Source organism: Notolabrus celidotus, chromosome 23, assembly GCF_009762535.1.
Source record: "Notolabrus celidotus isolate fNotCel1 chromosome 23, fNotCel1.pri, whole genome shotgun sequence".
Lineage (NCBI taxonomy): Eukaryota > Metazoa > Chordata > Actinopteri > Labriformes > Labridae > Notolabrus > Notolabrus celidotus.
In genome coordinates, this window is record NC_048294.1 from 11,814,750 (window position 1) to 12,087,897 (window position 273,148).

The window sequence follows — 273,148 nt, forward strand, 5'->3', positions numbered from 1 at the left end:
CTTTAACTGTATCAATCTAACACTCTCACATAAATGTTAAATATAAATGTGCATATTTTTGGTGTCTTTTCTATCCATCTGGTAGATTTTGGGAAACAAGTTTATCGAATGATGGTTATACAGTTTTGATATGTGTATAATGTTAAAAAAAGAAGAGAAAAGAATGCAATAGAGGACTCCTATCAAAGTTTCCAGCTGTTCCTCTGTCAGCCTACCTCACTTAAATACAATATTTTAACCACTAGAGGGCACAGATGTCCCACCTTACCGCCACATTTACTGCAGTAAACACTAAAGTAGGAAGTTCAGACTTTTATATCTTACCATATAACTGTAAAAAAAAAAGAAAAAAGAAAGACTCTTCAGGCGCACATTGGGATGAAACAAACAGTGGACTTAAATAAAATGATATGTGTGTTTTTATGTTCAGTGTCTCTCCTTGGAGGAACAGTTTGGATCGTTTCCTTATCACAGTGCTAACCTTGAATTAAACATCCAAACCAAAGAAAAAAAAGGGAAAATATTGCTCTTGAATGTATCATAAACGTCATTATACTATATGCCAAGTTTTTCATTCACAAACAGAAATTCTCAAAGTCACTTCCAAAGTTTTCAATTTTCCTTCTAGAATTCAAGTCCCTTTTTAAATCTTTTATTTTAGTCAGTGACAAAAAATTCATCAAATTCATGAACTATTATAACACCTTTTTCCGTGACTCCTAGGTAAACAATTATTGACATATTCTTGTATACATTTTTTTTTTCATGAGTGATTTTTTTTTTAACAATATCTTTATTGACTTTTCCATGTACATTGTTTATAACACAGACATAAATATTACGTTATCATTTTGTACAATACAATTTTTTTGTTTTCTCCCAAAAAAACAAAACACCCCTTCCCACCCACATTCATCTCTCTTTCTCAAAGTCTGTTAAGCACACAAGACAGAATCTCTATTACATTTTAAGGTACCTTGAATAAAGTAAAATATATATCCACATACAAAAAATTAAATTACAGGCTATAAAAGCCCTCCTATTCCTCCACTTTTAATATAATCATTAACTTGTTTTTCCAGGTATACATTGTTCTCTCCATTTACATACATTGTACCATACTTCTAATCCAAGCATCGATTGTAGGTGCTTCCGTTTTCTTCCAGTTAAAGGCCACTGTTTGTTTTGCTTGCAGTATAGCACAATCAATAAACTTGCATTGTTGGTTTTCAAATTAAGACCGTCATGAGTGTATTTACTTTATATATATATTGTATTGTTGTCCTGTCTTCTGTATGTATATGTTTATATTATTTAATCTGTCTTCACTTGATGTATGTGTAACTGTCTTCTACTACCTGTATATGAACACCTTTACTCTTGAATAATAATAATTAAAAAAAACAAAAACTGCATCGCACCCATTTCTCAGACACATTTAATGGCTCAGGTATAAGCTTTACGCCTCTTAGCAAAAAAAAATTAACTACTTTCATCGTGATTAAAAAATGAATCTGACTTCTATACTTATTACACATAATTTCAAGTCTCCAACCTTCTTATTTCTGGATGCTCATAGAGTTTTATTATTTTTGAGTGTGGTCTTAACACTGTTGCATTCACTGAATATGTAATGTTTGCTGTGTTAAAAGTTATTATTTAGTTGTGTTAGCTTTTGTTCCAAGTAGTGTAGTAAAAAAAAAACCTTGATTTACAAATGTATCCTCATGATGTTACAGAGAAAAAACTGACACACTCATTTAAACCTTTTTTCACTTGAGTAATTTATAATGTGTAAAAACCACAGGACCATCAGTACAAGGTAATGAATGGTGAGTTAATTATGAAAATAATACATAATTTCTGCCTTTCAACAGACAGGCAGATAGATATAGATATATATATAAATATGTTAATTTGCTTTTCAGTCTTTCAGTTCAGTGATGTCATGTGCAGGCATAGGTAAGACAATCCATTTTAAAACATTAATTATGAGGACAAATTAACATCAAGACCACCTGGCAGTGGGGCACTTGTACTTGCTTCCTAACCCTATGTTTTTTCTCTGTCTCAATTAAACTGTGCACGATGTGGCTGTAACAGTGCCCTCGATAATCCACTAGAGGGAGCAATACCCATGCTTTTCTTCTCTGTCTTAAATATCCTGCTCAGTACTTGTAATTTCCTTGTGTTGAATCCCAGTTTTAAAATGTTGAAGCAATAAAGCACCAAGAAGCAGTAAAATTAACATCCATCGATTTTATTTCATTTAGAAACATACAAGCACTAAGGTCCCAAAAACACTTACATCTTTCAGCGTCATTGGAACATTTTGTTCAAATGGGGCTAAAGGGGAATAAATGAGGGAATGCTTAGAAAGATAATTTGTTGGACATTTGGGTATTATTTCTCCTTTTTAAATTTGACAAAGCATATATTTTTAAAGTCATTCACCTACTCCACATAATGTTTATTCATGCTTCTTCAATGATTTGTGTAGGGCAGCTGTGAGAGGAGATTGAAGAGTGTTTGACAGCTAAATCCAGGTCCAAATCCCACTTTTGAACCTGGATCTTCTCCAGACAGCCTGTCAGAAACTGGGAGCCTCTAACGTTGTCCTCACCCTCACCTGAAAAGACGATGAAGGCCACACGAGTAATCAGCAACCGCTTCATGTTTGACAACATTTGTTAACTTTCTGAGGGAATGTAATGCATCTTGTTGTTTTCTTGTAGTCTGTAATGTAAATATTGTGGCTATGTCTGCAACACCATATGCAAAACAAATCCCTGTGTATGAAAATCAATAAAAGACTGCTGTTTATCTCACCTAAGAGTCCACCAAAAGCAACATGACCCTCTGTCCATGAAGTTGAATACGCAGGTTGGTCTACAGGACTCACAGAGAACCTAGTGGCCTTTGATTCATCTCCATCTTGAGTAACTTGCATGAAATCTGCCTGAAAGATTATCTCCAGTCTCTTGAAAGTTTCTGTCATTGTGAGTTGTTGTGCTCCAAAAGTAAGTGTAACCTCCTGCGAAATCAAGAAAGGAACAGAAGGAAACAACTTCACATAAATCAGTGGATGAATTCAAAGTGACCTCACTCACAGTGCCACAGGCAGTTTTGAACACATGCTAGACATCATTCAGTTGGACTAAAGTTTAGTTTTGTGCATACCTTTGTGTTTTTATTGGCTACTAAAGCAAACATGAGCGGTTGCCCAGGAGCCTTGATGCTAAAAATGGTCCCGTCCATGTTACTGAAATCTCCCCAAAGTTCAAAAGTAACCCCATCATCTGCCTTAACGTGGAAAACTGTGAAGGACAAAAGAATAACTCACACATTGTTCTGAAAAATGTGAATACAATAATGCAACGCTGCAATCCAAGAATGCATCATCAGTCATTAAGCACAGCGGTCTCACCTGAAGTGTTGAAAATGGCAAACCCTGTGCCAGGGAAGAAGATGCCAGGTTGTACATCTTGGTAACAGGGCCAGAGATCCTGCGCCTCGGCCACCCAAGGGACACTAAGGTTCAGCCAGCTGCCTTCCCGCACACAGCCGTCCAGCTGGGGTCCCAACTGAAGCAAAGAATGCATTTATTGGAATGAACTGTAAGCAAAGGAGAGAGGGCAAAAGAGCAGGAACAAGTGGCTTGGACACAGACATTTTTAATGGTAATTCTACTAGGCATATTGTCACTGTGTCATTACAAGGTGAGTAATTAGTCCAACTCCCTTACAGTGCTGTTCTGTTTGTATCGTACAGCTCCTGTCTGTTGACCCTACTATCTGTTTTGTTACTAAGAATAGCTGACCAAATGTTGACACTAAGTCATGCTGCAAAGGTATTTCTGGTCATAGTTTTTCAGAATGAGAAAAACACATGGATTTCTTTAGGTTTGTATTTTGAACTGGCACTCAGCAATCTCATGTGAAGATATTCAGAAACAGAAGAGGAAGGATTGCTGGCAAATGTCTCAACTGACCAGAATGCAATGCAAGTCAAAACACGATGGTCCACAAACCAAGCTTTAATCAAACAGAATTGATTAACAGAGTTTGCTAGGTTGATACTTTATGGTGATGGATTTGTTGATATGCACTTAATTCATAGGCAACGCTTTTAAGACCCTCAAACAGCAAGCCTTGAAAAATCCGGAAACAATCTTGTAAATGTATCTTGAGTGAGGGTAAATTTAATGTTTATGATTTAATAGGAGACGATTGGATATGATAGGATATGATAGGATACGATAGGATAGGATACGAAGCAATACGATACAAAGCATTGCGAAGCGAAATAATAAAATACGATGCGATACGATGTTAAGTGCAGTACAATATGATACATACGATACTAAACGATACCATATGATGCGATGCGGCGCGATGGTATCGTATACGATTTTGCCATCTGCACATGTTTATGTCTGCATGTGTTTGGCAGTCATCATGGGAAAAAAGGAAAAAACAATATTTGATGCTGAAGACCGTTAAGCCTGATGGAAGGAGGAAAAATCATCATCTTGATATTTTATTCGAGTTAACAAAAAAGACAAAATTAGAAAAAGAAACATTTTCAAGGTTCAAAGGTGGAACACTTTACCTGAACAATCAACTTTTCTGGGTCGATCAGCATCCCGCCCAGTGCCAGACGGAGTTCACCTGAAAGAACCTCCTCCTTGTTGGACTGCATGCCCACCACCAGTCCCTTGGAGCCATCCACCTCGAGAACCACAAACTTCCCTTGGTTGCTCACCTCCAGCTGGGAGACACCAGGAGCACAAGAAGACATTTGCAGTAAAAATGTCCACATTGCAGCAAACAGTGACCTATTTTGAATTCTATACACTATGCCCAATACTTTATAGTAATTCTTCTTATGAAACCTAAATTTAATCTAATCTAATAAACTTTGTCCAGAGACCAGTGATACTTCGGGATATTGTCCCTCGACTGACATGTCAACAAACAGTACAGGAGACTCACTGTGTGCCATTTTCCATCATTAAGCTCCGGGCCTCCAGACGCACTGACCAGCATCTCTTCTTTGCTGATTTGCATCAAAGGAATCCCGTCCTTCAGGGATAGAACAAACCAGTCCTCTCCGTTTTTGGTGTCTCCATAGAATATCGCACCTTCTGGGTCAAAGGTCCTTAACTGGAAGGATGACTTAATACTGCAAAAACACAAAAACAGAACAGCCCAGCCTTTAATTCAAGAGATGAAGGTCAATAAGAGTTTTGTAGGGCTTCTTGTTAAACCTTCATGCTGACCAGTAATAATTTGCAGCTGATAGAGGAGTAGAAAACATTATGTTCCAGGGGCTTACAGTCGGAAAACGACAGTATAATGAGGGGTTATATGATATATGTGATTAAAAAGACTGAGGCCAGGGCAAACAATTCCTCAGATCAAAATGTTCAAATAAGAAAGACCCGTTTTTGGTCTCATTCTCTGTTGGATATTCAGAGAGCAGTTGATGTGCAGCCTACATAATACATCTCTTCCTGCTGACGTACCTGCTGATCTCACTGAGGTTGACTGTCGTGTGGATCAGCGGCCTCCAGATGTCTCTCTCCTGGCCCAGATTGACAGTGGCGCCACCTGATACTTCTTTCTAAAAGACACAGTGTTAAAATTATTCATTCAACACTAACCCACTACTACAGCTCTTTTTTTCTGCACATTTCACATCCACTAAACAGCTGATAACAGTGATAGCTTTAATACGTTAGTTTCGTCTTAAAAAACAGATCATTAATATATGAAGCAACTCTGATCCTCCAAAGATAATAAGGAGCTAAACCAATGTGGAATCATTCACAGGGGAGTCCTGAGTATGATTAGATAAGCAGGAAATGGTAAGAAATCATTCAGTGAGGTAAAAACAGCTGCTGGGGGTGTGATTATTTGTTCATCCATAAACAGAACAAAGTTCTAAGTCTGTACAAATGCTCAGAAGAGCATACCTCCTCTTCAGCCTGAAAAAGGGATGTATGCATACACAAGAAATAAAGTTGGGTAGTTACAAGGAAATGGAAAGCAAGGTTCAAATAAGCTGCGGTAGTTAGAGAGTTAAAGAGTTAATCGTCGTAGTAAAAAGCTGAGTGTTAGCAGCACAAACACTGAAAGAAGTTTCTCCAAATTGAGTGTTTGCACATAGCACTTGAAGCATTAGTAGAATCACTTTAATGAACAAGATTAGTTTAATAAGGAGGTGATATATGATGGTTAGTTGCCAGTAGCCTAGAACCATTTTTACAACAACACAGATCCATCTATGAAATGCATTTAGAGAGTTTATTAAAGTGTTTATACTGTTTCCTCTCTTCTTAAGTGTAGACTGCAAAAACTCAAAATCTTACCAAGTGAAATTGTCTCATTTTTAGTCAAAATGTCTTATCCCACTTGATTTAAGATACATTTACTTAACAAGTAACATTTGAGCAAGATAGAGGGACTTGTTTTCAGAGAATGCATCTTAAATATCTTGTTGAGTCAAACAATCTTGAAATGATCTTGTTTTGAGTTGTAATTTAGAAGAAACAAGGTTTATTTTACATTTCATACATTTTTCAAGCTGCGATCTTATTTATAGAAGACGGATAATCTTGATTTAAGTAAATGCATTTTATTGGAGAATCTATCAGAAAACAGCTCCATTGAGAAAGAAAGAAAGAAAGAAAGAAAGAAAGAAAGAAAGAAAGAAAGAAAAGGATTTTTTTAGGGTGGGTTACAGTTTTCGGGCACTGTTTCTTCTAAATCAGATCAAAATAAACATCCTCAAACTACATGCACACAATGAAACACCTACTTTAGAGCATAGCTGGCTTATCCTAAAAATCAACATGACTGAATATTAGTATATCCAGCTCACTATGAGAAGACATTATATCTCAAAATGCTCAAATTAAACTTTATAATCTTATTTCAAGTACAAGATGGTCATTAACCTAGAGAAGTGCCGCTATAATACAACTCAAATTGAGGTGAATATATCTCAAATGAAGAAGTTGACATGAAATTTATCAGTGCAAAATCTTTTTTTAAGTGAAAAAATACTAACTGTTGATTGTCCTGGCTTTATTTTATATATTTATATTTATTCCAGTGTAGCATTACCTTTAGTGGATAGGGATTTATCAGAGCATTTTAACACAACATCAAACACAGACAAGTTACTTTTTCATCCAAGGTCCTGTTACAATGACTTTACAGGTGAACATACCTTACCCGGTCTAATCTCCTGACCCTCAGCTCCCCATCCCAGCAGAGCCAGCAGTACTCCACCTGTTATTGCTCTCCAAAACACAGCCATCCTTCAATGCATTCAGCCACCCAAGCCTCCTAGTCTGCAGTCTCTTGAGTCCTTGGGTGGTCTCAGACTCCAAGCAACCCTAAGGTGTCGTCGGTGGGCTGACTTTGAAAGAGTGTTGGTTTGTGCTGGCATGCCGTCCTGGGGTCCAGAGTGCAAGTATAGCAGCGGTCAGTGCGATTATTGATCCCCAGCCGGAAGTGACAAGGGGGGGTGTGTGGTGTGTGAATGAAGACACAAGAGTGGGCAGCAAGAAAAACAGAGGACAAAAGAAACATAACACAGATTAAAATGCTAAAAATAGGTGTAAGTTAGCGGCTGTTGCTATAATCTAAAACACAGCAAAGAAACAAAGTGTGTGTTTCCATCAGTATGTCAATGTCCTGCTTTTGTGGTGACTCATGAAGAGAGGACACGACTTCAGACTGGGTGAGTGACCCCAGTCAGACCACTGATGCGTGTTTACCCATTACGCAGTAACCTTGCTTCACCACTGCTGGCTATGACTCAATGTGTGTGGGCATGTGTGTGTGTTTGTTGTAGTGAAGAGGACAGAGAGAGAGAGAGAGAGAGAGAGAGAGAGAGAGAGAGAGAGAGAGAGAGAGAGAGAGAGAGAGAGAGAGAGAGAGAGAGAGAGAGAGAGAGAGGTGGACACTGCCTTCAAGTCACACTATTTTTCCCACTGCTTGTTGTGTTCCAATGATACAGACTCATTCAGGGAATTCTCTGAAATCCAGGGTCATACTGGGAAAAGTGCAACCTCCACAAACCCACACAGAGAGTAAACAACCTGTTGGCCATTGATGAGTAATTATGATCTGAACCAGGAGATCCCACCAAAACAGTTTCCCGCTCATGTGTTCACTTTAACTCCGGCTCTCTGTTGATGGGAATGTGCCAATTTTGACGGCTGATATCTTGGTATCACATTAGAAAACGCACCAGCTTGAACAATAACACAATCTACAGCTGCATTTCATTTAGTGAGGGACGTTTTGTTCAACTCATGTTGCGTTGAAGTCTTCTGAAAGATCTTACTATACAGGCAGTATGTTATCAAAGCTATACAGAGATGTGTGTGATACAAATTGAACTCGTGTTGCTTTTTCATGAGCCTGCATAGTTCAAACATAAAAAGCAGATTGGTAAATATGGAAGTGCTTTGCTCCCACAAACTTTTTGTAATGGCCACTAGGGGGAGATGTGCTGGTTGCAAAAACAAGTACATTTCCAAGAAACCATAGAAAAAGATGGCCCTCCTTCTGATTTGTTTATAACCAGTTTTGCGATGAACACATTACTAACTTTTAACAGAAACTCTACTACTGTTTGCGGTAACATGTAGTTTATCTAGTTTGACCAAGCGGCAACCTCCGGTCTAAAAATATGAGTCCAATGCGGAAGTGCTAAAAACTGCAGTTCATTGAAGATCCACTTGAGGCTGGCTCCGGAAGTACCGGAAACCACATACACACCAATTCAAAAAAGACGATCTTTACAGCAGAAATAAACATGTTTACAGCCTGGTTCAAAAGACGAGTGTAGTCTGGATTGCTCATTTCTCCATCGGCACACACTGTACGGGGGTGAGTTTTTTTCTAACGCAGCAATTTCAAAGATATTTAGATTACGAGTCCTCCAATGAGAGGCACAGCTGAGTTGATTGACAGGCGGAGACACTGCAGCTGTTGGCTAGGAGGCTCAAAGCCCACCTCTTTACGTCACAATCGCTCGACAGCAGCAATATGGCTCCCGCCGCCGTTTGGCCTCAAAACAGCTCTTCAGAAACAGATGGGTGACAGTCTATGGTCATAACTACATAAAATGAATCCAACTCACACCTGTGTCATCACAGTTGCATCAAAGGAGACAATATTGTGCACAGTTAACATAAAAATGTCTTATTATCATTCAAGCACAAGCTTTCTGTCTTGGAAATACCAGTATTATTTTTTCCCGCCTAAAGGTAAAGGACAAAAATATTGTGTTGAGTTGTACTCTAGACTAGTGCTAACTCATGAAGCATCTTATCAAACAATATTAGGCTGTTTTTGAAATTGTCTATTATACTAGAAGTACGTACTGATCTGGCCAAAATTCAGTATGTAGTAAGTGAACAAGAGAAAAATCTGCAGTATGCCAAAACTACCCGGATGTCTACTGATTTGGGAAAATTTCACAGTATGCATCGGACCAGTCTGCCTCATATACTGTTTCCCACAATGCACAGTGCTAACATTCTGCTTTTTCTCTTTTCTTTTTTTTTTTTGATGGTGTGCACTCAGTTTTGAGGGGCTGTGAAAATGATTAAATTCCATATAAATCACTTCTTAACCTTTTGAATTATAAGTGAACGCTAAAGCAGAAGTTTCGCTATCAGCTTGGCTGTTGTTTACTTCTGCTTTCCAAAACTGGAAATCCAGTGACACCTGGTCCAGCATCCAGCAAAACAGATCCAACAGAACAGTCATACTACATACCACCTTCAAACGCAGAAATGTAGTATGCAGTACCTACTGCATACTACATTTCTAGGTAGAATGTAGCAGGTTGTTTCGAAAACAGCCTATGCTTCTTCTAAGCTAGCTGCCAGAGAGCCCGGTGCTGCTAACAGGAGAGGTGACTTTGGTGCAGCTCACCAAGGAGGCGCCATTCCGTCCAAACAGGCAAGACTTGGTTCCAAATCACCGCCAACTCCACAATCTGTAAGCAAGAAAGAGTCAACAAACTGGCTGCAAGGTACGCTGTAGAAGACATGCTTCTCATATTAACTGTTGAGTCTGCTGATACTGACTGCTAATTATCAAAACAACAGTGAGACAAGAGGCAGGATACATTAATAAGAGTATCAAACAAAAAAGAAGTCATGCTAAAGTTATTCTCCAAAGTAACAAGTCCATTTTATAAAGCAGTAACTTAGTAGTTCAGTTACATTTTGATAGTTGTAACGAGTAGGTGTAACTAATACATTTTCAGTAACTTGACTAGCACTGTTTTTCACCTTATACATTTTCCAAGGAGTAAATGGTCTCAAACTATAGTTCATATGTCTTAAGCTCAGTAGGATGTTATTTTGTGAATAAAAGTTAGATGGGGCGCTGGTGGCCTAGCGGTCTAAGAGTCCCACGTATAGAGGCTATTGTCCTCGTTGCAGAGGTCGCCGGATGGACTCCCGGCTGGTCGACCATTCGCTGCATGTCTTCCCCCACTCTGCTCCCCACATTTCCTGTCTCTCTTCAGCTGTCTTATCATATAAAGGCGAAAAAGCCCAAAATATAACTTAAAAAAAAAAGTCCCACTTAGATTTAATATACAGTAAAGTAGGGATGTTTTAGGGCATGCTACCTGTGATTGATACGTTTTAACCTTCACAACCAGCGGAACTAGGACAGAAAACAGGACACGATGTGCCCCTCTCTCACCATCTAAGTGTGGTCAGTTGTTGCATAAAAAAAACACAATGTCTATGGCCAAACTTGAGGCTTAAAAAGAGAGGTTCATGAGCTAATGTACAGTCTGAACAACCCTTTATGGAGGCCTCCCACACTGTCCTGTTCCTTATACATCCATGTTAATCATAGCTTACGGCCACACTGGAATAGAGCAGAGCCACAGTTAATGCTATTAGTGGTGCTTTTCCTACTATGACAAGGCAAAATGTCTGCTTTGAAAAGACCCATTGAGGTACACCAATTCAGTGCTTTACGACCCCGAAACAGTGAATTTATCATTGGCAAGAAAGCACTGTGGCTTTAAAAAAAACCCATTCCTGAGGCGTTGAATAGGCTACTTTTTTTTAACATTTAATTATGAATGGCTTGTGAAATGTGTTCAATTTCTGAAATTCTTTTATTCTTATTTAATTTTGTCAGAAGTAATTCATCCCTGACATCATATTTCTGTAAAGCAAAAGGAGTGAGTCACCAGGCTGACTGTTTCTGTTTACACCACTGAGCGTCACTAGTGGGAGAGTGCGTATTCAGAGACGGCAAGAAATCTGCCTCTGCTAGGAGGAAGCTGTAATCAGTAATCACATCACATGTGAGCAACCGACATATGGAGCACCATAAACTTTTTCAAACTTTGTCATTGATATTACCTTCAATAAAACTTGTTGGAGTTAAACACACCAAAAATAACTGAGGAAAATGCTGAATTAACACTTAATGCTTTGGGAGATTACATCAAACAATGGATCATGTGCTTGAAAGATGTGCACACGTCCTCGGTTTGTTATGCTTTACCAATTCCCTAACATTTCCATGCATATTTATTAAATAAAAAGATCAAACAATGTGAATCCACACACCCACCAACTTTGAGCACATGGCCACATTAAGGATTCTGCATCAATTTATAAAAGATTAAAGGGGGGCATTAAAAAACATGAGACCAGAAAAGGGCTGATTTCATTGGGTCATCAGGTTAATACTTTATTTTGTTTGATTGCAGCAAAGAGAAAGAAAGGGAGACGGAAACAAGGGGAGAGATAACAAGAAGAAAAGGAGACTACAGACTTTGGGAGAGCTGTGGCTACAAGCCTTTGTATCAAATCTAAAGACAAAGTCATCAGGCAACATTAAAACATCTTTTAAAAATAACATTAACATATTTTGTGGGCTCTATATGGCACAGTATTATCCTAGACATTTACACGATACCAAAACAGTTTAGCCACACCCCTACATCTATGAACAGCTTCATAGCAAATAAAGCCATGAAATCTATCTCCAAATTAAACCGTCTTTTCTCAAGAAAATCTTAATCCCTTTTCAAATTTCTTATGCCATAACAAGGCACCTCAACAGCTGAAATCTGGCAGATCCACATCTTACTATAGATAATTATTTAAATATCAAAGCAGAGGCACATTCATTTAAACTAAAACATACAGTAAATAGTTGTATATTACCACCAGATTCCAGTCCAGTCACTACAATACGTCGATTTGCATGCTTTTGGTCTGTGTGATTACAGTGATGGCAAACTATGGCATAAGAAATGGTCCATAAACATAAACATGTCCATCTACAGGAATGGCTTGAGATATCGTATTGGAGACGGCAAGGCTTTTTTACATTGAAACTAACCCACAGAAAACTGTCAAAGAACAAAAATAACAGGTGGCCCATATACTGCCAAGGGATATGCTGCTCAGGCAGATTTACAGTATTTTGGTTTTCTTATTCACACAGTCACTCTCGCTCGTACACAGAAACATGTACGCCTGTGCGCAAAAGGCTTGTAACCACACCCCAAGGGGATGCTTCTGTGCCCCTACAGTTGGTCACGCTGTGTTCTTGACACTCCTGCCTGAACCAAAAGGCGACCCTGTACCATCACGCACACACACACACAGACACACGCACACACACTGAAACATATGTACTTCATTCAGAGGAGGTGCAGTGTGCAAGTAAAGGAAGAGGGAGACTAAAAAAAGGTCCTTGATAGTGACTGTGAGGCATAAATGTGGCAGCTAGTTTTGAGAAATTAAACCAACTTGTGGCCTTTAATGAGTTAAAATAAAAAACACTAAAACAGAGATATGGAAGATGAAGAGGCATGAAGATTCAGAAGGAAACAAAGGCTGTGCGCACAATGCCAGATTTGCTGAGGATATAAACGGTTAGGAAGCAAGTGTTGCTCATGCTTTGTGGATACAGAACCCAAGTTTACTGACATGTTCCTAGGACTACTGTATATATGCATACCAGACGTTATACGGTTCTTTAACAGGTTATTTGTGTCAAAACAGAAAAAAAAGGAACTGAAACCAACTCTATCATTAATGCAGCTGTACTTCATTAACCTCATGACTAAAATTACATTCATATTTTTAAGTTTACTCCCCCCTTTTCACTGAAGCCTTTTCCATCTCATGAGAGGGCTAAACAACATAAAAAACAACATAGTTTAACAAAACAAACACATAAAGATAACATTACATGTAACAAAAAGGCCCCAGGAGGGCGACTTGGGAGTTTCGGCCACCACTTTGGCTGTTAAGCTCAGCCTTCCTACCTCTTATTAATGACACAGAGCAGGAGGGGAAATAGTGCAGGCTATTTCCAATCTCCACTCTGTTGGAAAGCAGGACAACATTTGTTGTCCCTGAAGTCATTTCTGTGGGGCCTTCCGACTCAGAGTCCAACAGTTTTGTGCCCATATATTTCTTTTCCTATTCAGAAATAACTCATTACCCTGAATCCTTTTTTATTTTCCTTCTTTTTGCTGTCACTATCTTCTCCCTGGCTTAGGAAATGAAGCCTTTTTCTCTCCGATTAAAAGAGGCAAAGGCAACGCAAGATGAAGGCTGACTTGTTTTTAATCTTTATTTTTATATGTGTAGGAAATGAGATGAAAAACAGAAGTGCAATGGTCTACCAGCCTTTAATTCTTACCCAGTGGCCAGCTACATATCCAAAGCAGCTACAAGTGTCCCCTTTATCGAGTGACCATAACTTTTCTAATTTGTGCACATAAGGTATAAACTATGGTGAATGCTATACAGATCCTACAGTGCCATCCGGCCACATTGCCGCCATGTTAGTTGAGACATTAGAAGCTCTGATGATCTCATTGTCATAGACTCGCATCACACCCAGCCATAGCAATGCCTCCTTAATGATTTGGAGTCATTTCTAAATGCACTTCTACACATTGACCGACATTAGCTTTTCAAACTAGAGTAGGAATGCTTTGTGCCTCTCACACGGAATGATCTACCCATTCACGCACACACACAAACACATATATTATCACTGTCACACATATGCAGTTAAACCTGCTCAAGCCCACCTCTGCATGCACGAATCTGTAGAAACGTGTGCATGTACATGCTCATTGCTTTCAAGGACAGTTTAGCAACAGGATACACCTTCATTGTCATTCACGGATACAAACGTAGGCAAGGTTTTAGTTTCACTTCTTTCGGTGCAGAATAAGGACTTCTCTGTCTCATCCCTTATTCTTGCCCACACAAGCCTTCCCTGAAGAGCGGTTATCCTCGTTATGCGGTGACTATAAAGGGAAGCAGACTGAACTAATTTTTCACACAACACACACCCTGTTAGCAGTTCTTATTCTTATAGATAATATAATGAGTCAGAGAGGAAGATTAATCAAGCTCTAGAACTACGACACACTACAGCAAGACAGGAGAGACGTGGAGAAAGTTGAGCAAGAGTAAAGAGAGGGGAGTAATGATGTCTCTATAATATTGACCCCTCTCCCTACTTCTTTGCTCCTTCCTCCCTCTTCAACCTACTCCTGAAGCCTAGCTCTGATCTCTACTTAAAAAAAGAGAGGCAAGGGTACTGTGCGAGTGAACTCAGTGACTTAGTGTGCACACCCCTCCCACTCCCAACCCGAACAGTCCAGGCGGTCCCCGATAAAATATATTCCTCACAGTGCTTCTGTGTCCTAGGGTTTGCTGCTGCTGCTGTCACGTTGTTTCTTGCCGCTGCCACTGCTGCTGCTGTAAAGGCTGGGATTTGTCACAAGGGGGTGAGGGGCTGCCCCCATGTAGGGCCCAGCAGTGGCTGCGTAGTTGAAGATGGCTGGGAGGAAAGGGAGAGGCTCCACCTTGTCCCCTGCAGGAGCCATCATGTTCAGAGCCACAGGAAGAGCGGCCAGGTTGTAGGGGTAGGCCAGCAGCTGGGGCCCGTAGAGCAGCTGATAAGGGTCTGGATAAAATGGCAGCTTTGCAAGGTCCCCGCCATGAGGGACCATCATTTTCCCCAGAGGGCCAAAAGGAAGAGCTCCAGCAGGATATGCAGACATTAGCAGGTTTTCCTCCTGCTTCTTACCAGAGCGGTAGCCATCCGGCACAATGAGGGGTAGGGGATAATTCTGGGCATGGTAGCCCATCGGGGTGGTGTCCTCCTGCTGGGAATCTCTGGAAGAAGCAGTGTCCTGGTGCTCCGGCTCAGGTGGCTGGGGAGCTCGGGGGAGAAGCAGAGCATGGGCAGAGGGGCGGTCACAGGCACCAGCTGCTCCAGTGGGCAGTGTGAGCCTGTCGAGTCCTTGTGAACTGGAGTGAACCTGGCGGTTTGATTGAGCTAAGAGTCCAACAGTTGAAGGGGACCGGCAGGGGGACTTGGGAGTGTGCCTGTGTGAGGAGGGGCCATTCATAGTGGTCTGAGTGGGGATGTGCTGGGGGGACGGAACAGGGCTCAAGGGCTCCTCTTTGGGGACCAAAAGAGAAATCTGGTCCTCTGGGGTGTGTACTACTCGACTCATTTGCTGGATCTTCTCTATTTCTTTCTCTGTTACTTTCACCACTTCTCTGTCCCTCTCCCTTTCTTTCCGTCTCTCGTGCTCCCTTTCTTTCTCTCTCTGCTTCTCCATCTCTCTCTCTCTTGCTAAAATAGAAGACATGGTCAGGTCTTGTGCTTCATTGGGAGAGGGACTCCTGGACAGTGACTGAACTCTGAGATCTTGGACCAGAGGGGGTTCCTCGTAACCTGCGTGCAGAAATACACCACTCCCACCATGCCTCTCTCTGTCCATAATGACCCCATCCCGTTTCATGAATCCCCCCTCGGAGCTGAGAGCTGTTGTCATGGAAACAGGAGGAGCAGCAGTGGTTATTCTGGTCTGTGACGTCATGGGCACATTTGGAGAGGTGTTGGTGGGTGCCATGATGTGTGCAGGGCTGGGTATTCTGTGCATCTGGCTGTCTAGGCTCTTTTTGCTGGGGGTGCGATAGTCCAGACATTCTGGTCCGTTCATGACCAGCACACTCTGGAGAGTCGAAGGTGTGGCAGGCGTGAATTTGTGTTTCGTGGGTGTAAGGTTAACTGGGCTTTCTAATGGAGGTTCTGGTATTTGTGGGCTTGGCTCTCTCTCTGGAGTTAGGTGTGTGAGCTCTGTCAGTTCTGGTCTGTCGCTAGATTCTGACAATTGATGTTCATTGGTCAGTTCGCTGGGTTGGTCTTTATGCTGCTGTGATGTTGATAAGTCACTGGTGCTGCTGGGTGGGTCTGGTGATGAATAGCTGATTACTGAAACAGACAGAGCACTTGGTACCTGTCCTGTTTCAGTATCCACGTCTCTGCTAATGGTGTTAAGATCTGTCTGTGTAGTTTTTGGTTTTGAGTCATTATCCTCCCTTTCTCTCTCTGGGGAGCTGCTTAACTCATGGCGTCGAATATGGCGAGTAAGCGCTGAGGAAGTCTTGCAAACCTTATGGCACTGTGGACAGGTGTGTCTTGATAGTGCTCTTCTGCTAAGGCGACCTGTACTAGAAGTATTCCCAACTAAGCCTCCATGCCCTCCTTTATCTTCATCATACTTTGTAATCTCTGGCACAGATTTGACCCCCAGCCCTTCAACTTGTTCGCCAAGGGCCACTTTAAGGGGTGCAGAGGATGCCTCGATAGGTTTGGGATGCTGGGCCCTCTGGTGGTCTTCCAATTTATCCCTTGAGGGGAAAGTGGCTCTGCAGAAGAGGCAAACAAACTCCAACAGATGGCTCAGCTCATGTTTGTCTCTCTTCCTTGGGCTTGAGAACCAGCGGCCACATGTACCACACTCTGCTGCATTCCCATTAGTCCATGGCCGCCTCTTTATTCCCGAAGGAGCCACTGAGGTAGACACAGGAGGCTTTGGGGAGTTCAGAGGAGGTGTAGCAATCTCACAGGAGGCTTCCTTACCTTGTTCTTCTGTACCTTGGTTTTTCTCCTTAAAAGGGAAAGACAGATATTCATCCCCCTCTCCCTCGTCTCTGCTAGCTTTTGACAGTTGTTCGGTCTCCTCAGTCTTCCCCTCCTCTTCCTCATCCTGTGATTTGTCTGTGTCTTTGTTCACACGTTTTTTGAGCCTTTCCGCCCTCCTCTTCAGCCTGATGGAGCGCTTGAAATTCAGTTTCCTCTGCCAGCTCTTGACCCTTTGCAGGTGTGCTTGGGCTTTTCTCTTAGGTTTGTAGGAATAGTAGGGCCTCCATAAATTATCCTCTCCATCATGGTCACTGTCCTGCTCACGCACGCCCTGACGGAAGTAGTACTCTCTCACCCTATCAGGGGACCTGGTGCTCTTTCTCCTGCCCTCTTTCTCACAGTCTCCCCCTTCCTTGTCATCCTCTGCTTCCAGGCTTGCTCTGCGGTGGAGGCGGTGTCTGTGCTGATGATGGTGGGAGTGAGCATGGCGGGGTTCCTTGGCTTCCTTCGCCAATGATGTTTCACCTCGTTTGTTTTTTGGGGGAGAAAGGCTCTTGTCTCTTCTAAGGTCTGTCTCAGAAATACTGCGCTTCACTATGGCCTCCTCACCAATTCGTACAGTAATCTGACACAGTGGCCCTGCCTCTTTGACCTGTGACCCTACGGATGCTAACAACTGCTTTGAGTTAGAAATGTCACTCTTGCTATGAGACTTGCGTGATTTGTGAATTAATCTGCCTGTCTCTGCACCCTGTCTACCCCTTGACTGCTCCACTGTGGAATCTGAACTGTCTCTTGACCTCTTTCTGTGGCTATCTGAACTCTCCCTTAGCTTTTTGATTGGCCTGGGACTGCCCTTGTACGAAGTCTCATTGTTGCTGGTATCAGGCGATGAGCTATTTGTTTGGCTTTTTTCACTTCCAGAGGCGACCTGATTACTATGCACAATGACGGAGGATGACACTGCAGTTCCATGAACTATAACGGAGGGTTTTGTATGGCCATATGTTATCACAGAAGGCATGCTAGTTTCTGTGCCTCTACCAGTCTTGGGAGTTTTGGTTTTGCTGCTACTAGACATTTTGAAGCTGCCGCTGCATCTCCCCTGCTCTAACTCTGGAGCCTCACTGTCATTTTTTCTAACTTGGGGCATATGGGTTTGGGGGAGGGGTTTTAGTGCTGAGAGGTCACTTTGCTCAGAAGCCCCAGAAACAGGGAATCCATCAGGGAAGGCATCTGGGTCAGGCTTTACAGTTTGATGGTGGGCCCCACTGATGAGACTTTGTAGGTCCTCAGGGCCCAGAGCACAGCCCAGGCCAGGCAGTGAGAGGGAAGGTGATTCAGTTTGTGGCAGTAGCAGGCCGTTATGCAAACTGTCATTGTAGGTTTTGTAGGGTCTTTTCTGAGAGCGCATCGGGAGAAGGCGGTAGAGCTTGAGTGCATTGGCTTTCTGCTTGTAACCACCATTAGCTGTTTTTTCACTGGATATAAGGCTGGGATTAATCCCATGAATAGTCTTTTGGTGTGTTTTCAGATTATAGTAGGTGGCAAATGCATCCCAGCAAAAGATGCACTGGTAGCGCCGCTCTCCCGTGTGCCACACCTCATGTTTTGTGCGGTATTCAGCCAGGGCAAAGACCTTGTCACAGTAATGGCAGGGATATCTGCGCCGCCATGAGTGCACGTTAGAGTGACGCTTCAAGCTGGACAGGGTCATGTAGGAGCGCTCACAGACCGAGCAGAAGTAAATGACATTGCCATCTACCACCTTCACAAAATGGTTCTCATCACCCTCTAGTAGCTCCCCGGCTGCTGCATCATCACCTTGGATACGAGCCAGGAGGCTCCGTGCTTTCTTCCCTGGCCGCGCCTTACTGATGTCTGTTTCTCTCATAATCACTCCCCCCTCCACTCTCACCTCACCCTCTTCCAGTGGCTCCTCCTTTGGATGCACAGTGAGAGGAGGGGGGCCCAGGCTACTGGAGGGTAGGCCCGGCACCCTGCAGGATGTCTCATGGGATTGCAGTCTCTTGCTGTGGATGAAGACTTTGCCACAGTATCGGCAACTGAGGGCGCGGCTACCACGATGCAGCCGCATGTGGACTGTTAGGGAGGAGGCTGAGCTGAAAAGCCTATGGCACACCCCACAAATCAGCTCAGGCTTGAGGCTATCAGTAGGGGGATATGAGGATGAATGAGGTGGTGCAGTAAGACCCTCAGAAGGGGGAGGAGGAGGCGGTGGCAAAGGGGGAGGAAGTTGGAGAGTGGGTGGGTGAAGACTTGGTCCATGAGGGCTGCCCACTTTCCCAGCTGGTCTTCCCGTGACTTTCTCTCTCCTCTCTGCATCCCCACCCTTCTGATAGGTCGATGTGCCCAGACTGAAGAGGATCTGGGCAGTTCGAGAAGGAGATGCCGTGCCATTGGCCAGCCTGTGCCTTTCATCCCATCCATCGCCACCATAACAGCCCCCACTGGAGGATCTTGGGGGCGACCTGTGAAACTGAGTCTCTGGATTGAGTTTGGAACACTTGAGAGGAGGTGGAGACTTTATATCCTTCCTCATAAGTGCATGAACAATCATGGGAGATGAGGAGGACGATGGAGAAGAGGACGGAGAGCTGTCGTGCCTCGAAGGCTTAAAAGGTCTGTGCTTTACATCTGTGGTGGCATCCAGTTTCCACAGAGACCCCTCGTCTGAGCTCTTTGAGGATGGCCTTCTTCGATGGGGTGAAGGGGAAGATGAGGAGGAGCTACGACAGTGGCTCGGAGATGTCAGAGAGGCTGGAAGGGGGGCAGCACTAAGTGGGAAGCTTAAGGTGATTTTTGCATTTTTAGGTCCATCAGCCATCTCCTCCAGCCTGTCCTCCACCATGGCCTCTCCCCGACCCCCATGTCTTTTACCCTTCATCTTCAAGTGCTCAACTCCCCCCTCCTTCTCCTCTTCTTCAGGCTTAGAAAGAACCCTTACACAGTGGGCTGGTTTGTGTAGCCCTTCTATCTTGTTTGAGCTGCAGAAATTTAAGGGTGAGGGCAACGATGAGGAGACCTTAACTTGGTGACGAGTGTCCACAGCCACCAGTGACAGTGGTGGCGAAGATAACGGTGACAACTGCTGACTCTGGTGCCTCGTGGAGTTGCTTTTTGCAGTGAATGTGGAGTTGCAGAGAGGGCTAAGCCCTGCAGCCAGGCGTTGATCACTCAGATGCGACTGAATAAGGCCCGCGTGGAGGGGGTCCAACACTTTCTCACCGGACACCATGACCAGCCCTCAAAATCTGAAAGAGAAATCAGACAGAATGTATTAGCTTTAGAAACATTCAAGAAAACTGTAAAAACAGAAAGTTTACATTGACATAAAACAAGGAATTAACATCACACCCAAAGCTTTGCTGTAGCAGACATGACGCTTGTGGAACGCTTCCGAAAAACGGAAAAGAAAACTGAATGCCCCAGAAATGCTGAGCTCCAACAAGTCAGCCAGGGCTGGTGAGTGAAAGAAGGGAGAGGGGTAGGGGGAAGGAATGAATCTGCGGCAGTGCTGGTTTAGATTTCAGCGTGCCACAACCAAGCCTTCGGAAAGGCATTCCAATGATCCATCTCTCTGCAGTGACAAAACCTTCCCTGTGCATAATTGGAAGGTGTTCAGATTTAATCAAGATTCCCTGATAATAGAGGGTTGACTTAGATCTATGGCCACAATACACACAAAAATAGCTCAACCCTCTTGAGCAGAAACCTTGTTAGCCATTCCTGGCAGTGGCCTGTATTTGCCGGGCATGACTCTAACTATTTATTTGTGAAGGCAAAGGCAGTAGGGTGAAAGAGAGAGGAAGAGGAGAAGGGAGGGAGATTGCATGCATGTGCACAGAGAAGGGGTGTTTTTCCGCCCTCTGCATCCGGTACAATCTCAGCTAAGCTGTAGGAGATGAGCGACAGGCTATTCTCATTTCCATTCTACTTCCACTGCCATGGAGGTGGATGGGATCCTCCTGCAATTTCTTCATACATAAGACAGCTTCAGATTCATGTGTCGGAGGCAATTTGCTGTTATTACTTATTCAAAATAGGTCTATTTGTTTTGGTCTGCAGATTAAGGAGAACTGAGACAGTATAAGGCTATAATGATGCGACCAGGAGAAAACCCTCAGTCATGCTTTTCTGCCTGCGTTTTCAAGCAGCAAAGCAGCCAGGAAGGCAGGCCGCTGTAAAATTCCACAGGCAGCCCTGAACAGGCAGAAACTAGGTCAGCACTGTTATTGCAGAGGGAAGAGGAGGGAGAGAGGGAGAGGGTGAGGATGAGGGAGAGTGAAAGGGTGATAGAAAAAGGGAGAGAGGAAGACAGTGAGGGTGAGAGAGAGAGCAAGAGACAGAGAGAAAAAGAGATGAGATGAGAAGGAGAAGATGGGGAGTATAGGGGGGTTGAACTGGAGCAGTCAGACACACTGCACTGTAGGACAGATAGAGGCCCAGGCAAACACCAACACACACAATACCAAACCAGCACAAACAAACATGTATGTGTACACAGCACTGAACATACACGCATACATGCCCAAAGGCAGGACACAGGTATAAACAAATCAGTTCAACAAGGATGGGTCCATTTGTAAATGACATTCAAACCAAAAGGTAAATCTGAGTGCAACTTGGCTCTGGGTCTGAGGGTACAGGTGGAATGAAGTATCGTCAACAAAAAGAAAACAGAAGGTTCTCTTGATGACGTACTTTGTGAAAGCAGTGGCACATGCTTTTGTTATACCATCGACATATTCATCGCTTTCCAAGGATGCACAATTCTGTCTCGACAGGCTTGACATATTCTGTTGTTCTGAACTGAATCAGGCCTTCATTGTCAGCCACATTTGCTGAGCGATAGATGTTATGCAGGAAATCCCTGATGGGAAGCGGCAGCATGCTACAAGTGGGCGGACACACCAAAGAGACGGTGCTCGGGCTAAAAATTTCACCATCTCATCTGATGCTCGCGCCACGGACAGGAAAATGTGTATGACGCCCCCTCGCTCTTTTCTTTATCTCCCTGTGACGCACGCAGTCGCTGCACAGGCAGAGCAGGCACGACACGCTGTCTGACTGTGACAGACAGCTTTTAACACGCTTTGAATGCACTGGATTTACGCATACGCACAGGACTCAAAAGCACAGAACATGCAGGAAGACACCCTTATTTCCAGCTCACAGGGGCAAAAACTACTAAACTGATGCCTTGAATATAGCAAGGGCCTTAAACAGATTCAAAATAAACAACTCTGCACCCACACCTCTCTGCAACAGGATGTTCAGTGCAAACAAACAAGTTGGTGAGCTATAAAGTGTTCATCTAATTTTGCTTGTGGCACCTTAAAACCGCAGAACATGAACAGGTTCTCAGCTGGTGCAGGTTCAGCTACAAAGTTTACTTAGTAAAACATAAAACACATTATTCTGTGTTATGACAGAGGTGCTTCACAGACAGGCAGAGGGAAAGGAAGTATACTTTTAGCCACGCACCGATTACAGTTAAATCCATATCAAATTACAAAAAACACTGTTGGCTTTTTGTTCCGGGAACTTTCATCTCGAATCCTATTTTGGAAGCGGCACAAACTTGTGGATTAGTCTCCCACTTTCAACTTTTAAAGCATTTGACCTTATCATCAAAAGTGCTGTTTGGCTCACTAACCCTGACATGTTGTCTGCTTAGACTTTGGGGCTGATTCAAAATCAACAGAAGTTTTACAGTTTGACTCTGAGATACATCACCACTCCCATCTGAAAAAAACATTAATGACTTCATGACCTTGGTAACCATTAGTTTGAAGCCGCTAACTATTAAATGGAAAATCAGTCACTAGGAACATTACTGCTAAAGTGGCCTTGCATAACATAAGGCAGGACGGCAGAGGAGTTTGGCTGGTACACCAGCAGAAGGCCTTGAACCAGCCGTTAAGCAATCTGCTAATCCACACTGAAAGTGGTACTTGTGCTGACAGACAAATAACTGTTAGGATTTCAATTCTTGTCTTTGTGTTTTTTTTTTCTTTTTTTCCCATCGTCCATCTCAAAGGAAATCCCTCTAAAATCAGACCATAAGATTTGTGATAGTATGAAGTTCAAAGAGAGCGTGCATGCAAAAAAAAAAAAAAAAATGGCTTTAAACTGTAATGAATCATTTGGTCCATTTTTTTAAAATTGAGGATTAAAACTCATGATGCTTTTTTAATGTTTCATTATAAACGTTTGTTCCTTAGGCCTCTTAAAAAAAAATTCCTGAGCAAGATGCATCCAAGTAATCTAAGCAATAGAGGGCAATTTTTGTCAATTAGAAGTTGGTTCATTTTTTAATAGTCTTGGCCAACATTGCATCAACCTAAATAGTTGCCAAGGTCACTAAGGCATAACATCATGGAGCACGGGAGGTCACATGACATGCCGTAAATGAGCCAACAGTTCAGAGATGATCTGGATCACTGTGTTGTCATTAACGTGACAGTAAAAACAACCAAAACATTGGATAAAACAAGAAAGCTGTGTGTATACAAACTAGAGTTGCCTGATGAGTACACTCACACCTGAAGCTCTGCAGGTCAAAGCAGTTTTTGTTATCACTAAAAAGAAAGATAGTCAAATAAAAAGAAGATGAAACAAGATTTTATAAGCCAGTGATTTGCCGTCATCCTGTCAGTGTGTGCGTTTGAGTTTGTGTGTGTAAGGGGGTTAAGGGGAGTGCCTGCGAGGCAGAATGTGGGGGGCCTCGGTGTTCCAGCCGGTGAGCCAGCGGCGAAGACCATGAGGGAAGAGGAAGGTGTCGGTTGGGCTTTTTCCCTGGTGAGGGGCAGCCAGAGGGCCCCAGCTATTGGAGCAGCAGTTGGTCTGTGAAGAAAGGGGTGTATGTGTGCTCATGAGGGTGTGTGTAGGTGGGTGGGTGTGTGTGGGTGGGTGGGGGAGCATCGTTACCAAGAACAGCTACTGAACTCTCCACAACCCCCCGGCCAAGAGAGCGTGGTGGAGCCAGCCAGATGGGATGGAGGGAGGGAAGGAGGGAGGGAGGGAGGGAGGGAGGGAGGGAGGGAGGGAGGAGGTAAGGGGTAAGGGAAGCTGGTATGGGTCAGGGAGTGGTTGAGTGGAGGTGGTGGTGGTGGCTGTGGTGGTGTGAGGGGGGGGTAGCGGAAACTTCAAACATGTTCCTCCTATGTTCACATTTCATGGTTTCCTTGTCTTTCAGATCTCCCTCAGCATGCCTGCCTGGATGCCCCTTCATCTCCCCGTTCCAACGTGCTAAGTGTCGTATTGTTGTGTTTTCGAATGCCGCTCCATGCACCAGCGAACCTGCCCGAAAACACCACACTCTCCATGCTCTGTTAGCTCTCAGCCCAGCACATAATTCACAAAACTCCACTTGCTGCAACTGAATCTTCGGAGGCATTAAGGCCAAAAAAGTAACCCCGGGGAGCTGTAACACTACACTGGTGACCTTTTTAAGGTTATTTCCCCAAAATCATATTCAATTTCACAGAGTCCCTACTAAGGGGGAGAGTAGGCCCCATTGGAGTTGTCGGTCTCATACAACCAAGAAACATTTGAGCACTAGCAAGGCTGAACCAGAGCACAAACCATAAACGGCAAGTACATGGCACATGAGAAGACGAAGCGCTGCACCAGTTTCCTGGATGCATCCCCATCCTTTATGTTTTCTGCATTTAACCAAGCAGTCTTCCAACTTGGTCCTGCAATCTACAAGACTTAGATGTTTGCACTTTCATGCCAGGGCTGAAAAAGGCCCTGACAGAAAACACAGTGTGTTCCCCAAACATAATGACAGAAACAAAAAATGCTGCCACCGCTGTGATGACATCATTTGTGTGACACCACAGCGAGAAACTACACTTCCTATTTTCTGACCTATGACCTCTAGTCCTCTGGCAGTGTGGATCATATGTTACATACATTGAGTGCAGGGGGCTCGGCTTGGCATCCATGAAAACCAGGAATGTGAAGTAGTTGGCAGCAGATGCTCTGTTGTTTTGGAAAAAAAAAAAAAAAAAGGAGCAAGGCTTCGGACAGCAACAACAGGGTTTGGTGACATGAATATGCCCTCTGCCGCTCCACAAGAGACAACTTCAAGCAAAACAACAGGCTGGTAAAATGGAGGACAAACGGGGCGGCCCATAGCCGAAATAAGAGACAGGACCAGTCAGTGGGACTGGAGATGTTTACTATTGCCTACATGCCATTTTTCCCCGAAACACTTCCTCTAATGCAGGTGGGAAGTTCATGGGCAGTAGTGAGGGGACTGGCCCACCATGTTAAGACCCCAACAACAAAGCTAACATCTGTTCTGGCATGTTCTGACCGCCCCACGTCTGCGGTAAGAAACCAAAGAGATGCAAGAGGCTTCGATAAATTAAAAGTTTCATCACAATCTTAGAACGAGTCATCGCTCTTGAAAAAGAACTGCGTGGTGCGCCAGCAACAGAGGGGAGGATGAGGGAGACGAGGCCTTTTACTGGCACACACATACACAGACAGACCTTGCACGGACACACACACACACACACAAATACGCTTCCACAAACACGCTGCATAAATACGCACACCCACCACTGCTCACGCCCCAACACACGCACAGTAAAATAAAAACCTTTTCCTCCTCTTCATGCGCGGAGCAAGCACCGCCACAGCAGCGGAGTGAAGCAGAAAAACAAGCAGGAAAACAACAGAATTCAGCCTCTCTTCCTCTTATTCTCTCTGGCTGTCTCTCAGGAAGGCAAGCATACAAGAGAACGTACCTCGGAAAACCTCCTGCTGCATCTCTGCTGCGATGTGTTCTCTCCCCTCACACTCCCTCTCTCCCTCTCCCTCTCTCTCTCTCTCTCTCTCCCCCTTGGTCTGTGTATGCGCACGTCTGAGTGTGTATGAGAGAGAGAGAGGGACAGAGAGCGATAGAGAGAGAGAGAGAGAGAGAGAGAGAGAGAGAGAGAGAGAGAGAGAGAGTGCAGGGAGAGGCGGTGCGCACACACACACATACAGGCAGCAGTGTGTGAAGACAGAGGGCAGGAGCGATTCTCACACTCGAACTTGCTTGCTCTCTCACTCACTCCCCCTTTCCTTGCTCTCTCACTCCTCTCTCTCTCTCTACAGTTTTTGCCTCTGACACACGATTCTTAGTGTTTTTGCTCTTTTTTTCCTGCAAGTGAATCCCCCCTCTCTCTACCCCCCCACTGAATCCAATCTTCTTTTTATTTGGAAGTGTTGTTCCCTTACTCCTCATGCACACGCACACACATGCACACACTACTTTATATACACAAAGCCCAGCGATAGGGAGGGAGAGGGAGGGAGAGGCAGAGGGAGACAGAGTGGGAGAGCAAGCAAGCAAGAGGACGCCATTTAAGCAGTTTGTTACGAGCACTGCAAGTCCCCAAAATGGCTGAAAACAAACAGGAACCACGCCAACTCAAAAAACCTGGGCACAAGGACAGACGGACAAACACACAGACAGGGAGCGAGAGGAGAGAGGGCGAGGGAGACAGCAGGAAAGTGAGACAGAGAGAGGACTAACTAGTGGTAGTCAAATGGCCGACGGGAACACACGTTGAAACAAGTGAAGTTGAGGGAAAAATGGAGGCATTAAAGGGGTACACCAACAACTTCGCACTGCATGCCAATAAAGTTAAAGAAGTCCCGTGCAGGAGATTTTTAAAAGAGAAATCAATGCAGCAGAGACAGAGATACCCAGAACCTACAGTCTCTGCTTTGGGTCAAGCTCATTGGTTCCCAACATTTCCCATGGTGCAACTTGATAGGGTCCTACATTTGACTCTCCCTTGCTGGTGAATGCCCACATCTTTAACCTCAACATCCAGAGTTTCCTACCCTGAAGGACATTCAGCCCAGAATAGCACCGTGCAAACACAAAGCAACAAGCTAATTTTGTTAGGGCGTGTTCCTTCAGGTACAGGTGAACCAAACTCGACGGGATCATGGGAAGGCTTTTCATGATCGTACGTCCATTGGGATGAAGACAAAAACACTGCACATCCTGTAATATGAAAGGATTTTCATAATGTTAAAAGTTGCCACCTTATTGGGGTGCTGGTGGCCTAGCAGTCTAAGCGCCCCACATACAGAGGCTACAGTCCTCGTCGCAGGGTTCGCCGGCTCGATTCCCGGCCGGTCGACCATTTCCTGCATGTCTTCCCCCACTCTCTACTCCGCACTTTTCCTGTCTCTCTTCAGCTGTCCTATAAAATAAAGGCAAAAAGGCCAAAAACATAACTTTAAAAAAAAAAAAAAGTTGTCAACATATGGATTAATATCTATCATCTTGAAAACTGCAAAGTAAACACTTATCTGCTATATTTGCATAAACGTGGCAGATACTCTTTGCCAGATGATAACTACAGGAGAAAGTTAAACCAGAACAACACTAGTTTCACACATGACAAAGCTCGCACATGCATTGCACAAATCTTCATCCTCAAATATCTCACGTTTCTTACAAATCCAACTTCCTTGTTGCAGATTTGGAGGAACAGGCCTAAGGATACCATTTTTTCTCTTCAAAGCTCTTATCCGTGATACGTTCAAGAGCGCCACCCAAACCAAATCATATTTTCTTGAAACTTTTTATGTTTCCTCCAAACATAATTTAACTGTTTTCATAGACTTGATAGTGCTCCCATGACAAGTAAAGTGGTTATCATTTGAAAAAACTGTTAAGTACCTCTTTAAAAGAGGGAAGGGGATGAAAGTGGACTGACAAGGACAGAAACTAGGGCAGGGAGACTCCTCTATTGTCCATGCCCACAGTTAAAAGCGTTCAAGTGCTATCAGTAGCACTGCTGGTCATGTCAATTAACCACTTTGAGGTCAGCGTGTTTCTGACATATATGGCTAAAATGACAGCAACGGTGACAAGCGCAGTTTTGCTTTCATGCGAACCACCAGATTTATGGCGCCGCTGCACCGCCATCGAGACCTGCAGCTGGAAACCCCTCCAGAATCATCCGTAACCATGCAAAATGCCCCACAACAACAACCCTCTTCGTTCCGGTTGCTCTCGGAAACGCACGTCATGCTCAGTGGAAATTCCACAAATCTCTTTTTTGTCGCCTGCGCGCCACCGAGAGGCCTTAAGATCAGGAGGTTTTCTATCAGCTGGAACGGGACGGCAGAAAAATGAGCGGAGGGGTTGAAGAATGTTCCAGATCTGTTTTGCTGTAACACCATCATACTTCTCACTGTCCCTTTGAGTGGACCCCCCTCCCCACCTCCACCCCAGAGTACCCACCAACTGAACCTTGACGCCAACAACCCGCCCTCCTCCTACTCTTCCCCTGCCCTTTCCCTCTCTCCCTCTCTTTCATCACTCTCTCCCACCCTCATTGTACGCTGCCACTCTTGTCTCCATGGGAACCGCTCTGGGATTGGGTGTTGTGCCTGTGACCTCTCTGGCTCTTGGAGTTGGACGAACTTTTTTTTTTTCTTCCCCTTCCCCTCCCCGTCCTCTCTCATGCACTCCTGCACGTTTTTAAAGCATGCTGGGTGTGTTTGGACGGGACGCTTGACAGCAGTTGTGAGTCGATTCAGGACAGGACAGTAAAATTAAATCTAAGAGTAACATTATGCCTGTGTGAAAAGACGGAGCAAAAGAAAGAGAGAGAGAGGGTGTGTGTGAAACAGATTGCCCGTTGGCAAAGACAATAGTCTGTGTGTGTGTGTGTGTGTGTGTGTGTGTGTGTGTGTGTGTGTGTGTGTGTGTGTGTTCAGGGAGTGTGGCTGCTTGGTCCACACATGTGTGCTGGCATTGTCCCATGGTTTCAGCCAGACACAAACTCTGTATTCAGAGGCACCCTCGTTGTCCAGCCGTCCCTTTTCATGAATGTTTGGCTAAACGTGATCATAGCTTTCATGCAGTGCTACCAAGCGACACACACATCTGAATATACAAAGATAGAGGAGCGAAGGAAGCCATCTTGGTGGAAAATTGAAACCGTTTGCTAACAGAGACTTTTAATACTGAACCGGAGAATTGGAAAAACTGTTTAACTGAATCTTAAGATCAGTATTAAATACAGTTCCAGGCCTTCATGATATATCAGCATGGTTTAAATGCAGGATGTGGTTCGAAACAGATTTCTTTTCTACAGTACACTTAACTTTTTTTAAGAATAAACTAAATGTTTAAGGTAAAAGAATTAACAATCCTAAGTCCCAACGTTCAGAGATGAAAACACTGGAGTGCATACAAAGCAGTTCCTCAAATAGCCACTTAAGGCCATCTCCAAAAGTGAGTCAAAGCCTATTTACACCATAGACTGTATAAATAATGGACTTAGTATCCATTACGTCACTCATCTGTTCCTGAGCGCTGTTTTGAAGCCAATCGACAGCGGCAGCCATATTGGAAATGCAGAACTCAACCAGTCAAAGTGTGACGTAAAGAGGCAGCGTTTGAGCTTACTAGCCAACAGCTTTGTGTTCCCATCCGGGAGTCAAGTCAGTCATGTCCTTATTTGGGCATAAACTTGTAACTCTTAATATCTACTGAACTGTCACGTAAGAAAAAAATTCACCCCCCGTACAGTGTGTGCCGATAGAGAAATTAGCTACGTAGAGCCAAGCTGTTTTTTGAACCAGTCTGTGAACATGTTTATTAATGCTGCAAAGATCGTCTTTTTTGAATTGGAGTCTATGTGGTTTACGATGTTTCTGCAGCCAGCCTCAAGCAGATTCTCGATGAACTGCAGTTTATAACACTTCCACATGGGCTTCATAGTTTGAGACCAGAGGTTGCCGCTTGGGTTAACTGTATTAGGAAGCAGTTCAAACTCCGGCTTCTTGTTTATTTTTTTCTAAGTGAATTTAAGCATTTAAGCAGGTTTCAGCGTTTGTGTACAGTTACTGGCTAGTTAGTGCATTCTTTTTGTGTCTCAAAATGTGTGCATGTTCTCAGGGGTTTGTGCACAAATGTCAGAGTAACTGGGCATTTCTAAGCAGAGAAAACCACTGGCTCCAGTTATGGTAAGACCAGGTCTTGACCTGGTTCTCTTGTTGACTCACACATACCCACCCAAGATTTGTTGCGTACCACAAACTCTCTTAACTTTTTTGCCTAATACATAAACAATGGCTGTCAGCTACCACAAGAGATAGAATCTCATTCTTCCTTCTGGATAAATGTATGCTATTTCTCTAGCTTTGAGCCACTGTGTTTAGATAACTTGGTAAAAACAGTCCATGAAACCAATGACCGACAGTGGCAACAACCAGGTTTGATACAGTCTCTGAAAATCATATAAAATTCTCTGACTTCTTCTGGATGTTAGAGGACACCCTGCAGACTGTTTCTTTGAGTTATGATAAACGCTGCATCAGGACACATGCACACATGATCAGTATGAAGTGAAAAACATTTGACAGTTGCCAACATTAATGTGCAGTTGCAACACACCAATTATAGAGGATATCTAGAACCTGTGCTATGAGAGTAGAATGTAATTGCGGTGCCTGGTTATAATTCTCCGTGAATATCAATCAGCTGACAGGCCCGAGGTCGAGCGAGAGTGGCAGTAAATAGAGTCAGGAGAAGCAGAGGCAGGGGACGGAGAGTGCACGCCGGGGAAATGTACGTGCAGGAGGCGGGCAGAACGGCAGGACGGGATTTGAATGGTTTCATAAATTGGAACCTAAAGGCAGGGATTGGTTGGTGTTTTCCCAGGTTTACTGCGGCTGTAGATAGCAGCTTTTTTAAGCTCTTTTTTTAAGAACACATTATGTATTGATTGCCATCGGGACATAAAGATAATTTTAACCAGTATAACAAAAAGTGTAACTATATCTGACTACCAACCCCAGCTTTAAAGGAGAAAAATTAGGCTTTTGAACCAAGTCAATACTGGGGTGATATAAGTCAATTGAGGGTGATATAATTCTGCTTACAGTGGCACCTCATAGACCCATGAAATGTGTTATTTTTAGCTAGACAGATGAGTGCGATGGTCATATTATAACTGATAAGGAAAGGAGTTCACAGAGTTCACCATCCCATCCTGATCCCAAACTGCAGAGTCATGGCATCGGTCAGGCTGTTTTAGTTTCACTGCATTTAAGGACTGGATGTGTAAAATTAGACACAAGCTGTGTTTGTGATTCATATTAAGTATCAAGTCTTCATTTGGCTTTCATTTGGCACATTGTTACTTTGAATCAAGTTTGGTGTAATGATGATGACAGTTACATGAGTCAACTCTTTGTACAACGTTTCATCTTAGACGCCTATGAATCCTTAATAATACATGTGTGTGAATATATCCTGAGGCATGCTCAAGGGTTAGTAAACATCCTCAGTGATCTCAAAAAAAAGGGATGACTAACCTGCTCTCCAGCTGACTTGGACTGAGATCAAAGTGGGAAGTCAATCGACGCTTGAGGAGTTCAAATGACAGAGGTTTTCTTAAAGAGGAAGCAGCGGCTTTGTGAGGTCGACGCAGCGGCTCCTGTTTCTGTGGCCTGTGCACAGAAATGTGAGCGCAAAGAGGCAGAGTGGAACCACAGCACATGAATTTCCTGCATGTACATGAACAGATAAGCATGAAAAATGTTTACATTAGTCATCAAACACACACACAGGGGCATATTAAAAGGTTTCTAAGCCCTCAGTATTGTCTTAAAGACAGAGGGGCGGTGCAAAGACCAACATGATGAAACCTCCCTTGAAATAGAAAAAGATGAGCGTGCTGGAGCTTGTCCTTAGCTAACACGTCTCAGTTGTTTATGAAAACAAATGTTAGGGCAGCAATCCAACAGTACGGAACAGAACATCTGAACAGCAAACAGCTCCCATATGAAGAGCTCTCGTTGCAAAAGTGCTTTCATGTGAATAGTTCTTCCTCAAGACCACTGAAAGCTGCTGCAAAACAACACCTTAGGTAGCAATAAACCACAAAACCACACTCAAATAAGAAGTCGTAAGTCCACATTAATCGAACTGTAGAGGCTGCGTGAGTCAAAACCCATTCGTAAAGAAGGTTAAATGTCAAGTTCCACTGAAACTTTTATAGTCTGAAGTACAGTCTGGTAGATTAATCAGCAGAAACACAAATATGGGTCTCAGTGGATGTGTTTCCTTAAATTATCTTTCAAACATGTAATGCTGAAAAAAATGCCCTGAAATAGAAAACAGCTCACAAATTCATACCACAGACTTAATCAAGACATGGACAACACAACAGCTCCCCCAAAGTAAAGCCAAAACTTAAAGTTACACTTGTGTTTTGGTTAGCCAATCGGGCGAAGTGTTACACTGGACTTCCACCAGATCCGTGTCCGGTCCGTCTCTGATCCGCTGCGGTCCAGCCCCGTTCTCTCTCGTCCGTCAACACTCACCGGTTGTGTTTTCGGAATGCAGCACTGAGCAGGACCGCCGGACAGCTGGAGTCATGTGACCGAGGTTTTCCTGCAGCAATCAATGAATTAAGGATTGTCCTCCTCCTCTCCTCATCCATGTTGTCTTTATCAGCCTCTGAAAACCTCTGACCTGTTGACTCCAGGCCTGGTTTCCGCTCTAAATTACATTTTTTTTGTCATAGTTAAGTTAAAAACGATCTAACGATATCACTGAGTGTTTTATTCTGACAATGCAGCAGATTAATTTGTTTTGGCGCTTGACTTCCTGTCCCACTCCATCTGCTCTGTGCTGAATTGATGCGTCGTGTTCCGGCATCCGGGAAAAATAGAAGTCTTGTGTATCTGATCCGTTGCGTTCCGACCTGCCAGCTCAGAGACGCAGCCGGAACGCAACAGAGCGGATCCTGTGGGGGTTAACAGATTGACTAGATAGAAACCTAGCAGATCCGGTGCCGAGACGGATCGGAGACGGACCGGACATGGCTCTGGTGGGATTTAGCCTTTAGTCATGAGGCTCCATCAGCTAGAATGCTTCTGAACTTTGCCTTGGGTCCAAGTTAAGCCCCCAGCTCAATATATCTGTGCTTCCCCGAGGCAGTATTTTGGCTTCACTTTTTACGGTGGGTGCAATGTTCATTAATATACAAACAGTGATTGGTACAAAGCGTTCAGATAACTTCACCACAGGTATTTTTTTTCTACTTTGACAAATGTTAACACGGGGTATGTCATGTTCTCAGAATACCTCCCTCACATATGAGCGTTGAGCAATCTAAAAACTCTTGTTTTAGAACCACTTGTCTGTCAAACTTTATCTGCATTAGCAAAAACAATAAGATGTAATCCTTTCCACATGAAGTGTGAAGTCAATTAAGTATTAAGTAGGCAGCCTTTAAAAGACTGATGACAACCTTCAACTATGATGGTTTTGCTGCTAAGAATCATGTGCCAAATGTATGTCCAATAGGCATTTTCAATACTTTTTTTAAAATCAAACTCTAACTATTCCAGCATAATGTTAAAACCCAGGCCAGAAAAAAATATAAAGCAAATCAAATACGAGAGTTTATATAGAGTTTTGAGCTGACATCCTTTCTCCTGTGGAAACATGTGAAATCACATGGTCCGCACTGCAGCAGAGAAAAAACTTCCTACCCAGAGGTCAATGCAACAATGCCTTTCTGTCATTAAATATTAAGTGCACTGTTTCTATTTGAAGCTTTAGAGATTAGTTCCTGCTAATTATACATTTAGAAATAGTGCTCTACAAATATGTTTATAGATTGCTTCAAAAGTAGCATCTGTGTAAAGCTGTGTTGCAATATCCGGACAGGCTGTAAAGATTTGTTATTTATCTGCAAAGGCTGACGCTTCTCAGATAAAACATCAAGGTCTTTAACTGTATGCATGCAACTCATCAAGGCAGATGTGAACTTCATGTTTTGCTTTCTCATTTGTGCAGCCGAATGATACCCTTGCTGCTAGAAAGGACACCTACAGGGGATTACAAACACAGATTTGACTGGTTGCTGGTTGTGCAATAAGACTGGATATACTGCATATCATGGGCACTGGCGGAATTGATTTGATCTTTAATTCTTGTAAAGTACAGGACACATTTATCTCTGCAGTACTTTTAAACTTTTTCAAATAACGTGAGGGCAAATTGACTACATGGGTGACCTGGTTGGAACCAGATTGACGTAACACAACTGGACAGGTGAATAGACAAGTTTTGGGAATCAAAAACTCCGGCTGCTATAGCTGAAATGAAGTTCAGGCATGGTTTGCTTTTTGGGTTTAACTTCAGAGAGGTCAGTGAGTTCAACACTGCACCTCCCCTTGCCTGTGAGACAACACCGAAGGACTCATTCGACACACATTGGATATAGTCCTACGCAGATGAACATAATCTGCAAAGTTGTGAGTATGTTTGTATCCTGTTTGAAAGTACAGGAAGGATTTGAAGAGTTACTGAGACGAATGATGTGAGACAGGTGTATGGCTTTGTTAAGACTTGTGAAATACACCTCAATAGGCGGCTCCATCAGAGGATCAAATGACAGCGATGGGTTTTCATCACACGCAGTCTGACTTTTCCGTTTCTGTTTCAGATCCCTGAGGCAGATTTACTGAGCTATAACAAGCATGTTTGTGAGAGCAGGGAAACACTGCTGAGTCACACGACCGTCCCTGTGCACACACGAGAATTGAAATGCAAAAAAAGAAAGGAAAAGGAGCGAGATAAGGGTAGGCCACAGGAGAGAGTAACATTTGGCATGCAATTTATGATAAGTTTGGTATGCAATAAACTGCTGGCAGAATATGGTTGTGTAACAAGAAGGGAAAAAAAAGCGAAGGAGAAGAGGAAGAGAGGGTTCGGAGTGTGGACGTTGCCAAAGGAGACTGGAAAGGATAGGTGGAAAATCATCTGGGAGGGGTGCCTGATACGTTGCGGAGGAGGGAGGGGGGACGGACGGCTGGTTTTTCCACTGCCAGAGAGAGAGAGAGGACGGCTAAATCAAATTAATTAGCTCCTTCATCTCCAGGCAGCTACTCAGGCATGCTGTACTGGCGAAGAGAGAGAGTCTGAGGGAGAGGGAGGGGGGGCCGTAGGCATATGAGAATAAGAGAAAGCCAGATAGGACATAGTGGAGGGGTGAAAAGCCTGCTGTGTATGTGCACCATTCAGCGGGACGGGCAGCAGAGGGGAGGGGTGCATAATTCTCTGATAAGCATGAGGGTTGTTTTGCTGGAGCCTCTGTTCAGCCATGAGGAGGAGGAGGAGGAGGAGGAGGAGGAAGTGGCTGCATGTTGGCTGACGCTGTGTGCTGCTGCGCTTCGGGGCGATGGTACTTCCTGTTTCTAGACAGCCTGTATTTTCTGGGCACTGTAAACAACCCTGTGTTTCTGCACGCCTCTTTAAATAGCACACAGACACTTTAATCAGAACCTCTCGGAAAGACAAGGAACTGAGATAATCACGCAAAGAGAGACAGAAAAGAACGAGGCGACAGGGTTTCAAGCAACAGCTACATGAGGTTACCCTATCCTGTGATCAAAAATAGATGAATACATCTCTAATAAGTTCAGTATGATCAGATGAAACCAAAAAGGATGGCAGTAAAAAAAAGAAAAGAAAGTGAAGCAGATGGTTGAAGGCGATGGCGTCATGCCAAAAGAAACAAAACAGCAGCACAGCAGAGAAACTAATCACAAGAAAAGTAAGGCAAGAGGGAAAGAGGCAGGGTGAGCGGTATTGCCAGGAGAGAGCCGCTGCAGGCAGCATGATGTGGCCACCTCCGAGGCTTAGTGTTCAACACAGAGAGGGATGAAAGAAGCAGCAAGGTGGGGAAGATGAGAAGGGGTTAAGAGTGTAAGTGGGAGGTTCCGAAAAGTAAGGAAAACCATTCTATGAGGAAGGAAGAGCAGATGTGACCTGTGCAGAAACAAGGGTAGAAAATGTTCAAATCAAGCTGCCAATGCTATGGTGGTGGGAAAATTGGGGGTGAAAGAATTGGTGGTTTGGCAAAGTGGAGTGTGAAAGACTGCGCCAGGGGTCACAACCTTGGGAGAAGAGAGCAGTGGACAGCTCAGTGCAGCAGGATCGCCTGGACGAGACTTGGCTGCACTGTGAGAACCCCAGATTAGCACTAAGCCGATTGCAACGCGAGGTGGGATCAAGAGCAATTAATTTAGCACCCAGATAGTTCCAGGAAGAGGCTGAAAGAAACCTTAACAAAGCATAGATCTCCAGCAAAACTCCTGGTGTATCGTCTGAGTCAAATACTAGATGACTTAACATTCCTACTCCAGTCTGCACTCCACAAATGAGCCGACTACAAAGAACCCTGTGTAGACAAGAAGAGACCAGAATTTGGAAGGTCTGAAAGGGTGTGTGGATGATAAAAGGAAGGATGAAAGAAAGATGAAGACGCTTGGCAGGGGCTGACATCAGCCAAAACAAACACCCAAAGAACAGGACATTCTCCTGCAGACAGAAATGGGCCGGCCTGTTCTAAAGAGCTCTTAGAGAGAGCATGCCTCCAACCCTGCGTCACCCATTCTTATAACAAAACAACATCCTGGTGTATAACTAAAGAGGAAATACACACAAACTAAAGATTTTGGGGGGGTTTTGGTCGGTATAATAATCCATGACACCTCAAATTTGCGCTCATGAACATCACAAAAAAAACAGTCTTTGTTGACAATGTTATGACTGATCAGAACACCCCAAATAAACTCTTATTTTGTGGGTGTAATGTCTGCACTGAGGGCTGACTGTGAATGAGAAAAATAGTTGTTGAAAATGATACAGTAATAACTCAAAACAGAAAGAAAGTAAGCAGCTGGAAATATTTCTCAGTTCACTCATGTGGACTAAAATTGAAGGGTTTGTAGTGCTAAAGTGAAAAATGCAAACCTTTTATTAAAAAAAATTTGTTTCATTTTATTTTTTTAAATTCATTTACTTTCTCACTTTTCAATTTCAAATCAAATTCCAATTTCTTAAATTATTTATTTTTGATTTATTTTTTTATTATTATTATTATTATTATTTTTCTGTGTCTGTGTGTGTTTACTTATTTATTATTGTTATTTATATTTTTACTAATGAATTATCTTATTTCCTCTTTTGCTTACCTACATATTATGTAAAATCTGGGATGTGGGGTTGAAGGGAGGGCGGGGTCAGGGTAGGGTGGGGCATGGAAGGGGAATGGCAACCTTAAATACTGCAGAAGCTGTTCTGTGTTTTTTTTTTGTATGTGTTTGCCAGCAATCTATGCTGCAAGCAAAATGTATCATGATTAAGTCTATGGAAAACTCAATAAAAAAAGTTAAAAGAGAAAAAAAAAAGTTCTACAGGTTAAAATGATTTCCTGAAAAAATGTAAGTTGTATACAGCACTATTTTCTCCTAATTGCACAACTACAGTGGACTGGGATCAATTATTTTTTAAAGCAATGAGCATCTAGTATCTGCTTCACAAGTTTTACAAGTGCCCACATCTCTATCTAGCAGCACTTCTTCATCTAAAGAGCAGCATCAAAACGTTTATAACATGTTAGCTTAGTCTTAGCTTGTGAAGAGTTATATCCATGTGAAAAAAAAGGCTTAACAAATTTAAAAGAGGCAATACCACACAGGTTACTTTTATATATAATAAACTGAATAAATCCAAGCATGTTATTTTATTCTAAAGTAATGCTAATCAGGCTTCATAAATGGAATCAAAATATTGTTGGCTCCTCCTCTCATGCTACGCACCTGCCTGTCTGGGTTCCTCCCTCTCTTTACCCCTGAAGAGATGCACACTCAGGGTCAGGCCATGACAACTCCAGGCTAGAGCTCCCCCTAGATACACAAGTTTGCATGTTCAGCAGGAACAAAAAGTTCAGAATAATTACTTGAATTTATTAACACTACATCAATGTGAAAACAAAACCAACCACACAAAATATTTTGTTACTATCCTAGCATTTGAAGAGATAAAGACACTAATGATAGACTATAAAATCCTGCTGATGGTTTATAAAGCAGTAAATGGTTTAGACCCAAAATACATTGCTGACCTGCTGCTACTGTATGAACCATCTGGACCTCTGAGGTCATCAGGCACTGGTCTGCTTTCAGCCCTGAGAGTCAGAACGAAACATGGTGAAGCAGTGTTTAACTCCCTGAAAGCCGTAGGCCCGCTCCAACTCTTACCTCTTTGAAATCAAAGATTAAACTTTTTTATTTGCCACTGCCTTCCAATTGTAGCTTATTTCAACTTTACTTTTAATATATTTCTAATTCTTTGTTTATTATTATATTTGTCATTTTAATTGTGTTCTTTTATGCTTGTCTGAATGTTTTCAATGCTTTTAATGTTTTAATGTAAAGCACATTGAGTTGCACTCGTGTATGAAATATGATATACAAATAAAGTTGCCTTGCCTAATGATAGAGGTTTTTTTTTTTTAAGAGAATGGCATTAACTATTTACTGAGATTGACAAAATATTACTGTATGTGGTCAGGAATAAGATAGTTCTATCAATTTTGATGACATAAAATCTTGAAAACATCAATTTTCATATCTAATGAATATCACTGAACATCAAGTCTATAAAGAGGGAACATCAAAAGCTACATAAATGTACAAGAGTACTTCCAAAATGTTTGAAGAAACATAAAATGGAAATACTAAAAGCACATTAACAAAGGCCTGAAGTTAATGTTCTTGAACAATAACGTACTGTATGTACTCATGAGTGTTACAGTTTCTTGTCAACGTGTAGTCTGTCATTACAGCAAGACAGCAGTGATCTGAAGACTATTTATGAGATGTTTGCATACACTCCAAGTGAATGAGTGAACAGATTTCACTTGGATATGAAAGTTGGAGTTGGAGCAATGATTTCAGGGGTTGCTGTGCTAAAACAAAGCAGTGGCAACAAGATTCAACACCAACCATCGTAATCTCTTTTTAGCCATTACATATTAGTCATGCATATTTGTTGTTCTTTTGTATTTATAGCTGATGTTATTGTTATTGTTATTTTATTCTTATTTGTATGCCTTATTCTTATGCCTTGTACAAAGTGAGCACAGTTTACCTAAGTCAAATTCCTTGTGTGTTCAAGCATACCTGGCCAATAAAGCTGATTCTGATTCTTATGCATTGCCACAAATATCCCGCCTGTATGCACTAACCTCCTTTCAGCAGTAGAGGGAGCACTTTTGACAACATGTTGTACTCACTTCCGCATTGAAAATTCGGTTGTGCAATCTGCAGCGCCGATCATTCTCCATATGAGCCAGAGGAGGGAGCCAGCTGGTCAATAATGATTCCTTTGTATAGTCATGGTATTGCATGGCACATGGTGAACAAAGTGATTTACTGTCACATTCCTCTATGCATTTTTTAACCTGGCATGCTCACAGTTCTTTGTAGCCTTCATATATAATAATAATAAACTCCTTAAGGATACAGCAGATGTGGCATCTATCCTCGCTGCTGGACTCCACTGATGCTGTCCCCCTACTGCTACTAGACCTGCCAAAAAAAAAAAAGACACTATGGCAAGAGGCATGTTCATGCAGGATAGAAGCACATAAAACAGTAGAATGCCTGTAGGACACAAAGTTCTCATGTAAATAACACAAACACAGTCTGTTGTTTGTTTAATATCTTTATTTAACTAAAAGGAGCAACATTATATGACATGTTGTGTACAGCACAGTAAGTCATTACATGTAATAGCTCAAAATTGTACAATCTTACCATTTGAATAATGAGGTGGATCATCCCTGAACTTTGTTATGTTATGTATGAAGACAAAATACACAAAGGGTCAACATGTACATAGTTTACTCTGCTGTGTGCACATACCACAACACTGCTTGAATGAGACAATGGAGGTGCTTTTGGATGTTTATTCAGCTATCAAATGTTTCTAATCCTCTTCCCTTAACGTTAAGAAGAGCTAACCGGATAAATCCATTGTGTAACAAGCTAATGGTATTTCCTAGTCCGTTTAGACGAGATTAATGCTTAAACTGTAATACCCAAACTTTAAATAAAGGATTGAGCATTCTATGAGGCTGTGGATACCCAATGTGTGACTGTGTTTGTACTGTAACATATTCAGAAATCAGAAGCAAGTTTATCTGTGAAATAAGAGACAAATATGCACGTAGTATAGTAAGCTGGCAAAATGGCTCCAACAACGACGAAGAGTATTAAATACCAGCCGGCAAAACTTCTAAGCTAGTCCAAAACCGTGTATCCTGAAACTTACACAAGATACTACAGTGACATAAGGAGCTATATTATTATTATAGCTGTTTTCTTGGACTGTGGAGCTTTTCAGTGGGTGAAGTTAGCGGAGAAGAATATTCCAGACTCCATCTTTTTCTCTCTCACAACAAGAAGCATATCCGCCATGTTGGTTCTACAACATAAGCCATGGCAGTCTTATTTAAGTAATTAAGTTAATTAACGCGTATTCCATACTGCAAGTGCCACGTAAAAACACTTATAACAACATTAAGACTTTAAAAAGTTTGTTGGTAACGAAAGAAAAGCAGATTTACGAGCTGAGAATAATCTGTTAGCTAACCGAGGTAGCATCCTGTAAAGAGCTAACGTTAAACCATTAGATTATAACAGAATGATATCAACAGATATAACAACATAAAAACAGCTTATATCGACATTAAGTGAGGTTAACTATACACAATAAATGTATATTATAATAAACAACAAGGAAAGGATATTAACGTTCGACCTACTGTACACACCATAAGCTGTGTAACGTTTCTGTTAAAAAGGCAGCATTTAAACATTAATAGGTTATCAGTATATTCGACAATATGTTGTTAAATTACCATTTTAAAGAATCATGACTGAGTTATCTGTTTAAAAGAGCTGTAAAATAACATTTCTTAACCGCCAAAACCACAGCTTTCGAAACGTGGCCTACGACAAAGTCCAACATTTGTACAAAAATATTAAAACATTAGAGCTAATATAACAATGGAAGCACATACAAGTTGACACGATGAACCCGATTGTGTAAAATAAGTCAAACATTGCTGAGGAGCAAACGTTAAAATGACACTTAAGGCTTCCCCGACTGTTTCCTGTACAGCGTGCGGGAAATCCACTCCAGTACCCGGCCATGGCTCGTAGGGGAGTCCGAGGCTTGTGAGAAAGTCCCGGAGACGGAAAAAACCCAGCGGACGAAGAAGCGGCGAGTTAGTGTGTTCCAAATGTAGGAGAAAAATAATCCCTTTTACAGTCATGCGAGATGAAAATATCATATATTACGTCTGTTTCCTCGTGTTTAATCAAAGCACTTTACAGGCCTCAGCCCTGAGCCTCTTTTCTTAGAGCCCAGGCTGATCTAGAGCGAGACGAACGGGAGAACAGAGATTTTTTTTATTTTTGCTCTGAGGGGAGAAATTCACCTCGGGTAGAATCGGCTAACATCGGAACCTGGGAGGGTTTTGTTGAAATTATTCTGAGAAGCTTCATTTCTCTATTTCCATTGGCTGTATCTGTGACGCTGCTCAATATTAATGAGAAAACGAGCGAATCAGATGGATTTGAGTTGAATATTTATATTAACCATGCAAATGATATGTCGCACAGCCTCCTCTGCTCTAATAAAGCCAATCAGAAAGGAGTTTGATTAAATCAACACCCGCCTCTATTTCTGATTGGTTCAAAAAACTAAACGTGCTACCTCATTGGCTGTACGTGAAATTCAATCAATTATTCATCCAACTGTCCCATCTGGCCAATGAGCGTTTTACTACAGAGTTCCATGTCCCGCCTCCCGAAGAGTCGCTCCCTGATTTTGTGAGTGTGAAACCCCGTAGCATGCAGTCAGTCTATATAAACAGACGTTGGAGCATTTCACGTTCAGAAGCGCTCAGAGCGCTCCACGGTGTAGATCTGGAAAAGGGAAGGGAACAGTCGGTAGCCATCTTACTTAGGACCAAAATATAAAATATAAGGCTACTAAGGCAACCGACAACAGAGGTCCCTGGGATATCGCCTCCGGAGACTTCCGGTCACCGTTGGCGGCCTGAACAGAGTCGTGGTGGCAACTTAAAGACTGTTCCTGCTCACAAAGCGGCGTGCCGAGGAAGGACGCGTCTCTTTGAATAGACAGGATGCACGGACCGCCCTCCGGCGACAGCGCATGCCCATTGCGCACGATCAAGAGAGTTCAGTTCGGCATCATCAGCCCAGATGAACTTGTAGGTTTTCTTTTGGGTGGGGAGTGGGGTATTATATTCTCTGTCGATCAGACACATATCAATATATCAGCTTCTTGACTTGTGTTGTAGTTTGACATATTTTTGGTGCTATTTGCAACGGAAAGTGCTCGCTGTTAGCCTAGCCTAGCTAGCTGTGTGAGGCTAGTGGAGCTTGTGCTAACTAGCATGTAGCAGGAACTTTAGAAAACTTTAAGCACAACATTGAAGGAGAGGATCCATGATATCACATGAATTAAACCCCCTTTTTATTCAAATAACGAACCTCGTAGTCCCATCAGTGTGTAGATTTACTGTGTTCTCACAGCTAACTGTTAAGGTTACCTTTACTTTGTATGCCTTCGTTTGATTCCGTACACAATAAATAATAAAGGGGTTTTAAAATAAAGTTAATACATGCTTTTTGTTTTTTGTACGCAGTTTGAGGTGTAATAAATGGAATTACGTGTGTTTGTACTGCTTTAGCAGTTATTACAGTACATGATGTTTGTCATTACTTTTATTTTAGCCACATGTAGTAGCTTCCTGTAATGTTTGCTTTATTTAAAACCTTACTAATATAATAAATTGACTCTGATTATTGGATCTTTGTTGAAACCTTTTTTATTCTGTCACTGAATATATTGGTGAAAATCTCTCTTTGACTTTGGGTTGCTGCTTATTTAATAACAACTTACACTCAATTTCTTCCTTCTCAGAAACGGATGTCCGTTACAGAAGGGGGAATCAAGTACCCCGAAACAACAGAAGGTGGACGTCCTAAACTTGGTGGCCTTATGGACCCAAGACAAGGGGTCATAGAGAGATCTGGAAGATGTCAGACATGTGCAGGTGTGCTGTCATGTCATTTTTGTCAACAATCAATTAAGTGTTCATGCCTCATGTCGTGACTCATTTGGTCATTAAAATGTCTTCTGTCATTCCAGGCAACATGACAGAATGTCCGGGCCACTTTGGGCACATAGAGCTGGCAAAGCCGGTTTTCCACGTCGGCTTCGTGTCGAAGATAATGAAGGTTCTTCGATGCGTCTGCTTTTTTTGCTCCAAGCTGTTAGTGGATTCTGTGAGTATTTTATTTTCTACTTCTTCAACTTCACAGACATAAAACTTAGCATTTCAGTCTTTTACTTCAACTTGCAAACTGTTGCTGTTTCCTCCAGAACAATCCAAAGATCAAAGACATCCTGGTGAAATCTAAAGGACAGCCACGGAAGCGTTTGACACACGTGTATGAGCTGTGCAAAGGTAAAAACATCTGCGAAGGAGGAGAAGAGATGGACAACAAATTTGGTATGGAGCAGCAGGAGACAGAGGAGGACATTACAAAGGAAAAGGTATTTGGGTGGAGTCCTTTTTGTCTTAGCTAATCGGTACTGTCTGCTCTAAATTCCATGCATTGCTAAACTAATTGACTCTCTTCTATTCTTCCTCTTCACACCATATGATCTACGCAGGGCCACGGTGGATGTGGGCGCTACCAGCCAAGCATCAGGCGCTCTGGCTTGGAGCTGTTCGCAGAGTGGAAGCACGTCAACGAGGATTCACAGGAAAAGAAAATCCTGCTGAGCCCAGAGCGTGTCCACGAGATCTTCAAGCGCATCTCAGATGAAGAAGACGTCATCTTGGGCATGGACCCCAAGTTTTCCCGACCAGAGTGGATGATCGTGACGGTGTTGCCGGTTCCACCTCTGGCGGTGAGGCCGGCTGTCGTCATGCAAGGCTCTGCTCGCAACCAGGTAAAGAAATCTGATGTTGAACAGTATTTTTGAAGCAGCATATTTTGTCCCCAACAGCTTTGTTGGAATAATATGTTATTAATAACTCTTTTACTTTTTGTTTTAAAGGATGACTTGACCCACAAGCTTGCTGACATCGTCAAGATCAACAACCAGCTGAGACGAAACGAGCAGAGTGGTGCTGCCGCTCACGTCATAGCTGAAGACGTCAAACTGCTCCAGTTTCACGTTGCCACCATGGTGGACAACGAGTTACCGGGCCTTCCTAGGGTATGTGTGCAATTTTCAGCGCCTTAATTAATCATTAGATATGTGCCCCCCACATGTATTTTTGGAATTCAGACTCACTCATCTTCCTGCTTCTCTCTTTTTAACACTTCTACATGAAATCATTTTCTTTCATAGGCGATGCAAAAGTCAGGCCGCCCTCTCAAATCCATAAAACAGCGTCTAAAGGGGAAGGAGGGTCGAGTCCGAGGTAACCTGATGGGAAAGCGTGTGGACTTCTCAGCCCGAACTGTCATCACCCCAGACCCAAACCTACAAATCGACCAAGTTGGCGTACCACGATCCATCGCAGCCAACATGACCTTCCCAGAAATCGTCACACCCTTTAACATCGACAGGTAAAGCAGAAAAGCACGCCTACAAAATCTTCACGTTGGTTGCTTCAAACCAAATTTACTAAACGTGGCATCCCCTAATTCTTTGTTCACAGACTACAAGAGCTGGTGAGACGAGGCAACAGCCAGTACCCAGGAGCGAAATACATCATCCGCGACAACGGAGACAGAATTGACCTGCGATTCCACCCCAAACCAAGTGACCTTCATCTACAGATCGGCTACAAGGCAAGACCAGAATAGATACAACACTTAACAGGCGTATCTTTTTTTTGAGATGATGACGCAATGTCTATTTCATCCGGACTAAAAATGACCTTCTCCGTTCAGGTGGAAAGACACATGTGCGACGGAGACATCGTCATCTTCAACAGACAGCCTACACTACATAAAATGTCCATGATGGGGCACAGGGTGCGGATTCTGCCGTGGTCCACATTTCGACTCAACCTCAGGTACAAAACAAAGAGCAGGCCTCCTTGTTTCTGTAGAATTATGTCGTTTAAAATGATTTTATGGATGTAGGAGAGTTTTGATATCCAGTAATGTCTATTGAAATCATGATTTTGAAGGATCTGAATTCATTTAACAGTCTTAAATATGAGTTATGTAACACCATGATGATGTTTTGACTGAATTTGTTTTTCTAAATGTTTAATCTCACCACCATCATCTTATATTCTTGACATTAATTATCACCGTCTTACCTCCCGTCTCTCCGTCTCCCTCCAGTGTCACCACCCCATACAACGCTGACTTTGACGGGGATGAGATGAACCTCCACCTGCCTCAGTCTCTGGAGACGAGAGCAGAGATCCAGGAGCTGGCCATGGTCCCCCGTATGATTGTCACACCCCAGTCCAACAGACCCGTCATGGGTATTGTGCAGGACACGCTCACAGCGGTCCGCAAATTCACCAAAAGAGACGTCTTCTTAGAGAGGGTATGCAGATCGTGACGGATGAAATCACTGTGGTTATTTTGTTCCGAGAGAAAGCGTGTGTTTAAGGTTTGATTCTCCTCCGCAGGGTGAAGTCATGAACCTCCTCATGTTCCTCTCCACATGGGACGGGAAAGTGCCTCAGCCAGCCATCCTGAAGCCGCGCCCTCTGTGGACGGGGAAACAGATCTTCAGCTTAATCGTTCCTGGACACATCAATGTGATCCGCACACACAGCACCCACCCCGACGAGGAAGACAGCGGGCCTTACAAACACATCTCACCTGGAGACACGAAGGTTACACTCCCCTGATTAACCCTTTGTAGGATAAGAAATGAGAAATGATGTCAATGCATGAGATTAAATGTTGCATTTATTCACAGGTCATCGTGGAGAACGGAGAGTTGATCATGGGCATCCTGTGCAAGAAATCTCTGGGAACATCAGCTGGCTCCCTCGTCCACATCTCGTACCTGGAGATGGGACATGACATCACCAGACTCTTCTACTCCAACATTCAGACTGTGGTCAACAACTGGCTGCTCATCGAGGGTGAGAATAGAGTTGAAAAATCAGAGTATTTTTCTTTAAAATTCGCCCCCGTCTCATCTTCATACTAACAAGTGTCCTCCTTTTGTTTCCTCAGGTCATTCTATCGGTATTGGTGACTCCATTGCTGATGCCAAGACCTACCTCGACATCCAGAACACCATCAAGAAAGCCAAACAGGATGTGATAGAGGTGAGGACAAAGTGTATTTACAGTTGATGTTATATATATTTTTTGAGTGCAAATGTTCACAAAAAAAATACTTTTTACTTCCCTTTAACCCCCCACCCCCTACATCTCTTTGCACATAAATAAGGTAAAAGAATAAAATATATATATATAAAAAAGCAGGCAAATGAGTAGAGGAACAAAAAAGAAAGAGAAAAAAAACATAGGCCAAAAGAGATAATGTTCATACAACTGCAGATTTCATATTTCATGTGTATCTTTTTTACAATAAATAAAGCATAACGTAATAACATAAAGGGATACGCAGCTCGTAAACTTCATGATATAGTTAAAAAGAAGACTTGATAAAATGAAAGAAAGTAAGAAAAGTCTATCTACATACACACATATACACATACATACATATATATACATACTTATACATATATACACACGCATGCACGTATATACAAACACATATATAAAAAGAGAAGAGGTATTTCATATATTTAGACAACGTCCAAGTTCAATTTACAGCTAATCAGCAAGCCCATTGCACAAATCACTGCTTACCAAAAAATGCACAAAGAGTTCCCAAAACTTTTCATATAATAACAGTTTTCCTCTGAGTATGTATGTAATTTTTTCCATAGACATGCATGTAGCCATGTTTTTAACCCATACCCCAATACTGGGTTTTTCAGTTTTTTTCCAGAACAGTCCTATCAGCCGTTTTGCTTGCAGGATGCACAACTTTGTAAATATAAATTCTTCCTTTCTCCATTAAAGGTTGAGAGGAGAAACCCCTAAAATAACAGCCTTAGGTTCCATAGGAACCTGAACAGGCAGAATTTTGTTAATAGTAGACAACACTTCACATTCCCATATACAATGTATGAATGTTCCTTTTAGGAGACCACACTTAAAACAAAGGTCAGGAATGTTATCATTGAATCTATGTAATTTTACTAGAGTCGATGATATTTTGACGTCACTTTTTAGGTCGTTTACAAACATTTGTTCTCGTCCCTTTTGTCTACCAGGTCATCGAGAAGGCTCACAACAACGAGCTGGAGCCCACGCCCGGTAACACCCTGAGGCAGACCTTCGAGAACCAGGTGAACCGAATCCTCAACGACGCTCGTGACAAAACGGGATCCTCTGCCCAGAAGTCTCTGTCTGAGTACAACAACTTCAAGTCCATGGTGGTGGCTGGATCAAAGGGTTCAAAGATTAACATCTCACAGGTAAAAGAAGTATTCTACCCTCGAACCGTCCGCAGATTAAAGACCGCTTCTACGTGCTTTGTGTTTGACACTGTGTTGTCCTTGTGTTCAGGTTATTGCCGTGGTGGGGCAGCAGAACGTGGAGGGTAAGCGAATCCCCTTCGGCTTCAAACACCGCACGCTGCCTCACTTCATTAAAGATGATTACGGCCCTGAGAGCAGAGGCTTCGTGGAGAACTCCTACCTGGCCGGTTTGACACCAACAGAGTTTTTCTTCCACGCTATGGGAGGCAGAGAGGGTCTGATTGATACAGCTGTGAAGACTGCTGAGACCGGTCAGTAAGAAACGCAATCACAGGACGCAAAGAGCACAAAAGATGTTGTAATTCTTCTTGTTTGATTCTCAATGTGATCAATCTCTCTCCAGGTTACATCCAGCGTCGTCTGATCAAATCTATGGAGTCTGTGATGGTGAAGTACGACGGCACGGTGCGTAATTCCATCAACCAGGTGGTTCAGCTGCGTTACGGAGAGGACGGCTTGGCAGGAGAGAACGTCGAGTTCCAAAACGTGGCCACACTCAAACCCTCACACAAGTCCTTTGAGAAGAAGTAAGTCCCACACCAACGCAGAGATGTTTAACTCAGAATTTGAATCAAAAGCATGCATGTTATTCGTGGATCGTCTTTTGTCCTTTGCTCAATTTTCGTAATCTCTTTCTAGGTTCAGGTTCGATTGCACCAATGAGCGAGCACTGAGAAGGACGCTCCAGGAAGACGTGGTCAAAGACGTCCTCACTAACGCCCACGTGCAGAGTGCCTTGGAGCGAGAGTTTGAGAAGATGAAGGAGGACAGGGAGGTCCTCAGAGCCATTTTCCCCACCGGTGACAGTAAAGTGCGTGTGGTCACATTTCTTAATCTCTTCTCTTTTTTAACCCCTCTTTGGAAATAACCCCTCATTCTGACATCTTTCTTCTCCCCCTTGCAGGTGGTGCTGCCGTGCAACCTCGCCAGGATGATTTGGAACGCTCAGAAGATCTTCCGCATCAACACTCGGACGCCGACAGATCTAAATCCTCTCAGGGTGGTCGACGGTAAGCTGTGGGATTTTGCGCTGTCATAGAATTAGAGCGGGGAGGTCACAGCCTGGCCTCAGGTCCTCCTTTAAAGCTGCATAAATCCACCTGATGACTCACTGGATTTTACTGTACAAGTGCGGTTCAACTGCGAGTCCCTTTTTAATCAATTACAGAATGCACAACAGTATAGAGGATCTGCTCCCAGAGTAAATAATGCTGCGACTCAGACACTGATCAACACTCAAGACTAGGATAAAAAAACAGCTATAGCAAGGCAAATAAATACTCCATCCATACATTTTCAAATGCAGAAGAAGAAGATCAGTCAGACTGCTGATACGTCTAGAGGGCAGCCTGCAGTACTTTAAGCGCCCACCAGAGGGCATCTGGAGCCTCTAGTAAAGACGATGTCTTGACTGATATCTAAGTCCATCATCATGAAAGATATGTCAAATGTATAGATGTATGTACATATGTTCTCTAAATCTCAATTTTTGTCCGTTTCGTACCTCCAGGTGTTCAGGAGCTGAGTAAGAAGCTGGTGATCGTGAACGGCGAAGACCCGCTCAGCCGACAGGCCCAGCAGAACGCCACCCTCCTCTTCAACATCCACCTGCGCTCCACGCTCTGCTCCAGACGCATGACCGAAGAGTTCCGCCTGTCCACAGAGGCCTATGACTGGCTGCTTGGAGAGATCGAGACCAAATTCAACCAGTCCATCGTGAGTTTTCTCTCTCTTTTTTACACGAAGATCTGACTCAGATATTTTCTGTGACTACTCTTTTTCCAGTTTATTTTAAATCACTCCTTTTCTGTCATTCTCAGGCTCACCCAGGTGAAATGGTCGGCGCTCTGGCTGCTCAGTCGCTGGGAGAGCCTGCCACCCAGATGACCCTGAACACTTTCCATTACGCCGGTGTGTCGGCCAAGAACGTAACGCTGGGTGTGCCTCGTCTGAAGGAGTTGATCAACATCTCCAAGAGGCCAAAAACCCCCTCGCTGACTGTTTTCCTGCTGGGTCAGGCTGCACGCGACGCTGAGAGGGCAAAGGACATCCTCTGTCGTCTGGAGCACACTACACTGAGAAAGGTTCAGAAAACAAACATGCAGTTTCTCATAGTGTTAAAACTGGTTATCTAAAAATGTTAAAAGAAGAAAGGTTCAAAATGAGAGTCTAAAAAGGATCTTTTGTTCCACAGGTGACAGCCAACACCGCCATCTACTACGACCCCAACCCCCAGAACACGGTGGTGGCCGAGGACCAGGAGTGGGTGAATGTCTACTATGAGATGCCTGACTTTGACGTGACTCGCATCTCACCGTGGCTGCTTCGTATCGAGCTCGACCGCAAACACATGACTGACCGCAAGCTGACCATGGAGCAGATCGCAGAAAAGATCAACACAGGTAGCTTTTCGCGACAAATGCTCGTTCTTGTAAAGGAAACAAGGAGGTTATTTCCCCACTGACGTTTTTTTTTCTGCAAGGTTTCGGAGATGATCTCAACTGTATCTTCAATGACGACAACGCTGAGAAGCTCGTCCTGCGGATCAGGATCATGAACAGCGATGAGAACAAGTTCCAAGAGGTCAGTGATGGTGTTCATATTCAGTAACGTTAAGAAACAGTTTTGAGTTTCCATGTTAATCATGAATACACGTGTTTTTGTTTTTCTAGGATGAAGAGGTGGTGGACAAAATGGATGATGATGTGTTCTTGAGATGCATTGAGTCCAACATGCTGACAGACATGACCCTACAGGGCATTGAACAGATCAGCAAGGTAACAAATACAACACAAACACACGTGCTACATTTCTCCCATTGTTCTATAAAGACTTTGTGGACATAAGTTACATGTGACACTCCTCTCCTCCAGGTGTACATGCACTTGCCCCAGACTGACAATAAGAAGAAGATCATCATCACCGAGGAGGGTGAGTTTAAGGCCCTGCAGGAGTGGATCTTGGAGACAGACGGAGTCAGCCTCATGAGGGTCCTCAGTGAGAAAGACGTCGATCCAGTCAGGACAACTTCCAACGACATCGTGGAGATCTTTACGGTACAGCAGCGGAAGAAAAGTTGAATCATAAAAGTGTTACCAAAGCAGATTTTTACAACTTGTTTTTAAATCTTTTACAAAGGTCCTGGGAATTGAGGCCGTCAGAAAGGCTCTGGAGAGGGAGTTGTACCACGTCATCTCCTTTGACGGTTCCTACGTCAACTACCGTCACTTGGCTCTGCTTTGCGACACCATGACGTGCCGCGGTCACCTGATGGCCATCACACGTCACGGCATTAACCGGCAAGACACAGGGCCGCTCATGAAGTGTTCCTTTGAGGAGACGGTAAGACAGCAATCAGTCAACTTAGTACTTGAACGCTACTTCACCAAGAAAACAGGCAATCACAGAATCCTTTCCTCCTCCTCCTCTAGGTGGATGTGTTGATGGAGGCGTCATCCCACGGTGAAAGCGACCCCATGAAGGGCGTGTCAGAGAACATCATGCTCGGTCAGCTCGCTCCAGCTGGTACCGGCTGCTTTGACCTGCTGTTGGATGCTGAGAAGTGTAAATATGGCATGGAGATTCCTACCAACATACCTGGAATCAGCGTGGCAGGACGTAAGTGGGGACACGGTGGACTATAGTGTGGATTTGATAGCAGGTATAGCGTGAGAGTTTTAATATTTACGTCCTGTACACATTCTATTTGCAGCCACTGGAATGTTCTTCGGAACAGTGCCAAGTCCCATGAGTGGAATGTCACCTGCCATGACCCCATGGAACACCGGAGCAACCCCGGCTTATGGTGCCTGGTCTCCTAGTGTCGGTGAGTGTTTACCCAAGATGCTTTGGTTCATCTGCTTTTTTAAGCTCAACTCACTGACCTTATTTCTTCTCTGTTCTTCCTCCAGGGAGCGGCATGACTCCTGGAGCAGCAGGTTTCTCTCCCAGTGCAGCATCAGATGCAAGTGGCTTCTCTCCAGGCTACTCCCCAGCCTGGTCTCCAACTCCTGGGTCTCCAGGATCTCCAGGACCTGCAAGCCCATATATCCCATCTCCAGGTTAGACATTGCAGAAATTGTATTTCTTTTGTAAAGTTTGACCAAAGTAGTGGTTAAAAGGTTAAGATACGTTTCTTTTACTTTTTCCATTCTTGTATCCTTGTAAAAAGAAAATCAAGGAGTGCAGAAGAAAAAACGATTGATTGGCTAATGTAGCAAGCTCATGTAGAAGACTAAATATTTTCTGTGTGCTGTAAATTATGATAGTGTTAGAAAAACTAAAGATATTAATGTTTTTCACACGCATAGGAAAATATAAGGAAAAGGCCAGAAGGGTTTCAAATATGTTAGAAATATTTTTTCTAACCTTAAGATCAGGATTTGCTTGCAATATGACTTTTTCTTCAAAAAGATCGAGTTCTTCAGCAGAAATTTGTGTTTTTGATAATAAGTTAGACTTTTAACAAAAATATCTAAATATTTAGGGCCTGTGTCCATAAACGCCACTTTTTTTGCGCAATGCCCACAACCTCAATTTCAGGGCTTACACAGCCACTTGATGTTCTCAGTTATGAATGTTGTCCCACTCAAAAGTGTAGTTAGTTACTCCTGCACAGACTTACAATGTTGTTGTTGTTGGAACTATTATCAGATGTCCCGCCCCTTCTTGAGTTTTTTTTGTAGAATCTTTTTTTATTCACATTTAACCATATACACATGACACCAAAACAAATAAACAATAAAACAATAAAACACAGGGGACAATTAAATTAACAGTAACACAAAACAACAAACAAACAAAAACAAGATCCACAAATAGAACAGAGATTAAAAAAAAAAAAAAAAAAGGACTTATACAGACATTAACTCACTCCTCACACTGACAAGCTCGACCTCTATTATTTCATAATTTTTCTTCTTTGAATAATTTTAGCTGTTAAAAAATAAAAAATAAAATGGATCAAAATAATAGAAAATCTTTGATCACAAATCAAATTCTTGATTTTGATTGGTTGGTGATTGGTTTGTTCCAAAAGCAGAGACGGTGTGGACTTAACGACATGCTTTTGTGCTTTAGACTTTGTGCTTTTTGTGCTTTAGACTTTAACTTGAGTGTTGAAAACACTGGCCTGATATGTTTTTGTTTAAAACAAAGGTGCTGCCAATGCAATAAAGCACTGTTAATGGAAACAGGCCCTAAATGATTACAGTTTCTAAATTCATTCATTAATGAATCCATCAAACAGTTGAACATAGAGAAAAGGAAGTTGTCCAAAAGTAGATCCCTGAGGAACTCCCCAAGTGTTTCTCCACCTTTTAAAAGTTGTTCTTTTCTCATTTTTTAGGTGGAGCAATGTCACCAAACTACTCGCCCACCTCCCCTGCCTATGAGCCTCGCTCTCCCGGTGGCTACACCCCACAAAGCCCGGGCTACTCTCCAACGTCTCCATCCTACTCCCCCACTTCTCCCTCTTACTCCCCCACCAGCCCCAACTACAGCCCAACATCTCCTTCCTACTCCCCCACCTCGCCAAGCTATTCCCCAACCTCTCCGTCATATTCGCCCACTTCTCCATCTTATTCCCCAACGTCTCCCTCCTACTCCCCCACCTCCCCGTCTTACTCACCCACATCCCCATCCTACTCTCCCACCTCACCAAGCTACAGCCCGACGTCGCCGAGCTACAGCCCGACATCGCCAAGCTACTCACCCACATCACCTTCTTATTCGCCCACCTCCCCCTCTTATTCTCCAACATCTCCATCTTACTCCCCCACCTCCCCGTCCTACTCCCCTACCTCTCCTTCATACTCCCCGACCAGCCCGAGCTACAGTCCCACATCGCCGAACTACACCCCAACCTCTCCCAGTTACTCCCCCACCTCTCCCTCCTATTCCCCAACATCGCCCTCTTACTCCCCAACCTCCCCCAACTATACCCCAACCAGCCCCAACTACTCCCCGACTTCTCCCTCTTACTCCCCCACCTCTCCGTCCTACTCGCCTTCCAGTCCGCGTTACACCCCGCAGTCACCCACCTACACACCCAGCTCCCCTTCATACAGCCCCAGCTCCCCTTCATACTCCCCGACCTCCCCCAAATACACCCCAACTTCCCCCTCATACAGCCCCAGCTCCCCGGAGTACACTCCCACCTCCCCCAAATACTCCCCCACCTCGCCAAAGTACTCCCCTACATCACCGAAGTACTCACCTACTTCTCCCACTTACTCCCCAACGACTCCAAAATACAGCCCCACCTCTCCTACCTACTCGCCTACCTCTCCCACATACACACCCACCAGCCCCAAATACTCCCCAACTTCCCCTACCTACTCCCCAACTTCACCCAAATACTCCCCCACGTCTCCTACGTACTCACCTACTAGTCCTAAAGGCTCCACATACAGCCCCACATCCCCGGGATACAGCCCCACCTCCCCCACCTACAGCCCGGCCATCAGCCCTGACGACAGTGACGAGGAGAATAACTGAAGAGCCGCGGAGGAGGAGGGGAGGCGGCTGAAGAAACCCCGTCACCTCACCTGAAGGACAGCACCTTTTATCCAGCTGGAGGTGGCGGTGCGTCTACCCACAAGGGTCCCGATTGGTTTTCTTTCTCTTTCGGGACCTCCAGTGTTGATTATCTGAGCCCTCCATCCTCTCTACAAGAAAAAGTTGTTAAAGCTATTATGTGGAAGAACTTGAACTGCTTCGCCTGAAGGAAAAAAAAAGGCTGCCTTTTTGAAATAGTTTCTTTTCTCTTTTTTTTTTTTCACAAGGGGTGTTAGAGCAAAAAACTCCAAATCCCAAGAGGGGAATTAATAGGAGAGGAAGATGTGGTGAACACAAAACAAGGGAGAAAGTGTCCCTTTTTAACTTTATAGTGTACAGCATCCAGTCTCTCTCTCATTCTCTAAATGTTGGGTGTGTAGTTGTGGAAAGCGTACATATTGCCAAAAGCCTTTTTGAGAAACGGATTGTATTCATCACTAAAGAAAATCAAGGAGTTAAAGTTTAGACTTTGTTTACTGCATATTTCACCAAGGTGTATCTTTGTTAGACCTTTTGCTGCTTTTGTAAAAACTACAGTTGCTGCCAGTCTTTGGGGCCGTTTCATGGATCCAAGATGGAGCTGTCGGAGGTTAAGACGGATTATCTTAAGAAGAATGTCGATAGGAGAGAGAAACTGGCTTGCACGAAGGAAAATGTCACTCATGAACATCATTGAATTCTTAGGTGTATGCACCCATTGCCCTCCCCTGTTTATCCTTCACACCCCAAAGACAAAAAAAAAAACTCTGAAAGATGTCATGACAAACACCCACCAGCATCCTCTTGTCCTCTACCATTTTTGGAGACTTGTGCATCAAACTTTTCCAGATAGAATTCTTCCCTTTACACCGGGAATGAAAAGATTTATATAAAAAGTAATAATCAGAAGGATTATTCTTTCTCTCATTTTGATTCTAGGAGGAAATGGGGCACAAGTGGATGAGGGATAACTAGTTTGGCGTTGCTGCTTCTGTCATTGTTTGCATGAGTAGCACATGTTAATACATTTAATCAAGCTTTAGGTTGAAATATTTTCAAATCCCTCCCACTTGTTGCTAATCTTTGCCCCATTTCTGATAGCTGACATGTACACAGGTTTATTTGGACTGTTCAGTTTATTTAAGAAAAAGTTAACTGCTATTCTGTGTGAATATTAATAGAAGAAAATTAAGAATTTAAATTTTTTTTTTTTTTGCTTTTCTCTGGTTTGCTTCTGGTGACTTTGTGAAGCTGTTTGCAGGAGGTTCATGTTCATAAACTGTGGATGAAGGGGCAGAGGACGGAGAGGAGTGCTCTAGTTTTTCGCCCTCGTTCTTCACCCAAACAGTCCGAGTTATTCCAAAACCTGCAACCGCTCTTCTGTACTCACAGTTCCACACATTGTTGCTTGTGTCAGGGTTAAAGGGCAAAAACATTCGTCCTAATTTCAATCCTCAAAGTTATTGACACAAAACGGCAAGTTTCCCCTTCGTTGTGGTCTTTTTTCCTCACAGCTGGAACAGCCTCTTCCTTTTGAGTAGAGATCTCAGAAACGACAGCTTTTTTGGGCATTTCTGCAAAAAAAAAAAACCTTACCCACTACATTAGTGTGACTTTTTCTTTCTGTTCGAATATGGGTGCTTTTTCACGTGACTAGTTTGTGTAAGGGAACCAGTTGACACCAACTGAATCAGAATTTTCTTTCCCTCCTCGTTCCATTCATTTGACACTGTTTCTGATTCAAAGCTGGGTCCTCTCCCTCCTCCCTCTTCATCCACAAGTGATCCTCATTTCAAATCAGTGTTTGTTTTTTTCTACCAGTGTATGTACCTGTGATGAGGGGAATCAGGGAGGGGGAGAGTATTTGACCTGATGACTGGGAGTCCTGGGGAGATAAATGCATGTTCAAATGACTTGTAAGATTTTGTGAAACATTGCTTCCAATATTCTCTTGAATTGAGCGGACCGCATCCTCTGGCCTTTGGGATAAAGCAGGTTTTGATAATTGCACTTAGTAAATACTGTGGTGGACACAAGTCCCAGACATTGTGATATTTTGTCCACTCAACATGCAGCAAATCCTGTTGTCTTAATTGTGTGCTGTCCAGTCAATTCAAACTACACCAGGACTCCCGGGTTGTGTGAATGTGTGTGCGTGGAAGGAAGTGTGCATCCGAGGGCGAGACAGGGTTTCAAACTGAGGAAAGACTTCACATGTCTGGGCAAAGGAAGGTTAAACTTGAAATTGCCACTGTATAGAAATGGATTCATTATCTCATTCTCTGTATCTGTTCTGTTTGTTTTTTGACTTGGAAAAATGAATAAAAGTTTTACTATATGGCGTCTTTTTTCACTTCCAAAAACCCTTGTATGTGATCACAGGATATCCTGCATCTGAAAATGAAGGTTAAAACTAATGTGAACAAAGGGAAACGTAGATAAAGATGGTCCTGAAGCGCCGGTGCCTGATCAGGTCTTAGATGGACTGAGGCAAAGTGTAAAACTGTCCTGTGGTCTGATGGATCGAAATCTGACATCATTTTTGGGACTCATGTCATTAGTTCCAAAGAGGAGGGGGTCTACCAAGCTTGTGTCAGCACCAGTACACAGTTCAAAAGCCAGCATCATCACTGAAACATATCGTCGCTGTCGGGCAGAAAACCTTGTATCTCCATATTTCCTCATCTCCATTTTTTTTGCATTAATCAGTGTTATTGATTACCTGTTGTGCATGTAAAAAAAAAACAACCTTGTGGTTGAATCTTAAGCACTGTTCAGTTATGTGAAAACAAAGTGTTAATTTTACTTCCTGGAAAGTAGTGATTTTGGAGATTCGAGGTTACCTTTAAAGCATTTCAATTCAATATAGGCTTTACATTAGTTTCAAATAATAAGAACAATAAACTTTTTTCTATAGCACTTTTCTAAACGCAAAGTGGTTCTCAGAAAACATACATACATACATACATACATACATACACATGCACATGTATAAATATTTACATACATACACACACATACATGTATGCATATAAATAAAGAAACTACAAAGTAGGAGAAAACAACAAGACATCCAGATCATAACAACATGTTAAAAAGTTTTGAAGGCCTTTTTGACAAAAAATGTTTCAAGAGGTGATATAAAATTACAAACAGATGTAGCATGCCTTATCTCAGCTGGTGGGTCGTTCCAGTTCAGGAACCCGGACTGAAAAAGCCAGAAAGCCCTTGGACTTTAAACGGGCACTAGGAACAACCAATAAGCCCATGTTGGCTGATCTGAGACGGCGGGCAGGCTTATACCGAGTGAGAAGATCTGTGATGTACTGGGGGGCCTGATTGTGTAGAGCTTTGCAAGTCCGTAGTAGTATATGATGATCATAAACTTTTTTTATTGACATTTTTTTTTTTACAGTTTCCTAACTTTTTGAGGGTTATAATCAAATTAATTTTTTTGTAATAATCAGAATACTTGACATCAGAGTACTTGTCCAAAGTCATGAGATAACACGTAACAACAAAACTTTTTTAATGTAATCCAATATCACATAATCAGAGTATTACACCAAAAAATAATCAAATTATATTCACGCATAGTCTTTTTACTCCCTCAAACAGTTTGGGATTGTGTGTCTTAGTATTAATGTGGATACAAATATTAGTAATTGTTGGCCCCTCATTTCCATTCATCTGTTCCTTCTACCCTTCCTGCAGGAAACAAACCAGCTGTTTCCTTCTTTGGCCACCAGAGGGCGATAGGGCTCAGCTATGGGAGTCTGTCACACCCTCAGAGATTGAGCTTGCTTCTGATGAGTTTGTATCCTCACAGGGAAGAGTCATCAGATTAAATAAGTAAAGCTCTTTTAAAGCCTTTAATTTGATTAGTCATTGAAAAACAGCAGATTCTTTGGTACATAGTTCATTCAATTCAACTGAATGATACAGTTATCCCTAAATCATGACAGAACCAAATTTAAATATAGTTTATTACAAATGATGTACAAATGTTGTGTTTGTGTACTTTAAGAAAACTTGGAGCAACACTTTGCCCTCATGGTTAAGTAGCATGCCTTGTTTACAGAGGCTATAGCCTTCAAAAGAGCAGCCTATAGGTTCATGTCACTCTCTCCCGGTTCCCTGCCCCATCCATCATCCTGTACTCTCCAATAACATCCATAAAAAGCCTGAAAATACAACTTGAAATTAAACAAAAACATTGCATTATACAAATAGAGATAAATGACTGAAAGGGTTAAGTCAAATGGTGTGGTGATCATTAAATAAAGTTACACGTGTATATATGGACACTTTTGCAGAGATAACAGCAGGGATCTTCACTTCTGGAAATTATGAGTCACAGGTTTCAGTCTGAGTCCTGTGCTTCACTTGCGTAACGACATGTGTCTGCACCGTGCGTCCTACACATTCTTTATAGGCGTGTGTCTGTGAGGGGAATCCTTGTGTTACTCATCGAAGTGTTTGGACCAGTTGCTGTGGTGAAGTTCACCGCCTGTGGAGACTTTGACCCTGGTTGTTGGAAAAGTTCAATCTGGAGAAGAAAACCTTGATTTTGGACACCACTTTTTTTAACTGACTTGGTGCCCTAGGCAAGATTTCAACTGGTGCCCCTTATATTGTAACCAACTCCACCAACAATCACATCATATACACTGAAAGACAACTGACACCCAGCTTTATGTTTTACAGGTTTCCTTTATTTTAAAAGAACATTAATAAAACAGTAATAACACTGATATTAGGCAGGAAAAAAATATACAATTTCAAAATACATAATGTAATAGTAGTCATTATATAACACAATAATTTTCACAGTACAGACACTTTAAACAAAGCAACAGTAATGTATTAAGTTATGATTGAAAATGCAGAAGCAAAATGCTCATGTAAGCCTTGCCTACATTTTCTATCTAATTAAGCTAACAGCTTCCAAAGTGTAAAGAAAACAACAACAAAACAAAAACAAGTAAATCATGAACACTTATAGACTTCAAAAACTGCTTTGGAAATTATCTTTTTAAAAACCAAAAGTGAATCACAAGCTTTTAAATGTTTACTTGCATCACTCTGCAATTTAACCCCAAATTATATTAGATAAAATAATATTATTTTTCCTATTTTCTTCAAATTTTCTTTCTCACTCATTTAGGGTGAAAGTGGCGCCCCGGATGTATGGCCGGCGCCCCTAGCATTTGCCTATACTGCCTATGCCAAGGGTCGGCCCTGATTTGATCCAATCAGATGGCTTTAATCTGATCAATTTAGGTTTGAACAATAGGGCCGGTCACATACATTAATCAGTATTGATAGTGTTGTTTGGTGAAGAGTTCATCCAGTAAAAGGTGGTATATTTTAAATACTGTACTGCTACTGTGAAAGCTTAGAGAAAAATTTCTTGAATGAAAAAAAATGCTATCACCTTTTTTGAATAAAGAGGCTACTACAAGTTTTAAGTCGTTTTAAAAATGTACTGTTGCATTCATTAAAAAAAGAGCCAGTCCTTTGAGGAAAAAGAAACAGTTCCTGTTTGCACTCCACTCTGTCTCCTGATTTCATCAAGTTTCCGCAGCTTTTTGCTTCTTTTGTGTTTGAGTCAGAGGGCCGGGCTAAGTCTGCACTACACACAGGCAGGAAATATCTTGTGTGTTTGTGTGTGTGTATGTGTGTGTGTGTGTGTGGTTGTGAAAGAGGGGGGGGAATTTGTGTGTTTAGGGACGTGTTTCTCCTTGCATGATTTCATCGCTGTCTGCTCTCTCTGCTCAGACGTGTTGTGTCCCATCGCTCTCTCACTCTCCAAGGTAAGTTTTGTGAACTTTTTTCTTTTTGCTTCACTCTCAAAGTTTAAATGTTTTCTACCTTTTTCTGACTTGTTCTCCTTTCTAAGTCTGTCACACTACCACTCTATCTATTGTTCCTCTATGACATTTCTCTCTCTGCTCACTCAGCACATTCCTGCTCCTGAAATCATTTGAGGAATCTCACATCAAGACAATGAGTCCTCAGTCTCTCTTTGTACGAGATGTGTCCATCTGAAATCCATCTTTTCATTCAAACTCTGCTCTCATGACGGCTCTTATTATCTGCACTAAACAAGGAAAAACCGCACCTTTAATTTCCTTTCCCCGTCTATCCCTGTTTCACTTCCTACGTATGATCCTGGTCTTATATGCTTCTCTTTCACAACTTCCTTAAAGTACGGGTGGGGTCGTAAAGCAGCACCAGCCTCAGATCTTATGACAAGGCTCAAAGAGGGAGCTTGATATGTGAGGAAAAAGTTTCTAACATCTTAAAAAAGCATAATTCAATCCTTATTTTGGATCATATGTACATGTTGAGGCTTCCTTGTTAGTCTGGTGCTCTCAGTTTCTCGCTGTCTATATCAGTCTGTCTTGATTTCAGCCTCCTTATCCCATTGTGCCAAACACACACACACACACACACACACACACACACACACACACACACACACACACACACACACACCCTCAGATGACAGATTGTTCTCAGATCTCTGTGCGCCGCCTGCATATTGTCTGCTCTCATATTTCTATCTGCTTATCATCACATGAATGACTGATGAAATCGGTGACCTGTGTAGGATATCTGTGACCTCCTGTCTCCACCTGAACCCCTCTGTCCACTCTCTCTCTCTCTCTCTCTCTCCTTCTTACATCTCTCTCCATGCCCAGGCCAAAAGGGCAAGTTTGTATTTTCTTTTACAGTTAAATGGTAAATGGACTTTATTTATATGTAGTGCTTTTACATCACATGTCACATTCATCCATTCACACACTGATGGCAGAGGCTGCATATTCAATACTAATCCTGCTGATGGCCAGGGGCGTAGCCATTAATTCCAAAGTAACGGGGACAAATTGTTAGGGGTTTTTAAAATTTTTGCGTAAAATTGTATTTTCATCTTGTTGTTTCAATTATCATTATTCTTTTTAAAAATGTTTTTTGTCTTAATTGATAGGACAGCTAAAGAGAAACAGGAAACATGGGGAGTAGAGAGCAGAGAGAGACATGCAGCAAAGCGTCATGTCCAAGGGCATCTCATTTCTTTGACTTTTAGCATCTAATACGTACTTCCCTGCATCGGGTTTATTTAAGCAGCTCAGACTTGTTAAAATCCACATTTTTGCCCTCATTTTCAGTTTCTCTGCTTTAAATGACCCAGCCTGATCACAGATTTGAATGATTTCATTATGTTTAAAGTCAGCTCTAACTCGTAAAACAGCTAGCTTTACTAGATGGAACGATAACTGAAGTTAAAGAGAAAATATCACGTTTATAAGGAGCAATGTATAGTTTAGCTCCTTGTGTGATGGTGGCCTTCAAGGAAAAGAAACTCCAAACGTCTATCAATACATATTGTTTGTGTAAAACAGCCACTGTCTTCCTCTTCCTCTTCCTCTTCCTCTTGGTCATAGACTGTTGCAGATGCAGAAGTGATTAAAGGATGAATTACTGAAGTTCTGGTGTCCGGTGGAGTGTATTGGGACTTTTTAGATCAGGGTGGCCCAGTCGGAGGGTCTGACCATAGACTGTATAGAATATGGACGTAGTATCAGTGACGTCACCCATCTGTTTCTGAAGCACTGTTTTGAGGCCAGTCGGCGGCGGCAGCACTATTGCTTCTGTCGAGCCAGTGTGACGTAAAGAGGAAGGCTTTGAGCCTCCTAGCTAACAGCTACAGTGTTCCCGTCTGTCAATCAAGTCAGCTGAGCCTCTCATTGGAAGACTGGTAATGTCAATATCTATAAAATTGCTGCGTTTGATAAAAATTCAGCCCCCTTCAGTGTGTGGTGATCGAGAAATGAGCTATCCAGACTACACTTGTCTTTTGTACCAGGCTGTAAACATGTTTATTTCTGCTGTGAAGGTCGACTTTTTTGAATTGGTGTGTATGTGGTTCCCGGTACTTTCGGTGCCAGCCTCAAGTGGATCCTTGATGAACTGCAGTTTTTAGCACTTCAGCATTGGACTCATATTTTTAGACCGGAGGTTGCCGCTTGGTGTAAAACAGCCACTGTCGGCCTCTGTGGGACCTGCTCTTTGTGTAGATAAAAAGGCTCATTATTAGTCAACAAAAACAAAACTATTTTATTATTCAAGTAATCATGCTAATTTAAAAGTAATGTCATATTCAATTTCCACTGAGTGTATTCAGCTAAATGCAGCTAACTAGACTACTAACACTGTACCTTTAAACTTTAACCTGTTACCGTCTGTGCAGAATGAGGTTATACAGGGACAGGTTAAAAGAGGAGGAAGGGCTCAAGTCTGGAGGAGAGGTGTACTGTAGTGAAGAGGAGTGGAAAGATGGAGGAGTCAGCAGCTTGCTCTTCCAGTAATTATCCACTTGGTGTTTAGCTTTAGCCAGAAACCAGGAACCCGACTCTACCCCCCCAACAGGCCGCAGGTAGGCTTTCATCACAGCAGCTCCAGTTACCTTCCACATATAAACTAACCAGGCCAGGTGAGCGCAAACACTCCTCCTCGCCAGACCTCTCGATCCCTTACAACCTCACACACATACACACACACACACACACACTTCAGTGGACACGCAATATGGAGCCGGAGTCAGACAGCATGCCCGAGGTACCAGAGGAGATCTTACAGTTAAGTTGATCGGGCCTTTTTTCCTCTGAGTCTTTACCTACTCTTAGAGCGGCTGTCCAAGCATTGTAACTTTAACCCTGGGGGCTCTACATGAGCCTCTTCAGGCCCTTTCTCTCTCTTCCCTTGCTCCCGTACATCATTTCCTCCTCTAACCTATCATTTCTGCTGTCTAATTGGTGGTTTTTATCACAGGATACAGGGAAGTTTGCTGCAAGGTATTGCATGTTACATCACCTTGTTTTCCTCTGCTTTATCATTATTGGCTGCTGTCTAGTGTCTCTTGTCTCCTGCTTACTCATACATTACAGTCTTTGAGTAAGTGCAGTAAAAAGCTTCAACTGTGTTATGATGATGTGTTATTTGCACTGTCAAATTTATCTGGGTGTTTAACGCTGCCAAAGTCACCAATCATAAAGCTGCACTGCAGCATTACTTGAGGCTGTTTTATGACCTGCCTTGAGATTTCAATTTATCTTGTTGTGAGATATGAAGAAGGAAAAAGGGCTGTGGCCAGGAGATGTACCAGTAACCACTGCAACAAGGACTAAAGCCTCTGAACGTTGAGTTTGTGCTTAAACCACAAAGCCAACCAGCATCCCAGAATATTGGTGTAACTATTTTACTATCAAGCAACAAAAAATAAACATTCAGGCTTCTCCCAGTTGCCAGAGCAATAGGGTCACTTACATTAAATATGTGAAGTCTGATATAATACACTTTTAATAGATGCACCCCTCAGGAAGTTTGTAATAGGGATAGACTGATTATCGAACCAGGCCGATTATCGGTGCCAATATTCTGCATTTTGACGCATATCGGCATCTGCCTGTTTTAAAAAAACAAACAGACAGTGGATTAGACATCAATTTAAAACTGGGTTATTTTGACTCATTGGCTCAACTGAAAGATTAACATTTCAGTTATATTGACATTTTGGAAAACTTTATTTACCGTAGAAAACTTTAGGGAGCTATTTATTTGTTTAAGTTTTCATTTAACTTAATAAGACATGCTGCTGAGCCTGGGAGCTCCCTACACTTTTTGTTAGAATTTTAAAACAAAGATGTCTATTGTCTAAGATAAAAAAAAACTTTAACATGTTGCAAATCTGAAAAACTGTTTAATAAACGTATGCTTAAAGGCACTTAAACTTTGTTAAGTGTTGGAGTTTGTATTATTCAAAATTTTGATGACAATATTTTCCCTTTTACTGCAAATGAATATCGGCTTCAAATATCGGTTATTGGCCTCCTTGACTACTAATCTGTATCGGCCCTGAAAATAACATATCCGTCTATCTCTAGTTTGTAATGCTCAGTTTGCATAATGTAGAACTGAGTAAGGGCCTGTGTCCACTAACAGCAATTTCAGAGCGCTTCCCACTAGCACTTAATGTTGCTAGATTACAAAAGTTGCCCTGTGGCCCTTCCACTTCACTTAGTTGTGACTTTTAAGTATGCTTTAAAACACTGTGTGTGGTTCATATTTGCTTTCATTCAATGGTATTTAACGAAGTTTACATAAAAACAATTAATAACACGCTCTCCTAAATGAGAAATTACATTACAACTAGGCTCCGTTTGAACTTACACCCAGTTGGTGCAACAGGCTGCAGGAAATTGTACCTTTGAAAAAATGAGAGAGGTTAGCTTCTCCTCCGTACTGACCTCCACCAATGTTGTTGTCAGAGTTATTACCAGAGCTTGCTGCCAAATCTTGGTTTTGATTGGTCAGTGATAGAGCGATGACACTGATAAGTGCAGCTGTGTTATAAAAGTTGAACTATTTTCAACTGTAAGTTCTGCGACAAAAAGCTTATGATGAAAACGTTTCGCACTTATGATGCTGAGCGCGGAAAAGGCTGAAGTGCATTGGTTTTGAATAAAAGGGACTGCCAGTGTAAGAAAACGCTGTAAGTGGAGACAGGCCCTTTCTGTTTACATTACTCTGTGATTCTAGAAAAATGAAGTGAATCTTGTTCGTAATTGCGGCTCGTCCAGTATAATAAACTAAATAGGCAACATTTCATCTTTCTTGACAAATATACCATCTTGCCATTTCTCATTTGTGTTGTTCTGCATATAATTTATTTTATTGTATACTTTTTATGGATGATAATGGTGACAAATTGTCAACTGTGTGACAGCGAGAGAAAAGAGGTAGATTAAGGTAGCAATAACTCTTCTCTGTGAACCAAACTCTCTCTATCACACAAAAATAAACTCAGCATAGCATCAGATGACAGGAAGGTGTGGTTGGGTTATGCACTTGTTTCAATCTCTAAAACCATCCTCTCAGTCTTCTTCCTGTTTGACAGGATGTAAAAACTATATGACAGAGAGAGTTGTACAAGAGATGAACATGACTAAAACTGGCTTGTCCTCACCTGTGACATGATCCAGCTTGCTTGTAGCCACGCCTGGGTCTGTGCAGCAACACTGGTGTTGTGTCAGTGTGGCCTGCTTGGTGTTGTGTTGCATAAAAGTGATGTCGTTCGGCAGCAACACAACCCTTCATTTTGTGTAAAGGCTAAGTGTAATCGTGCTCTTCACACTAACCACACCTTCACCACTCATCTGAGACTGGTTTTGTCTTTACAGTTTGATTCATTTTTCTCAACGTACATACCAAAATTATACTTTTACAGAGGCTATTGAAGTCTAAAAGTTGGATCATTGTCATCTGATCGTGACAAGTTGTGTGCATCATTTGTCAACATCTACCTTTAGGGTTAGCCTTCTGCTTTTACTTCTCCTTACTTAAACAAAACTGGTCATCTATCCCACATCGAGACAGTGACACATCTGCACATATTTACACTTCCTGTTTCAGCCATCATCTTCTCCCTCTGTGGCAGAGGTTTCAGCAAAGTCTGTCTACTCCTCCTACTCTGTGCTTGTCTCACTTCTCCTTTCTTTTTCTTTTCTCCCATCAGTATGCTCCCCTTCCAAGCAGCTCCGGGTCAGTTTGGTCCCGAGGTCCGAGAACTGGGCCTCCGAGTGTGGAGGGTGGAGAAGCTGAAGGCGGTGCCGTTGGATTCCTCTGAAGTGGGAGCATTTTATAACGGGGACTCATACCTGGTGCTGGACAACAAGGGTCCAGGACAAGTCCACATTTGCATGTGGTTAGGTAAGCGACGAGAGAAACATGTGGGGGTCGGCAATAAACCATAGGGTCCCTTTTTAAAGTCAAACTGAGTCTAAAGAAGAGAGCAGTTTCATAAAATGTTGGGCAGCACATACACTGTGGGATTTTTAGGAGCTGTGCAAGCTGTCTTTCTTCACCCACTCAACATGCTTCAAGTGTGCCTAAGAGAAGGTGACAGCAGGTGCATTTCGACCAAGAGTTCCGGGGTCTTTTGGCCCCCAGAACTACTTTTCCCCGGAACTAAAAGGTTCCTGTACCCCCATTGTTGTCTGCGTTTTGACCACTGGCTGAAGTCCAGGGTAGATTCTACTAATCAGGCCAGTGACGTATGGAGAAAAAGAATTATATTAAATAATATTTTGAAATCTTAATAAAAAACTAAACTAGTATGCATTCCCAGGAACTCCCTCTGTGTTTCAACAACTGTGTTAACTCCACAAACACTGTTATGTTCAACTGAAAGTCCCAGGACCTTTGAAAACTACTACCCCCCAAGCAGAGGCTTTTCGGGGGGAGATGATCTACCCCTGAACTAAATTTAGACCCTGGTTCCTCCGGTTGAAACGCACGTAGTTCCGGGGTAAAGTTCCTGAGCTCGAAAAAGGCCTAGTATCTCATTTGGTTAATCAGTAAAGTCAAAACAAGGTGAAAAGGAAGCTGAACAAAACAATAACTGCACTCAAAACTGAATTTAAAAAAAAAGGTTGTATGAAAAATGGACGGCACAGCAGCTCCTCCAAAGTGAAACCAAAACTTTTAGAGCCCCTACTGGTGACTGGCGGGTATAGGTAATAAAGCTTCTCCATTACAACAGATGAAACATGAGTCAAACTAGAACATTCAAATATATGTAGGGTTATTGGTGTTAATGTTCATTTTTCAGGGACATTTACTTTAAATTAGTTATAAGTTACTAAAAGGCGTGGACATGACGTCATGATTGATTCACATCCCCCTTTACTTAACGCACAAGTAGAGTAGGGAGAGTTCTGCTGTAGACTGTACCAAAGTGAGTGATCTTTGAGATCTGTGTTTCTGCACTCGCCTCGGCTCCAGAACACACCAACAGCACAATATGTCAGCGCCCATCAAGGAAGTATTTGGCTTCACTTCTTTGGTGGGGAGATGAAGGCACGCTGTCCATATTTATATACAATGAATGGCTTCTAATTTTTTCACCTGATGTTTGTGACCTGCTGTTACTGTTACAGCCTATCCAGTCCAGTCTTGCATCTTGGCTGTTGCTATATTTGTTTTTTGGGGACCAGAAGTGACCATATTTGGACAAAACTGGCATGCATCATTATGTTTCAAATGTCAAATGTGTTGATTTTGTTGCACTTCACCAGAGCCACAAGATGGCGACTAAATAAAAGTTTGTCATCGGTGCAGAAACAGAAATAACCTCTTTTTCATCTGGTTACTTTAAAAACATCTTAAAAAGGTGCCATTAAAAATGACTGTGTCAGGACACACAAGTTGCTTTCTGCTAATTGGTTATGGATAAAGTAAACTCCAACACTACAAAGGATGCACTCCAACCTAAAAGCCAATCACCCCTCCCACTAATGATGTTGAGGACACATGAGACATCGTGCTGACCTGCTGCATCATTGTTCAGAGAGCACGACTGGGCAGAGAGGAATGGAGGGACGAGCAGAGGGAGAGAGGAGTCCCGAGGGAAACTGGGATGGTTTTTGAGCGAGGCTCATTAAAAATACAGGAGGACTGTTACAGTACTCAAATGTGGCTGTTGTTTCCAGCATGTGTCCGGCTCTTAGGTAACACTAAGCTGATTGTCACAGCCCGGAGAGGGCTCTCTGTGCTCAGGCATGCAACACCCTGAGGCCTCGCTCCATCCTCCACCTGTTTACTATAGGTCATCAGTGTTTGCTGTTGTTTCAATGACCCATGACTTGGGAACCACATCAACTATTTGATGGGCGGGGGCAAGATTTTTTAAAAAGAGCAACAGGGTGGAGGAAGGTATAATGCATTCATACTGTCACAGCTCTAAACCCTGGATAGGATTCAAATAACTTTATCATGTGACTTTGATTCAAAGTGAACTGTGCTTGTGTAATAAAAGCACTTTGATATTTTGCCAAAAGAGAACTTGGTATGATTCAATACGATGCAATACGTGCTGCACTGCCCAAAATAACGCTATCAAAATCAACATATCGTATTTGATAGATAGATAAATAGATAGATAGATAGATAGATAGATAGATAGATAGACAGATAGATAGATAGATAGATAGATAGATAGATAGATAGATAGATAGATAGATAGATAGATCTTTGTCTTTAATAAAGAGATTTGTTGTCACCGTCTGTACAAAGAATACATGTATAAAACACAAATAAACAATAAACATCCACCCAGCCTCACAACAATGGTGCACATCATCCCACATATATACACACCGGACACATATGTACACACGGGATACATTACATGGGCATTTTGTTTAGCAGTGCTATAGCCGACGGGACAAAGCTTCTGCCAAACCGGGCTTGCCTACATTTGATCCCACAAAATTCAGACAGTTTAAGTATCTGCTAAGTTTCTCTCCCTGTCATTTATTTTCCCTCTCTGTGTTGTAGGTGAGAAGTCATCCAGGGATGAACAGGTGGCGTGCGCCATGCTGGCCACACAGCTGGACAACTTTTTAGGCGGTGAGCCGATTCAGCACCGAGAGGTTCAGGGCTATGAGTCCCCGGAGTTCATGACTCTGTTCCCAAGAGGGGTCAGCTACAAGGTGAGGAGGGGGCACGCCTGATTGTGCATGGGGAAAAAATAATGACTAATCTCTGGGGAAAAGCAAGACTATATTTGTTGTCTTGCACTTTGATTTATAATGTGCTGAATGCTACATAAACATGTTATCTACTCCTTTTTAATCCCTGGATAAACCGCCTCTGTGTCTTTACAGCACCCTGGATGTTATTGATTCCGTGACTTGCACAGATGCCAAGTTGAGCTTGTTAAAACAAACCAGGAAGTTAAATCTGAAACCTCTGTAACAATCAACAAACATAAAACAGTGAAAATAAAAACTGCCATGTGCTTTCAGGAGGGTGGAGTGGACTCGGGCTTCAGGAGGCCTCAGGGCTCCGGTACAGTTCAAAGGCTGTATCAGGTCAAAGGCAAACGCAACATCCGTGCCAAGGAGGTGGAGCTTTCCTGGAGCAGCTTCAACAAAGGAGACTGCTTCATCCTCGACCTGGGGGAGGTGAGCACGTGAAATGTGAATCCAAAACAACCTGAGACTTTCTTGTGCTTTGAGATGGGCGCAGCACTTTGATCGTTGCTGTGATTTCTTTGCCCTGCAGATTATTGTGTCATGGAGCGGGTCGCAGGCCAACATCTTTGAGAAGCAGAAAGTGCGTGAGATTGCTTCACTGATTCGTGACACGGACAGACACGGGAAAGCCAAAGTGGTGGACACGAGCGAGGGGGAGGAGCCAGAGGAGATGCTGAAGGTAAACACACGCTTGTAGGAATGTCGTTATGAGGTTTAAGTAAAACAGGTTTATCTGCAGTAAGATGGATTTAGAAGAATAGATTTTATAAATAGAAAACATGATCAGGGAGCGCTGGATTTCTCAGTCAGTAGAGCATCAAATATGGCGAAAACAAAAACAAAACTATCTTTAAAATTAAAAGGATATGCATACATATGTGTGTATGTGCATGAATGTATGTGTATGTGTATATCTATATATATCTGTATACTTATTTTATTCTTTTGGGTTATCTATATATGAATTTATGTATTTTTAAATTTGAGTTTCAATTATCTTTTCCATTTTTTTTTTTAAATTATTATTTTTTTACTTTTTTATTAGACTCAGCCAACATCACAAAACAACAATGCAGCCATCAGACTCAGAGACAAAAAGAAACAAACAAGATTTTTTAAAACATCTAGTCCATAGTCAAAAAGTAATGATCCTTGAATAAATAAATAGATAGTACACAATTAAAAATGAGTAAATACAAACATACAAAATAATGATAATATTAAGATTGTAATGATTTACACAAAAATGAAAAAATGTAATAATAATAATAATAATAATAATAATAATAATAACAACAATTTAAATAATTGTATAAATAGTAATTAGGTTAATAATAACAACAATATATATAAAAAACAAATTTCTATTTATTCTTAAATTATTATTACTATTATCTTTTTCTTCCTTTTCCTTTTCTTTCTATTTTATATTTCTATATAATTTACTTTCCAATTTTATATGGGTGGGGGGTCACAACATTTCAAACAAAATGTTGTGTCAAAAAGGTTCGAACTTGTAAGAAATGTATATCATGTATATATAATATTGACACAATAAAGTATAAAAATAAATAAATAAATAAATAAATAAATTAAAAGGAAACTCAATCAAGGAAATTGCATTCATTTTTAAGAAACGCTCTTTCTTGTTAATGAGCTGATCAAAAAATGGAAATCAACATCAGGACTGAAACATAGGATAAGATGCATGTGAATCCCCATTTATGACATATTAATGAGCAACCTTTGGAAAGGCTGAATGGATATTGTTAACTTTGGACTGATCCAGGCTAGCTAGTTTCCACTTGTTGACATTAAGCAAAGCTATGCTAAGTTATTAATTCCTGATCTTTGTATCTGTGAGCAGGTCCTGGGTCAGATGCCCGAGCTGGCTGAGAGCACAGAGGAGGACACCAAAGCAGACGCATCAAACTCTGCCTCCCTTTTCAAGGTGGATTCATCTACAGAGCCTTAACAACTGCTCCATTAGAACAAACTCCATGAACATTAAAGAATGAAACACCTGTTTACATCCACAGGTGTCTGATGCAACAGGATCCATGACGATAACCAAAGTGTCGGAGAAGAGCCCGTTCGCCAAAGAGCTGCTGGTACGAGGCGACTGCTTTATTCTGGACAACGGAGCCAATGGGAAGATCTTTGTCTGGAAAGGTGGGAGAATACTATGTGACCTTGAAACAGCACACTGTAACGCCTGAAATTCATACTGAAGAAGGTTAATAATAATAATAATAATAATAATAATAACTTTATTTATATAGCGCTTTTCAAATCAAATTACAAAGCACTTTACAAACAATTTAAAAAGCAGAAGGCTTAAGGTAGGCAGTAAGGTTAAGGTTATGATTAGGGTTAGTGTTAGGGTTAGGGTTACTGTTAGGGTTAGGGTTAGGAGTAGGTAAGGTTATGATTAGGGTTATGAATAGGTTTGGGGTTATCATTAGAGTTAGGGTTACTGTTAGGGTTAGGGTTAAGATTTGGGATTAGGGTTAGGGTTACTGTTAGGGTTATGATTGGGGTTAGGGTTATGATTAGGGTTAGTGTAACTGTTAGGGTTAGGGTTACTGTTAGGAGTAGGTAAGGTTATGATTAGGGTTAGGATTAAGGTTAGGGTTTAAGGTTAGGATTAGGGTTAAGATTTGGGATTAGGTTCAGGGTTTATGGTTAGGGTTAGTGTTATGATTAGGGTTATGATTAGGGTTAGGGTTAGGGTTATGATTGTTCAATCAATCAATCAATCTTTATTTGTATATCGCCAAGTCACAGCAAACATTATCTCAAGATGAAGAAGCTTTTATGTTTGTTTGGGGGGTGAGACAGGATCCCAGTTTGTCAGTGTGTCATTTCCCCCAGCAGTCTAAGCCTATAGCAGCATAAATAAGAGCTGTCAAAGCCTGATCCAGCTCTAAGCTTTATCAAAAAGGAAAGTTTGAAGCCTACTCTTAAAAGTAGAGAGGGTGTCTGCCTCCTGGACCCTGACTGGTAGATGATTCAAAAGGAGAAGGGCCTGATAACTGAAGGGGGTAATATGGCACTATGAGCTCTTTAAGATATAAAGGTTCGTGACCATTAAGAGCTTTGTAGGTCAGTTCCTCCTGAAGTATTGATATTAATGTGATTGATTCGTCAACTTTCAGGTAACGGAGCAAACGCTGAGGAGAAGCAGGTGGCACTACAGATGGCAGATAACTTTATCGACCAAATGCAGTACAACAGGATGAAAACTCAGGTACTAACCACGGCTCTTACTTCAAATCTTAAAGCCTCACACACACACACACACACACACACACACACACACACACACACACACACACACACACACACACACACACACACACACACACACACACACACACTCACACAGTTAATATAATGATCTTTCAGTAAGTCACCTGCTCAGGTTCCAGCACCTTTACAGCAGCCTGTAAAAGAATGTCATTATGACTTCCCGGTAACTTCTGTGTTCAGCAGTAAAATGTGTTTGTGCTGCAGGTGGAGATTCTGCCGCAGGGGAAGGAGACGATCATCTTCAAGCAGTTTTTCAAGAACTGGAACTAAACCTTTTACAGGGTCATTTGACAAATTCTGCACTGGATGAGAAGCTGAATATCTGACAAACAGACTGCTTCTGATTATAAATTCATTTTTTATATGCATCGACTTGTATGTACATATTTGTAAGGTACTGATAGAAGCTTGTTTTGGACTTGGTAGAATCAGAGGTGTTACTTTTCTATACAAACACAGTGTGTATTATTGAGATATTACAGATATAAAGAGCTAAAAAAAAACCTCATTGGTAAAAAAGTTTGGGTTTCTTTTTTTACATTTGTTTCAGTGTCACAGATTTGCCTGCATTAAAAAATAAACCTGAAATTGCTTCTTATGGAGGACTTTCTTTGACTCTTTTTTTCCTCGCTGCACACGTCAACATGTGAGAGATGAAGCATGCCGAGACTTTCAGCCACGCCTCAGCTTTTTGCATAACATTGTTTAGGGCTATGCTCTCTCTGTTGCCAAGGCTATATGAATATTACCTCACACATGGATTAAGTGTGATAAGAATCGCACTCTGCTGTTATCAGCGGAGGAATTGAGGTGGAGCATGTGTGAGATTTGGATTTACTTTATCACTGCTCTTATGTAAACGTTTGCTATACTCCTGTTACATTTATACACATATTGTAAACAACTGGGAGAGGCCTCTTGTGCCCTTATACCCATGATTATATAATAATTCTTCAATAATAATACAGAGACTAAACTTAATCAAAGGGTCAATGATGCACTGTGGGGATGTGATGTACGCAGGCAAAAGAAGTCCAATGTCCATGCAAAAGTTCAGCGGTTTCCAATGGTTTATTTTGATGGCAAGCAAGCAAACAAAAGGAACAAAGAAAATCACGGCTCCTGCTGCCTCTCTTGTGCTGGCAAAAAACCATAGGCCCACTCAGGTGCATGCTGGCCTTCTGCCACCTACCTTCCTAAATAACCTTAGGTGCTCACAGTTCCTAATTACCAAACAAACAAAAGAAATACTAAATATACAAAAAATCTAAATATACTGAACAAATGACTAGAAAAAAGTATCCCCAAAATCTAACTTAAATTACCTATAAAAAGAAAGGTTTGGATAAATCTAACAACTAATTCTACATATTAATTCTAAAATAAATAAACAACTAAATACAAAAAATAAACAGATAGATCCAATACAGGGTAAATGTTAAAGTGTGTAGTGTATTTTTCACCATCATAAAAACTATTACTCTTTATGTTTTGAAAGCATGAATTTTACTTCAACAGCAGTATTTAACACTAAAATGAATTCATTGTATGTGTCAACTCAAGATATAATAGTTGCTCAATCTACATATAGGAGTGAAAAGGGGTGGCATGGTCTCTGCTGATATCTGATTGGCCACCCCTGTTACCACCCTATAATAATGACATTTGATTGGCTGTATCGTCTATGCTTCATGTTATAATCAACTAACTTTCAAATGAAGCATAGACGATTTAAATGTTGCCCAAAAAAGAAAGAAAATGACAGTGTTAAAAAAAACAAGCAATTGTTCAGCTCGGACTGTAAAGAACATGAATATAGTCTCAGTGACATCAACTATTTGTTTCTGAAGAGGTGTTATGAAGCCAAACGATGGCCGTCCACATGTTGGAAATGCTGACTCCCCCTAACTTTTAATCAGTCTAACCACAGGCACAGAGGTGAAGCTGAGGTGGGCCTTCAACCTACTAGCAAACTGCAACATTGAACACACCGGTCCCTAAACTCACCACGGCCCTAGTAGTGCAATCCTATGCATAACACTTAACCCCAATGTGATTTTTAAAAAAGTGCTATAAAAAATAGCAGTCCTTGTGTAGTGAGTGTTTTTTTTATTTGGGGTCTCCTGGGCATTTGGAGCAAGCCTCAAGGGGACACTTGAGGAACTGGTGCCTTTTGCAGCTGTTCTGACTCTGTTTATACCAAGCGGCAACCTCCGGTCTCAAACTATGAAGCCCATGCGGAAGTGTTATAAACTGCAATTCATTGAGAATCTGCTTGAGGCTGGCTGCAGAAACACTGGAAGCCACATACACACAAATTCAAAAAAGACGATCTTTGCAGCATTGATAAACATGTTCACAGCCTTGTTCAAAAACAGCTTGGCCCTACGTAGCTAATTACTCTATCCGCACACACTGTACAGGGGGTGAATTTTTTTCGAATTAAACGTTTCAGAAGATATTAAGATTACAAGTTTTTGCCCAAATAAGGACATGACTGACTTGTCTCCCAGATGGGAACACAAAGTTGTTGGCTAGGAGGCTCAAAACTCTTCACGTCACACTTTGACTGGTTGAGTTCCACATTTCCAATATGGCCATCAGAAACAGATGGGTGATGTCACGGATACTACGTCCATATCTTATACAGTCTATGGTTATCACATATCGTCTTAAGGCCCAAATAAAAACAGAACAGTTGTAGATTTGAAAACAATGTTGCCACTCTGTTGTGTTACTTACTTTCAAAAATGTAAACACAGAAATACTATAAGATTTGTATGATACACTGGTTTATGTAGTACATATGATAAGTTGATATTACAAACTTTACAATCGAGTGCATTCTTCAAGCCACCAAGCATGAGTCAGACCAAAGCAGCAACCTCCGGTCTAAAAATATGAGTCCAATGCGGAAGTGCAAAAAACTGCAGTTCATCGAGGATCCGCTTGAGGCTGGCTCCAGAAGTACTGGAAACCACATACACACACATTCAAAAAAGCCGATCTTTGCAGCAGAAATAAACATGTTTACAGCCTGGTACAAAAGACGAGTGTAGTCTGGATAGCTCATCTCTCGATCGGCACACACTGTACGGGGGTGAATTTTTTTTCGAATGCTGCAATTTCAAAGATATTGAAATTATGAGTCTTCCAATGAGAGGCACAGCTGACTTGATTGACAGGCGGTAACACTGTAGCTGTTGGCTAGGAGGCTCAAAGCCCGCCTCTTTATGTCACAATCGCTCGACAGCAGAAAAATGGCTGCCGCTGCCGACTGGCCTCAAAACAGCGCTTCAGAAACAGATGGGTGACGTCACAGATACTACGTCCATTATTTATACAGTCTGTGGTCAGACCCTCTGACTGGGCCACCCTGATCTAAAAAGTCCCAACACACTCCTGTGTGCACACTCTGAATGAACACGGGAACTTCAGTAATCCATCCTTTAATCACTTCTGTATCAGTGTTGAAACCTCTGTACTTCTAAACATTTCTTGAGTTGTGAAATGTATTCACTCCATTCCACTTCCATGATGACAACAATGTGTTTTCTTACTTAGAGAAGGTTTTTAAGAACAAAGTGAAGACTGGTAGAAAACACACACTTGTCACATCTTAGCTATTGGTGACAATGCAGCGCAGGACCGCAGTTGTTCTGGTTGCCTCTGCCTGAATAAATGTTGGTCTACACCGTAACTGCACTGTGAGTTGGTCTGTGCAGTTTTATGAAGGCGTTTATTCAATATAAACTTTTTTTTATAACCCAGCAGGTTAGTGTCATCAAGGTGACGCATGTCCAAGGTTGGACCGGGATGTGAGGCGTGTCTTTAATGTCTTTTCTGAGGAAGCACATGTAACTAGGAACACGACAAATCATAAAGAATATGGGTGTTTCTGTTTGTCTCATTTTATTTTATTTTATTCAATCATTTGAATAATTTTCTAGAATTTCAACACTTTCAATTAAAACAAAGCATATTTTAAGGAATGACACATTTAAGGGATAACGTATGACATCTGTATTATAAAAATTTCATTGGGATTTTGTAATAATTCCAAATTTGGTTAAAATCACAGTTTAAAGTCTCAAAGAACAACAAGTAGGGTTTACATGCAGTATTTCAATTGAAGACCCTCTCACTGTTATTTCTACCTCAGCTTCCATTATACAAAACTATATTCTTTACAAACCTGCTTATATGTACAGCTATATCCTGGAAGTGTCTGCCTATGTGCGTCACTCTGAGACTTATCTCTTCTATAAGAAAAAAAAAAAGAGGAGCCTTTCACCCTCCTGGAAAGATGCCAGCTGCTGCCGGGTTGCGAGAAGGTTTCGTGCAGAAAGTCATCTCAGAGGTTATAAAAGAGTCCAAAGATCATAGAGACGCAGAGAGGAACAAAGAGGTTGACCAGAGAGTGATAACTGTCCAGTCTTCTCAGCAATCAGAGCTGCACCACCACTCCGTCAGACAACAGGTAAGATACAAGGAACTCTGGGATTATCAGAGTAGATCATATATCACTAACTGTAGTTAACAGAGCTATATGATACAACAATGACACCATTTAAGAACTTTTTCATCTTAATTTGTAAAGTTAAATCATTTCGGGTTTTTTTTGTTTTTTTTCTGATTGTGTTTGTGGGGAAAACTATTATTATTACAAAATTAAAACCCATAAAATGATGTATTTCTACTCTTTAAGTTGCCTGGAATTTGAAGGTTAAGTTGTTTTTGCTGTTGTTGGATATCGTTTACAGTGTAAGAAAAAACAGAGAAATGTATTGATTTGTTCATCTGAATGTTTGAGTTTAAATATCAGCTGAAATACTTATCCCTTTTTTGGAAAGGCGAAAATTTTAAATCATAAAATATAATTTTTTACAGTATTTTAAACTTACAGACAAAACATTTATTTTCTAAATAGCTCAGCCAATCAAACATGTATTATTAAGAATTATTCTATTTCAGATGGATCTCAAAAAATGACAATATAATGAATAAGTTTACTATTTTCTATCAGTTAATTGATAAAGTGAAAATGTTGTATTCTAGGCGCATTTCATGTCAGATAAAATGTTACAAAAAATGTAGAAAACATATCTCAAAATATTACATTATTTTATTGCAAGTCACTTTTCTTATCTCAAGTTATTACCGGGGAAAAATCATGATACTTTAATTATAAAAGATGCACCTATATATAATTCACATTTACATTTTTCAAATAAATAATAATCTTTGTGCTTTTCAATGTACTGTTCAACATTTTTACCTAATGCCATTGTTTTAATTTTGGACTTCTTTGTGTACTGAAATGTTTTCTGTTTCATTACCCTCTTTACCAATCATTTAATTTGACCTCTTTTCTCAGCTCCACAGGAGTAAGGACGCCACCATGGAGAAAAAAGGCATCCTGAAAAGTAAGCTTTCAAAAAACACGGTTCACTTAAATCACTGCAAATTAATGCCACTTCACCTGTTTGTGCACAAGTTGTCCACCACCTTTGCCCATCACAAAGTTAATGTGTCAAGCAGCTTACATTAAAATCCTCGTAAATGTCCAAGTCAAATAACGTTGCTTTTCCTGAACTTGTCGCCCTTGTAGGAGTGAGCATACTAACAGAGGGCAGCGCCACCACCCAGAGCAGCTCCATCGGGCCCGTGCGCTGGACTCTGCCTGTGGACAGCACCCAGCCTCACAACTCGGCACCCAGCGGGCCCACAAACAGCAACAACAGCCTCACTCAGCACTCACAGGTACAAAAACATCCATTTCTATCAAGTGCTCATCAGTGTTCTTAGTTTTATATTTACATTATCTTGTATGAATTTCCTATTCTGGCTTTTCAATTTTAACTGTTCTTTTTGTGCAGCAGCACCCTCGTCAGACTGGTCTGAAGAACCTCCGCAGCCTGCAGGAGTGTGTGCAATTCATCCATCACTGGAAGGAGCAGGTGGACCAAGTGTGCAAGGTAGGACATGCGAGAAGGAAGGAAATAAGGAGGGAAAAAATAGAGTCAATGCAAATTGACTTTAGTAGTCAAACAGTACTGTGCCAACTCAGAGGGTAATAAACCAATGAAATGAATCACAAGCCCTCAGTTTCTATCACAACCCAGGTTACTGTATGTCGTTTATCAGTTACAGGAAAAAGAAACTAAAGAAAGATAACAGCCTTTTGATTTTGACAAGAAAATAATTGTTTCAAATAATTTTACAAGTGGTCATTTCTGCCACACAGCTTGAGATGAAGCCTGCAGTGTGGACACTTACTACCTTCATTTACATTTTATTTCACAAATATTGACTAGCTAATAACCCCAATAGGTTTGGGTCAATCAGGCCATTAAATATTCAACTGATAGGACAAACATTGCTTGTTTGTCAGGGTAATGACCGGGTCAGCTGATCCGGTTAATGCTGATACGACATGTTTATAGGCTCTTTTACAGCCTGGTTACACGACCTTCTGCTCCATAGATTTGGTGGACTATATGATTTTTTTTTACAAGGCACTGTGTGACTTTAACCTGGCCTTTATAGGCTACATACCCACTGCAGCCATATGACCCTGACTTTATTGTCATGGTAGGAGGCTGAATTCTAACGTCGTACTGCTGTATTTTGATTGTTACTGGTTTTACTTTAAGGATTTCTTACTAATGTTGTTAATTCACTGCTTACAGATGAAAACACAATCACCACAGTGGAAATTTAGAAGGAAATCTGGTTATTTACAATCCAAAATATTGAAATTATTTGGCCTTGTAGATTTTAAAACTGCCCAAATTGTGTATAAGGCAAGGAAAAATCTCTTGCCAGGAAATATTCAAAGATTGTTCTTTGAAAGAGAGGGGGGTTATAACTTAAGAGGGAAGTTAAGATTGAAGATGGTGAGTGTTCGGACCACAAGGAAAGGTTTTTGTATTTCAATTTGTGGTGTAAAACTTTGGAACAGACTCAATAAGGAGCTACAGCAATGTCAGAACATAATCCAGTTCAGGAAGAGGTATAAAGAAATGATTTTCACGAGGTACAAGGAGGAGGACAAGTGTTGATAATCACGAGGGGTTTGCTTTTGATTGTCTGTGTAAATATGAAGATTTACACTAGTATAATGCCAGATAATAGTGAATAAAGGAGTAGGATTAAATAAGTTTTAACTTCTTCCTACTCCTTTTCGCACATGTAAAGTAAAATGCTTCAGAGCTTGCTAATGGAACTGATTGATTTTGTTTCTTTTGTATAACTATTTCTTCTTTACTACTTGTATGTTTTTCCCATTCTACTTTTACATGATCGCAATAAAGACATCAAATCAAATCAAAAAATCTAAATATAAACCAGCTAAAATCGGAAAAGATTAACGTTAGCCTCCAGCTACTCACTTGGTGATAAAACAGGGGAGTGTGCCTATGTTCCCACATTCTGCTGCGCATTGAAATTAAATTACTCATTCATTCATTCACTATAAAGTGCTTCCAAAATATCTTGTGGGAGGATTGGGCTTAAATTGAAGGGAAATGTAGGAACACAATACCTAATTTTGAAAATGTACTAGAAATGTGGGAACATAGGGATGACCCCATAAAAGAGTTAGCTAGAGTGTGGCTAACAGCAAGATACTGTTTGGAAGTTTTACATGATTAGAAATAAACAGATAAATTCTTTGCTAGCATAATTTAAATTTGGAATAAACATCTAACAAACACACTAACTAGCTAGGAAGTAATGTTAGCTGAAGTGCTTGAATTCGAGCATTAGCTGTTGTGTAAAGGTAGCTAATGGGCGATCAAACATGTTATTTACTTTGAAAGTAGATGACATTTCACACTGGGTTTTCTCTTTTAATTTTTCTTTTTTGCTTGTTTATCCAAAAGGGATTAAATTATAATGATTGTAAGGTAACAGCAGCACATTGTTGCAGCATTTAACTTTCCTACTCTTAGCGTGACGTGTGGAGGAAAAGGGCTCGGTTAGAATTTGATAAATTAACATCTGTATTGGAGAACTTTCCCAATGTGAGCTATTAAGGCTTATGGCTAATCTAGAAATATAATTTTTTCTAATCAGAATGACCTAAATTTTAAGGGGGTCAAAACAAAAGTATTTAATACCACATATTAATGACTCATCCTTGAGTTACTGTCAACATGAGCCAGCTGTCAAATGTCAAGAGGTTATCTGCTTGTCTAAACAGGTCACATCTATGGTTTTAGGAGTGCCTGACACTGTGTTCTGTTTCTGCAGGGCGACGAATCTCCAAAGGAGGGTGGCAGTAAGACAGAAGCCCAAAGTACAGACCGGCGAACTGAGCGTAGCCTTGAGGAGAGCAGAAAACTGATCCTGGAGTGGGCTGACGAACTACGTCATGTTGACAAGGTGAGTTGATTCATGATTGTGTAAAGTAGCATTTAAAAGTAATATACTGTAACTGTCCACTTGTAAATGTACAATTCTTTTAACAGCTGTGATAGCTTTTAACTGATGCTAACTAAGGGATTTGTGTTCTTAGCTCCTGAAGACCCCTTGGGCTGAGACTAAACAAGAAGATGAAAAAAAAGAAGACCCTAAAGAGGAGGACCAAATGAGGATCATGGAGTGGGCGAAGGAGCTGCAAGAGAAGACTGAGGTGAGGAGTCCTAAAAATGCATAACATATATCACATATGTTTCCCCCTCACTTTGTCAGATTGTGTCACTTGTCTTGCCACTAAAAAGATTATTTGTTTACAGAGTTGTGGTGTCCAGAGCGATGAGCTGGGTAAAGTGTTGCGTCTCCTTGGTTTAAAGAAGAAACGTCTGGGTAACCTGCTACCTCTGATGGAGTTCATCACCTGGTCTCTGCTGAAAGAAGACAGCACGGTGAGAACAAATACACAAGTTTCATTTCATCTTTTAAAGAAAAGAAGAAAGGCGAGGTTATTGAGTAAGATTAGGGAGTTTCAAGGTAAATGTATCGAAAAATGTAAGAACTAACGAGTGAGTCGGATATTTCACCTTGAAGTTGTGCCCTCCAATAGAAAATGAAATGAAAACCATGGAAGGTCACTTCATATCAAAGAAGATAAACATTTTACTTTTATTATAAGCACGGATATAAACCATCAAGCTGTAAAACATTGAATTAGATAAACTCAAACACCTTATGCCACGCTGTGCTGACATGACTGGTTATGAAAGGAGTTATGTAACGTGTGATTAGAGTGAACTCTGCCCACTGTGTGCTGGCATCTATAAATTAACTCTGTCATTCAGTGAGTATGACCCTAACGAGCCTCTGTCTGATAATCAGTAACAATAAACGCCCTTAAGAATTGATAGCAGAGATTCTGCAGTCTAATTATCATCACGTACGCAGATGATGGTGAGGTGTATGCAGGAAAGCTCCTGATTTACATTCAAGGGGTATTTTGTGGTTTTACTTTCAGCTAGAGGCTTGAACACTCAGATGTGACTTTCTGCAACATGCATGCTCTGCTAACTAGGGGTGGGAATTAATAAGATTTTATCAATGTCAATGCCATTGTCGATTCTGCTTATCAATCCAATTCCTTATCAATTCTCCTAACGATTCCTGAGTATTTTTTAGGGGGAAAAAAGTAGTTCTACACAGTCTTCCGCACCAAAAGGAACCATTTAATTTTTTCCAAAATTATGTCTGCACAAGACTGAACATGAACATATTCAACTTGAACATACTGAACAATAGGTTGACCTCATTCTCGGCCGCGTGAGTCCGGACGTCGCCCCTGGAGCCTGGAGGAAAAATTATTTAATTTGGAAAGGAAAAATGCTTTTGCTCCGGGGGTCATCGCGGAGGTATTTCACCCGCTCTCGGTGCCCCATTTTCGGCCGTGTGAGTCCGGACCTGGCCCCTGGAACCTGGAGAAAATACTTTGATGTTTCCTTGTGGTTAAAGAAGTTCTGCGTCGCAGAGTGTGTGACGTAATGCAACGTACCGCGACATGACGTGACGTGACGTTGTGCTGGGAAATGAATCATTAAGAAGAATCGATAACATTTGAGGTGTACAATTCCGATGGAATTGATCAATTGGAATCAGATCCGGTTTTCGATTCCCACCCCTACTGCTAACACACCGTTGTGACCTTTGAAGCTTTAATATATTAACCGACTGCCAGCAAAAATTATGCAAAGGGCGTGAGATCTACATTAAAGCCCTCATAGAGCCAGTGGTGTAACAATGTTATCAAGAAATACTTTTTGAAAGGTGCGCACAGGATTTACTGGCAATGATTATTTTAAAATCTTGTTCCAATGAAGTGTGTTTTAATTTGATGTGTCCTTTCACAGACGATGGTTCCACAGCTGTGGTTGCTGACAAAGCAAAGGACTTGGCAAGCAGGCATTCCAAGGTGCATCCCAAACTCAGGTATGGATTTTTTATCACTGCTTCAGCGCATGTATGTGAACAGGTCAGTTATTTATCCGCTGAAACTTTACCATATCTGTGTCTCTCTTTTCAGTTTGGAGTTGGATTTGCAGCGCAGCAGGTAAGATCGACCTCCACTTCTTGATTTTAGTAAAAAGTAAAAAAAATCCCCTTCAGAATACATCAAGCTAATCTGTGCCCGCCTTTTCTGCACAGCTGATGTGATCCTCGACCCAAAGACAAACTACCCATGGCTGCTTCTGTCTGAAGACCAGCGTATGGTCCAGGAGTCCCACTGTGAGGCCGATCTACCCTACAGCCCTCAACGCTTTGACAGCTGGCCCTGCGTGCTCGGCTGGGAGGGCTACAACAGTGGGCGTCACTACTGGGAGGTTGACATTGCCAACAACGGCTACTGGCGCATCGGCATGACCACCGCAGAATCCAAACGTGAGGGCCGTTTCCCCATGTTCCCGAAGCAGGGCTACTGGGCTCTGTGGCGCAGCACAAACAAGTTCTACGCCTGCACCAAGCCAGAGACGGTGCTGCCCACCGCCCTCGTGCCTCGCCGGATGGGGATCTACTTAGACTACAAAGAGGGCCAGATCTCCTTCTACAACGCAGAGACAAAGACCCACATCTACACCTTCACTGGGAACTTCAGAGGGAAGCTGTATCCTCTGTTTGCCCCAATGGATGGTCGCACACTCATGAGAATCACGCCACCTAACAAAATCTCTGCACACTGAGAGAGATGGCTCTTGAAGACCTTAACGGATTCCCACTGACTCTAAACCAAATTGAGCAAACAGAAAACCACTGAAAATTTGGGGCACTTCCCTGGATGTTAGTTGTAATCTATCGATTATGGTGTAGCAAAAATGTTGTCAATTCTCCTTCGTGAAGCTGAATTCAAAATCCCATTAGTTCAGTTAAAACTTTCTTTGAAGAGACTGAAGTGCTGATGATTTTGTTAATAGGTGTTTGTGATCATGGCACTATAAAATATATATTTCAAAGGGGCAATTTTGATCAGTTTGACAAAAAGAAACATTATGTAAATGTAAAAAATATTTATTTCTAGTAATGCTGTTTGAAAGAATAACCTTGGATGAGTTTATCCAATAAGAGGCTGCAAATATGTTAAAAAAAAGAAAGTTAACAATTATATGTAGATGATATAATGACACTCGAGTTGACAAGGTTATGCAAAAGTGTGAACACTACATTGAAATGCACTTTACAATGCGCTTCTACATATCCACACAATAAATAAGAAAAAGCACACCATGTGGTCTTTATTTTTTTTTAAGTGTGTTTCTTAGTCTTGAGACGAGATTATTCCAGTCCTGTATGAAGAGCAGTTACCTCTACCAATACAAAGCTTCAGTAAAAATCCCCTCAAACAGATTTGTGCACTTTGCAAAGTTATGTTCTTCTTTTGTAGGAAAAACTGAAAAAGATAAGACATTTGCTGGCATATACAAAACAACTGTCTGAAGAGGGATTTTTGTTTTTAGGCTGTCAGGAGACTTTCTTACAAATCCAGGATCCATACGCCTCACAGCTGGCAGCAAAGAGACTCCCACCTCCTCTCAGGTCTGCACAGTCCCTGTGATCAGAGTCCCACTCCACAGTCAGCCTAAAAAAACCCCACAACAAACACAACATGACATATGCATCCAAAGACATCTGTTGAGATATTCAAATTGTTGATGCTGAATCTTTAGACATTTAGAAATTATAGTTTTTTCATTTAAAGTTGTAGTTTTGTGTTTGTCCATGTATAAAATGTCTGTATATGTGTGTTATGTCTTGAAAATAAAAGCAAAATGAATGAACGTTTTATGATGTTTGTGGTTTAATAATCAAGTTCATCAGATGGTGTTTAAAATAAGAGCTGAATATTGTTGTGTTGTATTTTTGTATTTTTGTAATCAGGTAACTATTATCAAGGTGTTAAGTTTCCTTTATCTTTCTTAAAATGTTTATCCTACTTCTCATTTCTTTCTTTTTTAAATCTCCTGTGAGTAGTTTTTTGTTTTGTAGTTCTTTTTTTAGTTTTTTTAAAAGGATGCTAAATGAGATTTACACATGTACAGGACAAGAACAGCAAAGAGTTAGGAGGTACTGCTTAGGCCACAGGGGGCGCCAATATCAAAACATTTGGGCTTGTATGCCTTTATTAAGAGGATAGGACAGTGGGGTGGGAAAATGAAATGGGAAGAGAGAGTGGGGAATGACATGCAGCATTGTCGGCCCCCTGCCTCGAAATCTCAAGCCTCATCAGGGAATTTAGAACCCCCGTTCCAAATAAAGCTGAAAAAAAAACTTCATTGGTAAATAAAAGGAACACTAGTTAATCTGAAGTTAAATTTAGGGCTTATTACTTTAAGAAAGAATTCTCCTGCAAAATATGTCAGTCGATCAGGACTCACGACATGTAATCCTGGATGTTTGTCCCATCCGACCACAGCCAGTGACCCTCCTGCTGGGAGTCCGTCAGTCCAACCCACAGAAAGGGAAACTTAGGGAACGACTTCATCACACCTTGGATAAACTCCTGAAAAAGATGAAACATTTGAGTGTCTTGAAACCATTTAATGACAGAAACACTGACTGATATTTTATGCAGGTCACTATGAGGAGTGAGTGAGAGTTCATACCATCTCTGCTGAGTCTTTGATAACAGCGAGGCTGCTGTCGTGTTCCCAGCAGAACTCTGCGCTCCCGTTCCACTGGAGGTTCTCCTGCAGTCCCACTGAGAAGAAGTAGCAGTGACCCCTCCACCACAGCCAGCCATCGGGACACAGACTGCACCTGGGGTCTACAGGTAGCAGCAAATTAACAACACAATAAATTCTGCGTTAACAATCCAGTGCTTGAAAATGAAAACTGATCACCCTGAGTGGCAGCGCGGAGCATCAGAGTCAGATCATGGCGCTCCTTTTGGCACTGCTGCAGTTGACGCATCAGCTGTGTCACTTTAGTTCTGTAGACGAGGTGATCCTCTGGTGCTGCTGTCCACCTCACTGAGACATTAAAATGAACTGGATTCAATAATTAGATCATTTGATGGGTGTAGCGTCTAAGCCTAAAACTTAAAGCCACTGAGGGGCTGCCTAGACGGACTTAAACATAGTTGACGCGCTCTTGCCCGTGTGTCTTGTGGAAATAAGATCCTGACGTCTTCAGGTTGCAATTTACGAATGTTTTATTGTTCACCGTCTTTTCTCCAACCGTGTCAACATGCAAGATCCAACACAGTGTCCATCAAAACCATAAAACGTAATTATTTCACATTTACACCTTGCCAGCGTCCTGGCGTTGCGGCACGTTGCGGTCAAAAAACTTTTTGTGCTCCCCGTCTAGCAACACCTGACACCTGGTGAAAGGTTCCTACCTAAATATGCATGTGCACTGAACAGGGGAGACCCCTAGTGGACAACTTAATGTCCTACACACACACACACACACACACAAACATCTTGAAATGGCCCTTACAATGGGAGTTTAGCTTAATCGCTAACATAAAAAGATGGATGACATGACAACCCTAATAAAAGTGAAGCCAAAACATTTGAAGGTTGATCGCCTGACTGGTTGCAGTTTAGGTGTAAAGGTCATAAAGCCCTGCCTCCTCCATGTTGACAGATGAGACATGGGTCGAACTTTAAAATCGAAATACACGTCAAATAAATGTAATCAACCAGTAAAATTGTATTTATGAATAATTATGTGATTATTTGTGATCAAAATCCTTCTGTTCGTATATAAAGCACTTCATGGTTTGGCCCCCACTTACATCTCAGAACTCCTGTCTCCGTATCTGTCAGAGCACTCAGATCGTCACACCAAAACTTCCTGTCTGTCTGAACAGCAAGGACAAAGAGATATGGGGACAGGGCCTTCTCCATCTGTGCGCCAAAACTGTGGAATTCTCTTCCCCCCACCATCCTGTTCTCCCCCTCTGTCAAGAATTTTAAAAGTCGTCTCAAAACTCACTTTTATTCATCAGCTTTTAACTGCCCCTAACCACACCAGCTCAGATACTCACTGCACTGTTAACTGTATTTCTTGTCATTACTGTTGTTATTATTACTGTTAATTTATTTTTTTATTATATTGCTCTCTTACCACTCTTCTTTCCCTCTCTCTTCCTCTGTTTGTATGTTTTTATTTCATTTTCTCTTTGTTTTCCTCATTTTGTTGTACAGCACTTTGAATCAACTGTGTTGTATGTTAAGTGCTATATAAATAAAGTTGATTTGATTTGATTTTAATATAGAAAGTTTAGACAAATATCAAAAAAACTATGCAGTGTAATTCCAATACAAACTATCCCAATGTATTATCTCAAAGTTGATTATCTGTGATTCATACTCACCAAATGTCATCAAACACAACAGAAATCCTGTGACCAACACTGCAGTTGAAATAGTCACAATCACACCAGGAGTCATGTTACATGTATGACGGCGTCCTGCATCTGTCAAGTCAGTAAATCAAAAACAAACAAACAAAAACATTATCAGCATCTCTGATATGTCTGAAGAAAATAATAAATAAACAGAATTTTTATACACAGCACTACTAAAGAACATTTTAAGATAATCTTTACTGATCCATTAAGATATGGAACAGTGAAGATGTTAATCAGGAACTCAGACATCCACCTTTTGGCTTTTGACCCACGTTAAGATAACCGTGACACCTTCTAGGAAGAAGAACCAGGACTTTGAGACCAGACATAACTGTTTGCTTTGCTTGTTATTGTTCAGCCTGGAAGAGCAGGTGTAGTTTCTGCACTGACAAGTCCAACAGTACCTGAATGTTACACAAATAGACTGAGAATTAACTCTGCTTTGTTCTACTCGGACTACTCACGGAAAAATGTAGTATAACAGATATTTAGGAGCTTTATCTGCCTTAAAGCGTCCGTATCAAAGTATTGTTTTCTAACATTGGCTTAGGTGGCAGAAGCTTTGTCTGACCTGCAGGTGTTTCCCTCGCAGCTTCTTCCTCCTGGTTTCTGGAATCCATTCAGCCGTTCAGAGCTCCTTTAACCCAAACGCTCACACAGACTTATTCTCTGATATTAACAAAATGGGCCTCATTTCACAGCCTTCTGCTTTCACATAGGAACTCAAAATAGAGACTCAAGTCTAACAGAGGAAGTTGGAAGGGCGGTTATTATTCATGCAAGCCCATCTATGTCCCTGGAGGTGTTTTATGTACGGACGTGTGCCAAGAGAAGGAACTTTACGTAACAGCTTTACAGCTCGGTTGTTTCTGTTATGTACAAAGAGACACCTCTGTTTGATGTGCTGATTATCTACTGATAACTTTTATCATCAACTACAGTAAATCTGTGAATATAAAGCCATCAGGTCAGGGTCATTCACAGTGTTGGGCTGCAGTAAATTCAGGATTTTTTAAAGTTACATTTTTGGGCCTTTCTTGACTTTATTGGATAGGACAGCTGAAGAGAGACGGGAAATGTGAGGAGTAGAGAGTAGGGGAGGACATGCAGTAAATGGTCGAGGCTGGAATCAAACCTACGACATCTGCAACGAGGGCTATATCGCGCCTTTAGACCGCTAGGCCAACAGCACCCCAATTCAGATTTTTGTTGATAAGAAGTGCATAAATGTAGATTTATGGATCTCTGGAGCTGCTTTACAGCTGAACAGTAAGGGAAAGCTACATTTCTATTTATGGTAGGTGATGAAATTCCTCTGTTTCTTAATAGATTTATGATAATAGATTCTATTTATAGGCGCCTTTCTGAGCACTCAAGGTCACCTTACAACTACATAAATACATAAATACAACAATAACAATACAATACTAATAAAATGAGAGGGGGGAGGAGTCATTCCAGTGCTATAGAGATAGATTAAAGTGAGTAAGCTTGGCGGAAAAGGTGAGTTTTGAGGTGGGATTTGAAGGTGGTGGGAGAGGTGGAATTTGTACGTCCTGGGGGAGAGAGTTCCAGAGGCAGGGGCCGAGCGGCTGAAGGCTCTCGACCCCATGGTGGGAGGGTGAGATGGATGGAAGAGGAGGACCTGAGACTACAGTAGGGTGGGTATTTTTGTATGGAGGAGGTCAATGAGGTACTTAGGAGCTAGGTTGTTGATGGCCTTGTAGGTGTGAAGCAGAATCTTAAAAATGATGCGGTATTTAATTGGAAGCCAGTGGAGTTGCTGCAGGACAGGTGTGATGTGGCTGGTGGAGGGGGGTCTGAGGATGCGGGCAGCAGAGTTTTGAACCAGTTGAAGTTTATGGATGGATTTGTCAGGTAAACCAAAAAGAAAGGAGTTGCAGTAATCTAGGCAGGAGGACCAGGACGTGAATCAGAATGGCAGTACTGTTGGGGGAGAGACGTTACAGAGATGGAAGTAGGCAGCTTTTGGCAAGGCAGCTTTATTTGTATAGCGCATTTCATACACGAGGGCAACTCAATGTGCTTTACATTAAAACATTAAAAGCATTGGAGACATCCAGACAGGCATAAAATAACACATAAAACAGAAAAGAAAAGGAAAATTAGAAATATATTAAAAATTACATTAAAATTTTAATTTAAAGTGGGTTAAAATAATCTAAGATAGGAAGGCAGTGGCAAATAAAAAAGTCTTAGTCTTTGATTTAAAAGAGGTGAGAGTTGGAGCGGACCTACAGCTTTCAGGGAGTGTGTTCCAGATATGTGGTGCATAATGACTAAACGCTGCTTCACCATGTTTCGTTCTGACTCTAGGAACTGAAAGCAGACCAGTACCTGATGACCTCAGAGGTCGAGGTGGTTCATAAAGTAGTAGCAGATCAGCAATGTATTTTGGGCCTAAACCATTCAGTGCTTTATAAACCATCAGCAGGATTTTAAAGTCTATTCTCTGACAGACAGGAAGCCAGTGTAGAGATCTAAGAACTGGAGTAATGTGGTCTACTTTTTTGGTCCTTGTTAGGACTCGAGCAGCAGCATTCTGTATGAGCTGCAGTCGTCTGATGGACTTTTTAGGGAGTCCTGTAAAGACCCCGTTACAGTAGTCTAGTCTGCTAAAGATAAATGCATGGACGAGTTTTTCTGCATCCTGCTGAGACATAAGTCCTTTAACCCTCGATATATTCTTAAGGTGATAATAGGCTGACTTTGTAATTGTCTTAATGTGGCTGCTGAAATTAAATTAAGTATGCTGACCGGGTGCTTTAATTTACATTTTTGTTTCTTTTTGCTTTTGAAAATTTGGAAATTTTGTTTATCAGCTCTTGAAGGAAGCTTTAGAGCACATACAGTGCTATAAGTTAAATTATATGGATGTTTGTGGTTAGCTAAAAAACTGCATTGAACGGATCAAGTCAGCTATTCAATCAATCAATCTTTATTTATAAAACACCAAATCACAACAAATGTTATCCCAAGACAATTTGAAAAAAGCAGAGTCTGGATTGTACTCAATGTGATATCCTTAACAAAGACCCAACATTAAGACAGGCAGAAACCTCGAGCAGGACTAGACTCGAGTTAGACAGCCATCTGCCTCGACTGATGAGGTGAATTTGTTAAGCTTTCACTGACAAGGATCTCCCAATATGCAAGATACTTCATATGAAACAATCATTCTCTGTTTATTCAGTTACATCAGACTGACATTTAGAAATTAATTTAAATTATACGTTTTATTCAACCTGGAGACCCCTGATTGATTATGTTGATAGGCTTCATGCAACGTCATTCTCCGGGGGGGCTACATGATGTGCCCGCTCTTCTGCCTGCCCGCCATGCGGCCTCATTGGGATTCTTTGTGCCGGCAAATGAGAAATGTAGGTGTGGATGCAGGGGTGCTGCTGGTACCTGGATCTTGTTGTCTTTTGGTTGAGCCCCCAGAGTGTTTGCAATGCTTAACAGTACTTTGTTTAACTCTAATTCTTACTTTTACTTTTTTTTTTTTTTTGTATTTCATATAAATACTCATGTGAAGGTGAGTATGTATATTTATGTAAGTATACAATTCCCTTAATGTCTAAATTATGAAAGAAGAGGACTGAGTTGGGATTAGGGAGGGAGGGGAGAAAATGTTATATTTTTTTACTGTACCTTTGTAATGTACCTCTTTTTTTCTGAAAATTAAAAAGTTGAAAAAAAAAATAAAGAAATTAATTTAAAGAGATAGATAAAATAAAAAAAAATAAAAAAAAATAAAACACTAATTGAAAGCATATTTTGACTCATTTCTTTTCATTTTTACTCATGAAATACAGATTTAAATATTGATTTTCATTATTTTTCTCTTATTTTGAATAAAAGTGTATTATTATTATTATTGTTTTTTTTATTATTATTATTGTTATTATTTGTTTTTTGTAGAGGAATACAGAAAAAACTACACTGAGAAAGTAGAAAAAAGTTAATATGATTTAAACTCTTATGGATATGGAGAGTGGGAGCACATATTGTCAGTTTATCTACATTTAAAATCTTAAAAGACACATTAACAATATTTAATTCACAAAAAATGCTTCAATATTTGATTTTGTTTACAGTTGAATTAAGAAAAAAAAAAATCCTTATTCTATGCAGAGTTTTTTCTTAAGTTTTCAGCCCCACGAGGCTCCAGAAGACATCATTCCCCAGCTCTCTTCCAAGGTGTGCCTGCAGCTGATGTATAAAAGAAAGACAAACATGGATGAAGATCAAAGTACTGTCGATGGACGACTTTGTGTTACGCGGTCGGAGTGGCGACTGACATACCTGACTTAAAACACTCTTTTTTGTGTCCTCCTTACCACAGAGGAGAGGCTCTGTGGATGAGCACAGCATGGACACGCTGATCTCCCGTATGTCTGCCTCTGAGGAACAAACAGAGATTGTGTGAAGAGGAAGTGTGAACGCTGTAAAATTCAAATGTGGAGGGATATGAATGCGCTCCTGTTCACAGTTTGTTATGTCACTTTGGTTGCCAGTTATTCAAACAAATGGACTTTCAATGAACTTCCTCATACTTGTGTTTCTAGTTAAAATATGTTACAATGTTACAATGTCATTTAGCAGACGCTTTTATCCAAAGCGACGTACATACGAGAACAAGAACAACACAAGCAAAGATCTAGACAAGAGGAAACAAGATCAGTAAGAGTAACAAAGTGCTTCAAGTCAATTTGGGTGCAGGTACTGCCAAGCAGTGTAAAGGCAATGCACAAAAGTAAATAAGGATTTTTTTTTTTTTTTTTTTTTTTTTCAAAATAAGGAACATCTACAATGAAGCAACCAACCAATTTAAGACCTTCCATTATCATCATCAACAATTAACATCACCACAATAATGACCAAAGTACCAAGTGCTGGGTCACTCAAGAGCTGAACACCAGATTCCCAGAGTAGAGCAGGACAGTGTGAGTCAGTCGTAGCTGGAAGACATGATCTGCCACTGGGGACAACAGTGGAGAACAGTCTAGCTAAATGGATAGTGCTTCCTAAAGAGCTGGGTCTTTAGCTGTCTTTTGAAAGTAGAGAGGGACTCTGCAGATCGAATGGAGTTGGCCAATTCATTCCACCATTTAGGGACAACAGAAGAGAAGAGTCAAGCTAGTGATTTTGAGGCCTTGTGTGCTGGGAGCACTAGGCGCTTTTCAGAGGCTGAGCGTAGCGGGCGAGAAGGGCAGTAGACCTGGATGAGGGGTTCCAGGTAAACTGGAGCGGTTTTGGTTACTTGTATTTGTTATACAATTGCCTGCCATTCAGTAGAACTTAAAATACACATTTGATTTGTTTCTCTGGGAACTGTCTGGTATAATCTTATTTATTGGACTTATTTAGTTTGTTCAGAAGCATCCAGTTTTTGAGCAAACTCCTCGAAGAATTTTGGTTTAGATGATTGTTCCTACAACGACAGGAGGGAGCATTTGAATCTATATAAACTGTATTTCATAATCTACAATTTGACTGCTAAATATTACAAAAAAAAAATATCAATTTCTAAACTCCATCTGTTATGTTGCGGGTCAAATTGACCCTTTTTAAAGTTAAAAAAATAAGTAAAAAATTGTTAAAAGTATTTTTTCGGTATGAAACTTCTTCTGCTTGGCTTAATAGGTGAAACCAACATATAAAATTAAAATGGTTGATTTCACATATTTGCAACCCCCCCTGCATGTTTATAGATATACTGTTTGTGGGTCAATTTGACCCAGCAGTCAACGTGGAAGCTAAAAGGAGCCAGAAGTGTCAAATACTAATTGTTTCTTTTCAACTGTGTGACATATTTCACCCCACTCCTACACACACGCACACACAACCTTTTAACATGAATTTTCATTAAAAACAAGTGAGTTATCCTCATTGAACCATGATCTGTTAAAATTAAAGAACACCATTGCACTAAATATTGATTAAAATGGTTAGTAATGGGGTTAATAATGAGATTTAAAAAATGTTCATTGGGATTTTTTGGGGTTCTGACTTTTTTGGATAATTAAACATGCCCTGCGTTAAATTGACCCAGGAACATTATTGCTGTTTCTGAGAAACAAAAATAACAGAAGGGTTAAAGAAAGCTACAAAATCACTAAATTAAAGTCTTCTGCAAACTGCTACTACTATGATCAATATTAATCAAACCTGTAACATGTTTCAGATTGGACTGATAAAAAAAAAGCTTTTGGACAGGATCAAATCTTGAAATTCCAATCTTAGTTTTTTTATCAAGGATTCAGGATTACCTTAATCCCAGAAGAAGCGGATTAGAACAGCTGCCTCTCAACACTCTGATTCTGAATATTCCTTATTTTGTTTCTCACATGTGTCAAAAAGCCTCGTCTTAGTTTTAAGCAAAGAGAAACTCAAGGCTGCCAGAGGGTTAAGAATGATCTACCCAGTAAAATGTGTTCAGAGAGATCAGTGCTGTGTTCTGGGTCGGGGGATTCTCACCTGTAAAATGTGACAAAGTCACTGAATTACTTGATTTCCGACCTGCCACTGTTTGCACTTCAAACTGGTACTTTGTCCCGGATTTCAAGCCTTCAAACGTGTAGTTGGTTTGGTTTATGGTTTTGTTGAAGCTGTGACCCCAGAAGCTGGAGCTGATTTTAACAGAGTACAAGACTGATGAGGTGTTGACAGGTGCCTTCCACTGGAACGTGATCTTGGTTTTGTCAGCATGAGTGACAGTCAGATTAGTCGGGGGCAAAGGATCTGAAATAAAGAGAAGCAAGGGGAGGTTGAGTTGTCTGAATGCAGTCCAAGAATTTAAACTTTTACACTAAACACTAAACAACATGGATGATAACCAATTATCTACCTTTAAATAACAGTTCATATTTGCATTCAGCTACTTTCATACTAATATTACACTAGCTAGGAAGTAGCTGAATGCTGAATTCACAGTTTAACCATCAGACCGTCTCATTTCAGTTCAGACTGAGCTGTTAAAGAAGGCTATGAAAGCTAGCTCCTTTGAAGGGGTTGTGTTGTGACTAATACTAGCTGTAGTTTAACCCTCCTGTTATGTTGCGGGTCAAATTGACCCTTCTTAAAGTCTATTTTAGGTAATATATGCCTTCACAACCAGCTGCATGCAGCATAAAATCTGGGCAGCATGTGACAGAAGAGGAGTCGTGTTAATTTATCAACATCACTTCATATAAAAAAATAATTCAAAATTTAAAATAAAATAAACAAAAATCAATGTAATGTAAAACTATTGTATTTATATATAGGGCTTTCCAATGTACATTAAAAAAAGTTTTAAGATAAATTTTCATGAAAATCGAGTGAATTATCTTCATTGAACCATGATCTGAGAGAATTAAAAAACACCAATGGACTAAATCTGATTTGAATGGTTAGTAATGGAGTTAGAAATTTGATTTAAAAAAATGTGTATTTGGATTTTTCGGGTTCTGACACTTTTGGATAATTGAATATGCCCCGGGTCAAATTGACCCAGGAACATTATTGCTGTTCCAGAGAAACGAACATAACAGGAGGGTTAAATGGTTTGATTTTTGTCAAAGCTTAATCTATCAATGCCTTCTCTATTATCACTCTAAAAGTAATGTTAGCATTCAACTAATTTCTACTAAATGGTAATAATACTAGCTAGGACTAGATGCGATAACCCAATCTCGTTAGGCCATATGTTCTGGTCTTGCCGTTCCATGGTCAATTTCTGGTCCTCAGTATTTGACTGCCTCTCTGCTGGTGATGCCTACGGAAATTCATGCCACAAATGCACAGAAGAAAGCAGTACTATTTGGTTGCCTCATCGCACGCAGACTCATCCTAATGAGTTGGAAATCTAATAACACCCCTCCCTTTAGATGATGGGTACATGAGTTGCTGCCTCTGCTCCAATTAGAGAAAATTAAACACACACTGAGAGGTTTCCCTAAAAAAGTTACCAAAGTATGGTCTCCCTTTGTTGAATTGGTAAAGGAGTTGTCTCTGATTACAAGCGGCAACCTCCGGTCTAAAAATATGAGTCCAATGCAGAAGTGCTAAAAACTGCAGTACATCGAGGATCTACTTGAGGCTGGCTCAGGAAGTACCAGAAACCACATACAGACCAATTCAAAAAGACGATCTATACAGCAGAAATAAACATGTTTACAGCCTGGTACAAAAGACGAGTGTAGTCTGGATAGCTCATTTCTCGATCGGCACACACTGTACGGGGGTTTGAATTTATTTCTAACGCAGCAATTTCAAAGATATTTAGATTATGAGTCTTCCAAAGAGAGGCACAGCTGACTTGATTGACAGGCGGGAACACTGTAGCTGTTGGCTAGGAGGCTCAAAGCCCGCCTCTTTACATCACAATCACTCGTCAGCAGCAATATGGCTGCTGACGAGTGGGTGGCCTCAAAACAGCTCTTCAGAAACAGATGGGTGACATCACCGATACTACGTCCATATTTTATACCGTCTATGGTTTCTTATCAATAAATGTCACATTTCTATGTTTCACTTGATGTCAGATTATCTTTATTTTTTTATCACCATCTGTTAGCTTGTCTTTTTGTTTATTCAGTTTATTCCTCAGAATCAGGAACCACATGAACACCACCCACATGGGGTATTGTCTGTATAAGTTCAGTGTGTCGGTATGGGTTTATGTTTATATCTTATATAAGCTCAAAACGTCGTAAATAAAGTTATAGAAAAATAAATGATACCAGCTTTGAGGTTTCTGAATACTAATATTAGCATTTGTCTGACTGTAGCTAACTGGTCATAAAACATGCAGCTTTCATTAACTTATAATATGGTCAGAGGTATCTTTATGATCTTTTTGGTTATTGATTTATCTGGGAATGCTTGTGATTTTTTATGATCTCAAACAATCATTTCCTATTTCACAATAAAAGCTTTTCACTGGCTAAACACTGGCAGGTTATTAATTGTGGAGCAGTCACAAGGAGGGCAATCATTTTGTTACAGAGGTTAATGCTGAAATTCAATTCAAAATCAACTAAAGGAAAAAAGTAATTTTTCAAAATCTTTATTTTATTATAATATTATGAGTTTGTTTGTGTGCGTGGTTAAATGGTTCACAAGCTCCTCTTTACATTTGATCAAATACAAAAACCAGACTTGCAGTTACAAACAGTGACCACAGATGATGCTAAATATTTCATATTTAATCATTTTAAAACTCAAAACGCACAAACAGAGAAAAAAACAAAAAATAATATGTGAAAAAGTGACTTACTGGTGGATTCGAATCCTTCCATTGGCGGGCTTCTGAGATTTCCACTAACAGCCCAGACGATCACTTTGTATTTGGTAGCAGCCTTCAATCCCTCAAAGCTCTCACTTGACTTTGTTAGGTTGTCTTTTGCGCTCACTATGTTGCCATTGAGCTGCAGCTCAACACTGTAAGATGAGAAGTTACCCACAGGAGGGACCCATTGGGCAGAGAGGGAGTTGCTTTGGGGCTCCAGAGTCAGGTTTGAAATCGGTCCAGGAGCTTTGAAGGAACAACAGAGTTAAATTAGTGACGTTCAAAGCAGCAGGAGAGTTTTTGTTCAGTTTCTGTGACTCACGATCAATATATCAATAGTTACCAGTGTAGCTGTGGATGGTCACTTCTTCTCCCTCCAGAATGTTATCTCCCGAGTCATTAATCAGAACTCTCACACTGAGAGTTATCTTGGAGCCAGTTGGCAGTGATTTCACTTTTACTGTAGTGTCGGTAGTGAAAACTGGTGATCTGTTGTTAAAACATATATATTTAGACTTATTTACTTACATTAGGGCATGATTCATAAGCAGCATTGTCAGTCACATTCAGAGAATGAAAGGTTGTAAAACAAACTCCTGGTTATCTGTGTTAGCTGGTAACATTAGCCCACTAACATTGAACCTTTAGCAAAATTGAGGTTGAGTAAAAAAAAAATGTAACATTACTTTTCTATCATGTGCTGTACTACTTTTATTATCATATGGAATAACAGGTTTTCACCTTTCATTGATCATTACCATGTATAACATTATTTTTACTGTAATGATCATGTGCTTTTCATTTTTTTATTATCATGTAACATTATGCTATCTTACCTTATTATATCTCAGGTCTTATGTAAGTTTTAACAACCTCTTTTTTTACTAATTCTGCTGTTACTCTACATATCGTCACCCTATTACAATAATGGCCTAAGTCATTTTTTGACGAAAATGAGTTTTTGGCCTAAATCATCTCTTGATGATTCTGGCCAGTTCTGGTAAAATCGTCCTAATCCTTGAAAGGATTCTGCTCTTTATGCCCTACAGGACAATGGCCTATGTCAAGAGGGTGACTTAGGCCATTTTATTCTTCTCCTAAGTCAAAATTTGTGATTCTTTAAGATACATCCGTCGAGTGTCATCACTTCTTTGACAATTTGTCACATAGTTAGGCAAATCAAAATGACCGAGAATGAAGATTCAGGGGATAAACTGAATAGTACTGTGAAAAACCCAGCAAAGAAGACCTGGACAAGTGAGGAGAGGGACATGCCTCTTCAGCGTTTGATTGACCTGACATTTGTTCAATTTAGATTAGAGTTATTTACGTTTTGAGTTTGCTTTATGGAATTAAAGGACAATTAATAGTCAGGTTTCAAAAAGTTGTCAAAACTGGATGTTGGAAATGAATTAAGTTCATTAAAAACCCAGCAAAGAAGACCTGGAGAAGTGAGGAAAGGGACTGCCTCCTGACCAATTTTGATTTACCTGACATTTGTTTAATTTAACTCAGGGTAATTTCAGTTTTGAGTTTGCACTATGGAATGAAAGGGCAGTTTAAGCCAGGTTTAAAGTTGCCTTAGTCACACTAGAATGTTTGAAAATTGGCCAAAGTCACTTTATTCTTTAATGTTACATAATTGACTCACGAACGTTCTGTGTATGTCAGCAGTCATCCACTGTCAAGGCCTTTGTGATTGAAGTGATTGATAAATATCATATGCTCTGCATTTGGTAAGGTTTTTGTGTTTTTCCAAAAACTTACAAAAAATGACTTAGGACATAATTTTAATAGGGTGATGATATTGGAATTTTAATTATCTTTTTTTTTTTTGCCACTTCATACTTTTTTGATACTCTGAGGTTTTTTGTATGTCTTGATATTTTTGCTAGGAATATTGTTTTTGTAAACTCTTATTTCTTAGGGCGATCTGACAGCAGAATTTTCTTCAAGATGATTAAGGTTCTATTGTATCTTTCGTAACTTCATATCCTAACTTTTCAAGTTACAAGGTTATAAAAAGTACTGAACATTTTAAAAATGGACCTGAAAATGGAACAATTTTCCTCTTAAGTTGAATTATGATCAACTCATGGGACATTTAAGCCCCAGCAGAAATGTCACATCAATCATCAGATTGTTGTTAAAGACCTCCAGGTGGCACTCAATTAATATTCAGCTAAAAGCCCATATCACAGTAAATATATTGTTATCTCGTATCTCCATAACTCATCATTTTAGTTTTTTGCATAAAACAGTGCTATCAGTCACCCCTTACATCTGTCAGAGGGCCTTCTTAAATTTCAAACAATGAAAAAACTTCAAACTGAATCCCATGAAGAGTTATTTACAACACTTTTTTTGTATTTCCTGCAAAGTAGTGGATTAGGAGATGTGAGGTTTCTACACAACAGCAATGAATTATGTTAATTTGACTAATTTGAATTTATTTGTGTCTTTCTAAAAGCACATACTCATTACTGTCACTGGGCACAGCCTTCACTGAGAAAGTCAAGCGGAGTCCCTTGGGTGGCTTCCAGGTGAGCTGCAGTGAGATGTTGGTGTTATCGGACGCCGTCAGGTCGGACACTTTCCCCGGCTCTGAAAAGAGAAGAGAGACGTTTAAATCTGAACGTCTGCAGAGGAAAGAGAATACGGTATAACTTGACAGCTGCATCCATCCGTCCTGACATATATAATCCTAACCTTGTAAACTTCATGTGTCATAAACTCACTGGTGTGTTGGTTGATCGAGGCCTCTTCGCTCCATGTGGATCTGTCTTTGACTCCTGAGAGGATGGTGAAGTTGTAAAGAAATCCAGGTTCCAAACCATTGACCACCACTCCCTCTTCAACAGTCTCCTTATCCTGCTTACCCTGCTGCTCTATTAAATAGAAGTCCACACCTCCAGCTGGTTTGTTCCAGCTCAGGGAGATGGAGGTTTCTGTCACATTGGAGGCAATGAGGTTTTCAACTTTGTTTGGTGCTGAAGAGAGATGAAGAGATTTATTCAGAGACACAAACACTGACCTGATGTGGTGGCAATCTGAGGCATCAAATATAACTACACAGCAACTTTTAACGTTTTATGTTGATGGTTGGTATAAATTTTATCCTGTTTCATACGGTGACCCTGAAGGACAAAACAAATTTACAAAAGATGAAACACTTTTACAAAGTTGGAGACAATTTTACAAACAACGGAACACTTTTACCGTTAAGTCTGACTCCTTTTAGCCTGACTCCTTTTAGCCTGAGGTTATGTGGTCTGAGGCCGTTTTGTCTGAATTCTGACACATGATGAAGGTTTTCTGGAGACATGATGCTTTTTCATCTGAGGTCTGACACCTCACTCTGAGACCCGAGGATGTCCTAATATGTAAACCATGTCGCTTCGTTTGGCTTCTCTCCATCTAAACAAACTAAATGGCCCCTCACTCGATCACTTCTGGATCACTTCCGGTTTTGGTACATTCCCTTTCCGTAAAAATGAAATGTTAATTTGTTTCAGAAATTGTTAAAGTATTTCAGCTTTTGTAAATTTTGTTCTCTTAAATGTAAATTTGTTTTGTCCTTGGTAAAAGTGTTTTGCTGAGGTAATTTTGTTTTATAAAAAGTAAAAATGTTGTCCAAAATGTAAATTTGTCTCCAACTTTATAAAAGTGTTTCATCCTTTGTAACATTTTTTTTGTCCTTCAGGGCCACTGTAGCTTCATAACCAGCTAAAAACTCCTGACAGGAGCTTTAACTTCTCTTACAAAGATCACATTAAGACAGAATCTATATCGGCACATATTGACAAAATAACACAAGATGATCTGAAACGCAGACAAAGAAAGACAAACTCACTGGTGTAGAAGTCGACCTCCTGAGGGTGGAGGTCTCTCTGACACTTCACAGCGAACACCTGCACTGAGTAGTGGCTTCCTGCTGTCAGGTTCTCAAGGTCAAGGGTTAAATGAGTCAGGTTCTCAGGATGAAAGGTTAAATTAGTCAGGTTGTCCATGTGCCCTTTTTCATCTTTGGCCTCCACTCTGTAGTCGCTAATGTCACCGGGTACGGGCAGCCATGCTAGGACGGCGCTGCTGGAGGTCACGTTGGTCACGTTGGCTTGACCAAAGAAGCGATCTGAGAATTAGATGAAGATTGATCATTGACAAAGAACCTGAGACTTATCAATAAAGGTAAAAAAAAAGAGCCATATAAAGATATGTATATATACATTTTGTCCTTCTGTTATGATTTTGTATCTTGATATACGGAGGATGAAAATGTCTCAAGTAAGGAATAGTGTTGAGTGAGAGGAATGTTAAAGCAGATAAAGTCAAGTCACTTGTGTTTAAATGAGTAAAAAGATATTTTTAAGACTTTTACCTTCATAACATATGAAAGGCAGAAGCTCGGAGCAGTCCTTTTCTATCCAGGCCCCGAAGCTAAGCATGGCCACACATGAGTCCTCGATGTAGTTCTCATCAATTTCAGGGACAACCGGCGTCGTCATAGGCGATTTCATGCACTCTGCTTCTATTGGCAAGTTGGTTCGGGTTGTCATAGTTATGGGGTCAATAAAATGTGTCATTTTTTCAGTTTGATTTTCCATTCCGTCTTCCGTAAATGTGCTGAAGTTCGTCACATCTTGGGTTGAAAAGTCTGTGAACGGGGCGGCGGTTGTCACTCTTTGTGTTGTCATGCTTGGGTTTGATGTTGCTGGGCATGTGCAGGAGCAGCTGCAGCAATCTGTTTTTGGGGGTGAGGATTTAAAATGGGGCCAACCAGGGTACCAGTTCTGGAAGGTTAGGGGGTCCCCGTTGGCCCAGCTGGACCAGGGCATACGGATGCTGCTGGTGGAGTTACTGGTGGAGTAGCTGGTTCCATGGATGGTGGTGTTGCTGCTTCCACTGATGGTGGTGTTGCTGCTTCCATGGATGGTGGTGTTGCTGGTTAAGTTGCTGCAGGAGTAGAAATTCTTTCGAAGGCCAACCCAGGACTCAGAAGGGAATTTCAGGACGATGGTTTGGATGTTTTCAGGCGTCAGGGTCACCAGGTCTTTGAAACAGACCTGACAGGAAGTAAGCAGGAGATTATAGACTGAGGCTGTTTTTGAAACCACCTGCTACATACTAGCTACTAACGTAGTATACAGTATTTACTGCATACTGCTTTTGAAGGTGGTATGTAGTATGAGTGTTCTGTTCGATCTGTTCTGCAGGATGCTGGGTCAGGCGTCACTGGATTACGGGTTTTGGAAGGCAGAAGTAAACAACGGCCAAGCTGATAGATAAACTGCTTATTTAGCATCACTTATGAATTAAAAAGTAACAAAAGTGGTTTATTAGGAATTTAATAATTTTCACAGCACTTAAAAACAAAGTGCCCGCCATCATATACAGAAAAAAGAAGAAGCGGAACGTTACTGCTGTGCATTGTGGGAAACAGTACATGGGGAGACTGGTCCGATGCACACTGAGAATTTTCCCGAATCAGTACGACATCCGGGGAGTTTTGGCATACTGCAGATTCTGCTCTTGTTCACATACTACTACTACTGCTGAATTTTGGCCATGTCACTGTGTACTACTAGTATATAGGCGGTTTGAAAACAGCCAATCTTTGACAGCAGGGGTCAAAGGGTTACCCTCAATCAGAAGTCCAACTGAAGTGTTCACAGCATTTCTGCTGGAGGGAATGTGGTGCAGGTTTGGCAAACCATGTACCACAGACTGTGTAAAACAAACATGCAGTCCCAGTCATAGACATATAAAGAGTAGACGCCGCATTGGCTGCTGGGGTGCAAGAAATACGGCCGCCATCTTGGTCCGGTCATCCTACCCATGATCCTACCTGTAAACGTAAACTGAAGCAGCAGAGACTTCAAGATGCCAGAGCACTGTGTGGCAGAATACCTATCATACATCAAATATATCACATATCAGAGTATACTAATACTGTTAAGCCCACTATGAATATTAAAATACGCCGAACCATGTGTCCTGTATCAGACATACATGTATTATGTTTGCAGAAAAAAAAAGCATGAAAATCAGTTTAATATTCAGCGAGTATTGATTGGTTAAATGCGCTGACACTTAGTTGCGCCTGCCAAACAGATTACACTGAGTGGAGCGGGTGACCAGACCAAGATGGCGGCCCCACGGCTCGTCAGTGCCAGTAGGTAGTAGTGGTCGATGCAGCGTCTATTCTTTTTATGTCCCAAACCTTTCGGGCACCATATTGGAAATAGTGGAATAGTGACTGTACCTTTAAAGTAATATGTTTTGGGGCATTTTCACCTTTAATGGACAGGACAGCTTAAGAGAGACAGGAAGTGTGGGGAGCAGAGAGAGGGGGAGGACATGCAGGAAATTCTCGAGGCTGGGATCAAACCTGAGACCTCTGTGACAATGTCTATACATGGGGCGCCGGCTAGACTGCTAGGCCAACAGCGCCCCAAAACAGGCAAAATGGTGGAGAGGAGGCGAGCAGCTGCATCATGCCCACCTGGCATTCAAATCAGCTACAACCCCAAATGTGCCTCAGAAAATATAATTCAGTATTTACTCCTACAAGACGAATAAACTTTAATTTAAACCTATTTACACATTAAGAAATGTTGTGCAAACCCTTAAAGACGTTGAAGTCTGCTGTTAAAATGGGCATTCTAATTTGTGCTTTGATGTTGTACCTGGCAATGGTTCCGAGCCTCATCCCAGGTGCGATTCATCCACTGATGGAAGTACTCTCTCTCTGTAGCGCTGTACGACACCATCAGAGCTGAGGAGACACGTAAACACAGAGGAAGGTTGACGGCTAAGCAGTCAGACTAAAATGTGGTTGCATTCATCACATCTGACCAGAATGGCCTCACAACAAAGACCTCAGTAAAAAAACAAGATCGCTTGAATTTCATTTGTGCTCTGTGTTGGTAGCTAATCTTAGTTTACATGCCAGAACCATGGAGTGTTTAATAGGCTAGAACAGGCATCAAGATACAAACTAACAAGTTCTTATGATAGTGCAGCAAATAAAAAGTACATGTTTGTTTATGAATGACTTTCTTTTCTCTTTAGGAACGAAGAGGATAAGGGTCACTGAAAAAAACAGCATTTTGAGGAGGGATGTACAGAAGCTATAAAAGGACATGATAAAATACATTTTATTTTCTCGGTTTTCTCGAGATATCAAGTTAATTTTCTCGTTTTCTCGAAAAAACAAAGCTTTGTTTTCTCAAGATAACGAGAAAAGTAAGTTGAGAGGATAAAATGTATTTAATCATGTTCTTTAAGGGCTTATTTACTAAACATAAAAGTAGCACATTTATACAAATGGTAACCAAGTAACTTCAGATAATAGGAAAGGCCTGTTAGTAGTTAATTTAATTTAATTGTTTTTTGTCACAAACGTTTAGAAATTTTGCCTCAGTAAAGAATAAAAAGACATTTTGTTACGAGACATTTATTTTACAGTTTGAAGATCAAAAACAAGATAAAACAAGATAAATTATACTATTATCAGGAAAAAAATAAGTTGAGATAACAACAAAGTTAACTCGTTATCTCAAGAAAACTGAGTAAATAAAATGAATTAATCACATCCTTTTAAGGCTTCTGAACGGACGAGTAAAAAATTTATGTTTTTTAAATTCTGTCACAATTAAAGTCAGAATTCTGACTTTTTACTGGAATTCTGTGGAAAAAAAAATCTTACTGTAATGTCAGAATTAAAAAAAAAATTAAACCTTTGTCCTAAAAAACTATTTGAGGAGTTAATTTGCCAAAACTGTAAAATCACTTGTTTAAATGTTTAAAAAAACAGTTTTTCTATTACCGGCTTTTGGTATTATCAATCAACTGAGGTTGGGTGGCTTTGACTAAGTCAAAATGACTTTACTAATCAGAGGTATCTAGAAAATGCAACTTTATAAGGAATCTATATCAAAAATAAATATGTTTTTTGAATAGTTATAAAAACGGAGTTATCTGTTTTTGCAAATTAACTCTTTATTTTTCTGAAATTAAAGTTGGAATTCTAATTAAATATCAGAATTCCCCAAAAGATGACACCTTCACAAATTAAATTTTGCTGGCCCACCCTCCCAAATTTATTTTTCCAGTGGCCCTCATCCTTTTTGGTATTGTTTACTACAAAAGAGAGAAAAAAAAGGTGTCACAAGCTGTAAAATGTCTCTGCGGCTAAGAAATCATCATCTATTAGCTTGTCTGTAGCTTGTATTGTCCAACCACCAGACCTACACAAGCTTCATGATTAACACCTGTTCAGGTCTAAACCTAAAATTGTTTCGGACACTGTTTTTGACATATTATGGGCTTCATTGTCTATCACATATATATATAAAAAGGCAGATTAGCCAGTAGCAAAAGGGTTACAAATGAATATCAAATCGATAGGAAGGAAATAGTACTCACCACAAAAGATCAAAAAACAGCCTTTATCCTTGAGAAATAACTTTCCCATGTTGAGCTTCCTGTCTATCCTCGATTCAGAACAGTTTCACACACTTTCATGAGAGGACTGCTACAGTAACATTATAAAATGACAGAAGGAAACAAATTAAAGTGACCTAGCTTTGTGTCTCACTGCACACCAAGGCTACAGACACATCCAGGGAAATGTGCGGTGAGTGAGGTATCAAGGTGTTCTTCTATCGAAATCATAAAAACACATCACACACCCACATTGAAAGAGTAGATTTCCCTTGGACCACAAAGCTGCATTCAGTGCAGATCAGATAACAGTTTTGCATCCATCATCTAAAGATGCAAAGTATTAACAGGGGAAAAGGCTAGCGGGGTCATGCTCAGCAGTCATAAAATGACGAGTCAAACAAACAGTTCTACATGTTTTATAACCGAATTTATTTTGGTGTTAGACTTTGGTAACACAATGCAAATTAGTACAAAAAAAAGCCATGAAAAAATAATGACAATGAAAAATATAGAAAGTAAACATCTCATACAAAACTAAGTTCCCAGAATAATCTTTAGAGATAAAGAAGAAAAAACAAATATATGCACTTATGTATATATTTTCATCGGCAGTGTGAAACAAAGTGGTTTAACATAGTGATTGGTCACATCAAACTGAAGTGCTGAATCAAAGAAACGGCGTGGTCTGTGGTTGAATGAGGAAACGGAGAGTTTGATATTTTGCGGTGAACCAGCCAGACTGTAACATATCAAATCATATGTCCAGTTTTAGCAAATCATGAAGACATGATGCATACAAACACAATCTTTATAAAAGAGGAGCTTCTTTGAGGAAACAAACAGCCTCATGTCTTTCTTAATTATTTTAATTCTGGTGTCTGATTGGACGGCTCAGATTCGCCAGATTAAAATCATGATCACTTTATTGGACAAATATAAAAAACAGAAACGTCACCGAAAGAACAAGGGACTCTTCAGTTCTCATTGGTTACATCAGACTAACAGTAATGCATAATACAGAGACATGGCAGACATATGTTCATATGTGGAATAGTCCAAACTGGAAGGAACCCCCCTGCCTAGATTAACACTGAGTGATTCCCACCCTCCTCCCACGTGATATCATGTTTCAAGCATGCAGTTACCAGACCTTAAAGTCCTACAAGTGACTTCTCAGTAAAGAAAAAGAAGAACTTAACCTGATGTTTGGGGGTTAGGGGAGGGGGGGGGTTGTTTGCATGATTTAAGGCATAGAAAGGCTTCTTAATCGCTCTCGCTCCTCTCTTCTTTCCGCAGCAGCCTCTTGCCGCTAGAAGGGAGAGGGAGAGGGAGCGGCGCTTTGATGGACGACTTCTTGGATCTGCTGTGGAGGGAGAGCAGGAAGGATTAAATGAGCGCTCTGGAAATTCCTTCTAATTTCCAAACTTATTAACTTTTTTTAAATAATTTGACAAATGTGTGACTGTTCGATATGTACCTGTAAAAGTTGAAAATACTCAAATGAAGTAGTTAAATCGTTTTCATGAAAGGATAAATGATGCACTTCTCACTTTTCTTTCTCAAGTAGCTCTTGCCCGTCGTTTATTTTCTTCAGCATCTCGTAGCGCTCTCGTCCACGGACCTGAAGGAGAGATTGAACACAAACGTGTCATTAAAACAACATCAAGACATTTATGAAGACCTCAAAGCTTTGAAGCAGAATGCATCGTTACTCACATGCAGGACAAAAATCTCTTTGTCGTCCTCTTCCCCGCTTGATGCAGACTTCGACTTCTTCACAGAAGTCTGTTCCATAACAGGAACGCTCTCTGAGGAAACAAAAGTAAGGTTAGAAAGAACACATCAAGCAAGACGTGGTCATTTCAATATTGTTGTTTCTTTAAAAATCATACTTCTTTTCTTTGTTGGTTTGGTGTCAGTCTTTGATTTATTATTGTTATCCTCCTCCGTTTTTCTGTCCCTGCCTGGACATGCGCAGACACGCACCTCGAAGCACCTCCGACCTAGAACATGCCCCCTTAAAGAGAAAGAAGAGTCCAGAGGTTTAAAAAACAAACATCATATAAAATTCTTTCATTTTTACACCACTTCTTTACACTCATAAGACGCATCAACACTTTCACAGCCCCTCTACGAAGCAGGACTTACTCTGGGGTCTCCAGGGTCAGGATGGTGAGGATTGGTCTGCGGTTCATGCCCCCCATGCAGGAGCTGTTGCACATAAACTTCAACAGGATGGTCGTCATCTCTGAGCCCAACTGGAACAAAAAGAGAGAGAAAGAAGTGCTTGAACCTCCATGTACGAATCTATTTTCCCCTTGTTCCATTGTTTGCATAGGTAATGTGAATGAGACCGAATGAGTGAGGCTGTGGTACCTGTGGGGGCTCGTAGGGGACGGTCACACTCTGCCTCTTTGTGTGGAGGTCCTCGTAGTATTGTGCTCTCTCGCTGCCCTCCACTCTGATCAGATGGCTGCGATTTTCAGCAGCTGAATGAAAAACAGAAGATGGAATTAAACTCACCTCGCATCAATAATACACCAATTTTAAAGTCTCTGCATTTGCTTCCAGTATCTTTCAGAATAGATTTTAATATTATTTTATTGGTTTTTAAACATCTTACTGGTCTTGGCCCTTCTTATTTATCAGAATTGCTTTTATCATGAGCCAGTGAGAGCCCTTTTCTTAATTTATTCCATTTTAATTATTGTATGTACAGCACTTTGTGTTACAATATTATTGTATGAAAAGCTCTTTATAAATAAAGTCTGATTTATTGATTGATTGAATAATAGTGACAAACAGATTTGATTAAAACGACTCCTAAAAAAACAAAGTCCTTACTTCCTTCCTCGTTCTGGTGGTGAGGACATCTTCGGACCACCTCTGCCACGTGCTCTGTCTTCTTGTAGACGGCTGTGGCCCTCAGGACGGCTCCCACTGGAAGCTCTTTGCTGACCAGGATCTCCACTGGGTTTGTTTTATCAAGCTGGCAGTAGAGCTTGTTCAGGATCTCTGAATACTGAGAGAATGAGAAGAGAGCACACGTCACCATAGAGCCATGAGAGAGCTGATCTACTCTAAGTCTTGTTTGAGATCTGTGTTATAAAATGAGCAGACTGATAAAAAGACAGACTGCTCCTTCATTTCTATCAAAAAAACGTCTTACTAACCAAAATCAAACTACATCCAAACTTCTTCAATAACTTCAGACAAGTCTACCGAACTTTGAGTCAAGTTTTTACCTCCCTGTCTTCTGTTTTAACCCCTTCTGTGCTGGAGGAAGACAGTGCAGGAACATGTCCCGTCATGTCAGAGCTGTGCTTTACAACCAGCCTGCACCAGAGCCGTGCTTCGCAGGAGGGCGGGGGTTTCGGGGCAAGACCACACTAACTTCAGCTCAACTGACCAACCACAGAGCTCTGCTGGGTGAGTCACCGCGGAAACACGGATGCCATTGGCTCGTCAAACTCAGTGACTGACTCCAGACTTCGAAATTCAGCGAATCGCCACAATGAATGAGATTCCACATGAACGCCACCAGAAGAGATACCAAAGAATGGATTTTAAACACGTTGTAACGGTAAGACTTTTTTTACTTCTAAACATAAGAACATTTTTTAGTCTTTTTACTCATTAAAATATATTTCGAGTGATCAAAACCTAACAGACCAGTGAGTGAGGTTTCATTAAGGAAACCTTTAAAATTCTTCATCCAAAGTGTGTAAAATTCCGTGGAAAGGAGCTCGATTGTGTGAATTAAAACATTTCAGAACAGCAGAAGTTCTGCTGAGAAACGTTACATAAAGGGATAAACATTATTTGAGAGTGAGTGTCGGCTCAGAGCTGAGCAGCTGCTGAGATTCCTATTGTTCTGTGTGAGCGGCTCATACAGAGACGAAATGCTCTTTTCATGTTGGGTTGCAGGGTAGAACTTTTTGTTGTATAGTCCAACCTTTAAATTATGTCCAATTCACTTGTTTTGCTGTAAACACAGATTTCAAATACTTGGCTGAAAGTTTTTTTCTCTCATTCTTGAAAAATGCAGATCTAAGACAAGTTTTCAGGCGCACACTCTTTCACATCAAACACAGAAATCAATAAAAAGGAAAAAGAAAAAGCCTTTCTGGGATTTAAGAACTTCCTCTGAGAGATGACTTACAGTCGAGGTCACAGACTTGGCTGTGCCAGACTTTTGAAATTGAAGCCGGAAGTCGTAATCTCCAGGATAGTCGCTTGTAACCGGGACAGTGGAGGCTGGGGGTGTAATGCCGTCCTTGCTGGACATATCCGGGAGGTTGAAGAGGTTTTCATCGAACTCCTCTGGAAAAGGCTGCTCATTCAACAGCTGGAACAGAGAGAAATAAAAGAGTCACTCTGCGTCCATAACCGAATAAGTTCAGACTGAGATCAAACTGTATGTATGTATATATGTAAAAGTATATGTATGAAGCATTCAGGGCATTGATAGGAGTGCTTACCAGGAGCCCCCCTGTCTGCCATGTTTCCTGAGGGTTGTCCGTTGGCATGGAGATGGAGGAACTGACTCTGCAAACACAAATAAACAGGTTAACCTGCGTCTCAGTCTCTCTCTGTCGAGGGACTACATTTTAAAAGGTATCACAACACAACTTACACATTCTCCCACAGCTGTCTGAATGAGTCCTGGCTCAGGGGCAGGGGCTGACTCAGAGTCAGGTTTTCCAGGCTCTGCTCCTCCATCGCTCCGTTTCCAGCTGAAGCGCGGAAGAGACGAGCTGCAGGCGTGCTGGGAGGACTGTGGCGATCAGCAGGAAGGACAATGAGGTATGTGCTAACTTTGATTTAGTTCAGTCAAACTTTTTCTTTGACTTAACAGCGACATTGAGTAATGAATGACTGATGGTTAAAGTATTAAAATATTTGAACGTTTAGTTTTTTTAACCAATTTAACATGAGAGCTCAATGTATTATCAAAAAAACTCATTATATGACACTTAAAGTATAACCGCTGAAAGTTGTCTTCTTAAATTGTTCTTCTATTATATCTTATAATATTTATTTCCCACAAACAGATTTAAGAAGTCAAAACAACAAATATTTATGTTGTTTACCGAACATTATTAAATACTGTTAAATCCTGTTTTTATCTCTAAAATCAGATATTTCCCTTCCCCCTCCAATCTGTCCAAAGTCACCCATGCTTTTATTTTTTCTCGTCTTGTTTATTGTAATGCACTTTTAACAGGTATCAGTCAGAACTCCCTCCACAGACTCCAAGTAGTCCAAAATGCTGTCGCTTGGATTTTAACAGGCACATCACAATACCAACACATCACTCCTGTCCTCGCCAGCTTACATTGGCTGCCAGTTTTTTATCATGTCAATTTTAAGATCTTACTGATTACTTTTAAAGTTTTAAATGGACAGGCTCCAAACTATTTAAGCAACCTCAAGTCTGTGGATGCAGCTCTGCAGGTTGTGCAAAGATCCTGCCTTAAATAAAAAGGTGACCGAGCTCCCTGCCACTGACAATTAGACAGTCCACAACTTTAACTGCTTTTAAATCCTCACTAAAAATATTTTAATATAAGAAGGCATTTCTCTACACCTTATTCTTCAACTTGCTCTGCATTCAGATGTCTTGTTTTGTTAGTGCTTTTTTTTTCTTCCCCCTGTTTGCACCGTTTTTTATGCTTTGTAATTCTCTGCTTTGTTTTTTATTGTTAAGCACTTTGTAACCTTGTTAAGAAAAGTGCTGTATAAATAAAGTTTATTATTATTATTATATAACATTTGAAATAGAACAGCAGTTCTTCTATTATATCTTATAATATTTATTTCCCACAGCTAGATTTAAGACGTCAGATCAAAGCCATATTATGTTGTTTACTGAACATTAACAGGAAGTAGGTCAACAGACTATGAAGTCGTAAACAAATCCACTGTCGTCCAACCGATTTGATGTTGTATACTTCTTCCAAGTGAAAGAAAATTCATAAAAATGAGACTTTAGTCATTGAGATCAGGGGTTCCCAGACCTTTCAGTAATAACAATAATAAAAGAATATTATTAATAGTAATAAAAAGTACAAACAAAAAGCTTTGGATAAAAGCGTCTGCTAAATGAAATTGTAACAAGACAAACTTTGGGAGCCCCTGATTTAGGTCATATAAATGAATGAATGAATGAATGAATGAATGAATGAAGGCTAACACGCCCTGATTTCTCTTACATAAGTATTACGAGTTCACAAAGTTGAAAGAAGTAGGCCTGAGCCCTTTAAAATGCTGAGTAATAACATAGTAACTACGTATAACTCCTTATTAGTACAACCTGAATGTTCCTCTGAAAGTTTGACTTCATATTTATTAAATTAGCAGACATATCCGTCGACAGACTTCAAAAACAAAACAGCACCCCCCCTAACAAACAACAACATGCTAACGTTAGCTGCCCTCCATTTTCTTTTAATGAGGAGGCCTCGACATCTGAATGAAGCTAGCTTTGTTCGACATCTCGACGTTTAAATCCTTATTTATTCCCCACACTGTGAATGAACACGCAGTTACTGACCGTGTAACAACGCTAGTAGTTACACAGGGAACTTATTCTGTTCATGTTAGCAAACATAGCATTGCTAGCTAGGAACGTTAGCGCTACGTTCTGGAATCCAGCTAGCTTAAACTGCTGTAAAACTTTCTTTAACTTCTTTTAATTCATAGCTCTCCTCTCTCTGCCTGCACAGAATCAAGTGTGACAAAGTCTTTGTACCTTAAGAGTCCCGCTGCGGTCGAGGTGAGTCACTGGTGAGCGTGTGGTTGGTGAGGTAAAACGGCTCAAAAGTCAAAATATTATTGAGGAAAACGCGGAGCACGTTGTGTGGGACGGTCACGGGGATTCCCACAGAATACAAGGGGGATCAAGGGGGCGGGGCTTAAACTCGAACAGCGTCCAATCACAAGCTTCTAAACTATGACGCGTTTAAATCCAACGTCACGGAATGTGAAGTTGCATTTAGGATAAATTAGCTCTGCGCTGAAGTTTTAAATAAAGTTTTGGGAAAAAATGAAGAGGCATTCAGGACTATCGGACTTTTTGATACTCAAGAACAAACCGCACATATAACAGTAAGTCCTTCGGCCCATGCCAATATTTTTGCACCTGAAACAGTTTCATGATTGTGTTCAGACTATCCATCGGGCCCATGAACTAAACATTTTTAATATCAATCACATCGTTATTTTAAATGTTACGTTATTTAAAGACATTGGGAAGAAAACAAGCATTTGCTGAACACTGGAAGGCAACATCATGACGCACACATGTACCTTTTACAGGAACCACCCATACACTTTTCTGACTGATTTTTGGGAAAAGCTGACATGTTAACATAGAACAGGGCTATTCCATTTGATAATATATGGTCAGGCCGGATTTTAAGACTAAGGACATGAGCTGGGTGGACATTTCTAGCAGACAGTGAGCAAAGTTAAACATTTAAAAGAAAAACAAATAGATAAGATATCAAACACACTGGATGTGTATTAACTCATTGCCACAACAGCACTTCATTGTTAGTAAAAGATGTTAAATGACAGTTCTCCCAATTCTTGATTACGGTGACATAGCCTACAGGTCTGCTTCCAACACTCTCCTTCACAGACTGGATGTCATTTACCACGCTGCTATCCGTTTTGTCACTGGAGCCCCATTCATCACTCACCACTGTCACCTGTACTCTCAGCTGAACTGGCCCTCGCCCTCACTCCACTCTCGCAGACAAACACACTGGTTTCTATTCATCTACAAATCCCTCACTGGTAAAACCCCATTATATCTACAGTCACTAATCAAACTTCACAGCACAAACCGTAGCCTGTGCTCAAGTAACTTTATCAAACTCATCACACCCAAAGCCCGGACCTCCTTCCAGTTTTCGACTGCAAATGACTGGAATCACCTGCAACAATCCCTAAAGCTGACCTCTCTCATTCCACTTGCCACTTTCAAAAACTTATTACACCCCATAACTCAACATCACTGCACTTGCTTTTAAATTGCTTTTAAGTTGTTCACTGCTGTCATATTTTTGTATTGTATTGTTCTGTCTCTAGGTTTCTCTGTATGTCCTCTCTGTTTTTGTTTTGTCTTTTATTTATTGTCATGCCACCTGTGTTGCCTGCTCGCCTAGGTCGTTATTGCAAAGGAGAATTGGTTCTCATTTAACTCACCTGGTTAAATAAAGGTTAAATAAAAAAATAAAAAATGTTTTTCTTGCTGGACCCAAGTCACAATCACTCAGCAGTTGCTTTCGGACCACTCAAGCGTTGCTTCCGGGCCGCATGTGACCCGCAGGCCGCTAATTGAATAGGGCTGCCATAGACTGTATAATGTTACACAGTGATTGTACCATAAAAGGCCTCATATGTGGTGTAATTACATATAGATAGAATAGATAGAGATAATTTAAAATATCCCTCTACATTTTAAGTAAACCATTTTGTCACAAAGTGACTTAAAGGGAAGAAAACTCTTCAAGAGAACATAAATACATATCATTGTACAAAAGTGTCATAGCCTTTGACATAATTTGTGTTTTTATAGCATGCATTTGCATGTAAAACATACATCCAATCAACACTTTAAACCTAAACACATGCGTATTAGTGTCCACTCAGGTCTGTGTTTGACCCTGCTTCTTTCTCTCTCCAGGGAGGTCAGAGGTCAACTTTGAAGCGGAGACCCTGGAGTGACAGGCTGACAGGGTGGATTCCCCCTGTACTGGTTTGGATATACTTACATGTAAACTGTAGCACATATTCAAACTCAGACTTAAATGTTGTTGATTTCACTCTTTGATTTATTTTTCATAATCTGCTCTGACAGGCTGAAGGACGCAAACCACAGAGGACCAGAGATTCAGATATTCTCAGGTGCTTGCGGCCAGGTCAGGCCAGACAGCCTCACTGCTTGCATCTTGTCCTGAACTGGTGGGAGTCAGATCAAAAGACTAGGCGTTGAATGTTGGTTATGTCTGTCTCCCTGGGTACGTAGTGCTTGTTGGTGCCACATTGGGGCTTGGTGGCTGTCTGACCTTTGAGTGAATGTGGCGACGGTGCCAGTGAGTCCACTACAAACCTGATCCCTGTGGTACTGCATATAGATAAAATACTGAGGTTTTACAGAACAGGAACGGAGGGGAAGATAACTGGCATGATGAGTAACAGTTGGCTAATATGATCTTAAGCACATTTTATATTTCCTTGAAGAGCATATGATAAGCCTAGACCAACTGGCTACATATTCTAAATAAAATGTAGGTATATTGTACTACAATAAAATTCATTTTTGTTGGTAACCTGATTTTTTTGTGTACATTTATGAACTTTTATAAATATTATTCATACATTATTTTTTGGGGGGGTTTTCAAGTTTTTTCTGTATCAAGAAACCATTAGTACAGCAATCAGAATTAAAAAGCTACAATGGATGAAAAAAAGTTAGCATGAATCTGCAGACCTAGAGGCTGCAGATTCAGGACCGCATTTCTGGGGGTGGAATTCTGAGACCATTGCAATGGCACCATCCAGTGCCAGCCAAGGAGCCCATTTTTTGTGTCTGACCTAACCATTTTTAATGTCTTATGTCACCCCAACACCTACTTCCAGCATTGCAGGCCTGAAACTGCAGCCTCTGGCTCTGCAGACACATACTATTAAAGTTCTTCAAGACATATTCAAATTTTGTTGAATAATTTATTATTAACATTAACTGTCTTTTTTTTTTTTTTTTAATTCACAGATATGTTTATTGACATTTTGTTAAATGCAAACACAACAAGAACAATAACAACAACAACAATAGTACATATATCAAAATTTAAATGATATAGAGAAGTGTATTCAAATCAATATGTCTAAAGTAAATAAATAATTAAGCAAATTGAAAAATACAAAAATTAAATACAATTAAATAAAAAATAAAAACAATTCAAAATAAATAAATTCTTATTGTTCAGTCTGCCGCTGTCAACATCCCTTTGGAAAACTACATTAACTGTCTTCTTTCTGACAATAAGATGAGTAGTTTGATACTACATGAATATGTTTGTAAGGTAGATATGAAGCTACTTTCAGCAGCAGGTTAGCTTAGCTTAGCATAATGACTGTAAACAGTGGGGCAGGTAGCCTGGCTCTGTCTCAAGGTAAAAAGTAAGAGTGTGGCACAATTTTGATTATTGAATTGTGATTGATAACTGAATTTCAAGAGTTACTCACATTTTTAACCATATTTAAATTTCAATGTGGCAACCGAGATTGACTTGTGAGTTTTTCCCATTAAAATGTGACGAATGGATAAATAGGCTCAAACGATATATGATTTGGTATGAGTTCAGTTCATAAGATATGAGATTTAGCAGCAAACTAAAGACATGATAGGTGATAGATTTCTTTACCCTTTGTGCTAAGCTGAGTATATTATGCCGGTAGCTTCATACTGCACAAACATGACAGTGTTATTAATCTTCTCATCAAACTCTCACGAAACAAGCAACGCGTATATCCCCAAAGTTTTAATTTCCCTCATTGGTCACAACCTTCAACTTTCATTTGAGTATCTGAGCTGGATTCAGTTTGCTGTCTGTCACACGCTGACTCTGACCACACAGTACAACACCTGCCATCCATCACGCGACTCAGTTTACTGTTACATGATTTTGAACCAGCTGACCTCACCAAACATATACACACTCACACACGCACATACACACACAGGTCATGACAACAACATTTTCATGAGCTGTTTTTCCACATCAGTTTGGTGAGTAATGGAGGGTCGTCACAAGGTGTACGTTTGTGGTGGTGTGACTTTTTGTTTCAGATAACAGTGTGACACACACTCCCTGGCATCTTCATTGTGGGGACAACACAGCTGACATTTTACACTGTAAATAATTTTATTGCTGAAAGGGTGTTTTCAGTTTATTTAACGGCTGCATGGAGCTAGGTTGCAATGTTAGCTGAGCCATAACCTTTTTTAAAGTCTTAACTTGTAGTTATATCATTGTTCTTGGCTCTCACTGTATGATCTCATGTGACACTTGTTGGAAATGTAGCACTGCCCCTGCTTGTAGACGTGAACCCTGAAACTATGTCGTGGGGGCTCTAAGGCACTGTCCTGTTGGTGTAAAGTTTCTCTACATTTAGTCAGAGCCACACACATGACTGTGCTGGGGCCCCTGGCTTTGGATGAGGGGTGTCAGGTTCTTCGTCTCTTTCTCAATTTGCGTACAAGGACAGGAAAGGGAAAAGGCAAAGCCGGTGAACTCCAAGAAGAGAGTGCTGTGAGGTAGGGGGTGTGTCTGCATAAGGGGTTGGCTTAATTCATACGATTGAGAGATCTGGAGCAGAAATTTTTCCACTGAACTCTTTGGCAGACCTGCACTTTCCCTCCCAGTGAAACCTTCCCACTACACACCCCCTGTAAACCCCTCCTCCAACGTGCTGTCTCTCCATCACCAAACTTCCCCTAACCACACCTACGCCGCTAACCTAGGTGGTATACGCCAAATTTAGGCTCCACCTGTTGTCTGCTGGAGGACGATTAAGCTTTGTTGTATGCAACAGAGGGGGAGGGGTTTTTGGAACAGGGTGAACTTTGGTGTGTGACCCCTCTGGCATGTGATCTGAAATAGAAAGGGGTTTATGGCTTTTGGGAAGACAGACAATGGCAGCCAGGGTGGCAGAGACGAGCCCCTCATGTTGAGTCATAGTTGGTGCCATTTGATTCTGACTCAAGTTCACCTGAGGTCCAACACCTGTGCAACCATGTTACTGCCATCATTTCACACCCTGTGGATGATGCCTCAAAAATTAAAGGTACAAAATGTTAGTATTTAACATGCACCTCATATGCAAAGTCAAGAGAAGGCTGCACTTCAGGTTTTGTCTTTAGTAGCTCTTGGGAAGGTTAGTTACTTTATGCAACAGGCCATAGAAAAGTGGAATAAAACTACATTTGTCTCATGAATCTTAAGACCAGGCCCCCTAACTTTGCTGCACTTTTTGCACACCGTGAACCCCCCCCCCCCCCTCTTTTCAAACATCAACCCAGTGTTCTTCTTCCCCCCTCCTCTCATCACTAGCCAATAGTTGTTAAGGGCAAAAGCTCTTCCTGCCAGGACTCGACCTCTGCTGCAGGACCTCAAGATCAGCCCACTGGGCCTCTCTGGACTCGAGTACCCTCACCCCCCCACCACCTTTTACCTCCCATGCGCAGAGAGGCGTGCATGAGGGCGTGCGGGTGTCACTCGATCCCCAGCTGAGCGGACACAACACATAGTTCAAAGAAGAGAGGACACACTGCAGGACAGGACACACCACACTGACCAACTTTGGGTTTCTCTGTTTGGATTTTACTTTCTTCAGCGAGCTTGGGTTCCAAAGTTTCAGAAGTTTAAGTCGGGGCTTGTTGTCCTTTTGAAGGAAGTTTCACGTGTCTGAATTTGGCACCAGACGCACCTGTCATCAACCGCTACTGGGTGCCAGGGGCTGCTAAAGTCATGCCGGCTGGGTTTCAGCAACTTGGAGGGGAGGTAATTTTGGTCTTGAGAGTTTACCACAACTTTTAAAAGTGGTATTGCTGTTTTACTTAAAAAAGTGATACCATGTTGTACCTCAAGATAACATTTTTTCTCTGCCTTATTCAAATACTAATGTTCAGTGCATACTTTTATCTGGATAGCTGTCATATGCAAGTTATAAGTTGTGCAAATAAGAACATGCACATATTTTACGGCCCACTTGGTGTGACTAATTGAATTCAATAAATGAGAACACACACATGCATTAGTTGAAAAAAATGTAAAGACTCTTAATACATCATGAGGAAGCAGGCTTCTCCTTCATTTTGATTAAACAATTATCAGCCATGAAGAAAACAAATACATAAAATAGTCTTTGCAACATAAGCAACTCTTTCAGTGGCATGAAAACTAACATCAGCCCTGATCTGAACAAGCTCTGGCCCGTATTTAGTCCGGAGCAGTGACCTTGTCCAGCCAAATACCTGAGTTTACAGGTCAGACCTCAGTGCTGTGGGTTTGTTAGTGGAGACTAAGTCTGACTGGTTCCCCTTATAAACAACAGCTATGTTGTGTGTTCATTCCAGCTCTAATGTGAGGAAATACTGTATAGAGAGAGCGTTGGGATGCTCCAGGAATGTGAAAACCATCCCTAGAGTTTTGGCTTTAATATTAAATCAATCTTTTAACATGTAACTACAAATTCAGGGAAAAAACAAACAACCATTAACCTCTTTATTACTGAAGAATCATTATATCTGTATTCCACACATACGTGTATGTTTAATCATGTTGAGCCTGAAGTTTACCAGAGCATAACTTGATCCCTCAGGTGTTTTACCTTTTCTGGCGCAAGGACACACACACACACACACACACACACACACACACACACACACACACACACACACACACACACACACACACACACACACACACACACACACACACACACCTTTGTTTTGGTTCATAAATGCTAAACACTACTCAACACAAAAAGGTCAAAAGCCAGTGTTATGGATGCACACTAATGCAAACTCTCTACAACAAATCACTCTCTATGTTACTTATAATTGAAGTTTGCACATTTACCAGGTGGGTGAGTGTTTTTAAAAGCACTACTTTTTTGTGTGAGGTGGCGGCCTACATCACCAAGAACTTAACTTACAAGGAGACCTCAGAATCAGGTTCAAAGCCAAGTAGGCTTTAAAGTACGTAAAAAGCTTACCAGTTTGCCAGTTAGGGTACGTACAAGCACTCTGCGAAGCCCAATAAACATGCTGTTGGAGGGAAAGACCTCATCTCCCCAAGGTCTTCCTGTCTGTCACCGTGGAGACAGGTGCCAGAGGCCTGACGGGAAGTGAAGTAAGGTTAGAGTTCAGGCGTCATCAGTAAAGAGCATCACTGCACAGATTATATCTCATTAGGATCACAGTTATATTTAGTCAATGTTAGCAGAGTAGGGCTGACACCTTAAGCTCTCTTATTATCTGCCATTATTACGTTTACAACAGGAAACTGTTTTGAAATATTCCAGTTATTATATGTTGTTTAACTCTCTTTATGTCTTTCTTTATGTGTGTCAGACGGTGACTGGGACTTTTGTTCTCTCAGTCTTCACCGCCGTCCTGGGATCTCTGACGTTTGGATACAATATTGGAGTCATCAATGCACCGCAGAAGGTAACAAACTGAAAGAAAAAGCAAAATACAAAAGACCGTGTTCAAAACCTGCACCAATTCTATTATGTCCATAATAGGATAGTGATATAACCAGATTTCAAATTAAGCTGGTGCTCATATCTTGATGGTTTTAAGAGGTGTTTGGTGGCACAATGTCCAACTCAAATGATGCACATGGTGTTTGGAAAAAAAACTTTGGACATGTGATGCTGAAGCAAACAGAAGGAGAGGCAAATAAACACCTATTGGCATGAGCACAGTCCGGTTGGTTGTGTCAACACAGTCCCAACACCCTCATTGGGTGTTTGGACTGCCATTTACCATATTCAAAGAGCAGACGTTTTTCATTTGCCAATTGTGAGAAGTTTAAATGCTGTTATAATGTGTTACTATTGTATTTTAACCCTAAAGTAGCATTTAAGAATCTTACAAATGATTTCACAGCTTATGATTCAACACATTGTAGGCAAGACAGTGAAAACCAGGAGGGGCTTGAATTCAAGTTAGCAGACTGCAGCTAATGCATTCAACAATTTTCGAGATGCCTACCTGTTTAAATGTGTGAAATGATACAATGGGTGACTTCCTACCTTAAGGTGCATTTCGACCAAGAGTTCCGGGGTCTTTTAGCCCCCAGAACTACTTTCCCTGGAACTAAAAGGTTCCTGTGCCCCTATTGTTGTCTGCGTTTAGACCACGGGATGAAGTCCAAGGTAGATTTGTGCAAATCAGGCCAGTGACGTATGGAGATAAAAAATAATATTGAATAATATTTTGAAATCTTAATAAAAAACAAAACTAGTATGCATTCCTTGGAACTCCCTCTATGTTTCAACAATTGTGTAAACTCCACAAACACCGTTATGTTCAACCGAAAGTCCCAGGACCTTTGAAAAGTACTACCCCACCAAGCAGGGGCTTTTCAGGGGGGAGATTATCTACCCCTGAACTAAATTTAGACCATGGTTCCTCCTGTTGAAACGCATGTAGTTTAGGGGTAAAGTTCCTGCAGTGGAAAAACGCCTTTAACGTATGTCAGATAACAGATAGTTCCATGCTGATCAGTAGCAAAAGAATCATGAAATACAGGACACTTTTTTGCTCTATTCTTAGCTAGCTAATAGTACTGTTAGTTCAAATGTAGGGCTTTCCTGTTGTATCGTGTTCTTCCAGTCCATAAGTAATGTTAGTTTGCAATTGGGTTGGTGCCAGTATGCTAGTTGTGGTGTGGAAATTGTCCACTGCCAATCAAATGTGGCCCCATTTTCACCTTGCACAAGCTTTGCCATCATAACTAGTTGATAGAACGACGCACGATGATAGTAAAGGAGTTTGCTCTTAGCTAACTGAAATAGAAGCTAGCTTCAAGTCAAAACATTTGATAACTCTTTAGTCAGTGAAAGTTTAGATACAACAACTAGAAACCTTAAATGACAAAACATGAAAAGTGTGAATTTCTAGCTTAATCTTTGCAAGCAAATGGTTGGATGTTGTGTCAAAGCTATCAGAAGCTACAGTAGCCCTATTTTTACTTCGCTAGCTAGCATTGCAGTTATCTAAAATGTACACCTCTTCTATTGTACTTTGTCATACTATCAAACTGTTCTGTGGGCAGTGAAATTGTCCAAAAGTCATTATCTGCTGCCATTTTAGACTCATCAGCTAACATTAGCATTAACCAATTGGCTAACTAAAGATATCAACAGGAATGAATGCCTTTCTAATTTTATCAATTGAAATTTTCGAATGGTTATGTCAGCTTGTTATTGGTTGTATGTTAACATTGGAGTTGCCTGACATTAGCTAATTAGCTAATATGTCAGCACATTTAATTTAGGGTGACAATACGCCCCAGTTTCCAGGACTGGCAACATAACGTTAGACAGGCTAGCTGTCATGTCAAAAAGGAAGTCAGTACTTTCTAAAGAGCTCCAGGAGAGTCAAAGCTTCCTTCAGATAGTACCAGGCAGTCAACATGCTGCATTGTGCACCCACTGAGGAAATGTCGATATATAAAGCCAATTTAACTTAGAGTACGGTCTAGACCCGCTATGTTTGTACAAGCGTCTTGAGATGATGTTTGTTATGATTTGGCGCTATATAAATAAAGATTGATTGATTGATTGATTGATTGATTGATTGATTGATTGATTGATTGATTTGAAGTGAGTGACTCAACAGGACACAATATATTTCTTGTTTTTGTGCCCCCAAAAAACTGATAAAAAATGAGTCACAGTGCAGGTCACCAATCTGGTAATAAAAACTGAATGTGTTCCATTACACTGACGCACTCCTTGTGTTTTGTGTTTAAAATATTTATATTTTCTACACAAAGTTTTGGTTGATCATGGGGCTTGATTATTCATCTGCCCAGGCACTTTGCATGGTGTTAAAGGTTCACTTATGAAACATCCAATTTTAACACGAGCTCTGACACGTGGGTGTGAGGTAAATGTCCCCATTGAAGGTTTGAAAATATGGTCACCATAATTTAGTTTCAACTTGAAATATAAAAAGGGAGAAGCTGGAGGGATTATATGATTAGTCTGTTTCAAAGAGGGCAACAAGCTGCTGCACATACTCATGATGCCTTCATTTATAAACACTGTATACGTGTATGTGTATAGATAGAAATCCTGATTTGCTCTGGCCCCAGAATGCGTAGTGGCTCATGTTCCAGCATAAAAGTACTGCATGTGAGAAATGTACAGTATGATTTATGACGGCCTGTATCAAGTATGAATCCTGCTCTATTATCAGGGTTTGAATATGCAGGTCAATAAAGAAGCACATTACAAATGATCAGAATTCTTCCACTTCATTCGACACATAAATCTGTCGAATTAGACGTTAAGAGTGTCGTCAGCATGTTGTAACATATTCACTGTCAATCAGGGAGAATTAACGGAAGCAAAGAACCAGAGCCAAGTCAGGTGAGCCTTGACTCACGATGACAAACATGACACAGCTGGCACAGTTTCAGAGGCATGAAACTGCAACCAAAATGGATGCTTGGCTGTTTCTATTGTGTCTTTTGTTGTCATTTTGTCGTTCATTACAGTTAGAGTATATATTTAAACAGAGGTTACAGATGTTGTTTTTCTTTTACCAGGTTCTATATCTTACATTGTATTTCTAATGTTCTGTATTTTCTGTATCTAGGCTTTTAATCCATATTCTTGTCTATTTACTAAGCCTGATTCTAAAATCCAGTTGTTCAGCCACAAACTACATTTTAACTAGGTTACTAAGAACATTATAATGCCTACAATTACCTTATTTAATTTGTGTGTTGTACCAGACTGATGGGGTCTGCTGTCGTATTTTTACATTTCTCCTGTCAGATGATTGAGCAGGACTACAATTCAACATGGATGCACCGGTATGGAGAGCACATCCCCGCAGGGACCCTCACCTCCCTTTGGTCCCTGTCTGTGGCCATCTTCTCCATCGGTGGCATGCTGTCCTCCTTCTGCGTGGGCTTCGTCTCTGAGTGGCTGGGCAGGTAGAGAAACACAAGTACATTTCCTACATGCAGTTTCAGTTTCAGGTGCCTAATTCAGGCTGTTTCAATGGTGGCACACTTTTGGGAATCTTTGTCCAATTGGGTTAGAGATTACTAAAAACGTTATTCAACTTTCTACTCCCCAGTCTACCCAACAGCAGAACATTTCAAAAGTTTACTACTCCTGGTTGCAAAATCTCATGCACCAAGAAAAATGCAAACCTTGGGATTAACTCAGTGTATCTTCATAATCGTACCAGAATAGATTATATCATACAATCTACTGTGTACCTGTAAGTCTGTCTTACATCTGCAGTTGATACAGTTAAGTAAACTGTGGCATATTTCAGCTCTGTAAGTCATGCTCCATCAGTGTCTTCTTTCCACCTCTACTCGGATCCAAAATGGCTCCCACAGTCTCATCATATCAGTGGAGACTCTGCCCAGGATGTTCCTCGTAGACCCAGTTTTCCCTCTGCAACCTGAGCTGGGATGCAGACTGGACTGCAGCCCACAGCTCCCACTGACTGAAAGAGGAGCTTTACAAGCTGGCAGCACTGGGTCAGGAGGGCTGTGTGGAGGAATGAGGGTATGGATGTAGCATTCAGCTTTGGTACTCTAAGGACAAGGTCCTCTTAAATAAGCAGCGGGCAGCGGTGTGTGACTGCAGTGACCTTTAAGGTCAGGGTGATTTGGATGTGAGTGAAGTCTCTGCTGTGCAGACCGAGGTCATTTACAGCGTTTGATCCTATAGTTCAGTGGACAAGACCAAACTGTTGCACTGTTTGCTATCTACCTTTAGGATTTATTTTAACATTATTTTACCGACTTTTAAAGCGCAACATGGACTTGCCCCTCTATATATCTCTGAGCTTTTATCCCCCTACAATCCTGGTCGCAGTCTGAGATCCTCTGGCAGTGCTCTGTTAGCTTTTCCAAGGACCCGACTGAATACCAAAGGGGACAGGGCGTTTTCAGCCAGGGCTTCTACACTCTGGAACAGCCTGCCAGAGGAGGTCAGACTTGCAGAGACAGTCCCTTGTTTTATGTCATTACTCAAGACACATTTTTACAGGAAAGCTTTTATTATTATTGATTTTATTTAATTTTAGCTCTGTTTTTAAGGGTCTGTTTTATAAGCTTGCATGCTTTTTAGTTTTTATGTCATTTTATTTTTTATTGCTTCATTTTGCTTTGCACTTCACTTGTTTTTATTGCCCACTGTAAAGCACTTTGTTACCTGTATTGAAAAGTGCTATATAAATAAAGTATTATTATTATTATTATTATTATTATTATTATTATTATTATTATTACTTTGAAATATACATTATATAAAATCAAGTTTTAGCTGGTAGGTTAATAGCCATTAGTTGGCATGTTTGGTAATTCTCAAATGCTTGAGTATTGCTGTGCTGTTTAAAAGAGTTGATCTTAATGAAAACGTTGTCTGTTCTTGTTTAAACCTGAATCAAACTGGGTACCAGCTTGATTTTATGACATCATTGCCATCAGTCATGTTGTAAAATACATTTTACATCGGAGTGTGTGGAAACTTGAACACTTGGATGGACATAAAGCAAATAATTGTAGACTCTGGGTGTTTGAGCGATACTGAAAGAGTAGATGTAATATTCAGAATTCATTTTTTTTTGTCTAAACCCATGCAGTGAGTTGATCTGTAAGATGTTTTGATGGCGATGGTTGAGTTTTCACAACAGGTCAACTAGTGTCTGTTTCAATTTGCTTCATTGGGAAAAATGGCAAAGGCAAGTTTTTGCATCTGTTCATGTAATAATCAAGGTAAAAAAATACCTTTCAATAAAATAGAAAGTAAATGTGTCACCTTTCAGTTTGTGTCGAGCAATTTTCTCAGTGTTTTGTGTGACACTGCCCTCTACTGGCTAAAGCCTGACAGGTTTGGTTTTCCTTGGAGGTGCACATCCAGGATACTAGAACAGTTTCAGCCTGTTCTGTTTTAAGGTGTTTATTTGCATTCATATAGGGTCAACATAAGGAAAGCAACTCATATAGGTTATAATGTCCCATTTGAAAATAAAGTGACTAAAAATGTTCTCGTCTGTGTTTTATCTCAGGAGGAAAGCCATGCTCATAAACAACTTGTTTGCCTTCATTGGTGGGGGTATGATGGGCTTGTCCAAGCTGTGCCACTCCTTCGAGCTGATGATCATGGGACGCTTTATCATTGGGGCCTACTGTGGTGAGCAACCAATAGTCTTACTTTATTTCTCCCTTTTTTATGTATTTCAAATTCACAGGAATGTATTCACATCTCTTTTGTATTCTGTCTCTGTGTAGGGTTAGCATCAGGTTTGACACCGATGTACGTGGGTGAGATAGCTCCTACAAGTCTGCGTGGGGCTCTGGGCACATTGCATCAACTGGCTATAGTCACTGGCATTCTCATAGCACAGGTACGAAACCACAGTATTATATAGATGATGTAGAAAACAACTAACAGGCATGCAGTAAAGAAATATTGATACGCTTTTTCCTTACTTCTGCCTCTCACATAAACTTCTCTCCATTTTAACTTCTGTCCATCTGCCCTCTTCTGTTTTTTCCATAATGATTTATGTTTTCACTACATTTTTAAAGCCTTTTCTTTTTGTATTTCTATGTTATGTATTGAATCTCATGCACTCACTCTGGATCCCTCTCCCGGTGCAGGTCCTGGGTCTGGAGGTCTTACTGGGCGGTGAGGACTTGTGGCCGGTTCTGATGGGTATAACCATCCTGCCGACTGTCCTTCAGATGGGTCTTCTGCCTTTCTGCCCTGAGAGTCCACGCTTCCTCTACATTGTCCGCTGCCAGGAGGTCCTCGCCAAGAGAGGTAAGCGGGGTCCAGCGCAACCAGACCTGGGGCATCCTTACGGTCTAAGCTTTAGAAGCTCTAAGACTATTTTATGTATTTGTTGGTCCCAGAAATCTTAGAGGACACACAAAGGACCTGAAGATTTTTTGTTAAATTACTCATTCAGTCTGAAAATGTAGCTGAGGACTTTTAGGTAGATTCTACAAGTTTTTTAAAGACCTATAGAAAATAAGAAAAGTGTTCAAGTTTCCTTTACTTCATTGTTACACACAGTGCAGCATGATAAGTTCAACCTTAACTACAGTGCTGCCAGGTCACATTATCTTACATCCATGGGGCCGAATGACCAATAACTAGTTCCTTTATACAGCATATAAGATATTAAACTGATCCCATAAGGCCTTGAGAGCCTCAGTGATTTCTCCTTATAAATACGGTCAGGACCCTTAACATACTCACCCCTTACTCCTTCCACGCCTCCTCTGTGCAGGCCTGAGGAGGTTAACAGGCAAACATGAGGTGAGTGACATGCTGGCAGAGATGAAGGAAGAGAAGAGGAAGATGGAAATGGAAAGGAAGGTGTCCATCCTGGAGCTCTTTCGCTCTCCGCTCTACCGACAGCCCATCATCATCTCCATCCTCCTGCAGCTCTCGCAGCAGCTCTCTGGGATCAATGCAGTGAGTTCAGTCGGCTCCTTTTTTTTAACTTATTGAAAAACAACAACTGGAAATCTTCAAAACAAACAGCATCACTACAGTTTAATGTTGACTTTATCTCAACCTGTTGACCCCTCTGCACAGATTTTCTACTATTCCACCAGTATCTTCATGAAGGCCGGAGTCCAGAGTCCGGTCTATGCCACCATAGGTGCAGGGGTGGTGAACTGTGCCTTCACTGTGGTCTCTGTGAGTAACCAAACCTACATATCTACATCTTGGCTTTTTGATGTGTTCTAACTACTTATTGATGTCAATAATTGTACTAGATTAAGTCCAATAAAGAACACAGCTTGGTTATGTAACAGTATGTGAATATATTACTGTTTGATAATTTTTTTTTAGCAAAGAGCAAATAAGATAACATGACAGGTTGGAAGCATTTCAGCTTTTCAAACATTACCGCATCAAAATAGGCCAAGTTTGGTTTGGCAGGTTTAGATTTTTCAATGTTGTTAAAAGAGTTAAAAAAGTGGGATTTTTGTGGCTTGCTAGCAGCGTGGCTATTAAGATGGAAAGTCTGTCTATCGCTTATAAAAATGATGGACTTGTTGCAGTAAAATCTAACAGAATCTCACTATTTATTTTGGTTGATATTAGAGTCCCCCCCATTTATTACTTCATGGTTACAACTAACACTATTCTTTTGAGTGTTAACAGTAGTTTGGTTTCAGTGCTACTTAGCTAAGGGTAGCATGTTAACACTACAGTTATGAATACACCATGCTAAATGTTAGCACATTGAGATGTCAGTGAAGATTTCAGTCAATTCAGGTCATAATTATTCAAAGTGTATTCTCTCCACCAGTCAGTTTTGCTTTTCAAATGGAAATATATACAACTAAAATATCACAAAATCTCTCTTGTAAGTTTTCACTGTAGTTTGTATTTGGTGCCAGTAAGCAAATGCTTGCATTTTGACACACTACAGCCTTAGTACGATACCATATCAAACGTTAGCATGTTAGCTTGTTTACATGCTGATGTGGTGTAGCATTTAAATCAAAGTACCACTAAATTAAGTACAAAGACTGTAAAGAACAAGGATAACGCTATGATGTCATTTATTGGGTTTTACAGAAACTTTTTGAAGCTTTGAAATGCTCGTTTTGACCATAATGACATTTTGGAGCCGGAGGTCACAGATGGAAGGCAAGATGGATAAGCTTTTCTAAGTCTCTATATTGGTTGAGTTTCTGTTTTAGCAACCAAAGTCCCTACTCTGCTTATTGTGCTTTTACTCTAATTGATGAAGTGAAACTAGCAATCAAGGCCTAACTCACTAACTAACTCACCAAACTAAAAATGTTCAACAAGGACAGACCAACTTTGAAGGAGTGTCATTTTATCATCTTATTAAACACAATGAGACTTATCTTCCTGTTTAGTTGACCCCTGCTGGCCATTTAAAAGAATGGCGGTTTAAGAAACTTCTATTTTGGCTTGACTTTGGAATTTGCAGTCTTCTTTTGATAATTAATACATTAGCACAAACTAGCTAAGTGTTTAAGTGTTTGCTCCAGACTAACCTCTCAACTTCTACCTTTTCATGTTCATCATATTATCAACAGCTCTTCCTGATTGAGAGGATGGGTAGACGGACACTCCACATGCTAGGACTAGCTGGGATGTGCATTTGTGCTGTTATAATGACTACAGCTCTTGCTTTGTTGGTAAGTCTCCCTATTATGCAAGCATCCCGTCATAGGTATTTTCTGTGCAGGACTCTGAACCCTGTCTCCTCTGGCCTCACAGGAAAGTGTTCCTTGGATGAGCTACATCAGCATGCTGTCCATCTTTGGCTTTGTGGCCTTCTTTGAGATTGGTCCAGGACCCATTCCCTGGTTCTTCGTGGCCGAGCTGTTCTCTCAGGGTCCAAGGCCGGCTGCTATGGCTGTGGCCGGCTTTTCAAACTGGACTGCCAACTTTATCATCGGCATGGGCTTCCAATATATCGCTGTGAGTTTTCACACCTTCACACACACACCAGCGGGTGAAATGTCTTTTTCTGCATAATATAAGTTTAGCTCAAGCATTTTCTTCAAATGTTCAAAGTCTATTGCTTCTTATGATGTCTTTTCTGATCCCATCTCTCCACAGGATCTTTGTGGGCCATACGTCTTCCTTATCTTCGCTGCGCTCCTTCTCTTTTTCCTCATCTTCACATTCTTCCGGGTGCCGGAGACCCGGGGCAAGACCTTTGACCAGATTGCAGCAAACTTCCACCATCACTCTGCAGGAGGAATGATGGACATGGACCTGGATATGGATCTGGACAAGCCTAGCACAGAGCTGGACTACTTGGGTGACGACAGCAATAACTGAAGATTTCTTGAAAGGAGAGGATTGGGACTGAGAACAGCTTGGGATGAACTGACTCTAAACTTTTAATTTCTGACACAAATATTGTTCTCTTCATATAGATTGTGGTGCCAAAGCAGAGTTAAACATGTGACAACTTGGGTTTTTTGGAAAATTCCATTTCTGGTACCACAGCCATATGAGATTAACTATTATGTATACTGCCTTGGAAAAGGCTTAAAACCTATGAATTACAAGTTGACTACTGTTTGAAGGAATACGATGCACGAAAGAACTTTATATCTGGACTGTTGGGGCATTGACTGCCAGTATGGTAGGATTTTATTCCATGGTGATGCATTTAGTTGCAATATTGACAGAAAAAGGGAAGGGGAGAGACTTGGAATTCCTGCACTTTATCTACAAAGACATCCAAAGTTTTTAGGGTTAAAGCACAAAGTTATACAGTCTATTTGTTAAGTATTGTTGCCTATGTTGTACTTAAGCTGGGAGCACTCGGGATGTGTAAATCTAACAGAGTTTATTACCATCAAGCAAGAACGAGATGGGTCAAAGTGATTTAAAGGAGATGTAAATCATACAACCCCTTCACATCATGCTGTTACTTTGTCTGGATTTAAATGAACTTAATATTTTTTGGTACCAATTTAACCAATTCCCTAACTCAAGGTCAGAGAAATGCTGAGCACCAAAGGCTGGCATCAAATGTAAAGTCAGATTAATTATGTGGTTAAAGCTCCTGTGAGGAACTTTTAGTTTGTGTCGATTTTGCGTCCCCTGGGGACAAAGTGCTTTTTGCTTATTTTGTGTAATGAGTGTATCTTTCTAATTAGTGCTGCTCTCTTTTGAAGGTCAAATGTATTACTCAATAGTTAGTTGTTTTGGAACATCAAAAAGGCTGTATCAACAGCATTAGGGGTGGGAATTGATAAGACTTTATCAATGTCAATGCCATTGTCGATTCTGCTTATCAATCCAATTCCTTATCAATTCTCCTAACGATTCCTGAGTATTTTTTCGAGGGGAAAAAAAGTAGTTCTATACAGTCTTCACAATCAAAAGGAACCATTTTATTTTTTCCAAAATTATGTCTGCAGAAGACTGAACATGAACATATTCAACTTGACCATTCTGAACAATAGGTTGACCTCATTCTCGGCTGCGTGAGTCCGGACGTGGCCCCTCGAGCCTGGAGGAAAAGACTTTTAATTTGGAGAGGAAAAACGCTTTTCCTCCAGGGGTCATCGCGGAGGTATTTTACCTGCTCTCGGTGCCTCATTTTCAGTCACGTGAGACCAGACGTGGCCCCTTGAGCCTGGAGGAAAATACTTTGAATTTGGAGAGGAAAAACGCTATTCCTCTCCATGTTTCCTCGTGTCTGAAAGAGTTCTGCGTCGCAGAGTGTGTGACGTAACGCAATGTACCGCGACATGACGTGACGTTGTGCTGGGAAATGAATCGTTAAGAAGAATCGATAACATTTGAGGTGTACAATTCCGATGGAATTGATCAATTGGAACCGGTTCTAAGTCGGATCCGGTTTTCGATTCCCACCCCTAAACAGCATGTAGTTAATCACCTTATTTGACACCTACCCCCCCACCAGTGGTTTCAAACAAAAAAAAAGGCCAAACGAATAAAAAAAAGACATTATAGAAATAGTCACTTTTCTTGTAGATGGCTTTTGTTTATTTTAATTATAAAGACACATCAATATTATTTTCAGTCTGTTTCATGACCAGCTGAAAACTCGTCACAGGAGCTTTAACTTCTGACAGTTTCAGGTTACAGTGACAAGTTTTTTTAATTTCACTTAAAAAAAAAAGGCTTTGTTCAAATGTAAGTAATAGTAAGGACACAACTGGTGTCAGTACCAAACCTCTAGTGTAGGAACCAGTGTCAAAAATGTCTGTCAGCCGTAACAAAAACTTTTAATGTTTCACTAACTTGGAGATCCACAGCCGTTCTGTCAAACTAGGTTTTCCATCCGGTGCTCTGCCCCCGGCTTAATCCAGGGCAAAGTGCTACCACAGAATATTTTTATGATCTTGAGACTCATTGCACAACCTGCAGAAATGCTACGTTCAAAGAAACAAAGTCTATTTATGTGTACATATATATTTTTTGGTTGTTGATATTAAGGATGTTGATGGTATGAGGTTTAGAAGTTTGGATTCTTTATGCACTCCAGTATGCGTTTGGTTTTGTAAACAGGAGCCCGAAACATAGGAGAAAATGCATAATCAACAGGGCTGACGGTAGATGCTCATGTTTCATTTTCAAACACCAAGCATTGGGTTTGGGTATTTTCTTGTCATTTGATATGTGTTGTTTGCTGTCTATTCTTTATTGGTGTGTATCACTACCTTCTGAGGCTTTATACTGTGTTTGTTCAGAGACGACCTGTCATTTGTAATGAGTGAATAAGGATACTGTGGTCATGTGACTAAAGAGCCTTAAGTACTGTAAATAATATTACTAAAAACATGTGAATGCCCTTTTAATGTCTAATTAGTATCAGAGTGTTTTATATTAATATTTACTACAAGTGAAGTAATAAGGACTGAATCCTGAGATTTGCAAACATGATTTATTACCATCTTCATAATTATTGACATTGCACATAATCCCCTCCAAAGAAAAGCACACACAAATAAGTACAACAAAAATAAAGTTTCTTTTTTATCAATCTACCCTCAACTTGAGGAGACGAAAGAAGTGGTAGATTTAAGACTTGAGGTGGTAACAGAACTAAACTGTCTCCCATAATGCACCACCAACCTCACACCTGCTTGGTTTTCCCCTCTTCAACCAAATTAAAGTTAAATAAAACTCAAGGCTGGGTCCTCTATGAACTTCTTGAATTTTCCCATATTTAGGAATTAAAGAATATTAGATTTCAAAGGGAGGTTGGAATAACTGGGCTACCAAGCAGACTGTCCATTCTTTCCCATTTTTCTTCCTTAAAGATGTACTTTTAAATTTCTAAATATGCACCCTCCACCCATCTGCATGTATCCCCCTTTTTCTTCCTCCTTAGGTCAACCCTCTCCAAATTTAAGTGTCTACACAAACAACACACTACCTAAGAGAACTGAAGGGAGGAGGGGAGAGAGGGGGCTAAGGGCTGACAGTGAGTCAGGATGGGTTGGAGGATGAGGAGCGGGGGTGTAGGGAGGGGAGAGCAGTGCATGTGTTCTGAAATAGGTCCAGTCCTCCAACCCTAGGACCTACGAAGACAAAGACAACAAATAAAGACAGGCAAAGGAGACACAGGGAGAAGACGATAAAGAAACAAAGAATTGAAACACAAGAGACTTCTTAATGTGAAACAAGAATGACATTAAAACTGTAAAACTAAACTCTGTATAAAGCTCTGACTGTCCCTTTAATGGCATCATTCCACCTTACAAGAGACATTACGACAGAGCGGCCATCATCCGTCATCTTTCTCGCTGTGACAGATAGTGCAACTCTGCAACACTACACCCTCATGTCTCCCACCCTGCCTGACCCAGATCTGACCCAGACCTGACCACTCTGCTGTGGGGTCCCCACCTCTTGCCAAGGGTCATGCGACTGTCCTCTTGCTGGCGTCACTCTGTCGCTGCTGGGACTGTTGGGGCGTCTTCCTGCTGTAAGGAGAGAGAGAGAGAAACGTTTGTCTCATCATGTCATCCATCAGTGATCGTATAAATTGAGAGAAATGGGTTGAGGAAAAATGTGGTTTAAGAAACTTTACCTCGGTTGATTTTGGTGTTTTAGGAGAGGTTTTTGGGGAAGCCTTTGGTGATTTTGTCGTGGGTTTAAGGTCTGATGATTTTGAGTTCTGAGGAGGGGTTCCAGGTTCTGATGCAGACTTCTCTGTATCATTCTGAATTTGTGCAAGCAAAACAAAAGAGGTGGGGGTGTATTTAGCATGCAATAGTCTATCAGTAAAAATTACTTCCAGGAAAATTCTCTGAGCTTCCAGTTTTGTTGCTCTGATCAATATTTCCAGATAAGAATATAAAAATCCTGTTTCAGACCTGCATGTTTGACTTAAGGCATGTTGGACACATTATGTATAAAAGACATCTGTCCACAAAACAGACCAATAAAATAGCTTAAAAGCAAGTTCTTATTTACTTACTCTTCTTTAACTGTACTTGGATTAAGAAGAAGCTCATCTTTCGACCATGGGGGACTTAAAGTAGTTCGAACACCACACACTGCAACTGACTCACTTTTGAGGTAGAGGACTCCGAGTTCCTTTGCCTACGACGTCTAGTCTGGCGGCGTTGTTTCTGTCCCTCGGCTGTTTCTCCGTTGGTGTGGGATTCCTCCGAGGCTTCTGTCTGCTTCACCTCACCTTGCTCCTGGGTCTCTGTGGGTGCTGCCTGCTGGTCGTCTTCAGTCTGATCATGAGGCGGACGAGGGCGGAAGGGCCTGTCAAGCACATAAAAAACATTTAATCTGCTCTGCTACTGTTCAGTTCTGATGCTCAAAATGAAACGTATTTTCAATACTCATTTCTGGTCAATTCACCTGCGGTACGGACGCCAGAACCTGCGTTGTTGTGGTCGTTTTGATTCTTCACCTTCTCCATTTTGCTCTCCAGCTTCACCCTGAGGAAGTGTAACCAGACAAAATCTTAAAACAGTTCCAAATGTATAAAAATAAGTTATATAATTTTGTTGGATCCCTAAAATATTTAAGGTTCCCTTATGGTTTGAATTTTCCAAATCACCCCATTCACCCAATGTTGTTCTCAATGGTGTTTCGCCACAATCTGATTATAAGACCTGCCTTTACCTTTTTTTTAACTTAAGAAGTAAGGCACCCCTTTACCATCATCGCTGTTTGTTTCAAGCTCTAAGGGTTGTCATATTCGTGTAGCAATCTTTTCGGGTTATCTTACATCTTCAGGTCGTGGTCTACGAGGCCTCCGGCGGCGCTGCTGAGGTCTCGTTACCCCGTTCTCTCCTGATCCCTCTTCATCCCCATTTGGGGCTTGGCCATCAGCCAGTTTGCCCTCGTCTCCGGGCCGAGGGCTGCGGGGGAAGAATCGTCTACGAAAGCGCCGTTTGTTGGGTGCGTAACGGCTGCCTTTGACTGGAATGCCACCCGGACCAGTTACATTGGCTGCTTCTGAGCCCTTTGGGACACCAATGAGGGGAAGGGCTGGTTAATTGAACAGTACTATACCTCAAAGTGTTGTGGCCATGCTATGCCACCAAGATATCTGAACTCTCACCTTGGCTGCTTCAATCACATCAAACTCTACAACCTCCCCGTCTCCCACACTGCGGAGGAATTTTCTAGGATTGTTCTTCTTGATAGCAGTCTGAGGAAACAAATAAACAATGAAATACTGGTTCCATCAAACCATAAGACATAACTTTGAAATGCACCTTGTTTTACCTGATGAACAAACACGTCTTCTTTGGTATCATTTCTGAGAGAAAAGCAATTATTAAGTAACGAGTCTGAATAGGAAAATTAAATTAAATCATGGGTAGGGTACCATATAACAGTTATGTCATGCAGAGGAAACATTACCTGTTAATGAAGCCATATCCGTTTCTCACATTGAACCACTTCACTGTGCCTTGGACCAAGGTGGCTGCAGCAACAGGATGAAAATGATTAAATGTTTATCCCAGAAAACATCTCACCTGAGATAAACTTGACCATTCAGATATTATATGATAGGGGACTGTTATCTTGCTTGCATCAATGGCAGCCTTGCCTACAAGAAGGAATGAGAGTTCTGCATGTCAATCATTAACAGTAAGACTTTGAAACCAGGGCAAAGCTGGGTCACGAGGGCTGAGGGCTGCTTAAAAACAAGACACCACGGTTTTATTCTTAAGAAGTGGTCATTTATACACCAAGAGACCATTATCACAGACCTGACGAAGACAAGTGGCTGACTGCTTGCTGTGAAAGTCGCTCCAAGACATCTAATTGGTAATTAATTTGCACCTGTGAGGGTCCATGCGCACATCCCGAATTTAGCGCGCATCAAATACAATCTGAATGTCAAATGTTAGCACTTGTAACACAGTTCAAACATTATCAAAATGTCTTATTTTTTATGACAAACTTAAAAAGAGGAAGTTTCGTTAAAAATAAAGACAATGCAGCCAGAGACTACTCATGTTCTACTGACCTACTTTCTATCAATACATTTAAATAATCCATTTTCTTTTAAAGATATGTTTTTTTAGTAGGGATCTGACTTTATTATTAATTCCAACAAAAGCATAGTATCAATCACACAGGACACGTGTTGCTAAAAAAATGACTGATTTAATTAGGTTCTCTTTTAAGTTCCCTTTTTTACGCAAATATGACAAGGTTACGATTTTTACGCATAAGGGACATGACTGCATGTCAGACTTATTTGGCAACACATCAGTCTATTTCCCCACACTTATATATTCTACGTACATTTAAACTCAAAATACAGCTCCAATGAATCCTAAACAAACACCAGTAACACTTCTTTACACTCACCTATGACTTTCCTCTCTGGCTGTGGCTTGTCTTCCTCAGGTGCCGATGGAGGAGCGCTCTGCGCCTCGGCGTCGGTCATGCTCGCTGTTGGATTACTACACATTCACTCCCGAGTCCCCTCCCTCACGCACTTCCAGAAACTTTTCTTCTTCTTCTTCTTCTCTCTTGAAGTTTTCGCTGGTCGGCATCCTTGACGTCGCATTACTGCCCCCTCTTGGATAAAGGCAATATTTTTTTTATCATGCATCATTTTAGTCTCGTACCTATGGTGGCTGGGAAGTGCAATGCAAATTACAAGGATGAAACAGTTCTACTAAAAACATATTTACATTTAAGAAAACAAATTCAGAATCAGAGACATTTTTTAAACCGATGAGACAATTTTACAAGTGATTGAACATTCTCACTAACAAAATTACAAACAGCAGATTCTGACGGAAAAAAGAATGTATTGACGATTTCCAAAATAAAAGACGTCTGTAATATGAAAATGTGCAACAGCCAGGGAGTTAATGTATATTTTACATTAAAAACTGTGTTTCAAGTAAAACATTTTGATTCAGACTGATAAGACAACACCTCTAAATGTGTTCCTGCCAATCACAGCTATATCTGAATTGGAATTTCAAAATAAATGTATATGCTAAATTTCCAATGCTTTTTATTATGAAATTCCAAATCAGATATAGCAGTGATTGGCAGGAACACATTTCAGGTGTTCTCTTATCAGTCTGAATCAAAGTTGAAACAGGGTTTTTAGTGTCAAAAATATATAATAATTCCCTGGCTGTGGCACGTTTTCATATTACAGACATCTTTTATTTTGAAAACCGTTGGTACGTTCCTTTTCTGTCAGATTCTGGGGTTTGTAATTTGATTTCTATTGGGATTGTTTTAACGTGTTCCTACTCTCGTCTTCTTTTCTCTGCTGGCGACTGGTCAAACATTTACCGTATAAGTTTGAAATAAATTGAGTTTAATATGAATAATATCCTCCATGTTGTTTACTGAAGCCATTGGACACTAATGTTTTTGCCACACTGTCAACAGGAAGAGCTAAATCATAAACTACATAAATGTGCCTGTCCCTTTTATTTGGGTAGATGAATGTGATATGATGTGTGATCTGCTTGTCCCTATGCTGTTCAGAATCAATTATTATAAATGAATAATTAAATAGAAGGATTACTGTTATGGGATTTTGACCAATCACAATCAAGTATTCAACACAGCTGCATTATTTGTAAGAAAGCTGGGTAATAACACAAGGTACTGACATAAATAAGTTGAGATCTAAAGAAAACAACTTCTCCTTCTTCATTTCAGATTAAAGCCCAGCCTTCAAAATTATATTTACTTAATAAGGCATGTCCAAAGTACGGCCCAGGGGCCAATCGCGGCCCAAGGTCCATATATTTATGGCCCCAAGCTTCCATCTTAAAATGTGTTATTTATATCAAAGAAATGAATCACCTTCTGAATCATCTGTACATTTGCAGTTTCTTTCAAGCGCACAAATAAAACTAAAGAAGAACTCTTAAAGTTGACAGATTTTCAAATTAATGTTTTTATCATGACGTGAAAATGTTCTTGATGAACACTAAAAGTTCAGAAGACACAAGAGAGGACACAAGACATAATCAAAATTATGAAATTGTGCAAAAAAAGAAATGTTCAAAATGCAGGAAAATAGTTATTTAGGTCTTAAAATGTCATCTGCTGGTCTGAAAAGTCTTAAAAACAACATGAAAAAGAAGTGTGATGACATCCAGACTGCAGTCCTGCCATAGGAAAATAATGAGACACTATTTTTCCCACATTGCCCAACCCTAATGAAAAAAAAAATTCCTCCAGAAGAAGATAAAGTGTGCTAATGTTTACGTGGCTTGTGGAGAACTGAGGACTTCATAGTTACTGATTTATTGAGAAAAAAGTAAAATTATTGTTATTAAATAGAGATTTCATATATGACTTTTATGATTCCTAAGTCTCAGTAGGAGCCAAAGGCCCTGAGGTATTCTGACAAAATCATATGTGGCCCTCTTTGAATAAAGTTTGATGTCTGTACTAAATGAACATAAGTATCATGGGTTTAATTCACTTTGACCCTGTGAATAATAAATACACAAGTTCAGTTGTATGTGTAAATAACTGTATCAGATCTAAATAAGCGTCCATTTCACACAAAGTGAGCCTGGTTTAGTTAACTAGTTAATGAGTCAAAAAGTTACAAGATCAATGGAGGGGGTTAGGAGATGATTGATAGAGTATAAAATAAATAAAACAGGGCACTACCACCCAATAAAGTATTACATTATTGTTTTAATGATGTTGTCTTTGGTTTCAGTACAATAATGTACCTTTGGGCCTCACTCGGTTATTTAAATGAAAGCATGACAGGTTTAGAGGGGAAGAAAAGGCTGATATGTTAATCATATTATTCCACTGTAGCCAGATTTTAATCTATGGGTGTGTTCAGACTGTGAAAACTTTGACCTCAACTTGCTTCAGTTGACCGAACAAGTTCTGTTTCCAGCCACTAGAGGGCAGCAAAGACACACATAATGCATTTATAAAGTTATAGAGCCCTGTGGGTGTTAATATTATAGATTTTTATGTGTTTGATTACATTTTTGTGTGAAAAAAAGAAAAAGTATTCAAGAAAGTAATCTGTTTATTGACCAAAAATGTGTTGAAATATGAAAATGAGTTTTACAATGCTGAGAAGTTATATGAATTTAAATCATTCACCTCAGTCAACTTTGGTTTTCTTATTTAAAGAAATGCTAAAACTGATCGTCCACGTTGGATTGTACGGATTGCTAAACTTTATGAAAAGGTGTGATGGACATGTTCATTTTAGTTTTGGTTTATTCTCAGATTGTTAGCTTGCCATTTTTTATTTAGCAGTCCTAAATAAACTTCAGAACAGCTTTGTTTGACAAAAGATTAGAGAAGTAATAAGAAAGTATTTATTTGAAGTTACAGTATCTGTGTCTTTAACTACAGCCCTCTGCACATAGGTCATAAGACTCCAGTTTCACTGCACTAAATTTAACCCAGCCGCTCTTACAACAGCCAAGTTCAACGAAACCATTTGCCGTGCACAGAAGCCCTGGGTCTCTAGACAGAAAAAGGAGGCTCTTATTAGAAGTGTAATTATTAGTACTAGAGGGAATTCTACCTGGCAGAGGAGCACACTGACAAGGTGGCAGCACTGGTGCTTTGGGTTGATTATGCTCTTTAAGATGCTGATTATTCTAACATGTTTTAGTGACATTAAAGTCCTGCATACACTCTGATTTCTGCAATATGTTCAGTGCACTATAACAATTCAGAAATTCTACTTCAATTGGTATGTTGGTATGTATCAGACATCAATAACATCTGAGCAACACTCATGTCGACACCGACACCTTAGTTGTTCTGTTTCTGTGCAGCAAGCAGCAGCTCCATGCAAAGTAAAAAACAGGACTCCAGGATAGCAGAGTGGTCCATGCTGCACGAGAATGAAAAGCTACGCATGCGCAATATGCCAAATTGCCGAGGTTTGTTTCATTGCCAGTGGGATGAAAGCAGTATCAAGCCACTTGACTTTACTGAAGGGCAGACCGGAAAACTATCACCTTTAGCTTCAGAATAAAAGCGTGTTATAGTATCGTCGACTGAAAAGAAGTCAACCATCCAAGTCATTGTATTGAAGAAAAATGTTATTGTACTTTATGAATGATCATATTTAATGAAGGATCTTGAATGTAATATCCACACACATGCATATACATGCTACAATAAAGAGTAAATAAAATGTATAGATGCATGTCTGCTGAGGGCTAGTGGCATATATTGTTTTGCAGTAAATTGTATGTACACATTTTAAAATAGTGTATTACCAACACTGTGAAATGCACTGCTGCCATTGCATTGCAATAATGTAATCCTATTTTGGGATCCACAATGTTACAAATAACAAGGAGATCAGGTCTGCTGAGTCAGTGATCACTTTTAAATCTCTTCTGAAAACATACTTTTACCATAGAGCCTTTCCTGATTTTATGTTCATTTCATTTTATTTCATTTTAAGAAACACATTTCAGGGGAATTCTGTCTTTTAAAGTGTGTTTTATTGCTTCATCTTGACTTGTTTTATTTTGCTGCCCATCTAAAGTACTTTGAACATAGTTTTTGAAAAGTGCACTAGAAATAAACATATTATTATTATTATAACTTTACTATTTAGTTATTTGCAGACATTTTATTTAAGTGAAATGGGGGATACTGTAATAAAAGAAACCTCTAAGCTTCGATAATATCAAACAACTATCCTTTCTCGAATGTCATTAAGTATAGTGTCCTCTACGACAGGGGTGTCAAATATACAGCCAGAGGTTCCAATCCGGCCCGCGGAACGACTTTGCAAAGTGAAAAAATTACAGAGAGGACATTAACTGCAATTTTTCAATAAAAATAACTACTATTTCAAATTTGTCCTCTGGGTGTTGCATAAAATCATATTGCTGACAGAGCGCACCTGAACAGCGCTTTTTTTTCCGGGATTTTTTTTCTCAAAGTGAGAAAATAGATTACTTGCTGTTTGCATAATCCAGTCGAGATTCATAAAGACTTTTTAGAGCACTATAAGATGATCCACTAACTACTAACACTAGCACTACACCCCTGCATGCAACACTGTCCAGCACGCAGACTGTTCATGCTGGAACTGAGGGGTTCAAAATAGTCAACTTTACCTTTTTCATTATTATAATCTATCTGTTCTTTTGCTGTTAACATTACACTCTGTGCAGGTGAATGGGAAACCTGTGTGCTCGGTGTGTTCGCATCAGGTTTCAGGACTTAAAGAGTAAAATATTCGGCCCACTATGAAACTCATTACGGCAAAAAATACAACAGCTGTTTTTGTAGAAAGATGGTTCATTAAATGTGAACATTTTCAGAATGTACTTGTACTTTTTTTGCAATAAAACAAAGGGAATCAGTTGGAGTTATTTATAGGTTATTATGTTATGATTTTACTGGTCCGGCCCACTTCAGATCAGCTTGGGCTTGTATGTGGCCCCTGAACTAAAATGAGTTTGACGCCCCTGCTCTACAGTAACATAGTCATAACGTATTAATGAGGGGCTTTTATTGTGACAGTCTCAGCAGGAAGTCGACTGTCATCCCTTCTCCATGCTCTGTCAGCGGTGAGTAGCTGGATGAGGGAGAGACGGAGAAGGTGGAGGCTGCAGACAGTACTTACACAGCAGGTTTCTGGGCTCTGGTCCTTCTCGGCCCGGTGGCTGACTCTGACGGTTGTGTGCCTCTGGAAGAGGTAGAACGCAATCTGGACTAGAGGGAAGAGAGGAGAGGAGAGGCGACAGGAATGAGAGAGGAATAATAAGAATAAGAAAAAAGGAGCGACATCGTGAACGAGACACTGAGGAGGAGACAAACCCGGGCCAGACGACCCTTTAGCACGGATACAGGGAGGCAAAGAGGAGGGGGAACTAACGGGATACAGGCTGATAAATCACAGTAAAGAGGAGAGGCATTATCAGTAGGGTAAGTTTCTTATCAGACGGGGCGTGTTTGCGCCTGAGCCGAAAAGTTACCCCATGCACATGTCTGTCTGAAGCTTATGATTCCCTTTAAACGCCCCCAAGAAGTCAGTCTGTTTGACAAGAAGACCCCTGACACATCAGACTGGAAGAGCTTCTTTGAATGTTGTGGAGAAATACCCTCGCCTTGTTCTCATTGTTTTAGAGTTTGCATTTTCCTCTAGATTTGGTTGATGCAAAAATGTGGGTGTGAAGAATAACTTTTTATTGCTTCAACACATATGCCCAGAGATAAAAATAAAATAATAACCTGATATATCCTATGCACGGGTGCACAAGAAGCCATCACGAGTATTAGCTTAGTCATTACAGAACACAACGGGCCAACACATTTCAGTGTCTGTAACAGGTAGCAAGTGAATTAAATAATAAGCGTCGTTATAAGTGAAGTCCGCAGGAATATCTCGACTGGTGCAAGTGTCTCGCAGCTTGTCATTGCGCCTCGCAGCTGTCGTTAATGGAAGAAGGGCCGTGGCACGTTCTTTACGCACTAGGCCGTGGCACGTTCTTTACGCAGTCGGCCGTGGCACGTTCTTTACGCACCAGGACGCAGTCAGCTTCTTTTCAACACTGCGGACAAACTGTTCAACCCCGCTGCCCCCCAGGGTGTGACTTACTTACTGCTACATGTTCATGTTGAGGTTGTTTAATATCTCACGGCTCGAGGCACCTTCATGACATGTGATGCATGTGTCAATAACCTGAACGAGTTTGCCCTTCTTGTCAAAAACAGCCTATTCTGTATTTATTAAAGTCGTTTTACCGAATTTAAACCTTAAGAAGTCGTTTTAATTAATTAACACTACGAGTTGGAGCTTAACTTGTGATAAACAGTTAGATTGTACTCGTGTCATGTAGGACCAGGTAACTTCAGCAAAGTTGAGCAGCAAAGTTTGCCACGAGCATTTATAAAACGCCCCGCAGTAAATATTTAACTAAATTACTCTCATTTAATTTGTGTTTATTTTAATGCTACTTTTACATTAGGACCGGCTAACAGGTGCCATATTTCTGCTGCTTTATTTAGCCCTGTCTGGTCTCCTTCTTCCTATGCACCCCCATGTTTTTCATTGATACCACCAGCCAACTCTCACATTTCCACCTTGTTCTGCTTGCCCAATATTCACCGGGCACAAGTGGGGGCTTGTGCACCCTATATATTTCCAATCCAATCCAATCCATTTTATTTATATAGCACATTTTTAAAAACAACAAAGTTACCAAAGTGCTGCACAACAAACACAAACAGTAGAAATAAATAATAGTAACATTTTAAATACAGTAAATTAAAAGACAAACAGAGACCAACACAATCTCATGCTGTATTAAAAGCCAAGGAGTAAAAATTAGTTTTACAACATGATTTAAAAGTATCCAAGGTGGGAGCCATTTTGACTCTGGTGGGTAGCTCATTCCACATTCCTTTACTACTACAGCTACTGCTGAAAAAGCTTGGCCACCCCTCGTCTTTTGTCGGCTTTTTGGCAAGACGAGACGCATCTGATCAGCAGACCTCAGTGCTCTGGAGGGGGGGTAGATGTGTATGAGGTCAGAGATGTACTGAGGTGCCAGACCATTTAGTGACTTTAAAACAAAAGTTGAAATCTTAGAATTAATTTTAAAATGGACAGGGAGCCATATTTGAATTGATATAATCCCACTTAATCTATCAAACTTTACAGAACCCAGTTTATAACTTGAAATCATATACTGTTTTAACTGATTAATGTGCATGTATTTGGGGCAACGTTTGTGTTCAGACTGCATTTAGGCAGTCTCAGAGAATGAATCTATAATAAGAATAGTGTATATTTGTGTTTGTGTCCTGTTTGTTGGCCTCCACAGCAGGTATGGCAGATGCAGACCTGGACTTCCAGACAGGTGATGCCGGGGCATCCGCCACCTTCCCCATGCAGTGCTCTGCCCTGCGCAAAAACGGCTTTGTTGTTCTAAAAAACCGACCCTGCAAGATCGTTGAGATGTCCACCTCCAAGACTGGCAAGCACGGTCACGCTAAGGTCAGAGAATCCTAAAGTGATGTCAAAATGTAAGAAGGAAAACCTTGTTAAACTTATAAAGCTGAAGGTTGTATTTGTGCTGTGATGTTACGCGAGACAAGAAACAAATAAGTAGAGCTGGGCGATATGGCCTAAGAACAATAACATGTTTAACTTAACTTTTGACATCGGTTGTGATAAATGAACGATTATCTTCTTTTTATTTATTTTTCTTAAAAAAAACATATAGTATATGTTTTATTATTTTTAGTATACATCCTATAGTTAAATATTTAAACTTAAAAAGCAGAATGAGTGATTCCAGATTGTGATGTATTTCCATATCTGCACGTTGTTAATTTTTATGGCTGTGTTAGTGATTTTTTTTATACAGCATTAAAAACCCTAAAGGGGAAAAATTATCTTGACAATTTTGCTACAAAAACTGAAATCGCCATGTTGTATTTTAAACCATTAATTTTAAATGGTACATTTATTTCAACATCTATTTGTCTTTCTCACAATCCATCACAACACTCAGGCGAAATGTCCTTAAAATTGCTTCTGTGGCTCTGTGACGATCATCAGGTAGCTCATCTTGGTTAATTGTGTGACCAGTCCCACCCCATCCAGTATTCATTTGTGAGATCTTCTCATGGTCCATCTGCTACAAGCATATCCACTAACCTAAGTATATATCTGATGGGGAATGACACAGAATTATACCTTAATTCACAACCTGAAAGTTTCAGGGCTTATGGTCTCCGCACCGCCGCTCCACGGGTGTCTCACAATGTAAACCCGTCATACTGCATGGGAAAGATGAGGTGTGTCCCGGGATGAATGGGCAGTGAGTTTACTGGGTCCTGTCAGATTTTAGGGCATCAGAGACACAGAACACCACAGCTAGCAACATCACAGGAATAATAAATGAATGAATAGATTAATAGCTAAAATAAAAGACGAGCAGGAGTGTGTCTGTTGGAGGTTCTGAATGTCGGTTTTGATGAATTGCCCAGCCCTACTATAAAGTGTAATAATTCAGGAGAGTATGAGGGAATTATCACTTTACCATCCATTTATCTCTGCAGTAAGCACAGGGTCACTGTCATTAATATTAATGCGGATTAATGGACACTTCAGTCTGTGCAGGAACACTAATGTGTCCCTGATGGGTTACAGTTTCCACTTTGCAAATAATTGCAATGAAAATTATATGATTATAAATGTTTAAACTTGATACTAATTGCATACTATGTCATGACTAACTACTTTTTTGTTTCTTTGTTTCATATACTTTGATAAAATAAAAATAAAACTATTGCGGACCAAACTTGAGTTATGAGCTAACCTTTACTGTGTGCTTTTGGCTCGGGCAGGTCCACATGGTAGGCATCGACATATTCTCTGGAAAGAAATATGAAGACATCTGTCCCTCCACCCACAACATGGACGTCCCCAACATCAAGAGAATGGATTATCAGGTGAGCCAGTTTGAGAGGTGTAAAATGCAGTGAAAGTAGATCCTTATGCAGAATCATGTTCAAATAAGTTACAAAAGTCTCTTACCTACTCATGGGGCCAGAAAAACAGCTACTGGTAGCTTCAGACTAACAAATATCTGAACTACCAACAACGAAATTAACATATAAATCACTTACAAATGTGGTTCTTGCTTCTGCAAAGTTTATGTGGTAGAAAATGAGGGCTGCTTCCTGAGCGAGGGAGTCATTTCAAGCTGATAAGGAATTTTTGGAATGGCCGTCTCTTGGGGAAAGAGTTGAATAAATGGTGCTGTTTCTTTTATCGTTGTAATATTCACAAAAGTATGCTTTGGTCTTTAATCAGAAGCAGAAGTTTTTCAGATTTATTTCTACATGAGTGCTGGGGGAGAATAAGCAGTTTGATGATCATTTGAAAAGCCCTGTCTATAAGTCAATAGTTTATTTTGCAAGAACAGATTTGCAGACATAAATCAACAAAGAAAGTAAGAGACATGTTAGGGGAAATAAGCTGTTTTATTTTTAAATATACAGTGTTAATCCATGAGTGTTTGTTGGAAGCATGAAATCAATGTGGTGCACCAGAGTGCATGAAGGGAACATCCTGTTTGTTTTTTGTTCAGGCTTATTATGATATATAGTCATGTTGCTCAAAGCATAAATTTCAAGTAAATGTGATCACATGATGCAATCTTTTAGTTGTATATGTGAATAATTCAGCCTAAAACGTATCTGTTAAAATAGTTACTTTTAGTTTGAAAGCAAGCTGATTTATTTAAGTGAACTCCCCCTTTGGAAACCCACACATACAATTGTTATGTTTGTGGGTAGACATGTAGAAAAGTGCTACAATTAGTATTTGTCAATACTGCATCAAAAGGTGCTTTTCAACCACAGGAACTTTCCCCAGGAAATAGAGGCTTTTTGAGGAATATAAATATCACCAAAGATTGCAGTTTTCCTCAGTGTTAAGTAGCTATTTAGTGCCTTTCAGCTCCTTGTTAAGGTTCACTAATTTGGTCCTGTTAAAAGTAATGTATGCTAATGTACATGTACTCAGTACTAAGACTGAAAAAGACAGCAACTAGCTTATAAATATAAGGTGTTTTTAGACTGCAGGAACTTTCCCCAGGAACTAGGGACCTATTTGAGGAACTAAAGGTGCTTTTCGACCCGCAGGGACCTGGGTCTAAATTTGTTCTGGGGTAGTTTAGTCCTCCTGAAAAGCCCATGCTCAGGTAGTAGTACTTTCCAAAGGTCCACCAAATGTTGGGGGCGAGGCCTGCAATGCTGAACATTTCTGATTAGTAGAGTAACCGCTGTGTTTTTATGTCACCCAACATCCACAATAACATCACACAAAACTGTGATTCACTTGGGTTTAATGTGTAAAATTTGTGTCTTATGAGTCTACCGCGAATGCTTCACTGTCAGCACCCGGTGTTACAGTATTAAGAGTGACCCTGTAAACTGGGGACTTTCCGCTGAACGTGTCAGTGGTTTTCAAGCTTATAACAGTTGTTGAACCACAGAGTCTTAATGCATCCTATTTCAGTTTTTTATTAAAATGTCAAAGTATCCTCATCAGATAAGTATTTAATGATAAAGCAAGTTCATGTGCTCTGTTGGCCACACCCCCACAATTGAGACATCATTAGAAGGCCCAGTATGTCCTCTTGACAGGACAGTAGGGTTTTTTACAGACTGCATATATGGTGCTTAACTTAGATGGCTAAAATGCATGTCCTCCACAGGGGACAAAAATGAATTGCCGAGTCTCAGGAGGTTAATTACGTTGACATGTATGTTATGTTATGTAACTCAAACAATCAATACAAATGAATGTGAGAGATTTTGGAAATGTGCAAGTAGGCGTGCTTCGTCCTCTTGATTACACGCTATTTGTAGAGACTGAGATTTGATATGCTACTTAGGAAGCTACTTCGTGCTAGCACTACTGATCAGATCAGATGGGCGATTAGATGTGTTAAATCACACACTCTCAGACAAAGACACTCTCCTGTCTTTAAATACAGAATCTGCTCACTCTTTTTCTGTTTTTAATTCTCTCAGCTGATCGGGATCCAAGAAGGCTACCTGTCCCTGCTCCAGGACAGTGGTGAGGTGAGGGAGGACCTAAAGATCCCTGAGGGGGACCTGGGCAAAGAGATTGAGAGCAGGCACGAAGCCGGAGAGGAGATCATGGTTAGTGCTCCCTTTTCACCTCACCTCCTTTAACTTTGTATTCTTGCTCTGTTCTGAAACAAGGAGGCGTGGTGAGCTTCATTATTCCCAGTGAATATAATCATAGAAAGAATCCTGCTTCCTGTGAAGCCAGCTGATACAAGGCTGAGGTGTCACGATTCACTGGCTCATCATTTAGTTCTACTGACAACTGCGTTACTGACGATTAGGGACACTGATCACAATTTGTTTCCTTATGGATTTAAATGTGGATTACCTTTCACAATAAATGTGTTATGTGGCTAACTTGCTTGTTTTTCATGTCCAAACTACAAATATTAAAGATTAAAAACAGAAAATTAAATAAATATTGATGTTTTAGCTCCATACAGAAGGACACCAAACAAGCTTATCTCACATCCCATGTACAGCTCTAAAATAAAGACCACAGATTGCAGAGCGATTGAATCCAGATGAGACAGGGTGCAGTCACATTAAACTCCACTGCTTTTTAAAATGATTGTGAAGTATTCATGATCCTTTAGTTGCTACATTGGGGTGTCAGGTGGACTGCAGTAAATCAGAATGACGTGACTCCTCTCTTAGTGTTTTATAGTCAAAGGATAGAGTGAAGTGCCATGACAGAGTATGAGGGGCATGTGAAGGAAAAAGCTTCTGAGATTAGAAACTGGAGTTGAAATATTACAAGAACAGGGTTGTTGTAAAACTGCGTCTTTTTTTCTCTGAAAAAATCAACTTTATTTTCATAATATGACTTTTTTCTATTACAACTTTGTTCTTGTAATATTGCAACTTTATTCTCCCAGATTTTATTTTCCCAGTACCATGACTCTAAACCCTTAAGACTTCATTTATGTAATATTGGGACTCCATTCTCGTTATATAACAATTTTATTCTCAAAATCTCTATTTTTAATTTAATGTGGCCTCAATACTCTGTAGTGCAGCCTCATGATACTCATGATTCTCTAAAATTAAATACACATTTGAATCATGACTTTTACCGCAAAACAATTAAATAATATTCAAAATGTAAGAAATACACTTTAAATAGTATGACTTGCTAGATTTAGTGCTCAATGTGGCCATTTAGAGACTCCTGGTAGAAATATTGATGCTGAAGTTGTATAGAAATTTCTGTTGTGTTTTTCTATCCCCATCCCTAGCTTTTATTTCCCTGGTTTTATCCATAGTTTTTATCTGACCTTCCCTGCTGCTTTTTACTTGTTTTATTTAACCACAGTGTCTTTGAACAAGTGTCTGCATCTTCTGTTTTTAACCCTGTTTTTATTCTTACTGCCTTTTTAATATGTCCTGTAGAACTTTGAGATTTGTCCAGAATGTAAAGTGCTTGATAAATAAAATGCATTATTACTTTTATTTATTTTATCTCTTTTTTTTGGAAATTACCATCAAATTCCAAAATTGTGATGAAATGTTGTTTTTAACATTTCTGCTGACATCTGATTCAATTATGAATATTTTTTTCCTCTGTCATCAATTTTCAGACTTAATGTAAATTCAGAAATTTTGAGAAAACAAAGAGTTGGAGTATGAAAATCAGTCCTAAAGCAACATGTTGAACCAACATGGTGCATCAGAATATCAAGATCAGGGGAATGTAAATTGTACGGTGGCCCTGAAGGACAAAACAAATTTACAAAAGATGAAACACTTTTACAAAGTTGGAGACAAATTTACATTTTGGAAAACTTTTTTCCTTTTATAAAACAAAATTACATTAGCAAAACACTTTTTCCAAGGCCAAAACAAATTTACATTTAAGAAAACAAATTTACAAAAAAAAAAAAAACACTTTTACAAGCGGTGAGACAATCTTACAAATGATGGAACACTTTTACCATTTCTGAAACACATTTACTTTCATTTTTAACGGAAAGGGAATGTACCAAACACCTGACTTGATCCGGTACCAAACGGAGTACCAGTACCAAACGCAGTACCAGTACCAAACGGAGTACCAGTACCAAACAGAGTAACAGTACCAAACGTCGCTCCGTTTGGTTTCTCTCCATCCAAACAAACTAAATAACCCCTCACTCGATCATTCCCTGATCACTTCCGGTATTTGGTAGATTCCCTTTCCGTTAAAAATGAATTGTTAAGTTGTTTCAGAAATTGTAAAAGTGTTCCGCCGTTTGTAAAAGTGTCTCACCACTTGTAAATGTGTTTTTTATTTTGTAAATTTGGTTTGGCTTTGGTAAAAGTGTTGTGATTTTGTAATTTTAATTTTCCAAAATGTAAATTTGTCTCCAACTTTGTAAAAGTGCTTCATCTTTTGTAAATTAGTTTTGTCCTTCAGGGCCAGCGTAAAAATTGAAAGTGAGAATGTTTGCTACACCAGGCTTAACAGACAGAAATGAAAAAAAAAACACACTCAAACTGTCCTGTGTGTTCCTGCAGATCACTGTTCTAAATGCAATGGATGAAGAAGCTGCGATCGGCATTAAAGCCCTGGGTAAATAAGCCACTGCAGGTAAATACAGAGCTACAGCTGTGTGTGGACATGCAGCTGCTTTTCAGCTCCACCCACCCACCGCCTGACCCAGCCTGCCTGAAGACGAGTGTGTGTGTGTGTGTGTGTGTGTGTGTGTGTGTGTGTGTGTGTGTGTGTGTGTGTGTGTGTGTGTGTGTGTGTGTTTGCGTGTTGTGCACCAAGCCAACAGCATGTGCCATGGTAGTGCGAGTGTGTGTGATTTCATGTTTCTGTACGACTTATTATTGTTCATCAATGAACGGAGGGGGAGGCAACTCTAGTGGACGGTACCTGAGGTTATGTTGGATTGTAAGCTCGTTATAAAAGGAAAAGAAGCACTTAAAGAATTATGCATATTGACGACACTGGAAATTTGTATTTGTTTGACATGGCGGTTTTATGCAAGGACTTTTTTTTGTATATATTTGTTTGAATGGAGGGGTTTATAATCAGAACTAATTGGAGGATACCACTCTGGATTTGCCTGCCCCCTTTCTGTATTTTCTTTCATGTTAACACTATGATGTGCATGTGTGTCATTTCTAAGTAGCACAGTGAAGCAGAGATGAAAGCATACTGTCATATTTGTTCTGATGTTTTTTTTGTTTTTTTAATTTGCACTTGATTTTACAGCCTGTTGCTTCCTGTATTTGTCAAGAATCCGCTTGTAGCTTTGTTGTAACGTCCGGTCAAACTGTTTTATGCACTTTCTCCACTTCAGACGGTGGGCTGTAGAATAAAGTGTCCACAAAAAAAATGTGTTTCAAAACTGCTGGTTGTGCAATGTGTCCTCTGCAGAGGCTTCATGAACACTGTCATATTAAAACACGTCTCAAGATTTTTTTATTTCCCCTAGCATCCTCCTTTTCTCACTTTTCTTTCTTTCTTTTTCTTTCTTCTTTCTTTGCAATCTGTTTCAGGGCAAACAAGATGCACTGGACCTTGGGGAAAAAGGAGGGGATATTGCCTCGTCAATGCTCTTCTCCCTCTTTTTTCTGTCTTTTCGTCTTTGTTTTTCACACTCTCTCTCCCTCACTCTGTTTTCTGACCCTTCTTTGGTCTCATTTAGAAAAAAAAAACTTTAATAAATAGTTGGAATAGTTGTCAAAAAAATCATTCTCTACATACACGCACACTGACTAAAAACCACACCAGTTCGGACTGACGGCCTTCAAAAGGTCTGGAGTTGAATATTCAGTAGCTTCCTCCCATCAGGGTAAAGAAAGGTGGTGATCATGTCACATCTGTTTTATTTTTTATACATGTTCCCCTGTTTTATGAAGGGCTTCAACTCTACATCTGCAGATTTCTGTTGAGGCTTGTTCAATGTGTGTGCCATACATGACATTTTCTGTGTGGTATCTGAACAAGCCCGTCCCTCCTCCGCTGTTTATTCGATCACCTGAAACTTGTCTATTAAACAAAGGTTACAAACAAGGTACATGGGGTTCATTTTCTTTTTGTCTCAAGGAGTTTAAAGGGCGGAAACAAAAATTGTAATTTGCAGAGGCTGTTTAGAGTCCACACGGAGCAGTTGGATGAAAGTAGAGAGGCATTATTAAGAAGAACAATTAAGTTTGAGCAACAATTCAGGACGTGTGTGCAGATTGTCTGCAAACAAATAAAGGCGACACAAATTGTTGGTTGCGGTATTTTCATTTTTGTTTATTTAGCAACCTAAGAGCTTTAAACTGCAGAGACTTGTAATTGTTTTATAAGAGAAAATTCAAAAAATAAACAAGGAAATGCTCCGTAATTTTCAACTCAATAAAAGAGTCTTTCCTTAAACGAACCGGTGCTGTGATGCTGATTTTATCCACGTGCACCAAAATGTAAATATTAGTGCTGCAGCCCTGACGATGAACATTTACAAGGAATAATCTCTGGCTCATGCAGTCTCGCTTTATACATGATATTAACATTTTAGTGTACATAAGCACCATCAGAATGGCTTTACAGTGTAGGTAAAATAATCTATTTTACAATTGAACATCATGTAAAGTTGGTTAAAAATTAAAAGCACATGAGGGCTGCAGATCTCTGGAACACGTCGGAGAGAAAAAAAAAACACAAATTAAATTTTTTTTTGAAGGAGTCAAACGAAAACTCGCCCCAGAGGACCTCCAGATTCTTGAGCGAGGCTGTGACATCCGAGGGATGAAGAGGACGACGGTGGTCCCGAGTTACTTGCCATGATGGTAGAACCTCTGCCCGCTTTGGCTGTGAGGGAGGAAGCTGTGACGAGGAGCACCCTGAGGAGAACTCTGGAACGGGGACTTGGGATTGAAACACAAACATGACATGAGTTAACGTGATGACTTTACTAACCAAGCCTCCCTGTCACCACAGTTAGTCCAAAATGCTGCTGCTCATCTTTTAACTGGCAAAGCGAGCACATTATCCCCATCCTTGCCTCCCTGTTCATTTTAGGATTTTATTGTTTGTTTTTAAATCTTTAAATGGAGTAGCTCCAGTACATTTCCGACCTCCTGCAAAGCTACACTCCCGCAAGGTCTTTGAGGTCTGCTGGTCAGCAGCTCCTTGTGGTCCGTAAGACCAGGCTGAAAACCAGGGGTGGCCGTGCCTTCTCGGTAGTGGCCCCCAAACTGTGGAACGAGCTACACCCCCCCATGTTAGATTGTCCCCAACATTACTGACTTTTAAATCCCACCTTAAAACAAATTTTTACTCCTTGGCTTTTAACCCAGCATGAGAGTTGTGTGGCCTCTGTCTCTGTCTGTTCTTTTATCGTAATTTTTAATTTGTTCTTACAGTTTTTTTTATGGTTTTTTTTAATATGTATTTTTTGAAAGTGTTTTATTTGTTTTATTTTTTATTTTTTTATTTTTTTTATTAGATTTTATTTTTTGTCAGCGTATGTTCTGTGTGTTTTCACTTATTTTGCCACACTATGCAGCATGTTGTAAACTTGATTTTTTTTGTTTTTTAAATGTGTATATATAAACAAAGTGGATTGTATTGGATTGGACTAAAAAGGTTGGTATTAAGAAGGAGTGAATTTCTTTTAACAAACTGAGTTTTAATGAAGTTTCGTAACTAATTTTACTTTCTTTCTTGATCTTAGATTTTTTTAATATTTTATGTTTTCATGCTTATGTTTGTTTAATGTCATATTTTAAATTGGGTATTTTCAGACAAGGTATGGTGTTATGGAATTAACCTGATTTTGGATCTACAATTAAATGTTGGGCAAGTTCTGAGATGAATCGAATAATTTAAGGGTTCATTTCGGTTAAGACAAGATCAGTTGTGATTCTGTGTCCGGCGTGAAAGTTAGACTGCAAGTTACGGACTTCAGAGCAGTGAAGGGGGGCTGATTATTTATAATAATCCCTCCTAATTTAAATAAATAAGAAGACCCAACACTATTTACTATGTACGTTAAGTTACATAAGTACACAGAGAGAGAGAGAGAGTAGACCAAACATAACTGGCCGCATATAAAATTTTAATGTTTGCTGTGTGTTTTCGTTGATTGTTCATGTTCTGGTTTTTGTTTTTAACTCTGTAAAGCACTTTGAATTGCTCTTTGTATGAATGGTGCTTTATAAATAAACTTGCCTTGCCTTCACTAGAAGAAAAGGCTGGAAGAGTGAGACAAAAATCTCTTGGAGTAAAAACAAGAGGTAACTTTTCTTTTCCATTCTGCCTCAGTGAGGCCACAGGGTGGTGCCAGAGGAAAGATTATGCAGCCAAATGACTCTCACCTGGAGTTCTAAACGCAGAATATAGAAACAGTCGTGGGAATGAATGAGTGTGTTTGGAGGGATTTACCTTTGCGGTAGGAATCTGGACCGTCATCGATGGTGTGGGCAGCAGTCCAGTAGCAGAGGGATGCATAGTTGGTGGATGCATGGGCCTTAAAGCTCCCTGAGAGAACAGCAAATATTTATCAACACAAAATATATCCAATGATTAAAACTATTTGTTTCCAAATAATCAAACTTATGAATCAAGCCCAAAAAGCACAGATAGTTATTATTGTTATTTTGAAATGTCTTACTGCATCAGTGAAGCCTGACTGTTGGTTGGCGTGTTCCAGCTGCTTCTGCAGAGGGATTCCTGCTCCAGGAATGTATCCTGCATGAGACAAGTTCTCATTATCAAACAGTTAACATCAAAACCACCATTATTGAGTCTCTGCATTCTTTTTCTTTGGCTGTAGCCGCCTATTATGAGTAGTTATTATCAAAGAGGACCAACCAGGCTGGGAGGTGAAGTGACTGTGGACAGGGTATCCAGGCTGCTGGTGGGGGAGGTATGGCATGGCCTGAAACGCAGATGCACCTGCTGAAGAATGAGATCCATGGTTTAAATTGTTACTCCAAGAGTGCAAAAAAAAAAGCCCATATAGATCATTGATCATCAATAGGGGTATCCAATTCATGCCTTTACCTCTGATCTGAGAGCTGCTGGCGAAGCTGGCGGGCACAGATGGTCCAGCGGCGTAGGTAGAAGGGTGCTGAGACTGGGAAACCCCGTAAGGCTCATGGACCCCCTGGCCTCCGCTGAACTGTCCGTGCTCTGCTGAGCCCGAGCTGAACCCGGGTGTCTGATAGTGACGAGCCTAATAAAGAAAGAAGAAAGGGGTTAACCCTGCTGACTGATTAAAACAGTGAACATCTGAAAAAACAAGTAGAAGGTTGTTTCCTTTACTCACTGGAATCACCGCAGCAGGGAAAAGCTGTTTGCTCCGTTCTCCGAGCAGCGCTCCAGGTCGACTGTGGCTGACGGGACTGCCTGTGAGAACAACAGAAAAAGACCTGATGAATAAAAGTTTCAGAAGCAGACTTTTCAAGATGAACTAGAAGAGGTTAGAGGCAGGAATAGCTGAATACAGCCTTACCTTGAATGCTGAGGAGATGCTGCCCTGCGTGCATGGGCAGGCTGGATTGATAACTTGCTGAGGTCAATGTTGTAATATCACTATAAAAAAACAAGAAGTGCCACTGAGTACCAACAATCTTTTTTTAAATATTATGTCTGTGAAATCTGTTAAGTAATGGAAGAGAGAACAAACGTAGTGGTTTCCTTACTACCTCTGCTCCTTCCTGCGTCTCTTCTCCTCCTCATGGAGAACCTTCTTGAGCTGTAAGAAGAGCTGGTGCTTCTCCTCTTGAAGTCCCTGAAGTTTTTCTCCCATCTTCATCACCTGAAGGATAAAGTACAGATTAGAATTTTTGAATAAATATGTCCCTGCTCCAGGTGAAAGAGCTAAATCATAAAGACGTGGAGCACAAATCACAAACCTGTTCTTTGGTTTCCTCCAGAGACATCCTTTCCTCGATTTCTTTTGTTCTCTTCCTCTCTTCCTCCTCCTTCATCTTTTGCTCCATCATTTTGTCCACCTCTTCCTCCTCTGAAAAATTGTATACATGTTAATGTGTGGAAAATCTGGTTGAACAGAGGAAACGGCATCTGTAGGAGGATTGGGACTGAGAGTTATTCTTCTTCTTTCTTTATTTAACAAGGTAAAAGACACATTAAGATTTAAAACCTCTTTTTCAAGAGTGATCTGGCCAAGACGGCAGCACAAAATAGGTTACAACACACAAGCACACAAAACAACACAAGCAGAATACGGTCACAGTTTCACATGGTTTCATGATTACACAGTGCAATCACAAGATCCAATTGAGCTTGTTTCTGTCTTTTATGATTGACTTGAATTCCCCCAGAGTTACAAGATGTGTCAGCTTCAAGTCCTCCTGCACATCATTCCAGGTAAACAGGGCTGAAAATTTAACAGCCTTTTTGCCCAGTTCAGTTCTGACTCTCGGGACCTGCAACTGTATGATGTCCTGAGAGCGCAGGCCATATCAGCTGAGGTTTCTACACATGTGTACACACAAGTATGTAGGGAGAAGTCCAAGAATAGATTTATAAATAAAAATCAGCCAGTGTGAGAGTCTACGACCGTACAAAGATGGACAGTGTGCGACAGCGTATAAGGAACAGTGATGTACATGATAGCTGCAACCAGTAATAAAACGCAAAGCAGAGTGATGTACAGTATCTCATTTCTTTAAAAACTGATCAGGAGCATTCATAAAAAAGTTGTGGTGATCATTTTTTTCTGACTTTCAATGAAAAACATGATTTATTTCTAAAAAAGAAGCCCAATTTCAGCTTCAACTTCGAAACAAGTTTATCAATGTGCAGTTTAAAGACTGACAGGTTCTCATCACGCAGAATGCCTAGGTATTTATAAGACTTGACCATTTCAATTTCAACCCCATGAGCATTAGACAACCTGGGGAGGTGAGATGGAAGCTGTTTGCTATTTGAAAATAGCATGGTCTTTGATTTATCTGCATTCAGCACTAACTTGAGCTGAGTTAAGCAGGACTGAGCAGTATCAAAGGCTGACAGTATGAACTCAAGGGATCTTAAAACTGAAGAAGATGAACAATAAATGACTGTGTCGTCAGCATATAAATAGGATACAGCATTAGACAAACTATCACATAGACTGCAAGACTGAGTCATTTGTATGACAGTTGCACTCTGTCCCTGCAATGAATGGCACAATCATCAAGTGACAGAGTTACAAAGCTTGGTGTTGTTTTTGATCAAACTCTTTCTTTTGGTCTTCACAAGAGTGTCCCTTTTTCACCTGAGAAATATCACTAAGATTAGATCAATCCTGTCTTTCAGTGATGCTGAAACTCTTATACATGCATTTATTTCATCACGGTTGGATTATTGTAATGTTCTTTTGTCGGGTCTGCCCAAGAAGAGTCTGCGAGTTCTGTAGATGGTGCAGAATGCAGCAGCTCGCCTCCTGACTGGGTCAAACAGGTATGAGCACATAACTCCAGTGCTCTCCTCTCTTCACTGGTTGCCTGTTTATGGCTGATGTTTCTTATGTTGTGTTGTGTTTTTGTTTGTTATTTGTTTTTAAGTTTTGTAAAGCACTTTGATCGAAAGCGCTCTATAAACAAAATTACTATTATTATTTTAGATTATTCACATAAATATTAACTTACTTCTATCAGACTTTGACACCAAATGGTCCCTTGTTATCTGACCTCTTTAGTGACAGTGTCAGCAGGGCTTGGGAAGGTTTTTGAACATTGAGAGCTCACCTTGTCTCTTGCGCTCTCTCTCCCTCATGATGTGTTTGTGGAGGGCTCTGGCCATCGCGTTGGACAGCTTGGGTCTCTCCAGAAGAGCGGGCATGGTGACAGGTAGTGGAGGGGCCAGCTGGTTCGGACACAATATTTAATAATTGTTCAATAAAAAAAAAACATTCACATGTTTAGAGCTCATTGTATCTATCTCACAGTGTAACCTGCACAAACACCACATACACAGAAGTCACTGGCCCAGCGGCTATTCGGCTACCTGCTAACTTAGCATTGCTTTTTAGGTGTTGGACTTCAATGAAATGTATCATAACACAGCAAACAGTGAAGTATAGCTTAGGATACAAATATAAAGAGCAACATAATGCACACTAGCTAAAGCAGTTTGACTCGTACGCATGCCCGTGAAATCACAGATACTAGCTAGCTTGATAGCTACCTAGCTGTAACGTATTTTCCCTTTAGTTTGAGGTCATAGTTCACCGAGGATCTTACTTTTGTTGCTTATCCGCCTTGCTGCTTTGAGAATGATGTGACTTGATCGAGTGCGGAGCAGCTGGAAAGCTGAATTCTGTATTTCTACATAAAAAATAAACAGACTGAGATGTTTTCCGCCCGGGTGATGAGAGGAGCGCTTCCGGTGCCAAGGGACGAGGGGGTTTTCTCCCGAACTGCATCATGGGAAATGTAGTCAACTGTTTGTTTATAGATTTCTCGCACACCACAGGCCAGAGCAGCGAATTCATGGTTGTTTGTTAATTTATTTGAGCAGTGATTCTCAAATGGGGGTACGCGGGAGTACTGCAAGGAGTACATGACAAATGTTAAAAAAAAAAAAAAATGCATCACAACAAGTTTTAAAAACAAATCTGATTTAAAGCTCCTGTGTTGACTTTGTTGCCCCCCTGTGGACTAAATGATCTTGCTTATTTTGTCCTGTACATATGTAAATTATGTTATCTCCTCCTGCTTTCAACCAACAGTCAACTATTTCACTCATGAAGAATATTTACTGCAGAAAAAGTTTTTTTCTTTGATGTGCTGTCAATCACCTCATCTAACACCTACCCCCTCAGAGCGATTTCAAGCTTAAAAACAACAAAACAGAAATGATCAATTCCTTTTCTAACAATCTTGTTTGCTTTTCTAGGTCATAAAAAGCCATCACTGTTAATTTCAGTCCATTTCATGACCACTTAAAAGCTCCTCACAGGAGCTTTAAACAACTTTATAAACAGCAGTTAATTTCTATTTCTATGCAACATCAAATAGGTCTCTATTTTCCAAATTGAGCATATTCATTTATCAAATGGACAGGTGTTTGAAATGTTTCTTGTTTGACAGAAATAACTCAGTGTGCTCCTTGGGCCATCAAAGGTACTAGCTGCTTCAATCTTTAATTATTACTGAAAAGTATTGCACTACAAAAGTATAGAATTTTTGCCATCTTTCATTTCAATGTTATTATGACAATGTGAAGCCACATGCATACATTTATTCATGTTATTTTCCCATATTATTTCCTGAAAATGTTTCTCGGACATACAAGGGGGTACTTGGCTGAAATTGTTTTTGAAAGGGGGTACACAAGCCAAAAAAGTTTGAGAACCCCTGTATTAGAGGATACTTTGAACCTCTTTATTCTTTATTCCTATCCCTATTAGCTTCCACAACGTTGTTGCTAGTCTTCCTGGGGTCCACACATAAAAACAATAAAAAAGTCATTCACAATCACAATTCAAAACATCTTAAAATATATAATAAAATATTGCTGAACATTAAATAAGCCATAACAACCCTGAGGAAAAAAAAATCTAAAAGAGAAAAAGAAAATAATACAAGGAATACCGAAACAGTCAGAAGCTCAAAACAAATAATAATAATCGAATCTACCTCAAGCTTAAAACAAATCTTTTCATGACTTTTTTCTATTTGCAACGGGAAGAGTATTCCAGGCAGTAAATCCTCTATATAAAACAGTTTGCATCAAGGAATTTGTTCTTGGGCTTGGTAAGGCCAGGAGCTCTGAACTCACTTGACGCGTAGTGTGCTTGTGGTACGAACCTGTGTACACCAGCTTTTCTTGAAAGAAGATTGGGGTGTTTTTCCAGACTACGTTATGCTATGAATGTAGAATTTAGGAACTTTCTGCAAATTTACCACCTCTCCTTTTTTCTTCTTGTGACAATTGGATTTCCATTTTCTGGATATGGACAATATGATCATATCACGTTTACGAAGGTCCTCTGGTTGACCTCCCTTGTCATGTTAATAAAAAAATTTTAAAGAAGAAAAATACAAATAAAATACAAATATTGAATAGTGACTGTACCCATCCTAGTAATGTATTGACTTTTAATTTAAAGTAGTTTCACTTTGTTTGTTTTTTATTAACGTAAATTTCATGTGGCTGTGTTTTCTTCAAATGTTGTCCTTTTTCTATAAGCTGTTTCTGTAATGTTTGAAATAAATTGGTCAAAGAAACAAGGAGCCCTTAATATGCTTATGTTCTGTCTTTTAAAGTGAACACAAGATATCCATGTCATCTTGCACAACTTTAAGTGACACATTGGAGCAGCCACAGTAGTTGATACGATAAGACAAACATACAAAAACAGGAGCAAAGGCCATACTTTATCAGAAATATTGGGTGTCGTATGTTGACACATTACAACGCCCTCCAAGACAAACATAGTACGAATGAAACAGACTTGACATGATTCTTTTAATTTCAGGAGGGCGTTTGTTTGATTTACTTCTTTTTCCCTGTTGGTTGGTTTAAATCCGAACACTACACTACGATGACAGTGCATATTTTTTGCAACCCTGTAATAATCACAATCATCAGTACTCAATAAAGACAAGAAACGCAGGTAGCTTTTACCACATTTTATCATGTATGGTCATGAGTGGAGAGAAAGAGCCAGTAATGCAGCTGTATACAGAGTTCAAATCTTGTTTTTTTTTTAAAAAAGGAGACAAACTTAAAAAAAAGAGAAAATTGCACTCAGCTTTACAATACCTTTAGAAATGAAGCCATCTAAAATTAACAATAATAACAACAATAATCATAGTAGCAGTCAACATAATAGTCTTACCACTGAAAGCAGGGTATGATTGTTTAGTCTGAATTCTATTAAACTCCTTTATAAAGTCTGATACTGGATAGCACACGTATTCTCGTTTACAGACTTCAGTATCTGGTGAATTTGAAACAATTATCAAGCAATGTTTTTTTCCAGGAAAAGAACTGCCGCTAAACAGTTATCCTTTACTCTGCCAGAGACAAAACAACCTGCCCTCAGCTGGTAGAAGCCACCAATGTCCTCCAAATGCTTTCTCCTCCTAAAGCCAACAAGAGCAGACAACCAAAAGCAATCTTACATGTCCATAAGAGCTGATTTGAACTCACATACTTTGCCTTTCCTCCCCTCACTATGGGCTAACTCAAATTACAGCCTATTCTAATGTTTTTGTTATTTCTCAGAGTTTTTTTTCCGTTAAGCATGATCAATTATTACACTTGAAAAATAACTGGCCAGAGCAACCCTAACCTACTAAACAAAAGAAAAGCAGAGGTAAATACAATTCAGACTGCAGAATAAGAAAGACAGAAAAGGATGGGAGAGGGTGGTGAAAGTGCATTTGACATATTTACTCTGGGAACTCTAGGCTGCTGAGCTGGATTTAATATTTAAATGAATGGATGAATGGTGGAGGTCTCAGGGAGGTTGGTAGTGGTTGGAGGAGGGGGGGATGGTAGGCGGGATCAGATTTCCCTTTGGCTGCTCCCATACACACTCTCATCACTGTAGGCAATGTAGAGGAAAAAGTCCTCTTCGTGATGCTCCTGGAAGAGACAGGAAGAAACAAAGATGTTAGAGGAACATTAAAAATGCATGGGGGGGGAGTGGGTGCTCACTTTCATATCAGCAGGCAGGAGAACAACACTAAAATGTAGTCTGTGTACAGATCAGTGAGGTAGAAGATGAGTAAGGCTCTTGCCTGGTACAACTGTCCCATGGTAGCTGAGGTGGGTGGAATGACGTTGTTTACAAAGAAGAAGAGAGCGTCCTCAGCCCGCAAGTGGATTCTTTTCCGGATGAGGAAGTAAAACTGGCCCACTGATGAACAAAATTATAATATTTCAGTTATAAATATAGCATACTACAGATCCTCAACATCGTCTTATACATAACAAATTCTTACCTGTCAGGTCAGAGGGGACAAGGTATTTCTTCTTGTCCAGGTCTCCTATTCTGGCTTTGGGGGCTTTCTCCACAATAACCTGAAAGGATGGGAGGAAACGTCACACAGTGTGTCCTGACTGAGAGATATGGCATATTGTATGTTTTTTGTGTCAAGTGACAAACACTGAAATAAAGGTTAATCTTTTCAAGAATAAGGAAGTGAGGATGAACAAACTGTCAGTCAAGCGAGAAGATAAGCTAATTTAGGCCCTGGGTTAAATTTTCATAGAAAAACCACTAAAGTGTTTTCTAGCTTAGCATTTATGTTATGTATGAAAAGAAAAAATAGTAGGGGTTTTCTAAAACCACTTTAATAAACACATCATGGAAGGAAAACAGATTAAATTAAATGTATAGATGCATGTCCGTTTCAAGCTTCCACACATTTATACCTAGTGGCAACAATGTGACTATTTCTGGTGGTACTTAGTTTGAGTACGAAAAAAAGGCCTGAAAACACACAAAGATCTAAAGTAAACAACTGAAATTGATGCATTATGCGTGTATGTGTATGTCTGTGTATATATGTGTGTATATATATTTTATTATTAATTTTATTCTTATGTATTTTCAAATTTGAGTTTTGATTATCTTTATATAACCTTCTTTTCTATTTTATTTTGAAATTATTATTATTATTATCTTTTTCTTTCTTTTCCTTTTCTATTTATTTTATATTTCTATATAATTTACTTTCCAATTTTGTATGGGTGGAGGGTCACAAAATGTAAAAAAAAAAAGTGTTGTGTCAAAAGGGTTTGAACGTGTAAGAAATGTATATCATACATATATATATATATATATATATATATATATATATATATATATATATATATATATATATATATATATATAATATTGACACAATAAAGTATAAAAAAAGAAAACAAATGGATGCATTATCATAGAAACAGAGTAATAAAAGTAAAAAATGCTTGTGCTGTTTTGTTTGATGTGTCTCCTCCTCCTCTATCTCTTCCTTCTCCAGCCAAGAATGACATAGCCAGAAGGCTGACATTGTTGAATTGGAAGTCCTCTGTCCCACCTACCCATTCGCGCTGGATTAAGAGTGTACTTTATTTTCTTAAACTTGAAAAGATTAGGCTGACCCTGAGTGGCAAAGCTCATATCTTTAAAAATTATATATTGGACCCTTTTTTTATCTCATGTGGATAGCTCAGCTTGCTGTGTGTGTTTAGACTGAGCATCACCATGGTGTGTCTTACTAGGTTTAGATTATTGCTTTCATCTGTTTATTTTTATTATACTTGCGTTTTGTCTTATGTTCTCCATTTTTGAAGTTGTATTTAGTTAATCTGGAGGGAGTATGTGTCGGGGTTGGGGGTTGTTTGTTGTTTTGTATTTCGTATGTCGCCTGTGTGTTTCTTTGTTCCAAAAAAAAAAGAAAAAATGTACCAATCTCTAATTTTGGATGTGATTGTTTTTCACTGTGAAAATCAATAAACAAAGTTTAAAAAAAAAAAGTAAAAGTGCATGTCCAGGCTTCCGTATATTTCAGACCTAGAGAAAATGAAACTAGTATTGATGCCTCTTCTCTTGAGTCTAAAAATAGGTCGGAAAAAATCCCACCTGCCAACACACCATTTAATAGCATGCAGTTGAATGCTTAGTCAATGGAGAAGAATTGCCAACAAAAAAGTAAATAGTGGTTTTATAACTATAAATATATATATACATATCGGCTATGTGTTCTCATTACATTATACTATATAATTATCTTTGCTATGTTATATTATGTTACATTACATTATTATTGTTTACTACAACTTACGGTCATATTATATACCCATATTGTCAACCTGTCACTACTGAAACATTTTTAATACTGCCTGTTATTATAATACCTTCATTCCCTGGGCTTTTTTACATAGGGAACTGTTACTATTCTGTGTTTCTGTTTATACTTTTTTTTTTTACCAATTGGAACTTCTTCTTGATTGTGCTTATGTCTGAGTTTCTGCAACAACTGAGTTTACCCCCCGAGGATCAATAAATTAATATCTTATCTTATGTGTTACTTTAATTCGATTAACTGTTCACTAACCCTAAACTTAGGAGTCATCTGGTAACAAAGAAAGGCAGAAAACTCATTACATTTTCTATTTCCAAGGTTTTATTTTTTACTATAATGGGTAAAATATACTATTTTTAGATAACTTTCATCATTCAACTTATTTTATTGCATTTTTTTTCAGTATTTTTTTGTTCACCACAAGTTAACAAATTATAGGTTCAGAGTATTTAAGTGTAAATTGAATTGTTTGAAAAACTCCTTTGTGTCGATCTCTGTTAGAATTTTAAATAGTAAATAGCCTGTTTTTTACAGTTGGGACAGTGTTATGGTGCTCTCTCTTTGAGAATATGCTGTGTGAATGTTGTCAATTGTATGAATGTGTATTATTTATGGTATTTTTCCTTATTTATTTATGTGTTCTTGTGTCATTGTGGTGATTTTTGACGGAGCAGGTAACGTGCAGCACTGATGTCTAGGACAAATTTCCCTACGGGGACAATAAAGTACATCGTATCATATAAGTAAAACAAAACCAACAAAGAGAAGAAAAAAATACAATAATAATAATAATACAAATAAAGAAATAATAATAATTAACACTACAAACAAAAAGGAAGATAAAAATAAGAAAACAAGGTAAATAAAAAATCAATAATAATAAATATTGTTAGATAACTTAAAAAAAAACATTCTGGAAGACATCTCACGACCCCCCCATTTTTGGGAACCCCTGTATAAGATTATCTAACGATGGGATTGTAAATCTGGTTGGAAAATGACGCCTTGAAACAGCTGTTAAATAAGAGGTAAAGAAAAATAAAAAATAAATAGGAAAGCAAATAAAATCCATGATCTAGCAGAGCCAGGGCGAGGTAAACAAGCTCCCTGTGTGTTGACACAGACTATTTTAAGGTGCAGTGCTCTGAGTGTTTCAACATACAGTCTCAAACAACGATCACACCTTCTGACATTATGTTTAAACCAGAGAGTTAACATTTTCCCTTCACATTAAACATCTCTCTACACAATGAGACAATTATTGCTTCAAACAAACACACAACCGGAAGGATTACATGAAGCTTTCACAGGCTGGCCTTCACTGAGAGGCCGATATCCTTCTCAGATAACCTCTAGCTAGCTATGCGAACGTGGCAGTCAGTTTAAGAGGAGAATATTAATCGCCAATGTGTTATAGCTGCTTCTTAACTAAAGTATTGGACATGTGTGCAATTCATGACATACATCAGATCACATCTGGCATTAAAGAGGAATTCTAGCTCCCAACATGGATGGTGCTACCGAGCTACTCACAGGCACCCTGTCCGGATACTTCTTCCTGATCTTCTCCCCTTCGGACCGTCTCTTCTCGAAGGGGTGCTCTTCTTTGTATTGGAACTTCATGGTTCAGAGAGATGACAGACAACACGTCGGTCACTCTGGATCTGTAAGGTACAGGTTTCCTTGAAGGGACAGCTCGGATCTCTGACACACACTCTCTCCACAAAAACAAACGATGCTAACTAGCTTTAGCTCGACACAGCTGTTTTCCTAGTGCGATTGCGGCGGAGGGATACAATAACAATATGACGTAGCGGGGAGGGCAGTCTTTACGTTATTCAAGATACACAGTTACTGTAGGCGTTGATTTATCATTAGTGTTCATTCAAATGAATTTAGTCTTTTAAAATAGTCAAATTTCTGAGTGCTTGAGAGTAAATAAGGCGTTTTTCGGAGGGACTATTATATTTTGATCATCCCCCTGCGCGTAATGACGTAGGGCAAGGCGGTGAAGAGGCAGCTGTCCTTGTCATATGACCGAGGCCCAGCAGTTAGCTGCTGTAGGGAGGAAACATGAGAGATTGCGCTGATATTGTGTTTTTAAAGGCCAACGCAGTATAAATACAGGCACTAACACTATAAATTGGGTCTAGAGGAAAGTGGGTTAAATTATTATCATTATGTATTGACACATTAACCGGGCACCTGTCTTAATATTGTCTCATTTGGATAGAAGTCTCAGAAGTCCCACTGTTGTCACAAAAGAAAATGAATATTAACAGAACAATTGAGCTAGTTTAGAGGAGAACAAAAGAATAGAATAGAATAGAATAGAATAGAATAGAATAGAATAGAATGTACTTTATAAAAAAACAGTGGTGGACAAAGTACACAGCTTCATTACTAATGTTAAAGTATAGATCCTCCAGGTCAAAAATTACTTCAATACAAGTGAATGTTTCTCTGTCAGATTATTACTTCTGTTAAAGTACTGAAGTACTTGCTTTTAAAAATATATATCAGTGCAGTCAAAATACATAGAAGTACATGCAGTTATATTATGTTTATTTAGAAAACATTTCTTGAAATCTCTAAAAACAACACCATGGAATTAAAACAGCAGGTAAGTTACTCCATGCACAGACCACTTAGTTTGAAATGTTCATCTGGAGTGAAACAAACGTTACGTTGCTCAACACGCTTTCTCAGGTTGGACAGTGAATTTTTGTATGTTTGGGCAGAGTGGGAAACAAGGAGAACATTTCAAACAATACGTATCATTCTTCATTTTAAAAACCTCTAACATGGGCTGAAGATATGGACATGGGTGCTCAGGTGGAGAATTATAGCCATCATTACCACCTCTAAATGAACTGCATGATCTGAGTGAAAGTTGCTCTGTGTTTGCTCCATGTTCAACCGTGGAGACGCATGATATACAGGTACGACTAAACCACTGAGACAAACAGAACTACACAAACACATTTCACTGTCTTAGGGATCAGATTTCAGAGAAGAGAAGGAAAAGTAGTGAGTAACTAGAGCACTGATAGAAATGTAGTGGAGGAAAAAGTACAATAATTGTCTTCTGAATGTAGTGGAGTAAAAGTAAAACGTTTCCCCAAAAAATTATTGTAAAGTACAGATACTCAAGAAATGTACTTAAGTACAGTACTCAAGTACATTTACTTTGCTACAGTCCACCACTGCTGATAACAGAACCATTGAGCTAGTTTAGAGGACAATAAAAGAAGGGAAGGCAAGCAACACTGACAGATTCAGTAGTGATATTTGCAAATGAAACTCACACCCCTAAAGTATCCCTTTTTACTTGTTAAGGGTCCTTGAAACCTTAAGTCCCCATGCATCCATACATTTTATTTTGCCAGTTTTCCTGTGATAATATATTTTTTTGTCCTTCTCCTGAGGTTGCTTCTTGCCCATGAGATGTTTCTGTTTCGACTTTGAAAATACACAGCGTAAATAGCTCAAATTAATTAAGCCAGAGAGAGTCAGTTTTCATTCATGAGCACATTCCCGGAAAAACTCATGGGAAAACTCACTAACCTGTCTATTGTGCAACTGACCCAGAGCTGTATGACTCACTCTACTTACTCTGCTCATGTGATATCTGTGTCTGAATTCCCCTCTGAACATCGAAGTGTAATAGTGGTTTAGGTTTAAGGTTATATTTAGAGACACTGCATACAAGTATCTTTTAGCTTAACTCTGTGTTAGCTGCAGTTTTCAAACATTAGAAACAAGCTAGCCTGAGCTACAGCTACAAAATGTGCTGAGTCACTTCAGGGGGGAATTGTTAACCTGCTCTTTTGTCCAAGCTGTACATTTAAACTGGAGTCATAGTGCTATTGCAGGACTCAATAGCACTATGACTTCCCCGTCCACCTCAAATTACCTCTTTCACAAGGGAGATCTGACAGACACAGCTCAGCCCTGCCTCATCACAGACTGGTCAGACTGGTCCAGGTTATACATAGCAGTCTCTAGATTCTGCCAACCACATGAACCGCAACTACTTAGTGGCATTTCCCTGCTATACACACTCTGAACATGAGCACTTGTGAACAAATGGTTGTTATCAAGGTTAACTTTCAGAGCAATTGGCCAAGTCAGCTTAATCAAGCTCAAAACACAGCAGACGGTGTCAAACGTGCTCAAAGCCACAGAAGTGGGGTATGTTCAGTCTTCCCTGGAAGTCCCTTTATCAAAATAAGTGTTAAGCAACAAAAGAGGGGGTGAAATATAAAAGGTGACTGCGCTGAGTCTATATAAAAGAGGATCAAAACATATGCGGTGTAATGTTTTTGGTTTTTCTTTCAAACCATCATCAGAAAAGAGGCACATGTTGAAGAAAAGGAAACAAAATGTACTGAAATGCTGGTGATTGCACACACATTATGTTCAGAAACTTACCTGTGTGCTTTGTCCGAGAGGGCTGAAGATTACAATGTCGACAGTCAAAAAAATGGGGAAAAACAATGCACATTGAAAAAAAATTACGCATGCATAATTGTCAGGAAGAGGAGTAAGACAACCTGCACTGCTGCTTTTAAGACTCAAGTATCTCTCATTTATAAGTTTATCAGGTGCATGTAGCAGAAATGTTGCAGGCTAATATAAAAGTCCTGTAAAATATGAGGTGAAAGATGTTTCTACCATTCAGCCTATCCGCTTAGACATAAATGTGCTGGATCAAATAATGCAGATATATCCAAGTAATACAATTTTGAAGTGGTTTCAATAAAAAATATTAGAATTAACAATCAACAGCCTCAAATGTGAGACTTGGTTATAAGCAACCACTGTGCTCTGACACCATACTGCAGTTTAATAGCTACTAAAAAAGTTAGGGTGCATTTCTACCAAGAGTTCCGGGGTCTTTTAGCCCCCAGAACTACTTTCCCTGGAACTAAAAGGTTCATCTGCCACCCATTGTTGTCTGTGTTTTGACCGCGGGCTGAAGTCCCGGATAGATTGTGCAAATCAGGCCAGTGACATATGGAGATAAAAAATTATATTAAATAATATTTTGAAAATCTTAATATAAAACTGAACTAGTATGCATTCCCAGGAACTCCCTCTGTGTTTCAACAACTGTGTAAACTCCACAAACACTGTTACGTTCAGCCGAAAGTCCCAGGACCTTTGAAAAGTACTACCCTCAAAGCAGGGGCTTTTCAGGGGGGAGTAACTACCCCTGAACTAAATTTAGACCCTGGTTCCTCCGGTCAAATCGCATGTGGTTCAGGGGTAAAGTCCCTAGTTCCAGGGTAAAGTTCCTGCGGTCGAAAAACGCCTTTAGCCTGTTTCACCTGTAATGCTGCAGTGTGCTTTCAAACAACAGTTAACACAGTATGTTGAGCAATCAGAGGTTAACATTGCTGAAGAAGAAAAGAACTGAGTACATTTGTTTCATGATGAAAGCAAACCAAAACCGAGCAGTGCTATGGTAAAATGTTGAGGAAGTTAGCTTGTTTCCAGTCAGGATTTCCTCATTTGATGTTTACCAGGTTTTTAGCAGGATATAAAGATTACAACCTTTAACATTTTATGAAAAAAGAAGGAGCAAAGGTACAAATTCAGAATTACAGAATTCAAATGTATTCCTTAAATGGAATTCCTTGATTACGTTCCTTTTAGTTGTGACTGGATATGAAGTAGATAATAAAGAGACCTCTGAAGTATTCACCCTCTGTATGTTTGTGTTGACAGCCTCTGTTCCAGCCAGGTGAGTAATGTACATTAGATTTGGTACACTGTGAAGTCCTAATTAGTATAACAAGAGTTCCCATTTTTAATGGCATTGACATGAAGGACGCAATGCTACGGTGGCCCTGAAGGACAAAACAAGTTTACAAAAGATGAAACACTTTTACAAAGTTGGAGAAAAATGTACATTTTGGAAAACAAATTTACATTTAAGAAAACAAATTTACAAAATAAAAACTTTTACAACCAGTGAGACAATTTTGCAAACAACGGAGCACTTTTACCATTTCTGAAACAAATTTACATTTAGTTTGTTTGGATGGAGAGAAACCAAACGGAGTGACGTTAGTTGCTGGTAATCTGTTTGGTACCAGATCACTTCCGGTGTTTGGTACATTCCCTTTCCGTTAAAAAAACAAATGTACATTTGTTTCAGGGACAGTAAGTGTTCTGCCGTTTGTAAAATTGTCTCACCGCTTGTAAATGTGTTTTTTTGATTTTGTAAATTTGTTTTCTTAAATGTACATTTTTTTTGGCCTTTTTAAAAGTGTTTTGCTAATATCCTTTTGTTTTATAAAATGTAAAAATGTTTCCCAAAATGTAAATTTGTCTCCAACTTTGTAAAAGTGTTTCATCTTTTGTAAATTTGTTTTATCGTTCAGGGCCACCGTAGCATTTACATTTCCCTGATCTTGATATTCTGACAATGCAGCTTGTGAACAATTGCAAAAATGTTAAGTCTTTCTTTTCATACATCAAGTAACCGTCCAGAAATACAAATTCAGCAACGAAAACAAATATAATTTTGTTTCAAAGCTGATGCTGGATGTGTATTTGGAAAGCCACAGGCAGAATTGAGTTGTGTACATCTTTTACAGCAAGTTGAGAAACTGCGTGGACCCCTGCAGTTCATGGAGAAACCACAAGATGGCAGCATATTATAAGGGAAGAAAAAAGGTGTTGCACCAGGTGTTGAGCTCCTTCTCATGGAACAGCATGAACAGCATTAAAAGACAAGCAACATAGTAACTGGTCGATACTGACAAGTGTTTTTATTAGTAACACAGACCTGGAGACAGAGCCAATGAGAAGCCGCTGTGAGCCTTGATAAGACTGACATTGTTCAGAAGGCATTTAAAGACGGAGGGTCTAATAGTCGGACCCTTACAGAAAGCGGAGCGGGTAAAAACCGAAGGAGGGGGGGGAAAAGGCTGCAAATTTGAATCAAATACAAAACCAACTGCAACAAAAACAGAAGTGGGGAAAAATTAAGTGCAATTCCTATTCAATGAAATCAGGATGGCATCAAATGGCGAAGGGGGAGAGCGAAATGTCGTGGTATGCAGAGGTGGTACTATCATATATTATAAGAGAGAAACAATCAGATATGGAGAGGCGGCACCGCAGTCCACACGCTTTTTTCTCACAACTTTCCCGCCGTCTTTCACTCGGAGTCCTGTGAGGAGCTGTGGGGAAAGAGTGACTGAGAAAAAATACATCAGGCTGTGCGGCTTTTTGTCCAGGAATTCGCCCGTGGATGGCATGTTGCAAGCAGTCCCATCAGTTATTAAGTTGATCCGGTCTTGTTCAGCGGGAAAAACGTACCTCAGGAATCAATGAATCACCGCAGAGCTGTGAGGATCATCTAAAAAGGGGGCGTTTTTCTATTTTCCCCCTACTCACACTCTCCGAGCGGTTAAGACAGGATATTTATGAGTTGTCTGCTGAAGTGCAAAGTCCGGTAACGATGGAGGAGAAGAAGAAATAATCATGAAATATTGTCTTTTGTTGCTTTGCTGATCCTCCTCTTGCCCTCCCTCTCAATTGTCAAAAAAGTTTAAAAAGGACTAACGAAGTCAGCAAGTACACTTCCAACTCACGTACACAAGCTCACCTTCATTCGCACACAGTCAGTATCAGGAGCGATAAGGCAGAGAGGCTCCTTTTTGTTTTGGAAAAAAAAATACAAATAAAGATTTAAGAAGAAAAAAAAAACAAAAACAAGCTGGCTCCCCCTCCCTCCCTCCTCAGTAGTTTTTTTGGGGGGCTCTGGTGGTCCCCAGTACTGTACTGTTCGTCCCGCATTAGGCGGTCGCCCCAACCCTCGTCTCCTCGAGATGAGTCTGAGAGGCTCGCTGAGGGCTGGTGGGTCGTCTGTGCGGGGGGACGGAGGGCAGGAAGGAAGCCGGCAGCAGAAAGGAAGGGGCTGGTCAACAAGCCCCATCCCCTCCAGATTCAGCCAATCACCAGAGCCGGTGCTGGTGGAGGTTTCGACTGAGGACGGAGCGGACATCAGCGGTGAACCTGGGAGATGGGAAGTGAAAGAGGGGCGATGGCATTAGTTGGGAGTCATGTTTGACAACAAGCAGAAGTAATATCAGCGATTGGGAATGGCTGACAACAGGTTTAGTTTAGCAATAAGACTTGATAGTTTGTTACAGCTAGACGAGTATTTAGTGCCCAAATCTGGAAACCTCATGGTCACATTACTTTCTCACATATTTACTGTAGCGTCTGGCTTCTGATCGCTAAAAAAAGGCCTGTGTGCTTTTAGTCTTCTTTGATATGATGTTTATTTTAGGGATGCACCGCACAAGCAATGACACAAGCAAAAACCGCAGCCAGTGCTAATAAATGCAATGATAGGGGAGACTGGGGACAGTTGTAACATTTTTGACATTTCTGTCTATAACTTTGGCCTCTTTAAACCCAGTGTGTTCAAACTGCTATACAAACTAGCTGCAACTAAACTGAGCATGTGCAGAGTGAATCAGGTGATTCCTAACTTGCTGCTGATTGGAGCAAGTGCAAGTGTTACAATTCACCCATGTTACAACTGTCCCGGTCTGTAGGGATGGGTACCTTTCACATTTGAACCGATACGGTACCGATACCCGGTACCTGGGAATCGGTACCGGTACTCAACGGTACCAATTTTCGGTACTTTTGTGTTTTTATGTGGTAATAAATATATATATATATTTTTAAATCTCAAATTTGTTTAATTTAACATATTTATTCAATTTAACATGAAATGAACAGAAACAGGATTATATAGGTGATTAGATATATTAGCTGACACGTGCTCGTGGCGTCTAATTGCTCTTTCGGGAGTTTATCATGAACACACGTGAACGCCTGCGGACAGGAAAAAGTCAGTTCTCCGTCTCTTTAAAAGAACAGGACACACAACTTACTTGTTGGGCATTCACGCACACAAGAACGGTTATAAACAGGGTTAGGTAGTCGGAGCGAGAGGGTCAGTCTCAACCATAGACTGTAGAAAATAAACTTAATCCTCATGAAGTTCTGCCTCGTGGTGAGTGCGCGCGCCCGTCAGCTGCAGGCTCCGTTTGGCGCGCTCCCGTGCAGATGCAGAGAGCAGAGACGTCCACCCGGTCAGTCTCTGACTTTATTACAGGGCAAAAGTATGGAAATCCCCTACTCTTCCACTCCCTCACAGTCACAGGGATGCGTTCAGGTACCGAAACATGCTACCGTTTGATTTTACGCGAGTCGGTACTCGGTACTACCGACGGAATTCGGTCGGTACCTATAAAAGTACAGAATTCGGTACCCATCTCCCTACTAATAATTGGATAATCATTTATTTCGTTGTTTCGGTTTTCGGCCTCGGTTTCCTCATTTTCGGTATCGGCCAAGAATTTTCATTTCGGTGCATCCCTAATTTATTTCCTGCGCCTCGTTCTAACTTACAACTTTTGCAGTTTCAGGTTGTGCAGATGGATTACAGCTAGCTTATTAACTATGGCTATGTAAATAAATGTCTAGTTTCTACAGCTAGTTAACAAAAAGAAATGAATGAAAAGTGTTTATATTTTATTTTTGATATTTTATTCTATTCCATTCTATTCTATTTCATTTCTAGACATAAAGCCTGATTTTGTCTTTTACACACGTGAAACTACAGTGGTTTTTTGTGCAGCTCTGAGTGATCCCCCGTGAGGAGGAGGAACACAGGACACTCAGGTGTCCTACACTCAAACAGGTGCCTGAATGCATCCTATTTAGAAACAGAATGAGCACTTCTGCTCACGCTCCTTAAATGTGCTACTCTTACTTGCTTCCTAAGCACCCAAAGAGTCGGTCATCGGTTTGTTTCATTCTTAACGTCAGAGAAGTGTTTGCCTAACTGACATGACACTATATTTATTTACTCTTAAAAAAGGTGTGTTTCTAAAAAGGTGAAACATTTCTAAAGCATCCCAAAGCAGAGGATAATGGTATGTAGGTTGTACTGCGTTTAGTGAGATTAGGACACGGTCAGAGCCATAAATGCAATGGTAGGGGAGACCGGGGACAACATTTTTGACATTTCTGTCTATAACTTTGAGCTCTTTTAACTCAGTGTGTTCAAACTGCTGTGCAAACTAGCTTCAAGTGTCTGCTAATAAATGACCTTGAACATGCCTGTGCAACACAAACAGAAAATGAATGGCTTTATTTCAAATCCAAGGAGTGAAATGTTACAACTGTCCCCGGTCTCCCTACTAATAATTGGCATAACAATTTTTTTCGGTGTTTCAGTTTTTGCCTTGGTTTCCTCATTTTCAGTTTTTGGTTTTGGCCAAGATTTTTCATTTTGGTGCATCCCTTTATTATACATACAATAACATGAATTGAATATATTGCTAACTGTAGCTTTAGTCTATAACTGACGGTTTTGTTTCTTTCCTTCAGTTTTAACAAAAGCAAACTTGAACCGTGGTGTGAATCAATCAAACTTCATTTATATCGTTCTTTTCAAATTGCATTTTAAAGTGCTTTACGGACGTCTGATAAGCCTACAGTAAGCCAGAGCAAGACAACAGTGATATAACAGATGACATCTATAAAAGAGTAACATGAATAACATTAACTTAAATCATCCCTCTCCTAAATAACCACAGCCCATTTCAATACAGGCAGTGTACACAAGAGTTTGTTCTGTCTGTTTGCTTTCGTGCCAACTCTTCTCCGCCTTTTACCTTAGTGCATCCAGCATAGGCAGCAAGTTAAGAAGTGCTGTGTCACTAGGGTCGCTGAACCAGGACTTGATGGGTATTGCATTGTCTGGAGGGCAGAAAACAGGCAGTCAGTGGAGTCATAGAAAAAACGGACATGCTTGTGATTTTATGCTGCTGGGGTTAAAGAGCCCAGTGAGTGTTGGAGGAGCTGCACATTAATGTACTGTTGCTGCCTTAACAATAGCAGCCTTGTAGAGAGAATTAGACGCTCAGTTATTTACCCTCATCCCAAGGTTCATGTGTTTTTCATGAGGCTGCATTTGAATGTTTGTTAGAGATGAGTGTACACAGAATACAAGGTGTAAGATTTTGAAGATAAGTATACATTTATGCTGTAACCACAGTGTCTAAAAGAAGTGCATGAAATCAAAGATGTATAGGGATGTAACAGAGCAGGGTAATCATATTCAAACAGTAGGTAATTGCCTCGATATGTTGAACACACACACACAGAAATCTTAGATCGCCAGTATTCCTGGAAAGTTTTGGGAATGCACCAGCTGTCATCTCTTCTCTCACAGCCAAGTCAGCTTAATCAAGCTCAAAACACTGCATTCAGAGATCCTCTCATTTTAGACTGGTGGTCTGTCTGACATCTCTTCACAGACTCTCTCTCTGCTCTTTACCTTCTCGCTTCCATCATGAAAATGGGGGAGTAGGGGGAGGTAGAGCGTAAAGCCTGACCTCTAAACCAAACAGGCTTCTTAAGGCCAAATTCCAGCAGATCCGTGTTCGGTCCGTCTCCGATCCGTCACGGCACCGGATCTGATAGGTTTCTATTCTAGTCAATGGGTTAACCCCAACTGGATCCGCTCCATTGCGTTCTGGCTGCGTCTCTGATCCGGCAGGTAGGAACACAACGGATCAGATACGCAAGACTTCTATTTTTGCCGGATGTCCGAGCACGACGCATCAATTCAAGACAGAGCAGATGGAGCAGGACAGGAAGTCAGGCACCAAAACAAAATAAAAACCGGGTTAATTTTCAGAATAAAACACTCTTTGGTATTGTTAGATCGTTTTTAACTTAACTGTGACAACAAAATGTCATTTAGAGCGGAGCCAGGCCTGGAGTCAACAGGTCAGAGGTTTTCAGAGAACCATAAAGACAACATGGATGAGGAGAATCCTTGATTCAGTGATTGCCGTGGGGAAACCTCGGTCACATGACTCCAGATGTCTGGCGGTCCTGCTCTGTGCTGCGTTCCGAAAATGCAACCAGTGAGTGTTGACGGACAAGAGAGCACGGAGCCAGACCGCAGCGGATCGGAGACGGACCGGACATGGATCTGGTGGAAGTCCTGTGTTCCTCTGCCTTCCCTCTCCTCTTTCTTACATCTCTTGCCTTCCTCTCTTACCTTATGAAAACGAGGGATCAGGGGGAGCTAGAGCGTACAGCCCAAAGACTCCAGAGAGGCTTGGTAAGTGCACTAACTAATGTGAGAGTATTAACAACTACAGAAAAGATCTAATGAGTAGCGATGGGAATCCAGAACTGCTTTCAACTGGTTTGAGCTATCGGCATCATTTGTAGTAATGCTTAACGCTTTACTTATTGATGCCTTCCACTTAGATCCCCATGCCTTGCAAAACAGTGACATCATGCATCCCGAAAGGACGTCTGTATAGAGACAGACACGGTCCAAAGTGTGGAGTAAAGTGATGCTAACGGTGCAACGTGCAAAAGGTGGAAACACCGACAGCATGCAGAACAATATGTCATCGCAGCATGGCAGTCAATATCAGCAGTGTGGTGTGTTTGATGCTCTATGCCGCAGGTGTTTTGGTTTAAAGGGTGACCCTGTTAATTGGTGACTTTCAGCCAATGTCGTCTCTGAATGTTTTTTAACTCATAGTGAGAAGTTTGGAGTTCAGGCTTTCTGTGTGCAGATTTTGATTCTACTACATGTTTCTGATTGTGTCACTGTTGAAACTCTGTGTTGCTGTCATACTTGACCAGGTCTCCCTTGGTAATTGGATCATTGATCTCAATGGGAGAAACTTGGTTAAATAAAAAGGTAAAATAAAATGCCTTTACTTTTTTTTTTTGTATTAAAGTTATACTGTGTAGACTGATCCTGATGAGGTGGAAATCTCCCATACCCCCCTCCCATACACACTGGATTTGTAATGTACTATTTTATCTTAAATTAGAAAATATAAGATTCTCTCTCTTAGGTAGGTCCAATAAGTTTGTAAAGGTTTGGGCCCCTTTCTCGAATATGTCCAAAGTACTACATTTTCAGATATTCTAAGTTAAAGCAAGGTGAAATGAATGTGGAATGTAAGTAGTGTGGCAGGATGTGGCAGCATGGGCTCTTTATTTATTTTTTAAAGTTTGGTTTAATCTAACTTATGGTGTTTTTGTTTGGTTTGCCGTTTCCTTTTTTTGTTTAATTGGGAAATTTGGATGTGTGTATGTATATATGTATATATATTTTATTATTAATATTTTAGCACACTTTTATCATGATCATCATTGTTATTATTTGTAACTTTATTTTTTATTTTTTTCCTGATGTTTTAATGTTAAATCTGGAGTCACAAGTGTGGTCGTTGTTATTTGTAATGTTGTCTGCTCGACATAAGCAAATATGTTAATGCAGCTATTGTTTCCTCATATATCTCTACTTGTATTCGTTTAACATTATGTTAGGTTAACAGGATTTGGGTACATTTCAGGGGAATTCTCTCAGTTTCAACAGCTGTTACCACAACAACCACCGACACCTTTGGCTGAAAGTAACCAGTTAACACGGTCACTCTTTAAACTGGAACACCGATCTATGACAGCTTCCTCGTCTCACACCCAGTGAAGGTACGTGTGTCAAGAGAAAGGATTTGATCGATAGCAGAATCCATACTGGCATTGTTATTAATACAGTTTTATCCATTCCCACCCCTGCTGACGAGTATCAGTTGAATACTTACAAACTTCAATATTATCACCACATTTGTTGTTTATTTCCTCTAGTGCTGTATTGAAAACATACCTAACCTTGGCCACAAAAGCAAGCTTTCTATGTAATCATGATCTACACCCCTTCAGGAGCTCTGTTTCCCACCATATCCATGGATGATGTAAGTGTGCAGAATGTGTAGGAAAGTGAATCAGTCTTTGGGACATACCTGGATGGCTTCGATAAGCGCCAGGCGAGTTGTCCAGGATGACAATACTGGATAGGTCATCATGTACTACAGACAAGTCTTTAATATAACTTCCTAGATCCAACGTACAATGCTGGGAAAAAAGAAACAAGAAAGTCATCAACACCAACAGGAGGAGGCCAAAGAGCCTGAGCTCTCCCGCTCAAACAGAGTAAACAGAGTTTATGTGAGTACCTGTCTGTAGTATCTGCGTTTCAGGATGTTCCTGTTGTTGTCCAGCTTGTCTGCCACCGCTGAGCCGTAGATCTCCATACTGGCTGTAAAAACCACCAGCTCATACCACTGGCTTACCTGTACACAGAGTACAGAGTGAATGATAGTAGGATTATTCTCTCAAACAAATACAGCTTTATGAATCAGGTACAGTTAGAAAGGAGCATAACGGAGAGACACTGACTCACCACTTCTAAAAAGAAGTCCACATGTGGCCTTTTATGTACGAAGAATCTGACTGGATGTTTGTCGATGACGACCTGCACACACAAAAGAAAAACAGAGGTGCCCGGTTTGTTCGGATCGACATCTTCAAATCTGTGTTCAAACATGTACATGTGTGTGTGAGAGCTCGTACTTTGAGGATAAAGTCTGGCGGCGTGCCAGGTCTCACTGTGGGTCTGAGGACCCCGTCATGGTGAGAGTGGATCAGCGTCTCGTCCAGGTCCAGCACCAGAATCTTCCTCTTTACTGTATCTAAAGTTCATCATAAAACATATACACGTGTGATTTTTAAGTCAGTACTTTACATGTATACAATAAAGCAGGTTATGGGGAGAAATGAGGTTACACAGGAAATTGTGCAACATGTACATACCCTGCAGTGACATGCTTACTGTTAAATCTGCATATACAGCAGGTCAGGGATCAGGCTTTCCCTCTAATCTGAACTTTGTTTATAAACCACTATTTAGTTATAATAAGAGCTGTGGAGGAACTTTTATAAAGGGGTAAAAGCAATTATTGCAACACCATAAGCAAGGCTATTTAATGCAATGTGCTTCTAATCCAGAACCACGTTTATAGCGTGAAGTAGGCTTTAAGGTGTGATGTAGCATCTTTTAGACCACTAAATTGGCACCAGTTAATCTGAGGGTAGCTGCTGACAGCTAGCTTGAGCTTCATCTGACTGCATCAAAGCAGTGCAGAGGGTCGGTAATTACACTCAGGTCTCTATCTATCATCTATCCTTTATTTTTTCTCACAATACAGAATCAAAAAAGATAATATCACAATAAACATTTTCTATTTCGACAACATGAGTACTTCCAGACAAAGAAGAACGCACTGAGTATGAAGATACAGTGCCTACATTTCAAAAGTTTTCCTGCAAGTTCTCAGCGTTTTGTTTTGCTAAGTGGTGTGTACACCGTTACTCAACAGAGTCTCTGCAATGCAAAGATGGTAAAGGCAAAGACGAGTCTCACTGATAAAACAAAAAATCAGACACTGAAATGCTTGACAAATCGTTTTTCTTTATCATTTAAGTAATTCTAAATTTGGCAAAGATGTTGTTTAAACTACTTACTTCTCTTGGACATTAATCATCATGCAAGAACACAACAGTGATCTTTGAGAGGGGGTTAGACCACTATACTAGATTCTGCCTGTATTGATGCTACACTTGGTTATGGTTATGTTGAAGTTTGAGTTCAAGTTTGATTATTTGATGATTTTTTATCTCTTTTAAAATAGTGTTAGATTCATAGACTGTATAAATAATGGATGTAGTATCCATGACAATACTCATCTGTTCCTGAGTGCTGTTTTGAAGCCAATCGACAGCAGAAGCCATATTGGAAATGCGGAACTAAATCAGGCATAGTGTGAGGTAAAGAGTTTGAGCCTCTTAGCCAACAGCTATGTGTTCCCGACCGAGAGTCAAGTCAGTCATGTCCATATTTGGGCAAAAACTTGTAATCTTAATATCTTCTGAACCGTTGCCTTAGGAAAAAAATTCACCCCCCGTACAGTGTGTGCTGATAGAGAAATTAGCTTCATAGACCGAAGCCGTTTTTTGAACCAGGCTGTAAACATGTTTATTAATGCTGCAAAGATCGTCTTTTTTGAATTGGTGTGTATGTGGTTTCTGGTGTTTCTGCAGCCAGCCTCAAGCAGATTCTCGATGAACTGCAGTTAATAACACTTCCGCATGGGCTTCATAGTTTAAGACCGGAGGTTGCCGCTTGGTTAGATTTCTGTCTTCCTTTTTTTATATTAGATTACCATGTGAAGGACATTGCTTTCAATCTTACTAGAAAGGGAAATTCATGCAGGAAGTACAAGGAAGTTAACACTGAAATTAACGATTATATTCTGAGTGCTGCCTCAGCATCAAAGTGAGGTAAGTAGACTAATCTTAACCTGAGTGTTGTTGTTAAACCAATGTTTAAACAAAGCAATAATGTCCAAGACTGAGTGTACTTGAAGTCTTATCCATGTCAACATTCTTTTAATGTTAATCGTGTTTATCATGAGGACTTTATTTCTCCTAACGAGGGAATTAGTTTGGTTGTACCAATCAGTAACTTACAAAATAGCCTTGAAAATAAACATGAAAAAGAATGGTAATAAAATCGAGATCCTGAGTCTGCCACAGAAAATCATGAATCATTTATGTTTTTGCCGAATCGCCCACCACTACAACAGAAATCTGAATGTAATCACGTCTCTTAGAGAAAAGTCACATTCATTTAGAATAATTACAAAGCTCTCTGCCTGCTGAGAAACACAAGAGTGACAGCACTACTTGTAAAGGTATTATTAAAATAATAAAATGTATCATCATTATTATGCTAAAACACTGATGTAAAGGAGCACCTTTGCATTAATGTGAATGGACAAAACTTTTTTTGATGGCTAGCTCAGATTATTTTTGTTTTACTGTCCAAAGTGTATCATAAACTGGAAAAAAAGCATACTACGCTGTTTTTCTGGATTTAGGTAATACAGGTACTATTTGATTTAAAATTTGGATTTTGATGGGTGATCCTGAGTCTGTTTGTTGTTGATCTTTATTTGCAAGCATCAATTAGATAAATCTAAGCATTTGATTTTCTTACTGCATTATCAGATATTTGAGCAATCACAAATAAGTCTCCTTCATTTATAACAGAATGAACCTAATATTGATGCTGGTTTCTAGGACTAAATGGGTTAAAAATGTAAGAACTATGAGAAAGATTAAAGCACTTATTTTTCCCTCACTTTTAGACCCATCAACTTGGTTACAGATGATATACACACCATACAACTCTATAATGTTGAGCCTTGGAACCACCTAAAGGCCATTTCTTCTGGCCCGATTCTGCAGGTATAAGAGAGAAACATTCCCCACAGTAGACAAAGTAGCATAAGTTATGTCCTGAGGATTCCTGTATTCAACACCAGCAGCGTTAGCAGCCCTTAATAACTGACTGAATAGAGAGGGGTCGATCTACTCTTAAGACGGGACCTGGATCTCCAGCTGAGGTCAGTGTGGTGAGTGAGAGGCGAGAAAAGTGGAACTGAAGTACAATCCTTCCTCTAAGTCAAGAGTGTGCTTTTCAATGAGCTCCCTACGGGCAGGAGGAAGGCTCATTCATAGCTCACACACACCAGGCCATACTGGTGTGTGTGTGCTGCCTGCAAACGCTTTGCATTTCCTCTCCACTTCCACACCACAAACATGACTCTCCACCGTCAGAGTCAGAGCAGGAAACTAGATTTTTCTGCTAACTGTTGAGCTGATTCTGACATTTTCCTCCAACTGTAATTCACCGTTTAACTGCAATGCTTTTTCTGGATAGAGAGCTGTTTATGTAGCTCTGTGGCTCACCGTAAGACGCCAAATCAAGCGCTCCTTTAATTTTAGCATTCTGGTTATAGTCTTGAGAAACACTGTGGTCTGTATGTTAGTTTTTTGGCAAAGGCTTTCTGTGCAGTTGGACTACCTTTGTCCAGTCATATCAGTGCACGAACTAGTAGAGGACTTTTCACATTGTATCTCTCAAATCAAGGCTTCAAAAGAGGTAAACTTCTCCCTTCTTAGGGCTTCTGTCCATTAACAGAGAGGTTTTTTGTGCTGGCAGCGCCTGTTTCTACATAACGTGCAGTTGAGAGATTTTAGCACTCAGCAACCTAGATGCAAAATCACCCTCTGTGTCCGCTGTTGTTTTATTGTCACTACATTCTGAGATGAAAATTAGGGATGCACCGAAATGAAAATTCTTGTTCGAAACAGAAAAAACGAAAATGAGGAAACCAAGACCGAATACCGAAAACCGAAAAAAAATATTCTGCCAATTATTAGTAGGGAGACCGGGACAGTTGTAACACGGGTCAGTTGTAACACTTGCACTTGCTCCAATCAGGAACAAGTTAGGAATCACCTGATTCACTCTGCACATGCTCAGGTGAGTTGCAGCTAGTTTGTATAGCAGTTTGAACACACTGGGTTAAAAGAGCTCAAAAGTAAAGACAGAAATGTCAAAAATGTTACAACTGTCCCAGGTCTCCCCTACCATTGCATTTATGGCTCTGACTGTGTACTAACCTCACTAAAATCAAGGATCTCATTGAACATATCAGACAACGAGGGTGCATGCCCCTCATCTGGTTCAGAGAGACCAGTCCTTTTTTCTGCGCTCTGTTCTCCTTCTCCTGCGCTCTGCACTTCTCCGTCTCCAAGCAGGTTCTCCGCATCCATCGCGGCCTGGATCATTTCTCGTGCGCGCTGCTTTATTCACACATCCAAGTAATGATCTTTATAACAAGGATCAAGTCACGATGAAGTGCAGAGGATCCGAATAGATCTCAGTGAAACGTGTGCTGACAGACTAAGAGTGTACTTTTCATTGTTTTCACTCTGTGGTCCGTCTCAACCTCTTTGCTTAGAAGACGCTTTAGTGCTGCAATTAAAGGAATAACAGATACAGACATGTTGGACCTTATCCAGACAAGCGCGTACCTTGTTGCGTCATCACAACATTCTGTTTCAGACGTTTTGTTTCGGTGATAAAAGTCTTTCAGAAGAAAACCGAAAATGCACATCTTCAGTGGCCGAATTTTCGGTGCATCCCTAATGAAAATAGCTCAGCTATGGGAACACCAACCATCATCAATATCCCTCTATCTCATTGACCAATCCAAAACAGAGAAGGGGTGGGACTTATTGATACGACTTGTTCTACAACAAAAGCAGAGATGAAGCAAAGTACGCTTCCTCTCATACGTCTAGAATTAATTTAATGAGGGCACAATTTCCATGTCTGAGCTGCTGCTAATGCCAGGACATGATTTCTTTCTTCTGTTCTTAAGTTTAAAACTGTATAAATATTAATAAAAAATAATTAAAATACATACAGAGCACTTAAAAGTCACTACAAAGGGAAGTGGAATACCGTGAGACAACTTTTATATCCTAGCACCAGTAAGCACCCCTTGGAGAGGCGCTCTGAAATTGAGTATGTTGGTGCTGCAGGTGCATAAAAAGCCTCTAGTGGACACAGGCCCTTGAAGTGGTAACAGTCCACTTTGTTGAGCTCTATTCACAATGCAAAGCAACAGACTATGATCTTCAATCTATGATATTTAAGTTTCCAGTCACTCTTAATTTTAACATCCCAATAACGCTTCATAGTTTCACTAATCAGAGGATTTAAGTGATTTGCAGCTAGTCGTTTGTACTTCAGTGAGTGAACACAGCCAAGTGTCTGAGCTACAAGACATTCTGATGACTGTCCTAACCGAGTGGACGAAAGTGATCAGGCTGAGTGTGTGTTAACTTGCTGATATCTTTTCTTTCCTGCTCCATCACTTCTTCCTCGACCGACTGGTTTGGCTAAAAAAAATGTTGTTATAGTGTCTCCTCTCTAATCGGTATCATAAAAATACCCAACCACATCTATGTAAAGACCTACAGTAAGACAGATGGGAATGTGCTTTACTACCAACTACAGTTTACAAAAGTCTTACACAAGAGCCCTGACAATAAGCAAACCATGAAAGCAATCATGTACTCACTGAGTCTGTTTCTGGAGATAGGTGACAGGGGCAAAGTGTCGTATCGCACCGTCTGATACTGGATTATCTGCAGAAGAGAGCAAATGAGACAGTCAGGGGACAGAAGGTTGTTAAAACATACTGAAAACACAACATACAAAGCCCCCTGGGAAGCTTCAAACTTTATTCATCCATTCTTTTTACTTTTATTTCAGATAAAAGAGGGGATTCATTCTTTATTTTTATACACAGGGTGCTGTTTCCACTGCTCTAAAAGCCTCCACACATTTTATAAGAAGAGGCCAGTGTTAGTGTTCGGTAATCCTTCAGGGTCTAAAGAGAAGTGGTTTTATGTCGTGATACTCCCTGTGATCTGAATCCAATTTGAAAAGAACATCATGGTGGAAACAGAACCGGGCTCGGGACGATTTTGATCAAAGTACGGCTTCTTCAAATCCCCAAACTTATACTTAAGCCTTTGGACTTTTGATTCTTCCCTGAGAGGGCCGAGGAGGACACTATACTGAGAAAAGCTGAAAGGAGACTCAGTCACTTCCACCCCATGACTCCTTCTCTCCAACTTCCTCGCTCTGCTCAGAGACGGTCCTTTCCAGTGCCGCTCTCGCCTGGGGGCTCTGCACTTTTCTTCACAGGGTTATTTTTATCCCCCCAGCTGTCGGTGGGTGTCAGTGGAGCATGGGGCACACATAGAAAAGGGAGACTTGCAGGGTGACTTTGACTGGGACTTGGCTGCTTGGGTCCTAAGCCTCGGGGACAAGGGGGGGCCTCCACTCACAGTGTCCCCTCCCACCGCTACTGCCTGGCAGAGAACGCTCGGGGGAAGTCTATTGGTGCAAGCAACCGCTGGGCACCACGGGGGGAAACCTCACCCTAGAGGCAGAACTCTGCACCTCAAAGAGCGTCCATCTGGATCTCTTCCCTGCAACTCGGAGTGACTTCTCTGCCTCCACAAGTGACATTGGCAAATGTCTGCACTTAAAATATAAGGGGAATGTCCCTCAAGTTGTCCATTATTAGAAATCAATGGATGATGTGAAGGCAAGAAGAATGAAACTAACAGCAGAGGAAAGCTGCCTCTACAGGGTTCTCATAAAAAGACATTCAGAAGTCGGCAAATTTTTGTTGTTGCTGTTGTTTTGCATCTGATACAGTACAATAATTTGATAACATCCATTATTCCATGCAAATTACAATCAGACATACATAGTTGGCATGTTTAGATGACTTTTAAAAAGGATTAAAAGAGTTACATAGAAAAATATGTTAGGTTATACTGCATATTTTAGAATGTGGCTGATGTTTATGTCAGAAGTCATACTAAACTGCATTAATCTACACTTCATAACAGACTTTATATCCAACACCAGACAGTGACTGTTTAGATTTGATATGCTGTCATTTAGGATGGGAAAACGTATCGCTAAACAGCAGCCACACTGACGAAGCTGCCTGCAGCCTTGTAAATGCAGACGTATGCTGTTGCAGATTATTTTGAAATACCATACATAGCCAGATTCATCGGCCGAACCATAACGGACTCATTTAAAACCATAGACTGTATAAAATATGGACGTAGTACCCGTGACGTCACCCATCTGTTTTTGAAGCGCTGTTTTGAGGCCAGTCGGCATCTGCAGCCATATTGCTTCTGTCGAACCAGTGTGACGTAAAGAGGCGGGCTTTGAGCCTCCTAGCCAACAGCTACAGTGTTCCCACCTGTCAAGTCAACTGTGCCTCTCATTGGAAGACTCGTAATCTCAATATATTCCCCCTACAGTGTGTGCTGATCGAGAAACAAGCTATCCTGACTACACTCGTCTTTTGTACCAGGCTGTAAACATGTTTATTTCTGCTGTAAAGATCAGCTTTTTTGAATTGGTGTGTATGTGGTTTCTGGTACTTCCGGAGCCAGCCTCAAGCGGATCCTCGATGAACTGTAGTTTTTAACACTTCAGCATTGGACTCATATTTTTAGACCGGAGGTTGCCGCTTGGTTTCAACCTAGTTAATTGGAAGGGGTTCGTTGTCAGGAAATAAAAAACACCCCACAAACAATCAGAACTTAGTATTCACCCTGACACTGGTTCAATGATATATAATGGAGATAAGCAGCTAGTCTTGGTATTTCTGGAGCTTTTAAGAGGCAATCAACAAGGGTCTAAAGTCACAATTGCAATCGTCTTGATTTGCTGATGAACAAGTGGACATGTCTGCTCCGGCTGGTCGGGAAGCTGGTCATATTTCAGAATTCCATCAAGAGGAAGCAGAAACCTGAAAATGTGACATTTTAACAACCAATCATCTCATGCTCTGTTGAATCAGGATCGCTTGTTTTATGACCTAGTCCTCATCGTCATGATCAAACACAACTTTATTGGTTGCTTTTTTAATCGTGTCTCCTGCCATGGAAACAGCTTCAGCCTCTTCTTTACTGACAGACAGAGGAATATAAGATCAATTAAAGGGGTTGGCTTTGTTTTAACAACATTTACATTAAGAATACATGTTCATAACTTTCCTTTAGTTACCTGTCATGGTTTCTCGTCTACAGAATCCCCTACATTAAACTGCTCGCTCCATAGGCGGCGGCTGGGTCACTGCTTTGCTCCACGTGCATCACATAAAGTTAAACAACAGCCCTAAACTGTTAGTGAGAATGAGAGAAACAAGAGGGAGGGAGAAAGAAAGAACAGTGCGCTCTCTGTGCTGACCTAATCCCTCTCACTTCAGCCACAACATGGACTGGACGACTCACTCTCAGGCCCCTGTTCACAACCCTGCAAGTGTTGCTGCCGCACAATAAACCTCCAGCGAACAGCGAGTTGATTACAACACGCGGCGCGGCACTCCTCCAAGCTTTGTTGGCTGCTTGATACGGGGCTGGAGCCGAAGTCCACTCATATTACGACACTTCTGTATGTCTATTAATGTCACAGCAACACCTGCGTGTGTGTCTAAGTTACAAGCAGGTGGCTTCTGTTAAATGCTGAGTTTATTGTGGAGCGTTCGGACGCAGTTGAAGGTGACTCGCAGGATTGTACTTGGACGTCGTTGACCGAGCCGTTCATTCACACTATTCCCACCTCATCACACAATCACATACACTTACATTGATGTTACTTTACTGGTGTTGTAACAAATTGGCAATGATCTGCAATATTTCAATATTTGATTGATTGTTTTGAAGTTATTTATCAAGATGAAATGCAAAACAGTCCTGGCTTCAGCGACAGTGCGTGGGTTTTCTGTTTGGAATACTTTCTAATGGGAGATATTTCTAAATGGCCATAGCCTTTGAACATTCAATCAGAGAGAAATACTTTAAATAAATCTCCCAATGTATTCAGAAAGACCTGCAGCAGACACTTTGGGGGGGGCTTTCTATTTTATGGACCATTGGAGGACTACGGCTGTTTTTGAAACGGCCTGCTACATACTACCTACTACTGTAGTAGGCAGTACGTACATCTTACTACATACTGCGTTTGAATTTAGTATGTAGTATGACTGTTCTATTGGATCTGGTTTGCAGTATGCTGGGTCAGACGTCACTGAATAGAGAAAGTGCTTCTTTAACATCCACTTATGATTTAAAAAGTTAGGAAGTGGTTTATATGGAATTTTTAAAAAAATTCACAGCACATAAAAACTGAGTTCCCCCGGTAAATAAAATAAGAGAAAAAGCAGGAACAAGCGTTGTGCATTGTGGGAAACAGTATGTGAGGCAGACTGGTCCGATGCATACTGTGAAATTTTCCTGAATCAGTACGACATCCGGGGAGTTTTGGCATACTGCAGATTATGCTCTTGTTCACATACTACATACTGAATTTTGGCCGAATCAGTCCTTACTGCTAGTGTAGTAGGCGGTTTCGAAAACAGCCTAACTGATGAATCTGTTCTGTGAACTTCAGCAGCACTATGCTGCATCCTGTGTGGCTGTTTCTGCCCGACGGGGAAGCATTTTTGTGTGTTTGATGTAAAGATGCTCCAGGCCATATTCAAATAAAGTTGATGCTGATGTTGAGAGTTTAGACTAAAATGAAGCAGACTGCAATCTCGTAAACGTAAGACTTAAATCTCATATGTATCTAACTTTATTCTTGTTAATTTATGAGAATAAACTCCTAAATATACAACTTTTGTGAGTTTATTATCAAACCCTGGTCCTCTGTTGTAGGTTGCATATTTATCTAACATGCATCAGTTACTGTATCTTTCAGAATTTTCTGAACTGAACTGGATGAGAGGTTAAACACAGTCTGATACTCACACATGTACACCATGCAGACCCACTTCATGAAAGTCATTCTGGTGGCTGCACACTAAGGCAGAAAAGGTAAAGCACGTGTAGTCCGAGCATCCATGTGTGTGGATATGATCTGATAGATAACGTTCAGGCACAATGAAACCCTCGGACACGTTCTGACTGCTCTCTGATAACAAGCACACAACACATGTTTGAAACCCTTCTCACCGTTCGTAGGTGCTTCCTGAGGATGTACATGATGAAGCCCCATAGTCTCGACGTGACGCCGAGGAAAGTGCGGATGCCAAGTAAACATTGCCGGGTCTTCAGCATGTTGACGAGCCTTCAGAGACCCCCACAGGAGCCCGACTTTACTTCTTAGTTGATAGCAAGCTTTCGTCTGAAGTTCTGGGGTCAGTTTCAGAGGGAACTTGATTGCTAGTGATAGTCGAAACGCGTTTTTAGCCACAACCGCCAAACTAGCAATTCAAATGAACCCAGAGGCCAAGCAAACGTGTGAGTACCCTGCTCTGCACACTTGTGGCACAATCAGCATTAAATACAGTTCATTCGCATTGTAGTTTTAAAATACGAACGTGGACGTGTTGGAAGGAGAAGCTGCTGCTGCTGCTGTGTGGACCTTAGCACGCAGCTCGTTGACAAGCTAGCTGTGAACCAAATAACGTTAGCTTACAGCTACCAAGCTACCGCTAGCTCGACAGGGTGACCACCTTGAACCTTGGACAAAAATCCCCCAAAAAAGCTGCGGGGCCGCCCGTCGACAAGCACCAGGTCAACGTGACTTCACTCTGAGCAGCGTCCGTGGAGAGACAGCTTTAAAAAAGTTCCCCAAAGTCTAACCGGTCCGGGTAAAATCAGTTTGTAGTCCAGTGGAGATCCGGAATGAAACTGCGAGCCGCCATCGCCGCCTTGCCGTCACTTCCGGGAGGAGTCCCGGGGTCGCGCGCAGCACGTCCACGTGGATGGAAAATAAACAGACGTGGACGTGCTGGATCAGGAACCTGAGAAGTCCTTCAAAGTGAACCGGTCTGTTTGAAAATTAAGATTAAAAATCAATACTTTATGTATTTACTCATTTTTGTGTTGTCGATTTATTTTATTTTATTTTATCTTATTTTTATTCTTTCTTGTTTTTGTTTTGTTTTGGGTTCCTTTTCCCCCTCTCTTCTCCTCCGTTTTCTCTCTCTTCACAACTGTATAAATGTGTCCTTCCACGTTTTGTATTGTTTGTACTTGTTAGTATGACTTCATGTTTACACACTAATTGGTGAAATATAAAATTTAAAACATTTAAAAAAAAAAGACTGTCAGTGGTGTTTTGTATTATTTAATTTAATGTTTGTATATCTTACTTACACAGCGACTTGATTTGTGTCAATAAACCTCATGTGGTTTCAAGTTGTAAAACAATTCAACTTTAACAAAATCACAGGGCATGGGTGAGCACTTTTTTATGTGCACCAGAGCCCAACCGACTTGGTGCCCTAGGCAAGAATTTAACTAGTGCCCCTTGTACTACAACCAACTCCACCAATCACATCACATGTACACTGAAAGACAACTGATACCCAGCTTTATGTTTTACAGGTTTCCTTTGCTTTAAAATAAAAATGACCTCTAAAAGAACATTGATAAAAGGGTAATAACACTGATATTTAGCAGGAAAATAATTATACAATTTCAAAATGCATAATGTAATAGTAGTAGAATTCATTCAGTCATTATATAACACAATAATTTTCACAGTGCAGACACTCTAGACCAGCCCTATTCAACTAGCGGCCTGCGGGCCACATGAGGCCTGAAAGCAACCCTCGAGTGGCCCTAAAGCAACTGCTGAGTGATTGTGACTTGGGTCTGGCAAGAAAAACATCTTCTACTAACACTGACAGTGCAGCTCTTTTATTGTGTTTATGCCCTTTTGGATGTGGCAATACGTCAATGAAGATGATTGTCCAAAGTCAAAGCATCAACAAAAACAATATTCAAATGCAAAGAAACTACTGTCTCTGCAGCTTGGTGAAACACAACAACACAATAGCTGATTTGAATATAAGTAATGACTCTGACATGGCAAATAGCCAATCGTGTTTCAGAATTTTAGGGTGGCCACTCCGCCACTGCTTCCACAGCGATTTAATTTGTGTCAGTAAACCTTGTGACACCACTGTGGTTTAAAGCTGTAAAACAATTAAACTTTAACAAATCACAGCGCAAATGCACGCTTTTTTATATGCCCTGTTATAATTCTTGGCATCGAAATTTTTTAACTCATAGCCAAACCGAAGAAGGCTACAAATAATGCATTACTTAATACTTAAAATAAAATATCTAAAATTATAAAAATAAATGAATTCTGGTTTTTACCCATTTCAGTCTGGACTCTGCTTTTGAGTTATAGTTGGGTATTGGAAAGTAGATTTACCTTAATAAATAACCCTTGCAAAGCAGCCAATTAGTGTTGTAGTTGGAAGTGATGCCAGCAGCAAGAAGGTTCTGGGTTCGAGTCCTGGAAGGGGGCTTTCCATGTCGGGCAATACAATTCTGGGTTCTTTCCTCTGTATTCTGAACCCTCCTCCTTCTTATTCCTCCTCTTAGACTTTTAGCTATTTACATCTAGCTGAACTTACAGCATCTGAAGTGTCCAAAGAAAACTGTGAAATATTAAGTTTAGAAAATGTGGGAAAATTAAAGACACACACGTGAGTTGTAACACCAGTTATTGTGGCTGCTGGTTATTGATAATAATGTAGACTACATGGGTAGATATTAGTGTAGACATCAAATTTGATCAATAACTTTTCAACAAAAGACAAGCCCAATATATATTTGTTTATTTCCAGACAATCTTTTTATTATTTATTTACACTTGGACAGGGGTTCCAAACTTTTCAGTTTGTGCCCCCCCCCCACAAAATAACGGTGCCAGAGACTGGAGACTCCTGTTGTCCTGAGGTGTTGCAGCTGCACACAATAACTAATAGGCTAATTAAAAAACCTAAAAAAGGCTACAAGTAGGATTCAAGTAATCTTAGTTCTTAGTTAGTAATGTGTCATATTTTCCCCAGACGTCATGGGGCAACAAAGTATTGAAATGCATGGTTTTATCTTAAAATTAGCTTCAGAATCTTTTTAAATTTTTTTACAATAATTGATCAAATGTGCCATTTTTGATAATCTAAAACGTATTTATTTTTGTGCAAGGCGTCTTGTGGGGATGTGCCAGATTTCTGGAATTACCGGCAATTGGGGCAGCCTGAGGAAATACAAAAATTGGCCTATTTCCGTGGCTGTCTGCAGAAGTATTCAAACTAAATATCAGCTTCATGAGAATAACGATAACCTAACATCTGAAGCAAAGTCCACGAGAACTTGGGTCACAAGAATAGGTCCAGACCTGTGCAATAAATCATTGTGCATGTACACAACACTTAGCTTTCTGAAAAAAACAAAAAAGCGGTATCAACTAAAAGTAGATAACAGCATAAATGTATTCAATAAGATACAAAAAAAGTGATCAATCATTTCAGGAGAAACACTTCTTTCTTAAATAAACATAATACAGATGGCTTACAATGATCTTCATGTATCTTTAAAGCTCCATAAGATGCTGTAAAGTCTTTGAATGTTGGTGTCCTGAATGGGAGGGATATAAAAAATATCTTTGGTGGGTTTTATACTCATAAGGCTAAACATCAAGATCATCATCCGGGTCCTCTTGGTCGTAGTCGTCATTGGCATCCGGCTCGTACAGAATCCGTCCTGAACCGGGGCCAGAGTGGAGCAGAGCACTTTTCCTGTTAGGGGGAAAAGGTCACAGCATTTTAAGGTTGCAGTACAAAGAAAAAATGACAGCAGAGGAATTCTACAACTGTGAAACATTTCTCACTTCTCTTTGCTGAAGACGAAAGGAAGAGCAAGTTTCTCCTTGGCCTCACGCTCCGTGTCTGACAGTCGAAGGTTAAAGGTCAGGTTGGCTGTTGGGTCCGCCTGAGGAAACAACAAAGGACAGTTTTCAGTGCTCCCATATCTGACACTTATCTTAATTCTATTGATCAGATTATTGTGAAGATAGATTTTGCTTGGGTCATATTGCACCTCCTTTTCCTCTGAGTCAGTCTGTTTGAGTCCGGGTTGGCTGGGCTTGCTCTGTACTATGACTGTAAGATCCTCTTTGATGCTGAAAAGCTCCTCCTACGGACCAAAACACAAAGTTATTGATCCTTTAACTCAGTATAGGAACACAGAATAAACAAATAGAAAAATCTGCTTACCTCTTGTATAACTTTCCCCGATTTTGAGCGTTTTGTAATTTTAGCCACTGCTTCCTCTCCCTTCATCCCAGGTGCTACTTGGATAACTGAAGAAGCCAAGTGACACACACTCCCCACAGTCCCACTCTGATGCATATCCGCATGCAGCAGACCAATAATAGCTCTCACAGCTCCCCCTAATGAAAACACAGAAAAAGGCTGTAAGAATGGGGGAATTACTGCAGAATTTTAAAGTTCCACTTAACTGTACTATATGTCACATTGACAAAAACATTCTGCACTTGTCAAACCTCCTTAATAAAATCTAAGAAAAACTCTGAAAACACACTGACACCAAAAATATATTTTGTCACCTTTTCTAAGCTGATGAAGAGTCTTGCAGACAGCAGGAGGACTAAGGTGTCTCAAGATCCAAGAAAGAGAGTCGATCACTAAGACAGTGGATTTGGAGTTTGCCGTTTGCTTGAGCAGATGTGTGAGCTCTTCCAAACAGAACTGGTGAACTGTGAAAGCTGGCTGATCAGTCCAGCCAAGGGGGTCTGAGTAAGCATTGTGAAAGTGGAGCCTGAAGTGCAGAAATCAAAGTAAATGGACCGTTTGATTAAATGGTTATGATTTAGATGATTCCTGATGACTTATTAAAATGCATTTTGTTTGATCAGCAGTCTAAAGCCCCTGAAAATACAAGTTACAAAGATTTAACAAGAAGAATGTAACTAGTGAAGCCTAATAAATTAACTCATGTAATGTAAAAGACAGCAGCTATTCATTTTAGGTTGATCTGACGATTGTTTCAGCAACAAAGTTACCTTCCAATGGCTGATCCTTTTAGTCCATTGCTCAGCTCTTCCACAGAAGCATCAAAGCCAAGAACATGGACAGCTTCCTCTCTACATCCATAAGTTAAGATGGGTTTCAAGATTGTATCTGAACGTATGCATGACTGTAACGCATTATTTTATAACACATACATGACCTGTCACAACACATATTTCTAGTTAATACCTGTTCAAAGCAGCATTGATGAAACTCTTTAGGAGGTGCTGACCAGAACAACTGGTAGAATCTACAAATGCAAACATGGATAGGTTGAATTTGTTGTAGGTTGTACTATTTTTTGGTTTCAGATATATCACTTCTGTTACTGTCCCCAATAAAGACAGAATGTTTGTCACTTTTAAAGCATTTACCTTGGATAATAAGAAACCCTCCAGAGTCAGCGCCGTGCAATAATTCAGTCAGCATTGTGCAACCAAACAAGTAAGTTGATTCACCACGTGTCAAAACTTCAAAACTCTGTAAAAACCAAAAAAGGGTTTTAACAGCAGAGGTATGAAAGCCTCTCTAAATATTAAATAGCAAGCACCTAGGAGTCGCATAAATATACATTATACAGGATGTTCAGCTTCCTCGGCTAAGTCCAGTGCTGCATGTGTCTTCTTCCTCTCTTGATTTACTGGCGGATTGCAACCAAGTTAAAAAGGTGCATACCGCCCCCACAGCACCGGAGTGTGTCACTTCAGGGTACCATTCTACATCATAATTGTATATAAGTAAAACAAAACCAACAAAGAGAAGAAAAAATAAATAAATACAAAAAAATAAAAAAAATAAAAAAATGAAAACAAAGAAATAATAATAATAATAATAATAATAATAATAATAATAATAATAATAATTATTATTATTATTATTATTATTATTATTATTATTATTATTATAATAAGCAGTACAAACAAAAGGGAAGATAAACATAAGAAAACAAGGTTAAAAAATGGACAATAATAAAGAAATTAAAATAATAATAATAATAATAATAATAATAATAATAATAATAATAATAATAATAATAGTAATAATAACACATATCTTTAGATAACTTTTTAAAAAAAAAACATTCTGGAAGACACCTCACGACCCCCATTTGTGTCTCGCAACCCCCCAGGGGGTCCTGACCCACACTTTGGGAACCCCTGTTCTACATCATGCAAACATTAAAGCAAATAACCAAACAATAAAAACAATTAAGCCACTTTAAAAGTAAACTTAAGACTTACCTTTTTAATCTAGCTTTTAATATGGAGTAATTTATTTTTAGCCCTGGACTGCATTATTTTAATTATCTTAATTGTTATTATCATTATTCTAACCATCATTATTTGAATCATTGCTTTAACATATATTTATCTTATTTAATGATTTATTTATCTATTTATCTCTTGTATTCACCCGATCTTGTTAACGCTACCTTATTTTCAACTTTTCTTTCCACTGTTACTTATTTTATTGATTTTACTGTATTGATCTTATTTTATTTTTAAGTATTCTATTTATAATCCTGCCTTTTATAATTTCACCATCGCTGTTGTTTTCTGTCTCTGTTATTCTGTTAAGCACTTTGGGCTGCACGTTTTTATGTATGAAAGGTGCTATATAGATAAAGTTGAGTTGAGTTATTGAGAAAAAAATAAAATAAATCAGAATCAGAATCAGAATCAGAATCAGAATTAGCTTTATTGGCCAGGTATGCTTGAACACATGAACACACAAGGAATTTGTCTTGGTAAACTATGCTCTCTTTGTACAAAGGCATAATAATAAGGCATACAAATAATAATACAAACATAACAATAATAATAATAATAATAATAATAATAATAATAATAATAATAATAATAACATCAACTATAAACACAAAAGAACAACAAATAGGCATGACTTATATGTACAGGCTAAAAATAATACAATAATACTGCAGTGGTGAGTAGTGCAGAGGTAGTTTTACATTATAACAGTATAGGTGATATTTAAATAATAAAATAAATAAATAATATGTGATTTATAATAATAATAATAATAATAATAATAATAATAATAATAATAATAATAATAATAATAATAATAATAAATACATTAGATTAATTAAATAAATACATAAATCAAATCACACGATGCAAACCTTTTTCTTTCAGTTAAACTAACAGAGCTGTCCAGTGCTGCATGTGTCGATAGTGATCTATAGTTGGCATGTTCAGGGTTTTGAGACAACAACTACATTTCCCATGAGCCCAGCTGGCTTCATAAACCTAAATGGGGATTGTAGTTTGGCAGCATGCGCGACCCTTGTCAAAGCTCGGGTGAACGATCACACAGTAACACTACGTTACCCAGAACCCCCCGCGCGAAACACTGCGCTGGCAGCCTCAAGAGGTTTCTGCCGCGCACCGAGACGACCGTGCGGAATAAAGTCAAAACTCCCGTCGATTTGTGGAAGAAACGAAGAAAAACTTCACTGGAGAAGTTCTCAGCATGGACCTACATGATCTAGCACTCGCGTTTACCTGAGTTGTTGTCGCAGTTGTGGCATATTTATCTACTCGGTTATATAAATGCAGTGACGAAGAAAAAGGGGCTTTAAGCGACAGAGGAATTAGTATTTTGTTAATAACGTTGGTTTGGCGACAGTTCGGGCGGTTTGTCCACTTATCCGCATAAATCAAGGGGGATATTTCAACTCAGACCCCCAAAGTGGAGTACACAGGACGGGTCTTTTCGGTCTCCCGCGTCCTTGGGTTGCCGCTGCTGCTAAAGTTGCCCGGCGGTAAGGTGAAGCCACGCCGGGGAACGGACCAGCGCGACGGCCGCTGCTCTCCGGCTAGCTTCTGTTTCGAGGATCGAGGCCTTGTCGGTGAGGCGACAATGCTTGACATAATGGCTGAGCACCAAGGTATGTTCCAACAGAGCCATTAGATACAAACTCAATTTAAAATCATCCTTATGTGGGTTTTTATTTGTTCTATGTTGTTGTTTAATGCACAGAAGGACGGCTAACTCTCTGCTATGCTTAACGTTTGTGTTGCGACTGGTTGCGTATGCTAGATCTAATAATAATACCACTTTTGTTTTCTTGTTTTGCAGCCTTAAAAGTGATCTTAAAGTTAGTATTTGTACTGATCTGATAGAAACAGCTAACGTCTTGTGTTCTCAGTTAAATTACTATTTAGTATACGCGCCGATCCAGCTTAGCAGAAACGCTACTAGCTAACCTGACTCTACCAGCTCACTTAAAACGCGCTTTAACGCACCACTTATATGTTAAATGAGCTCACATGCAAGCCACTTTAAGGCTTTTAATCATCCTCTCAAAATTAAAGGTTGACAATAAGGCTGATTTAACGCAAAACCATGCCAAATGTGAGCTAACTTTGCTAACGAGCCTCCCACTTGCATTTCGAGAAGCGACAAGCTAGCTTGATTAACTAGCTTTGCGATTGTTAGCTCAATAAGTTAACTTTGTACAATAATCATAATGTCTGTTGTAAGTGCAAACTGTTAAATATTCAAATACATGAGGAAACTCACTTTGATGGACACCTAATGGATCCTCAACATGTCTCAGTGGACGACGTGTTGTGTTAGCTAACGTTAGCAGGTAGCATTGAACAATACAAAACCACAAGTTTACAGTTCTGCAGTCGGCACATGGAATCCTGTTTAAAACGCTTTAAAAATAAATATTATATTGAACCTCTAATATCTTAACACACGCATTCTGCTGCCTCGATATGTCAAGACCTGTTTTAACTTAGCCACAAAGTGACACTGGTTGCAGTTCGTGTTATAGACTCATTCATATCTGATTATCTTTCATTTGAAGGGTATGCACTCGTATATATGAAGAAACATATCATAAAGGACTCTAAATGAAGCTCTCTGTGTTCACTGCTACCAACACAGATTAAGATATTGAAGCTATGGAGCGGTGTTAGCACGCTAAGGCTAGCTGTTAGTCCACATGTCTGAAGCCAATGCAGCCCAATGCTTCATAATCCTGTTTGTGTCTGTATAAGGATAAGCGACATGTGAATTTATGAAGTATTAAATTGTTTTTTTTTTCTCTCACAGATTCACTTTTGACGTGCAAAACGGAACCTTTGGTAAGTACTGTACATGATATTTTTCATACTACATTAGCAGTGGTGGACAAAGTACACAGCTTCATTGCTGAAGTCAAAGCACAGATACTCCTGATCAAATATTACTCCAACACAAGTGAACGGTGCTCTGTCAGATTATTACTTGAGTTAAAGAACAAGAGTACTAGCTTTGAAAAATATGTAAGTATTCAAAGTACTTCTTTAAAATTCTCCAAATGTGGTATTTTCACAATACATAAATGCAGTCAAGAATACATAGGAGTACATTCTGTTACATTATGTTTATTTAGAAACCATAACTTGACATCTCTAAAAACTATACCATGGAATAAAAACAGAAACTAAGTTACTCCAAGCACAGACAACTTAGTTTGAAATGTTCATCTGGAATGAAACAAATGTTATGTAGCTCAACACTCTTTCTCAGGTTTGAAACAGGGAGAACATTTAAAACATTATGTATCATTCTTCATTTCAAAAACCTCTAACATGGGCTGAAGATATGGCCCTGGGTGCTCAGGTGGAGAATTATAGCCATCATTACCACCTCTACATGAACTGCCTGATCTGAGTGAAATTTGCTCTGTGTTTGCTCCATGTTCAACCGTGGAGACGCACGATATACAGGTACGACTAAACCACTGAGACAAACAGAACTGCACAAACACATTTTACTGTCTTAGGGGTCAGATTTCAGAAAAGAGAAGGAAATCCATGAGCTGACTTCAAAGCAAAAGTAGTGAGTAACTAGAGAACTGATAGAAATGTAGTGGATTAAAGTAATAAGTTCCCCCCCAAAAATAATACTCAAGTAAAGTACAGATACTCAAAACATGTACTTAAGTACAGTACTCAACACATTTACTCTGTTACTGTCCACCACTGACAACATGTAAGAGGTTAGTTAAATAGCATTTTGTCTAGATGACTTTCATTTTCTTAAACCTTGGTCTTTGTTCTTTCTACAGCCCCCAGAGAGGAAAAAGAGGACTGTTGAGGACTTCAATAAGTTCTGCAGCTTTGTCCTTGCATATGCTGGTTACATCCCAAGCCCCAAAGAGGTAAGCTCCTATGAAATTTGAAATTTAGGTTTATGAAATGAAATGACAGCTATTGCCTTCTGTTATGACGAAATATCTCAATGTTTTCTTTTTGATGTCTTATAGGAGAGTTCATGGTCCCCAACATCATCCAGCTCTGCACACAGTTCAGGGTTGTCGGCTGATGGCGGTGGTGGAGGCAGCAGCTCCACGGGCAACACATGGGCAGATGGAAACTCTGACATCCACACCATCCACACTTTCGTCCGCAAAGCTCGAGCAAACAAGGGCAAAAATATCCGCCGCATGCACTCTGATAGCACTCTACTGGACAAGATGCGCCTGAAAGACTCACTCTATGATAGCCAGGCCAGCTCTAAGGCAGAGCGCAAGAAGGACAAAAAACTCAAAAAGCTGTCACTGGGTTCTGCCATGACGGCGGCAGATAGTGGCAGCAGTGAGGGTGAGAAAAGAGCGCGCATCAAACGCAGCAAAAACTCAAAACAGCCCAAACCCAAGAAGCTTAAAAGCTCGGCTGCTCAAAGCGAGACAGACTCTGAGGCACGACACACACACACGGAGGTACGACCTGACAGAGACGAGCTGACGGGGCTCCGGGGCTCTAACCCGAGCATGCAGGGCCTGGAAAAGATGCAGCCGGACGAGTCAATGAGGGACGCAGAGATGAGCTCCAGTGAGGGGGAGACATGGATTGCTGACGAAGACATCATGGTGGAGTCAGGTATGAATTTGTTTGTGTCCTCAACATATTAAGATGTCTGTTGGCATCAAACAACAACATTTTTATATCTTTGGTAATTCTAGTGCACCTGTTACACCTTTTTATCTGCTCCTTTTTGACTGTGTTCTTATTCTTTAAAACAGGGGATGACTCATGGGACTTGATCACCTGTTACTGTGGGAAGCCATTCGCAGGACGGCCTATGATCGAGTGCAACCAGTGCGGCATATGGGTGCACCTATCGTGCGCGAAGATCAAGAAATCCAACGTTCCCGACATCTTTTACTGCCACAAGTGCAGGGACACGCGGCGATCAGGAAACAAAAAAGACCCCTAGACGTGAAGAGGACAGGACGGACATTTACGCACTCCCCCCCACCCCCCCTGTTTATTGCTGTCCTCTTGACACTTGTTTTCATTGATGCCTACAGCCAAAACAGCCTGAAACATCACCTGGATGGCGACCGTATTGTCACTTTTTGGGATTTCTTTTTGACAATCACAACCATTCTTATTTATCCCTCACTCTTTTTGTTTTCTTTGGCTACTGTGAAGAACTGGACAGAAGGCAACAGTGACAGTGGAGAATCATTTCTTTTCTTCTTTGAACCTAACTCCTACAGTAATTGGCTTTATTGTTCTAGACTGTGCCGGTGGTGATAAGGTGCATTTTTGACTCGTATCTTTTTTTTTTTTTTTTTTTAAGGGTAGCGACAAATCAGTTCAAGTTTCATTTTAGTGTCTCATGGAGTAACATTTTCAGTTTAACTTTAAATCAATGCAAGTGTAAGAGAGGGAAAATGTCGCTCCTGTTATTTGTTACGAAGCTAGGTGGGCAGCTCCATTTTATTTCAGCCCTATTTTTACAATTTACTTCCGAGTTTGCATTTTTCCTTTCGGTCATCAGTGATGATCACTGAACCTTTAAAATGTAGAAACACTCACTCCTCTAGATTAAGAGATCTTTGAATTCATCAAATCTGTCAACATAGATTGTTCAGCATCCGCGATTACATATAAATTGCTCCGTTTCAAAATTGCACACAGACAATTATTTCGGCAGTGCACTTTCTAAAACCTCAAATACCATTCCCGGTGCGTATGCGGGTGGTATTCGTGATACGACGAGCCACAGCTAATTAACCTGTTCTTGATTAGCATGTAGTTTTCATGTTTGAGCGCTTAATGTTTCTCCCTGTCTGGCTTCTTTAACCAATCATAGCCATTTTAATTTTACATGAGCAACATTTACATTTACAGCTGTTAATTTTTGTTTCATGTGTGGTTTTTCCATGTTCATCTTAAAGGAGGGGGTTGCTGAAAGACTACAGGTTTAGCAGTGCTTTACAATATCAAGAGTGGCTCTGAGGCTCGTTTATGAATGGTTGTAAAAACTCTTAGTTTTTTTTCTGTTTCATGTAAACATTTATTTCTTAGCTTTCTGAGAGGCGGGGTTAGAGATGCGCCCGCGTCAGAGAATGGACGTAAGATTGTCTCACATGGAGAACAAAGTTTGTAGTGTACAGAAAATAAGTTGACGCCGCGTAGGTTTGTGGCATATGTTTATGTTGTTTGGTTTTACCATGTGCTTTTTTTTTTTCTTTTTCTTTTTGTTGGTGGGAGTGTCGGTAAGTCTCCAGTAGCAGTTGCACTCTCTCTCTACACCTTTAATTCAGTGTACATATCCTTTTCTTTGACAACTGTACATATGTGAAAGTGAAGAGAGAAAATACCCGAGCAAAATCTATATTTTCTGCAGTCTGATATTGTTTTCTTTAACTGTAGCTTGAAAAATAAAAGTCTTTGGGAACATAAAAGTGCATTTTGATATTGTTGTTCTGATAAAAGAGATACACCACAAAGTGTTGTTCTGTTGCAGTTTTATTAAATGTCAGCACACAGCAGTGTTTGTCATGTTACAGTCTCTCACCACTAGAGGGAGTCAGTCAACAGGCGTCTCACTTGTTAGTACAGCAGTGAGTTAAATAGGAGTTGATGAATAAATATCATTACTGTTAAATAAAAAAGATGACACATGAACAGTTGTGCTGAGAAATATGAAGAGCTCAGTTGTTGGACTTGATGTCTATTCCATGAATTCTTCCTTGTTGATGTCAGGTTCGTCCTGTAAGGAGAAAAAAATACACCAATGCTCAGTTTTTTCTTTGGCTTTGATATTTTTTTAAATTTATTTTTAAAATATTTTATTTGTAACTTTTTTAATGTAACAAGACAAAAATACAATCAAACAGGGGCTCAGACATGTGAAATGAAATTGATAATATTAAAAATAAAATAAACAGATAAATAAATTAATAGAAAACACGTGAAGCAAATTTTAGTTGAAAAATAATTTTAAATGACAAAATAAACGAAGAGAAGTAATAAAATAAATAGAAATACATATATATACACATACAAACACATGCACACACATGCATACGTATGCATACACATAAACATAAATAGTGTAGAGAGAAAGCAGAGAAAAATATATATCTAATACCTTTATTTCTATAGCACTTTTCAATACAAGTAACAAAGTGCTTCACAAAAATAATAAAAACACAATAAAAGCAAATTTAATAAAAATATAAAAACACCATACAAAGCTGCCAATTAAATTGTGCACTCTGGAGTGCTATGCGTTAAGTCTGCATATATAAAGAAATACTCCACCATCACATGTCAGCCTCATCCAAGAAGGCAAGGAACTTTCAAAATTGTTAAAGACTGCACACCAAAGTTTGATTCTCAAAATGCTCAAATGAGATACAGATAGTACTCATTTATACAGTACCATTACTTTCCTGTTCCAGAATTACAAGTCTTCCTTTTAAGGTTTACCATCTTGGATCAGAAGTGTGTGATTTTTACATTAAAACTGAGGACACAATTTACACAGGTGTCACATTTTCTCACAACAGCCTTTAGGTTGTTTCATAAACAGCTTTCACCTTCTGAATTTCCTTGCAACTCACCTTTTGGATTCTGGAACTTGACATTTTAAAGCTGCCGATTGAGTCTAGAGGAGCAACCTTCCTCCTGCAGACAAAACAATGGGAGAGAAAACCCAAACATTAGTTACTGTTATGTACAATGACTTAAAAATGTTCTCATCAGGATCTGTACTAAACATTTGAGGTACCATTAATTTTCCTCCCAAAATTTTTTTAACCTGTTGTATATATCTACCAAAAGCAGCCCAAATGTCTTTTAAAAAATCCACAATCATATATTCACAATGAGTTCACATAAATGACTGTAGCAGTAAATCAGTTACTTTACCAATTTTCATTGCACCAAATCACATTTTTTAAGTTTTATTCCTCGATTATTTCATTACATGTGCCTAAAAAATCCCCCCACAAAAGAAGTTTCTCCAATTTAGTTCTCACCTCTTCTCATTGGTCTTGCGGTTGTACTGGTACTGGTGGTTCTGGCGCTGGAGCAAAAAGTTCTCTGTTGGAACAAATAAAGTCTCTGAATGAGACTTGTGTCCGTCCAGATCCCTGACCATCTCCCCGGCGTCGCCCACAGAGAGGTCTCCATCATCTGAGCGGTCAGGCAGGCGGGGGAACAGATCTTGATCCATCCAGTGTACCTCCTGAGGACAAAAATCAGATTGAAAAAAAAAGATGAAAAATAGGCTTTAACTCCCTGTGGCTATATGATCTATCAAAAAAAATGACAAGCATTCTAAAGGTCCTACCCTTTTGTTTCTGCTTGGCACTACTGCAGTAGAAATCTCCTCCAGTAAGAAGTAGAGAGTGAGGAAAGGTAGTGCACACCTGGAGCAAAGCATCTGTAAAGGAGAAGAGAGTTAGTGAAAGCAGCACAGAGTCTGTTAAAGACTCAATTTACATTGATCACAAGCTTACCTTCAATGTTCTGTTGTCCCTGTGGATCTGTCTTTAAGGCTGGTTCTCCTCTTCTGATCTTTTAGCCACTGTGCGGGGTATTTGTAGCCGTGCATGTAGGGTGGGTTTATATTATGTCCCGGCAATAGAGGCTGTTTAGGCTAATGAGTGTGTGTTTGTGTGTGTGTGACTTCAGACATGCCAATTAAATCTACCGCCTTGTCTGCTGGCCTTGTCATCGTTAGTTGACTCTTTCTGTGTGTACAAAATACACAGCGTGTAACATACACGTACACGCAGACACACACGTACACGTACACGTGCACCATCCTTACGCCCACTTACATTTTCCTTACAGTTGACCCAAGCCGATGAGAGTGAGATAAGGTCATTGTTCTTGTAGTTGCTGTTTGAAAGCTTGTAGTGGAGTGATACACGACCCTCAGGCTCGTTTCTGCTGCTCTCATGAACTTGTCTTTAATACCAACTCAGAAAAGCTATGCAACATTTTTTGGGTGAATTTGGCCAAATAAGGTTGATATCAATTACGATTGAAAAACTATGTTTGTAAGGATATCTTTTAAAAAAGATGTTTAAAAAGTGCAGAATTACAAAATCTGAGTTGTGTTTTTAAATTTCCGATGTATTTTTTTTTATCACTAATAAGTAGAGACAACAAAATGTGTTTGATTACATCAAAACATTCTTATATTTGTACACAAAAAAATTGGGGGATTATTTGGGATTAATTTTCACAAAATAAATTGAGTTAGTTACACCACTCACTTGTACGGTGGCCCTGAAGGACAAAACCAATTTACAAAAGATTAAACACTTTTACAAAGTTGGAGACAAATTTACATTTTGGAAAACATTTTTACATTTTATAAAAAAAAATCATATTAGCAAAACACTTTTACCAAAGCCAAAACAAATTTTTCATTTAAGAAAACAAATTTACAAAATCAAAAAAACACATTTACAAGCGGTGAGACAATTTTACAAACGACGGAACACTTTTACCATTTCTGAAACAAATTAACATTTATTTTTAACGGAAAGGGAATTTAGTGATCCGGTACCAAACAGAGTACCAGTACCAAACGTCACTCCGTTTGGTTTCTCTCCATCCAAACAAACTAAATGACCCCTCACTCCGTCACTTCCGGTTCACTTCTGGTATTTGGTACATTCCCTATCCGTTTGAAATAAATGTAAATTTGTTTCAAAAATGGTAAAAGTGTTCCGCCGTTTGAAAATTCTCTCACTGCTTGTAAAAGTGTTTTTTGATTTTGTAATTTTGTTTTCTGAAATGTAAATTTGTTTTCCAAAATGTAAATTTTTTTGTAAAAGTGTTTCATCTTTTTTAAATTTGTTTTGTCCTTCAGGGCCACCGTACACTTGTCTTCTTTTTAAAACTCCAAAACCAATAGACTCTAATAAGGGCTCTAAGTGTTTGCATGTTTATCATGATGCAATTAAGGTCAGAAATTAACGCATTATTTTGTCCCTTGCAGCACACCGTAGTTTAACAGTTGCTGCATCGTCTTGCTTCCTGCTGGCCTTATCATTTAAAATGATGTCACAAATGCATTTCTGAATGGCACATTTCACTTAAAAGAACTCCCAGACAGCTCAGTGGACAAGTCAAATATAATATACACTTTTGTTTCAAACAGAATTTAAATGGTAGAGAGCTATTTTGGAGTGTTCAGAACATGAAACTGTAAACTGTAACAGTGTTAACCTTGAACAAAAATCTAAACACTGTTTTTACAGTGTAAGCACTTTGAAGCGCTCTCCTACCTCTAAGTCACGGTGTCAGACCACACTGGTGTAGCAGCGCAGCAGCTATTTGGATAGTTACTCTACAAGTCTAAGGACTCTCCTTTGCATTCATTTGATTCCCAAATCAAGACACTGGGAAGAAGTGTGTTACATCAGTGATATGGACTTAACAAATGTTTTGAAATGATAAGTAATGGAATTTATCACAAAACAAAGCCTTCAAAAACGTATGAATGATGATATTGAATCATTATATAATCCATCTATATGATTTGGCAAATACAATATCTTGGAAATGCTCCCATATGTTACTAAATAATCCTTTATGTGATGCAAATAATGACAAATGTTATTAAAGATAAAAGAGCTGAAAGAGAAATTAAGAACAACCAGTAAATGAATGCAGTTATAATTTATTCTCTAACTTTCTGTGTTTGGGTTTGACGGGTGACAAACAGAAGCAGAGAGACAGAGAGATCCCAGATAAGATTGGGGCCCGGGTGTGTGTGGTAATCTGGAAAAACTTTATCACTCTGCTTCGCCCGACTTCACCAACCGATTGCCACCCAACACAGACCACACACATCAGTCACCTCTCTTCCTCAACCCGCCCGCCTGCTGCCTCCGTCTACAGAAAGCCAAGCAGACAGGAGACAGTGTAGCAGAGATGGATGGAGAGATTGGTTGAGGATGGGGTGGGTACGGGGTCTGCATGGAGCGTATGCACATTCAGACACGTTTTCACTTTTCCTCCTTTCCCGCCCTGTCCTAATTATTTCTATTCTGGGACCCTGAGGCCCACCAAACATAGAGCTGCTGCTGATAGAGCAGCCATGTATAAATAAACCAAGGCAAGGCTGGCTTCATGTGAGCAGGGGCAGAGGCCAGATAGGCTGCACTGATTAGCTTCATTATCAGAGACAGGCCTCATTAGGAGCCTTGGCTGGGTGTGTGACTGTGTGTGTTCGTGTGTGTGTGTTCTTTTGTTATTATACAGGACCAAATGACCTCCAGAAGATGTAAACTCATGCCAGATTCTTTAAGTTAGTCATGTTTTGTTTTGTTCAAACATAGTTCAAAACAAGTTTCTCTACAAAATCCATAAAAGTCTATGGTATCAGATCATGTATTATATCATGTATCACATGATTTTGTATATAATTGTGTTTTATTGTATTGGAGTGTGTAATGTACTATTTAAAACCATATCTTATCTTACCATATTGTGTAGTACACTATAGTATCAGATAATATCGTATTGTGCTGTAGTTCACAGTTTTGCTCTAAGGGGGTCAGGTTTCAGGTTAAGGTCAAGGGAATGTTAATTAACCATAGACCACCATAGACCTTTTTGGAGTCCCTGAGCTCCCTTGTCTCGTAGGTCCCTCTGAGCTGCCGTAGACGTCCTCCTGCTGTAGACGTTCTGGACTCCAGCTGATACGGACGTGCTGGACTCCAGCGGCAACAACTTCTACTACTCGTTTCATTGCTATCACCGCTCCTTCTGTCTCTTATTCTCCTCTATCCCTCTCTCCAGACCCAACTCGGTCGAGGCATGATGGCTGTCTAACATGAGTCTGGTTCTGCCTGAGGTTTCTGCCTGTCAAAAGGAAGTTTTTCCTTGCCACTGTAACTAGCTAAATACTGCGATGTGCAATGCTCATGATGGATTAAGGTGGGGTAAGACTGAGTCTTACCCCATCTTGAAGTTGGGTCTCTGTTCATAATTTGACATAGAATGGTCTAGACCTCCTATGTTTGTAAAAGTGTCTTGAGATAACGTTTGTTGTGATTTGGCGCTATACAAATAAAGATTGATTGATTGATTGAATTAAGTGTGTATTGTTTCATATCCCATCCTGTCCTATGTTTTCTGTCTTACTGTACCATACCATACCAAATCGTATTATACTGTATCAATTCAAATCGTATTGAATCGTTTCGTTTCGTATAATAGCATATTGTATCGAATCATAATGTTTTGTATTGTATCGTATCTTGTCGTATCGTATCGTGTTGTATATAATCGTATTGTATCCTATCGTTTTGTATCGTATCATATCGTAACATATCCAATCGTATTGTTTGGTATCATATCGTATAGTGCTGTATCGCATCACATGATGGACCAAAGTTTGGGCTGTATAATTAGAATTTGGTTCAGATAAAGTTTAAGGATACATAATGTATTTGCCTATTGCATCACTATCAAATAACATATTATAGAATATTGTATTGTTTAGTAACGTGTCATATCTCATTTGATATATATATACATATCCAAGTTCAAAGTTTGGTTCAGTATGGTAAAGATTTAAGGATCAGGTTCAATGTAAAACTTTGCGGTCACATTATGCCTATTGCTCCCTGTCACATCGTACCGTACCTTCTGTATTGTAACTAACTGTATCAGATGCCATAGTATGGTATTGTTTCATAGTTCATGGTTTTATGGTTGGAACTTAAAGGGATAGTGTTTTTTTTTAAGTGGGGTTGTATGAGGTACTTGTCAAAGTAAATGTATTACCCACCGGGTTTCCGGTCGGCTTCACCCTTTGTTGGGAAAAAGGCAGGAGAACCGGAAAAAGAAGGTATGGTATCAACCCCTGCAGACAGGGTTGACTCTGTGGGTGGAAGAACCTGTATGGGTTGTGACTGAGTACAATAGCTTTACCTAACAATGCTTGACTATACTTTAAGCCATTGTAAAGTAACTCTCAGCTATTGTTGATTTAGGCACCCCCTGTGGACAAAACAGTACGTCCTATGTCTTGCTGATCTTGTCCAACACATTTTTAAGTAGCCCTGTTGGCTGACAAAAAGACTCCTTCCACAAATCTTTGACACTCAGTCTGAATCTTTCCTCTGAAAATATAAACAAAGGCACTTTGATATTTGTGTTTTAATCCCATCAGTATTTACAGTTGTATTTCTCCAAAAAGCAATGTCATATGAGGTGAAGTAAATGTTGTTTTGTATTTATTATGTCATTTGTGTGTCAAGTACAATACGTTTAATGTAGGTCACTTTATGTAACTGGCGGCAATCTCAGGACCAACCAGCAGTCATCACCTTTAAAAAGAGATTGAAATTGACAATAACTACAAGTAAGTACAACAGTAGGTTTTATGTTTATATTACACTAACATCATCAAAATATGTGCAGTATTTATAATTTATTCTAAACTTTTTCAAATACTTAATCCAAAAATGAACTTCATGCAGCTATTCATGGTTATATGTTTGTTTTGTCTCTGTGTCCTCTTTGTTGGTGTGTGTCTCTGTGTGTGTCTCTGTGTGTGTGTGCCTAAATGACTGCTCACACCCCGCCCTGGTTCAGTGCCCTATAAGTAACAGACATTGCAGCAGGTGCCAAATATAGACCCGACAGAGCCTGTTCCCTCCATAATGTCAGCAACTCTTGAAAGGGTTTTAAGATTAGATGGGGGTACATGGCAAAATGATAAACAAACAGTCCATTACATTTGATTCAAAATCTCCTGGCATTTAGGTTTTGTGTCATGTTGTTCACAGAGACTCTGGATGAAAATTAAAATGAACAACAAGGATCACATGATGTTATCGAGTCAGCTGTTTTTTAAAACAAAAAGCTGGCAAAAATCAAAACATCAGCTCATAAAAAACAATCTGTTCTCAAAACTGTGAACAGAGTTAATAATACTTTGGTCCTAATCCCAGAATTAGCTTCAACATTAAAACACTGCTTCCACAATTAAGCTTTCTGAATAGCACTTTCAGTAAAGGCACACTTCTACTTTTAATACTCTAAGTTGTCCACATGTTGCTGCTTACTTCTACACTTAATCATAGCTAAGATTAGGAATCAAGGACTTCAACTTGTATTAAAGTAATTTACACCTATCAGTTATACCCTTTTAATCACCTACCTAATATTGTGTAGGCTCCATGGATCTGACTTGGTTGTCCAGCACCTCCTGCTGATGCTCCATTGAATTGAGACCTGGAGAATTTGTAAGCCAAGTCAACACAGGTGTGTTTCCCCAGTCCAGGGAAGCTTTAATGGCTGAGCAGTGTACATAACCACACAACCATAGAAAATAAATCAGCACTGAAAAATTGCCTTAAAGTTATTGATGGTCTTCCAACGTGTCTGAAGTATATTTTGATTTACCTTAACTTGGATTTATTTTAAGATCCATGTTTGATTTTGGCCAGCAGGGGGCGGAAGATGCAGTATGCTACAGTGCTTTTGACTTACTTTCAGGTCAGTGCAGCTATTGTTACATTTTAAACTTTGCTTAGTTGTATACGTTGTATTGCCTAAGAATTATATTCTTAAATCCTGGGTTTATTAAAATTTAAATCACATTTCACAATGCAAACATGAGAGGATAACATTTGCAATTTGGCTAGCTATTCAATTGTATTTACTTTTTCCAGTAAAGATATATATTTATTTCTGCTTGGTTGTTATTTATATCATTCTGAATTAGAATTGAAGTTGGAAAGTTAAATGGTAGTTTGGGACATTTAGAGTAAGTTAGGTCACTAATTCACTTAGGTGCTAGTACAGTGTATTCCTGACTGCTTGCTTAGACTTAAAAATGTCTTATTACCATTTTATGCTGTTATATTAGTCTAGGTCAAAATTAAGAAGATAATGCATTTTTGTACTATATTTGTCTCGCAGATATACCAAAGACCAGGGGTGTCAAACTAATTTCAGTTCAGGGGCCACATACAGCCCAATTTGATCTGAAGTGGGCCAGACCAGTAAAATCACAACATAACCTATAAATAACAAAAACTCTAAATTTTTCCCTTTGTTTTAGTTCATAAAGTACAAGTACATTCTGAAAATGATCATATTTCATGAACCGTCTTTTTTCTTTCTTTTTTTTTTCTTTACAAAAACAGCTGTTGTATTTTTTGCCATGATGAGTCTAATAGTGGGCCAAATATTATATTCTTTAAGCCCTGAAACCTGCTGCGAACACACTGAGCACACAGGTTTCCAATTCACCTGACACAGAGTGTAATGTTTACTGCAAAAGAACAGATAGATTATAATAATGAACAAGGTAAAGTTGACTATTTTGGACCCCTCAGCTCCAGCATGAACCGTTTGCTTACTGCAGGGGTTCTCAAACTTTTTGGAGTCAGGGACCCCTTACAGGTGAGAAAATTGTCCATGGCCCCCTCATAATTGTAACACAGATTAAGCACATTAGTGATGTGTCATGTTAAAAAGCTGCGGCTCTGAGAGACGATGCTTTATAGTGAATCAGAAGAGCCGGCACGCATGGAGAGAGAACCGTCTCCCAGCTTGTTCCTTTTGCTGCTTAGCTCTCACAGTGCTCAGCCCCAGCTCTGCTCACAGCAGAACTTTGTTTTGATTGGTCAGCATGGCGGCCATGCGGCCAATCACATGAGAGGATATAGGATACAGGTGATGGAGGGGACGCTGTGTATCATGGCTACATCTGTTCCTTCTGAGAGGGTTAGGGTTCTTTTTGAAGACAGGGCAAATACTCACTGAGAGGAGAAATCGGATCAGCCCATCAAAGCTGAGGCATTCTCAATGCCAACCTGCACTGAGGACATTAATAATGTTTGCTCTAGTTTGGTTCTGGTTCTGTTTGCTTGAGTTTGGTCCTGGTTCTGTTTGCTTGAGTTTGGTCCTGGTTCTGTTTGCTTGAGTTTGGTTCTGGTTTTGGTTCTGTTTGCTTGAGTTGGTTCTGGTTCTGTTTGCTTGAGTTTGGTTCTGGTTCTGTTTGCTTGAGTTGGTTCTGGTTTTGGTTCTGTTTGCTTGAGTTGGTTCTGGTTCTGTTTGCTTGAGTTTGGTTCTGGTTCTTTTTGCTTGAGTTTGGTTCTGGTTCTGTTTGCTTGAGTTTGGTTCTGGTTCTGTATGCTTGAGTTTGGTTCTGGTTCTGGTTCTGTTTGCTTGAGTTCGGTTCTGGTTCGGTTCTGATTCGGTTCGGTTCCGGTTTGGTTCTGGTTCAGTTCTGGTTCGGTTCTGGTTCTGTTTGCTTGAGTTTGGTTCTGGTTCTGTTTGCTTAAATTTAGTTCTGGTTCTAACCCTAACCCTAACCCTAATCATAACCATAATCTTAACCCTTAGTTGTGTGAACCGAACCAGAACCGAACCGAACCAGAACCGAACCGAACCATCCTAACCCTAATCCTGTTGTGTTGTGTTGTGTTGTATTGTATTGTATTGTATTGTGTTGTGTTGTGTTGTGTTTTATTGTATTGTGTTGTGTTGTGTTGTATTGTATTGTGTTGTGTTGTGTTGTATTGTATTGTAGTGTATTGTGCTGTGTTGTGTTGTATTATATTGTAGTGCATTGTATTGTGTTGTATTGTGTTGTAGTGTATTGTGTTGTATTGTATTGTGTTGTGTTGTGTTGTGTTGTGTTGTGTTATATTGTGTTGTATTGTGTTGTAATGTGGTGTATTGTTTTGTATTGTATTGTATTGTATTGCATGTCACTGTAGCTTTAAGGCGGGCTGCACCTCTGTTTCATTATTGGGGTATTGGCGCCCTCTGGTGGTGGTTGTTGTTAGGTTAACTCAGCCCCTCCCTCTTGCTCCTGCAGCTGCAGACACACAGATAACACCTCTCCTTGTAAATAACGAAACCCTCCTCATGCATGTTATTGATAACTAACCGGAGGCTACTGAAAGCAAAACGATTCACCCCCGAAGAAATACATGAACATAGACTACACCGCCACCTCACTGCGTCCCTTACATGTTAATCTGTTTACGCGTGTTATTGCTGTACATGGTAGGCTTCACAGAGGTCGTGTGTGCTTATTAAAGGGGAGGAGAAAGTAGAAGGAGCTGAATGGAGGGAGGAGGAGTGACAGCAACAGCTCAGTGAGGAAGAACTGAGTTTGAGGAAGATATCCAAAAAGCGCCTTTTTGGCTCTGAAGACTGAGCGTTTCTTCCTCATATATTAACCATACATCCTTTATTTGGAGCAAAGAAGAAACCGGTGCCAAATAGGTGAGATTTCTCTCTTTCATCGTGTTAACTTGACATGTTTAGCTTTTCTGTTATTATCTGACTTTAATCAGGACCGTGTGGGCACAGATAGGCCACAGCCAGAGGCGGGCATGTTTATGGCACTTCTTATGAACGAATCATGATGTTTATAACCTTAACCCACTAACCCAGCCTTAACTGGTTTATTTACAAAGTCTACAAACGCATTAGAAGCAGCTGAGGATGTTACTAGTTTGGTCCTCTGAAGCACAACACACCAGATCTACTCTCCAGGTTCCCAGAGTTCATTCAGAGCTGGGCAAATCTGCTTCTTTTTTTTTTTTTTTTGCACCATCTGCGTGGAATTCCCTTCAAAGCATTTTAAACATTAATGCATTTGTTTAATTTAGTCATTTTAAAACATTAGTTTTAAACTTTTTAACCTCTGATTGCTCCTGTTTTAACTCACTTTGTGTTAACATTACTTTTTAATTTTGGTCTGTTTAATTATTTTAGGGTTTTATCTTTTATTTGCTTTTCATGCATTTTAATGTTACTTTTACACGCTCAACGTCATTGTAAATGAGGGCTTCGCTCTCAATGATTTCCAAGTTTCAATAAAGATAATTATTATTACATCATGGAATCCCCCAGCCTCCTGCCACACCCACTTCATACTGTCATGCATCTCATCTGTTAAACATGCAGCATCAAGACAATACTCCCACGTGCTGCCTTTGAGACTCTGTGTCACCTGATTTGTTTTATATATAGAGACAACCGGCTTTTATTGTAGCTATTAGAAACATAACAAAACCTTTAGTGCAAACAAGACCTGTGATTATGACATGATGTTATTCAGTATCAGTGGTGGACAAAGTACACAGCCTCATTACTTAAGTCAAAGTATAGATACTCCTGATCAAATATTACTCCATTACAAGTGAAAGTTGCTCTTTTAAATTATTACTTGAGTTAAAGTACTGAAGTACTTGCTTTTAAAAATACTTAAGTATTCAAAGTACTTCTTAAAAAATATCTCAAAATGTTGTATTTTCACAATACATGAGTGCACTCAAGAATACATAGAAGTACATTCTGTTACATTATGTTTATTTAGAAACCATTACTTGAAATCTCTAAAAACTATACCATGGGATAAAAACAGCAACTAAGTTACTCCAAGCACAGACAACTTAGTTTGAAGTTACTTCATCTGGAATGAAACAAACGTTACGTAGCTCAACACACTCTCTCAGGTTGGACAGTGAATGTTTGAGTACAGTGGGAAACAGGGAGAACATTTAAAACGATACGTATCATTCTTCATTTCAAGAACCTCTAACACGGGCTGAAGATATGGACATGGAGGCTCAGGTGGAGAATTATAGCCATCATTACCACCTCTAAATTAACTGCTTGATCTGAGTGAAAGTTGCTCTGTGTTTGCTCCATGTTCAACCGTGGAGACGCACGATACACAGGTACGACTAAACCACTGAGACAAACTGAAACACACAAACACATTTTACTGTCTTAGGGATCAGATTTCAGAGAAGAGAAGGAAATTCATGAGCTGACTTCAAAGCAAAAGTAGTGAGTAACTAGAGCACTGATAGAAATGTAGTGGAGTGAAAAAGTACAACTGTGTCTTCTGAATGTAGTGGAGTAAAAGTAAAACGTTTCCCCCAAAAAATAATACTCAAATAAAGTACAGATACACAAAAAATGTACTTAAGTACATTACTCAAGTACATTTACTTTGTTACTGTCCACCGCTGCTCGGCATGATGAAGAAGGCTAAAAGTTAAACTCCTTATTTTATGATCACTTTCTGTCTGTTTGTGTCCATCTGCTCTGGTTTTCATCACACCCCTCCCAACCCCCCTTTTTTTCTTTCCCTCCCATTCCTCCAGTTTCCCATAGCGATCTTTGGGGTGGATGAGGAATTGAGACCTTCTTTTGCTTCAGAAAAGCATTCAGTAAAGCTTCAGCCACCTGCTAGACATGTCTGCTCCCGGTAAGTGATAAAACTGGAGAAGTAAGAGCGAGGAAATTCATGTTTGATTTTGTTGTTGCTTTGTTTTGTTTGCAATTTGATGCCCTCCCTCAGCACCCCTGAGGAATTTGAGTTTGAAGAAATTGCTTGGATTCTTGCGTGAAATCTGATTTCGGCTTGTTAGTCCGGCACATGACTCCTCCTTCAGGATGGAAAAAGAGAAGTTTGGGGGGTGAAAGGTGCCATTGTGTTGACATGGCTGCATGTGGATGTGAGGGGAAGCTTTCCAGCCAACGTGACGGTTTAAAGTTTTCTGTTTTGTTTCCTGAGAGTGGAGAAGGAATGTGGGAAGAGGAGGAGCAACCTTCCTCCACAGAAAAAATGACCCACTTCCTTCCATGATGTAGGACTCAAGTTGAAAAGACAAAAGAGGCCTCTGATGTGAAATCAGCTTTCAAAAGAAGCTGAATCTTTATAAGAAAAAGTCCTCTAAAGTGACCTCCACAACAGCTATTTATAGATGTAGCTGGACTGTCCTGCCGCCTGCTGGACAAACAAAAACCAGTTTGGTCAGTTCTGACACAAATGGGACTCCAGTTATGAAAAACAGATCCCAGTGAAGTCGTCTGTCCACTTAGTGTGTCTGTTATGATATAAACAGCCCACTGTTTAATCTGTGGGGAGCATTTGATGTAAAGTCAATGAGGAATATGTTGACCAAAATAAAAGATTCAACAGAACCTCTGTGCTCAGATCTCTTCTCTGGCTCCCCGTCACTTCTAGAATCACTTCAAAAGACTTACAGCAACTTACAGATCCCTGCACGGCCAGGCTGCAGAATATTTGTAGACTCTGGATGAATCTGTTGATGCCTTTAAGTCTTTGTTTAAAGAAACCCTGTTCAAACAGACGTTTGGTTAATCCTTGCACAACTGTAATTGCCTTTTAATGGAACCACTGCACTTGTATGCTGCCTGTTTGCTTTACTTTGTTTCTTTTCTGCATGTCTTGTTATTATAAAGCACTTTTGTCTGTGAAAGTGCTGTTTTGATAAACTTCACTTACTTTCTAAACAATCCCACATATGTAGACAAACTGCATGCCTAACCTCAAACAAAAGGTCAAAAGGAGACAGCTGTAACAGATCTCAGGTCGGTGAAAAATAACATCGACTAAAGACACTCAACAGATCCAGATGTGATCCTTGAGGTGCATTTCAACCAAGATTTCCCGGGTCTTTTAGCCCCCAGAACTACTTTCCCCGGAACTAAAAGGTTCCTGTGCCCCCATTGTTGCCTGCTTTTCAACCGCGAGCTAATGTCCCTGGTAGATTGTGCAAATCAGGCCAGTGATGTATGGAGAAAAAAAAATTATATTAAATAATATTTTGAAATCTTAATAAAAAAACTAAACTAGGATGCATTCCAAGGAACTCCCTCAACTGTGTTAACTTCACAAACACCGTTACGTTCAACCGAAAGTCCCAGGACCTTTTAAAGGTACTACCCCCCCAAGCAGGTGCTTTTCAGGGGGGGAGATTATCTACCCCTGAACTAGATTTAGACCCTGGTTCCTCCAGTCGAAATGCACGTAGTTCTGGGGTAAAGTTCCTGCGATCAAAAAACGCCTTTGGTGAGTTTAGGGAACCTTAAAGTGTTGGTCTACATTGCAGTGTGAACCAGTGACGCAGAGCTCCAGTTTTACAGTTTGAAAGATGACATCTGGTGAAAGAATGATGCTAGACAGCAATTATCTGTATTGATTATAAGAGTCTTGTGTGGAATGATAGTTTAAATAATCAAACTGATAAAACAAGAAGTAAAAACAGCTCATGATACATTGTCTCACATCTGTATCGTTAACACCACTTGTGTTTTCCAGCTTTAATTCAAGAGGAAACCTTGATCTAAAAAACGTCTGCGCTTTCTCAACATTGACAAGTTAGTGTCTGATAATGGAAAATTGAAATCCAGCAAAGCAGAAACTTAATTCCACTGAAGAGATTGCAGGAATGAAACATTTTGAACAGACGTAGAAGCAAAAAAAAAAAAGGTTGTGATAGCATGTTGTGAAGTCATTTATGTATTTAATTTTCTCTACTATCGACAAAGGGTTGATATTTGAGTCATAGTAACAAGAGATAAACATGAGCGTTAGTTTCCTCCGACTCCATGTTGAAGTCGTTCTGTTTACCTTGAGTTGAGCCGACAGTTGATTTCAGTGGCCAGGACAGGTTTATTAACAGCCAGGGGGCTTCTAGGATAATCACTGGACAGTTCCCAGATAATATTCCAATTAATGATTACTTTACAACGATGAATGATTGTTGTTGTTATTATGGAAGAAAGCAGTCATTTTCTTCTCTTTAGTTATGTATAAACTCTAAATCTCTTGTTTTGTTGCATGAGGCAGCTGACAAAGTAAACGTTTCAAACTGTAAATATTTGAATGAATGCATTAAAAAAACATTGAACGCCAAAACCGTTCGCCTTGTACTTAGGGGACTGTTTGGGTGAGCAACGCTGGGAAAGTTTATGTGTGGGAAAGCACTGTAGAGAGGAAGTGGCTGTGGCTGTGGCTCTGTGGGAGGGTTAGTCGTCTGCAAGCGGAAGGTCGGGGGTTCAATCTCAGGTCCAGCTGAAGTGCAGAGACACCGAAACTGTCAGCGATGTGTGAATTGGGTCAGTACCACTGATAGGTGTTTTATACATAGAAGTCTCTGCTATCAGTGTATGACTGTGGTGTGATCATAGACTGTATAAAATATGGACGTAGTATCCGCGACGTCACCCATCTGTTTCTGAAGCGCTGTTTTGAGGCCAATCGTCGGCGGCAGCCATATTGCTGCTGTCGAGCGAGTGTGACGTAAGGAGGCGGGCTTTGAGCCTCCTAGCAAACAGTGTTCCTGCCTGTCATTCAATTCAGCTGTGCCTCTCATTGGAAGACTCGTAATCTCAATATCTTTAAAATTGCCGCGTTAGAAAAAATTCAGCCCCCTGCAGTGTGTGCCGATCGAGAAACAAGCTATCCAGACTACACTCGTCTTTTGTACCAGGCTGTAAACATGTTTATTTCTGCTGTAAAGATCGTCTTTTTTGAATTGGTGTGTATGTGGCTTCCGGTACTTCCGGAGCCAGCCTCAAGTGGATCCTCGATGAACTGCAGTTTTTAGCACTTCTGCATTGGACTCATATTTTTAGACCGGAGGTTGCCACTTGGGTGTGATGTGATGTTAAAGCACTTTTAGTGGTCAGCAGACAAGAGAAAACACTTTATTAACACAGTCCATTTACCATTCATATCCATCCATCCATCCATCCATCCATCTTCCTCCGCTTATCCTGGTCCTGGTCTTGGGGGCAGAAGTCTCAGCAGGGAAGCCCACACCCTCCTCTCCCCGGCCACTTCCACCAGCTCTTCTACCGATGCGTTCCCAGGCCAGCTGAGAGGTATAATCTCTCCAGCGTGTCCTGGGTCTTCCCCTTGGCCTCCTCCCAGATGGACATACCCGTAACACCTCCTCAGGGAGACATCCGGGAGGCATCCTGACCAGATGCCTGAACCACCTCATCTAGCTCCTCTCTATGCGGAGGAGCAGCGAGGCTCTACTTTGAGCCTCTCCCAGATGTCTGAGCTCCTAACCCTATCTATAAGGCCGAGCCCAGACACCCTGCGGAGAAAGCTCATTTCGGCCGCTTGTTCTTTCGGTCACAACCCACAGCTCGTGACCATAGGTGGGGGCTGGAACGTAGATTGACCAGTAAATTGTGAGCTTTGCGTTCTGGCTCAGCTCTCTCCTCACCACGACAGACCGGTTCAGCGCCCGCATCACTGCAGACGCTGTCCTAATCCGTCTGACCATTCATCTCCATTACATCATTTATACTAAAGTTCAACCAATGGCACACAACAAAGAAACCACACACCTGCCATTGTTGGCTCCTTCTCTAAGTAGGAGGTGAATCTTGTGTGTGTGTGTCGTGGCTGGGTGGTGTCTCATGACAGATGCTGTTGACACTTTTTGCTTGTGAAAAGAGAGAGAAGAGTTGTTATTTGTCAGAAAGTGGTTGAAATGTCACCGCAGTGGACATCTCAGACATGTATTACTGAGAAAACACATGACTCAGCAGCGCTCCTCTTCAGTGAGCACCCACGTCCTCATGTACGCCTCTTTCACACCTACGTCTTTAGGATGCCTCTAATTAAAACACTGTGCATTAGACTCTATTGAACTGGATGTACAGCTTGTTATCAGCTCTGTAAACCTGACCGAGGAAGCTTCTGTTGCCAAAGAGGAAACATGTGCAAACTCATGGCTATTATTAGAAAAGCTGCAGAAATTAATGTGTTACCGGACTTCATAACAACATAAGAAGAAAACAGAAACAAGTTATAACACCATGTTCAAATTGAGACTTTACCTACATGAACAATAAGAGGAGTTCTGGCTGGGTAAAGAAAGGTAGTAGGTACCCAGTAGTTTTTATGTTTTAAACAAACCATACTCCTATAAAGAACCTTAACCATAAAAACACAACAACAAACAAACAGCTGTGACTACATTTCAAAGTTCAGCTTTGCTTCTTCATTTCCTTCACTTCCCCTCTGAAAGCCTTCCACCTGGGCTGTGTCTTGGCTAATAAGTAGCTTATTTTCTCTACTAACCCCTCATGGAAAAGCAGGATGATCCACACAAGCAGACACACCCACACTTATGAGCACTGCCTTCAGCCTCACACACACACACACACACACACACAGATCAGCACTCACTCGGTTTGAGCTACAGCGGGTGAGCGATGATCTGCGTGCTTTGTGCAGTGTTGTAGTTTCTGATCTTGGTGACAGGTGAGAACCTTTTACTTTTTTTTTTGTGTTACGCCTAAAATTTGGTGTTTCACTAACACATTTTTGTTGCTTTATTTGCTTTGCTTGCTTTGCTTATGACGTCTTGTGTATTTATGTATTTTAATGTTTGATGGTTATAATGAAGCTCATTTTTTTATGATCTACATTTGATCTGGTTTTGGAGTGAAATCTGTGTGTAGTTATTTAACTTTTTATGTATTTATTTAACCTTTATTTAACCAGTCAAGTCAGTTGAGAACCAATTCTCATTTGCAATAACAACCTGGGCGAAAAGGCAACACAGGTGGCATGACAATAAACAAAAACAAAACAAAAAACAGAGAGGACATACAGAGAAACCTAGAAGCAGTGACTGGTGATTCCAGTCGTTTGCAGCGGAAAACTGGAAGAAGGTGCAGCTAAAGGAAGTCCGGGCTTTGGGTGTGATGAGTTTGATAAAGTTACTTGAGCACAGGCTACGGTTTGTGCTGTGAAGTTTGATTAGTGACTGTAGATATGACGGGGTTTTACCAGTGAGGGATTTGTAGATGAATAGAAACCAGTGTGTTTGTCTGCGAGAGTGGAGTGAGGGCCAGTTCAGCTGAGAGTACAGGTGACAGTGGTGAGTGGTGAACGGGGCTCCAGTGACAAAACGGATAGCAGCGTGGTAAATGACATCCAGTCTGTGAAGGAGAGTGTTGGAAGCAGACCTGTAGGCTATGTCACCGTAATCAAGAATTGGGAGAACTGTCATTTTAATCAGGAGCTGTTTAGCAGAGTCTGTGAAGGAGGATTTGTTGCAATATAGAAAACCGATATGGGATTTGACCTTAGTGAGCAGTGTGTTCATGTGTGTTTCAAAAGAAAGTTTACTGTCAAGCCAGATTCCTAGATAACTGAGAATTCCTAAAAGAGGAAACCCTCTAAAGACGATTTGTGACTGACTTTTCTGCCCTAGGTTATCCAGGTGCTCCTTACCAGCCACCCTACCCTATGCCACAACCTGGTGGCCATTCTGTAGCACCTTACCCTTCTGCTCCTGGAGGATACGGCAACCACAGTCAAGCCCCTCCACCAGGCTTCAACATGAGCTACGATCATCAGGGCTACAACCAGGGCCCAGCTCCCATCATGTATCAGCCCAGTCAGGTGGGACCTGGACCAGTTCAAGGACAGGAATATGGTGGCCCTCCTGGAGGGATAAGCCCTGCACCTGTTGGTTCTCCAGCGGTCGCTGTTGGGGTCCCACCAGGGCTGGAGTACCTCACACAGGTAGGACATAACAATCAAACAAAAGTGTACATGATTTGTTGAGCCTATAGCAGCTCAAGTCCAAAAGATTCCAGGCACATTTTCCACCCATACGTGATGTCTTTATCTTGACTCTTGATCAGCTGCTCACGCAACACCTTCTGCATACAGCTGCAACGTTAAGAAGCTTGACTTTAGATCTATAAATGTCTAACTTGTTTCACACTCATAAAAGCTGTGATAAACAGGCGTGTACTGATCTGAAGGGAGCGATAAAAAGTCTCTTTTTCACACTTTGAGCTCCTCCCTGTCATCTCTCCCTCTTGCTTTAGAACCACATCTGACTAAGTCTTCTGTAGAACAGAAAATAAACAACATTAGACATTGTTAAACAAACACAGCCACAGGCTTTTATGGCTGTTATGCAGTCAGGTTATAAAGCAACTTGTGTTGTGTGTGGCCTTATGGAAATCCATGGAGTGAGTTGTTTTGCATTGCAAGCAAATGCAATACCATTTTTAAAGAAATACTTTTTATTCATACTCTCGGACAGGGTGGAAAGAGTATTGAAATATTCTACTAAAGTAAAAGTACAGTGACTCTGACAAAGTTTGTCTTAAGTGTAGGTAAAAGTTGAAGTAAACAGTACTTGTTTGCTGGGGGGGAGGGATAGACTGTAAAAACAAGTTATCCTAAGATCATTTTTTTTTATTACTTTATTGCATGGAAAACAATTTCAACTTTTCCACATGTACTTTCCACTGTGCTTTCAAGTGCATTGCATTTTTTCCATACTGTTACATACATGAAATGAAAAATTACATTAAAAATAAAATAACCCAAACTCAAAACAACCAAAAAAAATACAAAATATAACAGTACAAAAAAAAGGGGAAAAAATAAAAACAATAATAATAATAAAAATGATAATAATAATAATAATAATGATAATAATAATAATAACAACAAAAATAATAATAATAATAATAATAGTAATAATTATAATAATTATATTAACAACAATAATAATAGTAACAACAATAATAATTATTATAATAAAAACAACAACAATAATAATAATAGTATTAATTATAATAATAATAATAATAATAATAATAATAATAAAAATAATAAAGAAAATAAAAATAAAAAAAGGGGTGGGGGGAGCTGGTCTAGTTCTTTTCTATTCTTGATGTAAGTTTATGAAATTGTACATTCTGCATAGTCTGATTTTAACTCACTTTAAATGTAAATTTTAATGTAATTTTTAATATATTGTTAATTTTCCTTTTCTTTTCTGTTTTATTATATTTTTCATTTTTTTTGTGTTCTTTTATGCTCGTCTGAATGTTTCCAATGCTCTTAATCTTTTAATGTAAAGCACATTGAGTTGCCCTCGTGTATGAAATGCGCTATACAAATAAAGCTGCCTTGCCTTGCCTAGGGTAGATTTTATGGATTTTATCCACATCATCTCTTATAGTATAAATGATGCTTTCATCGTCTAATACACACAATTGTTTTTAACCATAAATTAATTTTAGGTGGACTTTGTTGTCTCAATGTCCTTGTCACCTGCTTCAAAGCAGTCACACGTAATAAATTAAAAAGATGCTTTCAGGTTATATGCGATATCTCACAGAGAGATATCGCAGGTCTTTTCTTCCCTCAGTGGTCAGACTCTATAACAAATAATATTTATATAGATGTTGTAAGATATGCTTATTTTTACCCCTTTCATTTTGAATTGCTATTAACTTTTTAATAATTGATATTTTATAGGCTCTTGTTTGCTTCATACTCTTTTGCACTGTCTACTTTGCTGCTGTGTCACTTAAATGTACCCGTATGTGGGATGATTAAAGGACTATCTTATCTTATTTTATTGACTTATTGCTTCTAATATCGTAAGATAATTATTATAATTATGTTATAAAATGTTACCCTGATGAGTTACTGACTTAACCGTAGCTTTTCTTGTGATTTGAGTGTGGGCATGACTGTTAATAATAATAATAACAATAATAATAATAATACTTTATTTATATAGCACTTTTCAATACAAGTAACAAAGTGCTTTACAGTGGGCAATAAAAACAAGAAGAAGTGCAAAGCAAAATGAAGCGATTAAAAATAAAATGAATACAAGCTTAAAAACCCTACAAACTTATAAAATCAGAGCTAAAATTAAATAAAATTACACAATAAAAGCGTTCCTGTAAAAATGTGTCTTGAGTAATGACATAATACATGGGACTGACTCTGCAAGTCTGATCTCCTCTGGCAGGCTGTTCCAGAGTGTAGGAGTCCTGACTGAAAACGCCCTGTCCCCTTTGGTTTTCAGTCGGGTCCTTGGAACAGCTAGCAGAGCGCTGGCAGAGGATCTCAAACTGTGACCAGATTTGTAGGGGGATAAAAGCTTAGAGATATATAGAGGGGCAAGTCCATGTAGTGCTTTAAAAAGCCGATAAAGGAATCTTAAAATCAATCTTAAAATCCTGTTCATCGCCACTGTTAAGTAGTAGTTTACCTGAGCGTCAGGTAAAATGTAGAAAAGTAGAAAACTTTCCACTGAGAAAATTTAAGGGAAAGTGAAATCATGTATTTTAAAAACTACTCTGAAAAGTAGAAGAGCACAAAAAAGCTGCCCAATCAAGTAAGATAAGTAAATCTTGCTTGGTACTTTCTACTCCTTTAAGATGAATATTTGTCACAGTGATCTAACAAAGCTTTCTCTCCTGGTTTTAGATTGACCAGATCCTCATCCACCAGAAAGTGGAGCTCCTGGAAGGTAAGGTGTGACATATTTACTTTCCCCGTAGTACGCAGTAAATAACCTGTAGCTTTCCGTTTTAGCTGTATCCTTGAACCTTTAAACTCATAATGATAAAATATCATCCGTTCTTGGAAACTTATTTCTTATCTGCACATTGTTTTTCACCTCTCCACCCTTTTTTCCTTCCCCCCCTCTTCTTCCAACCCCGCCCAGCATTCATTGGATTTGAGACAAACAACCAGTATGAGATAAAAAACAACATGGGCCAAAAGATCTATAAAGCCAAAGAGAAAAACGACTGCTGCACCAGGAACTGCTGCGGCTCTCTGCGCAGCTTCGACATGAAAATAAAAGACAACTCGGACAGAGAGGTGATCCGTCTCATCCGGCCTTTCCGCTGCGTCTCCTGCTGGTGTCCCTGCTGCCTGCAAGAGGTCTGTATGTGTGGATTTAATTATCAGTATCTGTTAATGTCACCCTTTCATAACCTCTTATCATACTGATGACTATAACAAGACCAATATTGGACAAATTCAGTGATACATTCAGCGGCTGATTGTCTGAATAACCCATGGCAGTTAAAGTCAAAGACTGATATCTGTGTCCCAATGTTTGTCCAAAGTGTGCCAAGATAACATGTGCCATTGTTAATGTGTATTGTATTTTAATGTTTAACTGTACTCTCTATCAGGAGCACTTCTTATTAAGAAGAGCCAACTACTAAAAGTGTTGATTCATAGCTATGCCTTCTGGTAAAGAAATAATGACAATAATGATCATTTTCAGGGATGACTTTCAATAAGAAACAGTTGTAAATGAATGCAATTTCAAACAGAACATAGATGGAACTTTATTTTGGGGTTGATACTACACGTTCAAACTCTGCTCAATTTCCCCCCAAGTCATTGAAAATGTCCATCAAAAATTGTAGAAAAACATGTATTTAACATTCAAGAACATCTCTGAGAAATTCCTTCAAAAGTGTCTGAAGGTTTCTTAAAGGTGACATATCATGCAAAATGGACTTTTTAATGGTTCTCTACCTGAAATATGTGTCCCTGGCATGTCTACAAACCCCCCGAGAATGAAAAAAATCCATTCTGCCCCTGTTTTGATTTCTCCACCTTTCTGTAAATGTGTGTGAAACGAGCCGTTTCAGACTTCCGTGTTTTTGTTACGTAACAACAATATCCGGTCTGTCACGGAGTCAGAGCTCGGAGCTTGTTCAGCCCATAGACTGTATAAAATAATACTGAATCCCCTCCTCCGTTTTACATTACCTGCACAAATGTGTGCTAACAAGGAGCTTAGGAGGGAGGCATGCTAGTTGTAGGCTGTCTTAATAAACACAAAGGTCGGTTTTACTCCCCACGTCTGCAGATTTGAAGATCTAGTGGATGATTTTTATTTGTCATGGATAAGTGCTAGCGCTAATTAGCATAGCCACATAGCTACATGTTCATAGCTGTAGCTGTAGCTGTAGCTGTAGCTGTAGCTGTAGCTGTAGCTGTAGCTGTGTACCAAGACACACGTCGACATACTGACAAATAAAACAACAAGAAACACTAAATCTGTGACCAATCCTTCATAAAAGGTCCTGCTGCCTTTCTTGCAGAGGTCGGTTTTACTCCCCACGTCTGCAGATTTGAAGATCTAGTGGATGATTTTTATTGATCATGGATAAGTGCTAGCGCTAGTTAGCATAGCCACATAGCTACATGTTCGTAGCTGTGTACCAAGACACACGTCTACATACTGATAAATAAAACAACAAGAAACTCTAAATCTATGACCAATCGTTCAGAAAGGTCCTGCTACAGGCGCCCCTCTCGGTCAGGATCAGATTCAGAGGGTTGAAGTAACACGATCTCTGAGCAGCCGTGTATATTCAGCCAACATGTAAACATTAGATCAACGTGCTGGAGAGCCGAGGGCACATCCACTTCCTGAGGGGGCGTGGTCAGAGAGAAAACAGAGTGGTCTGAGGAGGACTGAAGAAGAGGACTTTTCAGGCATGCCAAAATCTGATTTCAAAGTGTTTTTTTGAGCATAAACTTTAAAGACATGTTTTGGGGACCTCTTAGACCAATATATATTGATGAAAAAAGCGTGATATGTCACCTTTAAAATGTCCATTATAATTACTAGAAAGCTTATATTGATTTTTTTTTTGTAATTTCCCCAAGATTTTAAATGAAACATCCTGAAGGTTTTGGAAAAAATGTAATTACAAATACAAATGTTTTTCAATTTATTTTTAAAGATTCTAAATTATTTTTATTTCCACAGAAAAAAACACAAATTCCTTTTAAAAAAATCAGTTGCAAACTTATTTAAGTTTCTGACAATTTCCATTGAAAATGTTTCAAAATGTAATTGAAATTCCTTCAAGAAAAAGCTAAAATTACAATTTCTAGGAATTTCTGATTAATGTTACGACCACATAAATGCACCCACTAATTTATGTATGTCACCACAATAATGGGATTGTCAGTTGTGTGTTTGTTATATGTCTGTAAGTATGTTGTTGTTGTTGTTGTTGTTGTTGTATCTTGTCTTTTGCCACTTTATCTGTGGGAATTTGGGCCCCCTTTTAAAAGCTTTAAATAGCTTCTTTGGGGTCACCCCTTTCCACACATCCAACCATTGTGAAATGTTTACTGAATATATATAGATGTATATTTGTGATGATGTGTGTGAATAAAACTAAACTAGACTAGACTAGTTAACCACTAAAAAAAAAATCTGGATATTCCAGGAAGTTTCTGTTAAAAAAAAATGTAAGAAATGCGCTCTAAATGTCTTCTTACCTTTTTCTGAAAATAGTCCTCAAAGCTGAAACCCTACTCCCATTAAGGAAGGGTGCCAAGCGGTTACTGAAAATCATTGAACCTTCTTTAATTGCACAAGATATTTTTTTACCTTTTTTTTTTTTTTTTTTACTTTACTTTTGAAGATTAAAAAAAAAGCGTCCTCTGATATTTCACCAGCCACCTCACAGAATCTTCTTTTCGGTGCTCACAAAATTTAAAATTTAACTTTGAAAATCTTCTAGCAACATGCCTTTACAGAATTTAATTTAATTTTAGTTTATTTAATTATTAGAACAATGCACACTAATCAACATTTCAACAGTATGCCTCATTGTAAATATGCCGGAATTAGCACAATAGCTAAATTTCATCTGTAGTCCTAAGGCAGGTTCTCACATAAAACATAAAACAACAAGATTTAAAGTTACAGGATGTCACAAAACAGTTAACAGGATACTACACAACAGATTTTACATACAAAACGTTTGTGACATTATAAAAACAGGATGGAAGGTGAGGCCAAAGCCCCCGGGAACGTGCATCAAGTGAGAAAACAGATTATTCTTGAGTGAAGGACTGGTTTATTTTTAACCAATGTTGAACTGTTTTTTTAAAGGTACAGTAGTGCTCAAGCTCCCTAATGTGGTAGTTTGTTCCAGGACTGTGTGTCTCTGACAGACATTACCATTGGTTTTTCGTCTCGGTACATCACAGTCCCCTCTAGTTATTCTGAAAACTCTGTTTTTAACTGTTTACTATGCAAATATTCTTCATGGAAACTGACAGTATTCACATGTTTAACCAGAGTCAGGGTTGTTTTGTCTGCAGGGAAATACTGCTGTCACTACGATGTGTATCTCAAGCCATCTGAGTTAACATAAAATTCTGCAGCTTCACACCTTTCATTGCCTCATTTAGACTCTTCTGTCTTCTTCTCTTCGTCTTATGTTACTGTTGAGTTGCTGAGTGCGGCCTCAGTTGTCTTTGTCCTTCCCTCTACCCGGGCCATGGTTTCAAAATACCATGAATGGCTCTTTGTCCGTCCGATCTATCTCCTAGACTTCCCTGATCCTCCGCCATTCATCTACCTCTGAGGCCTTTCTCTGTTTATTTAATCACATTGTCAGCAGTCTGGCTACAGTACGTTCCTTTTGGCCTGCACTCTCACATACTGCAGCTCTGTATACTTGTCAGACAGGGCCCATGTGAGACGTATTACCTTTGTCATGTGGTGTCACAGTGAACCAGTCACTCACTTATCATTCCATCTGCCCCACATGACGTGAGGAATTCCAACCCAATGATTTATTTTATTTACAGCTGTCAGTGTTCAAAGTTGAGGCTACATTTTAAGCTCCCTGGGATGAGTTTCTAATTTGGTGCAGTGTGTTAATTCTACCTTATATGTGACCAACAGATGGAGGTCCAGGCACCGCCGGGTACCACCGTAGGCTACGTCAAACAGGACTGGCACCCTTGCTTGCCCAAGTTTTCCATCCAGGGACCCAATAAGGAGACGATGATGAAACTGGAGGGGCCTTGCTTTGCCTGCAATTGTTGTGGGGATGTCAACTTTGAGGTGAGGCCAAAGGGCAGGTGTGCTTGAGGTTGAAACTCGACACGTTTTGTAGATGTTAGGGACTCAGCCGGAGGAGGACTCGTACCTGAAAGGAGGGTTCATGATTGTGAGGAACGATCATTTTTGCTGTGTTGCCGAGATTTAGAGGAGAAGATTAATAGCAGCCATCAAATTTATTTATAAAGCGCATTTAAAAATACAGCAGAAGCTGACTAAAGTGCTGTACAATACATTCAAAAATATAATAATGGTACAAAAAAAAACACAATGTGAGCCCAAACCAAAGAATTATTTAAAAAAGAGACAAACAGACAACAAGGAAGGAACATCATTGGGGATTGAAACCTATTGAGGGCTAGAGGACTCAAATGCTAATGCTAATGCTAATGCCAGGAGACCTGTGTCAGAACACCTCAGAGGCCTGGAGGTTTTGTAAGGGCTCAGGAGGTCAGTTATATGAGGTGGGGCCAGAACATTCAGAGCTTTGACAACAAAAAGCAGTATCTTAAAATCATTTCTAAAGCGAATTGGAAGCCAGTGGAGGGTAGCCAAGACGGGGCTGATGTGATCCCTCTTCCTGGAATCAGTCAGAAGCCTGGCTGCAGCGTTCTGGACTAACTGCAGGCGGGACAAGGCCGACTGACTGATTCCAGAATACAGGGAGTTACAATCATCAAGGCGTGATGAAACAAAAGCATGGATTACTATTTCAAGGTCGTTTGGAGAAAGAACTGGTCTTAACTTTGAGATGGTTCTGAGCTGGAAAAATATATTTTCACCACTGATTTAAACTGTGAGTCAAAAGTGAGTGCTGAATCAAAAAAGAATCACAACAAATGGTTTGATGAAGGTTGACAGATCACTTAGGCGAATTAGTTTGGTGGCATCCTGAGGGCCAAAAAGCACAGCTTCAGTTTTATTAAGACTGGAGTCAGGTGGAAACAGCTAGCCTAAAATTTTCACTTATTCATTTATTCCTGTTTTAATTATTTGAAATACAGTAGATTAAGACCAAAGACATCAAAACTATGAAAGGACATATATTGAATTATTTAATTGATTATATTTTTATATTCTAATTAACAAAAAAGTGTTAAACAAAGCAGAATATGTTTTATATTTTAGATTCTTTAAAGTAGTCCCCTTTTTCCTTCATGACAGCTTTGCACACTCTTGGTATTCTCTCAGTCTGCTTCATGAAGTGGTCTCCTGGAATGGTTTCTAATTAACATGAGCCTTGTCTCATTCTCATGTTGTAGAATGACTTGCCTTCTTAATGTGTTTGAGACCATCAGTTGTGTTGTTCAGAGGTAGGGTTAGTACACAATGGATAGCCCTATTTGACTACTGTTGTAATGCAGATTATGGCCAAACCAGATTATTTCATAGTTTTGATATCTTCAGTATTAATCTACAATGTTGAAAATAATTAAAATAAATAAAAACCATTGCATGAGAAGGTGTGTTCAAACTTTTGACTTGTAGTGTATGTAGTCAATCTTCTCATCTAACTCCCTGCGAGACAGTAAACCAGAGGTCTTCTTTCTTCCTTCTTACACATTAACATCTCAAATACTTAATAAAACCTGACCTTGACCCATGTGTTCTTCTCACTCTGCAGCTAAAGAGTAAAGATGGTGACACACCCATCGGTCGCATCAGTAAGCAGTGGAGCGGTCTGTTGAAGGAAGTCTTTACAGATACCGACAACTTCGGCATCCAGTTCCCGTTGGACATGGACGTGAAGATGAAAGCTGTGCTCATGGGAGCCTGCTTCCTGATTGTAAGTCCAGATTGTCTGTTTTCTTTGAATAGCACCAATTTAATTTCTGGTTTACTTTAATACTTTTTTAAATTTTAATTTGCAGGATTTCATGTTCTTCGAGAAGGTCGGTGAGGCCAACCAGCGCAGCACTGTGTTTTCCTAACAGGGAGAAATAGGAGGATAAACAGCAGCATGAGAGCAAGGACTTTCTCTGGTTATGCACTCTCCATTGAGGCTTTGTGTTATTTTGTAAAGGTTTTCTTAATCTTTCCCCCTCTGTCAATACTGTGGCATGTTTTTCTACACAGATCCAAACTAACACACTCTTGATTTACAATGTCTGCCAAGGAATGTTTGTTAATTCGTCCAAACTGTGTGACGGATTGTGGCTGCCACATTGTATATTTTGCTAACGCTCCCTACATTTCATGGACTTCTACCTGTTTTTATTCAGCCAGTGTACCTCCATCTGAACTTTAATCCCTGCCAAAGAAAGTCAACCTTATCCTCTTTATCTTTTCATTAAAAATGTTAACATACATGTTTGTGATTGCCTTACACTACACTTGCACTAAAATGTAATGTTTATAAGTAATGACTGTTAGTTGTTATTACGCTACTACTGGTGTTTTATTAAGAAAGCCTGAATATATCACATGTAAGTGCACCACTTTTGAGGATATAGAAGCATGATTAATTGCAATGTAATTCTATCGATGCTAGCAGCTACTCTGTGATTTTGTCTGTCTGTTCTGTATTTGGTGTAAGAGTGTTTTAAAAACCAAATGTCATGATAGTTGATCGGGATAGCCACGGTGCCTTTAAGGTGAAACCTACCAGCTCTAGTCACAGTTTAACTTTGTTATCAAACGACATGTTCAGGACTAAAGTTCGTCCATTTTTCAGGACAAGCTGTGTTTGGTGCTGAAAAGAAAATGTAAGCAAACAAAATATAGCAAGTCAGTAAAATTGGTCAACTTTGTACCAGCTATGGTGTAACATGCTAGCATAACATTGTGAGCATGTTTAGAAGCTAGTTTTTAGTGCTTATCGGCAAATAGAGGCAAGCCAGCTTATAGTGCCAATTATCAGATTTTTGGCATGTGACCAGTTTTACTAAGTTGGGAAGGTTTGCCAAGATTATACCCTGTATGGTATATCATGTTAGCATGACATGGTTTGCTAATTAACAAATGGTAGCAAGCTTGCTTTTTGTGCTACTTGCAAGTGTTTGGACGTTGGTGGTGTTTTAGCAAGCAAGCCGCTGTTAGCAAATTTGAGCATGAATCAGCTGTACCCATAGACTGGCTGTACCCAGTAAATAAGATTGGTCAACAGCAGGGGTGTCAAACATGCAGCCCTCGGGCCAAAACTGGCCCGCCAGAGGTTCCAATCTGGCCCACGGGAGGACTTTGCAAAGTGAGAAAATTACTGAGAAGTCATTAACTGCAATTTTTCAATTAAAGTAACTGATATTTCAAATTTGTCCTACAATCAAACTGCTCTGGGACTTTTTGAGGAAAAATTATATTTGCAGTCTGCATAACCCAGTAGAAATTCATCTACTTTTTGGACCCCTGCATACAACGCTATCTGCTGGAGCTGGGGGGGGGTCCATAATAGTCAACTTTACCTTCCTCCTTATTATAATCTATCTATTTTGCTGTAGACATAACTCTGTGTGTTAAAATTTGGACTTGTCCTTCTTTAAATGTTATGATTTCACAGTTCTGGCTCACTTTTTTTTTAAATTATATAATTTTTTGGGCTTTTCCACCTTTAATGGACCAGACAGCTGAAGGGAGACAGGAAATGAGGGGAGCAGAGAGTGAGGGAGGACATGCAGTAAATGGCCCAGGCTGGAATCAAACCTGCGACCTCTGCTACGAGGGTTATGGCCTCTGTATATGGGGTGCACGCTTAGACCGCTAGGCCAAAGGTGCCCCCATTCTGGCCCACTTGAGATCAAATTGGGCTGTATGTGGCCCCTGAACTGAAATGAGTTTGACACCCCTAGTCAACAGTATACCTCCTGTGGTATAACATATTAGCAGGAGATGTTGGTAGGTTGAGCTTGTTAGCATGCTGGCTTCTAGCCGCAAGCATTGCTGTCACTTAATGCAGCCTTGCAGGTTTAGGGCTGAAAACTTTCGACCTCATTATTTAGAAAGAACATTATAGTAAACGTCAACATTAGTTCAAGTGAACACTACCTTACTGTTAAGGGAAGTGAAAGTAGTGTTAGTGGGAGAAGTGGGAGGTTGTTTAACGTCTCTTAGTCAAAGTTGTGAACAGCTCAATTGACACATGCCAACAATGTTACCACAGAGCTCTGTCATTGCCACGTAGCTGCCTCTCTCTTCCCCAAAGCCCTCTGTGTCTTAGTGTACATAATCTAACAAAGCTGTGGCGCAGACTCAGCTACAGCCTAAATGCTTTCATACTCCCTCTGTGGTTTAGTGGTTTCCATGGACACTAGCATCACAGCTAAACCACACCCTGTATGCATTTCTCCAGATACCACTGCCTGCTTTGAACATGTGCCAGTGTAATGATATAGGAGACTTAGAATGTGGCTTAAATGAGAGGAAAGGGTTATGAGTAAAGGAAATAAAAAGCAGAAGCTGAAGTCAGGAAACATTAATCCACTCTAAGTGGTTGGGAAACCTCAGAAGAGACACTTTTTGTATTTTTTTCCCTGAAAGATACCTTAATGTGAACTTGTGCTTTATCTCATATGATTGCTGTGCTTTGCAACTGAAACAAATGGCTGGTCAGTGTTTACACATGTTGACTATTGCTGTTGAATGCAAATCTGTGATCTGTGTTTAACAGTCTTTCTTGTAAGATAACATGGGTGTGCCTCTTGTGAGGCTCTGTTGCCATTAGTGCTCTCAAATCTAAAATGCAGCTCTCTATTACACTGTTAGTAACTTGTCTTATTGTATGGGCATAAATATATATATCCTGTTGTTCCTACATTTAACCTCTGTACAATATGACCTCCTCTATGTAAGGAGAATGTAACCAAAGGATGTGCTGAACATTGAATGTTATTGTTCATTTGGTCGGTTTTGACATCAACCAAAAGCAATTGATTTTTTTACACCCGTTTTTTTAATTGCTATTGCAGAACTATTAGCCTCAGTTTCCTATATTTCTATCAAATCCAGTGTATCATTTATTTGTAACTGTTTTGTGGCTATGAATAATTTTTTTCAGAATCAAACAAGTTCAGAAATAAAACAAATGCAAAGTGTCAGTATCTTGTGCTACTCTGTCCAAGTGACCACAGGAAAAGTTTGGGAGGGACTTTGAAAATCCCAAATCTGAATGAGGAGCATCTGGTTCAACTTTAAAAAGTCATCTTTGCATCAGAAGGAAACCTGGCCTTAAACTGTCTCATCAAGTCCACTCAAACTCTACTCCAGTTTAGGTTTTTTTTTCAATTTAAGATTTTTTTTTTCACCTTTTCATGTTTTTATGCTTGAGAGGCCAAATTTTCACTTTTTCATGTTTTTTCACTATAGAGGCAAAATTTCATGTTTTTTTCACTATAGAGGCAACATTTTAAATTTTTCATTCTATTTTTCACTATAGAGGCAAAATTTTCACTTTTTCACGTTTTTATGCTTGAGAGGCAACATTTTTAATTCTCGTGTTTTTTCACTTTAGAAGCAAAATATTCACTTTTTCATGTTTTTATGCTTAAGAGGCAAAATTTTTAATTTTCATGTTTTTTCATTTAAGAGGCAAAATTTTCACTTTTTCACGTTTTTATGCTTAAGAGGCAAAATTTTAAATTTTTCTTGTTTTTTCACTTCAGAGGCAAAATATTCACTTTTTCATATTTTTATGCTTGAGAGGCATAATTTTCAATAGCATAAGATGCTCATATTACCAGGAATCATTCAGTATTAAGAACAGATCATCAATTTTATTTAATACAACATTTTCTTACAGTATTTACAAATTAATTCACGTACAAAAACTATTTTCAAGAAAAGACAATGTACTGGATAGTGCACCGTGAACAATATAAAATCGGAGTCAGGAAAATTGTGTTTTTACAAAACTTGTGTGTTTCAAAGTTTTTTTTTCTTTTTGCATTCAACCATCTTCTGTTTTATATGCACTCGATCTCCTGTGTGTTCCCATTATCGATGAAAGTGGGTCGATCAGTCAGTCAGATTGAGTCCAGATGTTGCTGATAAAATCAGTCCTCCATTATTTCTGTAAAGTCTGAGAGATCAATTCAGACTCGTCTTTCGTTGCTAACTGGGGGTCGCTCCCTCTCCCCGGGGCCTTGTCTTTCGTCCCGTGACCATCGGATCAGGTAGCGGCTGGCGACCTGTAGGTTCCACTGGTACCTGGAGAGGATCCTCAGACAGTCTTCTTTGGAGCAGAGGCTCAGTGAGTACAGCTGCTCTAACTGGGAAAAACACAAGATGAGAAGTTGGAAGTCAGAGGAGGTTGTGCTTGTGCCACACTCCAGCGGCTACAACTGCTACTATCAGTCTCACCACTATTATCTCTCTCCCTCTTTATCTCCTCTATCCCTCTCTCCAACTTGGTCTCAGCAGATGGCTGTCTAACATGAGTCTGGTTCTGTTCAAGGTTTCTGTTTGTTAAAGGAAGTTTGTCCTTGCCACTGTAACTTACTATATGCTGCAAAGTGCTCTACTCATGGTGGATTAAGATGAGATCAAACTGAGTCCTGTCTGTAAGATGGGACTGGATCTTATCCTGTCTTGCTGCTGGGTCTTTGAGTATGGGCTTGAACTGCTTTATTTGCATCTCAAGATAATGTTTGTTGTGATTTAGTTCTACACTGCAAAAACTCAAAATCTTACCAAGTGAAATTGTCTAATTTTTAGTCTAAATGTCTTATCCCACTTGATTTAAGATAAATTTACTTAACAAGTAACATTTGAGCAAGATAGAGGGACTTGTTTTAAGAGAATGCATCTTAAATATCTTGTTAAGTCAAACAATCTTGAAATTATCTTGTTTTGAGTTGTAATTTAGAAGAAACAAGGTTTATTTTACATTTCATACATTTTTCAAGCTGAGATCTTATTTGTAGAAGATGGATAATCTTGATTTAAGTAAATGCATTTTATTGGAGAATCTATCAGAAAACAGCTCAATAGATAAAAGAAAGAAACAAAGAAACAAAGAAAAAGAAAGAAAGAAAGATATAAGAGGGTTTTTTTTAAGGGTGGGTTACAGTTTTCAGGCACTGTTTCTGCTAAATCAGATAAAAATATACATCCTCAAACTACATGCACACAATGAAACACCTACTTTTGAGCATAGCTGGCTTATCCTAAAAAACAACATGACTGAATATTAGTATATCCAGCTCACTATGAGAAGACATTATATCTCAAAATGCTCAAATTAAACTTTATAATCTTATTTCAAGTACAAGATGGTATTAAACTAGAGAAGTGCCGCTATAATACAACTCAAATTAAAGTGAAAATATCTCAAATGAAGAAGTTGACATGAAATTTATTACTGCAAAAATCTTTTTTTGAGTGACAAAATACTAATTGTTAATATTGCCGTCTTTTTCTGAGACACTAAGCTTTAAAATACTGGTAAAATATTGCTTAAAATAAGTTTTCCCTGCTAATTTTAAGATCACAGTTTTCTAAATTTTACGTCTTATTCTAAGAAATCTTACCAAACAAATTTCATTTGTTCTATTGGCAGATTTCTTTGCTTATTTCAAAGTTAAAGTACCTGAAAAACATTTTTTTTCCTTGTTTTTGGAGGGGCATTTTTCCCAGTGTACAAATAAAGACTGATTTATTTATTGAATGAAATAAAAAAAGAAACCATGAACACCTAAAGCATTTATGTCAAAAAAAGAAAGACAAAAAAAAACCCCATCCCTTATTATCTTGATCCCTGCTTGGTGATCATGCTACACTCTCTGGTGCTGCTTTAACGTCATTCACATGAAAAATGTAAAGATAGCACAACCAGATTTACCTGTTAGTGCACCACAAATGAGCTCCAGGTCTTCTTTTTCAACACCCACTCCCCCTAAACAACCTCCACTTACGGCCCTGAGGCCTTTAAATACGATGCATGAGGCAGACTATGAATGGAAGCCAAGCAACCATATCTGCGTTTTACAAACAAAAATTTGACATAGTGTGTCACACACAGGTGGATGAGTTGTAAAGTGTCATCGTATTTACCTTGAGTTGTTGTTCAGCTCTCACAGGGTTCCAGTCGCTTCGTTGAAGTGCAACATGAACCTCTTCAGTGGTCACTCCATGGACAGCCTCCATAACCTTAGAGGGGAAACCAATGAAGCTTTTGACCCATTGAAAAAGGTTAAAAACAGAAAAGAAGAAATCTGTTTCTTACCTGTCCAATGAGACCGTCTCTGGTGTTGCGCACCTGCGGCGACTTGTCCCTTTCTCTCCCTCGTTCCCTCTCTCTCTCTCTGTTGTCCGTGGGCTCATCCAGCTGTGGGGTCGAGCGCGCCATGTTGCTCATTTTAGCTAGGTTTGACCCGCCCATGACTGGTGGAGGTGGGTGTTGAAGTGGAGGTGGGTGTTGAGGTGGAGGTGGAGGCTGTATTTGTGCCGGAGGTGGGATGATCATGTGCGGGGGCCACGGGGCCCCAGGAACCTGGTGTATGGTGGGCCTCCTTTGAGGTTTCATGATCGGACGTTTGAAGTTGGGAGGTGGCGGTCGGGGAGGCGGGTTGATGCTGGCCTCGCTGAAGCGGCGTAGATCCTGCTGTACGACCGCACTGTGAGCTGCCATGGCGGGAGGTAACAGTCGACCCTGGTGATCCATTCTGATCACGCCGACTGTGTGCGCCCGAGGACGGGGTCCACTCAGGACAGACTCCAAGCTCTGAGACATTCCTACAGACACAGGAGAAGGACCTTACTTACATTTTTTTAAATTTTACTGTCAACTCTACATGACAGAGGAGCTCTAACTCAGGCGTGTGTAGGCGCCAAATAAAAACACTAGAGGGCAGAACTGTCAAATGTGGGCCAATGAGCAAACACTGGTGGAAGAAAAACTGAATAATAAAAGAGCTTTCCTTAGCTTTGACTTCTAGATGATCTGTTTCATATCACATAAAGGCTTACAAATTCATCAATTCATACATTTAACATTATAATAAGTTCAAGTAGCTTTATTGTGATAAGAGCTCCCTGATACCCCTACTAGAGTGCCTGAAGGACATCAAGGCATGGATGGCTTTTAACTTTTGAAACTTAAATGAAGATAAAACTGAGGTCATGGTGTTTGGACCAAGTCAACCCAGTGGTGTCTCTCCTATAGACCTACTGGGTTCCCTGCAGACTTATGTAAAACCCATAGTCACAAACTTTGGCGTCAAAATGGACAGTGATTTTCTCTCTCCTGACACGTCGGCAGATACTGTTTAAATGGAAAGAAAAATATACTCCAACTTTCAAGTCATGGATAAATGATGTTATCCATCATTTAACATTTGAGAAAATACGTTACACCACAAGAGGCAATGCCCAGAAATGCTACGACATCTGGCAACCTTTTTTAACTTATTTAGGAAAAATGGACTCAAAAGATATTATAAATTAGAGCTGATGACCCCACAACATTCCAGGTAATCTTTTATTTGTTTCATTTCTCTTATTTATTCATTAATAAGTATATTCTTATTTTGTGTGTACATTCATACATGTGTGTTTGCGTTTATGTGTATATATTTCTGTGTGTGTGTTGTGTGTGTGTGTATGTATGCATATATAAGTATCCTGTTTATTTCATTTACTTATTCACGTTTATTTATTTAATTTTGTCTTTTCACGATTTATTTTGTTTTCTTTTTTCTTTACTAAGTAAGGTACATTGGAAAAGGGGCTCTGTTGGAGCTTTGGGTTGGGGGGAGGGGGGTGTTTCACTGTTCAAAAAATGAGACATCATTGCTGTATATGAGTGTTTGTGTACAACTGTCGAAAAACCAATAAAAATACCTTGACTAAAAAAAAAAAGGACAGCGATTTTAAACTTGATATACAAATAAACTCAGTAGTTAGAACCAATTTTTATCCAAAATTAAATCTGTTGTATCTTTTAATGATTTTGAGCACTTGATTCATTCTTTTATCTCAACCCTTTCATACATACCAGCCCCGTTCTCGCCTCCCTCCACTGGCTCTGTACTTTTTATAATTAATTTTAAGATTTTAATGTTTGTTTTTAAGTCACTAAATGGTCTGGCACCTCAGTTCATCTCTGACCTCATACACATCGATGCCCCCTCCAGAGCAATGAGGTCTGCAGATCAGATGCGTCTTGTCATGCCAAAGAGGCGACAAAAGCCGAGGGATAACCAAGCTTTTTCAGTGGTAGCTCCTAAACTGTGGAATACTGGATACTTTTAAATCACGTCTTAAAACTCATTTTTACTCCTTGCCTTTTAATACAGCATGAGAGTTTATGTTGTCTCTGTTTGTCTTTTAAATTTACTGTATTTTTAATTTGACTATTATTTATATCTACTGTTTGTATTTGTTGTGCAGCACTTTGGTAACCTTGTTGTTTTTAAAATGTGCTATATAAATAATGTGGATTGGATTGGATTGGACAATGTATCATGAGCTGTTTTTACTTCTTTTTTTCATTTTGAGAATTTAAACTATCATTCCACACAAGACTCGTGTAATCAATACAAATAATTGTCATCTAGCATGATTTTTTCACCAGATGTCATCTTTCAAACTGTAACACTGGAACTCTGCGTCACTGGTTCAGACTGCATTGTAGACCAACACTTTAAGGTTCCCTAAACTCACCAAGGATCACATCTGGATCTGCTGAGTGTCTTTAGTTGCCGTTATTTTCCACCGGCCTAAGAAGTCAAAATGGCCCCCACCCTGGATACTTTTAAATTACGTCTTAAAACCATAGACTGTATAAAATAGCTTAAAACTCATTTTTACCCCTTGGCTTTTAATACGGCATGAGAGTTAGTGTTGGTCTCTGTTTGTCTTTTAAATTTACTGTATTTTTAATTTGACTATTATTTATTTCTACTGTTTGTATTTGTTGTGCAGCACTTTGGTAACCTTGTTGTTTTTAAAATGTGCTATATAAATAAAAGGGATTGGATTGGATTGGATTATGCTTCATATTAAACCCTGTGCAATCTGCAAAAGAAACAGCATGCATCACTTGAAGGCATTAAGTATAACATAAAGCGTATAAAAAGTCTGCATTAAATAACAGCATCCATAATTCTTCCACCAAGTGATTCAGCTTAGCTCTCACTCTGCTCTCGGTTGTTCCCACCTGCCATTTTCTGCAGATTGGTTCCCTCCTTCTCCCTGGCAGGGCTCGACCTCCTGCCGCCACTTCTGCACAGGTCAGAAGAGTAAACACATTAGTGTGACAGGCTCCGCTCACAAACACTGATCTGACTGACTGGTGGTGAAAGTTCAAGGCTGTTACTGCAACAACATTCAGCAATAAAACTATAGCCTGAGACGGAGTTTATATGGTTTTGTAGAGGATACAAGCAGGAAATTTACAGGCACAAGAGATGAACTTTGGTCCATGTGAGGCTCATGTTGGTGTATTTCTAGCTGCAGGTCATTCATGTCCCTCTCTGTTTATAAAAATTAGAGCAAGCCTGAGAGGCACTACTCTGTAAAGCAAGAGTTTCCCCATTTCTTTTTAAATTATTCCAAAATTGAATAATCACACAAAAAACTAGCAAACAGTGAAACCTGGGTGAAAAAAAAAAAGCTTTTACTGACTCGTCCAGAGTTTCAGGTGTCCCCCAGGAGCGCTCAGGTTTGATGTCTCCGTGCCCGGTGTGCTGCAGGCTGCCCATCAGCGGGGCTGAGATGTGCTGGGGGTTAGCGGCAGGGTTGGGTGCAGCAGCTGGAGGAAGAATCGGCACACTGAGGCTGGTGGGAAACCAGCCCACTGCCAGTGTCCTGTGGTTCTGACCTCTCCACTCACTCAGCTCCAGACTGCACAGAGACAGACATATAAGAAAAACATACATACACAGACATATATCTTTAAATTAAGTCGGTATGTGAGCGAGCATAATGCTAAAACACGACGATAGCATATGTAGAGATGATTTTTTTAGAGTCCATAAGTTAGCTCACTGCAACACCTCAAAATCTTACCAAGTGAAATTGTCTCATTTTTAGTAAAATGTCTTATCCAACTTGATTTAAGATACATTTACTAAACAGGTAACATTTGAGCAAGATAGAGGGACTTGTTTTAAGACATCTTAAATAATTTGTTAAGTCAAACAATCTTAAAATGATCTTGTTTTGATTTGTAATTTACAAGAAACAAGGTTTATTTTACATTTCATACATTTTTTTTAGCTGAGATCTTATTTGTGGAAGACCGATAATCTTGATTTAAGACAAACACTTTCCTTGAATTAAGTAAATGCATTTTATTGGAGAATCTATCAGAAAACAGCTCCATTGATAAAAGAAAGAAAGAAAGAAAAGTTGTTTTCTTTAAGGGTGGGTTACAGTTTTCAGGCACTGTTTCGTAGGTAAAAGTACCTTGAAATATGTTTTTGTTCTGGTTTTTGGAGGGGCATTTTTTCTAGTGCTCTTTTAAGTGTGTAATACAAGAAGAAGTGTGTTTTGTGTTAGCCAGTTAAAAAGTTCAACAATAGCCTTTTGTGTCAGTCAAAGTTCTCCCTTTACTCTTCCAGTCCCACCCTCTTCTCTTTCACCTACCCATGGTCTACGACGGTCACCAAGTCGTTAGCCACAAGAGCGAGTTTTCTAGGTTCAGCAAAGTCTCTGCCAATTTGTATCTCCATTGGTTTAGCCTAAAAAGAGAATAATCAATAAGTTACCAAAAAAATTGCCTCTCTGCTGCATTGTGCACATAAAGAAGTTATCAAGTTGTGCCGCAAACCTCTGCCACCATCGTGGAGAGCTGAGCAAAGCTGGGTCTGTCATGTGGACTGCAGGCCCAGCACTTCCTCATCACGGCGTACAGCTCCTGAGGGCAATCCGGAGGTTTCTCCAGACGCTCGCCCTCCCTCTCCACACGCCACAAAATCTGCACTCAGGAGAAAGCATGTCAGAAATTACATAACTCTGAGTCACACAGTGTATTACAAAAGCATCAGGGCGGGGTCACACATTCCAAACTGGAATACAAATACTCTGGAAAGTTCAAATGTGGTTGACGAGTGTGTACCTGTCTGCCTGACAGGCCAAACCACGGCTCCTCGCAGTAGGTGAACATCTCCCACAGAGTGACACCGAACATCCACACATCTGAGGCGTGAGAGAAAGAGCCGACACGGAGACTCTCTGGAGCACACCTGCAGGAAAAAACAGCAGCATTAAGGGACAACTTAAGACACTCTGTCTTAATAAACCACCAACATTCCCCTGTTTCCCTCACCATGCAAACGGGATCCTCCTGTGTGCAGACATGACGTAGTGATCCGCCTCTTGGCTCAAGCCTCTCATCAGGCCGAAGTCCCCGATCTTCACCATCTCCCTGGATGCCAGCAGCACGTTCCTTGCTGCCAGGTCCCTGTGGATGTACCTTCTGGTCTCCAGGTAATCCATCCCCGCCACGATCTGAGTTGCAAAGAGCCAGAGGCGGACAAGAGGGTACTCGTACTGACGGGAGCGCAGCATGTCATACAGCGAGCCTAAGGGGGCCAATTCGGTCACCTAGAGGAGAGAGAAAGAAAAGATTTCATGTTGCAGACTCAACACACAAAAACAAATAATTTTATTATCTTAAATTCATACCCCCTCTCTGTGTTCTTACCATCTTCAGGGGCTGTGTGAGTACAACACCGTACAGTCGGATGATGTTGGGGTGGTCCAAAGACTGCATGGTGGTCACCTCTTGGAGGAAGTCTTTGAGTGTCTCTGCCTGCCTGGACATGTTGCTTCTCAGTGACTTCACTGCTACAGGCAGCTGTAAGGAGCAAAAAAGGGAAATTGCAACCTGATTGATATTTGTTTTCTGACAGCAAGCCTACAGCGACGAATACTACTGACTTAAACCTGCAGTTTCAGTTTAAGCCATTTGAAGGCAGCAGAAACACCATTGCAACATATTATCGCCACAGGAAGTTAACATGGTGACGTTCGTAAAAGGAATACATCCACAGAAACAGAAACAGAATAACATCAATATTCATAAAGAGTAATTAGACTTTAGTGTCTGATATTTTCCAAAATTTCACTCCATTTTGGTCCCCACCCGTCCCAGATGAAAGTAGGGGAGAACGGGGTTGGTTGTCACACGGGTTGGTTGGCACACTCGTTATATATCTCGCCACCAGAGGGTGCTGTCTCTCAAATTGGGGTATGGACATTTCCAGAATTAGGATCAGAGCTCACCTACATAGTCTTCTCTGGAGTAAGACAGCTGAACTTGAGGTGAGAGGACTTTTTGTGTTTTTCATGTGAAATTGTAAATATTCAGCTCCTCAGTATTTTTCTTCTAGGCTTTAAAACGATGGGTTTATAACAAAACAAGTGTTACCCTTACAAAGTGTGAGGGGAAAGCTATAGTTTGGATTTTTATTTGCTAGCTAAGTAGTTGTTAGATGGTTATTAGCCTTGATGCTAGCAAAAAAATCCACTTGGGGTTGGTCGTCACATTCTCTTTGGGGTTGGTTGTCACATGTAACAACCGACCCCTATGTTGGCAAAATCATGCATGGTGAAATGAGTTGGAGTGTGCAGACCCTACATTTGCCATCACTGTAAATCAGACAGTGACTGCATGTAGCCTAGTTGAGTCGGCCATTATTATTTGGCCTATTTGTTTTGTTCTTTATGTTGTTATATAGGCTGGCTTAAAGATGTGTTTCCTGCTCATGTTCCTTGCTCATTTTATGTTAAAATGCATTAAGTTATGTAGGCCTATGACTTGTCAGTGCAATTAAACTTTTAAATTTAGTTCTGCCTTCTTGCCTTTTTAAAATATTTTTCCCATTGAAATACCATTGTGACAGTGTCTTTGATAGTTAATTGCCTCTTTGTTACAATGATTTGGAAAATGAGAGGGATACACATTTCAAGCCAACACCTTAAGCTTTAATTAAATGTAGGAATGACTATTGAAAGATGTTTTGATGATGAGCAATCATCAAAACAGTAAAAAGTGTGACAACCAACCCCGTTCTCCCCTACTCATCTCTTCAGCTGCCGAATGCTACACTGTCCACCAGCTTCTTGGTAATTTATTCTAACAGCTTTTCTTGAGCTGATAAGGCAGAATTCACTGGAGTTTATTGTCACTTTTCCTTGCAACAGCTCATTACTGTGGAAAAAAAACCCTGAACCAAAACATGTAAGATGTCAGCAGTCAAACCAAAACAGCAGGCTGAAAGAGGACAAAAAGGTGAAAGACCTGAGGTGTACGAAACCTGTTGGAAAGTATCCTTGGGTTTGACATAATGAAGATTGAAATTACAGAACATACAGTGTATGCTTTGACACTATATATAGAATGTACCTGCAGACTGTTTTGGGTTGTTAGACTGTTAAACTGCATCTGCTTAATAGTACAAAATGAATAGCATTAAACAGTTCTTACCACTCTCCCAGTAGGCGTGTGCCACTCTCCCTTCTTCACCACCCCAAAGGAACCCGAGCCCAGCTTCTCTCCCAGAACCAGCTCTGTGTCCTGGATCAGACTCGGGAGAGCCCGGCTTACTCCCTCCTGACTCTGAGCAGGGCCGCTCCACTGCTCCGGCCCATCCTGAGGTCGACTTACCTGAGTGCATCGACATTTGAATAAATATCTTATTACTACCTACATGTAGTTTACACCAAATGTGTATGAACTTAAAGATGATGTGACTCTGTGTTTCAGACCTTGGGTGCCCGCGACCGTGAGTTTATCTTGAAGCGTTTCAGAGCCTCCCATAGTCTCCTTTGAGCTGGAAGGAAAACATAATGAAGACTTGATAAGGGTGTAGCAGCCATTGGTATTTTTTTGCAAACAGACACCATCATAAACATGGCAAAGGTTTGCCTGAAGACAAACTGTCTACATGCTGGTGCCATGTTGCTGCATAAGATGTGATCATATTCCAGTGAATCTGATTTTTAGACACGCCCACGAGTGTTTAGTGTGTCAAGAAAACAATAGTTCAACGCTATGAGGAAAAAAGGGTGGGATTGATAAATAAAGGCAGACAAAAGATACACTCAGGGGACAGGTTACTCTCAAAATACAAACTGTACACATGTTGGATTCATAATCATGAAGAACATGATGAACTACTTGCACTTTGAGCCTTGGATGACAACTTATAAGAGCAGAAATTATGAAAATGCAGAGCTGGGAAATGTTTACTTGCGCACTTAAAACGGAGACATGACATGATAAGTATACATGTGTATTTGATAAGAATTATATGTTAAAATTCAGAGTAATGTTATCCCAAGTTTAGGATTTTTAGGGCTGGAGTACTGTCACGCAGCGGCGGCAAGGCCCTATTGTATCCCTAAGGATCGCTATGATTTTTCCGCCCCTTAAAAGCCAACTTTGCATGCCTCAACCAACGTGGCCCAAAACTCACCAAACTTTGTCCACAATTCAGTCATGGCGTAAAATGTATGAATCCATTGCTTTGGTGCCGATACCTGCTCCAGAGAGCCCCCTAATGACTTAAAAGGTCAGCCCCTCATGCTACTTCCTGCTAAATGCATGACATTTTTGTTGCAAATTTACAATCCCAAGACCTACAAAAAAGTCCGCGGGCGTCATGGTGAAATCCCAACAGGAAGCGCAGCAATCTCATTTTGGTGATTTGCAGGGTACGTATTTAAGAGATATTGCCCATGGCCTTTTCTCCAATCAAAAGTCCAAACCACACACATTTGGTAGTAAACACATTGATGATTAAAAGTTATCAGAAAAATGACGCAAAATCAAAAGAATGTGGGCGTGGCAGACATTCAGGTGATGCATCAAAAGTACATGTCTCGCCATAAACAGGAAATGGATTTTTGGGGGCTTTAAAATGCACAAAATATCACCAAATTGGTCACACTCATCGGCCACGCAAACCATTTGCATATTTTGGGGGTCTCATTTATATCTTTTTTTAAAATTCAAGCACCAGTGTTCTTGAATTTTTTTTCTTACATTTTGTGTCTACTGGTCCCTATATGCAGATTCAAGCAATGTGTTAGCATAGTAATAGGAGTTGATTAAAGTGGGTAACAGAATAGCAATCAAGCTAACGATTTGCTGATGAAGGTCATACAATGAGGCTGAGATTTGATAATGTGATTAGACTGTACAATCAATAGCTAGTAGTAATTTCAAAGGTTGATTAAATTTAACATATGTGAAAGCACGCAGGTAATCAGAGGACAATTCACTTGTACCAGAAACAGTTCACATCCCTCTAAATTTAAATTTAATTCTTGAAGATGATCAAAGGGGACGGTCATGCTCACCTGGTTTGCTGATTCCGATCTGCTCCAGATCGCTCTCCTTCACGTAGGCGAAGTGATCGACGCGCGTGATGTTGAGTCCATCTCTGACACGCAGGTAGAACTTCTCCAGCTGGACTTCAGCCAGGAGTGCATACAGCCACTGAGTGTCCTGGTCCATCAGCATGACCTGGCAGACCCGCCTGTAGATGAAAGGGTCAAAGGTTATGTGACAGTGCTTGGACATTTGTGTATCTTTACTTTGGTTTTCAAATTAGCAAATTTAACCACATCACTGGTGTTACTGGATCTAGGACATTAGCCAGTCAATAAGCTAGAAAATAAGCTAGTTATTTTTTCCTTGCTAGCATTATGTCAATTAGCTATCATTGTCTTTGCTGGAAATCACTATCCAACAGTTATATATGCATTTCTTGCTATTGGTAGTATTGTCCAGTAAGTGGCTGGATGCTAACATTAGCTAGTGTCTTACCATAGCTAACTAGCCGTCAAAAAGTATTTTTAACTTCAAATTGCCAGATTTCTGTGCAAGTTTTTACAATTTATTGTTTATTTTTTAGTTGGAGATGAGTCTGGATGTAATAAACTTGTAACAATTGTGAGATACACACTGCAAAAAACTCCTACCAAGTTGAATTGTCTCATTTTTAGTCAAAATGTTATATCCCACTTGATTGAAGATAAAATTTACTTAACATTTGAGCAAGATAGAGGGACTTGTTTTAAGACAACACGTCTTACCTATCTTGTTAAGTCAAACAATCTTGAAGTGATCTTGTTTTGACTTGTAATTCAGAAGAAACAAGGTTTTTTTTTTTACATTTCATACATTTTTCAAGCTATCATAAAACAGCTCCATTGATAAAAGAAAGAAAGAAAGAAAGAAACAAAGAAACAAAGAAAGAAAGAAAAGTTGTTTTTTTTAAGGGTGGGTTACAGTTTTCAGGCACTGTTTCTTCTAAATCAGATCAAAATATACATCCTCAAACTACATGCACACAATGAAACACCTACTTTTGAGCATAGCTGGCTTATCCTAAAAACAACATGACTGAATATTAGTATATCCAGCTCACTATGAGAAGACATTATATCTCAAAATGCTCAAATTAAACTTTGGAATCTTATTTCAAGTACAAGATGGACCTAAACCTAGAGAAGTGCCGCTATAATACAACTCAAATTAAGGTGAATATATCACAAATGAAGAAGTGAACAAAAATCTTTTTTTGAGTGAAAAATACTAGTTGTTATTATTCCTGTCTTATTCTGAGACACTAAGCTTTAAAATACTGGTAACATATTGATTAAAACAAGTTTAAGATCCCAGTTTTCCAAATATTGCATCCTATTTTCAGAAATCTTACCAAGCAAATTTTCACTTGTTCTATTGGCAGGTAAAAGTACCATGAAATACGTTTTTTTCCTTGTTTTTGGAGGGGCAGTTTTTCCAGTGCACTTAATCTGTGTGACTGGAAAACAGCAGAACGATATTATACTAACAGCAGGTTTTTAAATTCCCATCCTAAGCATGACATCAGAGGAAAATTGGCGCCTTGTGAATGTGCTGAGTTGAACAGACAGTAACCCAGCTCCAACCTGGGCCTCAGTAGTTACCCTGGAGAGCTAACAAAGGGCCACTTGGCATTAGAAACCAAGGGTTGTTCAGCTTTAAGATGTGTGCCAACACTTGTTAGTTGTTGTGTTATGCAAAGAAAACTCATACCTGTAACTACTTTACATTCTACTGATCAGGTTTACAACATGAAAATGTCAAAGTCCACATCCAGTTTCAGCTTTTTATAACAAGAGTACAAGAAAATCGCGTCATTTGCTTATGCTAATATACCTACACAACAGGTAGCTTAACAACAAGGGGCTTAACTCAGATGATTGGGTCAATGTAAAGAGCATTACAGAGAGGACAAACCACAAAAAAGCATTGTGTTGAGGGGAAACAAAACAGTTAAGTCTTTCATTTTCTTAAGGATTAGAAAAAGCAGGCTCTGTATCAGTGCAGCTCTCTGGGCTGTGACTCATTTGAACCTTTTAGGCAACAATCCCACAGGGACTCTTGAAGCAATGTGAAAAAATGAAGGGAGGAAACATTATCTTGTCTGTCAGTTTAAGGGCACCAGTCAGACAGGATCCTGTTCGCACAGTATTTATGTTACCACAGTTACATGTTGTCAGTTGCATGACTTTAAATCCACTTCATCAGGATGATTGGGGAATCCTATTCACTGTCATTATAGCATTTCTGTAACGTCCTAAATGATGACAGTAAAGTAGTAAGAATGCCTTTAATGAGTGTAATAAAATGCATAAAACTGAAACTTAAAACACAGCAAATTCTCCTTTTGTCAGATATAATCTCTGGTTTTAATTTTTACTGTTCCTGGAGGGTTGTTCAGCCATAAATCAGCTGCTTATCAGCTCACCAAACCCAGCAGCTATGAGTCAGAAAAGGCCTTCAACATTCCCCTGTCAGCTACCCTGGGAAAAAATTAACATCAACACCAAACAGCCAGCAGAGCCACATTGTCCTCAGCATTCAACCTGTCTGTCTCTGTCTCTCTTTTTAACTGCCAAGTGATGATGTAAAAACTCGACAAGTGCAGGAGGGTACTAGCCTGGGCTTGCATATATTTCCAGTGACAACTCCCAATTAATCTCGTTCCTAACTTGAGCGAGCATGAAGGAAATTCTCTGCAGGTTACATTCATGCACACTAGTAAACAAAGTAAACTCTGTGATCAACCCCTCTATGTACAGAGTGATGAATCTTTAACCTACCTCAGCTCCTGAAAAATGCTCTTAGCATGGGCGGCATGCATAACAAACACGTGTTAACTCTTTGGTTATTAAGCTTCACATGGCTGAACGCTCACTAGTTAAACATTATCTGTAACTTCAAATGGCAACCTGTGCTGTTTGTCCAGTAAACCTACACTTCAGTGGGAGAGTATTGTTTACATTGGTGATGTCTTCAAAACAAACTAAGATCAAGCCCCTGCAGTTACACATGACACTGTCAATATAAGAGCTCTGACAAAGCTTCATTCAGAAAGAAATAGTGCTTTTTAAAAAAAAATCTGAGCTATAATATTAAGACCTATTAATATTCCTAATTGCTGTGAAATACATAAAGGGTGTGCCTTTTACAAAATAACCAGAGATGTTTTACATTTTTTCAAAAGTAGGGGTGCAGCCAAGGTATGTGGAAGTATTCAGATCATTTACTTCAGTAGCAAGCTGTACAATACTCCCTGAAATCAAAATCTAGCTTGAGTAAAACAAAATAAGAGTAAAATAGAGGAACATGTATAGAAAAATAAGGTATTCAATGCTCACAGTGTTTCGATATCATTATTACCTTCAATTCATTTCTTGGTAAGCAGTTAAGTGATGTGGATGCCTTTTTAACCTGTTTAGTAGCTTATAACTACAATGGCACACCATGTTGATTAACACATGACATGTAACTAAGTATGAAGTCTAATTAATGTACAAAGTTGGAATATTTCCCTCTGAAAATATAATAGGCTGAAGTACATTAGAAAGAATAAGTGTGCATGTTATTGTCATCTGTGATATTTTCCATGTTTATTATTAATTGTTCCTTAGATGTCCATTTGTATAAAACAATATGTCAAAAACTAGTGAAAATCGATCTAATGACCAAGATTTCAAGATTTCACATTGAAGACTTTTCAAAACTTCTTATTTGATATGACTATAACACCAGGTATCTGATCATTTTGCAGTGTTCCTACTTACAGGTATGACCACACTACCCACCGTTAGTCAAAGTAAGTCAGATCTCCAGTTCTTGACAGCTTTGTCTTAACCACACACGCCCCGAGACAAGTGATCCATGTCGGCACTGAAACCTCCAGCGTCGTCGATCGAGGACTGTCTTTAAAATCACAACTCTTCTCTTGAATCCCCGATGAGTTCACAGTCTGTAGGCTGCAGGTAAATATGTAGTCTATGATCAAAGTTATGTTTTTGGTAATCCACAACAAGCCGTCCTTCTGATCTACCTGTGTGTTTTCAGCTCTTTTCTCCGCCTCTCTCCAGTTTCTCTGCTGACCACACCCCTTCCTTTCTCTCACCTGAGAGACAAACTGAAATAACCTGCACAGAGAAACAATGTGATATCATTAATCATCGGCAAAAATTATTAATATAGGTCACCAAATATGAATAACCGTATGGCAATGTGGTTAAACGGAAAAGTAGAGGGAAACACCTGGGTGTTTTTTTTTTAACATTAATAAACAGATAAATGAATGAATGAATGAATGAATGAAAAATAGGGCCAATGGAAAAAAAAAGAAATGAAGGTCAATTTTTTTTTAAATTATTAATATTATGAGAAAAAAGGTCATAATTCTAAGATTAAAGTCAGAATTAAAAACACAGAAATAAAAATTAAGGTCTAATTTTTTTTATAATTATTATTCTGAGAAATACGTCAGTCTTTTTTCTCAGAATTCTGACTTGAATCTATTCTGACTTTAATCTCAGAATTCTGACTTTTTTCTCAAAATTCTGACTTTAATCTCAGAATTCTCATTTTAATCATAGAATTCTGACTTTGATGTCAGAATAATAATAATAATAATAATAAAAGTTTGACCTTAATTTTACTTTCTTTTCCAGTGGCCCTAATCCTCTTCCATACTAATGAACTAACTTCTTAGCCCAGTTTCACAAGAACAGTTTAAGTTTATCGAGCATATAAAGCTAAATTGAGGAGCACCTGTTGTTCTAGCTACAATTTGTTAACAGGCTAGTCTAGCTGTTACTCGAGCTACAATCCATTTAAATTGACTTAGATATAATCAAATGTAAGTTAAAGCTGCTGTTGGTAGGAATGGTGTAAAAATGTTCCTTTTTTTCTGCTGGGTTTGAAGAAAAGGTCATAATACTGATCAGTACTCATCGGTAAGTGAAGTAATTTGAGACTATTGTGAAATCTATGCGTTTTCCAATGCCTTTGTATCAAGCAATGTTAATATTTCCCTCGTTCCTGTTATCACGGATCAATCATAGCTAATCTCCAATCCTCTGTCCTGACTACGTCCTATGACTGGTTATGAGTCCAGCACTATCATGACTGCGCACGCCAATCTGTGTTTTGGGGGCTAAGAGGAAATCAGGTTGGAAGGAGTAGTGTTGACATTAGAAGTCCCTCTCTTTGAACAGATGTTTACTCCGTGACTACCAACGGCAGCTTTAAATTCACACAATAAAACATAGACTATTGGGCATGCTAGCTTAAATTTGTATCTCTAATTATATAGTTAGCTTAAACAAAGAGCTAGTTTATCAGATACACCTAAGCTAATGCATCCAGCCCAAACTATTTTTTGGGAACATCTAACATACAGATTGTTAGCTTGCTGTACCTAGCCTTGAATATTTTATTATGTTTGTAGCTAAAGCAACCATAATGGTAACAACTAACTAACCTTGATCAACTTTCTGTACCTTGCTAAAACTAAAAGCTATGGTTGACGAGGCGCACCTTGATGAGCTAGCTAAAGCTAGTTCCCGCTATTAGCAATACTTAGGAAGTTAAAACTCTACTTAAGGGTACACAGACTTAACCTTTCTTAAGTGAAGTGTTTATCAGGTATCCTGTACCACAATGTATTGAGATAGAACCTTTTTATTAGGTTATGTACACCCAAGAATGAAGTTTTAATTTTACTAATAGCCACACAATAAATCCAGACTTCCTAAAGGTATTATAGCCAGGCTACATTTGAAACTGCTTTTAGAGTTGATTGAACAAAATAATATTTTGGACATTCTGAGGTGATTCATTATTTTCCATAACTTAAGAGTAACCAAAGTAAAAAACATAACGATCAAATTCAATACACTTTAAAGTACCACAAAATATAAGCCTAAAAAAGAGTATAATTCTGTATTAGGTCTATTTGATAGAAACATTTTCAACAACACTTGTTTGATAAATTGCTGGAGATGGTTATAGACTGTAAAAGTGTATGTGATTCAGTAAAACACAATGGGACATTTAAGAAACATCTCATTGTGAGTATACAGCCTATTGTTTTCTATCTTTTTTAATCAGAGATATTTTTTTAGTCTGAGGTCTGAATGAGTACTTTAAACAGTATTCAATCCTCCCACTGACCATGTTTATTTCTTATGTTTGGACTCAGACGAAACTTGCCATGAGCTATGAGTCAAATGGTTTTTTTGTCCCAGTCTTTCTCCTCCATACCTCCTGTTGCCAAGCAAGTTTGACAGGATTTTTTTTAAATCTTCCCACGTGACTGTTTATTTGAATGCAAACCAGGTAGCACAGTGGACCTGCCTGCACTTTACACTTCCTGGTACAGTATCTCCTTTACTCTCTCCTACCTCCTCCTGAATTACTCAACACTCACAATAGACTTCAGTGAAGTGTTCAAAGGACCCTGGGTTTTAATCAGTCACTCTGCACTTTAAGCTACTTGTGAGGTATAAGGTAATGTTTTTGTCAAGAGTTGATAAAGCTATGACCAAGAATCAAACAAACAGAATCAATAGGAAATTATGACAAGTGGCAAAACGTCATGATTCATTGTTATGAATAATGTCTCATTCTTTTGCCACCCAGCACGTTTTTATACAATCGCTGGTCATTTCCAGGACTTAATGAGTAGTAGGGCCAACAAGGGGTGTGTAAGGAGGATGTTTACACTCCTGCATCTCTAAGGCTGAAGTTCATTAGTAGGCCTATTGTTTCACACTGTGGGAAGCTCTCTCTGCCTTGTCTCACGTGATTAAGAGACAGAAGAACTGAGAGTGAAGAAACCTGACCTCTTAATTACTGCTGTAAAAATGCAACACTGAAAAAGAAAGTTGCATGTGTGTGGTAGACAAACAGGATTAATTATCACTGTGAAAGTAATGGATTTTCATTTTGTGAATACTCAGAAGAATGATAAGATGACAGAATGCTAAAAAATAATAATAATACAAATATAAAAAAATAATAATAATAATACAAATAATAGAAAATAATAATGCAGTCCAGGGCTAGAAATAAATTACTCCAAATTAAAAGCTAGATTAAAAAGGTAAATCTTCAGTTTATTGAAAAGAGAGAAGAACATGGAGAAGAGGAAGAACAGCGCCCTCTACCGGTTGGCTCTAATAAGTCATACATGATGACCACGTACGTCATCATAAAGCGACAGCGTTTACCTCCTCTTTAACATGCTCTTTTAAGATATATAGCAACAAATACAGCTCACCACTTGTTTTCAATTCTTGATCGTCATTTTGGAAGCTTCAGGAACTGATTCTACAAGCAAGTTTTATCTCAAACAACTCTCTTTATCTTGAATACGAACTAAAAGTCCCAGAAGTCCTCTCTCTCCGTTTGTAAACACATGGCTCGAGGTCTCATCTGACACCCACTATGCCCAAACTCTTCGATATAAAGTTCCCAGGAGGATGTAAGACTCTCCCTGAAGGCTTCTGGTCGGCAGTAGACGTGTGGGTAAAGAAACCTCACGTTGTGAACAAGCGTCTCTGCGGAGTAAAGGAGACAGAGAGTGAAGAAGTGGACAGAGATGCATTGCATTTCCTGCTGGATAATCCTGAACTCTCTCAGGATGTGTTTTCCTTCCTGACCTGTGATGTTTCACCTGAGCAGACACACGGCAAGGACAAACCCTGGACTTCTACTGTGAGGACGTTTATCCCCAAAGTGAGCTGCTATGGGACTGCCCTTCATAAAGAAGTCATACTCAAAGGTAGGAGTGAACTGAAATGAAAGTCTCTCTTTACATTTCTTGTTGTAACATTCTTTTATTTGTGTCATTTTTCTGTCCAAGACTCTGTCAGACAACAGGTGACATTCCTTCCATATGAAGAGGATTCAGAGGGACGGGTGTCTCTAAAGAGGGGCAACATTTATCAGATTCAGCTCCTCCATCAGGACTGTGAAGAATGGTGAGTGGGAGTTCATCTGTAGGTTCACTTCGACCAAGAGTTCTGGTGTCTTTTAGCCCCCAGAACTACTTTCCCCGGAACTAAAAGGTTCCTGTGCCCCCTTTGTTAGGCGTTTTTCGACCACAGGAACTTTACCCCAGAACTAGGGACTTTACCCCTGAACTACGTGTGTTTCGACCGGAGGAACCAGGGTCTAAATTTAGTTCAGGGGTAGTTAATCTCCCCCCTGAAAAGCCCCTGCTTGGAGGGTAGTACTTTTCAAAGGTCCTGGGACTTTCAGTTGAACGTAACAGTGTTTTTGAAGGTTTTTTTATTAAGATTTCAAAATATTATCTAATATAATTTTTTTCTCTCCATACGTCACTGGCCTGATTTGCACCATCTACTTGTATGCATTCCCAGGAACTCCCTCTGTGTTTCAACAACTGTGTAAACTCAACAAACACCATTTCGTTCAGCCGAAAGTCCCAGGACCTTGGAAAAGTACTACCCCCCCCCCAAGCAGGGGCTTTTCAGGGGGGAGATTAACTACCCCTGAACTAAATTTAGACCCTGGTTCCTCCGGTCGAAACACACGTAGTTCAGGGGCAAAGTTCCTGCAATCTTTTTACAATCTAGAGGTAACACTGCCCTGAGAATTTTAGTTTGAGCATATTTAAATTGGATAATTGTCATCCTTTTGGTCAGGCTTATTGGCAACATTAAAGAATAGAATATCGGAGACATTTTCAGGAGTATAATGATAAAACTTGACTTATTTTATGTCATGTTTAGAACACCAACGTCAAACAACATTGAGACGTTTAGGAACAAGATTCATAAACAACAATAGCAGCCTTCAAAAGTGTAATGTCATAACCAAATTCAAAACCAACCTATTATCAGGTCTTATAATACAAAATGTCACATTGTATCAATGTACCTCCATGCGCAAACCAATACAAGTTTGAAGTTTTATTATTGTGTCATGCATATAATCATATGCCCAGCTCGCATGGGCTTACAAGACACCCTGAATTCACACAGTCCAGGGTCAGAGCACACAGCACGATCAGTCCTTGTAAAGAAACTGAGGAAGAAAAATTTTAACAGAATAAAATACAAATAGAAATGCACACTACTTAAAAAGACTATCTTGTCTTCTTTTTCAGGCTTTTGAGACAAAATAAGCTACTTTAAACACATCAGAATTAAACAACCATTCTAGTTTTTGCACATCTGTCCACCACAATATTTCAGGCTTTTTACAGGCAATTTCTTGCAACAATAACTCTCTGAGGTCATCGTAGTGTGTGCAGTGCAAAAGAAAATGGGGACTCTGTTTCCACTTCATTCAAATCAAATTTGGGGATGAAATGATGCTTGATCTGCACATAAGTCCTTAGTTCTGGTTTGGACAGAACATTTTCAAACAATTTTACTTCATATTTCAACAAGAGCTTATTTTTCACAGAGTTAACAATACAGCACAAATTATTCCTGTAGACATACAACATGTCTACCTCAACAATTGAGTAAATCTGCTTTGTCCATGGAGAGTTATGTATTTTGCTTCAAATAAATACCTTCTTGTTTATTCTGTGATTTGACATTGTTATTAGCCGATTCCACGATTGGATCTTTTCACATTTTCACTGTTACGTTGTCTTGTATAGGCTCTCTTGGTACTTATTAAGTGAAAACAACAATGACATAATTTTAAAAAATTGACAAACTTTTTCATTTTGTTATATGAGCTGCAACATGTAGAAAATGAATCTTCTATCTCTGTAAACTTGGTCTGGAAAGTCTCTGAACTGTAATAAATGCACAAAACTTCAATCTGATAGAGTTATACAGAGTGTAGATAAGTAGCTGTATTCACACGCACAAAACTCCTCAATCTTCCCCGGATTTTTAGGGTGGGCTGCATGTGTGAACAAAAACAGCAGATTTTTTTCTTTACCCTTCCAGCCTTGTATTACATTTCCATGTGAAGTCAGGGTGAGCATATGTGAGAACACAGCAGGAGGTGTTCTGGAAGGATGAAGAAAGAGCAAGCAAACAGGTTTAGTGACATTTAGGTAAATCAAGCAACACGTAACAGGATGAATAAGAAGTTGCAAAATAGTTTTCAACGTGAGAAGCAAAACCTGTCATCATAGTGTTGCCTCGTCCATCGTGTTGTGAACCTTATCCTGTAACTTCTGCAGCATGCTTAACATATCATCCCCTACCTCTTACTTCTTACCTCTTACCCGCCACCCTCTTTCATGCTGTGAGGGACGTGTGTGAAGTAGCTAGTTTGGCAAATTTAAGGGCATAACTCATGGTAGAAAAAAAATAAAAAATTGCAAGGCAAGTTTATGATATAGCACATTTTGGCAAAATGGCAATTCAAAGTGCTTGACAAAAAGACATTAAAATAATCATTATTACAGTCAACAAAAACTAATTTAGAGAAATCATTTAAAACTCATTCAAATAAGTTAATTAAGCACAAACAGAAGGTTAAAAAAAAATGAAGAGCGGTCTGGATGGTTTATACTTTATCAGAAGATCACTGATGTATTTCAGCCCTAAACCACTCATTGTTTTATAAACTGACAGCAATATTTTATAATCTTAGATAACATTTCAGGAGTGAATGTGTGAAAGAAGCATGTGTTGGAAATAAAATGTGCAATATCAACACTTGTAGAGGAGACTTCGAAAGATCAAATGATTGCTTGACTCAAAACAGAAAGTCCAAGGTGTGTTCATTGAAGAACAGGATTTGAATTATTTACTACATATTTATTTAGAGGGCACAGGTACATTTAATAATGAGATTGTATCTCTCCCTGGTGTGTGGATTTCAAACATTTTTAAAAACATATTGCCTCTTTAGTAATTCATACTCTGTGTTGTAAAGCAGTGGTTCCCAAAGTGTGGGTTGAGACCCTCTGAGAGGTCTCGAGACACTAATGAGTGGTTGGGAGATATTGTCATGAATGTTTTTTTTAAAATGTTATCTAATATTACATATTTTAGCCATTATGGTAAAAATATAGACACAAATAGTAGTTCAATTTGAAAAAATGAATAAAGAAATAAAACTTTTTTCTGTTATTTTCTGTCTTTCTTTGTTGCCAGAAGACTCCTAAGGTTGCAAACAAAGCAAGCAGAGTAAAAATAAATAAATAAATAAACTGCTAAGTTAAACAAAAACAAACAAATAAATTAGATTAAAGGAAACAAAATGAAAATAAAATAATAAATACATAATTAAATAAATAAATACATACATACATACATAAATAAATAAAAGTAAATAAAAATGATAATACTAAATATATATTCATATATAGGCACATGCACACATATACTTACTTACAGACATTGGGTCGTTGGTGTGCTGAACTAGACTGGAATATGGCCTACAGAGAGCTTCAGTTACTCGTTCTTACTTCTAGTTCTTCCCCAAATTTTCCCTTCTGGATGACGTGAATTCAGACTCTTAACATAAGAGATTAGTTGTTGCCAGTGACTACAAAATGTGTCAGTAAAGCCTACATCCTCTTTAAAGACAAGATATGAGATAATAAAGCAGACCCCAGTTACAAATAATCCTCAGTTTGGTGTTAATAAACATGACATTCGATGTGTAAAAATTCTTGTTGGCTATCTTTATCTGAGGTCCTTGGAGCTGCATGCCTTGACTCCAGCTGCCTGGTTCTCTGATGGCGTTGCGTACCCAAAGCTGCCCTGGCTGTCCTCTGATCTGCTGCCTAAACTGGTCCGCTGGGCCTCTGAGTGCAGGAGCAGCGAGTTCAGGAGCACGCTGTCTCTGCTGCCGGTGGAGAAATACAGCGTCATGTACCAGCAGCTGAAGGAGAAGTACAAAGCCATGGTGAAGGTAACGTCTCCCATGAACGATTATACTTTCTATTTCAAGCGTTTGATCTTCACGTTTGGTGTCTGTTCTGTTTCTGCTCGAGGTTTGGCCTGAAGTCACAGATCCTGAAAAGTTTGTGTACGAGGACGTCGCCATCGCCACGTATCTCCTTGTGAGTTCCTCCGTTCATCAGTTGAACGTGATTTGGGTCTTAAAGATTGATATGTGAGACGTCTCATTAGTCATCTTCACGCTGATTTGAAGTCTGTACAACATAAACACGTCCCTTTAGGTAGGTGAAGCTCATTTTTTACCCATCACATGTTGTCGGGTCATTCAATCTAAAGCTGGGCCAATCAATTCTGCGTGTGAGAAATAGCTTTGACCTGTTAAATCAATCCACAGCCGAGACAGGTGAGAGGGTGTCGGCAGCAGCAGGTGTCACCCTGCACATGTAGATTGACTTTTACTAACATGATTGAAAGCTCTCATGCGCGCCCAGAACAACATATTGAGCGTGTGTTATTGAACTGCAGGTGCTGTGGGCCGAGGAGCGAGCAGAGAGAGGCCTCACTGACCTGCAGTCCTTTGTGGACCTGGGCTGTGGGAACGGACTTCTGGTTCACATACTGACCAATGAAGGGGTAAGTCGATGGAACTCGTACTCCAACCATTACAGACATTTAGTTTCTGAATACTTGAAGCTTACAAACAGTAGGTAGGGAGTTCCTGGGAATGCATACTAGCTTACTTTTTTATTAAGATTTCAAAATATTATTTGATATAATTTTTTTTCTCCATACGTCACTTGCCTGATTTGCACAATCTACTCGGGACTTCAGCTCGTGGTCGAAACTCAGACAACATTGGGGGCACAGGAACCTTTTAGTTCAGGGAAAAGTAGTTCTGGGGGCTAAAAGACCTGGAACTCTTGGTCGAAATGCACCTTAAGACTGAATTTACTGTGAATCTAAAACTGAACTGAGACAGTCAGAAGCAGCCTCCTCCTCGGCAATCCTTAATCGATACGACTGTGCGTTTTGAAAGATGGATGAGGTTCTTTATTTCCGTCAGTTAAAAATAAATATATCTTAACTTCCAAATCTTTAAACTTTTGTCAATATAAATATAACAAATTTTAGATTAAAAATCGATATATTTAAAGCTGTAATTACACCCCCAACCATTACAAAGATGAACAGGCTTTCTTGTGGCATAGTTAATTGCTGAAAAATCACAAGTAGAGTGTACACCTACACCCAGATGAATGCTTGGGTCAGAGTCTTACAAAATTAGCTAAAGGAAGGTGCATTTCGACCAAGAGTTCCGGGGTCTTTTAGCCCCCAGAACTACTGTCCCTGGAACTAAAAGGTTCCTGTGCCCCCATTATTGTCTGCCTTTCGACCGCGAGCTGAAGTCCCGGGTAGATTGTGCAAATCAGGCCAGTGACTTATGGAGAAAAAAATAATATAAAATAATCATTTGAAATCTTAATAAAAAAACTAAACTAGTATGCATTCCCAGGAACTCCATCTGGGTTTCAACAACTGTGTAAACTCCATAAACACCGTTACGTTCAACCGAAAGTCCCAGGACCTTTGAAAAGTACTACCCCCAAGCAGGGGCTTTTCAGGGGGGAAATTATCTACCCCTGAACTAAATTTAGACCCTGGTTCCTCTGGTCGAAACGCAAGTATAACAGGGGTAAAGTCCCTAGTTCTGGGGTAAAGTTCCTGCGGTCGCAAAACCCCTTTACATGGCAGAAATGGCCCCGTCTGCAGAAATCAGTGGCCTAGCTTGCGTTCTGTTGCTCCCTGGAGTTTCTCATTATCACTTTAATGTCTGTTAGTAATAGGCTTTCTAAAATATGCAGATGTGGTTGAACCTCATGCAGTGTTTAGTTACTTGAAAAACATTTTTGACTTGACCCTAAAGTAGTGATTTTGGAGAAACAAGTCTGACATCTGTGATATGTCATTTGATTACATAAAGGTGGAACATTGAAGAAAACACAATAACCAATAATTCTGCAGCAGCATTTAAGCACTCAAACATGAGTAAGAGTGTTCTTGGATTTTGGGTGTGAAAAATCAGAGTCTGTCATTGCGCTACTTAGATAATCATACAATAGAAACGATCATTTGTCAGTAAGGAAGAAAAACATCTTTAAAATAAACGTCAGTCTGATTCATTCAGTTATAGTGTCGTCTATACCTGATGAACCAGCTCCACGCTGTCATCCTTTAATGAGACTAATCCCTCCTCTCACTTTAATCAATGCCACAGGGGGCTTCAGGGAGTCCAGGTGAGGGGATTCATGTCTTTGAATATATTTAATCTACACTACCCGTGTCGTCTAATTAACCAATCACAAACTGGGTCAGCGTTAATTGAAATTACACACAGTGTTTGATCCTCAGAGTGAGAATGAGCAGCTGACCGTCACGCCGTCTTGTGTTGCAGCATCCTGGAAAGGGCATCGATGTCCGTAGGAGGAAGATCTGGGACATGTTCGGCCCTGGGACTCTGTTAGAGGTGAGTGTGACGCGAGGGAGGTTTCATTGTAAACACGTCCAGGTTTTTGATTAGTGTTGTTGTCTTTTCACAAGAAACAGCAGGTCACATGATGCAGATGTTGCATCCTCGATGATGCTGCAGCAGCTGCTCTGTGCTGTGATTAACGGAGGTTTCACTTTTAAACAGGATGAGCTTCACACTCTCCAGATAGATACAGGTTTTAAAACTTGAGATTTATTGAAATGAAAGCACAAAATCTGATTATAGTCATGCTGTTTTAAAAAACAGCTGTTTCCAACATAGAAATCAATCATTCCTTTTCATTCTGAGCACCGTAGATTCAATCTCCCTGCCTTCCTCCTGGCCTCTTTCATTCATATGACATCAAGCTGCCTACTGCCTCCATTTCACATCATCTATTATTTACTGATTTTTGCAGAGCACATGTGGCAGACCCATTTTTCAGCCTGAACCTTTACTTTGAAGGTCTCTGTGTAAGTCACAGGCTGCAGTGATCCCAACACACAGCTTTTAGATATCAGTGAGCTGATTGTGTAACGTTTTATTGCTGGGGACGTCACGCTGACAGGTGTTCTCATTAACGAAAAAAGTTCTGCAGGGTGAAAAGTTTTCCTTCCCCCGAACTCTTTCTATTAAAGGATTCAGAATCAAATCACGCTGCCGTGCATCCCCTCTTCTCTAAGGAGCTCTTGTGCTTTTTGGATCTCTGCTATTTCAGGAAAAAGCAATTACTCCCAGCGAGAGCTTCTTATTCCCCCGTACGGACTGGCTGATTGGGAACCACTCAGACGAGCTCACGCCGTGGATCCCCGTCATGGCAGCCAGGCGAGTCTTCATCAGCAGACACAATCTCACTCAGCAGCTCAAGTGCCAGCTGATCTCTCCAATTTGGAATCACATTATGTGCACAAGAAGGATGTGTGAATATATATATATATATATATATATATATATATATATATATATATATATATTTGTGTGTTTGTGTGTGTGTGTGTGTGTGTGTGTGTGTGTGTGTTTGTTTTCTTAAGCATCCACCTGATGGCGATGTTGAGCCTCAAAGTGAAACTTTCTCTAATGTGACATTAGATGGTAATCTGTGGTGATGGATTGATGCTCCCTGACTCTGTAACTGTTCCATAATCTCACTTACAGGAACACAAACAGCTAATGATCTCATTACTGTTGCCTCTGAAGATTCATTGCAGTGTGTGTTTACAGTGAGAAATGTCCCTCCACAGGTCCTCTTACTCCTGCCGCTTCTTTGTGCTGCCCTGCTGCTTCTTCGACTTCTACTGTAAATACCAGAGACGGCAGTGTAAGAAGTCGCAGTACAAAGAATACATCGACTTCATCAGCGAGGTCAGCCAAGTCAGCGGATTCAAGACTGAGGAGGACTGCCTGAGAATACCGTCCACCAAACGGGTTGGTTTATGTTGTCAGGGGGAAAAAAAGTACCTCCAAATGTTTTATCTTTCCTTACAAATAAGTTAAAGTCCTGTTTAGCATTTCCAAAGTACTTATGTCACTCATAAAAATGTCTACATACAACTTTAAAGCCAAACTTTTCTGTTTTCTTGAGTTTGCGACCCCCAAAATAACAGTGCCAGAGACTGGAGACCCCCATTGACCTAAGGTGGTTAAAAGTTGCTCACAGCCTCATGCAAGAACTAGTAGGCTGATCAAGGTTTGGGTGCAAATTTAGCCTAATGGTTAAATTGCGCGCCCATATAGCAGGTGGCCCAGGTTCAACTCCAGCCTGTGGACCTTTTCCCATATGTCATTCCCCCAGTCTCTCCCAGTTTCCTGCCCTATCCACTGTCCTCTCCTCGATAAATAAAAGGTGTAAAAGCCCAAAAGCTATAACTTAGAAAAGAAAAAAAAGGCTACATGAAGCAGAATTTCCTCAGGGGTCATGTGGCAACAAAGTAAAGATGAAAACTAATGACTTTATTTATTTACATGGTTGTATCTCAAATTTAGCTACAATTTTTAAATATATTTTTACAATAATGGATTAAAATATGCAATTTTAGATATTTCAACATTTTTGTAAATTTTTTGGAAGGCATCTAGGGACCCTCTGATCAGTTTCTCACGACCCCCACTTTGTAAATCACCCGTCTATGTGACCTGATAGTACTACACTGTGTTCCAAAGTAATATGCAAGTTGCATTTTTGTGAATATTTTGAAAACTATGTTAACAGTTGTTTTCAAATTTGTTACAAAGTCAGATAGTGAATATATTTCTTCAACTGTGTGGTTAAAGTGATGCTTTTCAGCTGTATTTTTAAATAAATGCAGAATCTGCAGAAATATACATTTGTATACAAAATAAAACTGTTAATGTCTTTAAAACATTTCAAATCTAAAGTGTTTCTCTAATGTCCAATATAACCTCCTTTTCTTTCAGTGAGGGTCAGAGGTCACTGGTAAACAGATTTAGTGAGGTTTCTGATGACTTCTCTGCTGACTCTGTGAGCTGAATAATATTTACTACAACTGTATTCAAACTTTGCCTCATGAACTGGCCTGCCTGCTAACCCGATCTCAACCCGACTGAGAACTGGTGGTCAATAATAAAGGAGATAATTTACAGTAATGGAAAGAAATACAGCTTAAAGAGAATATTTGGAAAACCATACAAGGTACAGCTCACAGTGTCAGCAGAGAAGTCCTCAGAAGCTGAATCAGTTTATCAGTGACCTCTGACCCTCACTGAAAGAAAAGGAGGTTATATCGGACATTTGAAAAAACACTTTAGATTTGAGTTCCCTGAACTCCGCAAGCATTCTAAAACAGACAACAGGTAATTCAAACACAGAGCTGAAAATTCCTGCCTCTTCCCCACCTGAGTCTTGTTTGGAACAGGCGCACAGAAATACATCAAGTGTTTATCGCCCCCAAAGGGACATTACTCTCACAGCTGGTACTGTTAACAGCTCTAATACAGATGGGCACATAAAAAGAACAAGCAAACATTTATTGAGCTCTTAATGGAGTAGATCGGTCATAATCAGCTTGTTTTTCAAAAGCAGGTGTTCCTCCAGAAGTTGCTTTGTTCACAGTAACACATTGAGGATGTTGTTATCATTTCTGCTTTGAGTTTGTGGTTCTACAGTTATTGGTCGCACATATCTTGATGCTGTGCTCGTCTGTCCGCAGGTGTGTCTGGTGGGGAAGTCAAGAAACTACGAGCAACCCCACGAAGCTGAGGCAGAGCAGCGAAGAGCTCATTACGTTCAAAGCCGCCAGGCCGCCTCGGGGGTCACAGTTCAAGTGTCAAACATTGGAAGTGACGGGCACTGTTGCCTAGGAAACGGAGAAAATGGCAGGACCCCCTGGAGCAGCTGGGGAGCCGGGTTCCAGCCCAGAGACAGAGTTGAAACTGTGCGAAACTGCGCTGCTCTCCCGCGGGATTTCGTTGACGGTGTTGTCCTGCAGGTTGCTAATGCGCTGCTGGGAATGACCGAGGATGATGGTGGGGAGTCCGACTGGAACAGAGGAGGTAAACCAAGACAGACACTAAAAAACACATACAACCCATAAAATAACACAAGACTCTCTAGACATGGGCTGGCACTGTTTGAATGAACACATTCAGATTAAATCCAGATAAAAACATGCAACTGCCAAGCCCAGGGATACATACAGTGGGGCAAAAAAGTATTTAGTCAGCCACTGATTTTTGAAAGTTCTCCCACTTACTTAGAGAGGTCTGTAGTTTTCATCAGAGGTACACTTCAACTATGAGAGACAAAATGAGAAAAAAAAAATCCAGGAAATCACATTGTAGGATTTTTAAAGAATTTATTTGTAAATTATGGTGGAAAATAAGTATTTGGTCACCCCACAAACAAGCAAGATTTCTGTCTCTCACAGACCTGTAACTTCTTCTTTAAGAAGCTCTTCTGTCCTCCACTCGTTACCTGTATTAATGGCACCTGTTTGAACTCGTTATCTGTATAAAAGACACCTGTCCACAGCCTCAAACAGTCAGACTCCAAACTCAACCATGGCCAAGACCAAAGAGCTGTTGAAGGACACCAGGAAGAAAATTGTGAACCTGCACCAGGCTGGGAAGAGTGAATCTACAATAGGCAAGCGGGTTGGTGTGAATAAATCAACTATGGGAACAATTGTAAGAAAATGGAAGACATACAAGACCATTGATAATCTCCCACGATCTGGGGCCCAACGCAAGATCTCATCCCGTGGGGTCAAAATGATCATGAGAATGGTGAGCAACAATCCCAGAACTACACGGAGGGACCTGATGAATGACCTGCAGAGAGCCGGGACCAAAGTAACAAAGGCTACCATCAGTAACACACTACCCCGAGAAGGACTCCTGCAGCGCCAGGCGTGTCCCCCTGCTTAAGCCAGTACATGTCCAGGCCCGTCTGAAGTTTGCCAGAGAGCATATGGATGATCCAGAAGAGGATTGGGAGAATATCATGTGGTCAGATGAAACCAAAATAGAACTTTTTGGTAAAAACTCAACTCGTCGTGTTTGGAGGAAGAAGAATGCTGAGTTGCATCCCAAGAACACCATACCTACTGTGAAGCATGGGGGTGGAAACCTCATGCTTTGGGGCTGTTTTTCTGCAAAGGGGACAGGACGACTGATCCGTGTTAAGGGAAGAATGAACGGGGCCATGTATCGTGAGATTTTAAGCCAAAACCTCCTTCCATCAGTGAGAGCATTGAAGATGGAATGTGGCTGGGTCTTCCAGCATGACAATGATCCCAAACACACCGCTCGAGCAACGAAGGAGTGGCTCTGTAAAAAGCATTTCAAGGTCCTGGAGTGGCCTAGCCAGTCTCCAGACCTCAACCCCATAGAAAATTTGTGGAGGGAGTTAAAAGTCTGTGTTGCCCAGCGACGGCCCCAAAACATCACTGCTCTAGAGGAGATCTGCATGGAGGAACGGGCCAAAATACCAGCTACAGTGTGTGCAAACCTGGTGAAGACTTACAGGAAACGTTTGACCTCTGTCATTGCCAACAAAGGTTATGTTACAAAGTATTGAGTTGATCTTTTGTTATTGACCAAATACTTATTTTCCACCATAATTTACAAATTAATTCTTTAAAAATCCTACAATGTGATTTCCTGGATTTTTTTTCTCATTTTGTCTCTCATAGTTGAAGTGTACCTTTGATGAAAATTACAGACGTCTCTCAAATTTCTAAGTGGGAGAACTTGCAAAATTAGTTGCTGACTAAATATTTTTTTGCCCCACTGTACATAGACTGTATAAAATATGGACGTAGGATCTGTGACGTCACCCATCTGTTTCTGAAGCGCTGTTTTGAGACCAATCGTCTGCGGCAGCCATATCACTGCTGTCGAGTCAGTGTGACGTAAAGAGGCGGGCTTTGAGCCTCCTAGCCAACAGCTGCAGTGTTCCCGCAGTCAGCTGTGCATCTCATAATGGAAGACTCGGAATCTCAATATCTTCAAAATTGCTGCGTTAGAAAATTCACCCCCGTACACTGTGTGCCGGTCAAGAAATGAGCTATCCAGACTACACTCGTCTTTTGTACCAGGCTGTAAACATGTTTATTTCTGCTGTAAAGATCGGCTTTTTTGAATTGGTGTGTATGTGGATTCCGGTACTTCCGGAGCCAGCCTCAAGTGGATCCTCGAGGAACTGCAGTTTTTAGCACTTCCGCATTGGACTCGTATTTTTAGAAATCTGGTTGTTTTAGTCAGGATTATGCTAAAATATATTTTCCCCAACTATATTTAAGTTCCCTATTAAGAGCCAACCTTCAATTTAGTAAATTCCTGGTTTATTCATGTTTATTTCTATAAATTCCCGTTAATTCCCATGGAAATTTTCCAACTTTGAAAATTCCTGGAGTTTTGCAAAACATGCAGACTCCATGCAGCGTAGATTAAGTAGTGGTGGTTGTAAACATTGTCTGAAGCTACAATTTTTCTTCACTGTGGCATTTAATTTAATATTTGTGGTGTAGCACTTTAATGGGTTATTTTAAAATGTTGTTTCTGACAGTAGAAAGTTCGTTTGAAACTCCTTTCTATTCTTCTCCTAAGAACTGCTTTATACATTTAGTATCTATTGTGCATTAGAAAAATGTGCCTGCCACTGTGTCTGATGACCTGAAATTTAAACCTGCCAGAGGAAACATTCTTCATGTATTTGACAGGTGCTAGTTAAAGATGTCTTCTGAGTACCTGCAAAAAAAAAAACAGGGACACATCATCTTGTCAGTACCCTTAAAATATATTTCCAGGTGCCTCATGGCCTCTGATCCCTGAACCTCTCATCTAATCCCCTCCTCCATCATCCCGTCTAACCCTCCGCCTCTCTTCTCGACACCCTGTCCCCCTCTTGGCATCCGTCAGCAGGGCCTTTGTACCAAAGAGACACCACTTTGAATCCTCCATCCCTCCCTTTGCCAGCCGCTTCCTGCCCTGCACTGTACAGACACACACACGCCACCCACGCACACGCATCATCTGCACTCCTGCTGACACACAGAAACACAAAATATGATGTAAAAAACAGAGACAGAGTGGTGAGGAATTTTAAGATTAAAGAGGAAATTCTGCACGATGTGGGCGCTGAAATGAGGAGAAAATATGAGAGAGGGAATAATGGAGTCTGCAGCTCTTTATAGAGATGACTGGATGAATTATGCACCACCATGTATGATTTATGCATGAGAATGCATTTGTATTGAGGTTTTCCTACCAGTTATCTGCTGTGTAAGAACAAAGAGTAAAGTCAGGGTGAGTCAGCCGCGACTGGAGAGATCCAGGAGGGCGTTAGTGATGGAACATTTTGTGGTTTGGTTTCTTCTTCAAACACATGATGATAATTGTTTTCTTAATGTAGTAGTTTTTGATATTTAATGTCAGAGACTCATCTTGGTTATTATAATGCCTGGCTTCACAGGAAAAGCACGTTTTGTTTCTGCAGCTTTCTCTTTTTAATTTACAAATTAAATGTTTAATGAAACACAATCAGTTGTTGAAACAGCTGTGATTTGGGGCTCAGGGAGTTGGCTTCCTTATAAAAATCAATGCCTATTTTTAATATTCTTCTTAAAATCGTCAGATTTCTTGGCTTTCTGACATCATTTCACAGGTATCCCCAAATTAGAATCAGAAAACCCTCCCACTTATGTGTTATAAAGGCAACCTTTAATATTTGAAAGCAGTCTCATAAGTCCTTAACTTCCTATCCAGCATAATATTCAAGCCCTGAAATAAAAACACTGTTCATATCTCTGGTGTGTCATATGGTTCACATGCCACTGTAGCTTTGGGGAGTTATTCATGCACGCTGCACTGCTGACTCGGCTCTCTCTGTTATGTAACAGAGCTGAAAGTCAGTGAGCAGCTGTACATCTAACATGCATTACACTCCGCAACACTAAATCTCAACTCTGCTTTCTTAGACATCTTATTTAAAGCTACAGCAAGTGGGGAGGAATCACATGGTATGGCACGTGGATGTGGATTCTGTGTGCACGTATTGTCTTTCTGTAAAAGCTGGCTTGCAAGAGAGAGGGAGTGGGTGGGAAGCCCCTCAATGTATTTTTTTTTGCCAATTTAAACCCACAATCCTCCAGAACAGCCAGCTCTAAATTGAGCCTCCCAGAATCCTCTTCTTTCACACCTGCAGTTCTCATTTATCTGACCTGAACTCGCCCTGCTCTGGGTTTAGGATCACAACATTCTCTTCTTATTAGAGCAGAAACAAGTAGCCAACAAAAATGTATCCTTCATGAATGACTGTAGCTGAGAAAAAAAGGTTAAGGATTTATTCATTTGAGACCCACACTACAGAAAGAAGGTCACTAGAGGGAGTGAATGTTTTGGCTTCACTTTCCTGGAGCGGTTGTATCGTCCATCTTTTATACATCTTATGCTCCGAACCAACATATTTTACAGGACTACATAATGTGAGGGGAAAAAATACTGAAGATTGTTTAATGTAAGCTTTCATACACCTTTTATTCTATTTGTTTAGGAAAACAGTATTATAACGCTAGTTATGCTAGTTTATGATGGAGTGCAAGAGTTGAGCTTTTAGCTGCTCCTTAATTTAGTTTTTTAACAAATAAGTAACTCAGATATTGTGCCAAGATGTCAGAATGTAAAAACATTTAGCAGTACGTTTATAGTTTGAAATGTATCCATCAATCAATCAATCAATCAATCAATCAATCAATCAATCAATCAATCAATCAATCAATCAATCAATCAATCAATCAATCAGAATTCCTTTATAAAGCGCTTTCCGTACAGTGACATTGTAACACAAAGTGCTGTACATAAAAATAACCTAAAATAGAACAAATTAAGAAAAAGATCCCACCCCCAGCCCCGACCGGAAACCCACCACACAATTCTAAGGTTAAGAACACAATATATGTAACAATAGTAATAAAAACAATAAAATAAAATAAAAAATAAATAAAAAAGAAGTTGCTGAACGAACTGAGGAAACACTCATGATATCTTAATGAGGAAACACTGGAGGTATATAAGATGTTAAAACTCAACACAGGAAATTAAAATCACCAAAATGAAATGAATCTCTAAGATAATAAAACACTAAAATATTAAACCATTAAAAGAAAATAAGATGCTATACTTAAGGGCGGCAGTAGCTCAGTCCATAGGGACTTGGCTTGGGAACCGAAGGGTTGCCAGTTCGAGTCCCAGTATGGAAGAAGCTTGGTAAGTGGACTGGTGGCTGGAGAAGTGCTGGTTCACTTGCCTGGGCACTGCCGAGGTGCCCTTGAGCAAGGCACTGAACCCCCAAAAGCTCTGGGTGCGCTGGTTGACGGCAGTATCCTCACTCTGTTGGGGCGGCAGTAGCTCAGTCCATAGGGACTTGGCTTGGCAACCGAAGGGTTGCCGGTTCGAGTCCCAGCATGGAAGAAGTTTGGCTAGTGGACTGGTGGCTGGAGAGGTGCTGGTTCACTTGCCTGGGCACTGCCGAGGTGCCCTTGAGCAAGGCACCGAACCCCCAACTGCTCGGGGTGTGCTGGTTGACGGCAGTATCCTCACTCTGACATCTCTCCCTAAAACATGTTCACTGCATGTGTGTGCGCATTTGTATGTATATACCAAAACAACTGTATGTGTAGCATGTCCAAAATAGCATGAGTGAAAAAATTGAATTTCCCCCCTGGGGATTAATAAAGTAACTTTCTTTCTTTCTAGAAAAATAAAAAAATAAGTACATAAGTTAATAGAACAGAATGAAAGTACAGTAACTGAGTTTAGTTTTAGCATTAGCCAAGGCTAGCAGTGGCTTTCTTTCTAGCAAGCTTTTTATGTAGCTAGCTTTAGCTGTAAGTCTTTAGCCAGCTGTCTCTGCACAGTAGTTTCTGAACACAGATTCCTGTTATTGTTGATTCAAGTCCAAAAAAAGAAACGATTTCTTGTTTATGTTGCTTTAACAGGATTTTTTGCTGCGCTCTGAGTCTTTAATAGTTTTAAATGAATAACTGGACTTTAGGTTGGCGATGCTAACAGGGGCTTGGAGGAATAAGAATTCTTCACTATTTCCTGATGTGAGGTTGCACACTGTAATAAAAGCAGTTGAGTGAAATAAAAAAATGTTGAAGCACTTATTAAAATAAGATTGTTGTTCCCCATTTCACAATAAAACTAGTATTTTTTTAACAGGCTCCATTTGTCCTGTTTATTTCTGATTTCACATGCGCTCTTTGTCCCTCCTTTGCTGGGAGGATTTGGGCCAAATGGTTATGTTCCTCTCACAAATAGTTTTATTTAATAGGTTTAAAATCCCAAACAAGCCTCAGTCTGGAGTATTTCATGAGAACAAATTAGAATTGACAAAGATGATGAAAGAAACGTTCCATGGAAGTACATTTTCCTCTTCTTCAGCTAGTGTATCGATTCCGCTCTGACCCCTCGGGATAGTTCTAATTGAAGGTTAGGTAAGGAGGTTTTGATTGACAGTCAGACAAAAAAATATGAGCAGCTTGTGTTCTGAAAAAGGGCCTTTCAAATGTTTTATTGACCACTCAGCAATTTTCAAGCTCATTTTCCCCACTCAGCCTGATTCTCGATTGGCCAAAGCAGCAAAAACAATCAACCACAACAGGCAATCAATACATGGACATCTTAGTGTTTTGCACAGGGGACGTTCAACCTTAAAAAAGTCAAACAGTCCGCCGAGCTGAGCCATTAATAGTCGCCTCTGCTGGTCTCAGTCCAGGCTGAGTCTACTCTGTCCATACTACCCTTCCTCCATTAATCTCCATTAACATTGCAGGCAGTAAAGGGCAGCCCTAAACGCTGTATTGATATTGTATTAAGGCCTGGAGCTCCCTGGCGTCTGAGCTGTAGGACGGCAGACTGCCTGGTTTCACACTCTGTAGCTGGGGACTGTGTTTGGCTGTGTGAGTGTGTGTGAATGTGGGAGTGTGTCGCATATTTTGGGGATTAAGTTGACTGGCTAAGTTTAGGATGTGAACGGGCAGACAATATGTTTTTTTTCACAATTTTCAGTGGCAGAGGGACAAGTTTTAGAAAAGTGAAACCACCGGTCATTACTGTAAAGTTCAGATTTAAACTTTGATATTAGTTCCAACTGAACTTGGATGAGAGACCAAAGACAAAGATTTCACATTGCAACTGCCTCGAATTCAATCATCTCTGAGACGAGAAGGATTTCCTAGAGTGCCACGAGAATTTAAAGTCAAATATTATTATGAAATACAACAAAGGAGCATCAGAAATCTTGTGGTGTGTCCCTTTTGGATACGAGGAGTAGGATTGTCATTTGAACGAACTAAAGGTCAGTTCTGATTGAATTCTCTTCTGAGGAGAAAAGGGCAAAGCCAAAAATACTAACGGTCTCCTGAACAGAGCTCAAAGGTGAGATACCGTCAACACAGAAACACGCGTCATTTATCTGCTTACTATTCCCCTCACTCCCAGCATACGATGTGTATGTCAGAACCCACCCTTTCTCTTTTTTCGCTCTTTGGTATCTAAATTTACTGTCCCAGTGGGGGAGTGACGACTATGACTCACGCTCTCAAGCGGACCGATGGGAGATGCAGCGGTGAAATGCATGCTGGTTGCTCTGACAGCTTGTTGGAGCGGCTTTAATTGAGCACACTTCACTGCCCTGGCTAACGCTGAAAGACAGCAATGGTTTTTTTCTGCCCCTCTCCCTGTAAAACATTCTGTATGTAGCATTCTCAGCCTTTCAGAGCATTTCCTGGCTCCCTCAAGAAGACACCAGTGACATCGACTGGAACCAATCAGCTGTATCAGATGCTCCTTTTTACACCTTGCGTTTATTCCTCTGCATGCCTGAAGCAGCTTGTTAATATATTGATGAATGTAACATCGACAGACCTCCTCCTGCTCCTTTATCACTCTGTTCTTCCTCTCTCCTCTTTTATCCTCCTCCCCCCCTCCCAGGCAGCCTCGCTGTGAGTGAGGTCGCTGGCCTGTTGGAGCAGGAGACCCTGCAGCTCCTGAAGAAGGAGTGTGGAGGCCTTCAGACGCTGCTCAAGAACAACCACCAAGTCTTCAGAGGTAGATGTTCATAAATCATTATTTTTACATGTGAAATTTCTGTTTGAATTTCTCTAAATAATGTCCTCAGATAAGAAGAATGAAAAAAGGCAGTTTTTTGAACAATTTAAAGCGAGGGTTCGTAGTCACGGAAATCTAGCATGAATTTGAATGTAGCATTTCCTCAGGACTCCCACCCTCCCCTCGGAGCTCCTCCAAAACGATGCCCCCGCCCACATGCACTAGCGCCACTGATTCGCGACCATATGATTGTGACTGATTCAAAACCGTTCCTCACCAAAACATTATCATAATGAAAGTTAAAAACACAAACATGGCTATTGTTAGTACTCACAACTGTCATGCTAGCATTATCCAGTTGTACCAGTGACACGATATCAGGAGAAAAGCTATAATACATATAATACATCTACATTTTCTGTAGGACTTACTAAATGTCATTAATTCTTCTGCTTGTCAGAGCCCCGTGGTGAGAGCTTATTAGACTCTGATCCGGACTACAGTCCTGAGCAAAGCACCGCATCGGGTCAGAGGGGACAGGCCCGAGGTCGAGCGAGAGGGGCAGTCAGTAGAGGCAGGGGAAGCAGAGGCAGGGGATGGGGAGTGCACGCCGGGGAAATGTACGCGCAGGAGGCGGGCAGAACAGCAGGATGGGATTTGATTGGTTTCATAAATTGGACCTAAAGGCGGTGATTGGTTGGTGTTTTCCCAGGTTTACTCCGGCTGTAGATAGCGTTTTTTTTTCACTCCTTTTTAAGAACACATCATGTATTGATTGCCATCAGGACATAAAGATCATTTTAACCAGTATCACAAAAAGTTTATCTAAATCTGACTACCAACCCTATTTCATTGCAATAGCAGTCAATTTGTATTATTTCAACTTCTAGTCACAATTTTCAGTCGGTTTGGTCCAACAAACTGTCCAGGAGCCTTGGTTGTTGTTGCCATGGAGAAGAAGTAAGTATAGCAAGAACAAATCAGAGCTGAAACACATCTACAATGCTTCATTGATTAAACTTGGAACAAAACAGAGAGTCCTGGTTTCTGAATTCATCTAACATCAGACAAGGATAGACGAAATGTGCTGCTTTATGTCCTCAATGCTTTGTCAGCTTGTTGATTGCTTTTGAAATTAAAAAGTAGTGTCCCCCCAAATTAACTCCATTAGCTGCTGAAAGGCTGCTTGGGAGTCAGAGTTGACTTTGCATGAAGTTCAAATGTACTCGTAATACTTTAAGAGATGCAGCTTAAACAGTTGCTTGTATATTTGAATGCTCCAACCACTTGGGTACAGATGTATTTCTTATATTGTACTTGAGTCTGAAGTGGCCTTTTCTCTCCCTGTCCTTGTTTGTCTTTCAGTGGAAGGTGGGAGAGTGCACATTCGGGACTGGCGCGAGAAGAGGACCTCCAAGGTGAACATGAAGAAGAAGAAACCCATTGCCCCTGGTGCCCTGAAAACTCGTCCCTGCTGGTTTTACGACCACCATCCACAGCGCTGCCCCCTGCAGACCGATCAGTGCCACTTCGCTCATGGCCCAGATGACCTCCGAACCTCAACAAGACCTTTAAAGAAGATAAAAAACGATGCCTTTTGACTGGCATGTTTCTCTTAGAAACTTTAATTTACCTTAATTAATAATTTGATTTTAAAAGGGGTTGAATCCTTTTGTAATTAGCAGTGTTCACTCTGTCTGCTGAAACCTGCTGTGAGAAACACTGCAGCCAAGGGGAAAGAGTTCAGCTCCAAACCATGTGAGTTTAATTGATGCGACATTACATCATTTCTGGGAATTGAGGTCTTCAAATTTTAACAGTTTCCTTTTTACTCTTCACTCTTGGAGCTTGCTGACACCTCTGGGTCATGTTGTCAACTGGAATTTAATTTGTAAATGATTATTTTGTCTCACTTTTTATTTATTCAAGAACGTTTGTAAAGCACAGAAAAAAAGTGTACACTTACTGTACATTAAAGTTTATTTCAGGATACATTCCAGTGTGTGTGTAACTTTTCCAGCTATTATACACCAACACAGATAACTCAGAGGGACTTTGAGGTTCACAGACAGGGCCAAGGATAAAGAGCAGGCAGCGTTTGAACAAAGTAAATGTTAGCCGTATGAATTATTTGTTGGCAGGAGTTGAGGGGTGAACTGCGTGTCATCCCCTCTGGACTGGCGCTCACTGCTGCGTCTCTTTAGCTCAGCGTGGCTTCACACTGTGGCTCAAATGTCAGAGACAGTAAGGCCCACCCACCCGGGGACTGCAGCAGGGGTTTGTTTTTTGTTCCTGTGGGTGACAACAGGCAGACCATTGATGCAATAAAGGACACACTATTGAAATGTGATAAAGTTTGCAGTCACATACAGAGGAAGAAAAGGAAATATGTAATATCATTGTTACCAATGGTTGCATCACGTTTACTAACTTATAATGTGCTGTGCAGTTTTCCAACATTCAACATTTTTTTTTCCCAACATAATATTATGGTTATCAGGGCCCAAACACCAAAAGTGATGAATTATTATTCTTCCTTTGTCCAAATAACTTGCTTCTAATGGGGCTTAAACATATCCCACAACTCACAAAGCTTTGCACTAGCATCTGACCGGGCTAAAAATGTGATATGTTTTTTGGTCTTATGTTGGTTTTTCTCATAGACTGTATAAAATATGGACGTAGTATCCGTGACGTCACCCATCTGTTCCTGAGCGCCTTTTAGAAGCCAATCGACAGCGGCAGCCATATTGTTAAATGCGGAACTCAACCAGGCAGAGTGTGACGTAAAGGGGCGGAGTTTGAGCCTCCGAGCCAACAGCTATGTGTTCCCGTCTGGGAGTCAGGTCAGTCATGTCCTTATTTGGGCAAAAAACTCGTAATCTTAATATCTTCTGAAAATTCTCCCCCGTACAGTGTGTGCCGATAGAGAGATTAGCTTCGTAGGGCCAAGACGTTTTTTTAACCAGGCTGTAAAAATGTTTATTAATGCTGCATTAAAAAACATTTTTGAATTGGTGTCTATGTGGTTTCCGGTGTTTCTGCAGCCAGCCTCAAGCAGATGAATTGCAGTTTATAACACTTTCGCATGGGCTTCATATTTTGAGACCGGAGGTTGCAGCTTGGTTTTTCTGCAAAAATGGCTCCATAGCCAGGTTGACATATTGGTCATATCAAGACCTACAAAAAATCCTCTTGAACCCATACCCATAACCAAACAGAAAGCCAGCCATTTTGATTTAATTTTCAAAAAAGGCTATCTCTTGTTCAAATATAATCCCTGTAAAATACCAAACTCCTCTTAAGGGTTTCATTCAATCAGCTTCAAATTTAGTGAGTATGTAAAAAACATCTTGGAGACAAAAAAATATTAAAAGATTGAATATGCGTCAAAGGGCACAGCTAGGCGTTCAAAGTTTGATGTTTTTCTATAATTTGCCAAAAAACATCTAATTACATTTAGCCATTTACTGGTAAAAGCCAGTACCTACTCATGAGTAATGTTCTACATGCTTAAATTTTCACATGTGTGCTGACCGTCTCAGCCAGAACAAATCTGCATGTCATGGTGGTAGCACAGCCAATCTAATTTTGGCAGGAAAAGTAAAAAATGTTTGAAAGAAGGGAAAAATATAGATATTCACATCAAATAAAACATACTAAATTATGACAATTTAAATCAGAAAACTGTAAAACTAGCTGAATATTTTCATTAAAAATAATACATTTGGTACCACTATCCTGTAATAGACTACAGTTTGGCCTAGCTCAGATTTTACTTATAAACTGAATTTTCATATTGATTTAAATGATTTGTATTTTCTTTGTCTTCTACTTTAAACACAGTTTTGACTAATAATCCCATTACTGTTACTTCAGTAGGGTATCATAATTTTGACCTTCATATTTTGATTAATTTGATAGTTTTGAATTCAACTTTCCCCATAGGTCATACATTTATTTTATTTGAATTATTTTTCCCTATAATTTTGACTGAAAAGTCCATGTTGAATTCATAACCTCAGGCTTTTAACTTAGTATTGTATGATTTGGACTTTTTGGGTCGTGTTTTGGACTATGAAAATTCTGACCTTGGCTTGCTTTCTCAGTATTGTAGCACGACTGTATAGTTTATTAACGCTTTAATTTTGAGGATACCACAATTTGACTTTTATCAGAATTTTGACTTCATACATTATCTTTAAAATAATTATTTAAACAAACTCTTCCCATTTTCAACCCTTTTATAATTCTGACTAATAATTTAAAATAACCTGGTTTGTAATATCTCATATTTTTGGTGTCCCATAATTTGGAACTGACCTTGAAAGAAGTGTCCTCATCCATGTTTAAAACAAACCTCCAAATAAACAACAGATCCAGTAAACTAACAGTGAATCCTGCCACACATTATTGGATGCTTTCCTTGTTTTTCCCTCTCAGGATAAAAATCCATAGTGCAGTAAGAGGGACATCCGGGGGTTAGTTATACATTGGCAGACTGGAAGCTCTGTTATTCCCTGGAGCTTGGCAGCTGAATATTGATGAAGACAAACATGGATTTAACATCGGAAGAACAAACAGAAATCTCAACACTTTCTGGATAATAATTATTGATCTATTACCTCGTAATTGTTTTATAGGGCTGTATTTTGGTATTTTAAACCTTTTCCTATACTTGTCTTGTCCCTATATCTACAAGCCATTTCCAAATTTACACCTGACCGTCTTCATTTTCAGAGATAAATTAGGTGTTTTGACTCAAACTGAAATCATTAATATTTTCTGTCTCATTACTTTCAAATAATATTCTGACTTTATGTTTGTCTTACTTTCGACTTAAAGCCCCTGTAAGGAAATTTAGAGCTGTGATGTTTTTGACGCCCCCTGTGGACTAAGTGGTTAGATTTAGCTCTTTGCTGATTTTGTCTGCTGCAGGAGGAACAGGCATTAAAAAAACACATAGAAATAACCAAAATCTTCCAGTCTTCAGTGCAAATCTCTGTCTATCTCAAAAGTGTAAAAAAAAAAACTAACATAAAATTTAATATCTCAAAATGTTGACAATTAAGTCAATGAAAATTACTGAAGTCATTTTCCATCTACCATCTTGTGATTCTAAAGTCATACTTAATGCTAATTATCATCATGAGCACCTCACTGACTGATAATTCAATTCCCTGTAATTTATATTCCTTTATTTTTATTTCCGGTCTCACAATTTTTGGCTAAAACTTAATTTACAACATAAT

The 273,148-nt window shown here is 40.0% G+C and overlaps 19 protein-coding genes and 1 long non-coding RNA gene across 39 annotated transcripts; 9 read left to right on the forward strand and 11 right to left on the reverse strand.

The window, feature by feature from the left end:
• Positions 1 to 2,261: 2,261 nt before the first annotated feature.
• Positions 2,262 to 7,850, reverse strand: shbg (sex hormone-binding globulin). Its single transcript, XM_034676366.1, has 8 exons — positions 7,237 to 7,850; positions 5,528 to 5,625; positions 4,995 to 5,184; positions 4,612 to 4,770; positions 3,428 to 3,584; positions 3,181 to 3,317; positions 2,830 to 3,034; positions 2,262 to 2,629 (listed from the first exon to the last, which is right to left on the reverse strand). The coding sequence occupies exons 1-8, from the start codon at positions 7,324 to 7,326 to the stop codon at positions 2,475 to 2,477; spliced, it is 1,191 nt and encodes a 396-aa protein (XP_034532257.1). The 5' UTR covers positions 7,327 to 7,850; the 3' UTR covers positions 2,262 to 2,474.
• Positions 7,851 to 11,730: 3,880 nt separating this feature from the next.
• On the reverse strand, positions 11,731 to 41,532 carry zbtb4 (zinc finger and BTB domain containing 4). Of its 4 annotated transcripts, XM_034676362.1 has the most exons (6): positions 41,357 to 41,532; positions 39,376 to 39,440; positions 39,146 to 39,235; positions 37,668 to 37,754; positions 31,362 to 31,553; positions 11,731 to 20,260 (listed from the first exon to the last, which is right to left on the reverse strand). In XM_034676362.1, exon 6 carries the CDS (start codon positions 20,242 to 20,244, stop codon positions 14,749 to 14,751), a length of 5,496 nt encoding a protein of 1,831 aa, XP_034532253.1. In that variant the 5' UTR covers positions 20,245 to 20,260; positions 31,362 to 31,553; positions 37,668 to 37,754; positions 39,146 to 39,235; positions 39,376 to 39,440; positions 41,357 to 41,532; the 3' UTR covers positions 11,731 to 14,748. The 4 variants fall into 4 exon arrangements, 3 of the variants coding, with proteins under 3 accessions (XP_034532253.1, XP_034532256.1, XP_034532255.1); XM_034676365.1 differs by lacking the exons at positions 39,146 to 39,235; positions 39,376 to 39,440; positions 41,357 to 41,532 and adding an exon at positions 37,973 to 38,009; XR_004629927.1 differs by lacking the exons at positions 11,731 to 20,260; positions 31,362 to 31,553; positions 37,668 to 37,754 and adding an exon at positions 37,996 to 38,035.
• A 283-nt stretch (positions 41,533 to 41,815) lies between these two features.
• Positions 41,816 to 55,674, forward strand: polr2a (polymerase (RNA) II (DNA directed) polypeptide A). Its single transcript, XM_034676361.1, has 29 exons — positions 41,816 to 42,154; positions 42,871 to 43,003; positions 43,099 to 43,235; positions 43,333 to 43,506; positions 43,627 to 43,908; positions 44,017 to 44,178; positions 44,314 to 44,534; positions 44,627 to 44,759; positions 44,862 to 44,986; positions 45,264 to 45,474; positions 45,560 to 45,769; positions 45,856 to 46,024; positions 46,119 to 46,213; positions 47,233 to 47,436; positions 47,528 to 47,750; positions 47,843 to 48,026; positions 48,139 to 48,310; positions 48,404 to 48,509; positions 49,010 to 49,215; positions 49,320 to 49,583; positions 49,694 to 49,901; positions 49,982 to 50,082; positions 50,172 to 50,276; positions 50,373 to 50,555; positions 50,638 to 50,841; positions 50,931 to 51,117; positions 51,212 to 51,325; positions 51,411 to 51,560; positions 52,847 to 55,674. The coding sequence occupies exons 1-29, from the start codon at positions 42,068 to 42,070 to the stop codon at positions 53,995 to 53,997; spliced, it is 5,901 nt and encodes a 1,966-aa protein (XP_034532252.1). The 5' UTR covers positions 41,816 to 42,067; the 3' UTR covers positions 53,998 to 55,674.
• Positions 55,675 to 59,740: 4,066 nt separating this feature from the next.
• capgb (capping protein (actin filament), gelsolin-like b) lies at positions 59,741 to 72,539 on the forward strand. 3 transcript variants are annotated; one of them, XM_034676625.1, is made up of 9 exons: positions 59,741 to 59,852; positions 65,618 to 65,811; positions 68,440 to 68,594; positions 68,910 to 69,068; positions 69,169 to 69,318; positions 70,507 to 70,590; positions 70,679 to 70,811; positions 71,798 to 71,889; positions 72,156 to 72,539. In XM_034676625.1, exons 1-9 carry the CDS (start codon positions 59,785 to 59,787, stop codon positions 72,219 to 72,221), a joined length of 1,101 nt encoding a protein of 366 aa, XP_034532516.1. In that variant the 5' UTR covers positions 59,741 to 59,784; the 3' UTR covers positions 72,222 to 72,539. The 3 variants fall into 3 exon arrangements, with proteins under 3 accessions (XP_034532516.1, XP_034532518.1, XP_034532517.1); XM_034676627.1 differs by lacking the exon at positions 59,741 to 59,852 and adding an exon at positions 62,368 to 62,479; XM_034676626.1 differs by lacking the exon at positions 59,741 to 59,852 and adding an exon at positions 62,664 to 62,681.
• Positions 72,540 to 76,125: 3,586 nt separating this feature from the next.
• si:dkey-219e21.2 (E3 ubiquitin-protein ligase TRIM39) lies at positions 76,126 to 84,177 on the forward strand. Of its 2 annotated transcripts, none has more exons than XM_034676064.1 (10): positions 76,126 to 76,431; positions 77,329 to 77,377; positions 77,563 to 77,714; positions 77,831 to 77,929; positions 80,208 to 80,339; positions 80,473 to 80,589; positions 80,693 to 80,821; positions 82,274 to 82,352; positions 82,447 to 82,473; positions 82,569 to 84,177. In XM_034676064.1, the coding sequence occupies exons 1-10, from the start codon at positions 76,186 to 76,188 to the stop codon at positions 83,099 to 83,101; spliced, it is 1,563 nt and encodes a 520-aa protein (XP_034531955.1). In that variant the 5' UTR covers positions 76,126 to 76,185; the 3' UTR covers positions 83,102 to 84,177. The 2 variants fall into 2 exon arrangements, with proteins under 2 accessions (XP_034531955.1, XP_034531956.1); XM_034676065.1 differs by having other exon boundaries at positions 77,834 to 77,929.
• On the reverse strand, positions 83,626 to 87,566 carry LOC117807030 (CD209 antigen-like protein E). 5 transcript variants are annotated; one of them, XM_034676066.1, is made up of 6 exons: positions 87,347 to 87,562; positions 86,740 to 86,841; positions 85,256 to 85,384; positions 85,019 to 85,179; positions 84,791 to 84,915; positions 83,626 to 83,994 (listed from the first exon to the last, which is right to left on the reverse strand). In XM_034676066.1, exons 1-6 carry the CDS (start codon positions 87,393 to 87,395, stop codon positions 83,877 to 83,879), a joined length of 684 nt encoding a protein of 227 aa, XP_034531957.1. In that variant the 5' UTR covers positions 87,396 to 87,562; the 3' UTR covers positions 83,626 to 83,876. The 5 variants fall into 5 exon arrangements, with proteins under 5 accessions (XP_034531957.1, XP_034531961.1, XP_034531962.1 ...); XM_034676068.1 differs by having other exon boundaries at positions 83,877 to 84,671; positions 87,347 to 87,566; XM_034676070.1 differs by lacking the exons at positions 86,740 to 86,841; positions 87,347 to 87,562 and adding an exon at positions 85,662 to 85,739.
• A 3,274-nt stretch (positions 87,567 to 90,840) lies between these two features.
• On the reverse strand, positions 90,841 to 104,687 carry LOC117807518 (fibronectin). Its single transcript, XM_034676835.1, has 12 exons — positions 104,501 to 104,687; positions 102,760 to 102,848; positions 100,452 to 101,136; positions 99,927 to 100,205; positions 98,953 to 99,063; positions 98,812 to 98,865; positions 98,551 to 98,677; positions 96,417 to 96,562; positions 96,062 to 96,319; positions 93,280 to 93,543; positions 91,105 to 91,202; positions 90,841 to 91,011 (listed from the first exon to the last, which is right to left on the reverse strand). Exons 1-12 carry the CDS (start codon positions 104,547 to 104,549, stop codon positions 90,943 to 90,945), a joined length of 2,229 nt encoding a protein of 742 aa, XP_034532726.1. The 5' UTR covers positions 104,550 to 104,687; the 3' UTR covers positions 90,841 to 90,942.
• A 684-nt stretch (positions 104,688 to 105,371) lies between these two features.
• On the reverse strand, positions 105,372 to 111,515 carry tp53 (tumor protein p53). The gene is made up of 11 exons (XM_034676487.1): positions 111,276 to 111,515; positions 109,158 to 109,298; positions 109,003 to 109,069; positions 108,684 to 108,869; positions 107,366 to 107,543; positions 106,898 to 107,010; positions 106,670 to 106,779; positions 106,414 to 106,538; positions 106,238 to 106,329; positions 106,072 to 106,142; positions 105,372 to 105,884 (listed from the first exon to the last, which is right to left on the reverse strand). The coding sequence occupies exons 2-11, from the start codon at positions 109,241 to 109,243 to the stop codon at positions 105,785 to 105,787; spliced, it is 1,128 nt and encodes a 375-aa protein (XP_034532378.1). The 5' UTR covers positions 109,244 to 109,298; positions 111,276 to 111,515; the 3' UTR covers positions 105,372 to 105,784.
• On the forward strand, positions 107,664 to 113,829 carry LOC117807272. Of its 3 annotated transcripts, none has more exons than XR_004629936.1 (4): positions 107,664 to 108,104; positions 108,570 to 109,327; positions 113,217 to 113,306; positions 113,391 to 113,829. It is a non-coding gene; the product is annotated as an uncharacterized LOC117807272 (long non-coding RNA). The 3 variants fall into 3 exon arrangements; XR_004629937.1 differs by having other exon boundaries at positions 113,217 to 113,288; XR_004629935.1 differs by having other exon boundaries at positions 113,217 to 113,282.
• An 836-nt stretch (positions 113,830 to 114,665) lies between these two features.
• On the forward strand, positions 114,666 to 128,748 carry LOC117807796 (solute carrier family 2, facilitated glucose transporter member 4-like). Its single transcript, XM_034677199.1, has 12 exons — positions 114,666 to 114,708; positions 117,020 to 117,099; positions 118,674 to 118,769; positions 122,117 to 122,277; positions 124,374 to 124,498; positions 124,597 to 124,712; positions 124,969 to 125,131; positions 125,604 to 125,791; positions 125,915 to 126,019; positions 127,402 to 127,503; positions 127,586 to 127,789; positions 127,931 to 128,748. Exons 1-12 carry the CDS (start codon positions 114,666 to 114,668, stop codon positions 128,153 to 128,155), a joined length of 1,608 nt encoding a protein of 535 aa, XP_034533090.1. The 3' UTR covers positions 128,156 to 128,748.
• Positions 128,749 to 130,723: 1,975 nt separating this feature from the next.
• LOC117807703 (Y-box-binding protein 2-B-like) lies at positions 130,724 to 140,569 on the reverse strand. The gene is given in 13 exon segments (XM_034677080.1): positions 130,724 to 131,382; positions 131,711 to 131,787; positions 131,895 to 132,026; positions 132,379 to 132,580; positions 132,680 to 132,759; positions 133,053 to 133,289; positions 133,389 to 133,478; positions 133,556 to 133,589; positions 133,694 to 133,757; positions 134,654 to 134,750; positions 134,752 to 134,866; positions 139,911 to 139,999; positions 140,519 to 140,569. Coding segments are annotated over 12 exon segments (1,215 nt in total). The 5' UTR covers positions 140,555 to 140,569; the 3' UTR covers positions 130,724 to 131,382; positions 131,711 to 131,748.
• Positions 139,834 to 150,225, forward strand: LOC117807705 (eukaryotic translation initiation factor 5A-1). 4 transcript variants are annotated; one of them, XM_034677087.1, is made up of 6 exons: positions 139,835 to 140,212; positions 142,114 to 142,286; positions 143,645 to 143,749; positions 145,841 to 145,972; positions 148,397 to 148,469; positions 149,390 to 150,225. In XM_034677087.1, the coding sequence occupies exons 2-5, from the start codon at positions 142,119 to 142,121 to the stop codon at positions 148,457 to 148,459; spliced, it is 468 nt and encodes a 155-aa protein (XP_034532978.1). In that variant the 5' UTR covers positions 139,835 to 140,212; positions 142,114 to 142,118; the 3' UTR covers positions 148,460 to 148,469; positions 149,390 to 150,225. The 4 variants fall into 4 exon arrangements, with proteins under 4 accessions (XP_034532980.1, XP_034532978.1, XP_034532977.1 ...); XM_034677089.1 differs by having other exon boundaries at positions 139,834 to 140,212; positions 142,117 to 142,286; positions 148,397 to 150,225; XM_034677086.1 differs by having other exon boundaries at positions 139,836 to 140,212; positions 148,397 to 150,225.
• Positions 150,107 to 156,244, reverse strand: gps2 (G protein pathway suppressor 2). 4 transcript variants are annotated; one of them, XM_034677085.1, is made up of 11 exons: positions 156,074 to 156,244; positions 155,579 to 155,696; positions 153,740 to 153,849; positions 153,530 to 153,642; positions 153,337 to 153,416; positions 153,151 to 153,230; positions 152,886 to 153,057; positions 152,694 to 152,777; positions 152,494 to 152,570; positions 152,265 to 152,360; positions 150,107 to 150,745 (listed from the first exon to the last, which is right to left on the reverse strand). In XM_034677085.1, the coding sequence occupies exons 2-11, from the start codon at positions 155,670 to 155,672 to the stop codon at positions 150,653 to 150,655; spliced, it is 999 nt and encodes a 332-aa protein (XP_034532976.1). In that variant the 5' UTR covers positions 155,673 to 155,696; positions 156,074 to 156,244; the 3' UTR covers positions 150,107 to 150,652. The 4 variants fall into 4 exon arrangements, with proteins under 4 accessions (XP_034532976.1, XP_034532975.1, XP_034532973.1 ...); XM_034677084.1 differs by having other exon boundaries at positions 153,527 to 153,642; XM_034677082.1 differs by having other exon boundaries at positions 152,694 to 152,780; positions 156,074 to 156,243.
• Positions 156,245 to 158,452: 2,208 nt separating this feature from the next.
• Positions 158,453 to 163,429, reverse strand: gabarapa (GABA(A) receptor-associated protein a). The gene is made up of 4 exons (XM_034676628.1): positions 163,175 to 163,429; positions 159,788 to 159,866; positions 159,584 to 159,702; positions 158,453 to 159,428 (listed from the first exon to the last, which is right to left on the reverse strand). Exons 1-4 carry the CDS (start codon positions 163,262 to 163,264, stop codon positions 159,348 to 159,350), a joined length of 369 nt encoding a protein of 122 aa, XP_034532519.1. The 5' UTR covers positions 163,265 to 163,429; the 3' UTR covers positions 158,453 to 159,347.
• Positions 163,430 to 168,397: 4,968 nt separating this feature from the next.
• On the reverse strand, positions 168,398 to 186,784 carry ctdnep1a (CTD nuclear envelope phosphatase 1a). The gene is made up of 8 exons (XM_034676609.1): positions 186,041 to 186,784; positions 181,564 to 181,630; positions 176,138 to 176,256; positions 175,968 to 176,039; positions 175,741 to 175,857; positions 175,528 to 175,639; positions 172,360 to 172,444; positions 168,398 to 169,675 (listed from the first exon to the last, which is right to left on the reverse strand). The coding sequence occupies exons 1-8, from the start codon at positions 186,143 to 186,145 to the stop codon at positions 169,615 to 169,617; spliced, it is 738 nt and encodes a 245-aa protein (XP_034532500.1). The 5' UTR covers positions 186,146 to 186,784; the 3' UTR covers positions 168,398 to 169,614.
• A 1,873-nt stretch (positions 186,785 to 188,657) lies between these two features.
• On the reverse strand, positions 188,658 to 194,579 carry elp5 (elongator acetyltransferase complex subunit 5). Of its 2 annotated transcripts, none has more exons than XM_034676462.1 (9): positions 194,470 to 194,579; positions 191,298 to 191,403; positions 191,113 to 191,173; positions 190,917 to 190,997; positions 190,461 to 190,672; positions 190,108 to 190,283; positions 189,932 to 190,027; positions 189,723 to 189,823; positions 188,658 to 189,630 (listed from the first exon to the last, which is right to left on the reverse strand). In XM_034676462.1, the coding sequence occupies exons 2-9, from the start codon at positions 191,350 to 191,352 to the stop codon at positions 189,522 to 189,524; spliced, it is 891 nt and encodes a 296-aa protein (XP_034532353.1). In that variant the 5' UTR covers positions 191,353 to 191,403; positions 194,470 to 194,579; the 3' UTR covers positions 188,658 to 189,521. The 2 variants fall into 2 exon arrangements, with proteins under 2 accessions (XP_034532353.1, XP_034532352.1); XM_034676461.1 differs by lacking the exon at positions 194,470 to 194,579 and adding an exon at positions 191,495 to 191,615.
• Positions 193,259 to 198,688, forward strand: phf23b (PHD finger protein 23b). The gene is made up of 5 exons (XM_034676460.1): positions 193,259 to 193,834; positions 195,013 to 195,044; positions 196,013 to 196,105; positions 196,211 to 196,826; positions 196,970 to 198,688. The coding sequence occupies exons 1-5, from the start codon at positions 193,807 to 193,809 to the stop codon at positions 197,161 to 197,163; spliced, it is 963 nt and encodes a 320-aa protein (XP_034532351.1). The 5' UTR covers positions 193,259 to 193,806; the 3' UTR covers positions 197,164 to 198,688.
• Positions 198,689 to 209,038: 10,350 nt separating this feature from the next.
• On the forward strand, positions 209,039 to 229,740 carry LOC117807370 (phospholipid scramblase 2-like). The gene is made up of 8 exons (XM_034676631.1): positions 209,039 to 209,468; positions 211,364 to 211,467; positions 217,253 to 217,566; positions 220,294 to 220,336; positions 220,535 to 220,755; positions 224,552 to 224,713; positions 226,335 to 226,496; positions 226,582 to 229,740. Exons 2-8 carry the CDS (start codon positions 211,455 to 211,457, stop codon positions 226,639 to 226,641), a joined length of 975 nt encoding a protein of 324 aa, XP_034532522.1. The 5' UTR covers positions 209,039 to 209,468; positions 211,364 to 211,454; the 3' UTR covers positions 226,642 to 229,740.
• A 655-nt stretch (positions 229,741 to 230,395) lies between these two features.
• On the reverse strand, positions 230,396 to 247,491 carry tnk1 (tyrosine kinase, non-receptor, 1). Its single transcript, XM_034675979.1, has 16 exons — positions 247,429 to 247,491; positions 245,995 to 246,088; positions 245,750 to 245,920; positions 241,952 to 242,130; positions 240,356 to 240,420; positions 240,075 to 240,254; positions 238,290 to 238,442; positions 237,912 to 238,189; positions 237,702 to 237,828; positions 237,414 to 237,560; positions 237,230 to 237,324; positions 236,267 to 236,485; positions 235,800 to 235,864; positions 232,866 to 233,374; positions 232,694 to 232,789; positions 230,396 to 230,910 (listed from the first exon to the last, which is right to left on the reverse strand). Exons 4-16 carry the CDS (start codon positions 242,112 to 242,114, stop codon positions 230,734 to 230,736), a joined length of 2,274 nt encoding a protein of 757 aa, XP_034531870.1. The 5' UTR covers positions 242,115 to 242,130; positions 245,750 to 245,920; positions 245,995 to 246,088; positions 247,429 to 247,491; the 3' UTR covers positions 230,396 to 230,733.
• Positions 247,492 to 249,118: 1,627 nt separating this feature from the next.
• Positions 249,119 to 269,890, forward strand: trmt44 (tRNA methyltransferase 44 homolog). The gene is made up of 11 exons (XM_034676749.1): positions 249,119 to 249,732; positions 249,814 to 249,931; positions 253,589 to 253,808; positions 253,891 to 253,959; positions 254,324 to 254,431; positions 256,251 to 256,322; positions 257,044 to 257,150; positions 257,567 to 257,750; positions 259,493 to 259,835; positions 267,780 to 267,896; positions 269,262 to 269,890. Exons 1-11 carry the CDS (start codon positions 249,396 to 249,398, stop codon positions 269,495 to 269,497), a joined length of 1,911 nt encoding a protein of 636 aa, XP_034532640.1. The 5' UTR covers positions 249,119 to 249,395; the 3' UTR covers positions 269,498 to 269,890.
• Positions 269,891 to 273,148: the final 3,258 nt, after the last annotated feature.

Coding starts and splice junctions, on each gene's coding strand:
- shbg (XM_034676366.1), bottom strand. CDS start 7,326: ATGGCTGTGTTTTGGAGAGCAATAACAGGTGGAGTACTGCTGGCTCTG. Junction 5,185..5,527: donor AACCTCAGTGAGATCAGCAG/GTACGTCAGCAG, acceptor GTGTTTTTGCAG/TATTAAGTCATCCTTCCAGT. Junction 3,035..3,180: donor TAGCCAATAAAAACACAAAG/GTATGCACAAAA, acceptor TTGATTTCGCAG/GAGGTTACACTTACTTTTGG.
- zbtb4 (XM_034676362.1), bottom strand. CDS start 20,244: ATGGTGTCCGGTGAGAAAGTGTTGGACCCCCTCCACGCGGGCCTTATT.
- polr2a (XM_034676361.1), top strand. CDS start 42,068: ATGCACGGACCGCCCTCCGGCGACAGCGCATGCCCATTGCGCACGATC. Junction 44,179..44,313: donor AGTTACCGGGCCTTCCTAGG/GTATGTGTGCAA, acceptor TTTCTTTCATAG/GCGATGCAAAAGTCAGGCCG. Junction 50,083..50,171: donor ATGAGAACAAGTTCCAAGAG/GTCAGTGATGGT, acceptor TTGTTTTTCTAG/GATGAAGAGGTGGTGGACAA.
- capgb (XM_034676625.1), top strand. CDS start 59,785: ATGATTTCATCGCTGTCTGCTCTCTCTGCTCAGACGTGTTGTGTCCCA. Junction 69,069..69,168: donor TCATCCTCGACCTGGGGGAG/GTGAGCACGTGA, acceptor TTTGCCCTGCAG/ATTATTGTGTCATGGAGCGG. Junction 70,812..71,797: donor GAAGATCTTTGTCTGGAAAG/GTGGGAGAATAC, acceptor GTCAACTTTCAG/GTAACGGAGCAAACGCTGAG.
- si:dkey-219e21.2 (XM_034676064.1), top strand. CDS start 76,186: ATGTGCGTCACTCTGAGACTTATCTCTTCTATAAGAAAAAAAAAAAGA. Junction 80,590..80,692: donor AGCTGCAAGAGAAGACTGAG/GTGAGGAGTCCT, acceptor ATTTGTTTACAG/AGTTGTGGTGTCCAGAGCGA. Junction 82,353..82,446: donor AAGGTGCATCCCAAACTCAG/GTATGGATTTTT, acceptor CTCTCTTTTCAG/TTTGGAGTTGGATTTGCAGC.
- LOC117807030 (XM_034676066.1), bottom strand. CDS start 87,395: ATGGATTCCAGAAACCAGGAGGAAGAAGCTGCGAGGGAAACACCTGCA. Junction 85,385..86,739: donor GTTGTGTTTGATGACATTTG/GTGAGTATGAAT, acceptor TTAATGTCTCAG/TGAGGTGGACAGCAGCACCA. Junction 84,916..85,018: donor TCAAAGACTCAGCAGAGATG/GTATGAACTCTC, acceptor CATCTTTTTCAG/GAGTTTATCCAAGGTGTGAT.
- LOC117807518 (XM_034676835.1), bottom strand. CDS start 104,549: ATGGGAAAGTTATTTCTCAAGGATAAAGGCTGTTTTTTGATCTTTTGT. Junction 99,064..99,926: donor GGAGGTCGACTTCTACACCA/GTGAGTTTGTCT, acceptor ATCTCTCTTCAG/CACCAAACAAAGTTGAAAAC. Junction 91,203..93,279: donor GACTTTGTCACATTTTACAG/GTGAGAATCCCC, acceptor TTTGTTCCTCAG/AGGCAGACATACGGGAGATC.
- tp53 (XM_034676487.1), bottom strand. CDS start 109,243: ATGGAGGAGCAGAGCCTGGAAAACCTGACTCTGAGTCAGCCCCTGCCC. Junction 107,544..108,683: donor CCAAGTCTGTGACCTCGACT/GTAAGTCATCTC, acceptor TCATTCTCTCAG/TATTCAGAGATCCTGAACAA. Junction 106,143..106,237: donor AAGAGATTTTTGTCCTGCAT/GTGAGTAACGAT, acceptor TCTCTCCTTCAG/GTCCGTGGACGAGAGCGCTA.
- LOC117807796 (XM_034677199.1), top strand. CDS start 114,666: ATGACTGTAAACAGTGGGGCAGGTAGCCTGGCTCTGTCTCAAG. Junction 118,770..122,116: donor TCATCAATGCACCGCAGAAG/GTAACAAACTGA, acceptor TTCTCCTGTCAG/ATGATTGAGCAGGACTACAA. Junction 127,504..127,585: donor CTACAGCTCTTGCTTTGTTG/GTAAGTCTCCCT, acceptor CTGGCCTCACAG/GAAAGTGTTCCTTGGATGAG.
- LOC117807705 (XM_034677089.1), top strand. CDS start 142,119: ATGGCAGATGCAGACCTGGACTTCCAGACAGGTGATGCCGGGGCATCC. Junction 143,750..145,840: donor TCAAGAGAATGGATTATCAG/GTGAGCCAGTTT, acceptor TAATTCTCTCAG/CTGATCGGGATCCAAGAAGG. Junction 145,973..148,396: donor AAGCCGGAGAGGAGATCATG/GTTAGTGCTCCC, acceptor GTGTTCCTGCAG/ATCACTGTTCTAAATGCAAT.
- gps2 (XM_034677081.1), bottom strand. CDS start 155,672: ATGCCCGCTCTTCTGGAGAGACCCAAGCTGTCCAACGCGATGGCCAGA. Junction 153,643..153,739: donor TGGAGGAAACCAAAGAACAG/GTTTGTGATTTG, acceptor TTTATCCTTCAG/GTGATGAAGATGGGAGAAAA. Junction 153,417..153,526: donor CGCAGGAAGGAGCAGAGGTA/GTAAGGAAACCA, acceptor GTTTTTTTATAG/TGATATTACAACATTGACCT.
- gabarapa (XM_034676628.1), bottom strand. CDS start 163,264: ATGAAGTTCCAATACAAAGAAGAGCACCCCTTCGAGAAGAGACGGTCC. Junction 159,867..163,174: donor AGTATCCGGACAGGGTGCCT/GTGAGTAGCTCG, acceptor CCATCCTTTCAG/GTTATTGTGGAGAAAGCCCC. Junction 159,703..159,787: donor TGTCCCCTCTGACCTGACAG/GTAAGAATTTGT, acceptor TTTGTTCATCAG/TGGGCCAGTTTTACTTCCTC.
- ctdnep1a (XM_034676609.1), bottom strand. CDS start 186,145: ATGCTGAAGACCCGGCAATGTTTACTTGGCATCCGCACTTTCCTCGGC. Junction 176,257..181,563: donor TATCTCCAGAAACAGACTCA/GTGAGTACATGA, acceptor GATGAACTTTAG/ATACAGTAAAGAGGAAGATT. Junction 172,445..175,527: donor CGCTTATCGAAGCCATCCAG/GTATGTCCCAAA, acceptor TCTGCCCTCCAG/ACAATGCAATACCCATCAAG.
- elp5 (XM_034676462.1), bottom strand. CDS start 191,352: ATGCTGACTGAATTATTGCACGGCGCTGACTCTGGAGGGTTTCTTATT. Junction 189,824..189,931: donor CTGACTCAGAGGAAAAGGAG/GTGCAATATGAC, acceptor TTGTTTCCTCAG/GCGGACCCAACAGCCAACCT. Junction 189,631..189,722: donor TTCGTCTTCAGCAAAGAGAA/GTGAGAAATGTT, acceptor TCCCCCTAACAG/GAAAAGTGCTCTGCTCCACT.
- phf23b (XM_034676460.1), top strand. CDS start 193,807: ATGCTTGACATAATGGCTGAGCACCAAG. Junction 195,045..196,012: donor CGTGCAAAACGGAACCTTTG/GTAAGTACTGTA, acceptor TTCTTTCTACAG/CCCCCAGAGAGGAAAAAGAG. Junction 196,106..196,210: donor ACATCCCAAGCCCCAAAGAG/GTAAGCTCCTAT, acceptor GATGTCTTATAG/GAGAGTTCATGGTCCCCAAC.
- LOC117807370 (XM_034676631.1), top strand. Junction 220,337..220,534: donor GAAAGTGGAGCTCCTGGAAG/GTAAGGTGTGAC, acceptor AACCCCGCCCAG/CATTCATTGGATTTGAGACA. Junction 220,756..224,551: donor GTCCCTGCTGCCTGCAAGAG/GTCTGTATGTGT, acceptor TGTGACCAACAG/ATGGAGGTCCAGGCACCGCC.
- tnk1 (XM_034675979.1), bottom strand. CDS start 242,114: ATGCTGATGGACCAGGACACTCAGTGGCTGTATGCACTCCTGGCTGAA. Junction 240,255..240,355: donor CACGGTCGCGGGCACCCAAG/GTCTGAAACACA, acceptor CGATGCACTCAG/GTAAGTCGACCTCAGGATGG. Junction 237,325..237,413: donor TCTCCACGATGGTGGCAGAG/GTTTGCGGCACA, acceptor TTCTCTTTTTAG/GCTAAACCAATGGAGATACA.
- trmt44 (XM_034676749.1), top strand. CDS start 249,396: ATGCCCAAACTCTTCGATATAAAGTTCCCAGGAGGATGTAAGACTCTC. Junction 253,809..253,890: donor AGTACAAAGCCATGGTGAAG/GTAACGTCTCCC, acceptor TTTCTGCTCGAG/GTTTGGCCTGAAGTCACAGA. Junction 253,960..254,323: donor CCATCGCCACGTATCTCCTT/GTGAGTTCCTCC, acceptor ATTGAACTGCAG/GTGCTGTGGGCCGAGGAGCG.